We start from the raw sequence: 235,649 nt of genomic DNA, 5'->3' as shown, positions 1-235,649 counted from the left end.
CTAGGCTGCCTGTGTTGCTCATGACATGGCAGCTGGCTTACCCCACAGTCAGCAGTTCAGGAGGGCGAGAGGCAGAAGCCTGATGTCTTTTATGACCTAGCCTCTGGAGTCAGACTCCACCTCTTCTACAGTATCCTGTTGGTTCCATGGGTCAGCTCCTCCAGTGTAAGTGCAAATTGCGGAAGGGCATGGACACCAGTAGATGGCAAACATTGGGGACCATCTTAGAGGCCATAAAATGAGGGAATGACTGATACATTGATAAAATGTTACAAGCAAGTGGAAAGGACTCTAGATGTCATCTAAGCCCACTGTCCCCTCGTCTTTCTCCTCTACCCTCCCCCTCTCCCAGGCAAAAAGCCCTTGAGCCTCCCCTCGACCGTTTCCAACACTCCACATCTTTTTTTTTTTTTTTTTTAAATCTTTATTTATTTATGATAGTCACACAGAGAGAGAGAGAGGCAGAGACACAGGCAGAGGGAGAAGCAGGCTCCATGCACCGGGAGCCCGACATGGGATTCGATCCCGGGTCTCCAGGATCACGCCCTGGGCCAAAGGCAGGCGCCAAACCGCTGCGCCACCCAGGGATCCCTCCAACACTCCACATCTTAAGGATAACTTATTCCATCATGAGCTCTAACTGTTGGAAAACTCTTGTTTACGCTGAGTGGAAATCTGTTCTTCTGCGTCTATTGCCTGCTGATCACTGTCCCACCTCCTGGAGGACGCAGAGCAAACTCATTCCTTTTACAGATGGTCACTCTTCAGATTCCTCTCTTCCCTCTTTGATGTTAGAGTTAGGTAAATTCTTGAAATACTTAGCAGCTTATTTATCCTGATGTATCACTTATCAAGAGTTAAAGATATCGAAGTGTTTACATAATCTTAGATAAGCACATGCACACTAAAAAGAGTACAGGAAAGTTTAAAACTGTCACCATACTGTATCACTCATAATTGCGACATTCAGAGGAAACCACTGCCAAGTTCTTAAACACTGCCTTCTCCTTCCTACATCCATCTTCAATGAAGTCAAAGTCGTGCTTTATTCAATTACTTAATTATACAATATTGTTGGGGATCCCTGGGTGGCTCAGCGGTTTAGCGCCTACCTTCGGCCCAGAGCATGATCCTGGAGACCCAGGATCGAGTCCCACGTCGGGCTCCCTGCATGGAGCCTGCTTCTCCCTCTGCCTGTGTCTCTGCCTCTCTCTCTGTCTCTCATGAACAACAACAAAAATTATACAATGTTGTATCTGCCTTTTTTCATTTAACATTGTGTTACCCTCATGTTATTAATTTCTTCTGTAAACATAAATCGTAATGGGCCAGTTTTTCCACTATATATTTTCCTTTTATGTGTCTATAATCATAAAGTTTTAAAAAATGTCATCATCTTTCCTTATAGATTAATAATCCAATTTCCTTCTGTAATATATCTGTATTATTTCCCCCATGTTGTTAAATATCTAGCGTATCTTTTGTTGGTTGCATAGTATTTCATTGTATGTCTCTACATAAATGTTATGTCAAAATTGGGTGCCGTATATTTCTAGATAAATATATGGTTGGATTATGAGATGCAAAGACCATAATCTGCCTTCAATGAGATGCTGCTTCCCGAATCTCTTGGGGGAGATAGAGTCCTAGAGAGGAAAGCAAGCTTAAATAATGCTGTGTCAGTTGGTCATGGGCCTTGGCTCCCATCTCCAGTATAGAATCCTAGTGAGCCAGGTTGGAACGTAGAAGGACTCTTTTTACTTAGGTTAGGTAGGCTTTTATTTGCAATGTAAACTGCTATCATTGTCTCCTCCAATGCTGTCACTCAAGGACCCCCCTAATTTATTTTGCTGTACTTCTGCTCATAGTATGTATGCTGATGTGTTCATTGAACACAGGGTTTATGAATTCATTTACCGGTGGTGGGTTAATTATCACAATGCTGGTAAGATCATTTATAGGTAATATGAACCAATTTGATTTTGCTAAATAGTTTATTAGAACAAATACGGTTTCTTACAGTAAACATGCTTTATGAGCTTAACTGATAAAATTATTATGTTTACAAGCTGCCGTGGGAAAAACTCTTGCTGTTTCTCCTTTATTCATACTACGTCCACACTCACAACGCTTGACACCAGATGTGTGGGGTTTTCTCCGACTCTAAGCAATCCTCTGCGACATTAGCTGGGCGTCCCACAATTTAACTCCATTCTGACACGATCTACCTAGAAATAGCATCAGATCCCAACTTGGAAGCTCCCTGTAGCTCATACCTTTGGGATTTTTGTGGAGATTTCAACATGTAGGTAATGAATGGTCATTCGCTCCATTTCCAGATCCTCTCCCCTTGATGGAGAATAGGAGATGGAGCTCAAAGCTCCAACCTTCTAATTGTGGCTTGGACTTTTTTAGTGACCTCATGAGAACAAAAAATACTGCCACACCCAAGAAATTCCAAGAAATTTAGGAACTCTGTGTCAGGAAATAGGGTCTAAGATCAAATTTTAGAACAAAAGATGCTTCTAGTACTTTCATAACCTTGGAAATTACAAGGCTTTTAGAAGCTCTGAGCCAGGAACCAGGGGCAGAAACCAACATATACTTTTTATTATTTCACACAAGTTTTGAACTTTTCTGCCACTCTTAGTAAACACATATGAAAGAAGTCTTGTAATTAAACTCAGAGTAAATAACAGGATTTTTAACTGAAGTACAGTTGACAAGGAGTGTTACATTAGTTTCAGGTGTCCAGTATAGTGATTGGACAACTTTATATGTTCTGCTAAGCTTACCACAAGCATAGCTATCACCTGTCACCATACAACACTATTACGATACCACTGACCATGTTCCCTATGCTGGACCTTTGAGTGACTCATTTAATTTTAAAAGACCTTTGCTCCATCTCCCTATCTGTTTATATTACCTTTGTGGTCACCAGGATATAAATAATATCTAACTTTCTTTTCCTTTTCTTGTTAAAAAGGGCATTTTCAACGTAGTAATTTATTTCTCCAAAGCCCCTTGTTACCTACAATTATAATTCTACAACAAAGACCTGTCAAATAAGTAATTTTGACTTCCACAAATCCACTCCCAGCTCTTCAATCCAAATCTTCCTCTTGTGTGCCTGATGTGCCCCTGCTTCTCCACACCCAAACCTAGCATCCCCTTTACCTCTTGATATCTCATTCACATTTCACATAGTCAGACAGGAATACACTAGAAAGGACTTTTTCGATTACAGAACAAACTTTCTGCAAAAAAATTAAAGAATGCAAATGATTCTCTGCATGTCTCTGTAGTTTATAGTGCAGCGTGGTCTTTCATGTTAAATCCTCTAAATCACCAATCAAAGCACCTGAGATAAGGAATGTACTCACCCGGGCACCGGGGTGGCTCAGTGGTTGAGCATCTGCCTTTGGCTCAGGTTGTGATTCCAGGGTCCTGGGATCAAATCCTGCATCAGGCTCCCCGCAGGATGCCTGCTTCTCCCTCTGCCTCTATCTCTGCCTCTCTCTGTGTCTCTCATGAATAAATAAATAAAAAGATCTTTAAAAAAAAAGGAATGTATTCACCAACACAAAATCAATAACATCAATTGAGCACATCTGGGGTCAACAAAAAACCTAAAATTTTCTGTATAAGTGAAAAAAGAGCCTCCTCCAAAAGGAATTTTAGAATCTGGAACACATTAAGACAACTCCTGCCTTGCTACTTTTCCAGGGTTAAATAAGATAATACCACAGTTATATTGAAAATATATATATTATGGTTTTAAACTAAAAATTGGAAGGCAAGAAGCAAGGAGTATAACCTATAGAGGCAAAGATAAATATATTTGATTACATTGACATTTTGAAAATTGAGGTTCGAGTTTGGGGCTCCTGGTTGGAGTATACAGCTCTTGATCTCAGCATTGTGGTTCAAGGCCCATGTTGGGTATAGAGATTACTTTAAACAAAAATAAAACCTTGAATAAATAAATAAAAATTGAGGTTCAAGGTTAAGATTGAATATATGCACCTAATTTTGCTTCCTTCTCAAACTCTAGGAAAGGCTCAGTAAAGGGATTTAAAGGATACATAAGCCCTTAGGACAGAGAGAATAGAAGAGGAGATGATAGCAAAAAGCATTTGACAAGCTAGGAAGCAGATAGATCTGTGCTAATGACTATAGACAGCTCAACCTTAAGCTAGAAAGTGGGAGGAAAGCTGAGAACCATCTGCTTTCCTCTTGAAAGGCTCAGGAACTGACAGCATGTGAGCCTCTGGGGCTGAGTGAAGCCGAGAAGAGCAGGTGCTAAAATGTGGACAGGATGAAAGCCATTTCGGAAACCGTTAAATCCCTCGATACTTTTCCCACCCTCCTTGCCCAGGGTGACTGCCTCTTACCTACCCTCTTACCTACCTCTTACCAAATAGCCTCCTGGGCTATCTTCTGCAGATGGTAAAATAGAGAATCTCTAAGCAGGACACCAGGTACCAATGAGGTCTCAGGTACCGGAGCAAAAACAAAGGAGTCAGTGGCCAAATGCATACCAAATACTAAATCCTGAGAGGACATCCCTCCAAAGCCACCTTCCCCCATTAGACCCCCCAAGCAGCAGCAGTCATACTTTACTTTTCAGACAAGAGATTGGACATTTCTACTTTGCACTTGTCCATGTCAAGAGGAAATTTTACCCTAAATTGAGCAGAGATTCCCCACTACAGACCATGAAAATACATATAATGAAGCCCAAAGCTGACAAACCCCATTCCCTAGCTTTCAGACTTCTGAGAACAGACAACCAAGGTTTATCAGACATTTAAATAAAGCCTCTAACTCAGAATCTGAAACTATTATTGAAAAGAAAATTCTGTTACAAGGAACATTTAAAAAAAAGATTTAGTTATTAGTTGAGAGAGAGAGAGAGTGCATGAGTGAGGGGAAGTGGGGCAGAGGGAACGAACCTCAAGCAGACTTCTCACTGACCACAGAGCCTGACACGGGGCTTTGATTACACTGACCCGAGAGCATGACTTGAGCCAAAATCAGGAGTTGGACACTGAAGTAATTGAGCCACCCAGGCACCCCACAAGGAACATTTAAGAAACAAGAGGTCCTGAAATTAAAAAGTGTAATAGCAAAAATAAAAAGTATAGAAATGAAGTTGATAATTTCTGAAAATTTTCAGGAAGTAAAGGCACACAAAATGGAAGAACGAAAGCGAGGATACAATTAGGAGACCACTGCAAAGGGCCCAAGACTGGATTAATAATAATTCCAGGAAGAGAGATCAGAAAGCAAAGAAGAAGCCATCAGTGAAAGAAAGTATTCAAAAAAATCCCAAACTAAGGGACAGGACTTTCCAGATTGAAAGTCTGTACTTAGTGCTTCGTACAACAGAAAAAAATAGACCAATCACAAGATACACTATGGGACATTTTCAGGAACACTAAGGACAAACTTTTCAAGGGAAGAAAATAAAACATACAAAGGATCAAGAATCAGAATGGTTTCAGATTTCTCAACACCGATGCTAAAAGCTTAAAGAGAGTGAAGCAAATGCTTTCAAAATCCCAATAGAAAGAGCTTTCTAACAGTCAATATGGGCAAGAGCCTTCCAGTCACCATAGACTACAATCAGGGGAAAATATAAGCCCGTGAAAATAAGGGAAATTCTTCTAAATTTCCACATGCGTTTGGATATACATAGAGTCTCTCTGGAAGAATAGCCTACACAAGAAGCAATGACTATCAAAGTGACAAGTGCATTATCCTTACCCAGCAACCCGACTGCTAAGAATTTGTCATTCAGACAAAAGTGAGGAACCATATATGTACAAGGTGACTTAATATAGCATCTTGGCATTTTTGCATCGACTTCCCTGCAAGCAAGAAAACTAGACAGCTAGATGGGCTAGGAGGAGACTTTTCACTTTGTACCTCCATACTTTTTGAATTTTGAATCTCATAAATGTATTGTCTATTTAAAAAACCAAATATGAGGAATGCCTGGGTGGCTCAGTGGTTCAGTGTCTGCCTTTGGCTCAGGGTGTGATCCTGGGATCCCAGATTGAGTCCCGCATTGGGCTCCTTGCATGGAGCCTGCTTCTCCCTCTGCCTAGGTCTCCTTCTGTCTCTCTCTCTCTTTCTGTGTCTCTCATGGATAAATAAATAAATAAAATCTTTAAAAAAATAATAAAATAAAATAAAATAAAGCTCTGCATTTAAAAAAACAAATACGATCACTTAAACTTTTAAAACTTCTGTATAATAATTTTAAAAGGTAATAAATAAGGTTATAAAAAGACACTGGAATAAGAGATTTGTAACACAGACAACCAGTAAGGGATTAGTATCCACAAAAACATAAGGAATTTCTATGAATCAACAGAGAAAGGAACTCTACAGAAATATGAATAAGACCATCGAAAAGGCAGTTCACAGAAGAGGAAACTAGAATGATCAATATGATTTTTTAGATGCTCAACATCATTAAAATAGTAATGACATGTTATTTCAGATCTATCAGCTTGGGAAAATTTAATGTCTGATAATATCAAGTATTGGGGATGTAGAAGAACAAATTAGAGCAACCGCTATGAAAAGCAAGTTAGAGTCTGCACATGTACTATAGATAAGATTATTATTATAGATAATTAAAGACATTCAAATAAAAAGTAGGAGAAAATATGGAAGAGACTATAAATTCAAAAGCCATAAGTAAACTAATTCCCAAATAAAAGAGAAAAGAGTCTCAACTTGGATTCAGTGTGCATCTTTGCCCTTGGGAAAATTTCCATTTCCCTTCTACAGAAGGGTAGAGGCTGTTAAGGTAATTTGATCCTATCCAAACACGGGCATGGTCATCCTCCAGAGTGGCTTCTGTTCCCATGGAGGTGGTCACTTTGTCACTAACTGGGGAGGTGGGAGTGAGAGAGTTGCTTCGATTTATTCCCGCCTCCCTGTGGTGTGAACACATGCATGCCACCCCCAAAAGAATGCTCCAAATACTCTTTGCTCCTGGGTCCCCAGGGAAGAAGCCACACTGCAGGGGAACTAGGAGACCACATGCCTCTGACAGAGCTCATCCCTCGGGGCCACACACCCAGACCTCCCGCAGGTGAAGCACGTAAAATACAGAACCCTCCTCCCTTCCTCATGCTACATCCTTCTACCCTCTCCCCAAGGCCCTTTTAACGTCCAACTCCCCCCAACTTTGAGCCTTCCCTCCTTTTCCAGACTATGGCCCTTCCCCCAGCAATTAGCAAGGCCTATGTCTCCTGTAGTATCTGCAAAATCTTCCCAACCCATGACATTGCTTGGAAGTCATATTCATTCCTTCACCAGCCCTTCAAGGCTGCTGAGCAGGACTGTGAAGCTGAATGCCTGAAGGTACAGGAAAGGAAGAGGATATGAAAATATTTTTTGCTTGAAAGGAGGTAATTGTTTTCCTTCTTTCGCTTCTTTCTTCTCTCCCTCTTTCCCATCCATCTATTACCCTGAAGTATTTTTCAAAAAGAAAAGGAAAAGAAAAAATTTAAATCTTGGCATGAGTTAATTTTTCAACATATATATGAGTTTCCTATCTGTCATAACTTGTAGACCACATTTTGCTAAAAGAACTTCTGGGTCATTTCCACCTTTGCTATAAAAGTTAGAAGGGCCCTTTACTATTAAAAAATCCTGGAGGATACAGAACTGTATTAGTCAGGTTTCCCTGGAGAGGCAGAACCAATAGGATGTGGATACATATGTAGAGAGATTTATTTTAAAGAATTGACATGCACTTGTGGAAGCTTTGTGAATCCAAAATCTGATGGAGTTGGCTAGTAGGCTGGAGACTCAGGAAAAAATTTGCAGTTTGAATCCAAAAGCAGTCTGATGGCAGACTTTCCCTTTGGGAAGGTCAGTCTTTAGTCTATTAAGGCGTTCAACTGATTAGATGAGGCCCACCCATATGATGGAGAGCAATCCACTTTACTTAAAACCAATGTATTTCAATGTTAATCACACCCCTTAGTCCCAGTTAAGTGTCTGACTCTTGATTTCAGCTCAAGTCATGATCTCAGGATTGTGAGCAATCAAAACCAGTCCCAGTAACCGTCTCTGACTTAAAATGGTTGGGGGAAAGACTGCCGTGTTACACACAAAACCAACTTATTTGCTGCTTAGGGTTTACATAAATAAAAAGAGAGAGTGTGTGTGCGAGGCAAGAGAGGCCAAAATTTAAAAGTTGTTCAAAGTAATAAATGCGATCAAATGCAAATATATTTTTAAGTCAAAAAGCAATAAACTAGTTCTTTAATGAATATTATACTAAATATATATGGCAAAGGAAATAATAAGTTTAAAGTTATAAAAAACAAGCAAAAAGTATAAGACAATAAAATAGAGGAAATAATCTGAAAATGCATGAAGAAATTGAAAGAAATAAAACAGTATTTTTTCAAGATTTTATTTATTTATTCATGAGAGACACAGAGAGAGAGAGGCAGAGACACAGGCAGAGGGAGAAGCAGGCTCCCTGCCAGGAGCCTAATGCAGGACTCAGTCCCAGACCCCAGATCACACCCTGAGCTAAAGGCAGATGCTCAACTGCTGAGCCACCCAGGCGTCCCTAAAACTGTATCTTTAAATGATCTAAATATCATTCATTCATTCAACAAATAATATTCATTGATTTATTCAACAATTATTGACTGCACGTCTGACATTATATTAGGCACTGAACTTTTAACAACAAACAAGATAGATAAAGTTCCTGCCTCCCAGGAGCACATAATCTAGCAGTTGAGAGAGACATTAAAGAAATAATTTCAGAATTAATTAGTCAAAATTGCAATAAGTGTTAAAGGAGAAATAAAGGGTGCTATAAGATGTACTTAAATGAAGTTTTAACTGAGTCTGACAAGTCAGGGGAGGCTTTCCTGAGGAATGAAGGAAACCGGAATGTCATCCCAAAATATGTCCTTTGACATAAGAATTATTTTGAGCTGGAGGCAATTAAGAAGCAGCAAGTACCAGGCGCCTGGGTGGCTCAGCGGTTGAGCATCTACTGTCAGCCCAGGTTGCGATCCTGGGGTGCTGGGATTGAGTCCCATATGGGGACTCCCCACAGAGAGCCTGCTTCTCCCTCTGCCTGTCTCTGCCTCTCTGTGTGTCTCTCGTGAATAAATAAATAAAATCTTAAAAAAAAAAAAAGCAGCAGCATGTACAAGAAAAGCTCTCTACTCTTTTTCCTGTTTACCTAAAAACAGGATAGAAATTAACAAAGGTATCCCTCCTTCCCCTACCAAGAATAACAAAACTTAATCACTGGAAACAACGTTAGACCCTTCTCAGCCTGGAGATGGCACTAGAGGAATCTACATAAATTTTACTACCATTTAACTACCATTAGTTTCCCATATATTTGCCTCCCCATGATTTGCTTCTCATTGAGACTCAAGGTCCTTTTCCTTTGTCTTGTTACTTCTCTAAAAAGCTATCTTTCTTTTGCTAAGATGCTGTATAAACTCAAGTTCTAACCAAACCTTTGAGTTCCTCAACTCTGAGTTTACCCACGTGTGACATTCATGATGCACAGATTAATAAACCTGTTTGTTCTACTCTTGTTGATCTGTCTTTTGTCTGTCCAATAAACAGAGCCATAGGTGGAAAATCTAAGCTGAATAGAGAACGAGATTTTCCCTCCCCTACAGGAGTATATCAAACAGAAATAAGACTTTAAAGGTGTTACACATGAGAGACTCCTAACTCTGGGAAACGAACTAGGGATGGTGGAAGGGGAGGAGGGCGGGGGTGGGGGTGACTGGGTGACGGGCACTGAGGGGGGCACTTGATGGGATGAGCACTGGGTGTTATTCTATATGCTGGCAAATTGAACACCAATAAAGAAAAATTTATAAAAAAATAAAATGGGGGGTGGGAGTGAATGGGTGACAGGCACTGGGGGTTATTCTGTATGTTAGTAAATTGAACACCAATAAAAAAAAAAAAGAACAAAGATGCAAAAATAAAAAAATAAAATAAAATAAAATAAAGGTGTTACAAATGCTATCTTAGTAATCACACTACCATATAAAAATGTAACAAATCAACCCCTTATACATCTTTTAAAATGTACACAATGTTTTATGCCAACTATATCTCAATAATAACAAAATAGAGGATTTGGTTTTAAAATATGAGAAGGGGAGGTGCCTGGCTGGTTCAGTTGTTAGAAAATGTGACTCTTCATTTTGGGCTTGTAAGTTTGAGTCCCAAGTTGGGTAAAAAGATTACTTAAAAATAAAAACAGATGAACATAGGGGAAGGGAAGGAAAAATTAAATAAGAGAAAAACAGAGAAGGAAGCAAACCGTAAAAGACTCAACTATAGGGAACAAACTGACGGGGAGGTGGGGTAACTGGATAATGGGCATTAAGGAGGGCATTTGAAGTAATGAGCAGTACACAGGAATATTAATAATGAGACTATTCAAAAGACCCACACTGGAATGCCCGGGTGGTTCAGTTGGTTGAGGGTCCAAATATCTTGATTTCAGCCCAGGCCGTGATCCCAGAGCCTTGAGATCAGCCCTGTGTTGGCCTCTGTGCTCAGCAGGAGGTCTGCTTGGGATTCTCTCCCTCTCCCTCTGCCCCATGCACTCTCTCTCTCAAAAAATAAATAAATAAATAAATAAATAAATAAATAAATAAATCTTTAAAAAATTTTTTTAATTTATTTATGATAGTCACAGAGAGAGAGAGAGAGAGAGAGGCAGAGACATAGGCAGAGGGAGAAGCAGGCCCTAGGCACCAGGAGCCCGACGTGGGATTCGATCCCGGGTCTCCAGGATCGCACCCTGGGCCAAAGGCAGGCGCCAAACCGCTGCGCCACCCAGGGATCCCAAGTAAATGAATCTTTAAAAAATAAAAAAAAGACTCACACTTTCCACCATACTCTCCAAAAAAACTCCAAGTGGATTGAAAGTTAAATGCTTCAAAATCAAAATAAATACACTCCCACGTATGTGAACAGACCAGCACCTGGGGAAATCACTTTTTGACTATTGATGGAACAGAAATGAAAAAAGATGGGCAGGTTCATTACTTAGATAGTTTTAGCTTTGATGGTGGGCATACCAATAAAGCTGAGATTAAAAAATTCAGAACAGAGAAAATGTTTGCATATAAACACAGAAGTTTAATAACTAAAAAGTATGAAGAGCTCATATAAGTGGGTAAAAATACCAGCTGTCCATTGCACAAATGATTAAAAGACAGTTCACACAAGCAGAAATGTGATTTTAATCATGATCTTTGAAATATTCAGTCAACCTTGCTGGTAAAATAACTGCAAGTTAAACCTACTGTGAAGTTTCATTTTGTACCTGAAAAAAAGAATAAGAAACACTTCTGAGAAGTGACAGATTCCAAAGCCTGCAAGGCTTCAGGAAAGCAGATATGCTCATGCATTAATGATAGCGATGCAAATGGATCCAGTCTTCCTGAGGGGCAAAATGCTACTTTATTGAAAGAATCATAAATATGCCTAACCCCTGACCAAGTAATAGAATTTATCCAGAGGAAATAATGTTTAATAAAAACCAAAAGTATACATATACAATGTTTATTTTATGATAATAAAACACCGGAAGAAAGTGAAGATCCCAACAATACAGAAATAGAGGTTAATTGTGGCACGCCAAGATGATATGCTCTAGTGACATACTAAGAATGATAAATATGAAGATGACACAGGAAGTAGAAAATATTTTGTTAAATCACATTACATAAAAGGATGAATATCAAATTGGGTGTACGTACCCATCATAACTATCATATGGCTATGAATATGTATAGGTCAAGGAGGCAAAAGCACAGAATAGGGAATGTGTCTAGTTGGGTTAAGATCAACAGACTTCTAGGAATTATTCTGTAAGGTCGTCAAAACTAGATTTTTCAAAGAATTTAAATTGTTACAACGAGAGAAAAATTCTCTTTGCGGGACATTTCACTGGCTTATAGAAATACAGTTACTTACTGCCTGGTTAACTACCCAGATGGAAGGATGATGGGGTTTCCATGTAGGTACGTGAAACTTACTGAAGCTATGTTTCCATAGAAAAAAGAGCAGAGGTAAACAATGGTCAGAATGGGTCATTCCGCTCCAGGGGAATGTTCTCTAGTGGAGAAAAAATAATTTTTCCCCCTCTAGCCTTCTGAATTTTCAGCTGAGACCCCTGTAATATAAGTTTGGCCAGAAAAAAGCAAGCGGAACTTTAGTAACATGTATACCTCACGTATACGTGGGAGATACCGACAGAGAATGAGTACGTACCCCAGGGGGCTCAGACTTCAAACTTAAATATCGGTAGTAGAAAAAGGGGTTGCGGGAATGTAGGTCTCTTAGGAGAAAGTACACGACTTACTTAGGAAAGATGAATGGGCCCTTAGAAGAATAGATGGAGGTACAGTGGTTTATGGCAAAGTACGTCTGGGTGTGATGTTGACTTCTAGTCCCCTCGCCTGTGAAGCGAATCTCCCCTGGTTGAAACTCCCGAGAGGGGCTTTATGACAAGTGAACCCCTTTGGAAGGATCTGTCTTGAGGTAGATTTTAAAGGGAGTCTAGAGAAAGTATCTCCCTGCACTTGCTGTTTTATAAATATTCAAAATAATCAAGATACCAAAGCAGCCTGTTTGGGCAGTAGCATGTCCTGAATTCCTCATCATGTTTTGGGGTGGCCCATTCTGCCACCCTTCAGCTGCACTGGGGGTGGTAGGAAAAAAGAACCTTAGTGAGCACAAAGGAGCTGTTAGGCCCCAGGCACTGCCAGAAAGTAACTGGAGAAGTGGAACTGCCCTGGGTAGAATTGTGTCCCCTGGAAAAGAGACGTTGAAGTCCTAACCAGCATATCTGTGAATGTGACATTTGACAAAGGCATCTCTGCAGATGTAATCAAGACAAAATGAATTCGGATTGGACCACGTAAGCCCTAACCTGATGGCTGGAGTCTTAATCATGATACGGGATGAGGCACCTGGGTGGCTCAGGGGGTGTGAGCATCTGCCTCTTGGCTTCAGGCTCAGGTCAGGATCTCAGGGGTCACGGATGGAGCCCCACATCCATCCTCGCATCAGGCTCTGCGCTCAGCAGGAACTCTGCTTGAGGTTCTCTCCCTCTGCCTCACCCCCCCTTGTGCTCTCTCAGATAAATCTTAAGAAGAGGAAGAAGAGGAAGACGACCACAGGACGGTGGACACAGGCAGACACTGGGCAAACACCACCTGACCCTGGAGGCCGAGATCCGCATGATGCAGCTGCGAGCCAAGGCAAGCCTAGAGCTGAGGGCAAACCCCAGAGGCCAGGAGAGAGGCACACGGAAGGGTCGCCCTCAGGGCCCCCAGTGGGGACCGATCCTGCCGATGCTTTGATTTCTGATTTCTGGTTTGTAGGACCGTGAAAGAACACATTTCTGTTGTTTTAAGCTTAGTTGGTGGTGCTTTGTTACAGCAGCCCTAGGAAGTCAAGGCAGGGGCTAAATACGTATGGTCTGGTCGAAATAGCAACAAAAAAACCGACTGCAGCCGAGTCCTGGCCTCCAAGGCAGTGGGAAAACCTATGGTTCATCATTTTTAGGAAAGCACCTTCTATGGAGTCCCCAGCCCTGTCATGGGAGTTGGTAAGCTCTGTCCTGCAAAGCAGATCCAGCCCGCTGCCTGCAAGCTGAGTAAGAATGGTTTTCTACAGGGTAGAAAGAGGAACCAAGGAGCAGATTTCCATGGGGACTTTCTCTAGAAAAAGGTAGCCCTTTGGAAAGGGATCCGTTAGACGGGGTTCTGGACGTCAGATGAGGACTTGGGATATTTTGTTTGGTTATTAAGTAAAGAATAATTCAAACAGGATAGAGAACTCGGGAACTGAAAGCAAGGACTCGCACAGACTTAGCCCTCCGGGAAGCTGCTCTTGTAAGGAGCTGTGTTTTCTGGAATACCTATGGAAACGTATGGCTCGGCCAGGATGGAACACCTGCCAAGGGGGAAACAAAGGAAGTGCAGCTGCTGCTTTCCGGCTCAAAAGGAAAATGGGTGGGTAAGGTGACAGGTTCAAAACAGGCCTGCAAGTTCTGAAACACTCTCCCATGAAGAGGTGGAGTCTATTTCTCTCTCCTGGAGGGTGGGCTGGGCTCAGTGACTTGCTCCTAAAGACTGAGATGCTGGAGAGGTGACACTGAGGGCTGAGTCATAAAAGATGATACGACTTTGCTTTTTTTTTTTTAATTTTTATTTATTTATGATAGTCACAGAGAGAGAGAGAGAGAGAGAGAGGCAGAGACAAAGGCAGAGAGAGAAGCAGGCTCCATGCACCAGGAGCCCAATGTGGGATTCGATCCTGGGTCTCCAGGATCGTGCCCTGGGCCAAAGGCAGGCACTAAACCGCTGCGCCACCCAGGGACCCCACGACTTTGCTTTCTCTCTGCTTCTCCCCTTCTGCCCTCCCACCCCACCCCAATACTCCCTAGTTGCTGAGCTTCCTGGAGGCCCCAGGTGGTGAGCCCACACTTGGAGAGAGAGGCCCGGAGCGCCCACTGCTCCGGCCCCCAGGTGTTTTGAGTTGTCCCAGTCTAGCAACCAGACAGGTGTGAGTAAGATTGCCTTTGAGATGACGCCAGCCTCCGTCCCAGTCTCCCAGCACATGAGAGACTTTGAGGGAGCCTGCCGGGCTGAGCCCAGGATGTTGAGAGATAATAGTAATAAGTGGTTGTTGTTGTTTTATACCATTACTTCGGGGGGGGGCATCAAGCAGCAAAAAATACACAACTGAAATAATGTACTCATCTCCTGGTGTGCCAAGAATTTTTAAAAGTGAAGTTGATTGCCTGATGTAAAAGGAGAGTAATTTGTTATACTGAGATTTTCTCTTTCTTTCTTCCTTCCTTTTCTTTCTTTCCTTCCTTTTTTCTTTCTTTTCTTTCTTTCCTTTTTTATAGAAAGAGAGCACATGGACGAATGAGGGGGGAGGGACAGAAGGAGAGGGAAAGGATCTTAAGCAGGTTCCACACTCGAGGCGGAGCCCCACGCAGGGCTTCATCTCACAACCCTGAGATCAGGACCTGAGCCAACATCAAGAGTCAGACGCTCAACCAACCAAAACACCCAAGTGCCCCTGTATTGGTATTTCTTTATGTTCAAGTCTTTATTTCATTGACAGATTATGGAATTTAGGGAAGAAGTTGTAAGATGGAGGTTTTGTTTATTTTAATTCAGGCATATGACTAAGTTATGGAAACAGAAAAAATTTACCAAGTCTCCTTCACAGAGCAATGACTTCTAGAATGTAAGGGCTTTGAGGTATCCACCTTATTGTATGGAGACTAACTCACGAGACTGTACTTTCAGTCTGATGATAGATATAACATCCAGGGGCACCTGGGTGGTTCAGTTGGTTAAGTGTCTGCCTTCGGCTCGGGTCATGATCCCAGGGTCCCGCGATCAAGTCCCGTGTCAGGTTCTCTGAGGTGTCTGCTTCTCCCTTTCCACCTGCCTCTGCTGCTCCCCCTATTTGTGTTGTGTCAAATAAATAAAATCTTAAAAAAATATATAACATCCAGATTCCTTGAGCTGAGACTGCAAGGAGGAAGCACCCTAGTGAAATCTTCAGGAAGTGCTGTGGTTGGGCGATGAAAGACACATGGATTGAGCAGATGGCACTTATTCCCAGTTGCTAATCTGCCTTCATTCAAGAGAATGAAAGATGCTTTAAAATTTCATACCCAATTATGTCACAGACTGGCTTCTCTAGGGATCAGACTCTGACGTGAAATGTAATGTGCAGGATGTTAGTTAGGGAGTACTCTTGGGGTCAGTATCCATGGAAGGGAGACAGAGAATACAAGTTTGGGAAAGTGGTCAAGGGCCCTGTGGGCTTGACATCGGCCTCCGTCAATTCAAAAGGGTGCTTGAGCATGAGTTGTCCCATGTTGGACCAGAAGGGCGAGCCCCTGTACACCTACTGGACTCAGTCATGGGGTGGGGACTGTACGAGGAAGGGCGTGAGTTGAGCAAGGTCACTCTGCAGCTGATACAACTAATTCCTAATGGCTAAGAGCTGAAGGCTGCTGGCCCGTAGACTTCCAGCAGCTGAGTCTACAAGTCCTGCCTTCTAGGGCCCTCTTTGTGCTGCATCATTGTGACCACCACAAGCTGCCTAATGACTCAAAAGAGATGAAAACTCTGTGTTTCAACTTAGTGTTGATCATCCATTTTGTTTCTAAGCATGACTTTGGACTTCAAACATCAGGGTCCCAACCATGGCGATGAGTTCAAGTGGAATTGACTGATCTTTGAGAAAAGGGGACTTCAGAAGATGACAGAGTCTCCATGGAGTTTTATGGAGGATTTTATGAGCCTCTGAATTATTCTAAAGTTTCAGGCTATGTGGCCAAATTCTGGACAAAGTTTGTGTCAACTCAAGGCTGTCAGTGTATTTTGGGTTCCGGCTGTGAACCGCATTTCTATGACTTTTTATTTGGCTGGGTTTGGATTTGGTCACATCTCTCACTGCTCACTGGACTTGAAAAATTTTTAAGTAAAATTTCTAAAGACACAGGATTTAAAAAAAAATGGATGTTGTATTATCAAAAGTCAGTTTTTCTGTACCCTATGATTTATAGGAAGCTTATAATCCCAGGTGACCACATTATATTTCAAGTTACCACTTTGAAGGATGTAGTTTAGTCCAATTGATTTGACAGGAACATGCTTGCATAGAAAAGAGTTATCCTGCTTCCTTAGAAAGCCTTGCTTTGCAAGGGTGGCCTTTGGCTGGTGTCTGAACTTAGAGTTGGGGAAGGTTCCCCTAATTCCCTGATAAGAGAATTGGCTCACAAAGTGCCTACACTGTTTGTCCAAATAGCTTGCTTTGTACCGAACATCTGCTTTCCTTCAGGGTATTTGGAATTTTGGTGCGGACTTGGCAGAGGCTGCCTACATGGCCAGCCTCCCAAAAACCTTGGGCACCGAGGCTCCAATGAGCTTCCTTAGTAAACAACATTTTAAAAAAAGATTATTTATCTATTTATTCATGAGAGACACATAGAGAGAGGCAGAGACACAGGCAGAAGGAAAAATAGGCTTCCCCATGGGGAGCCTGATGTGGAACTCGATCCCAGGACTGGGGATCACGACCTGAGCCAAAGGCAGACGCTCAACCACTGAGCCACCCAGGTGTCCCAGACAACATTTCATACACATGTTCACAATTCAATACTTGAGGAATTAAGTGTATCCTGTGTGACCCCTCTGGGAGAAGACCCTGGGAAGCTGAGTCTGGTTTCCTCAACCATTAAAAAAAGAACAGCCCTTATTTACTCTACGGCAGGTTGGGATAATCTATGAACGTTTGTTGAAAGAACGTGAAGAGAAAGTTCGAGAAGAGTACGAAGAAATATTGAACACAAAACTTGCAGAATATGATGCATTTGTGAAGTTTACGCATGATCAAATGATGCGACCATATGGAGAACAGCCTGCTAGTTATGTTTCATGAATCACGTTTTCTGCATTTGTGGGCTGCCTTGTTCCTTGTTGAGTTGTTGCAGGAGGTCCTCATTATGACGTGCAGCAATGCCAATACCCCCCTGTGAATACGGGTTATTTCAACCTTTCGTCAGTGGCAACCACTCTTAGGCAGCAACTGGTTTTGGAAATTACCCTAATATCAGTACCACCTGGATGTGGACCTTGCCTGTATTAATGCCAGTGGCCTCATTTGCTGTATCATTACAATTTGCCTTCTTATATTAATATATTTGAAAAGGATTAAAGCTGGTATTCTAAGAAAAAAAATATGCCTTTCCCCTCTGCCAATTTTGCTTGGTAGCCTTTCTCTGTAATAAATCACAGCTTGTGAGTATGACTACATGCCGAATCCGGTGAGTCCTCCTAGAGAATTAGCGAACCAATGGCAATCTTGGGGACCTCCAACACAATGTTATCATATGTATATAAAATCATATTTCTGACAGTTTACACACGTAAACTGTAGTTCTTAATTATACTTTTTCCTTAATGAAAGCCAGAAATATACATATTTAGTCATAAAACTAAGTGAATGAAGGTTTTGTTCTTAATACAGAAGACAAAGGATAGATTTTAAGGGCTAACTATGAAAATAACTGTACCTACTATTAACCATTTCCATAGAACTGATACAAACTGGGCCCAAGAACCTCTAACCAAGAATTCCAGTGCATTTCCTATGAAGCCCCAGAAAGAAGGCTTTATCTCATCATTCCTCCTCACCCTTTCCTGCCCTCCACCCCAAAGGACGGGATGCAGCTCAGGCAATGTAGCATTGTAACATTAGGTGCTTATATATATATATTTAAAAAAAAAAAGAGAGACTTCGAGTCAGTAGTATAAACTTTTGTCTTAAGAAACTAGAAAAAGAAGAGCAAATTAAACTCAAAATAAGTCAAAGAAAGGAAAGAATAAAGAGAAAAGCAGAAATCAATACAATCAAATATAGAAAAAGAGTAGAGAAAAAAACCAGTATGTCTAAAAGCCAGTTTTTAAAAAATATTAATAAATTGATAGACCTTGAACAGACATCTTATTTAATAGCAGACTAATTAAATATAACAGCATAATTCAAACCTATAAGTTAGGCACTATATAATGCTGTTAATATACTTATATTTTTATCTTATATGGTCCTGAAAACAACCTATCCTGCTAAGTAATGTTATACCTATTTTTAAAGATGAGAAAGCTAAGATTTATAGATTTTGGTTAATTTGCCCCAGGTCACCTAGCTGGTAAAATCCAGAATTAGTCTCAAACCCAAGTTGTCTGACCTAGACCTTAACCTCCTTATTACCCTACCTCCTAATACCCTACGGAGGATACAGAGGTGTCCATCTGATCCCCATTTTAGGAAAATCTGGCTTTTCTCCCAGGAATAACTGCTGCTGACAGGTTGCAGCTTCATCCCTCCTTGGAAATTGATCTGAGAATTGCCTCTCCCAGGACTGGATGGTGCAGAGATTCAAAAGAATGACTTCTTTCCTCAATTTGGGACAACTACAAAGCCTCTCTGAGTTCCAGAGATCTTCACAGGATTGGTTGAAGCTTCAGACCAACTATATTGCAGGTCAGTTTCTCCCTGTCCCCAGATCTGCCTTCCCCAAGTCTTTGGAAATCTCTCTCCCTACAGTGCTTCTTAATAAACCTTTACACTCAACCCTGTGTCTGAGTTTGCTTCCAGGGCACTCAATTCAATCTCATATTATGGTTAGCTTTCCTTTTAAGTTTATTTATTGATTGATTGATTGATTGACAGAGCAGGGGGAGGGGGAGAGACCATCCCAAGCAGACTCTGAGGTGAGGGAAGAGCCCTACTCAGGGACTGGATCTCATGCCCTGACATCATGACCTGAGCCAAAATCAAGAGTTAGATGCTTAATCAACTGAGCCACCCAGGTGCCCTGTGGTTAGCATCTCTAAATAAAATTAAATAACGAACAACTGTGCACATTAGTACCATTATACATTATGGGAAATAAAATAATCGTGTACTTGCTTTCAAATTGTTCAGAAAAAAATGTTCTTTGTGTTACTCTTACAACATTTCTGTAAGGTAAAAATCATTTCAAAATAAAAAAAAATCTTTCAGATGAAAGACCTTTTCAGATAAACAGAATAAGGAAAGTTCACCACCCTCAAAAACCCCTCAAAAAGAACTACAAAGGGTGTCTACTTTTAGAAAATTGAATGAAAAAGGAGAGGGCTTCAAAAAACAAAGAAATCATTAAACATGTTGTTAACTCAATAAATATTGACTACTTTAAAAGATTAATTTAAACTAAAAAACCCAGTTAACAATAATGAAAGGATAACAAGAGGGATAAGTTTTTCTAAGGTTTGAGAAGATGTATTGATTAACTTTAGACTGTCAAGTCTAAGATCTGCAAAAGAATAGGTACAGAATTGGTGAATTCAAGCCAAATGGAGAGTGGAAGAAGGAATAAGGAAAAACTATCAATCTAGTATGAAACGAGGAAGGAAGAAAAATAAGGAAAAAAGACAAAGCAATGAAAAAAACTCATAAAATGGTAGGAATAAGACCCACTGCATTAGTCATTTATAATGCCCGGGTGTCCCAGTCAGAGCAATCTAAATAGGAGACAAAATGAGGGGCACCTGGGTGGCTCAGCAGTTGAGTGTTTGCCTTTGGCTCAGGGCGTGATCCCAGGATCTCGGGATTGAGTCTCACAGTGGGCTCCCCACAGGGGGTCTGCTTCTCCCTCTGTCTGTGCCTCTGCCTCTCTCTCTGTGTCTCTCATGAATAAATTAATAAATTTTTTTAAAAGACAAAATGGACTTTAAGCAGTGAGAATCAATACAGGAGAAGGAGAGGCACACAATGAAGGAACAATTCACTTGGATGATACAAAAACCCTGAACCTATACAGCCTTAAGTTAAGCAAAAGCAAAAGAAGAGAAGCAAAAAGTGGCAAAATGATAAGGAGAAATGAACACACCCTCCACCACCTAGGCGAGCCCCCTTTCCCCGCACCCTCACTCCTACTGCTCGGCTCCTGACAGCACACAAGTACGCTGTGTTCAGCTGGGCCTGGGCCAGAACTGGGTTCCGATGGAGGCGACAGAACTGTGGTCTGCGAGAGGAAAGCATGGGTGGGAGGGGTGAGGAGGGCCAAGGCCGGAGAGGGCCCCGGAACTCCCAGCCTCCGGGGAGCGGTCACTGCCCTGAAGCCCGGCCTGCATAGAGCCGCTCCCAGAGTCGGCTTAGCCTGGGCCTGCCTCCCCCTGTGCCTCGGTTTCATCAGAATAAAACGGAGCTGATAGGAATTGTCTTAGAGTCTGTTGTATTAATTATTACACTTTTATTTTTTTTTACTACAAAATTGTCTTGTTTTGGGATTTCAGGTGTTGCTTTAATTTCTTCCAGAGGCGATTTCCCAAAAGAAATGACTAGATTAATGAATGTTTGTGTTGGTGACTAATTGGCTGCAGGAATGAAGGGAAGTGATCAGCTTTAAAATCTATTTAACCATGGGACACCTGGGGGGCTCAGTGGTTGAGCATCTGCCTTTGGCTCAGGGCGTGACCCTGGGGTCCCAGGATCGAGTCCCACATCAGGCTCCCTACATGGAGCCTGCTTCTCCCTCTGCCTGTGTCTCTCATGAATAAATAAATAAAGTCTTTAAAATAAAATAAAATCTACTTGACCTGGGGACCATTAACCCAAGAGTTGTACTAAGGTGTGTGTTTGGGAGCTGGGTTGGGAGGACTGAACGTGGAAGAGTATCCCCACTGCTCTATTCTGTGCTACTACTTCTGTTGGGAGGAGAGTAGTTTTGAGCTGGATGTAGCTCATACTGGCTCACCAGAACTGATTGCTAAATTTTCAGAAATCTGTGTGCCAGTTATAAACCACCATTATTTAGAGTTACAGGTGACCCTTGGACAATGCAGGGGTTAGGGACGCCACACATGTCGATCTTCAGTGGAAAAATCCACATACAGCTTATGACTCTCAACAACTTAACTAAGAGCCTCCTTACTGACAACATCTACTTTGTATGTTAGAGGTATTATATACTATATTCTTCCAATAAAGTAAGCTAGAGAATAGAAAATGTTATTAAGAAAACCATCAGGAAAAATACATTGACAGTACTGTATCAAAAAAAAAAAAAAATCCGGGGATCCCTGGGTGGCGCAGTGGTTTGGCGCCTGCCTTTGGCCCAGGGCGCGATCCTGGAGACCCAGGATCGAATCCCACGTCAGGCTCCCGGTGCATGGAGCCTGCTTCTCCCTCTGCCTGTGTCTCTGCCTCTCTCTCTCTCTCTCTCTGTGACTATCATAAATAAATAAAATTTAAAAAAATCCATGTATAAGTAGATCTGCACAGTTCAAAGCCATATTGTTCAAAGGTCAACTTTAAAAATAAATTATATTTTTAAAAAATAATAAATACTGAAAATTCATCACTTCCCAGCTATTTTACTACATTTTATTACTGTCCATACTTCAGTTCTTTCTATTGCGTCTATATGGTAAATTTTTTTTTTAAAGATTTTACTTATTTGACAGAGAGAGAGAGAGAGAGAGATTGCATGCAAGAGCCCAAGCACAGGGAGCAGCAAGCAGAGGGAAAGGGGGTAGCAGGCTCCTCGCTGAAGAGAGAGCCCAACATGGGGCTCGATCCCAGACCCCAGGATGCTGGGATCATGTGCCCAGCTGAAGGCAGACGCTAAACCAACTGAGCCCCCCAGGTAGCCTATATGGTAAAGTAGGATATAATGGTGTGCTACTGTTCATCTCTGCTCAACTCAGCATTTGGAGATATCACTTGGGAACCCAAGTCAGCCATAGTGGGAATATTTGCACCATAGAATTGACAAACACTACAAATCAGAACTTGATTTGTTGTTTCGTTAATTGTCTGGACTTCAGAAAACAATGGAGAATATGTTAATAAGGCAAATTAAATTTAAGTGTATGTCATTTCTGTAGCCATCACATTTTAAAGGACATAAATGAAGAACTATTCTTCCAACATTTGAAAACTATTATCCAATTCAGTAAAGAAGGAGCTCGTGTGTGACAATAAGGGGGAGTCCTGACATATGTCTTCACTGTTTCATCTTCATCTCACTTAACAGAAGTATCAACCAACATTTATGTAAGAATTACACTCATTCAGAATTGCAACCATAGTTTGGCTACAAATATAAGAGTTGGGAGGTGGGTAGGGAAATCTTTTGAAACATTTCTGTGAGGGTCAATTGGTTATTGAAATTTATAGGAAAGAAGATTGTGTATTTTAGTATTATTTGCAAATTATGTGCTATACAACCTTTATATCCAGAAAATGCACAATAAACAGAAACATATATGCAAACTTTTCCTTTCTCCAGAGAGCTGATTGCTCAATATTTAACAGCATTTCACTGGTGGAGATCATGCATCATATGACATGGGAGTAAAATATCACATGCTTTTATTTTCTTTTTAAAGATTTTATTTGAGAAAGAGGTGGGAGGACAGAGAGAGAGAGAAGCAGCAGTGGGAGAGGGAGAAGCAGGGAGCCCTCTGTGGACCTGGATCCCAGGACCTTGGAGTCATGACCTGAGCCAAAGGCAGACACTTAACCAACTGAGCCACCCAGGCGCCCCTGTATGCTTTTCTTTTTAAAAATGATCCAGATTGTCCTCTGAGGGTTAATGCCTGTCTTCGGACGTATGCACGTGTGCCTGATTCAGTGGCCAGAAAGAGTCATTGCTTTGTTTTACTCTTCACCTCACACAAATTTGGAAAGATCTAGACTACTCTGGGCTCTTCTTCAGAATCCTCCCTCCACTTCCCACCCAATGATAGCATTAGTGAACCTAAATGACTCCTATTTGGGAAAATGTACCATTAGGGATTACTGTGCTGGCCGACTGGGGGTAGTAGAGACTTACCTTGAAGAACATGACGCTCCTGAGAGGGACCTGCCCACAGGGAGTGAGGCCAGAAACCGGGTGTGTCCACCAGGTGACTCCCCCTGAGGCCTGAGCTTAGTGGGAGCAGAGGGTTACCACAGAGGGTGGCCTGCCTCACTGCTGAAATCACATTTGATTGTAGGGGGCTGGGTCGGGAGCTTCAGGAGCGAAGTGAGGTGGAGAGGCGGGCATGGGGTCCTCACAGCTCGCTGCTTCAGGGCAGATGGGCAAGCCACCCTTTCCCCCTGAAAACAGCTTCAGACGGGAGAAATGCTCATTCATAGAGAAGTTGAAAGGCGCCTGATGCTGGGTTATAGAAGTTAGTAGAGAAGCTGAAAGGAGAAATGTAAATGAAGTAGGGAAAGGAAAGTTCAGCCCAAAGATGCAGCTGTGGGTTGTTATATCAAGATCAGCGATGAGGGGGTGTTGACCAAGGAAAGGGGCAGAACGGAATTAGGACAAAAGCATTTATTTGCGGTCTTAGAATTTCTCTGCCAGGTACACAGATTCGGCCGCAACCCAAATATTGCCTCCCTGCGGCGGCGGGGGGGGGGTTAAAGACAACCGTGAAAGGTTATGTATGTTGTTTTCAAAGAATTTTGATAGGTGTTGGCAGCAGAAAACCCATGCTGGTTAAACCTAACTGGAAGTCGGCCACGTAGGAAGTAGTGGGTGTTTATGCAGAGTCCCTGGCGCACTCGCCCTAGGGCTCAGTCTGGAAGTTCAGGGCTCCACGGGCAGGAGGTGCCTAAGGCTCAGCTCCTTAAGGCCTCGCAGCTCCGTTTTAAACCCTCTAACGGGGCGGTGAGTGGCTCAGCAATAACGCGAGCAAAGACAGAAACCCCCAGTTCCCGAGTAGCAAACTCTGGGGGAAGGGGGTGCTGATACTAGTTGGCTGGGCTGTGATGCCCTGGGGTACGGGTCACCACTGTGCGGCTGACAGCTGCGGCAGACCTTCCGTCCTTCCCGGCCCCCCGCCCCGGGCTCCAGGGGGTTGGGACTGGAGGACGCGAGCCATCTGCAGGTGGGAGGCTGGAGTGACACCGCGGGCCGGCCGCACTGTCGCTGAGCAGGAACAAAAGCCTAGGCTGCAACCTCTCTTTGGCCCGATCTTGGTTCCCTTCGCCCTGAAACTTAGTGTCATCGTGATCAGAAGACGACATATAGTAAGGTCCAGGGGGAAGCAGCTCTACTTTAGGCTGTGTCTGTGCAGACCTCGCCGCCTCCTCCAGGGAGCAAACAGAATGTGTGGGGAAGAGGTCCCACCGCTTGCCATCAACGGGCATTCAGAATCACCTGCTTCGGGTCCCCCGGGGGCGGTGGGGGGGGGGCAGCGGTTGAGCGTCTGCCTTCGGCCCAGGGCTTGATCCTGGGGTCCTGGGATCGAGTCCTGCACGGGCTCCCTGCATGGAGCCTGCTTCTCCTTCTGCCTGGGTCTCTGCCTCTCCCCCGCCCCCCCCCCCCCGCTGTGTGTCTCTCATGAATAAATAAATAAAATCTTAAAAAAAAAAAAAAGGATCACCTGCTTCTGTCACCATCTCCGCCCTGTTGCTGGTGCTGGGAAAGGGGTCCCCGCCTAGGGCTAAGGCCTCCAGGACCCCCTCCCACCTCCTCCCACCCCCTGGGTCTTCAACCTCTCCCTTCACTCCGCTCCGCCAGTACTTAAACATGCCTCAGACTCTTCCATCGTAAGACTCTTGTAAAAGCCAGAAAACAGGAATAACAGCTCCCGGGTCGTGTCACCCCGTACACTGCCGCCCAACTCCTGGCCCTTCACGGTGGCCCTTCTGGAAGGAGCCTCCACTTCCTCCCCTTCCTTCCCTTCCTCCGCCCACGGCCACGTCCCTCTCCTCCCGCCTCCCCAGGAGCCGGTGCTTGCAGGTCCCACAGTCCAAGGGACACTTCTCTTACATGACATGCTGGCACCTCGAATGACAACTGCTCCTTCCCGCTTGAAACACTCTTTCATCAAAGGTCAAAGACACGCATTCCTAGCCTCCCTCCCACATTTCTGGCCGCCCCTGTGCTCCCGGCTGGTATGTGCCACCATCACCCAGCCGGTCGCTCGGCTGGGGCCTGGGTAACCGTGGAGTCCTTCTAGAGCATCTCCTCCAGCTGCCCACATCTTCCGGCAAGCCCTGCAGCTCTGCCTTCAGCATTGATTTGGAATCTCCCTCGTTCTCAGAAGGTCCTCCTCTGCTAGCACCCTGGGCCTGGCACCCTGATCCGTCACTTAGGACTTAGGCTGAGGACCTCTCCTCAGCCCTCCAACATCATCTCCTGTGCAAATGAGCAAAGGGAAAGCCCACTAAACTGGAGCCGGGAGGCCAGAAGGGAGAGGTCTCCTGGGATCCCCCTCCGTGTGGGTCACAGTGAGAATCCACCGCTCTACACCCACAGTGGGACAGACCCCAAGAGGAACCCGCTTATGCCAGCGACTCTGCCAATGAGAAACCGCCATCACCCTCAACTCCATGCTTTTCTCCAACAAACTCGCATTCAAAACAACCCCTCCCTCCCAACTTCCTCCTTCTTGTCCTCAGCTTTGTTTGCTGGGTTTTGCTGTAGTTTGCTTGTCTGGAATTGCAATTCTCTGCAATTCCCAAATAAACCCATATTACTGGTAAAATAACTTTTAGCGTCAACATCCCCATCATCCTTCGGCCTCAGGTGACAATGTCACGTCCCCATAAGTTCTCCCTAAGCTCCCACAGGAGCCCCTCTAATTCGTTCTGAGAACACCTGTAGGGACGACTGGGTGGCTCAGGGGTTGAGCATCTGTCGTGGGCTCATGGGGTCAGGATTGTGTCCGGCATCCTGCTCCCTGCGAGGAGCCTGCTTCTCCCTCTACCTGTGTCTCTCTCTGCCTGTCTCTCTGTGTCTCTCATGAATAAATAAGTAAATCTTAAAAAAAAAAAAACAAAACACCTGTATATTCCCTCCAAGAGCACTTACTCCGCTGTCCTCTCTCCTCTGCATCCCTGCAGATGAGGGACCCCAGGAGGGCAGGAATGAGTTGCTGAACCCCCCTGGAGCGCATGGCACCCAGTGAATATTCCATAAAGAACTGTGAATAGGACGCCTGGGTGGCTCAGCTCAGGGCCTGATCCCAGGGTCCTGGAATCGAGTTCTGCATTCGGCTCCCTGTGAGGAGCCTGCTTCTCCCTCTGCTTATGTCTCTGCCTCTCTCTATCATGAATAAATAAATAAAATCTTAAAAAAAAAAAGAACCCTGAACGGACCGCCCCCACCTTGCCCAGTTTCTGGACATAGACTATTAACAACAGATCAGGGAACAGAAGGCAGAGCAGAAGTGCAAGGTAAAGTTCTGAGCATTGCCTGGGCCTATCTGGGGCCCTCCTTCTGACATGTCAAAGAAACACACTTTGCCAGAGCCATTTTACTTTGCCCTGCGACAAAGATGAAGTGGTCTCTGCGCGAGGTATCCCGTGTGATGGGAGACGCTGACTTCCACCGGGGCTTGGGGGAGCAGCACTCGGGGGCCTAGCTTAGCGACCCAGCTTAGGGACCCAGCACGGGGTGGGGTGGGGGTGGGGTGAGGGCTTAGGGACCCAGCTTGGCGACCCAGTGTAGGGACCCAGCACGGGGGGGGGAGGGGGGGGCTTAGGGACCCAGCTTGGCGACCCAGCTTAGGGACCGGAGCGCAGGGGGTGGGGGGGGGTGGGCTAGTTTAGGGACCCAGTTTAGGGACCCAGTTTAGCGACCCAGCACGGCGGGGGGGGGGGGGCTTAGGGACCCAGCATGGGGTGGGGTGGGGGTGGGGTGATGGCTTAGGGCCCCAGCTTAGGGACCGGCACGCAGGGGGCGGGCTAGTTTAGGGACCTAGCTTAGGGACCCAATTTAGCGTCCCATCTTAGCGACCCAGCTTAGGGACCCAGCACGGGGTGGGGTGGGGTCGGGGTGGGGTGAGGGCTTAGGGACCCAGCTTAGCGACCCAGCTTAGGGACCCAGCATGGGGTGGGGTGAGGGCTTAGGGACCCAGCGTGGCGACCCAGCTTAGAAACCGGCACGCGGGGAGGCAGGCTAGTTTAGGGACCCAGCTTAGGGACCCAGCACGGGGTGTGTGTGTGGGGGGGGGGCCTTAGGGACCCGGCTTAGCGACCCAGCTTAGGGACCGGCACGTGGGGGGGGGGGCTAGTTTAGGGACCCAGTTTAGGGACCCAGCTTAGCGACCCAGCACGGGGGGGGTGTGTGGGGGGCCTTAGGGACCCGGCTTAGCGACCCAGGTTAGGGATCGGCACGGGGGGGGGCTAGTTTAGGGACCCACCTTAGGGACCCAGCACGGGGCGGGGTGTGGGGGGCCTTAGGGACCCGACTTAGACTTAGGGACCGGCACGCGGGGGGGGGCTAGTTTAGGGACCCAGTTTAGGGACCCAGCACGGGGGGGTGTGTGTGGGGGGCTTAGGGACCCGGCTTAGCGACCCAGCTTAGGGACCGGCACGCGGGGGGGGGGGCTAGTTTAGGGACCCAGTTTAGGGATCCAGCACGGGGGGGGGGCTGTGGGGGCCTTAGGGACCCGGCTTAGACTTAGGGACCGGCACGCGGGGGGGGGGGCTAGTTTGGGGACCCAGTTTAGGGACCCAGCACGGGGGGGGGTGTGGGGGGGGCCTTAGGGACCCGGCTTAGACTTAGGGACCGGCACACGGGGGGGGGCTAGTTTAGGGACCCAGTTTAGGGACCCAGCACGGGGGGGTGTGTGTGGGGGGCTTAGGGACCCGGCTTAGCGACCCAGCTTAGGGACCGGCACGCGGGGGGGGGGCTAGTTTAGGGACCCAGTTTAGGGATCCAGCACGGGGGGGGGGCTGTGGGGGCCTTAGGGACCCGGCTTAGACTTAGGGACCGGCACGCGGGGCGGGGGCTAGTTTAGGGACCCAGCTTAGGGACCCACGCGCACTAACGGGGGCGCGCCAGCCAGCCTCTGCCGAAGCACCGGGGTGCGGGGAGGGGAGGGGTCGCGACTGCTGCGAGACAGAAACTTCGGTCAGGGAGGAGTCTTCTGGGAAACCGAAACCGAAACGGACGCGGGGGCAAAGTCGCGTGAGTCGCGCGGCCGCAGGGGCGAGCCGCGGAGCTGAGGATGGCGGCGCCCGGCTCCTTCCCGCTGCTGGTCGAGGGGTCCTGGGGCCCCGACCCCCCGGAGAGCCTGCCCACCAAACTGCAGCTGTACTTCCAGAGCGCGAGGAGGTCGGGCGGCGGGGCGTGCGAGGTCCTCCGGGAGCCCGGCAGCCCGCCCCGCTTCCTGGTGGTCTTCCATCTAGAGGACGGTGAGGGGTTCACGGGCTGCGGGGACCCGGGACAGCCGGGGTCTCCCCCCAAGGGAGGCCTGCCCCCCCCCCGGACACACAGCGGGGCGACCCCGCCGGGCTGGAGCCCGTGCGGCTGAGCGCTCCCGGCGGGCTGCCTGGAGGTGGCGGCAGACTGGGCGCCCGGGGAGCCCGCCGCGAGGTGTGCTGGCGGCGGAGTCGCTGTTCCGTTGCTGGGCTTTCCTCCCGGGAAGGCAGCTCCAGAGGTTTGAGGGAGCGCAATTTAAAGGGGCGAGGAAGTGTCCGAGGAGGCGAGTCCTGTCTAAACGGATTCCTGGGGGGCCACCTCGGTTCCCGGACAGGCAGGTTGTTGGGGAGGACCGTCGGGTGGGAGCGGGCGCGGGAAGGTTGGCTGAGTCCCCGCGCGCAAGCAGGGCCCGCAGCGCCGGCCGGGAGTCCCAGGAGGCTACAAAGGGGGTGCCTCTATTTTATTTTATTTTCAATTAATTTATTTTTAACATATTTTTAAATTGGAGTTCAATTTGCCAACATATAGCATAACAACCCAGTGCTCATCCCTCAGTGCCCCTCACCCAGTCACCCCCACCCCCCGCCCACCTCCCTTTCCACCACCCCTTGTTCCTTTCCCAGAGTTAGGAGTCTCTCGTGTTCTGGTGCCTATATTTTAAAAATCCTGGGCCTCCTCTTATTGAACCTGCTTCTTGTGAAGCGCTGGGGAGGAAATGAAGGCCAAGAGACAGTTGGGTTGAGATGGTAGGGGGCCCTGCAGGACGCCTGCAGGGTGGGAACTTGCCCCATAGTAGGCAGAGGGGATGTCCAAACCCACTTTAGGGAGATGAATTTGGTTGAAAGTAAGTACCTGGACTTCTGCCGGGAGAAATGCTACAAATCAGAACTTTTTAGGAGATTTCACGCAATGTTCTAGGTGAGGACAGGTGAGTCCTGGAGCAAGGAAGATCAGCGTAGGGATGGAAGATGCATGTTCTGGATTTGGGGACCCAGGTCAATGCTCTGTGAGAGAATGAGAGCCTCCTTTCCTTCAGGTATTTTTTAGGTGGGGAAAGAAAGGTATTCAATAACGTGGGGGAGTCACGGGGCTATTCCCTCGGGTCATGGAGATTCCCAGTGTTTCTGGGATCACCCGGAGGAGGCGCAAAAGTGCTGCCTGAAATCACATGGGGCATAAATATAGAAAGTTAGTAAGTTAGTGGAGGGCTGTGCGCTGTTGACCAACACATAGAATCTTTATTGAGGGTGCACTGGTACCTCTTCCCTAGGTGTCAGGGTGGTTCTCAGACTGATATTCGGAGTTGATGTGGGTTGGGAGTTTTGAGCTTTGTGTGTGTGGGAAGATCCCTCCCCATCCCCAGCAGTTGAGTGGCTGAGTTCTCACCGCTCCCTACCCCCTGGCTTAGGAAAGGGAACTAAAGCACTCACCCAATTATTATCCGCTCATTCAAGACACCACCAGGTCGGTACCAAGAGGCCTGCGACCTGCTGTTCCCAAAGCACGCACTTTTTCCTTTGGAATCCCATAGGGAAGGATGTGGACAAGCTCTGATTGTATGTTCCTGTCGCTGGATTTGGAGAAGCATTTGAGCCAGAGGAGAGCCAGTGAGGCTTACATGAGAGAAACTGCAATGGTCTAGGGCAGAGATCCAGAAAGGAAAAAATGAAACCCAGAGAGGAGAGGGGTCCACAGCTAAGTGTGTCTAAGGGGAGGCAGGTAGGGGACAGGAGACCTACTAGGCTCAGAGCCCTGATGAGAGCAAAGAACCAAGTTTTCAGAGGATTAATTTCACCGAGGAATGAATGCTCTGAAGGGCAGCTGTGCAATGCATGCCATTTCCCCTCGGTTTCATTTACCTCGAGGAGTTTGACCACTTTGATTGCAACTGTCAGCATCGTATGGGCCTGGCCCTTAGGGACACTTACTTCTTCTGTAGAATCTCATTATCCTCGAGTAGTTCGCAAATTGGGACCAGCGGCCTCTGCATCTGACTCACAGCAGACTAAACAGAAGCAGTCCCAGCTGTCTCTTAGGAGCCCCGGGTGTGGGTGAGTGGGAATCTGCACACTTAACCAGCACCCCAGGTGACCCTGGTGTGCTAACGTTTGGGAAGCTCAGTTGCTTGTTGACAACCCTGAATGAACAAAAAAGGAAAATGATTAAGAGAAAATACAAACAGCATAAAAACAAGAGCACAAAATCCATTTTTGCATCAATCATCATTCTCTTCTAGCCCTGAAAGCAGAAACGGTTTCAGTCTCCCTGCTAGGCTTCTCTCTTCTCATCGCCCTGCCCACCTCCCCCACCTGCTCCAGCCCAGACAACTCGGACTACTCAGAATCTTTTATAACAAAGGTCCTGGGGTGTGAGAAGTGCCTTTTCAGTTTCAGTTTCCTTCGGAGGAAGTAATGCCCCAGCCACAGGCTGTCAGAAATTTGCTAACAATGAGTGACCCCACCCTGGCGGTCCTCAGACTAGTTCTTCTCCAGGGATTCCCTCCAACCTCCCACCCTCCACCCTCCGCCCTCCCCACCAGGTGCAGGCTTGCAGTGTAGCCCAATTTTATTCATATAACTCATGTAGTAAGAATGAGCCCAACAGCACTTCTTTGTAAAAATTAGTGTATAGCACACAGAAGTATGTGGAAGCTGTATCTTACTTTTAAATAGTTCACGCAGTTTCTGAAAAGTCCAGTGTAAATTGGCTTATAACATTTTCGTTGTTGTTTTTTTAAAGATTTTATTTTTTCATGAGAGACACAGAGGCAGAGACACAGGCAGAGGGAGAAGCAGGCTCCATGCAGGGAGCCCAATGCGGAATCGATCCCAGGACCCTGGGGTCACACAGCCGAAGGCAGACGCTCAACCACTGAGCCCCCCAGGTGCCCCGACTTACAAGATGTTAAGCCGTGCTTCAGATGCATGCATTGATCATCCTTCCCGGCCATACTTTGGCTCCTGATGGTTTTCAGCCTCTTTGGAGTGAGGGAACCCATCTCCTCTTTAAGTAAAATTAAATGTAGGTGGTCTGAGGTTGGTGCAGAAGGGAGGCTGTCCACATGGGTAAGGGTGGCTGGACAGCAGAATTTCAGCCCTCCCTTTTCCTCCCAGATTCACCTTGTCCTCGTTGCGGGTCACTTACTCATCTGGCTACTGCCCGCTGTCTCAAAATCGTGGTGCCGTACGTATCGTGCGCAATCTCAGCACAGGCTTTGGCGCTTAGATGCCTGGATAAGACTCTACTAAAGTCTAGGGAATTATAAAAAATGCATCACAGAATCCATGACTCTAGACAACTCGGTTTACAAAACTTGGCTTGTTCTCAGGCTTCCGGGGTCTTATCCAGTCCCCGGTCCCCACTCTAGCTTGGGACAACCCCTCAGGAGTCCATGTGATGACACCTGCCATCTCAGAATGAGTCAAATTAGGGTCTGGCGTTCCTTCTCCTCTTGCTTCTGGGGCCTGTTCCTGAGTTAGCCTCCAGTGAAAGCCTCACTTTTCCGCGCTTTCATGCGTGATTGAGGTGGGAAAGCTATTCCAGCTCCTCTTTGTGAAAGAGCCCCGCATCATTGGCTCTCAGACTGTCCACATCAGAATGCCACATCGTTCCCGTTAGAGCCACATCTGTGGGTAGTAGGGCGCTCTCAAAGATCCCCTTCACCCTGACCTCTTTGCCCCGGCTATGTTGACCACACCTCCTCCTCCAAACATATTCTTTCCCTCTTCTCCGTGGCCTGAGATACACTGGTTTTCCTTTTCTCTCTCTGGCTGCTCCTGCTTATAATTATAAACACATTTGCATAATCTTGCGGGTGTTACAGAATTCATTCACAGACACCGTTTTAAGGGAGGAAACAGACTCATGACATTAAGATATTTTCTCAATGTCACTCATCTAGTTTTTGGCCGAGTTGGAATTCAAATCCAAGTTTTTGGACTCTTATGTTCACTGTTTAATTTTTTCACTTCAACCCAGCTGCCTAGTGTGCTAATTCTTCCTCTTCTTCTTCTTCTTTTTTTAAATATCTCCCATCCCTTCTTTTCTACTCCTTTTACTATCGGAGGTGAGGCTCTTATCATCACAGGTTAAAGAGCTGAGTGGAATAGCTTTTTCACAAGATTCCTGGCCATTCTTGTTCATGGTCACTCAAATCACCTCCCTAAAATCTAGCTCTCATCATGCCTTGTCTCAGCACCCAACCTTCAGTGGCTCAGCACGAGGCATGCTTTATTTCCTTTCACTTGTGAATAAGTATTGTTACCTTTCTTTTTTTTTTTTGTATTTTTTTTTGTATTGTTACCTTTCTAAGTGCCTACAGAGCACAGTGTGCTGTACTAAGTCTTTCATGATGTTTTCCAGTTTAATCCATGTAACACCTGTACAAGACCATCTTTGTTAGTTCTTAATAGACAGGAACACTGAGGCTTGGTAAGTGAGACTTATTAAGGAACATGCACAAGAGTTAAAACCTAAGGGTAAAGATGGGATTGAGACCCACGTCTATTTGCTAAACTCTTCCTCTTTTCACCACCCAAGGGCCTGCTTGGGAAACTGACCAAACCACCAATTGATAATGATGAAACCCTATGGAAATTATGGAATAATTTTGTTAATAAAGATTGACAAAAAAATAAAGATTGATAGTTTTTTTTTTTTTTTTTAATTTCAGTTCAGCAAAGAGTTCTGGAGAGAAAGAACCATGAGTTAGTATGGCTAGGAAAAGGAACATTCCAGTTGACTGTCCAGTTGCCCACAGCCCCAGATGAAGTCCAGGATGTCTTTGAGGGGGAAATTCCAACAAAGGTAAGTCAAGGAGTGAGTAAGAGGGATGTAGGGTCATCTGCGGAGGTGTGCGGGAAGGGACTCTCAATATGGAGAGTATAGAGGGAAGACAAATATAAATCGAATTGCAACAGAATTCACCTTATAGATGTGGAGAGAGTGATAATGGTCATGGGGAAGTTATGGAATATTGAAGGTGGGAGCCCTTTTGGTTTGATTTAGACACTTTCGGAAAAAGTCAGAATTTGCAGATTATAACGAGAGTGGTTTCAGATGTAAATTTTTGCGTTTGTTTTTCTTGGGTGCTTTTAATCTGGAACTTGCTCTGTTTTAATTTTACATCATTTTGAGGGGACAGTGGTTCATACTATATGTGCTATCACCTCGATTATAAAATGGGATAGTGGGATCCCTGGGTGGCATAGCGGTTTAGCGCCTGCCTTTGGCCCAGGGCGCGATCCTGGAGACCCGGGATCGAATCCCACGTCGGGCTCCCGGTGCATGGAGCCTGCTTCTCCCTCTGCCTATGTCTCTGCCTCTCTCTCTCTCTCTCTCTCTGTGTGTGTGTGACTATCATAAATAAATAAAAATAAAAAAATAAAAAAAATAAAAAAATAAAATGGGATAGTAATCCAGTCCTCGTTGGATTGTTAGATCACTGTGAGGATTAAATGAAACAAGCTCTGTAAAGCACAAGGCACACCTGAGCTGAAGGCAGACATTCAACTGCCTGAGCCACCTAGGGGCCTGAAGTTTTGGGTCTTATCCCATACCCCAAGCACTTGGTGTTAATTGGGGTTTCAGTTATTTGTGATTCCTTTTTACCAGTGATTCTTGAGCTGAGTGGATATGCTGCTACACGTGAGGTGCATTCAATAGCAAAAGTGCCAGGGCTTTTTATTATTGTTTCTATTGACCCTGTGTCTCCAGGCCAGTCCCAGGGACAGTTTCGTAATGCAAAGAAATTTTAGTAGTTTATTGATTCTGCTCTATTGTTTATTGGATTTTAGGAATTGGAGACCAAAGAACATGTCAAAGAGCCAGGTAAGGTCAAAGAACTGTGACGGTTGACCTTTGCCAGCAATTTTGCATTCATCAAAGATGGCACTTGCTGGGGTCATCCTTCTCTTCCTGATTTCACAAAGTGGGGTATACATTTACATACTCTCAGCCATCTGTGCTGAGGGTGAACCCTGGGGGAGCCCCCTGAGGTCCCAGGTCAGGAGGATGGGAACAGCTGTCTCTGTGGGCCTGGGAAACACCTTGCAATTGAAGGGAGGTGAAGAGGTGCCTGGGAGATGGTGATAAACTCAGAGCCCACCTGTGCCCAACCAGCCATCATGAAGCAAGGACGTGATGTGCCAGTGTGTGCCATGTGTGGCTAAGTCAGTGTCCGAGCACTGGATAGGGAGGGTGCTGTCCTCTGGAGCCACAACAGGAGGATGGACGAAAGCTTCTAAGTGCTGGGTGCGGTATGTGGGTGTGGCACCCCTAGACCAGCAGCAGCTCTTCTCATCCCATCTGCTGTAGGAAACAGCCTGCAACCTCTGCTATGGACTCTGCTACTTATCTAGTGTCTGGGTATGGCCTGCAGTACACCTGCCAGGTAGTGTAGAAGCAGCTCGTTTGCCTGGCGAAGCCTGCTGTTATAAAGGGGAGGAGGTGATGATGTGTCCTGAATGGCTGAGCAAGAGAGACAAAGTGGTACATATATCCAAATCTTAGGGAAAACGAATTCCCAAAAATATATAAACTATTATCCTCTAAAATTGACACCATCTTGAGAATATGTTTAGATTTTTGCAACTTTCTCTTTCGACAATGGCAGTAGGCTGAGAGCTGCCTTTACTCGGCAAACCGACCAGATAGGGATGTATGGATTGTTTTTACCTAACCTGGAGACACTATTCAACTGTAGAATCTAGGATGTGGGGTTTTCTTAAGAAGCTCACGGTTCTTAAGAGATAGGAATTTTTTGTCTCCTAGAGTAATTCCTGATTTCTAGTCTGCAGATATGGAACTGGCTCACGTAACAGTGGGAGCTCCCTAAATCCTTATCTGTTCTTGGCAAATGCCTTAGCTGCTGTATCCTCAAGCTCAATTTTAGAGCGGGAAGTGGTTTTATATTGGTACATCTATATCTGTGCCATTTCCTGAGTCTAGACTTTAATCAAGTCTGTGTTTCTTATGGTTCCATAGATTTTACCCTAACTCTGTCTTCACTGATTTGTCAGCGCTGTTTCAGATTTGCTTACAACACCAAGTATATTCTCAGAAAGAGCCGTCCAGCCCCACCCCACCAATGGACTTTTCATTGTCCTGGAGACTTTAGACTCATTCGCTGACCTGTTTTTGCATGACCCAGACTCTAATGATAGTAAGCAGCAGTAAGAAGTTGGGCAGTCTTTAACAAGGTAGCTAGCTGGCCCCTTTAAGAGACATAAGTGGGTGTCCCTTGTCCAATGGTCGCTGCACACTGAATCCTGATAGTGACCCTAAGGCTAAGTGTCTTGAAATTAGTTGGAATGGTGTAGACAGGTTTCAGAACTGAGCAAAATCAGGGTGGAGGGTGGTTTCCTAATAGGTCCCACATTTCAGGGATGAGGAGAACAGAGAATACTGCACATTGGGCGCACTGGGCATGCCCGCAGCCCCGGGCTTAAAGTTGGAGAGGGACAAGCAGTTGACAGAGGAAGGGGAGGGCAGTCAAGCCACATGCCAACACCAGAGGGTGTGAACACTGAGCTAATGTCCTGTTCCAGGCTAAGCTGAGTTGGGCTGGGTCTGAAAGGTGGAAACCAGCAATTAGAAGAACCTGTAAAAGAGAGACATGCAAGAGCAGAGAAATACTGGTCACGCGTGGTTAGCAAATTCTGGCTTTTTCAAGTCTATATTTCTAGCCTGGACTCTCTTCCAAATTCCAAACCTTGTGTCTGGCCCTCCTGTTGGAAAATACGTTAGAGCCACCATGTCAAAGCCATCTGTGTCATCTTCTTCATCAAACTGGTACCTTGATTGGCTTTTTTATTCCTCTTGAAGTACACAACCAGTCTGCCCATCACCTGCTAGAAACTTCAGTCATTTCTCTCCTTTAAGCCTTCACACATATTAGTCACGGAGACTTTAATCAATTAAAAAAAAACTTTCCTCATCTGTCCCTCCTTCATGCCAGGCTCCCGTTATTACCTCATAGATCCAGCGTGGCAGGCACACCCTGCTTGGCCGCCCTGTATCTGATGTCCTTCCCCTTAACTCTGACCGGCCCTTTTACTATTGCTAAATATCCTGTCTTCCTTATCACAGAACCTTCCACAACTCCCCCTTACTACCGACTGCAAGAGAAAGTCCTCACCGCACTTTGGATGGAGCTGACTTTTCTGGCCTTTTCTTATATTTGCACACAAGTGCTCCCTGAGCTTCATTGGTCAGATCACCATTTCCTGAATAGTTTGGCACAGGCATGGTGCTCTGCTCTACTTCTGTGGCTCACAATCCCTGCTACCCCACTTCTATCTAAACTCAAGAGAGCTTTCAAGACCCACTGAGCTTCCTGACACCTTTTCCTTTTCCTGACACCTTTCCAAGGCAACCCAGTCTCCTTGTTTCCCTTGGGTTCCTGGTTGGATTGTTGATGCTCTTGATTTGGCAGTTAACCAAGCCTCTCTTGTGATGAACCTTCTAATAGTCATAAGGTCATAAAACTATGCTGCTGGGAAGGCTCTTACCATTCGGTTAATCCAATACTGTTTTGTAAAGAGACATGCCTGAGGTCGCATGGCTGAAATGTGGCAGCGTCTGGGGTGGAACTCCCACAACCTCACCCCCAGCTCAGCAGTCCTTCTGCTTTGTCACACCTGGCTCATTGAATGCTGTTATTATTGAATCCTCCAGCTCTTTGTGTATTTGGCATGAGTACCTGATGTTACCTCCAGCGCAGAGCAGGAGTCCGTGTCAGGGTGTTAGATCTAACTGCTGGAACAAACAACCACCCACATCATAGGTCAGTGTGGTCAGCAGCTGGGGAAGGGAGGCGTCTACACCGCTTCACAGCCATTCAGGAATTCCAGGTTCCTTCCATCTCTTGGCAACATTACTTTTGATTTGTGGCCTCCAATGTCACTGCAAGGGAGAATGGAGATTCACATAAAGGAGATTTGTACCAGCCAGGCGTGCAAGTGTGATTCACACTTCCACCCATATTCCATTAGCCACACGAACTCGACTGTGGGAAGTCTGGGAAATGTGGCCCAGAAAGAAAACTAAATGGAATTTGGTGAGCACGTAGCATCTTGCTCTACCATAATAGATGTTTACAAATGTCAGTTCCTTTTGTCATTTTTCTTGTGTATCTCCGTTAGAAAATCTGTAAGCTCCTTATCTGCTGTTTTCTGTGTGCACCCCTCCCCACACCTCCAGTGCCTTGAGCGTAGTAAGGGCCCCAGTGGAATCGTCACTCACAGAATGTCTGAAGATCCTATCATACGCATCATACTGCCCTGGACAGGCAGAGAGTGGGCCTGACCTGGTGCATAGCTAGGGCTCACGTAGGGCTGACAATGCAGAGGACCAAGCTGCCTGGGAGGATTGCTGTCCGGTGAGCTGGATGCATACATACAGCTCTCTGGCCCATTTTACTTTCTATGTATATTCCTTTGTCATTCAATGACTCTCTTTTTTCTTCTCGGTGATGAAAACGTATTACTTTTCAGAGCATAATGTGCTACATGTCATCAGATATTTTTGCCTTCCTCCAGTGGCCCAAGCAGTAAATCTTCGATTCAGCAAACGCTATTGAGCCTCAAGTATATTCCATGTGCTGGTGATACAAGGATGACTAAACATGTCCCTTGCTTTTGAGAAGCTGAGTTCAAGAACTAGAATGAGGTGCTGGATAGAAGCATATGTCAAATGCTATGAAAGGTTCCTCAGAAAGACAAGGCAGGAGGGGCATACCAAAAATCAGGCTCATCAATAATAGTTAAATGCTACATTTTATTTTTAATTAAACAAAAAGCCTTCTAAGATCTGTTTTTATTTGAGTTAGCCAAGAGAAGGAAAGAGGACAGTGTCATATGACAATTTACTTTGCTAGGACCATGGTAGACAAATGTAACATCTTGTGCCTCTTTTGTCCTCCTAAAATCAGATGTGTCAGAAGAACTGGATATAAAACTTTCTCTCAGTAGAAGAGGAGAGAGAATGGAAGATACCTCAGAAGAATGTGAAAATACTTCCTCTTTGGTTGCATTTGAAAATCTCAAGGCAAATGTAACTGATATAATGTTAATCTTGCTAGTGGAGAATGTAAGCGGCCTGTCCAGTAATGATTTCAAAGTGGAAGTATTACGAGATTTTGATGTTGCTGTAGTTACCTTTCAAACGCATACAGGTAAGATCAAGTAATGCTGCATTTGCCAATCTTCTTTGCACCGCACTTTGGGATCTGAGACACTCAGCTAATAGAATCTCTCTGAAAGTTTGACTTTTTCCAGTAGCTAGTAAGAGAAGATTCCAAGTTAGAATAGATGCTTTTTTATTTTGAAAGAGAAGATTTGTTTTAAAACTGAATTCTGGTATGTTCAGTAAATCAGACTTTATTGTATGAGTGTGTGTGTGTGTGTGTGTGTGTGTGTGTTAGTGTTAGAGAGAGACGAACAATAGACACAGATTATACACCCAAATAGAAATCTAAAGTCTTAGGTTATTAAAGTGATTCTAAGGAGTCGAGTCAGCATTTTCATGTGTTATCTCACTGGGAGAAGTAAATATTGATCTGTGTTACCAAACTAGACTTAATGGAATGTAATAATGATAATAACAGCAGACACTCATATAGAGATACTGTAAGTCAGGGACTGTGTGCCAAGCCTGTGCCATGTGTCAATGTATTTATTCCTTTTAACAACCTTTTGAGATCATTGTTATCACTCCTCATTTTATAGTCGAGGAGCCGGAGATGCAGAGATGCTAATCAATTCTTGGATTTGAACCTCGGCAGCCCACCTCTACACAGCCGGTTGTCTTGTTTCCTTTACCCTATATTTCCTTAGTACTAGCATGGTCATCCCATATGCAGGAGAGTAAGTGCACGTGATGCAGGAAATGAGTGCTGTTCAAGGTCTGTGTGTGGAGTTATCTCCAGAAAGACCAGGGATTCTTCTGTTCTAATCCGAGCCTTCACTGTCCCATGGCCATGGTAGGAGAATGGCTAAGTAAGAGCACAGGTCATGAAGTCAAAATTCTAGCTCCACCATTTGACTAATTCTCTGAGGTTGTCCAAGTTACTACCTTCTGGGCTTTGCTTTTCTCATCTATAAAATAGAGGAAAAAACACCTACCTGATACAGCTTCTAAGAGGGTTAAATGAGATAATGTGTGCAAAGCCCTTCATATAGTACCTGAGACATAGTAAGAGCTCAGTGAAGGGTGCTATTCTTATTTCAAATGTATAATTATTTTTTATAAAGGAAAAACTAAGTGGACTTGCTTTTGTTCATTAATCACACCTACTATGTGTGATTACTGCTATGTGCTAGGCACTTGCCTACGTGCTGAGGGTACCTAGATGAATAATTCTTGGCTTGCTCTTGAGGAACTCCTGTGGAGTTAGAGACTCATAAGTAAATGAAAAATGAAGATGTGAGAGGAGAAGCTGCCTCTCTCAGCCATAAAACAGCAGGCTTCAGGGAAGGGGGGGAGGGGACCCAAACAAGGTGGCTTGGTTTTGCCTTGCTTTCTCCCGTCTATGAGGTCGATGCTCCAGTGGTCCCAGTCTCCCAGGTCCCCAGTACACTGTTGTTTCCCGCCACTGCTCTTCTCTCTGCCTGAAAGCTCTCCTCCCCTTATCTATCTGCTAAACTCTTCTTCATCCTTCAGAACTCAGATCAGCAACTACCTTCTCTGGGAGTCCTTGTGGGATTTCCACTTATTTATCCTCCTGCGTCATCTGATCCCGCAATAGGTCATTTGTGTACTTTCAAGACTCCCTCCCTCCCTCCTTCCCAGATGGTGAACTTTCAAGGACTTGTTATATTCATCAATCTAACCCCAGGTCAGCACAGTGCGGGCACATCATGGGCCCACCTTCGATATTTATTAATTTGAAAGAGATAATCAGAGTCCTGAAGGAGGAATAGGACCAAGACAAAAAAAAAATTAGAGACTTTAGATATAGGTGATTATATATACTGAGGCAAAAGAGAATAGGGTTTTCAAAATAATGGCTAGTTTTGGGGACAATATGGAAAATAAAATGAATGGCAGGAAATAACCAGAAGTGATGTTTGGTAATTACTTTGGAATCAAATACCCAACCAAGGGCATTTTGAGCCTAAGGAACGTGAACTGATTCCTACAGGTAATGGGGAGCCGTGGTAGGATTTGAGAAAAGAATGTAGTGAGAGGATTTGTATCGTAGAGAGAGCACCCAGGTAGGATGTCAAGGGGGGTTGGAGAGAGCTGTGACTGCAGGCGAGGACACAGCTCTGGGGCAGTAAGCCAGGTGAAACATTCACGTGTGTATAACCAACCGTTCAGAGACTGGGAGTTGTAAGGATGCAAATTCTCACATAGAAATTAAAATCTTGCCTCTAAAAATTGAGCGCTTAAAAAAATATAAAAATTGAGTGCTTAGCTATCTTCTTTATCTCAATTAATATTCAGACAGTTTCTTCTGTATAATATAAAGGTATGATCATAATTTCCTGACTGATCTATCGATTGATTTTGATTTGTAGATGCCGTCAAATTCGTTGATGATTGTGCCAGGCACCATTCAGTGAAACAACTTCAGCTTTCTCCAAGACTTCTGGAAGTGACAAAAACAATCAGGGTTGAAAACTTGCCACCTGGTGTTAATGACTATAATTTGAAGTGTTTATTTGAAAATCCACAAAATGGAGGAGGAAGAGTTGCCAGTATTGAATGTTTTCCTGAAGAGAGTTCGGCTCTGATTGAGTTTTTTGACAAAAAAGGTAACATCTATGAGCCTGATTCTGTGAACCTACCTGACATAATCTAAACCATTTTAGCAGAGCTTAAGTTATCAGTTGGGTTCTAATGCGTTTTACTTCTTATTCATAAGTTTCACGGAAATCCAATTAGTAATCCTGTTCATCTGGGTTATGATAGTTAATGAGTCCAGTGATTTAAACTTTAGAGAAGCAATGCTAACTTTTGAAAGACATAAGGAGATTCTCTCATGAGTTTCTACCTAGAGTGAAAAATATATAATTCGTAGACTCTTTGAAATACTGTATATAAAAAAGACTGGGAGTTGTAAGGATGTAAATTCTCACATAGAAATTAAAATCATGTGTGTTTCAGCTGTACACTTGGTAGAAAGTCTCAATTTCAACAAGGTTAGGTAAAGAAATATTCAGAAACACGTACACTTCCTATAAAGTATCACTACTTCCCCTTTCGCCTGTCAGTCTCATCAGTCAGAAATTAATAGGGACAGTAAATGGCATCCAATGGATGTCTGCTAGATTGTTCTTTGCAGCAACCTTGTGAAAAACCATGTCCAGCTGAACTTCATGGAATCATTTCTGAGGGTTTTTTGGATATTAGATGGCCAGTTCACTGAGACATGTAGACTCAGCTCGGAGATTCCCCTTGGTGTTTGAAGGTGGAGGCTGAGGAATAGGAATCAGGGGGGCTGACGTCTTAGGGAGAGGAGGAACAGTGGGCTTGGGATTAATGGGGGGAGCATGAGACATGATCCTGTGGCATTCCACCCACTGAAGATAAACTGCTTCATGGGAGATACATGGAGGAAACTCCCTTTGGCTTTGATGAGTTGGGGAAACTGGAGTGAAGGTGTGGTTTGGATTAGAATGGAATAAAAGTCCTAGTGTGTTCCTTGGGCAAGGGGACAAAAGAGGTCACAATTGGTTTAAATCTCCCTGAACCTGGGCTTGGACCCAGGGAGAGAGCTACGTGAAGCTGCCTAGAAGTTAACCTTCCAATTTATGGTGGGGCTTCGAACCTCTTGAAGGCCTGGTGCAGTTGGCTCTGTCTCAGGATGTCTGCATTACACGTGGATGACTAATAATACGAACTATGTAATTAGGGTTATTTGATGCAGAGCTGCACCTGTGACCAGTTGGGCACTCTTCAAAGGTTCCCCTTCGTGACTATGTTGGCCATGCCTCCCCATCTAAACTCATGAACTCTCTGTTCTCTGTGGCCTGAGATACGCTGATTTTTCCCTTTCTTTGGCTGCTCCCTCTTATAATCATAACTCACATTTGCATAGCTCTGCAGGGCGCTACAAAGTGTATTCGCAGACACTGCTCTGTGGACATTGCCAGTACTGTAATCCCTATTTTACAAATAAGAAACAGGCACAAAGGGATCCCTGGGTGGCGCAGCGGTTTGGCGCCTGCCTTTGGCCCAGGGCGCGATCCTGGAGACCCGGGATCGAATCCCACATCGGGCTCCCGGTGCATGGAGCCTGCTTCTCCCTCTGCCTATGTCTCTGCCTCTCTCTCTCTCTCACTGTGTGCTTATCATAAATAAATAAAATAAAATAAAATTTAAAAAATTGAAATACTGGTGTCACATACACAGAAGGCAAGGCGAGGCCCTTGAGTGAAGGGACGAATAAAAATGTTTGAAATAGAAACTTTAAAAAAAAAAAAAAAAAAAAAAAAAAAAAAGAAACAGGCACAAAAAGGTCAAATAACTTGACTAAGGTTACACAGCTAGTAAGTGACAGAGCCAGTATCTGAACCTGGTTAGTCTAGCCCCTAATCTCTGCTCTTAAGCTCTTCATTCTTTCCCAATCTCCTGTTCACCTATAACATTAATTTTTCCTATGGGCTATTTCACCACTTACAATGGGTTATTAGTAATGAGGCCAACTGTAGCAAAAGCTGGATTAAAAACATAATTTGCCAGCAACCTACATTTTACGTAGATTATTTGAGAGGAATAAATTAGGCACTTATTCTGGAATTACTTTGTTCAATTTTACAAGATCTGATTCATAAAATCTTAAGGAAAGGAACTCTTATTGAATAACCTACTCTAAGTAAAATCTTTTGCTGTGTTTTCTGCCACAGTAGCTCACTGAATCCTAGTAATGCTGTGCATATAGTTACTTTTTCTTGAAGAGGAGGACACAGGATGGAGAATTTAAGGCACAGCAAGGTGACATCTGTGATGCTTCTTGAGTCAGACAGATCAGAGTTCAAATCCTGGGTTTGGTGCTTACTAGCTTTGTGCTCTTGGGCAAATTATTACTTTACTTATTTATTATTATTTATCTCTATATTTTAAGATTTATTTATTCATTTATTTATTTGAGAGCACAGGCACAAGCAGGAGGGGCAGAGGGAGAGAGAGAATCTCAAGCGGACTTCATGCTGCGCACAAAACCTGACATGGGGGCTCTATCTCATAATCCTGAGGTCACGACCTGAGTCAAAACTAAGAGTTGGACACTTAACCGACTGAACCATCCAGGCGCCCCTGTATATATATTTCTTGAAGTATAGTTGCCGCACAATGTTATATTAGTTTCAGGTGCACAACAAAGTGATTCAACAACTCTATACGCTCTGCTCACAAGTGTAGCTACCATTATCGCCATTCATACGGCACTGTCACAATATCATTGATTCTATTCCCCTGCTGTACCTGTCATCCCTGTGACTTACTTATTCCATAACTGGAAGCCTGTATCTCCCACTGCCCTTTATCCATTTATCACAGGGGCTTCACCAATTCAACCAAGAGTCCACAAGGATTCCTTTTTCTCTACGTCTTCATCAATACTTGTTATTTCTTGTATTTTTGATACTAGCTATTCTGACAGGTATGAGGTGGTATCTCCTTGTAGTTTTGATTTGTATTTCCCTGATGATGAGTGATGTTGAGCATCTTTTCATGTGTGTCCGTTGGCGATCTGGATGTCTTCTTTGGAAAAATGCCTACTCACTCAGGTCCAGTGTTGAGCAATTTACTTTAACCCACCGAAAGCCTGTTTTCTCACCTATAAAACAAGGCTCACCGTTATTACATGCCTCAGAAGAATTTGTGAGGATCGAATGAAATGATACCTGCACATGGTGGGTCTCAGTACACGTTAGTGGTCACTGGTCCTGCCCAGGCTCAGGGCCCATACAGAGCCATGTTGGGAAGTTCCAGCTATGTGTCTTGGCCTCTGAAGGCCATGTTCTTTTTGTGACATCCGGCTCCAGGCCTAGGAGACAATCATGCACAAGGTGAAGTTATTTTTCACATATTTCTATAAGGATGCTATTTTAATCCAAGGTGTTACTGGAATTCATTCTAATTATCTTCCTTCTTAGACCCTTTTCACCTAATAACTAACACAAGGGAAAGAAGAGTACCCCCCAACACATACACACACACACACACATACACACACATACACACACACATCCCACCCTAGGGACCACCCCAGCAGAAGTGGCAGGAGGGGGATCATAGCAAGGACAAGGGGAAGGGCAGGACTTACTGAATCCAAGTCCCCAGAGCTGGGTTCTCCAACGACCTTGAGCCTATCTTGTTTGGAAACCCTGGTAAAGGGGCAAGAGTGTGGGTTTTAGGGTTAGACAGATACTGGCTCAAATCTTAGCTCAGATATTTGTCATTAACATGGTCCCATCTGAGTTACCTAACCTTCCCTAGCCTCAGTTCTATCATTTGTAAATAGGGGTGATAATAATAGTGCCTCTACTTCAAAGAGTTGTTGAGAAGCTTAAATAAATAAGTATGTAGAAAGAACTTAGAATGGCATCTGACACATGGTAAGCTCTGATAATTATTATTATGCTCTTTCTCTTAGAGGGATTACTAGAATAAATCAGCTAAGAAGCCTAAAACTGTGAGACTGTGCAAGAAGCAGCGTATATCATGATTCTTACACGAGCTTTGCTTTGAGCACCAGAATATTCTTTGCACAAGGGCAAACATGACCCCCATATTTGTGAACAAATTCTTATCTATTTGTTAGCCTGGTGGTGATATATCAGTGTTATCAGAAAACAGAAAATAGAATTTACTTAACAGAATTTCAACATAGAGTGATCTTGGTTGAAAAGTATTCCATTAAACAAAGGATACCTATGTAGGATTAATAAAAATCAATTTACACTTGAGCACTTTGAGAGTAGTGCTGCTTTCTAATAGCACGTTATAACATCAAAGCTTTACAATCATTAGGATTCTTTTTTCCTCTAATAGTGAAGTGTTTTTTTTTTTTCACTTGAAACATCACACTGGAATAATTTTATTTCTTTCCTTTTAAGTGTTACACACCATCATGACCAAGAAACTTGAATTCAAACATATGCCACTCTCTGTGTTTCCATACTATACCTCTCTGGGCACAGCCTTGTACGGAAAGGAAAAACCTCTGATCAAGCTTCCGGCACCATTCAGAGAACCATTAGATCTTCCCTTATGGAGGTTCTTGCAGCAAAAGAATCATCTGATCAAGGAGATAAATGATGAAGCGAGACGATGTCACTGTGAACTAATATGGTCTAAACTCAGTGCTGAAGTTACTATCAGACCTGCGACCACATTATTCTGTCTAGGTAGACTGAAAATCAGGACCTGGAGGGAAGATGTTTCCATGGCATTCTCTAGCATCAGGTCTAAGTATAAAGTTACTACGCTTACTGTGGACCCCACGGTGTGGGACGCCGTAAGAAATCATTTAGAAGACGACAGGATTTTGATAGAGTTTGATACACTGACAGGGACTGTAACCTTAGTGGGGAAATCAGAGGATGTACAGAACGTGGAGCCACAAATCAAGGAATTAATAGAAAGTACCGTTCAAAAAATTAAGAGAGAAGAGCAAAGTCTAGAGGAAAAAGTGGCTCTTTCTCCCGGAAGGTATTCTCTTTTGTGTCACAGCAACGCCCTAGAGCATCTCCGCACTGAGTGCCCAGAGGTGGAGATGTGTTACGACAAAGCTTCTCAACACATGTGCTTCAAGGGTTTCCACGCAGATGTGAATAAAGCAAAGTGTGAAATACAGAAGAAGATGGACATCATGGTTCAAAAAAGCATCGAGCTTCCCCCTGAGATTTTCCAGTTTTTGCAACAAGTAGACTGTGTAGAATTTTCGAAGTCTCTTTTGGTGGCACAGAAAATTCTTGCAGTTTATGAGCTAGCAGGTACAGCTGTCGTCCTAACCGGCTATTCCTCTGCAGTCCTATCGGATGCCGCAAAGCAGATGGTCACTGCTTTAAGTTACAAGCGCCTGGACCTTAAGGACGGGGAAGTTCTTAAAGGCAGGAAATGGAAAGGGCTCACTCACAGTTTGCACAGGAGACATAATTCGCCCTCTAGGACTGTGATCATCGACGAGCTCACTTCAGAAACCAAAACCGAGGTCGTCATCGCCGGCTGCACGAGCCAAGTGAATGAAACCTACAGCTTGCTGTTCAGCTTTGTGGAAAAGCACATGAGGGTAGAGCGACTGATCGAAATCGAGCCTCCCATCGTCATTGATTACTTGAGGAGAGAGAAGAAGCTCTGCTGGCAGAAGATGAAGAGGACAAACGTCCAGGTCATTTTCAATCCGGAGAACAGGGCCCAAGGCGTCCTGCTGATCGGGCCTCAGGCCAGGGTCCTGGAGGGCGTGAGTCTCCTGGGCCAGGTGCGGGAGGCCGTGCGCGTGGAAAGCCTGCAGGTGCACACGCCGGGGGCCAGCCGGCTCTTCCAGGAGAAGGCGCCCTATTACAGAAGCGAGGTCCAGCGGCGGTTCGGCTGTTGCCTGGAGCTGCAGGAGGCCGCAGGGGCGGCGGGCCGGGGCGACGCGCACAGGGGCCTGCCTCGGGTGGAGCTGCGCCCTGGGGTGGCCCTGGCCGTGCAGCGGGGCGACCTGACCCGCTTCCCCGCCGCCCAGGCCGTGGTGAGCCCCGCCAGCGGGGACCTGCAGCTCCGCGGGGGCCTGGCGGCCGCGCTGGCCCAGGCAGCAGGCCCCGCGCTCCAGGAGGACTGCAGCCGGCTGCTGAGGACGGCGGGCCCCGTCCCTGTGGGCGGCGCCGTGGCCTCCACGGCGGGGAAGCTGCCCTACCGCCTGGTCATCCACGCCGTGGGGCCCCAGTGGAAGGACAGCGAGGCCTCGAGGTGCGTGTCCCAGCTCAAGGCGGCCGTGAAGCAGAGCCTGCGTCTGGCCGAGGCGCACGGCTGCAGGTCCGTGGCCATCCCTGCCATCAGCTCCGGACTCTTCGGCTTCCCCTTAGCCGTGTGCGTCAGGACTATCGTTCTGGCCGTCCAGGAAAGCTGCCAGCTGAGCCACGATGGGCACGCCCTGAAAGAGATTTACCTGGTGGATACAGCGGAGAAGACCGTCCAGGCCTTCGCGGACACTGTGACAGCGCTGGCCGAGGTCCCTGGACCTGCCGCCGTGCAGCCCGGCCCGACAGGTGTCCATGCAAGCGGACAGGTGTCGCTGTCCCAGGGCAATCTGAGGGTCCTGCTGGTGAAAGGAGATGCACAGAGAGCTGCGGTGAGTGTCCCCGCCTGCAGGACACCACGGCGGTGCTGGGACCCCAGCCAGCCTGTCCTGGGGGTGGGGTGGAGGCGGCTAGGACCCAGGGGGAGACCCCGTGCCCCCCTGACCCAGCCTCTCAGGTGGGGCTTCCTCAGAAAACTGGGCAACTTCACTGAGACATTTACCAACAGAGACTGGCCAGCCTATGGCGGGACCTGCGAGTGGTTTCCAGCCGATGTGAAAACCTGCAATATCTTACATCTACGCTCAGGGTCACCACTTCCACATTTGTGCTTTTCGCAGTGCCTTTACACCTGTCATATTTGGGCAGATCTGAAGTTAATTTCCTGCCAAACTTACTGAGAGCGGATACAGAAAAATCCGAGCAGAGGATGGGAGTCTTGTCAATGGCACTGAACCAGGGTCATCACTCCTCGGTGACCCATGAGGGGCAGCTTTGGAAATCACTTGCTCACGTCCCCTCTCCGGTCTTCTGGCGTCTTCATCTGGCCCAATTTAGAACATCTCTGTCAGGTCCAACCAGTCTGACCACAGCTCAGACCTCCCGGGGTTGTGTTTGTGCAGGTTCCCTCCCAGGTGACAGCCCGTCTCCCTCTGCCTGGTGCACTGATTCCTGCCCCAGACCCCACCAGCCACTGGCTCTGCTCTCCTTCAGAAACCCTGTACTAGTTATATATCGATTTTTGATGGCTCTCTGCTGTCCTGGAGTTTTTTTTTTTTTTTAAATATTTCATTTATTTATTCGAGAGAGAGAGGCAGAGACACAGGCAGAGGGAGAAGCAGGCTCCATGTAGGAGCCTGACATGGGACTCGATCCTGGGTCTCCAGGATCAGGCCCTGGGCTGAAGGCGGCACTAAACCGCTGAGCCACCCGGGCTGCCCCCGGAGTGTTATTAAATAAATATCTAGCACGACTTTGCCTTGGGTGGCATTTCAGTCTCTGAAAATAATCTTCATGGTTTCCCCACTGTAGTGCCAAACCCAGTGGCTTAAATATGGTAAACCCTGAGGAATGCTCTTTGTTAGCATCTGAAACAAGTTGGTTTCGTCTTTAAGGCTGACGTTATTGTCAACTCCGTTCCGGTGAATCTCAAGCTTAATAGAGGGCTCCTTTCCCAAGCCCTCTTGGAAAAAGCTGGGCCAAAGCTCCAGGAGGAACTGGACATGGTGGGACGAGCAGTGGCTGTTGGCATGGGCACAGTTCTCCAAACCAGTGGATGCGATCTGCACTGTCGCTACGTGCTTCACGTGGTGGCTCCGGACTGGGAAGAGGGCAGCACGTCTTCACAAAAGGTAGGGCCAAGTTTGCGGTTCTCTCGGAAACTGGGTAGCGCTTGGGATCCTCCTCTCAGTATCATGTAGGTTGGATCCTCTCCGTCTGTCACATTATCAGGACGTTCTATCACTATGGCCATTTCTTTCAGCCGTGGCTGACTTCTCCCGGGGAGACTAGTTAATAATATAAATGGACTATAGTGCTCAATCATTATTGGGGCTCAGGGAAGAGTTACTGAAGATGACACGTCTTCCGTGAGGATAGCAAGGTGAGGGCGTGAAGAATGGAAGAGAATGAAGGGTCAGAGCAGTAGTTGTTTTGCTGCTTTCCTTTGTTGCTAAGTGAGTTTGGATCTTTTCAGAGGGCCTCTGAGGTTTCCTTTTCTTTTTCCTTGTCTACTCCTGTCTGGCCTTTCCTTTTCTGCCTGCCCTTAGCCTCTCTTGAGAGCAGAGGAGTAGACAGAGATCATAGTCAAAGTTGCTAAATTCTCATCATTTTTGTTCTAACTCCCCTTTCTAGGAAAGATGCATAAAGATGTGCTTTGTGCTTTTCAGATCATGAGAGACATAATCAGAAAATGTCTGGAAATCACGGAGAGCCTGTCCTTAAGATCAATTGCATTTCCAGCAATAGGAACAGGAAATTTGGGGTTTCCTAAAACTATTTTTGCTGAATTAATAACTTCAGAAGTGCTAACATTTAGTAGCAAGACTCAACTGGCAGCTTTACAAGAGGTTCAATTTCTGCTGCACCCGAATGATCATGAAAATATTCAGGTACAGTCTCACTCATTTCTGGTTATTTGGGCAGCTGAGCCCTACTGTTCTCAAATGTCTTCTTGGTGGGTCTATTAGGTTGTTTCTTTCATGTATTTTCTGTACAGGAAAGTAAAGGAGTGGTGTAGACTAGTTGCAGCACAGCAAATGTCAAGCAGCAAATTTATGGATACAGAAAAAAAATTTAACTTATTAAAAAAATTAACTTATTTGAAGAATAAAACTTCAAACATAAGTAAAAGTAGACAAAATGCCATAATAAACTGCCTTGTACCCATCACTCTTCTTCACAATGATCAACCTATGGCCAGTATGTTTCATCTCTACCTCCATTTATTTCCCTTCTTCCTATATTATTTCCAAGCAAATCCTAGACATATGCTTTACCTATAAACAATTCAGTATTTATTTTAAACAGTAGGATCCTTTTTAAAAAGTAACATAACCACAATACTGTTTCACACTTCAAATAAATTGAAAATCAGTCCCTTATTTCCTCTGTTGTCAATTCAATGTCCAAATTTCCAATTGTCTCATAAATGCTTCATTTTGTTTTGTTTTTTTTTGGAGGGGTTGTTATTTATTTATTTATTTATTTATTTATTTATTTATTTAATTTGAGAGAGAGAGAGAGTGTGTGTGTGCGCGTGCATGTAGGGGAGGGCAGAAGGAGAGGGAGACAAAGAATCTCAAGCAGACTCCCTGAGCGTGGATCCCTGTAATGGGCCCTGGCTGGATCCCACGACCCCAAGTCCCTGTCCTGAGATCACAGCTGGAGCCAAAACCAAGAGCCCAACACAGTTGAATAACTGACCAAGTCACCCAGGCATCTTTTTTTTTTTTTTTTTTTCCAGGCATCTTATTTTGTTTTTATAGCTTGTTTGTTTGAATCAGAATCCAAATAAGGTCCATATATTGCAGTAGAGCTGACATCCCTTAATCGTTTTTTAATCTAGGGGATTCCCTTTCATAGGAACCTAGAAAGTTTAGTACATAATATAAAAGTTGTAGTCCTCTAAATAGGAGGACAAACGGTTGTCTATAAATTATGTCAGGACATCCCCATGGGCATAGGAGAGTTGGAACTAGGAATTCCAGAACCATCTTCAGTTGTAGCGAGTTCATCAACCAGCTGTCCTCTTTTACACACGGAGCTTGCCTGCTGTCTCCCCACCCCTGAGAGCCCATCAGCTGGGATCCTGGTTCTGTAGTCTCCCTGTGTCCACCTCCCATTACTGGATCAACTTTTAGCAAAGAAGTTATACTTATTTTTTTCCTCCCCCTAAATCTCTCTTGCTTGTTTCAAAGGAGAAAGAAAGTGATGATTTGAGGATGTCACTACCAGGCAAAGAAATGAAATTCACAGGTTTATTAACCCTAGGATTAGGGTCCTCCAGAGAGAACTACTTTCTAGTGATTCCTCTCCTGGGACAAATTAAAATTAAAAAAATGGAAGTGTTGCTGTCTTATGTGACTATCTTTCTTTTTTTTTTTAAATTTTTATTTATTTATGATAGTCACAGAGAGAGAGAGAGAGAGAGAGGCAGAGACATAGGCAGAGGGAGAAGCAGGCTCCACGCACCGGTAGCCCGATGTGGGATTCGATCCCGGGTCTCCAGGATCGCGCCCTGGGCCAAAGGCAGGGGCCAAACCGCTGCGCCATCCAGGGATCCCTGACTATCTTTCTTTTACTACTATGTTGTTGTGGTGGTTGTTTTTTACAATTGGCAAGGTACTTGCTCTTACCGATTATGAAAAGAATATTCATTGTAGAAACTTTGAACCACACAAAATGCATACATTCTTTTAGTTGCATTTCGTCTTCTTTTATACATGTGTACTTTTAGAAGCAATTACAGGGATGCCTGGGTGACTCAGTCAGTTGAACATCTGCCTTTGGCTTGGGTCATGATCATGGGGTCCTGGGATCAAGCCCCACACGGGGCTCGCTGCTCAGCAGTGAGTCTGCTTCTCCCTCTGCCTGCCCCCTACTTGTGCTCTATCTCTTGCTCTCCCTCTCTCACTCATTCTCCCTCAAATGAATAAATAAAATCTTTTTAAAAAGTGGGATTATATAATGCAACTTAATAGCATTTTTTTCATTTAATCGTATAAAAAGAATTTCTCTATTCCATTAATAATTCTTTGAAAATGAGATTTTTGGTGTCTGTTAAATGTTCCAACACATGGATATACCAAAGTTTATTTAACCATTTCCCTGTTGGATTTTTGAACTTTTATCTTTTCTTTGCTATACATAGTGTGTAATGAATATGCTTGTATTTATAACTTAGTTCACATATTTTAATAGTTTTCCTAGAATGAATCTGTAAAAACAGAATTATATGTATTATTTTTATAATTTCAAAAATCCATAATGAAAATAACACTTTCAGAGTTGTTCTCTCCTAAGTATGTGTGCATGCAAGATTGAAAGCCCTGATGAATCAAATTTATTCATCTACTGAGGATTGCAGTGGTCAAAATTGTCTTTGTATTTACAGGCATTTTCACATGTATTTGCCAGAAGGACTAATGGAAATGTCGTCAGTGACACAATTCCCAAGGCTGAAGATGCACAAGGTTCCGTAAAGCTGTGAGATGATAAATTGTTTCTAGTTGCTAAATAACTATTCAGTGAAAGACGGTAGTGATGCCTTTTAGGAAGGAATCAGTTAATGACAAAGAAGATATTAAATTATATCCCACACCCCTGAGTATGTAAGACATTGGTGTGCTTATGTGGTCTGAAGTGAAAGAGTAGGCAGGCAAAATTATATAGTCTCTGCACGGCTTGTAAGTGGTGATGTGGCTGTAATTTCTAAGGATAATGTCACATGTGTTTTCAGAAATAGATACATTTAAAGAGACACCACCAACCAAATGCTTCTCCTGTGTCAGATCTGCCGTTGCTATATTTGAGTTTATCCAAACTCCTGTTTGGAGTTTGCTGAGGCTTCCTAAATCTGAATGTGTGTTTTCCCATCAAAGTTGGGGCTTTTTCACTCATTTCTTTAATCATTTTACCATACCACACTTTCTCCAGTGCCCCAATAACATGAATATGAGGTGTTTTGATAGTGTCCCACAGGTCCCCGGCATCTGTCTCTTTTTTTTTCCCTTTCTAAAATCTCTTTTCCCTCTTTTCATCACATTGGATAATTTCTGTTGATCCACCTCCAAGTTCATGGGCTCTTTTCTCTGTCCACAGCTAATCCAGTGAATTTTTTTATTTCAGATACTGTATTTTTTAGCTCTAAAATGTCCATTTGGTTCCTTTTTTTAAAAATGTAGTTTATAAACTGCAGAGCCTTCTATTTTTCCATTCCTTCCAAATCATTTTCATGCATTCAACTGCGTTTATTTTGACCTCAGGGAGCATAGTTACAGCAGATGTTTTAAAGTCTTTGTCAGGTAATTCCAACAACTGGATCATCTTGAGATTAGCATCTGTAATTGATGATCTCAATCCTTGAGAACTGGTCACATTTTCCTGGTTCTTTATACGACAAACAATTCGGGATTACAGACTGGGCATTTTAAATATTATGTTGTGAAACTTGGTTCCTATGGAAATCTATTGGAAAATGGTGATTGGTTTGTTTTAGCCAGCAGTCAGTTAAGTTCATTCTAAGTGCTCTGTCTCACCTTCTGTGTGGGCAGCAGTTTCTTTCTTTCTTAAAGATTTTATTTATTTACTCAAGAGAGACACAGAGAGAGAGGCAGAGACCCAGGCAGAGGGAGAAGCAGGTTCCATGCAGGGAGCCCGATGCGGGACTCGATCCTAGGACCCCGGGATCATGCCCTGAGCCAAAGGCAGATGCTCAACTACTGAACAACTCAGATGTCTCACAGGCAGCAGTTTCAATGGTAATTTAGTTCTCAAGGCCTTTGCTATGTAGCTTGGATCTGCCCCACATGTGCAACTCCAGGTGAGCTCGGATTTATCCCACTTCATACACGGAATACTGGCTACCTTCTCCAGCTCTTCCGTCTGGGACTCTTACATTCTCTGGCTCAAGGGAGCCCATTTTCTAGGTCCTCTGTCCAGACAGACAGGGTTCTCTGGGAGCTTAAGCTGCCTGTTCAGTTGCCTCATAATTTTGTGTGGTAAGGGTTGCCCTTGTGGGCACAGTGGAGAGAGAGAGAAAGAGGAAGAGGGAGAGGGAGAGAAAGACTGAGCCAGCCAGAGGTATTGTCCCTACACACAAATACATGCTTTTCTTTTTAATAATTTTTTTTTTTTAATTTGAGAGAGAGAGAGAGAGAGAACAGGAGAAGGGGAAGGGCAGAGGGAGAGAGAGAATCTCAAGCAGACTCCTTGCTGAGCTTGGAGCCCCACATGAGGCTCAATCTCACAACCCTCAAATCATCACCTGAGCTGAAATCAAGAGTCAGACACCCAACTGACTGACTCACCCAGGCGCCCCCACATACACGCTTTTCAGACCATAAGGGCCTTTCCTCTTGATTCTTCTGGACAGAAAGGACCGAGTGTTTTTCAGAGTTTTAGCTTCCTGTGGTGCCACTGTGGAGTTCTGCAGCTGGGCTCATCTTGAGGCAAGGCCTGAATTAGAAAAGGAAAAATAGGGACAATCATGAGGATTCCTTCTCATACTTTTCAGCTCACAGGGACCCATTTTCTTTTTCTAATCCTCTGGCCACAAAAGTGGGGATTCTTATTGCATAGTTCTGCAACTGGGGCCACCTTCAGGAGAAAAGAGGAACATTTTTGAAACAAAATAAAATGGGAAACTCTCCCTCCCCTTTACAGGTGGCTTCTTCAAGTTTCGACTCCCTCCCCCAGCCTGCCCACTGTTTACTTTTCAGGTCTCAGTTAGTGGCTTTTCGTATTTATCCTGCACTTTTAGTTATAATTCATGAGTGGGACAGGTGCTTGGGGTCCTGACGTTACCTTGGCCAGCAGCAGAAGTCCACATTTGATACGTGTTAGATTTTATAATCCTTTCCCAGAAACTGGCAATCACTGGAGCTCAGAGTCAGGGCTGGTTAAAGGCTGGAGATCACAGGGAGGGGGAAGAAGAAGTATGAGAGGAATGCATCTGAGGAGTCTGAGATCTAGGTCGTTCTTCTGTTGCTGACTTCGTTGGGGACTCCATTTCTTTTCTTCTCAGGTTCCTATGGGACTGTGTCTAGCCCAAATGTAGACATGCACGAAATGAAGATTGGTCCCATCATCTTCCAGGTGGCCTCTGGAGATATCACCAAAGAAGAGGCAGATGTGATCGTAAATTCAACATCGAAGACATTTAATCTCAAAGCAGGTGCTTCACTTGTAGGATTTTGAGTAGTCTAATAGTCAGCTATCCTACAGTTGCTATCACCAAACTGGTTTCTACAAATTTGGCTTATTAATATTAACAATATTAAAATTATTTTGACATGGTTTCTAATAATTGGTTAACAGTTTATTTATAAGTTTTTCTTCTTTCTTATCAGAAATACCCACGTTATAGGATTCTTTGATGATTGAGAAAGCTTTTTAGATGATGAAGCAATCTTTCTGATCCAGATGTACTATTCTGATTTTTAATAATATTTCTTTATTCATGAGAGTCACAGAGAGAGGCAGAGACACAGGCAGAAGGAGAAGCAGGCTCCCAGTGGGGAGCCCACTGTGGGATAGGATCCCAGGACCCCGGGATCACAACCTTAGCCCAAGGCAGATGCTTAACCACTGAGCCACCCAGGTGCCCCACTATTCTGATTTTTTTAAAAATTCATTTTTGTAACCCTCTTGCTTCTCTCCTGTAGGAGTGTCCAAAGCAATTCTAAAATGTGCTGGACAAAATGTGGAAATGGCATGCTCTCTCCTAGGTAAGGCACAGTATTGTTTTTTGGTTCAAAATTGTAAGTGGAATGCTGAATATGGGAGGCTTTGGAGAGGCTGAGGAAAGCCTTGGGACTGGGGAGACAACATGTCAATCTTAAAACCATATATTTGACCAAAGAATTCTAATCATAGACAATTAGAAGTGAAAAAGTAATTTCACACTTAAAAATAGAAGAAATATTCCTCAAAGACCATAGTTAGGAGTCTTTTTTCACATAAAATGCTTTACGTGTCAAACAAAACATTTTGCTTTTTCTAAACACCCAGAGAGTGGGTTCTGTATCTAATTTTGCATCTCTGTCTTATGTTTCCCAGCTCAAACGGGCAACAGTGATTATATAGTTACAGAAGGTGGATTATTGAAATGCAAGAATATCATTCACGTCATTGGTGGAAATGATGTCAAGAAATCCATCTCCTTTGTTTTGCAAGAGTGTGAAAAACGGAATTACTCATCCATTTGCCTCCCAGCCATTGGGACAGGTTTGTAATCTCTGGATGTCGAGGTGTCCACCTTTCCTTTGCTCTGGTGCTGTTAATATAGTTAACGCAGAGTCTCGGTAAGGGTGGCTCCTCACCCCAAGGCAGCCCCTAAGGGAGTAAGCAAAACTGTGGGTGGTTTAAATGAGAGGAAAAATTTGTATGTGATTGCTTCCATGGCTTTTCATGGGACTTTTCCTGGTCTTACCTAGACAGTAGGCTTGAGAAACAAGATATGGAATACGCTGGAAAAAGAAAAAGTCTTGTTCAGGTGGCCACCTTGAACCCAGCAAATCAGCTAAAATCTCACTGACTAGCTGGAAAAGACTTCCTAGATGCTTATGGATAACTTATGTGCAAATTATTATAGATTATAGCAGATAGCTAACAGCTCCAAGTATCTTACAAAATTAGCTTAGCTGGAATTGGGTCCCCAAAGACATCTGGAAGAATAAGGATACATGAATATAGTCAGGTGACTGAACAAAAAAGAAAAAATATCTTTTTAAAGAGCATGATATTTCAACATATATTAGCATCTTTTGCTTTTTATGGACCTTTTGAAGACATTAATGAGCCCAAAAAGGTTAATTGCGCTTTGTAACACAGAGGAACACAGTGAGCTAAGGCAACTTGACAGAGCAGATATGAGCAGCTGATACCAAAAGTTAGATTTCTGGGTCCTTTGTTCGTTGTTGGGCTATTGGCTTCCTGACATAATGGAAGAGAAACTCCCCAGTGCTTCTAGGACCTCAAAAGTGTTTGCTCATACATTGCTAGAAAAGCCCATGATGAAATACTTGGGCAGTGGGCATTCATTCTGCGAGGGCCGGAATCACCAAATTATTTCTCAGCCTTCCCAGTTGGATCTTCTCCCCAGCCCCCAGTTTTATTATCTGCCTTTCCAGGAAATGCCCAAAAAGACCCAGATAAGGTTGCTGATGCCATAATTGATGCCATTGAAGACTTTATACAGAAAGGAATGCCCAAGTCTGTGAAAAAAGTTAAAGTTGTCATCTTTCTGCCTCATCTACTGGACGTGTTTTATGACAGCATGAAAAAAAGAGAAGCATCTCAGGCTTCTCCCCAACAGTCTCTGGAGTCTAAATTAAAATGTGAGTTGACCATTTTTATGAAATGCATGTTCCTGATACTGATGTCACATGAGAAATAGCTAATCTTTAGCAAACCATCAGAAAGAGAAATTAAGAAAACAATCCCTTTTACAATTATCCCAAAAGAATGAAATACCTAGGAATTAATTTAACCAAGAAGGTAAAAGACCTGTACTCTGAAAACTATGAAATTTCTATGAAATTGAAGATAGCACAAATGAAAAAATTTACCATGCTTATAGGTTGGAAGAATTAATATTGTTAAAATGTCCATGCTACCCAAAGCAATCTACAGATTCGGTGCAATCCCTATCGAAATCCCAATGTCATTTTTCACAGAAATAGAACAAAGAATCTTACATTTGTATGGACCCATTAAAGACCCCTAATATTCAAAGCAATCTTGAGAAAGAAGAACAAAGCTGGAGGCATCATTCTTCTTGGTTTCAAACTACATTACGAAGCTATAGTAATCAAAACAGTATGGTATTGGCATAAAAACAAATAGATTAATGGGACAAAATAGAGAGCCCAGAAATAACTCCATGAATATACAGATCTTCCTTCACCTACAATGGGGTTACATCCTGATAAACCCACTATAAGTTGAAAATTTTGTAAGTAAAAAACATAGATTTAACATATCTAACCCACTGGACATCATAGTTTAGCTTAACCTACCTTAGACATGCTCAAAACACATTAGCTTATGGTTGGATGAACTCATCTAACACAAAGCCTATTTTATAATAAAGTACTGATTATCTCATATAATTTATTGAACACTGTAATGAAAGTGAAAACAGAATGTCTTTACGGGTACAGAATGGTTATAAGGATATTGGTTGTTTACCCTCATGATTTCCTGCCTGATTGGGGTTTGCAGCTTGCTGTCCCTGTCAAGCATGACAAGAGAGTATGGCACGATACATTACTAGCTTAGGAAAAGATCAAAATTCAAAGTGTATCATTTTCATACTATCATAAAGTTGAAAAAATCATAAGTTGAACCATTGTAAGTTGGGGACCATTGGTGTGGTCAATTAATTTACAACAAGGGAGTGAAGAATATACAATGGGGAAAGGATAGTTTCTTCTATAAATAGTGTTTGGATGCTTGCTTCAGCAGCACATAAACTAAAATAAATAGTGCTGGGAAAACTGGACAGCCACATGCAAAAGAATGAAACAGGATTACTATCTTACACCATACATAAAAATCCACTCAAAATGGATTAAAGATCTGAAACCATAACACTCCTAGAAGAAAACATGGGGAGTAAGTCCTAGATGTCAATCTTGGCAGTGATTTTGTTTTTGGATTTGACACCAAAGCACAAATAGCAAACTACCTCAAACCAAAAAGCTTCTGCATGGCAAAGACGACTATCAATAAAATGAAAAGGCAGCCTATAGGATAGGAGAAAATATTTGTAAATAATATATCTGATAGGGGTTAGTATACAAAAGGGTTAATATATGAAGAACTCACACAACTCAATCAGAGAAAGCAATCTGATTTTAAAATGGGCAGAGGATCTGAATAGATAGTTTTCTAAGGAAGACATACAGATGGCCAACAGACACATAAAAAGGTGCTCAACATCACTAATCATCGGGGAAACATAAAGAGATTTCACCCCACCTGATAGAATGGCTAATATCTAAAAGACAAGAAATAACAAGTGTTGGTGAGGATATGGGGAAAAGGTACCCTCATGCACTGTTTGTGGGAATGCAAACTGGTGCAGCCACTGTTGAAAACAGTATGGAGGTTCCTCAAAAAATCAGAACTACCATATCATCCAGAAGTTCCATTTCTGGGTATTTATCTTAAGATAGTAATAAAAGATATCTGCACCCCCATATTCGTTGTAATGGTATTTATAAAACCAAGACATGGAAAAACCTATGTGTCCACCAACAAATGAATGGATAAATGATATATTTTATATATATATATAGTATATATAAATATATATATAGAACAATATATTGTATATTTATACACACATACACAACACACATATAATATGTACATGTGTATTACACACATGCACACACAATGGAATATTATTCAGCCATAAAAAAGAAGGAAATTCAGCCATTTGTGATAAAATTAATGGACCTAGTAGGTATTATGCTAAATTAAATAAGACAGAGAAAGACAAATACTGTTTGATCTCATTTATATGTGGAATCTAAAAAACAAACTCATAGATCCATAGAACAGATTGGTGGTTGCCGGAGGAAGCACAGGTTGGTGTTGGGAGGTGAAGAGAGGTGAAAAGGTGGTCAAAAGGTACAAACTTCCAGTTATAAGATACTTCATTCCTGGAGGTGTAATGTACAGCATGGTGACAAAAAGAGAGAGAAGTAGCTAATCTTCCTTTCTTTTCTGTTTTAGCATCTGTGAGTTCCCCAAGTCAGTCTCCACAAAAGCAGAATCCTTTGGTTTTGAAAAAGAAAACAGAATCAGCAACTTTTCAGGTGTGTGGTGAAAATGTAAAATGTATGAAAAATGCTCTCTCCTGGATACAGGATGTGATTACAAAGGAACTGTGTCCTTACACCAATGAAGATGAGTGTATCAAAGACTTTAATGAAAAAGAATATCACAAATTGAATGAGCTGCAGGAGAACTTAAATATTGCCATTTGTTTGGACAGTGAAAGACCTTTGATTGAGGTTTTTGGAACTGGCAACGATTTGACACAGGCTAGAAATGCAATTGAGGAAATGATCAAGGGAATTAGATTGGCCAAAGAACAGAAATCCCAGGCAGATTTTATCAGTGAATTTATAGAATGGCAATATTACAACAATGGCACTTTTCATAGTTTTGACAAAATAACTAATCTGCAATTGGAGAATGCAAGGAAGGCAAAGAAAAGGACAACTCTTGTCAAAGTTAATCATAAGAGCTACACAGTGGACCTCGTCACAAACATTGCTACAGATACAAAAGGACACCATTTACCTGTTAAGCGCTTTATGAAATCTGAAGGTGAGTCAGATCATGTGCTCGTTATCCGTTACTGCACACCTTCTTTGGACTTAACACTATACATACATCAAAATTGTAATCAAGTAGACAAAAATCAAGCAACTCTTATGGAATGAAGTAAACTTGGTCTCTAAGCTTAAGGAGCTTACCTTATGGCTTATGGCTGGGGAAATGTAGCATGGGTGCATTCAACAGTCTGAGGATGACCATCTTCATGGTAACAAGACCCAAACCCTTGCGTTTGTTTCCATCTCTACAGTTTATAGGCTTCCCAGAGCCAGTTCGGCTGTGGAGGTAATGGCTGCTGCAGGCAGGAGAGGAAAAGCCAAGGGCTTTAAAGAAAGGTGGCCCAAGGTTTTCTAGAACAAAAGAAGACAGTCTGGTCAGTGTGGGCCCTCTCTGTGTCTGTGACTGATAACCCAGGGAGGGTTGGGAGCCTGTAGGATCTTCTCTCAGAATTCACTCCCTCTCCTGCCCTAACCATAAGGTTTCCTTAATGTACGCATCAGGAAGCAGCCTTCAAATTCTCTGACTGGATCTGCTCCCCACGAAGGGGGTGCTTGTGTTGTGTGGAGGGCCATTCCTGCTTTTGAACCACACAAGTCCTCCATCGAAACTAGTAAATTGGCTTTCTGTACATTATCGTCATCTCTTGTGAGATGAGTATGAATGAATTCCTCAGACTCTGAGCAACCCTAGGGAAACGACAAATCAAGTATAATATTCTGTTTAGCAGAGGAAAAAGAGAGCTACCACCACCACCTGCCTCTGAGCAAAACCTGTGTCCACCCAACTCTTAAGGATGCAGGGAACAATAATGAAGGAATGGATGGAGGGCCTTGTGATAGTGAGGAGTTCTTGCAAAAACCCACACTGTTGGTAACAAGACCATCGTAGGGAAATGATTTATTGTTAAATTATTAAATTATGACAGATTAGAGGCTGAACAGAATATGCAGCTGTGTCATACTACACCAACGATTCTTAAATCTGAGCATGATCAAACTTAATTAAGATGCAGGTACACAAGCTCCACCCCTCAGAGAGTCTGAGTCAGTAGATCTTTGGAGTTTTTTTTTTTTTCTTAACAAGCATTATAGTTGGTTCTAATGTAGGTTGTCTGTGGGCCACACTTGGAAAAACATTCCCCTAGAAATATAGGGAACTTCTTGAACACGTCGAGTTAGGAGATTGTAAAATAGGAACACAGATGATACTCAGTTCTTCAGTGCATACCAGGAATGTGCAGGTGGGCCTTCCCAGGTGTGTGGTCCTCAAATGTCCTCCTTGCAGTGGTGATCCCTGAGCACTGGAGTGATATGAAGCAGCAGGATGTCTGTGTGGTTGAGCTACAGCCTGGTCATGCAGAATATGACACAGTGGCAACCAAGTTTAATCAGACCTGCTCACACCTCTACATAGAGAAGGTAAGCCTTCTGCTGACGTGGCGTCTCTTAAATTTTTTTTTTTATTTTTATTTTTTATTTTTATTTATTTATGATAGTCACAGAGAGAGAGAGAGAGAGAGAGAGGCAGAGACACAGGCAGAGGGAGAAGCAGGCTCCATGCACCGGGAGCCCGACGTGGGATTCGATCCCGGGTCTCCAGGATCGCGCCCTGGGCCAAAGGCAGGCGCCAAACCGCTGCGCCACCCAGGGATCCCTGACGTGGCGTCTCTTAATGGTGGAAATAAGTTATATCATGGTCCTGGATAAATCATTCATTTTCCAACACTTTTTTTTTTGCACAGAATTAGAATATTTTATGGTAATCGGATTCTAGATTGTAGATTCTATTCCTGTCACCATAATTACAGATACACTAAGATTGTTAAAAATGAAATTAACGTTCTTTCCAAGGTCTGTTTTTGTGAAATACTGGATCTAAAAAGATTTCTGAATGCAGAAAGGTGACACCTGGCATTGAATTTGTTGTTTACTTTTTATTTGTGAAAAAGTAATGGTCCTATCTGTGTCTTGCCAAAGGCTCTTGGACCAACGGAATATTTCCCCTTGTTGATTTGCAGATTGAGAGGATCCAGAATCCACATCTCTGGAATAGCTACCAAACAAAGAAGAAAGCCATGGATGCCAAGAATGGGCATAAAAACAATGAGAAGCAGCTCTTCCATGGGACAGATGCTGACTCGGTGCCACATGTCAACCACAATGGCTTTAACCGCAGTTATGCCGGAAAGAACGGTAAGGAAGCAAGGGATCCAGCTGCTCCAAATGGAGTGTCAGTCATGAGAACCCAAACTGGTGAGGCACAGTGTGGATTGATAGCACTGTGTTCTCTCATGGTTTGTTGGTGGCCATGCTGCAGCCAGAGTTTCAGTGTAGGTCTCATTATATTTCATCGCAGAAGGACTGATTGGCCCTCTGGGGTGGAGGAATGATTTTTAAAAATTAAAAACACATGAAAAATATTTTTAAGAGGTTTTGGAGAGAAGAACTGAACATTGTTTTAACATTATTTGACATATTGGGTCAACTCATCAGATTATAGACGAAACTGAACTTTTTTTTTTTTAAGATTTAATTATTCATTTGACAGAAAGAGAGAGTGAGAGAGAGAGAGAGAATGAACACGACCAAGGGGAGTAGGAGAGGGAGAAGCAGGCGCTCCACTAAGCAGGGAGCCCAGTGCGGGGCTCGATCCCAGGACCCTGGAATCATGACCTGAGCCGAAGGCAGACACTTCACCGACTGAGCCACCCAGGCGCCCCCTAAATTGAACTTCTTAAAAATGTTTTTTCTCTTCACAGCTGTGGCGTATGGAAAGGGAACCTATTTTGCTGTCAATGCCCGTTATTCTGCAAATGATACCTACTCCAGACCAGACATAAATGGGAAAAAGCATATGTATTATGTGAGAGTACTTACTGGAACCTACACACGTGGAAATCAGTCACTAATTGTGCCTCCTCCAAAGAGCGCTGATAACCCTACTGACCTGTATGACACTGTCACGGACTGTGTTCAAAATCCCGGTTTATTTGTGGTATTTTATGACTACCAGGCTTACCCAGAGTACCTCATTACTTTTACCTATTAACGTTTTTTCGTGTCCTTCCCAGAAGACCTTGTTCATCTATACATATGGAATTGTAAAACAAGTCTTAGATTTTTTTTTTTCCCCTCTAACAGCTTTTTCTAAGATCAAGGGATCCTTGTCACTGAAACAGACTTTCTTCAGCTTCTCCTTCATCATTGGAATGAACCTATCTTAAGAGCAATAAATTTGAGAATTTAACTCACATAACTTAGTTACAACTGTGTGTCTTCAACTGTGGACATTAAATCTGAAGAAGGAAAGAACAGGTTTGTATTTTCGGGAAGAGAAAAGAAAGCTCATCTTAAAGACAGAGGGCACAGCTATGCAATGTCAGCTGCTGCTGGGGACAGCTGGCATCACATCGGGATGCCATATTCCTGTGAGGGACACAGGATTACTGAGTGGGTAGGATGGCTGACTTCCATGGGGGCAGGGATGGTGTCTAACTTTTTTTTGGGGGGGGTGGTCCCTGGCCTGAGGTCTGTGCCTGATGTAAACAGATGCTCCAGAAACGTTTCATAAACCAACTAAGAAGGAAAAAACCTAGTTAGACATCGACCCAGAGTAGAGGCCATCTCTTTGACATCCTTGACTTTGCCTTAAATCGAACAGATTCCGTGACGGGGAACTCCGTTCTTCACGAACTGAACCATGACCTGTGGGACAGGTCTAGTCGGTGTTCTGTGCCTTGCACAGGTCAGGGGCTGTGGTCTAGTGTGTGGCCCAAGGGAACTGGATCCCACCGGCTCTGTGCAGCACAGCAGTCCCGGCAGATCCTTTTTTATACTAACCCCAAATCTGCCTTCATCTAACTTTTGCTGGTCTTAGTTCTGCCCAGTGACAACCGTGGGATAAGCCTGCCATACTTTCAGTGTGAAGCCCTTCTATTATGTTAAGATTAACTAAATTCTAATGTTACTAAAGAGCCTATTTTCTCTGGCAGTCTAGCTTTTGATTTGAAAGACGTGTGCATAAGTAAACCAAAGGAATTGAGCAGTCATATTGCTAATTTGCTAGCTCAGTATCTATTAGATAGTCAAGTGCCAGATTTTTAAAAAATTTTCCCCAGGTAAATTTCAGATTCAGGTATTTATTGAGTACCAGGTAATAGAATAGGTGCTTTCATATATTCATTTTATTCCCTCAAATGATCCCATCAGGTAAGAATTATATCTCCATTTTAAAGTTGAGGAAACTGATGCTCAGAGTGCAAGAAACTTCCTTGCCTGAGGTCACCTAGGTAGTAGTCCTCAGAGACTGAGCCACAATCCTGGTTCCTGTGGCACCAAGCTCTTCCCACTACAGAGCATGGCCTCTTGGTTAATGTTACCATTTCAGGAACATCTCTGGTAATCTATAAGTCACCCTCATATTTCTTTGGCTTTTTCCTTCTGGCTTTGGCTTCCATTATAATCTCTTCATTTGAAGCTCTGTAGGCCAAGAGGCTAGAGCTGATGCCTAGTGATGCCTAGGTGCCCTCAGACAAGGCGGTATTGCTAGGAGGTTAAAGGCACTCTTCCGTGGCTATTATGAACTCACTTCAAGTACAGCAGGTTGAGGGGGCCAGTTCTGCTTCATTAACGGACAGATATCTTGGAATTTGTCTTGCTTTTTTTTTTTTTTTTTTTTTTAAGATTTATTTACTTATTTGGAGAGATAGAGGGAGAGAAGGGAGGGAGAGAATCTCAAGCAGATCCTCTGCTGAGTGCGGAGCCTGACATAGGGCTTGATACCACCACCCCAAGATCATGACCTGAACCGAAATCAAGAGTCAGATGCTTAACTGACTGAGCCACCCAGGCACCACTGCTGCTGTTTGTTTTTTAAGTGGACTGGCAAAGACTGCTTAGGAGTGGCTTCCCGGCCATTGGCCTCTGAGCTCAGCCTCGACAATGGATGTTAAGAAATAAAAGGGAAAGGGGCACCTGAGTGGCTCAGGGGTTGAGCATCTGCCTTTGGCTCAGGTCGTGATCCCGGGGTCCTGGGATCAAGTCCGGTATTGGGCTCCCTGCATGGAGCCTGCTTCTCCCTCTGCCTGTGTCTCTGCCTCTCTCTCTGTGTCTCTCATTAATAAATAAATTAAAATATTTTAAAAAAGGAAAGAAAGGAAAAGGATACACTTGCTCTCAGATTTGCTCTTGTTCTCCAGTGTTAACTCAGGGCAAATTTGAGTATCAGGGTGTATTGTACCAAAGTATAATGATCTCATCAGTAAATGTTATAGTTATCCGCAATCTAAGGAAATTTATATCTTTTACCTCCTTTTTGAATAAAGTACTTGGAAAATACATTTGGTGGTAAACCTCTTTATCCTTAAGGATGGATACAGGGGCACCTGAGTGGCTCAGTTGGTTGGGTGTCTGCCTTCGGCTTGGGTCGTGGTCTTGGGTTCCTGGGATCGAGCCCCGTGTCGGGCTCCCTGCTCTGTGAGGAGCCTGCTTCTCCCTCTCCTGCTCCCCCTGCTTGTGCTCACTCTGTCAGATAAATAAAATCATTTAAAAGAAAAAAGGATGGATACAAGAGAGCTTGATGATAAATACAGATCACTGCCGAAAAGAAAGACAACTAAATATGAGAGCATCAAGGGGTCCTTAAAGTGCTAATAATATTGAGCTGAAAATTACAGCAAGGGCACAGTACAGGTTTAGTTCAGTACTTCTGAAGGGCAAATTGACTCCAACAAGAAGCCTCTGCTCAACCAAGCCCACTTGGAGACTGTGATGGGTTTAGGGGGTATCCACTAGGGCCAGAGATTCTTAAACACTTTGGATATTTGAATCACTTGAGGTGTTTGCTGAGCTAGCAAGTTCTGGCCCATCCCAAAGGAGTCAGGTTCTATAGCTCTACAGAGGTACCCAGAAATCTGCATTTTCAGCAAGCACTTCAAATGATTCTGCTGTCCTGATACTCAGAATCGTGTAGGACTTTCATGGCTCCAGGGACTTTTGCTCCAGGGACTTTTGCCATCATGGGCCCCTGAATCCATAAAAAGTAAGAAGTATGAACAATTACGTTTTGCAACTGCATTGATATAAACATGAATGCAATGAAAGCTGGAGTATATGTTTTTTTTTTTTTTCCAAAGAAACTAAAACATTTTGGGGACCCCTAAAGACTCATGGACCTAAGCACTGCCAGCTGGACAGGTCAGCCTTGCTGATACTTAGGTGTGATGCTGAGCCATATTCTTAATAGAAATTTTGTTTTTAATTCTTACATTCTCCGTGTGAGCCGAGCTGGAACGCACTGCCCTACACAGAGGTGGCCCAGTCCTGAGAACAGGGGAGAATGAGCCTGTAGTTTTTAATGCCTCAGGCCTCTGCAGGGTTAATGTATTTATCTAATAGTTTCACTCACTCAGGCCTGCTTATCTGAGAAATACAGGATGAAATGGGACCCAGCTCCGAGTGCCTGACAGTCTCCCCCTTTTAGTCTCTCTCCTCCCTGCCATACTCCCCTTCGCAGAAGCCAAGGTCTCCATCTTGATAAAATTAGGAAATTTATCTCCCATCACCACTCACCCTTAGAAATCCATCCATATCAATGTCTTAACTCCCTTTGGGTCTCTGCATGTCAGACTGTTACCTCTAACTGAATTAAATGCTTTGTTTCAGAATATCCTTCAAACTTTTCTGACCCCAACCTATATGAGGACATGAAGAAACACATTTATAGGGCAGCCCTGGTGGGTCAGCAGTTTAGCACTGCCTTCGGCCCAGGGTGTGATCTTGGGGACCTGGGATCGAGTCCCGCATTGGGCTCCCTGTGTGGAGCCTGCTTCTCCCTCTGCCTGTGTCTCTGCCTCTCTCTCTGTATCTCTCATGAATAAATAAATAAAAATCTTAAAAAAAAAAAAAACATTTATATCAGGCCCAGCACACACACAGATATAACTGAAAAGTTTTATGAAATATACTTCTCCTGAAAAAAAAAAAAAAAAGAACACTTTTCCTGGAAATTTTCATGAAATAATACATTTACTAATGAATTTACTGAAATCCTCTATTCTATTTCACTTAAAAAAATGCTGGTCTTACCCATTATATTGATTTTATGACTTATTAATGGATCACAACCTGCAATTTGAAAAATAATAAAGGAAGAGCAATCTTAAAAAATAAAATATCTGAAGAAAAAGAGATGTCTATTTCTGCAATAAGGATCTATCTACTAAGGGGAACAGAGATCTTATCCTTGGCCACAACATCCTCTACCCAAATGTATTTGATGGAGTGTTGCCAACAAGTTCTTTTTATAATCCATTCAGTGAAATATTTAACAAGCCACTACCATATGCTGGGCACTCTGATCAAAGCTCTGCGAATACAATAATCAAAACAAAGTCCAACCCCCATGGAGTGACATTCTAGTTGGGGGAGATAAACAATAATCAAATAAATAGGTAAATTAAATAAACAGATATATAGTAGTCACTTAGCAGTAAGTACTACAGACAAGTTTCTTCCAGACCTTTCTTTTCCTGGGCATATTCATGTAACACCTCCCTCACTGCTAGAAGGCATAGACTTTCTTTTCTTTTTTTTTTTTTTAAGGCATAGTCTTTCTTTGGATGTACTGATACCTTAAGTCTGAAGACTGAGAAGGATGGAGCCAGTTGTCAATTCATCCTAAAAGATTACTTTGCTTTCCTTACCTGTTTATATTTGTTTCACAAATGGTTACTCAGAGATCCATATGCTTTTTTAATTTCTAAATTCTTACTTAGACAGTAATGGTAATAAACATTCCCAGACCTTGTTGCAAATATATTTAGAGTAGGCTCAGTTTCACTAGATCAAATTTTTAGTTGCAGGAGTAACATTGGTGCTTTTCATCCCCAAGAGTAGTGTTCCTAGATGTCCCAGTTCCTTCCGTAAGAAGGCCTTATACTGGACCCCAAGCTACTTTTTTCTTGATTGGTATCCTGCTCTGGATGACAGGATTTAGCCAGCGAGAATTCTGTAGGTGTCACAAGTATGATCACTTCGGATCAAGGCTAGAATCCACCCAATGGATCCACTAGGCCAGGGGTTGGCAAACTTTCTCTGTAAGGAGACAGTATTTTTAGCGTGGCAGACCACACTGTCTTAGTCACTGCTCAACTCTGACACTGTTACTCTAAAGCTGCCATAGACGATATGTAAATGAATGGCATGGCTGTGCTCCAATAAAACTTTATTTACAAAAACAAGCAGTAGGCCGACCTCTGCTTGAGACTGCTGAAGAGATAACTTTCTGTTGAGAACACCTGGGGCTTGCATTTGAGATAGGCTAAAAGGATGGGATGGGAGAGGAAAGGCAAAGGCACTGAACAACAACTAACAAAGAGCCAGCCTGGCCAAAGAGCAATGTTTATGAATGAAGGTGGCAAGAGACTGAAACACAATTAAGGTAAGAACAAGTGCATTTACAAGCATGTGCAAATTAACTTTTTGCTTTTCCATCTTTTATTTAAAAATCATATTATTTTTAAAAATATTTTTAAGGTATTATTTTAAAAGTCATTTCCTTAGGACCACAAACTTCTTCCTTTTATCAGAAGTTGGGCCACTATCCTGGTTACTTGTGGATTCACTAAGCAGTCCAACAAGTCATCTGTAGAAATGAATGTCTGAGAAGGAGCCATACTACTATCTGAAGCAGTTTGTTCCGCAACTACATCTTCATTTTTACTCATCGTCCGTTGCCTCTTGGTACAGTGCAATTTTCCAGGGTGTTCTCCATCTTTGCCAACAAAGTCTTTACCATCACCTTCAAATATACCTCTTCTCTCTGATGGTAGTTCTTCAGAACTCAGTATTACAGGAACCAGATCAGGGCCAAAGGGACTTGCTGCCTCCTGTTTTATGGTTCCCAAGAGTAAGTCCTGGTCATCCATTTGTTCCACCTCCATGTGATGGTGCACATTTAATCCTTCCTTTTTCATGTCATCTCTATTTGTTCTCAGTGCTTGGATTTCTACTACCTTAGATGTTCTGTAATCAAAAAGGGCAGAAACGGCTCTATTTAAGTAGTGGCAATTGACTTCATGGGATGTTTCCTCAACCTGTGGAAAAAAGAAAAACTCTTTAGAATGGATATATGTATGCATTTACATAAGTTCAAAAATAAATGTCCTAGCCAGGGTTGATTTATCACAGGAAACTAACTGCCATGAACACCAGAAGTGGCCTACCTCAGTTGGGTTTAACCAAGCTCTGGTATTGTGTGGGTCCTCTGCAGTTTTCAGGGCACACACAAGCATGCGTGTGATTGCCTCTTCCACCCGGGTTTGGTGGTCCTCTTCCTGAGTCAAGATTAAAAAAATATGTTTTTTTCATTTGTATCCATCTCATGGCTTAAAATGGACTAGTGTCTCTATTAATTGTGTATCCTGTTCTTTTATTAATATAAACTTTGGGGATCCCTGGGTGGCGCAGCGGTTTAGCGCCTGCCTTTGGCCCAGGGCGTGATCCTGGAGACCCGGGATCGAATCCCACATCGGGCTCCCGGTGCTGGAGCCTGCTTCTCCCTCTGCCTATGTCTCTGCCTCTCTCTTTCTCTCTCTCTCTATCATAAAAAAAAAAAAAAAGAAAGAAAAAGAAAAAAAGAATAAACTTTGTTATAGAAGGAATGAATATGTTGTTGGAAGACCACAACTTTTATGTATTCATTAACACCCGCCATCTAGAAGAGTTATAGAATACTATACCAACCAAGTTTAAGTATTACCCCGTCTATGAGATATAGGCCTTAAGTAGGAGCTACCTTGTGATGTTTCTTCCAATCTTTTCCATTTGTTGACATGTTTAAAATTTTATTTAAAAGCACTATATAGAGAGGAATTATACCTACTGGATTTGATAACTGAGGAATGGAAGAAAAATTATAATAAACATGCTTGGTCACAAGAATGAAATGGCTAAAAATCCAAATATGGTTCTTTAAAGATAAAATAAGCATAAACTAGAGCATTAATGATTAATTACATTAAAATGAACAATTTTGGGGGATCCCTGGGTGGCTCAGCAGTTTAGTGCCTGCCTTCAGCCCAGGGTGTGATCCTGGAATCTCAGGATCGAGTCCCATGTCAGCCTCCCTGCATGGAGCCTGCTCCTCCCTCTGCCTGTCTCTGCCTCTCTCTCCCTCTCTCTCTCTCTGTGTCTCTCATGAATAAATAAATAAAATCTTTAAAAAAATAATAAGAAAATAAAATGAACAATTTCTGTTCAAAAGGCAACAAAAGGAAAAAACCAAACCAGATATCTGTAACACATAAAATTGATACAAGGTATCATGTATATATAAAGGATCCACATATATTAATATGACACATTGTCCAGTTTTTTTAAATGGCCAAAAGACATGAAGACATGCATTTCAAAAAGAGAGCAATCACATGACTAATAAACATGAAAATATGCTTAACCTCACTAATAATCAGGGAAATGCAATCAAGAAACTGATGAAATTGGCAAAAGAGAGTATGATAATTCCAAGTAGTAGAAAAATGTGCATTGACAGACTCACTGATGGTGGAAGTGCAAACTGGTATGCCATTTGGAAAACACATTAGCATTATCTTGTAAGCTTGAGTACTGTATACCTATAGACCAGCAATTCTACTCCTAGAGGAATACATATTCTTTAGAGTAACTCTTGTACACGTGCACAAGAATATTCTACTTAAAAAAAGCAAAAAAATTGGAAACTACTCAATTATCCATCAACAGAACAAAGAACCAATAAATTGCGGTACATTAATACATGAGAATATATGGGACATCTGTGTGGCTCAGTGGTTAAGCATTAGCCTTTGGCTCAGGTCGTCATCCCAGGTTCCAGGATTGAGTCCCACATCAGGCTCCCTGCAGAAACCTGCTTCTCCCTCTGCCTGTGTCTTTGCCTTTCTTTCTGTGTCTCTCATGAATAAATAAATAAAATCTTTAAAAAAATACATAAGAGTATCATACTACAGTGAAAATGAATGAAATCCATCTCCACAATAAGACGCCACCTCCCACCAGTATGGCTATCATAAAAAAATACAGATAACGACAAGCTGGTGAGGGTATAGAGAAATAAGAATCTTCACACATTGCTGGTGAGAATCTAAATGTTTTTGCAAACAGCCTAGCAGTTCCTAAAAAGGCTGATATATGTGATGGTTAATTTTATTAGTTAACTCGGTTAGGCTATGGTACCCAGTTGTCTGTTGTCTAAATGTTGCTGTGAAAATACTCCGTAGATGTGATTAACCTTTACAATCAGTTGACTTTAAGTAAAGGGGATTATCCTCAATAACGTAGAAGGACCTCAGGTGAAGGCCTTAAAAGCAAAACTAAGGTTTCCTGGAGAATGGATTCTACCTCAAGATTTTAATAGAAATCTGGGTGAGTGTGTTTCTAGTCTGCCAGCCATCCTACAGATTTCAGACTCCAGACTGCAACTTCAACTCTTGTCTTTATGATCCATTAATATACCATGACCCAGAAATTCCACTCCTAGATGAATACACAAGAAAATGAAAACATACGTTCACATAAAAACTTGTACATGATTCTTAATAGTGGCATTATTCACAATTGCAAAAAGGAGACAAAACCCATATGTCTACCAGCTGATTAGTAGGTAAACAAAATGTGGCATATCCATTCAACGGAGTATTATTCAACCATAAAAAGGAATGAGGTATTGAAACATGCTACAATATAGATGAATCCTGAAAACATATAATGCTGAGTGAAGGATACTGGCCACAAAATACCATATATTATATGATGTTGGCAAATCTATAGGGACAGAAAATAGGATGGTGACTGCCTAAGGCCAGAGAGGAAAACGGGGGAGCAACCATTTATATATAGGGGTTTCTTTTCAGGTTGATGAAAATATTCTAAAATTGATTATGGTATGATTGCATAATTCCTGAATATACTTAAAATTTCTGAACTGTAAAAAAAAAAAAATAAAAAAAAAATAAAATTTCTGAACTGTACACGTTATTGTTTTTCCACAGACTATTCAAATGCATTTATTTCGATCCTAAAATAGTTCTATTCTAGTCCATTTGATTCTTTTTTTTTTTAGATTTTATTTATTTATTCATTCACGAGAGACAGAAAGAAGCAGAGACCCAGAGAGAGGGAGAAGCAGGCTCCCCACAGAGAACCTGATGCCAGACTCCATCCTGGGAACTGGGATCATGCCCTGAGGCGAAAGCAGATGCTCAACTGCTGAGCCACCCAGGTGTCCCAGTCCATTTGACTCTTAACCAGGTTTTTAAAAGCTGCATTTAAAGCTAGCAAAATTTTAAACAAGTAAAACTCCTAGAAGTTCTCAAAACCTCTAAGAAATTTTTTTAAATTGAAACATAATCAACATGCAATGTTACATTTGTTTCAGGTGTGCAACATTGAGATTCAACAGCTCTATACACTATGCTGAGGTCACAGCATAGTTACCATCTGTCACCATACAACATTCCTACACTGACTCTCTTCCCTATGCTGTACCTTTCATCCCTGTGACTTATTCATTCCATAACTGGAAGACTGCATCTCCCCCTCCCCTTAATCCAGAAAGGAGAGGAGTAGGGGATGAGGAAAATGCACCATTACAAATATGATACATATATATTATTTTACAAGTATAATTACAATGAAAGATATAATAATGGAGAAATTATTAGAGCAAGAGGAAAGCCTTTTAAAATTAACAAAAAATATTTTTTAAAGTTTGGAAAACATACCAATAAATATTCAATACATTTCCACACTAAAAGAATAAGGAAAACTACTAAAAGAAAAGGATTAAAAAAGGCACAATTGAGAAGAATTGAGAATACACTTTATCCTCTGGAATATATTAAGATAGAACCTGCACCACCTTAACAGAGAAATAGAGAAGAGAGGAATATTGTATCACCTGAACAGAAGTAGAATTTCTTTTTTTTCCAAATTTATGTGACTTGTGACAGGAATATGAGTCAGGATTTAGCTTGAGTTCTTGTATTGAACATGGTAGGTTTTAAAATCTAAGGGTTTTTGGAGTTGGCAACAACAAATAATTATGGCCTAGTGCTTGAAGAGACAAGGATAAAAGCACCACCTGACAGAGGAAGATATAATTACTCAACTCCTAGTGTGCATTCCAGTGTTTCAGGAAGAATGAGTGGTCTTCAAACTGTGACATATACAGAAGTTAAGGAAGGAACTAGAGTTCTGGTTTGATGAAGGACAGAAATCATCCACATTAAATCAGCATCAAGTCCTTAGGTACCAAACTTGTAGGTACTACTTCATAACTTGTTATACTCAATGACACCGAAAATCCTGTGAGAGACAGCTGAACAAATGGTACAGAACAAGCTTCTAAAAAGACCATAGTGGCTTTCAGACTCTTGAGGCCAGATAAACTTAAATCTAAATACAATATGAACAAATGGTATTCTATAGTACATTAACAAATAATACATCACAACCAAGTGGGATTTGTTCCAGAAATAAATGATGACTCAATACTAGGAAATCCATTGATTTAATTTACTCAAATACCAGATATTTACTAAAGAGGAATGTTATATGACCATTTCCATCGATGCTTAAAAGGCATTTCAACAAAATTTAATACCTTTTCTGGATTAAAAAAAGTAATGAATTGACAGATACTTAACATGATAAAATATATATACAATCCACCCACAAATCCAGCATTTTACTTAAAGAAAAATCACTAGAGACTGCTCTAAAGTCAGAAAGAGACAAGGATGCCTGCTATATTCATTATTATTTGTTAGTGATTTGGAGGTACTAGCAAAAGTAATTAGACAAAGAAAAATATTTATAGAAAAACAAATTGAAAAGGAAAAGGTTAAAAGTATCTTAATTTTCCAATAATCTGAGAGACACCTAAAAACCCAAGAAAATCAATTAAAAATCACTACACACAAGAAAATAATTCACATTAACACAAAAATCAATAGCCTTCATGTACACAAACAATATCCACTCAGATGATACAATGGAAGAGAAGGCCCACCTCACCATAGTAGCCGAAAAAAGATGAAATGCCCAGGAATAAACCGTTAAGAAAATGTGTAAATCCTATGTGAGGAAAACTTTAAAACACTCCCGAAACAAAGACAACTAGACTTGGGCGAAAAGAAAGGTATTTCATTCCTGGATAGGACAATCCAACACCATACAGCTCATATAAAATTTAATAAAAATGGAATAAAAATATCAACCTTCTTTCCCTAAAGCTAGATGAACTGATCCTAAAGATCATATGAAAAAACAAATTCAAGTAGAACCAGAAAAACACTGCAAAAGAAAAAATTTCTGGGAGTGCCTAGGTGGCTCAGTTGGTTAAGTATCTGCCTTCAGCTAGATCATGATCCCAGGGTCCTGGGATTGAGCCCCAAATTAGGCTCCCTGTTCAGCAAGGAGCCTGCTTCTCCCTCTGATCGTGTTTTCTGCAGCCCCGCCACCCACCCCCCTGGCTCAAATAAATAAATAAAAAAAAAGATTTTTAAAAACAGAAAAGGTTTCTGGACCTATAGATACTAAAAACAATACTATAAAACTTATCTAAATAGAACAGGGTGGAAGTGTTGAAAGAATGTGAAGAAAGGCCAATGGTAGAAATAGATCCAAGTAAACAGAGATATCTAATATATGATTAAGGCAATATTTCAAATTATCACAGAAAAGACAGACTTTAAAACAAGTGATGCCCCTGACAATTCTTTTTTTTTTTTTAATATTTTATTTATTTATTCATGAGAGACACAGAGAGAGGCAGAGACACAGGCAGAGGGAGGAGAAACATGCTTTAAGCAGGAGCCCGATGTGGGACTTGATCCTGGAACTCTGGGATCATGTCCTGAGCCAAAGGCAGACACTCAACCGCTGAGCCACCCAGGCATCCCACAGTATTAGATTTTTAAAATTGTAAATTTGACATCCTAAAACATATATGGATGGGGCATCTGGGTGGCTCAGTCAGGTAAGTGACTCTCGATTTTCTTTGAGGTCATGAACTCAGGGTTGTGAGATAGAGCCCTGCATCAGGCTCTGTACTGGGCATGCAGCCTGCCTAAGAGTCTCGTTCTTCTTCTGCCCCTCCCCTCCCCTCTAAAAAAAATATATATGGACATGGGTGAATAAAACAAATAAGTAGGTGTTACTGTTAGAATGGATCCCAATTTTCAGTGTAGGGAAGAGATAAAAATACAGAAACAAATAAGGAAAAAACCTATAATATTAACCTTAAATTAGAAATATAAATATATCCCTATCTATCTATCCATCTATATCACATTCTAATTTTATCATTTAAAGGTCTGGAAACAGCAACATGCCAATAGCAACAAACAACACCCTTAGGGCTCCAATCTCAGTTTCTAAATACCATTACCCACTAACAGGAACCATGACCACTTAAGAGAAATTACTGACTTTCAAGTTGGAGGCAGAGAAAGTCCAAGGCAATTCTAGAAAGCAAGGATATATTCCAAGACAATGAGGACATATCAAAAGGGCACAGGCCTGGGATCCCTGGGTGGCGCAGCGGTTTGGCGCCTGCCTTTGGCCCAGGGCGCGATCCTGGAGACCTGGGATCGAATCCCACGTCAGGCTCCCGGTGCATGGAGCCTGCTTCTCCCTCTGCCTGTGTCTCTGCCTCTCTCTCTCTGTGTGACTATCATAAAAAAAAAAAGAAAAAAAAAAAAAAAAGGGCACAAGCCTACCTGAAGGAGTTTATTAAAAATACAGAAGAGAATCAAATTCAAAATGACCTTGGCAAGCTGGAATGCTCACCCCAATGAACATGAGGACAGCTAAAAGAGGTGACAGTGAAGTATGTGGGATGTGGGTTTAAAGAATCAGCTTTACAGCTTCACGATGGAGGGCAACCTGACATGGCAACTGACCGTGTGGAAAAAAACAGGGATATTCTCAAACTGAGTATGAATCCAAAGAGATAAGATTCTGAAAAAAGCTGATAAATATTATGAGCAGCATGGAAGAAATTAAGGATCTAAGTCACGTGAGGTAGAAACAAACTGAGGCTTCCCGGTATTTATACATTAAGAGGGCTACTCCTGACATAATAGTTCTTCCTTCTCGTAGCAATTTCTGTTTTTAAACACTTCCCATGTGCCAGGCACTGGGTTAGATGCCACTGGGGTGAGTGCAGTTATCATTCCTGTTTTGCAAGTGAGGAGACTTAGGCTTGATGGGATCAACTGACCATCCAGGTTAGACAGCTAGCAAAGGCACAGATCTGTAACTTAAACGTGCCCAGTTGAAGAGTCTTTATTTATTTTTTATTTATGATAGTCACAGAGAGAGAGAGAGAGAGAGAGAGAGAGAGAGAGAGGCAGAGACACAGGCAGAGGGAGAAGCAGGCTCCATGCACCGGGAGCCCGACGTGGGATTCGATCCCGGGTCTCCAGGATCGTGCCCTGGGCCAAAGGCAGGCGCCAAACCGCTGCGCCACCCAGGGATCTCAAGAGTCTTTAAAAAAAAAAAAAAAGAAAAGAGGTCAAGTAAAAGACATCATTAAAGAAACCAAAGGTTCTGAGTGCCTAGGAATGAAAAGTTTAAGGGGACACACAGCAGGTATCATCAAAATATCCTTTAAAAAGAAAAAAAACGGGCAGCCCAGGTGGCTCAGCGGTTTAGCGCCGCCTTCGGCCCAGGCGTGATCCTAGAGACCCGGGATCGAGTCCCACATCGGGCTTCCTGCGTGGAGCCTGCTTCTCCCTCTGCCTGAGTCTCTGCCCCTCTCTGTGTGTCTCTTGTGAGTAAATAAATAAAATCTTTAAAAAAAAAAGATAAAAAACTCAGTATAATTTCAGAAATAATGGGTACTGTTACAAGCAGGCAGGTGATAGCGCCTCTGTGTAACAGTGAAAAGAGCTACCTCGAGAAGCGAAGCACTGCCAGGACTATTGTAGACGTGACTTTGGCACTGGGAGTGGACTGGATCTTGACATTTGCTCCAACTACAATTCAGCATGGTACCAGTAACTAACTGAGTAACTGAGTCCACTGATCTCCCGCCATCCCTCTCACCTAATCCCCAAGGGCTACACATCTTCTCTAAGCCTAGATAGTACAGCTTCCTGTTACAGTATCCCTGATGCTTCATCTATGCCAAAGCCCTCCCCATTACCAAAGGATAAGGAAAGCCTGAGGGGAGGGCGGAGTGTCCAGAGACAGGAAGAGATGCAATCAGGCTTTGGGTACAGGGCAGTAGAGATGCAATCAAAGCCTCTGGTTAAAGAGGCCCAGGTGCAACGAGAGCCTCAGCTGAGCCTCACTGGGCAGCCATTTTAATTGTCAAGTGAAGCCGGTGACCAGGATTAAACAGAGCATCTCTGCAGGGAAAAGGTCTCTGGCAGAAATGAAATGATAAAATCCTAGCACTCAAAGACTTTACTTTGAGAAAATGTATAAGCCAGGACTGAGAATTGTGCAATTAGTAGTAAGGGTCCTGAACCAAGAAGCAGTTATCTCCAGCCCGTCTGGGTGTGGACAGGACTGGCAATGTGGGGGACACATGGCAGATACAGGCGGGCCCAACACAATTCTCCTAACAACACTGCTACCAGGGCCCACGGTGTGCCTTTAAAAGAGAATGGTGCATCACTGAAAATCCTCATTCCAACCGAAACACCTGTTAACAGAGCACTGAATACATAAATTAGAGCATATCAAACCAAAGTAATACTGGAGTGTTGGTTAAAATCAATCACCAAGTTTTATAGACAGGCTCTGTATACTTAAAAGCAGGGATTACATTTATTAAAAAAAAAAAAAAAGTACCAGCTCAATCCAGGAGTTTATACTGACAGTAACAGGATCAATGGATTCTACGTAATGCCACCAATGTCTCGGAACAAACAGAACCTAAAAGGCAAACAAAAAAGTAAATTAGCACAAGAATAGCACATTTTGTTTCTATGTCAGAATCAGACCCTAATTGAAAAGCTAGGAGGGCAGCCCAGGTGGCTCAGCGGTTTAGCGCTGCCTTCGGCCCACAGTGTAATCCTGGAGACCCGGGATCGAGTCCCACGTCGGGCTCCCTGCATGGAGCCTGCTTCTCCCTCTGCCTGTATCTCTGTGTTTGTCTCTCATGAATAAATAAATAAAATCTTAAAAAGGAAAAAAGAAAATGCTAGGAATACATATGTATGGTAATATTACTGTCAGAAAGGGAAACAAGAGAAAAAAAAACAACCCCAAACCTACAATCTCTTAATTTCTTCCTTTTAAGCAACAAGTTCACATGTTCCACAAAGGATGGTGCCAGCTTCTCCAACTTCTACTGTCTTTAATCCTGGACCTGCTCTGCCTGCATCTAAATCGTAGTAAAGGACTCTGAGATTCTAATTTTCCCTCCTTTCCATTGAGAAATAGTTGTATGCATTCTGAAAAAGGGTACAGGTAAAAATATAGGCAGTAGTTTCTGTCTTCTCACAATCCAAAATCTAGCCAATGAAGAAACAATATGTAGAAATGGGGAATCTGATACATGATAACTCAGAGGAGTAGACACTGGTGCTAGAGAACCTCAGAGGTGGGAGACACAGGCACAAACCAGGGAGGGCAGGGGCAGCCTGGTATGGAGGAAGTGTGGTTTGAACCAGGGTTAGGAGACAACGCAAACAGAGCAAAGAATGAGGACATGCCAGGAGGGAGAAGTACTACAGGCAAGGGAGAGGGGACCGTCAAGGGACAGCAATTAGGTCAGTCTTATGGTTACAGATGGGGTAATGGGAGATGAGGTGGGAAAGTTAGATTAGGGCCAATGGAGGGCCCTGAATTCAGAATAAAGAATCTGGATTTTATTTTTAAGCATTAAAGAGTTGCTAAGAGAAAAAAGTTTCTTTTTTGAGAGAGAGAGAGTCTTGAACAGGTTCCATGTTAAACGTGGAACCTGAAGCAGGGCTCAATCTCATCACCCTGAGATTATGACCTGAGCTGAAATCAAGAGTCAGGTGTTTAATCAATTGAGTGACCCAGGTGCCCTGGAAAGAAAGTTTTAGTAGGGGGATGGTTAAAATAGCAACATCCTGGGAGAGTCTGGGAAGGACAGGAGATTCATACAGTGATCCAACTATTAAATGTTGAGATCTAAACAGGAAGGTATAGTAAACAAAAGCAACAGGCAGAGTCAAAAAGGACTGCATTTGTCCAGGCTCAGTATGAAATTAGTACCCATGAAAGTTTGAGAACAGCAGATGGGATGATCCAAAGCTTTGGGGCCTCAGATTGAGAAAATGGATGGCATCTGCTATGAGAAAGGTGGCGCTAGGAGATGGGAAGACAGCACCTTTTAGGGCTAAGCCCTACAAAGGACTACTGCATTTAGTCTGAAGGAGATCATGTATGTCCTATCAGATTATCCTTCCAGTAAAGTGATAAGAGAGGGAGCCAGTTGTCGGTAGATTAGAGAACGAGCAGAATGTAAGGAACACTGATGGACAGAGCCACACATTTAAATTTGGCTATTAAAATAGAAGAAAAAATGACTGACCAGCCATGTCACACTCACTAGAATAGCTATAATAATAGGAATAATGGAAAATAAGTGTTGGTGAGGAGGTGAAGAAATCAGAACCAGAAGGACCGTGGGAATGTAAAATGGTGTAGCTGCTGTGGAAAACAGGTGGGCAGTTCCTCAAAAGGTTAGACACAGAGTTACCATTTGACCCAGCAATTCCACTGGTAGGTATATAACCAAGGGAACTGAGAACATATCTTCACCCAAAAACTGGTACTCCAATGTCCACAGCAACATTCTTCATAATAGCCAAAAAGTGGAAACCACCCAAATGTCTACCAACTGATGAATGGATAAGCAAAGTGTATATCCATAACAACGAAATACATTCAGCCATAAGAAGGAATAAGGTACTGGTAACATCTTGCAGTATCATGCCATGTGGAAGAAGGCAGACAGATGCAGAAGGCCACTCGTACGACTGCACGTAGGTGAAATGACCAGATTAGGTAAATTTGAGGGCTATAAAACAGATGGTTGTCAGAGGATCGGGGATAGGTGCTTGGGGAAAAACCGCTAGCAGGTTGAAGCAAGTTGTTTAAGTCGAGTTATTTAAGTTGGAGTCTTCACATGTGAAGGAAGCAGAAAAAAGAGCCAGGGAGAAGGGACCAAAAAAAAGGAAAACATCCAGGCGAGAGGAATGGTTGAGGGAATAAAATCTCCTTAAAGAGACTAAGAAAACCTTTCATATTGTTAATAAAACATCAGACAGCAAATGCCAATGTTGTAAAGGTGGTTCTCCTCACTGGAGAGCAGCATTAAGAGCAAACTCTTTGGAAATGTTTCAGAGACAGTCTTTTATAAAAGGAACATCCGTGTTTGCTTAAAAGCAGATCCTTCTCAAGTTCATTCTGTCTTTTTGACCCATCACCTGGATGCCTTCTCACCTGCAGTTATGGGTCTGAGTTCTAACATAATTGAAGGGATATTAATTGTGAATAAATGTTCTAGAGGTGCTCAAGTACCCATGGCCTGACACTTTCTCTTAACCTTATTAAAAATGACTGTGTAGGGCGCCTGGGTGGCTCAGTTAAGTGTCTGCCTTTGGCTCAGGTCATGATCCCAGGGTCCTGGGGATCTGGCTGCCACTGAGGTCCCTGCTCCTTGGGGAGTCTGCTTGTCTCCCTCCCCCTGCACACCCCACCCCTCACCCCGTCACACTCTAACACTCTCTCTCTCAAATAAATAAAATCTTTAGAAAATAAATGACTGTGAGTTCTTGTTTTTCTCCAAAGTCAACCTCCTCTTAACCAGCAGAAAGAGCTGTATTCCCTCTTCCCATAGTTCCATGACCAGTGAGGCTGAGAAGTTTGTATCTGAAGTCACCTAACAGCAGAGAGCAGCAGGGAAGAAAATCATTCTCATTTGTATTGGTGAGGAGGCATGTGGTATAAGGACATGAAAGAGGGTATACAGCTGGGGGCACACTGCCAGGTCATCAACGTTTTAAGGCCCCCATTACCTGTCCTGGCTTTAGTGTAACCATGTATCTTCGAGCTTTGCAGAACTGAGGAAAGCGTTGTAAATCAGGATTCACAACATTGATTTTACTGAACACACTAGATTCTTCATAAGGGATTCTAGTCGGATAAAGGAAAGGAGTATCTTCCGGAGGAAAGAGATGCCATCTTTTCCTAATTAAAAAAATAAGATACAAGTTAGTAATCTGAACTTGAGACAAAACATCTAAGAAGGCAGCAGCTAAGTGTTCATTTTCATCCAATCCATAAAGGATACAGGGGCAGTCTCAGTAGTCACCTGGCCCATCTCTCAGTACTGGAATCTCCTGTGCTGATACTGGTGAAGGTAAAGCAGCAACCACCAGCTATCTCCTGATGCCCTATTGCCCTAAGGCAACCCTACTGCTGGGACAGGATCTAGTTTGTAAGATCATTCTTTTTTTTTAAATAAACTTATTTTATTTAAATTCAATTAGTTAACATATAGTGTATCATTAGTTTTTAATGTAGAGTTCAGTTATTCATCTATTGCATTTACACCCAATGCTCATTATATCACAGGCCCTCCATAACGTCCATCACCCAGTTACCCCATCTCCTCCCCTCCAGCAACCCTCAGTTTGTTTCCTATAGATAAGAGTATCTTATGGTTTGTTTCCCTCTCTGACTTCATCTTACTTTATTTTTTCCTCCCTTCCCTTACGATTCTGTTTTATTTCTTAAACTCCACATATGTGTGAAACCATGTAACTATTTTTCTTTGACTTATTTCACTCAGCATAATACCCTCCAGTTCCATCCACGTTCATGTCAATGCTAAGATTCCATCCTTTTTGATGGCTGAGTAATATTCCAGTGTGTGTGTGTGTGTGTGTGTGTGTGTCCCACATCTTTATCCATTCATCTGTTGATGGATGACATCTGGGCTCTTTCCACAGTTTGCCTATTGTTGATAATGCTGCTATAAACATCAGGGTGAAGGTGCCCCTTCAGATAATTCTTTTATATCTCAAATCAAAATTTACTTCCTCAAAAAAAAAAAGTTTACTTTTTTTTTCAACTCTTAAGTTGATTCTATCCCTGATTCTGGAGCTACCGTGAATAATCCCTCCTTTTCAAATACCTGTATTTTTATCTTCTGCAGACTAGCCACCCATAGAGCTATCCACCAAATAGTTTCCAGACTTCTCCCAGTTTGGGTTTGTAAATTCCTTAAACTTGTGTTAAGTTAATCCATAAGGAAAATAAATGCACAAATTATGCCACCCAACTAAAAAGTGGTATAATATTAGAATTTTCAAGAAGAGAAAATTGTAAAATATTTCGGTCACTTAAAAGTTTTTGAAAAATGGAAGTGAGAAATCTTAAATCACAAGACACTAGACACACCCATACTTCGAGCCAATAGAGGGAGGATATCTAAGGCAAAGAAGGAAAAAGTGTGAAAAAGGAAGACATACAGACAGACATACACAGATGGGGAAGCAGGGAGAATGAGAGAGAGAGAGAGAGAGAGAGAGGACAGGGAGAGGGGCAGGGACAAGGAGAGAGAGAGAACTAGTTTTGAGAAAAAGCCTTAAAGCTCTCTAGTGACCCCTTGCAGTACAGTGGGACCACTATGTTCCTTTCAGCTGGCTGCTATTTTCAAACTAAGAAGTAGATAGTAAAGTCTCATTTTGCTTTCAAGATAAAGCTGCTCCATTCCACTGCAGCTACGTAGCTTCGGAGAATTCCAGGCATTTACTAAGTTTAGAATGTCAGAGCTAGAAGAACTTTTTTTTTTTTTTTTTTTAGATTTTATTTATTCATGAGAGAAAGAGAGAAAGAGAGGCAGAGACACAGGAGAGGGGAGAAGCAGGCTCCATGCAAGGAGCCTGATATAGGACTTGATCCTGGGATTTTGGGATCACACCCTTGGCCAAAGGCAGATGCTTAACCGCTGAGCAACCCAGGTGTCCCGAGCCAGAACTCTTAATAGGTCATCAGTCTAATTTTACTTTCAAAGTAGTGGGAAAGGGACCCAGTACTTTTTCAATGTCATTCATTGGACTAGTGGTTAGTGGTGGACCCAGAACGAGGCCCCAGATCTCCTGACCTCTTTAGGTCCCACTCCTACTTTTGCCTCATGGCTGTGTTCCTACAGGAATAGCCATAATGTTAACAATCCCATACAATTTGTTTTGCTCCACTAAAAACGTAATATACAGCTGACCCTTTAACAACATGTGGTTTGAACCACACAGGTCCACCTATGTGCAGATGCTTTTTCGATAAATACAGTACAACACTGTCAATATATTTTCCTTATGACTTGCTTAATAACATTTTCTTTTCTCTAGCTTGCTTTTTTTAAAAAATATATTTTGAATGAGTGAACATGTAAGGAGGGAAAAGGGGCAGAGGGAGAGGGTAAGAATCTCAAGCAGACTCCAAATCCAGTACTAAGTCTGATGCAGGGCTGGCCTCCATGACCCTGAGACCATGACCTAAACTGAAAACAAGAGTCAGAGGCTCAACTGACTATACCACCCAGGCGCCCCTAGCTTACTTTACTGTAAGAATACAGAATATAATATATATGACATGCAAAATATGTGTTAATCAACTGTCTACGTTATTGGTAAGGCTTCCTGTCAACAGTAGGCTATTAATGGTTAAATTTTTAGGGAACCAAAAGTTACATGCGGAGTTTTGGCTGTGTATGGGGGTCGGTACCCAAAACCCCCTCATTATTCAAGGGTCAACTGCATATACGTCCTTCTCTTATTAATCAGAAAAGGTGGTGAATCACCATGTCATCCCCTCATCAAAAAACATTTCATTGTCCTGCATGCTGAAAGAGCATAAGAGGTTATTTGCCTGAAAGTAAACTTTTGGGTCCACCTTCCCTTTCCTGCCTAATCCTTTCATTGCTAATGCACAACATACACTGGCCAATTCACAGGATTCTTTATACACCACATGCTTTCCTAGGGCTCCGTTCATACTGGTTCCTCTGCCCCTCCCACCCATGTCTTGAACATTCACCCACCCTTCAAAGCCTATCACAAATGGCAGCTCTTCTCTGAAATCTTCCTTCATCTTTTCAGCAGGAACGGTATCTCTCTTACTTTTTACAGTTCTATGAAACCTTCCTCAGGAGCATGTCCATTCTGCCTTCTGTCACACTAGCTGTGGGCTTCCCTGTACTCTAACTATAAACTCTCTCACGGCAGAGAGGTATCTTACTCATTCACCTCCATTCCTACTGTAACAGACGGTACTTGCTCCATGAGTATTTACTGAATAGTTATTTTACTATTCCTGAGCTTTGAGACTGGAAAATGTTAAAATATACTCTATTACAATGTTAAAATAAAGCTTTATTAATTCTACATCATAGGAAGAACCCAGGTATTTTTTGGTAATGTTTTCCCAACTGGATTTCTTTCCCAATTCAGAACATGTTGGAAACAGCTACTTAACAATGATATCTCTCTTACCAAATTTAAGGTTTAGACTACTAACTCCCTAAGGGCAAGAGCCATGCACACTTGATTCACTGTGGCATCCGTAACACATAATAATGCACCTGAAATGTTCTAGACCCTTTAATAAAGTAATGAATCCAGAAATGGACTGTCTTGTTCCATTTTATAGGTTTTAAAATATTTCACCTGTGAAATCTACTCATATACTTATTCACTGTTTTTTTTTTTTTTTTTGGATCTACTCATAATATTCTCCGTGTCTAAAGGGTCTAAGAACCTGGAAATGGCCATTTCTATTTTTCCTGCTGTCCTATAAATGCTCCAAAGGACCAGGAAAGGAGACTCGAGCATCACTAATCAGGGGAAAATAAGGCTACGCATACAATATTCTAAGTACAGCCTCCAACTAGCAGAATCCTGGACTATCAAAAGTATTGCCTGACTTACCCTTACACATCTTAGGGTCCACAGGCAGATGGAGAACTTAACTGAAGTAGTAAGATACTGCATTGTGTCTACATGTAAACAGACTAAAATTTAGACTCAGAAGGGGCCATAAATATCATCTCATTCAGTAGTTCCCAAACCAGGCTCCCTGGCATCTCCTCAGGGGCCTGAGGATAGCAGCAAAGCCTCTCTCTTTCAACAAACTGGTCTGTTTTTGTTTATTTAGGTTTGAAGAGAGGGTCTTTCTGCTTTTAAATAGAAGTTTGAAAACTACAAATGCAGTGTCTTACATAATAGAGCTAAGCAGACAACTGTCTAGCTGAACTAGGAGTGGAATCCTGGAGCACTAGTCTCTGAAGGTTAATCCTGATCATGGTTGACAGACACATATGGAAACCATCATTTGAACTGTTCCCTTACTTCAAAAAGGAGGAAACTAAACCTGAGGTTAACTGATCAGTCATGGTCATGAGGCAAGCTGATGGGGTGGAGCTAGGAATAAACTTTGGGGTCTGCCACCTGCGTGGTCCTCATTCCTCTTCCTGTGCAAAACACACATACACAACACACATACAGACACAGACACAGACACACACACACACACACACACACACTCATATGCATGCACCCATGCATTACCTTCCTTGTACCTGGAATACTAAGTTGCAACCATAGGAGTCCAGATGACAGGGTGTATGTGCTCCCATGGAGCCAATCCACAATGTACTTTCCCGTCCATTTCTTCCAGGAAACCCGAAGTCAGACCATATCACATCCTGTTTTGAAAATAAAGTTACAGTTGGTCAAGCACCAACCAAATGTGCTATGTGGTAGTGTTACATATTTTTACTTGCATATCTGTTTTTTTGGTACTTGGAGTACTTTTTTTTTAATAGAAAATGCTATAGAGGGAGGAGGTTAGGCTTCCAGAGCAGTCCAAGAAATCTTTTCAACCAAAACATACCTGAAATACCTCACTGCTAGTAGTTATTCAACAAATATTTACTGACTATTTTAGAAGCATGTAATGAATCAATGAATAAGACAAACGACATGTCCGCTCAAGTGAAGCTTACATAGTAGAGGCTGGAGAGAGAAAATAAACAACAGCCATAATTATGCATATATCTAGGGGGAAGAGCGTTTTACTCAGGCAGCAGGAATGGTAGTGCAATAGAAACAGAAGTTTTTTAGAAAAGTCTCTGAAGCTCAACTCAGGAAGCCAGAAATCCATATTCTCTGTAAGCAGTGCAGATATTTCTAGGTATAACTAGTATATTAACTTTTTACACTCTAGTGACATTTAAAAAGCCTTCTCCTAGTTATTCAAAAATATAGATGCCGGAGCCTTATTTCACACCTATTAAATCAGAGCCTTCCGGTAAGGACAGCATATCTTTTGAAATACATATCCATAGATGACTTTTGCTATGCTCCCCAAAGTCATGATCTTCTTAAGCATAAAGAACTCTAAAACAGAGATAGCACAGTGCTCTGAACTTGGCTTTCCTTATGCCTGTTCTGTGGACAAATCATGCCCTAGTCAACTACTGACCCATAAATACTATGTAGTCCTCAGTTCTCAAACCAGGCTCCCTTGGCGTCCCCTTAGGGGCTTGAGGGTAGCAGCAAAGCCCCTTGCTTTCAACAAACTGCTCTGCTCTTGTTTAGATTTGAAGAAGGGGCTTCCTGCTTTTAAATAAAAGCTGGAAAACTATAAATGTAGTCTGACATAAACTCAAATCCCTGAAATTATAGTATGTATAAGCTGGAAAAGAAAAAGGACATACTAGTGAACCAAACACAAAGATTTTCCATTGTTTGGTTTTTTAAGTTTTACTTACTTAAGTAATCGCTATACCCAACATGGGGCTTGAACTCACAACCTGAGATCAAGAGTCACGTGCTCCTCTGACCAGCCAGGTGCCCTTCTATTTGTTTTTTTTTTTTTTTTTTTAAGAGTTTACTTATTCATGACAGAGAGTGCGTGAGCACAAGCAGGGGGAGGGGCAGAGAGAGAAGGAGACTCCCCACTGAGCAGGGAGTATGATGTGGGATTCAATCCCAGGACCCCAGAATCATGACCTGAACAGAAGGCAGACACTTAACATTTTTGAATACCTACTAAGCCACCCAAGCACCCCATTTGTTTTTACAAATCATGAATTTAAAACAAAAAAACACTTCTATGTGCAGAATATGGGCCTAAATGCTGACACTTCTTTTATTAGTATCTTCCATCTACATTTTCTATTTTTAGAGGCAAATGATTAGCAGCAGTAGTCAAAGATGATTTTGGAGAGACATTTAATGGGTGGTTGAGGAAGACTAGCAAAAGCATTTTCATTTTTGTTTTGAGTAATAAAAGTAGCGGACTATGTGCATATAACTAATGTCTGTTATGGAAGGGAGAGTTTTTGCAAGATCATTGCTATTGTAAATGCATTCGCACATGGCTCACACACAACTGCTCCAAGGAGTGGCAAAAATCATGCCCCTCTGGATATAGCCCATTAGCTCCCTGCAAGAAGCTTATCTCTGTATTCCCAGTGTCTAACATAATACCTGGCTCAAGGTAAATGCTTAAAATATTTGTTGCTTAGGGCAGAAAGAAGAATCTGTTGGCTTATTATGGGTAAATGGTTCTGGTCAAGAACATTTTTGAACACCTACCACCATCCTTGGTATGATGCTCAGTGTTCGGAATACAAAAACTAACACAATACAGGGCTACCCTTCAAATCTAATAATAGAAGAGGGTCCCATAAATGAACTCATATAAGGTGGCAAGCCCTCTGACAGAAGTGCGTGGAGGGTGCTCTACAATCACAAATGAAGGGCTCTTGGTCCAAGCAGGGAACTTGAAGAGGCTTCTAATTTACCTGGCTCTTGCTGAACAATCCACCACACCTCAGTTTAGAATTTAACCAAAGGCAAATGAAAAACATAGAGACAAAAAACAGAGATTTGCCTTACCTACAAAGGGGTTTATTTAAGTGATTCTTAATCTTATAGATACTCCCCTTTGGGGATTCAATGAATGCCAACACCCCTCTTCTCTGAGAAATGCACACACATACACAATTTCACATCTACTGAGGGAGTCAACAGACTGCATGTGAGAAACTCTGTTCTAGAGCACTGCTTCAGAAAGAGTCACAGAAGGAAGATTTACTTATGGGGGATAGGGGTTACATGAGAAACTGGCAAGACGCTTCCCTGAGAGCAATGACAAAAAAAGGAAAATCATTTTGGAGTGATCAGACCAGAGTGACCTAAACCACCTAAAATTCAGGGGCAACTTGGTTGGGAAAACCAAAGGCTGGAAAAAAGTAAATCTGTCAAAAAAGAGGATTCAGTGTGCCTGTTTTGTGCTCCCCACCCCACTGCCCTCCCAGGCTCTTGAGAATTGAGGCTTTCCTGTCAATCCTATTCAGCTACTTATAGTCAAACATCTTAAATCAAAGTGGGCCCAGAAGGAATATACCTTGAATTTTGCTAGAAAAAGGTGATTGGCAGGGTGACCTACCTTGGAGTCTATTTCCACACCCACCTCAATAGTTGGAAAAGTCTTCAGAAATCATCTATATACATGAAATTCTATTCTACACCATCCCTGAAAAGAGCAATCAAGTGCCTGGTTGACCGTGTTGAGAAAACTGCAGGCCTGGGCCGCTCAGCGATTGAGCGTCTGCCTTTGGCCCAGGGTGTGATCCTGGAGACCTGGATCGAGTCCCACACGTCGGGGCTCCCTGCATGGAGCCTGCTTCTCCCTCTGCCTCTCTCTCTCTGTATCTCTCATGAATGAATGAATAAAATCTTTTAAAAGAAAAAGAAAAGAAAACTGAAGGCCCAAGATGGAGTCACTCATGCCAGGCCATGTCACCAAACCAGGGTTTAATATTTAACTGAATTGTAGTTCAACCTTCCCAGAAATGCAGTCTTAACTAGTGGGTCAGGAATTTTCTGGTCAGCACCAATGAGGTAGTCTGTCACAGGGGCCATCCCTACCCCCACCGGCCACCCCCAAAGGAAGCTGAGGTGATGTGCATGATAAAACCCCGTGCCCTTCCCATTAAGGGAAGGTGAGCTTACCTTTGCTAATAACTTCTTGCCCCACCCTCCTTCCTATAAAAAAAAAGTTCCACTTTGTGTGTTTTTTTTTTCCTTAAGATTTTATTTATTTATTCACGAGAGACACAGAGAGGGGCAGAGACACAGGCAGAGGGAGAAGGAGGCTCCCTGCTGGGAGCCCAACATGGGACTCGATCCCCAGACTCCAGGATCACGCCCTGAGCCGAAGGTGGTGCTAAATAGCTGAGCCACCCAGGCTGCCCGGAACGTTCCACTTTGGAGCTCTCTACTTGCTAGATGGGATGCTGCCTGATTTGTTTAATAAAGCCAATCAGATCTTAAAATTTACTTGGTTGAGTTTTTTTAATGACAAAATATCTGCTCACTACAAAATAGCTGCTTTCTTGTAACTTACAGAAGGTTGTAGATAGATTTGTTTTCTACAGACAAGGTTATTTTCTCTTCTGCGAAAAACTGCTGTCTTTAAATTATCTGAAAAACTGTCATAACTTCTCTTTTTATACCTAAACTCTGTAGCATTAACTTTCTATCCAGTTGCTATCTTCTCAACAGCACTCTTAAAGCCTGGTTCCCCAGCCCCAGACACAGCCCACACGAAACCTTGTCTATGGGACTGCAGCACCGCATGACCTGGACATTATATCATTAATGTACTGTCAGTGTGTGTGTGTGGTGGTAGTTAAGCAATTATACCATGGCTAATCTTGGCTTGATGGCTGTTTTCTTATGAACTGTTGCCTAGCCATACTAGCCATATCTCTTCAGCCTTGATTTATTTGTACAGAAAAGCCATGGGATCTTAACATTTATCCCTCTTAAACTCAATCTTAGTTTCTGCCTGGCATTTTACAATGTTTACATCAACCTGTCTACATGACTCCCAAACCTTCTCTTGACTTTTCTCTTCTCTTATGACTAGACCCATATTTTCAATTGCTAACAAGTTATCACTCCCTGGTTATTGAATTCTTAGAATAGGCCAGACTCTAATACCAACATTTTATGTGTATTATCCATTTAATCCTCATGAGATTGAAGGTAGATATGCCCATTTTACCCATTTTTATGGAAACTAAGGGATGTAACTGTCCTTCTGGCAGTAGTTAAAAAAGAAAATGCACACATTCTTGTCCATCATAACAAGTGGGAGGAGAGTACTACTAGTATTCAGTAGATAGAGGTCGGGCATGCAGCTCAACACAACAAAGAAATGTTCTGTATCTTGCACAATTTTCCTACTGCTGAAAAATCTGATTTTAATTTTCTGAGAATAGGACTCCAACTCCATTTCACATATTATCAAAGGATCTTTGGCATGGTTTTAATAGGGATTGAGTTTTCCTAAAACATAAAAATACTAAATAAGTCAAGGGAGGATTGTACTTTGTGTTCTTGCAGCTTTACTAGGAGTTGTTCACCCTTTTGAAAAAGCCAGATCAGCAACAGCATTGAAACTCAGAGCTTTTGGGTCAGCAACATATACACCGATATCAGCCTGTGCTAATATTGTCTCATAGTGGTGACTCTACAGGTATAAAATCAAATATACTTATTAAGCCTCATTTCAAAATGTTAGATATACAATTTTGGAAATACTCTATAGAATTTTTTCTCAAAGATTTTATTTATTTCTTCATGAGAGACACAGAGGGAGAGAGGCAGAGACACAGGCAGGAGAAGCAGGCTCCATGCAGAGAGTCCGATGTGGGACTTGATTCCAGGACCCAGGATCACACCCTGAGCTGAAGGCAGGCACGTAACCACTGAGCCACCAGGCGTCCCTACTCTATAGAATTTCATCTTAATTCTTCAAAATTGAACCTTTTCCTTGTAGGTACAAGCCTCTGATTAGTTCATTATGACTTCTAGTATAGACAGGCTTGAAAAATTACACATTAAATCATGTATTTCTGCTTAAATTCTTCCTGTATTTTATAGCTGGGACATTTTAATTGTTTTAAAAAATTATGTGTGAAGGTAATTACCACAAATTGCATTTTAGAACAGTGAAGGGGACACAGGATCTGGTATGAAACTCTCGCTACACCAGCTCTACAGCTTTCTAGGTATGGACCCCACACCTCCGGCCTTTGCTCCTGCGGTTCCATCTGCTTGCTGGTCTTCTCACAGCTCCTCTCCCACGACCCAGTTCACATTTCTCTTTTAAGACCCAATGTAAATGTCGCTTCTTTAAACGCTTCCACTCCACCTTATGCAACCTGGTCATTCTCTCTTAGTCTCTCCCTCCCAAAGAATTTTGACTCTTTGCCTCTGACCCATTCTCCTTACCACAGCAAGAGCGATCTTTTTAAAATGTTAAGACCTGTCACTCCCATGCTTTGCACTTAGAATTAGGTCCAAATGCCCCTAACGGTCAGCCTGTATGACCAGGCCCTTCTCACTTTTCTGACACCTTCTATCCCTCTGCATCTCATTGGCCAGGCTTCTGTCTCAATAGCCTTCTTTCTTTTTCCCCCAAAAGGCAAATTTTCCCTTCTTCAAGGGCTATTCACTCTGCTTAGAAAGCTCCTGACCCTCCCCTTCACATGGCTAGCTTCTCATTTTTTTAGGAATCAGCTTAAATATCATCTCCTAGGGGAAAGCTTCCCAATTTACCCTATGTAAAGTAAGTCCCTCTCTCATTGCTCTTGATTTGGGCCCATTTTTGTTTACTACATAGCACTTAGGACAAGTGGCCATTACTGGTTAGATTCACTTGTCGGTCTTCTCCACTAGAATATGAATTCCCTGAGGAAATGGGACCAAGGCTGTGACTCTCTAGCCCTAGCACAGTATCTGAAAAACAGGAATTTGTAGAATGAATAACCACTGACATTTTAGTTATTTTCTATCTTTTCCCCACTAACATACCTCATTAGCTCTAGCTACTGGCAGAGTTTTAAATTTAGTTTCTGCATTTATCTATACTTACCTTTGGTACTTTTATATTTTTGGGTGGCACACTTATTATTACTCTGTTTTGCTCTAGATTTTTTTTTTCTTGGGCAAATATAGATCTGTTGGGTATGGTCCAGAGATTCCTTGGTCATCTTAGGCCAGTGCTTAAATATAAACAATTCTAACACCAGCAACTGACAAATGTCATTTAGGACAGCCTCACCTAGAACTTAGCAATCTCCCTCACAGTCTGCAACATCAGAAAAGGAGCATCACAGACCACAGTGTGCATCAGGGTTGGCCTGGTTTCTGGAGTAACTGGAATGTGGTATCCATTAAAAAGGATGGCATATTGGTTTTAGAGGTGGTCTACTTAATCACATACCTGATTTGACTACTTCATTACGCCTTCACTGAGCATTAACACACCAAAATATATGTTGTTGTATCATAAATTACTTCCTTAAAAATTTTCCTTTTTGTCATTGATAAGGCATTCTAACAATTTTTAAAAATTTCATGTGTACATAACTATATCATCTACAAGTTGTATTTCAGGACCATAAGGGGAATTCAAGAGCCCAGAAAGTTGAGAATCAGGGCACATCAGATCTACCTGAATCAACAAATAGGACTGATAACATGGGATATGCTAATCAAGGATGGAGACTCAAAAGAATGTAAGACATAAAAATTTCTATTATCATATTGGAAACTTTACAATCTTGTTGGAGACACCAACCTGAAACAGCAACATAAATAAATTATCAAAAAAAAAATGCCACAGGTAGTTTCTACCACTATTACATGATGGTACAATAAATTAAGAGCTCAAGAATGGCTGAGATTTGGCTTTTATCCTTCTCAGTCTTGATCCCTCAACAAGGAACTAATGCATTGGGACTTAACAGAGAGATCTGAACTTTGCTCCTTTTCCTTCTTCTGCTCCAGGAAGAAGTTTAGAGATTGCTAACCCATGAATTTAACCACAAAATAAAATGAGCACCAATCATCTTGCCCCAGGGACTGGCCATAGGACCTCCCTTTGAAAGGGCCGGACCTATGGCTACCTGAGAACTGTTCTTCCATCACCTTCAAAAGCCTCCTTCCCCTGCTGCAAGGGCATGAGCCCTAAGCATCTTTAGCCATGCACAGAGGATGATGGTGCAGAGGGCGAGACTCATCCTTGGAACCCTTCTTTTAATGCTGTAATTCTCCCAGACTCTACACTTGCTCCACTCAGATACCCTGTAATAAGTATACTTTTAAAATTTTTTTTTAAAGACTTTATTTATTTATTCATGAGAGACAGAGAGCGAGGCAGAGACACAGGCAGAGGGAAAAGCAGGCTCCCCGCCAGAAGCCCGGTGTGGGACTTGATCCTGGACCTGGGGATTATGCCCTGAGCCAAAGGCAGACACCCGCTCAGCCACCCAGGCATCCCTACTTTCTTTGTTAAATAAACATTGCTTTAATTTGCATGTTTTTCCACGAGCAGCGTGTGGCAGAAACTGCCTGTCTTTCTTAGTATCTCCCAATTTTATTCAGGTATATGCTCGCTAAAAAGACACCCATTTTCCAGCCTTCCTTGCAGTTAATTGGGGCTACAAGATTAAATTCTAACCATTAAAGGGAAGTTGTTAGGTAGGACCTCTGACAAAGTTCCTTAAAAGTGAGACAGAGTGGGATGTCTGGGTGGCTCAGTGGTTGAGCGTCTGCCTTTGGCTCAGGGTATGGTCCCGGGGTCCTGGAATTGAGTCCCACATCGGGCTCCCTGTGTGAGCCCGCTTCTCCTCCCTCTGCCTAATGTCTCTGCCTCTCTCTGTGTCTCTCTCATGAATAAATAAATACAATCTTTAAAAAAAATAGAAGTGAGACAGAGAACTGGGAGTAGACTTTTGTCCTTCCTCCTTTCAGCAAGATAGTTGTGATGGCTATCCTAGAATACACGATGGCCTTGAGGACAGATGCCATATGCTAAGAAGGACAAAGCAGGGGTAGCCCCGGTGGCCCAGCAGTTTAGCGCCACCTTCAGCCCAGGGCATGATCCTGGAGACCCGGGATCGAGATCCAGGATGTAGTCCCGTGTTGGGCTCCCTGTGTGGAGCTTGCTTCTCCCTCTGCCTGTGTCTCTGCCTGTGTGTGTGTGTGTGTGTCTCTCACGAATGTATAAATAAAATCTTAAAAGAAAAAAAGAGAAGGACAAAGCAGAAAGACAGTAAAACTTGGGTTCTTTGGTACCACAAAGCCTCCACTACAGCCCTGGCTAATGCAATTCCCAACTCTACTTAGGAAAAAAAAAAAAAATCACCTGTATTCATTTGGTTAGGCAACTTCTATTCAGGGTTATCTAAGCAACTCAATCTGTTAAAACAAACAAACCAACAAAACCACAAAACAACCATAGGCTCAAAATGCCCATCACTTAGGTTAAGTCAGTAAAACAAGACTTAATACCTAACCTAATTGCATTTCACTGAGAAATGTAACCTTTAGCTGGTCAACATGGGATTTCCTGGTTAATAGTAGGCAATTTGCTAATAGGCCTCTTGCACTCCCTGTAGGAGGGCAACTTGCCTAAACAATGCATTCTTAGCTAATAAATTCCTTGCCTTTTTTTTAAAATGCCCCCTCTCTGTCGTTAAAAACTTCTTTTGTTTAGCTCAGTGGAGTTTTCTTCTCCTTGCTAGATGGGATGCTGCCCAATTCATGAGTCGTTTAATAAAGACCGTCAGATCTTCAATTTACTGGGCTGAATTTTTTTTTTTTTTTTAAAGCACAAAGATCGCAGCAGGCAGAGGGAGAGGCAGGCTCCCCACTGAGCAAGGAGCCCAGTGAGGACACGGGGGCTAGATCCCAGGATCATAACCTGAGCAGAAGGCAGACACTTACTGAGTCACCCAGGCACCCCTGAATTTTGTTTTTTAACAGGCCTAATCCAAACTGATTCAGGAGGTTAGTCCATGAAACCTGTTTTTTCCTAATAATCCCATTCTGTCAGAGACTTTTTCCCAGGTTTGCAGTTGACTAGTCCTAAACCCCATTTCAGAGAAATGCATGACATACTCTTACATACATTTTGGGGGTGCAAGTAGGGAGAGTTCTATGCACTTCTTTGAGCAGATTATAAAGAAAATCGTATCACATTTTACCCCAGGACTTATTTAAAGGAGTTAACCAGGAATCCAGTCTTGCTTTTTCATCCTCCTCCAACCCCATTTAATCAGTTCTGATTCCCAGCCACTTCTTAGAATCTATCTGCAAAGTTTATCAAAAGTGTAAGGATGCCTTAAGAGAAATAGGTGGAAATAATACATTACAGTGTTTCAGGATAAGAATAAATGTAGCACAGCTTTTTTTGTTTTTTTTTGTGTTTTTTTTTTAGGATTTTGTCCATTTATTCATAAGAGACACAGAAAGAAGTGAAGCAGAGACATAGGCAGAGGGGGAAGCAGGCTCCATGCAGGAAGCCCAATTCAGAACTCGATCCCAGGACCCCAGGATCTCAGGATCAGGACCTGAGCCAAAGGCAGATGCTCAACCACTGAGCCACCCAGGTGCCCCTGTAGTGCAGCTTCTGAATAGGATGAGCATTATAAGCAAAATTCATTGTTCACTCATAGTTGAAAACTGGCTGACCAATGAAAATAAACTTTATTTATAACACAAAAGTAGGACAGGCACTATATTCTCCTCTTTCTTTCAGATGGACTTGCCTTGTCAAGGTGTTCTGAACATATAAATTCTAAAATAATGATGGTTTTATTTCTTGTGTACATAGAGTCACCATATTCCCCCCCCAAAAAAAAATCAAGGCACAAGAGATGACAATGCATTTTTGTGCCACTTGTCAAGATAGGAGTTAGTTTAGGAGATACTGCTTGAATATCAACATAATGAAACATTTAGAAACAGTATTTCTCCATTGCCTAGTTTTCTTTTTAAATTAATTTTGGTGCCTGGGTGACTCAGGTCTGCCTTTGCTCAAGTCTTGATCTCCGGGTCCTGGGACTGAGCCCCACATCAGGCTTCCTGCTCAGCAGAGTCTGCTTCTCCCTCTCCCTCTCTAACTTGTGCTCTTTCTTTTCCTCAAATAAATAAAATCTTCTTTAAAAATTAATTTTACTTTTTAAAAGGTTTACTTGTTTATTAGAGTGTGTGTGTGCGCGCTCACATATGAAAATGGGGGGGAATGGGAGAGGGAGAGAATGTCAAGGAAAGTGGGACATAGGGCTTGATTTCAGGATCCTTAGATCATGACCTCAGCCAAAATCAAAAGTCAGATGCTGAACTGATGGAGCCACCTAGGTGCCTCTAAATTAATTTTGAGATAAAATTCGTATACAAAAAATGCAGCCATTTTAGAGTACAGTTCAAGTTTTGACAAATGTATACACTGGTGTAATCAGCATTCATGATCAAGAAAGTGACTACTTCCATTACCCCAAAAAGTTCCCTCTTATTCCTGTGCAGTTCACCTGCCTGCCTTTATTTACCCTTAACTCTAACACAACCACTAATCTACTTTGTTATCACAATACTTAAAAACTGGATTCCTTCAGGTACACATAACAGCAATGAGGATCAGTTTTTTAAATTCTTTAATTAAAAATGTCCCTGACACTTCATTTATTTATTTAAGATTTTATTTATTTATGAGAGACAGAGAGAGAGAGAGAGAGAGACGCAGAGACATAGGCAGAGGGAGAAGCAGGCTCCATGCAGGGAGCCTGACCTGGGACTTGATCCTAGGTCTCCTGGGCTGAAGGCAGAGCTAAACCGCTGAGCCACCCAGGGCCGCGCCCCCTCCCTGACACTTTAAATAAGAGACTTTAAAACTCTGGTTGAATAAAAGAAAACATTCAAAATGTTTACACTTCAATATTCTAGATTATGCATAATACTCTAAAACTATTACTACTGTTTAAGTGATAAATGTCAGGAATAGTACTGAGCTCTAACAGTACATTTCATATTGTTCTATCTTAAGGTTTGGTTTCTGCATTCCACTTTAAAGTCTCATGGGAGGCCAGTTTTTATTTTATTCAGGTTGGCATCTCCAGTGCCTAACACAATGAGTAAAACAAATGCTCAAAAATTGCTGAGTTACTAATGTAGGTAGACTTCTTTTTATGCTGAAGCTGAGTAACTCCTAAACCTGTTTCATTTAACAAGTTAAATAATTATTCCAGAATCAAACACCATCTTAAAAATGTTGTACAAGTAACTAAATCTTCTGTAATTCTAGTTTTAACCAAAGAATTGAAGAAAACTGGTAAGATGCTTATAATACAGGATAGTGGCCTTTTTTTTTTTTTTTTTTTTTTTAAGCACACCATATAAACCAATCACCAAAAAATAACTCATTCTTAAGTTGTTTGATTCTAAACGATGGTACATTTTGAGTTGGGGTATTCTCAGAGCCCAGATTTGATATGAGCTAGTTGGTGTAAGCTCTAGGCTCTGAGAACACCCCAACTCAAAACTATTTGTTCTTTTACCTATACCACACTGTTTGGGTGACTCATGGACATGGTTAATTTGATTCCATTTGTCACATAAAAAGTTGTCTCACTCTATTATTTCTCCATGCCTAGATCAAAAATTTATAAAAACTGATTATACATTAATTCCATAATGAGTTTTATGTCTGAAAAAAAAAGCATATTGGTCAAAACAACAAAAATGAAACTTTAAAACAATACAATCAATTATAATTATATATGAAACTAAATATATATATTTAAAGGATAAATACTTCAATTTAAATTTTTAAACAGCCTCTTAAATGGACATTATAAATTACCAAGTATTTAAGGCTCTTTTTTTCCTTAGGAAAACTACTTTAGATAGCATAAACAGAAAAGAAGTAGTTAACTTTCTACCAACAGATAGGCTTGGATAAACACTCAGATTCTTACATTCCAATTTGCCTCATCAGAAAGCATCACTGACCATCAAACCCTTTTAATCATTACTAAACCACCTGGCTCAATTTCAACATACTCTTATAGCTATGTTATAAAGTCCAAGACAGGTTAGAGCTAATCTTTCATGTATTGCATCTTGTGCAATTCTGTGTCCTGGTGAATTAACAGGCCTCCTGACTCTCAGCAGCCAATATGAATCACAACATGAAATGGAATCTGCCTGGGAAACATTCTTGGGGCAAAATCCTTTCTGCTTTATGTTGATTCTAATAGCTTCAATTATGATGATTCTTATTGATAATTACAAAAGTTAACATTCTTCCCTAATGAGAGAAATTTTATGCAGTACTCTCACAAATTCCCTACCTTTCTTGAGAAGTAGAGAACAAAAGATTCCAAATTAAGTTTTATTTAAATTCATCAATGATGTGATGGACAACTGAAAAACAATGGGACAATTTCATTTGCCATACATAAAAGTCAGTTAAGTGTCAAAAATCACAATTGCTGGCCACCTCTAAGGCTACAGGATATTTTCGGATCGTGTTGGTATATTTACCAGTGTATTTATCAGTATATATAAATATTATATATATTTATTAGTGAATAATTTTAATTTGTAGAAGAAAGGGTTAATAGATGGAAACTTTAGAGTCTACACTTAAAACCTTATAAAACCAGTAAAGGCTGAAGAGAGCTAATAATTTCTTATCAAGATTGACAAATGCTACGATTACCCAGAAGCTAGAGAAATTTGACAAAGGCGAAACTAGTGGTACAAATTAAAACATTCCCAGAAAGATGCTAAAAAACCAAAGAACTATCAAAATAAGAAATGGTAAGAATCAGATAAAAAATACTCCTCTGTAATCATTCAAATACCTATTTGGATTCAGCACTATGTTAGCAGTTTGTGGGAATAAAAAGCTATAAAACATTGTCCATATTCCCCAAGAGTTGATATTGTTAGAAAAACAAGACACAAACATTCTATGTCGTGAACCATTTAAATAAACCAAATAAAACATACAGGCAAGGAATGGATGGCTGTGGGTACAGTGGTTGAGAAGGCTTCATAGCTAAGACTGAACCTGAGCCAGGCTCTAAGTAGAATTTTATTAGACAGAAATTGAGAAAAGCATGAACAAAGCTCAGGAGATGAAGGAAAACAAGACCATCCAGCACTGAGCAAGGAGACAATAGGGACATAAGCCTAGGAGACAGGTCGTATCAGTCATACTGGGGAGAGTTTCAAATGCTATTCTTATACAATTTTAAAGTCATGAAATTTTTATGAACATGATTAATATATTTCAATATTTAATCTGTAGCATGACTTGGAATGTAACTTCATGAGAATCTGTTTTAGAATTGATTAGTAGAGGAGTCAGAACTGGAGGAATAAAGAGTAGTATCAGAAGTGATGTTGTAAACCAGAAGTTCTCAAGGTGGTCCATGGATCCCTTAGGAGTCACTGAGACCTTTTCAAAGGACCTGTGAGGTTTAAATTATGTTCATAATACTATTAAGACGTTATTTGTCTATTTCTAAATGTGACATTTGCATTGATTGCACAAAAAACAATGGTGAATAAAACTGCTGGTGTCAGGACAGTGGAACCAAAATGTACCAGGCAGCATTGTATTCTTTTGTTTTTAAAATAGCTTTACTGAGGTATAATTGATGCACAATAAACAGCATATATTTAAAGTGTACAATTTGATGAATTTTTACATATATACATGTGATAAACCATCACTATAATCAAGATGGCAAACATTTTGATCATGTCTGAGTTTTCCTATGATCCTCAGTAACCCATCTCTCTCTAGCCCCTTGTTCTCAATCTTTTTTGGTCACTATATATTTATTTGCGAGTTCTACAATTTTATATAAATGGAATCATATAGTAAGTATTCCCTTCTCATGCTAATAGTAACCAAAGGCAAACTAAACAAATAGACTTCAGAAAAAGGAAAACTCTAGGAGAAAGAAGATCATTTCATTATAAAAGATCAATCTATTGAGAGGACATAATAATCCTAAATGTATATGAACCTAATAACAGTTTCAAAGTACATGACACAAAAACTGACTAACCTAAACTGAAAAAGAAACGTATATACAATTGTAGTCGGGAAATTTCCATACCTTTCTCTATATAATGGGCAGAACAAGCCTACAGAAAATCAGTAAGGATACAGGAGATTTAAAGAATCGACTTGATGACACTTATAAAACATAACAATAGCAGAATACACATTATTTTCAAGTGCATCTAGAACATTAATCAAGAATGACTATATTCTGGGCAGTAAACAATGACTTTCAAAGGACTGAAATCATATATGTTTTCTGACCACAATGAATTTAAATTAGAAATAAAAAAAAAAAAGAAATCAATGACAGAAAGATAGCTGGAAAATCTGCAAATATTTGGAAACTAAACATTATACTTCTAAATAATCCATAAGTCAAACAATACATCACAAGGGGAATTAGAAAATATTTGAACAGAATGAAAATGCTTTTGAGAACTGGTATCATGAAACACATGAGCTTGAAAGCTTCTTAATACTCAAAAGACTTTTCTGATGAGAATGGTGATGATATTAATAAATGTCACTTTTTAAATGAAGTATATGGAAATTTGTCAACCTTTGGAAGATCTATATAATTCAGTAAACCAGTATTTTCCAAACGGCCAATGAAAAGCATTACAAAAGATCCATTCCATGCAAGATGGACCAATGGAATTTTTAAAAAGATTTTATTTTCACAATAAAGAGAGAGAGACAGAGAGACACAGAGAATGAATGAGCAGGGTGAGGGGCAGAGGGAGAAGTAGACTCCCTGCTGAGCAGGGAGCCTGATGCGGGACTAGTTCCAAGACCTTGGAATCATAACCTGAGCTGAAGGTAGACAATCAACTGAGCCACCCAGGTGCCTGGACCAATGGAATTTATTGTAAAAGTACAAAGAATTCATTGATTATGCACTCAGATTCTGTACTGCAACAAATGAACCTTTAAGAAATTACTCCTTGTCAAGTTTGGTGGACTATAAAAAAGAAATTCACAATTATCTAAAAAAAGTTTCTAAAATAGTCCTATTTTGGGGCGTCTAGGTGACTCAGTTACTTAAGCCTCTGTCTTTGGCTCAGGTTATGATCCCGTGGTCCTATGATCGAGCTCCAAGTTGGGCTCCCTGCTCAGCTGGGAGTCTGCTTCTCTGCCTCCCCCTGCCTCTCCCCCTGCTCGTGCTCATTCTCTCACTCATTCTCTCTCTCTCTCTCTCAAAAAAAATCTTTAAATAAATAAATAAAATAGTCTTATTTTTTTCAGCTGCTATATGTGTAAGGCAATATGTTCTTCATATACTTCAAATAAATTAGACTGAATAAAGATGTAGATACAGTATAGCTATCTTCTATTAAACCAGATATTAACAAGACTCACAAAAATGTAAAACAATGACACTACTCTTATAACATTAAAAATTTTTTTGAATATAGTTTTCTTTTTTTTTTAAGATTTTATTTATTTATTCATGAGAGACAGAGAGAGAGGCAGAGACATAGGCAGAGGGAGAAGCAGGCTCCCCACAAGGAGCCCCCTGTGGGACTCGATCCCAGAACTCTGGGATCAGGCTCTGAGCCAAAGGCAGATGGCTCGACCACTGAGCCACTCAGGCGTCCCTCAATATAGTTGTTGTTGTAAAAATGTTATGTTCACATATAATGATTTTTTAAATGAATTAACAGAAATTTTTTACAATTATGTTTTAATGTTTAACTACCCAACATTTTATAACAAAGGGAAGAAAGCTTAAAACAATAATAAGTAGTAAGACCTGGTGAATGAATGAGTTATAGTGGTAAAAGAGAAACAACTTAGGTACCTGTGATTTAAGACTTCAGGCTCAGACATCTGAGATTAAAAATGATATAATGAATTTGGTTGTTCATAGCAGATTTCCCTGTTCTAAACCAGAGGATTAATCACCATAATGTGAGCTGACTGAAAATTCATTCAACTGAAAAACATCAGGTCTTATAAGGGCTCAATTAGAATTCCAGCACACTACCAAAAGGCCTTTCATATCCACACTTAATGGACAGGACACATGCCTGCCCAGTGCTGTTATGCCTGGGCTGAGACATTCATGCAAGGTAGAGTGAGCCCAGACTCAGCAGACATCGAAGTCCTTACCCCTAGCTGTGGGGTCATAAAGAACTAAATATATTTGGACCCAATGTATGCATACACTGCAGCAGTTAAAGCCTGCAGGACAGACTGCAAGGGTTACCTTTTCTTAGCTGTGGAATTTCAGAAAATGTTTACGTCTCTGTGCCTCTTTTTTCTTAAAACAGGAGTAATTATTATAATGTGATGATTACAAATGTAAACTTAGAAAAGCACTAAGTATAAGAAGTACTTGATAAATATTGCTATTATACAATGTTTTATCTGAAACACACAGTAAAAAAGTACTAGTCTATCTACAGGATGGGTGAGAGTATAAGAAAGACAAAAGACTCTAAAAGTGAACTATGATATCTAAAAATTCCAGGGTTAAAGATTCTTAAAGTGATCACAGATAGTGTTATAAGAAAAAAATTATCTCAAAAACTATCATTTAAAAATAAGTAAATAGTGGATTTGGTATAGACTTTGGATTCAGAAAGCATCTACTGAGTTTTTTTTTTTTTAAAGATTCTATTTATTTATTCATGAGAGACACAGAGAGAGAGAGACAGAGGCAGAGACACAGGCAGAGGGAGAAGCAAGCTCCATGCAGGGAGCCTGACGTGGGACTCGATCCTGGGTCCCCAGTGCTAAACTGCTGAGCCACCTGGGCTGCCCATACTGAATGTTTTCAAAGGTGATGCATTCTTTCATAGTTATGAGAATAAAAATTTATTCTCAACTAACAATTCTGAGACAAGTGATATGTTTTTCCTTTTTAATAAAAAGCAAAATTTAAGTAACTATTTAAAACAATTGTTAAAGTTACAAAGTATTGATCACTGTATTATAATAACTATGTAAACCTCAGCATCTATATCTTAACTCAAAGTGAAAAAGAAAAATACAGGCTGAATGGAAAAGGAAATAGGTGTGGGGATTAGGAGCACTGGGTGATCTATGGGATGCTGAATCACTATACTGTATACCCATAGTGAACATTATACTGTATATGAACTAACTTGAATTTAAATAAAACTTAAAAAAAAAAAAAAGTCTAAGGACTATCAGTCTATGTAAAAGGCAAGTCCAGAGAGGGGGTGATGATGACAGGCAAGAGGAGAGCAGTACAGGAGGCTGAGTAGTGGGAGCATGACAGCCTGCAGCGAGGGTGAAATACTTCTATGGACAAAGGATCAGACGCAGAATAAAGGACTCTAGAGCCCTGACCTGATTGTGGGTAAGGCAGAGTCATCCAAACAGCTTCCTGGAACTATGCCCATCCTGCCTCATGCCTAACACCCACACAGAAACCAGAAGAGGGAATTTGTGAAATCACCCCACAAAATAAGCTGGCAGTTTGAGTAGAAAACACTTAAAAGAGGATATAGTAGTCAGCAAATTCTGCTGTCAGTTATGTCAACACATGACAAAGAATTTCCACATTCTTACTTCTGCAAGCACTCCCATACTTCTGCAGGACTTCTGCAATCAAATACCAGGAGCCCAGCACTCTCTGCCTCAGGCCATAAAGCTGTACTAACCCCCCAGAGCAGGGACCGATGGCAACAGCTGCAGCCTGGGAAGACTCCAGGATTTCACGAATGCGTCTTCGTGTAATCATCAGTGCTGTACTTCCCTCTGCCTCACTAACAGAATAAAAACTTCTATGTAGGTCAGGAGGAAAGAAAGTTCTATACACAATCTATGCTTCCCATATGCTCCAAACTAGTTCAGGCACTGTTTGCAGGCAAATGAGAAAGTGTGTCAGAAGTTTGGGGAGTAGGAAAATAGTGACAAGGCTGCTCATCCATGTGAGCCAAACTTTATACTTCTCCTGAGCAAATCTTTTAACTTGAGTGGATAAAATATTTAAGACTTGCAGGGTCTACTTTTGAGAGGAGATGACAGTGAAGGAATAAGGTACCAGAGAGGTTCTAATTTGTGATCTATTCTCAAGAATAAATTATTACCATGATTAAAAGGAATAAATTATTACCATGATTAAAAGGAATGTATTGACTTACCTGGAAAATATCTGTCTTGTCGTCAAATAGGCTGATAAAATATTTATAGTCAGCGTAAGCCCAGAATTTGGAATGGTCATAATCTCTAAATGGTCCAGAAATAGTAGACTGGTTACAGTTCCAGGTCAGAAACTCTTCAAGTGTAGCTTCTACATAAGCACATGTTGTTTCAAACTGAGGAACTGCAATATAAAAGAATCCATCCAACTTTTAAATGTATACTAAACACAATTTCCAAATATTGTTTTCTTAAAATGAAGATAATTTCAACCAAAAAATGTTAACTATCATTTCACATTAATCAAAAATTAATTCTGCACTTGCTATATAATTAGAACCATCTACAACACCCACAACATTCATGATTTAACAAAGATAAAAAACAATGTTTTAACCTTATGATTAAAGACTGACTACCCTTAGTAAAGCCTGATTCAGTAATCCAGTGGTATCCCTTAGATTAATCTTCCAAGACCTTTTCAAAGGTCTGTGAGGTCTAAACTATTTTCACAGTAATACTTGGATATTTCTCATTCTCATTCTTTCATGAGCGTATAATGGAGTTTACCAGAAGCTACATGACATTAGTTGATGTCACTGCTCTGCAACTAGTGGAATACGTGCTTATGTTCTTGTATTTTTAAAATGTCTCAGTTTTTTTTTAAAATTTTTATTTATTTATGATAGTCACACAGAGAGAGAGAGAGGCAGAGACATAGGCAGAGGGAGAAGCAGGCTCCATGAACCAGGAGCCCAATGTGGGATTCAATCCCGGGTCTCCAGGATCACACCCTGGGCCAAAGGCAGGCACCAAACCGCTGCGCCACCCAGGGATCCCGAAATGTCTCAGTTTTAATTTATAATTTGGTAATAAGCATCACTGGACATAATCCATACTGACAAAGGCTTATGGGTGAACTCAGTAATTTTTTTTTAAAGGTACAGCATTTATTGCATTTCCAAATATTACAGAAAATATGGACTGCTTCATGAAGTTGCATGCCATCCTTGTACAGGGGCCATGCTGATCTTCTCTGTACTGGGGAATTCAATACTTTTTAAATGCAAAGGGATCCTGAGACCAAAAAATGTGAGAGCTACTTCTTCAGATAAAAAGAAAGTAGTGACAAAAGTCTTTTGAAAATTTTCCAACTTTATACTGTGCATATATCAAACATAGTTCCTCAGAATCATTAAGTGGCCAATGGTAACTTAAAGTCTGTTCATTTATTCATTAACTCATTTATTTCAGAATCATTTATTAAGTACCTAATTTGTAACTAGCACTGTGCTCAGGCTTGTGGGAACATAAAAGAGAGAGGTGGTAATATTCTTGAGTTGAGAATATATTTAGACAAAGATAAAGCTTTAGCCTGAATAATAGGAAATTTGAGGCATTACATAATTAAATGAAAAATGTGCCATGGACACATAGGAAGAGGCAAAGACCCAGAGATGTAGGTTGATCAGGAAAGCTCAGAGAGAAGTCTACTGTCTATCGAGAATGGTTTGTTATTATGGGTATGCCTTTGTTTATCCAAGAACTATTCTTCTAAATAGTGATAAAATGAAAGTTTTTTGGTAATAAGCAAAATATTTTAAATGCGTATGGGGAATGAATATTCAAGAAATCTGATTATGACCAGCGTGAAATTGTTTTAAGTGATATAGATCTTCTGCTTGTAAGTCAGCACAATGCCTAAAACATAGCAGATGCTCAGTAACAGGCTCTAATTCTGATTCTTACATTTACTTGAGGCCCTTCAAAAGTTAGCTGAATTAGTAGTAAGAGGAGAAGGTTATTCAGACTCTTTTTTCAACAGCTTTTATCTCTTCCCTCCACTTCTGCCTGAACTGCCCAGGATTATCTTAACCATCTTTTCCCCCCTCCTCTCTTTTTCCTATGACCTCAGAAAGGTGGAAAAGTAATAGAGGGGAGAGTGTGTGTCAAAGAGCCATCCTAATTCATCTACTTCCACAATTTGTCATCTGACTTTGAGAAGGAAAACTTTACAGGAGCATGTTTATCTAAAAGATAAAAATCTGCAATATTTAAGAACTATTTAAATTTGACGATTTTTGAGAAACACACAGAACAGCTGCCACTCGGGAACCCATCAATACATATACGTTCTTAATATTATCAACATTATCATTAAGCATTTACCCAACAATATAGGAATACACACAAACAAAAACCCATGTGGCAAGAAAGCTGCATGGTTCTGGGAAACAGGAGTCATTTTATAGTCATTTCAGTAAGCTCCAATGGAAGCCTGAAGATATTACACTGTCTTATGAGTTTTTAGTTCATAAAATTCAATCCAACTGATCGAACTGAATACTAAAGCCATTACTTGAGACACTTATCCCTGGGGGGTACAGTAGGAGGCCAGTTTTCACAGGCATGTCTGCATTGCAGCCTCATCAGGGGACTTTGTTCTCTGTCACAGCAAGTTCTGTACTTTAAAAAATGAAAACCTAAAAGGGCAAAAATTACATATGAGAACTGTTACTGTCAGGAGAAAATTACAATGAATGGAATGAATGTAAATGACAGACTTTTACATTTACAGTGATTTCAAAATAGAATCTTTTGAATTTTTCCTTCCTGGAAGTAGCACACAAAAGGTGTTGTTTTCATTCTGTTATCACGACAATTTCTTTCTGGGTAGTAGAGTTGTTTTTCTTAGTTTATTTTCTGCAATGCAATTATTCCTTTCTAACTTCATTATTATTGTTCTTTCATTTAACATTGAAGTAGCTCAGGCAGCTGCAATTTTCATCCCACTTACTGTCAACATGTTAGGTTAAGAAGCAGCTCAACTAAGCTCAGGATTTGGAAGTAGTGTGTAAGTTGAACTTGCTTCTTTTTTTTTTTTAATTTTTATTTATTTATGATAGTCACACACACAGAGAGAGAGAGAGAGAGAGAGAGAGAGAGGCAGAGACACAGGCAGAGGGAGAAGCAGGCTCCATGGACCGGGAGCCCGACGTGGGATTCGATCCCGGGTCTCCAGGATCGTGCCCTGGGCCAAAGGCAGGCGCTAAACCGCTGCGCCACCCAGGGATCCCTGAACTTGCTTCTAACTCTCATAAAAGGGAGTCCTAAAATATTTTTTTGCAGAGCAGGGAAACAAATATTTCTCCATTTTGTTAGACTTCCTCATTTTTCAAGCAAGAAAACACTGCATGAAATGTAGGTACTTTTGACCATCACTGCATACTTAGGCTTATTTCTACAACTGCTTTTCCCAAATTACTGGGCCAGCTGAGGTATAGTATTGCCACTGGGCACCTATGATCCAAATGAATTTGATTCAGAATGGTTTCTTTTTTTTAAAGATTTTATTTATTTATGAGAGACACAAAGAGAGAGAAAGAGGCAGAGATACAGGCAGAGGGAGAAGCAGGCTCCATGCAGGGAGCCCAATGTGGGACTCGATCCCGGGTCTCCAGGATCACACCCTGGGCTGAAGGCAGCACTAAACCACTGAGCCACCAGGGCTGCCCAGATCCAGAATGGTTTCAAAGAGCTATGAGATGTCATTATCTGCTTCCTAAAACAAACTAAGAGAAACATACAATATTATTATTATCGCAAGCATTCTAGAAAAACTCAAACCAAGACCTTAAACAAAAATAAGAAATACATTCAATAGGAAATTAACAAGGTTATCACTGATTGTAAGATCAAATGCCTGTCACCCTAGAAAACACACAAGAACAAACTAAAAACCTACATACACCAATAAATGGCTGGATAAAAAATACACATACAAAAATAAACGGCTTTTTAAAATCTACCATCACAACTAGTTAGAAAAATTATAATACATAAAAATATTTTCCTTCCTAACAGCTTAAAAAGTTTATATTTATTATATTTTAAGAAATTTGTAGATCTATATGAAAACCCCAAGTCTTTTTACTGAGAGATAAAATGAACCTGCTAGGTGATAATGACATGTTCTTGCATAGGAAGATAACAGTATTATCACAAGGTAGATTCTTTCTGAATTAATTTACAGCACTTAACGAATTTTCACTTAAAATCTCAACAGGGGGCAGCTCCAGTGGCTCAGCGGTTTAGTGCTGCCTTCAGCCCAGGGCCTGATCCTGGAGACCCAGGACTGAGTCCCACATCGGGCTCCCTGCTTGTAGCTTGCTTCTCCCTCTGCCTGTGTCTCTGCCCCCCCTCCCCTCTCTGCATCTCTCATGAATAAACAGTTAAAATCTTAAAAAAAAAATCTCAACAGGATTTGCTTAATATGAGTACATTATTTAGCTCTAAAATTCATTTAAAGGAATAAAATTCAATAACATCTATGAGGAAGAGGATCAGGGAAGACAAGTTGTTCTTTCAAATATTAAACTATATATCAGTTGCTGAAATAGCATTTTAAAAATGTTTTACTGGCGGGATCCCTGGGTGGCTCAGTGGTTTAGCGCTTGCCTTTGGCCCAGGGTGCAATCCTGGAGTCCTGGGATCGAGTCCCGCGTCAGGCTCCCGGCATGGAGCCTGCTTCTCCCTCCTCCTGTGTCTCTACCTCTCTCTCTCTCTCTCTCTATCATGAATAAATAAATAAATCTTTTAAAACAATGTTTTACTGGCTTCAAAACTGATAGCTCAATAGATGGTCCAAACAATAGGTGCTGGAAGTTGTAAGAATACAGTAATATAATTAAGAGGATTTCAAAGTCGGTAGGGGAAAAAAGGATTATTCAGTAAACAATACTAAAATAAAAGGTACGGTTATTTCCAGCTTAACTAAAAAAAGTCAGTGAACATCATATATCAAAATAAATATGGAAAGGATAAAGAGTAAAATGTAAAAAGGAAATCAAGCTATTAGAAGAAAATATTAAGATATTTATTTTCAAGATACAGAAGGGAACTTCTAAGTAAAGAATAAAATGTTAGTGAAATAATAGTTCATTGGACTATATAAAGTATCAGCAGATTTTTTCTAAAAAAAGATAAATCTCAGGGCTCCTGGGAGGCTTAAGCGTCTGCCTTAGGCTCAGGTCATGATCCCAGGGTCTTGGGATCAAGCCCCACATCAAGCTGCCTGCTTAGCGGGGAGCCTGCTTCTCCCTCTGCCTCTGCCCTTCCCATCCACACTCCCAGCTCATGTTTTCATGCACTCTCTCAAGTAAATAAATAAAATCTTATCTTTTTCTTTTTAAAAATATTTTATTTATTTATTCATGAGAGACATGGAGGGAGAAAGGCAAAGACACAGGCAGAGGGAGAAGCAGGCTCCATGCAGGGAGCCCGACATGGGATTCGATCCCGGGTCTCCAGGATCATGCCCTGGGCTAAAGGCGGTGCTAAACCACGGAGCCACCCGGGCTGCCCAATAAATAAAATCTTAAAAAAAAAAAGAAATTAAAGACAAATCTTGGTTTGGGCAACGGAGTGGCAAAACAGACACCCTTGCATGTTCTGAAAAGAGAGTAAATGGAAACTACTTTTCTGCAAAGCACTCTGCCACAGGTACCAAAAGCCTTCATTCTTTTACTCCACAAATATCTGAGTGCCATTAGGTGCTCAGCCCATGGCGAGGCCTGACCCTGGCCCTCACAAGGTGGCCTTCTTGAACGGAGGAGAGACAGTAAACAGTTATTTACTTACAGACTAACCACGTGATTCTGAGCTAGGGGCTACTGGGAAATACAAGGTACTCAGAGTTAACTGAGTAGCTGCACCTGATTCGGGAGGCAGAGGTATGTGATCAGTAAAGACCTCCATGACAAAATATTTGAGCAAAAATCTGAAGGAAGAAGAGGAGTTAACCAGGGAAAGCTGCAGTAAGGGAAAATGGGAAAGGAGAAAAGAATGGCTGGACTCTAGATGTAAAAGCCCTGAAGAAAGGAGAACCCAACCTCTGGAAATACAAAAGCTGAAAAAAAAATAATAAAAAATAAAAAAATAAAAAAATAAAAAAAGCTTGTTTGGCCCGAGCTCAGGGAGAGGGATTAAGCTGATGAGGCAAACAGAGATCTCTATACCACACACAAATTTTGACCTTTAGCCTAAGGATTACGGAGGCCATTTAAGGGTTGTAAGCAGAAAAATAGGATGAGATCTGTTTTTTTAAAAAAACTGTTTCTGGTTTCAGTATGGAGCATGGCCTGGATAGGAAAGACAGGGGAGGGCAGCCCCGGTGGCTCAGCGGTTTAGTGCCGCCTTCAGTCTAGGGCGTGATCCTGGAGACCCGGGATCGAGTCCTACATCAGGCTCCCTGCATGGAGCCTGCTCCTCCCTCTACCTGTGTCTCTGCCTCTCTCTCATGAATAAATTGAAAAAAAAAAAAAAAGACAGGGGGTGCAGAGGGACTATGACAGACTACTGCAACCGTGTTGCTGAGAGAGAGCAGGGTGACCCCACCTGGAATGAGAGAAGGAGGTAGATGGTACATATTTAGGGTATAAGTCACAGGGTCACCAGACACCACTTTAGGGACAATCAGATGACTCAGAGGTTTCTGGTATAAGAAGGTTCATGCATCATGCTGCTTACTCATAACATTTATACCCTTTGACCCAGTCATTCTCTTTCTAGGAATCTATCCTAGGAAAATCATCAGAAACTTGAACAAGATTTATTTTCAAAGATGCTCACTTACAATCTTATTTATAAATTTGAAGCTTCCAAGTAATCTAAATAGAAAAAATTTAATTACGATACTAACATACAACAGAGTATTAGCCCTTTATTTTTTATTTATTTATTTTTAAAGATTTTATTTATTTATTCATGAGAGACACAGAGAGAGAGAGAGGCGGAGAGAGAAGCAGGCTTCATGCAGGGAGCCTGACTTGAGACTCGATCTTGGGTCTCTAGGATCAGGCCCTGGGCTGAAGGTGGCACTAAACTGCTGAGACACCCGGCCTGCCCAAGTATTAGCTCTTTAAAAACCACATTTGACATCAAGAGAAGGGCACCTGGGTGGCTCAATGGTTAAGCATCTGCCTTAGGATCAGGTTGTGATCCCAAGGTCCTGGGATCAAGTCTTGCCTGTAGCAGACTCCCCGCAGGGAGCCTGCCTCTCCCTCTCCCTATGTCTCTGCCTCTCTCTCTGTGTCTCTCATGAATAAATAAAAATAAAAATAAAAAAATAAAAGTCCTAAGTCTGATAAAGTTCTGATATCCAGAATATATAAAGTCCCCTACACACAGTGGTTTGACTTAATGATTTTTTGACCTTATGATGGTGTGAAAGTGATACATATTCAGTAGAAACTGTACTTGAAATTTTGAATTTGGATCTTTTCTCTGGCTAGTGATATGCACTATGATACTCTCTTGTGATGCTGGACAGTGGCAACAAGCAATAGATCTCAGCCAGACCATTACAAGGGTAAACAACAGATACACTTGCAGCCATTCTGTACCCATATAATCATTCTGCTTTTCACTTTCACTACCATATTCAATTACATGAGCTATTCAATACTTGATCAAAACGGCTTTGCGTTAGATGATTTTGCTCAACTGTAAGCTAGTAAGTATTCTGAGCACATTTAAGGTAGGCTAGGCTAAGTTATTACATTTGGTAAGTTAGGTGTATTATTATTATTATTTTTTTTAGATTTGGTTTATTTATTAGAGAGAGAGCACGAGCAGGCAGAGGGGCAAAGGGAGACAGAGACTTCTCACTGAGCAGAGAGCCTGATTCAGGGGTTGATTTCTAGTACCCCAGGATTATGACCTGAGCTGAAGGCAGATGCTTAACCAACTGAGTCACCCAAGTGCCCAGTTAGGTGTATTAAATTTCAAATTTGATTTGAAATATTTTCAATTTATGATGAGTTTATCAAGACTTAATCCCATCATAAGTTGAGGAAGATCTGTAAAGATTTTTTTTTTTTAAAGATTTTATTTATTTATTCATGAAAGACACTGAGGAGAGAGACAGGCAGAGACATAGGCAGAGGGAAAAGCAGGCTCCATGCAGGAAGCCTGATGTGGGACTTGATCCCAGGACTCCAGGATCACACCCTGGGCCAAAGGCAGGCACTAAACCACTAAGCCACCCAAGGATTCCTTGTAAAGATCTTTTTTAAACTCAACAACAAAAAGACCAAAAAACCCGTTCAAACCAAAAACCACCTCAATTAGAAAATGGGCAAAGGACTCAAATAGACATTTTTCCGAAGACATACACATAGTCAGTAAACACATGAAAAGATGCTCAATATCATTAGTCATTAGGGAAATGCATATCAAAACCATTATGAGGTAACACTTCACACCCACTAGGATGGCTGGAATAAAAAATTGGTAAGTATTGGCAAAGATGTAGAGAAATTAAAACCCTCATACATTGGGGTAGGAATGTAAAATGGTTCAGCTGCTTTGGAAAACATTTTGGCAGTTCCTTAAAAGGTTAAAAACAGGGATCCCAGGGTGGCTCAGCAGTTTAGCACCGGCCTTCTGTCCAGGGCGTCATCCTGGAGTCCCGGGATCAGGTCCTACATCAGGCTCCCTGCATGGAGCCTGCTTCTCCCTCTGCCCATGTCTCTGCCTCTCTCTCTGTGTCTCGTGAATAAATAAATAAAACCTTAAAAAAAAAAAAAAAAAAGGTTAAATACAGAGTTACTGTAGGACTCAGCAATCCCCCTTCTAGGTATAAACCCAAGAGAAATGAAAACATATATCCATATAAAAAAACTTGCTCATAAATGTTCATAGCAGCATTATTCATAATAGCCAAAAAGTGGAAACAACCCACATGTCCATCGACTGATGAATGGATAAACAAAACGTGATATGTACATATAATGGAGTATTATTCAACAATAAAAAGAAATGAAGTACAGATTTATGCTACAACTTAGATGAATCTTGAAAATATGCTATGTGAAAGAAGCTAGAAAATATGCTATATGAAAGAAGCTATACACAAAAGCCATGTATTGAATGATTCTGTTTATATGAAATAGGCAAATCTATAAGAAAAGAAAGGTTGTCAGGGAGTAAAGTGGAATGGAGAGTGACCGCTTAAAGGGTACTGGGCTTCCTTATGGGGTGATGAAATGTTCTGGAATTAGATAGTGATGATGGTTGCACAACATCATGCATATGTTAAAAGCACCGAACTGTACACTTTAAAATGATAAATTTTATGTTATGTGAATTGTACCTATTTTAAAAAAAATTATCTTTAGTAAAAACAGAGCAGTTGCTCACAACTGCAGAGAACTTCTACTTTCTTTTTCTCTTATGTTTAAGTATTAGCTTGAAAATGTCAAATCACTGTACCTCATCTAGAAAATAGGCTTATAATAGAACCATTCTAAGAGATTTTGAAGAAGATTAAAAGAATTAATACGTATAAAGCACTCAGAAGAGTGCCTGACACAATAGCTCTCAATAACTATTAGCAATTAGTAGTCATGTTGTATTTGGAGTCTAACCAGGGTATGAAAAAAATTATAGCTCCTATTTATCTCAAAATTATTGTCTAATAGACATCTCAGTGGATGGGAGATTTATTTGACTAAAATCAAGGAAGTAAGAGCATAGGCTGAGTTTTTATGGGCCTTTTGCCAGTCTAGCATTTAATTTTAAAACACAGTAAGATTTTGATCTGTGATTAGAATGAGATTTTAAAGAGTTTTGCTTATTAATCCTACTGTTTCTGCCATGAGTACAAGGGGGTTCTAGATACCAAAAACCAAATAACTCTTGAGAGATACATGAGAAGGTCAACAGGAGAAAAAGAAGCTTGGAGAAGCTAGAGGGAAGCTGGGTAATTTTCTAGTTCCTTCTGGGTTAAAATTAAATGCTAGACTGGCAAAAGGCCCATAAAAACTCAGCCTGTGCTCTTACTTCCTATATTCATAGAGCCACTTCACAGCAATGCTTCAAACACTGTGAAATTGTAGACTACCAACCTTGCCCATATTTAAATAGAAGTTAAACACTTCTAAAGCCATTCAATGGTTATGGATTCCTTTAAACAGCACTCTTTCCTTTTACTATTTTTAGAATTAACAGCAACTGCTTTATCTGACTATAAGGCAAAATATCAAAATGTTACAAGTCTCCAGAGAAAAAGAAGAGGCTGGCAAATTCTAATTGCTTAAAAGGATGAAAAGAAAGACAGCTTTACATACTTTTCATATTGATGCAGAACCACAGAGGTCAGGCGGCTGATGGAGCAGAGATAAAATTACAACCAGGAGCAAGCAGTATATATATAGTGCCTGAAGCCACAAATAAAAGGACACATTCTACATGAGTAAAAAGCAAAAGGGACTATAAGCTTGGTAATAATCTTTTTCAGTCATAGGGGAACATAAATAATAGCACGTTAACAAATATTAAGTTTTCTACCACATTCAGTGAACCATGATACATGAACAAAGTTATAAGGCTATCAATTGCATAAGGTTATCAACTACAGGCATAGTACATTAAAAAAAAAAAAAAAAAGTCTTAACACAAACTGTTCTCCTAAAACCTCCAATAAAACTTTCCCATCTGCAAATGGTCAAAAACAGGATTAGAAATAAAGGATTCTCTAGACATAAACCACTGCTAAGAATGTGGGAATGCTACTGAAGAGATGTTATTATTATGATTGCTTGTAGTCCTACCTGTATCTGTTCTTTTCATTCCCATCCTGAACCGGATCTGCTTGTCATGAAGGACCTCAGAAAGGTGCTTAGCAGTCCAGTGGTGTGCTGGCCAATCAAAAGCCATGTTACAGAAGATTGCAGGTTGTTGTAAAGACATTATAATTTCTTTTGCTTTCTCTGGTGTAAAAGGTTTGACACGTTCACCTGGGGAGAGAAATAGAGTGATAACTATAAAGTTATTTCATGTAATATGAAGGAAAAATAGCTAGTATCATTTCTATTATGGTAAATCTTTCCATGCAATTATACTACATTTTATACTTCGTTTATTACTATTTACATAAATATTTAACCTCAAAAACCATAATTCTTAAGTGATATATTTTTTTTAAGATTTTATTTATTTATTCATGATAGACATGGGGGGCGGGGGGCAGAGACACAGGCAGAGGGAGAATCAGGCTCCATGCTGGGAGCCTGATGTGGAACCCGATCCTGGGACTCCAGGATCATACCCTGGGCCAAAGGCAGGCGCTAAACCGCTGAGCCACCCAGGGATCCCCTTAAGTGATTTTTCTTATTAAATTTTAAGTGTTGGAAAATATTTATAATTTTCAATGTCAAAAAATGTTTTTTTTTAATTTATTTTTTATTGGTGTTCAATTTACCAACATACAGAATAACCCCCAGTGCCCGTCCCCCAATCACTCCCACCCCCTGCCCTCCTCCCCTCCTACCACCCCTAGTTCGTTTCCCAGTTAGCAGTCTTTACGTTCTGTCTCCCTTTCTGATATTTCCCACACATTTCTTCTCCCTTCCCTTATATTCCCTTTCACTATTATTTATATTCCCCACATGAATGAGAACATATAATGTTTGTCCTTCTCCGACTGGCTTACTTCACTCAGCATAATACCCTCCAGTTCCATCCACGTTGAAGCAAATGGTGGGTATTTGTTATTTCTAATAGCTAAGTAATATTCCATTGTATACATAAACCACATCTTCTTTATCCACTCATCTTTCGATGGACACCGAGGCTCCTTCCACAGTTTGGCTATTGTGCACATTGCTGCTATAAACATCGGGGTGCAGGTGTCCTGGCGTTTCATTGCATCTGCATCTTTGGGGTAAATCCCAACAGTGCAATTGCTGGGTCGTAGGGCAGGTCTATTTTTAACTCTTTGAGGAACCTCCACACAGTTTTCCAGAGTGGCTGCACCAGTTCACATTCCCACCAACAGTGCAAGAGGATTCCCTTTTCTCCACATCCTCTCCAACATTTGTTGTTTCCTGCCTTGTTAATTTGCCCCATTCTCACTGGTGTGAGGTGGGATCTCATTGTGGTTTTGATTTGTATTTCCCTGATGGCAAGTGATGCAGAGCATTTTCTCATGTGCATGTTGGCCATGTCTATGTCTTCCTCTGTGAGATTTCTCTTCATGTCTTTTGCCCATTTCATGATTGGATTGTTTGTTTCTTTGGTGTTGAGTTTAATAAGTTCTTTATAGATCTTGGAAACTAGCCCTTTTTCTGATAGGTCATTTGCAAATATCTTCTCCCATTCTGTAGGTTGTCTTTGAGTTTTGTTGACTGTATCCTTTGCTGTGCAAAAGCTTCTTATCTTGATGAAGTCCCAATAGTTCATTTTTGCTTTTGTTTCTTTTGCCTTCATGGATGTATCTTGCAAGTTACTGTGGCCGAGTTCAAAAAGGGTGTTGCCTGAGTTCTTCTCTAGGATTTTGATGGAATCTTGTCTCACATTTAGATCTTTCATCCATTTTGAGTTTATCTTTGTGTCTGGTGCAAGAGAGTGGTCTAGTTTCATTCTTCTGCATGTGGATGTCCAATTTTCCCAGCACCATTATTGAAGAGACTGTCTTTCTTCCAATGGATAGTCTTTCCTCCTTTATCGAATATTAGTTGACCATAAAGTTCAGGGTCCACTCCTGGGTTCTCTATTCTGTTCCATTGATCTATGTGTTTGTTTTTGTGCCAGTACCACACTGTCTTGATGACCACAGCTTTGTAGTACAACCTGAAATCTGGCATTGTGATGCCCCCAGATATGGTTTTCTTTTTTAAAATTCCCCTGGCTATTCGGGGTCTTTTCTGATTCCACACAAATCTTAAAATAATTTGTTCTCTCTGAAGAAAGTCCATGGTATTTTGATAGGGATTGCATTAAACGTGTATATTGCCCTGGGTAACACTGACATTTTCACAATATTACTTCTGCCAATCCATGAGCATGGAATATTTTTCCATCTCTTTGTGTCTTCCTCAATTTCTTTCAGAAGTGTTCTATAGTTTTGAGGGTATAGATCCTTTCCATCTTTGGTTAGGTTTATTCCTAGGTATCTTTTAAAAAAGGCTTTCCACTATATTTAAATTTTTAAAGACACCATTTTTTGAAAATTGCATTTCCTAAATAGAGGCTTATATATGAAATGCTGATGGGACTACTCTAGAACTAGAGCTGCTGGAGTCAGGAATAATTCTACTTGTCAAATATCATGTGTTTACCCCAAAAGACTACTGAATTCCTATATCAGTCAAAGGGGTGGGGAATGATTGTTTTCATTTCAAGATTTAAAAAGATAAAAGATATACTATGACAGGTATCAATGTTAATCATTGACATCAATTGTATCTATAAACAGTATAAGGGATATGTAAAAATAAATTTTGTGACTGAGTACTTCAATAAATTTCACAGAATCATAGACTGTAAATCCTGGGTTGGATGGTAATGATAAGTATTTGCTAAATAAAAGAACAAGTAAGTTTCTCCTTAAAGACATCTTAAAATGGAAGTTTTTTTTGGGAAAGTCAAAACATGCTTCATACTGATTCCTGATACATATGCATATATCATTAGCATATGATTCTCTAAATTTATGATTCTCTAGAATAATCAGCTAAAGCCTCTAATTCATTAACTATTCTTAAGGCTTGTTTTTAAAGAAAATGAAAAACTTTAAGTCAACTTGGCCTCTTTTCTCAGACAAGGGCAAACACTCAGAATCCTTCCCCTAAAACTTTGATGAAAGTAAGCAAGACATTTGAGGACAGTCTGTCACTGTCTACACATTCAGGGCTCCCAGGTGAGGAGACATGTGGACATTCAAGAGGGGAAAGGCAATAGATGCCCTGGGTGGCTGGGTGGGGCTATGTGGAGGGAGGAAGAGAGAAGGCACCCTTGGGCCCCCAAGTAAATGAAGCCCCAAGTTCATAGGTAAGTGCTGAAGAGCCTGTAAGGGAAACAGGATGTGACCAGGAGCAAAATTTTCTATCTTTCCTTGAGATTCTTGTTTTCAACTTTTGACATGCTTGATAAATTCACATTAGGGGTCTAGACCCATACTCGCTGATAAATATAAGTACAAGGTTACCTGGATCATGATACACCAAATCTTCCTGGACTTGGAGTGTCTGGATTCCATGTACATGGAAAATAGACAAGCTGCATTTTTATTATATATTTTGTAAGTTTTGCTAGACTACAAGAAACTGTAATACATTCAAGATAACACTCTGTTGTTTGTGGCATGTAAATTAGTACTATCCTCTGGCAAACAACTGGAAAAGTGAAGCAGAAATCTCAGATAACCACCCATTAATCTAGTAACTCCTGTTATAGGAATTTGCTTTTAACAAAATCATCATCAGCTACATGCATATTTATAATATATACGTATACACATAAAATATCTACTACCATAATATGAAAACTAAAAATATAAACAGCTTAATATCTAAAAATAGAAAAATATTTACTGAATATTACTAAATATTATGTAAATTTTTCCCATGGTACATTATACCCATCAGCAATAAAAATGAGGGCTATGTAGAAATGTGTGAAGATGTAGAGACTGGAACTGACTCAGAGCTACTGTACTAGCCAAGTAAGAAGTATTACAGTAAGGCCCTGAACAGCAAGGGGTGGCAGTAAGGAAGGCAGAGATGGTGGAGATATAGAAATACTAAGAGATTAATATCAAAGACTATTACAAACAAAGACATGTGGGGTGGGAGGAAGATGGCAGCCATAAGGGAGACTGAGGGTTTCTAGACTTTGTGACTTGACATAAAAAAAAGTTAGGAGCAGCAGCTCATTCTGGAGGGAAGATGAAGAGTTTGGTTTTGAACATCATCATCATCATAATATATTTCCTTTACCATTTGCCATTTACATACATGAAAACTGCTCATCTGATCTCTAAGAAACCTATAAAACATAGGCAAAGAAGGCATATCATTTCCATTATCCAAAGGAAGAATAGGAAGCTCAGATGTCAAAGTTTAACACATCAGTGATGACCTGGAACTACAGGTTAGGTTCCCTGATTCCAAGTCCAGTGCTCTTTCTACTGCATAATCCTGCTTCCAGAGAATTCAAACTGTGGGACCTATACCAGCATTACAGACTCAGGAGAGAGAGTGTAATCTGGAAAGAGAATTAATTTGGGAAAGCTGTAGACCCATTCATGGATAATAAATCCATGTGTGCGTTGGAGAGAGGGAATGTTGTGGTTTGTCCCCATGGGCAGGGAGTGGTGGGGTAATACCTGTAGTAGACACTGCTAGTTGCCTACCTTATCCAATACCACTCTCTCTCTTCTTCCTTATTAACACAACTCTGGACAACGAGTGTGGCTGAAAAATTACAATTCCTACACTTCTGTGCAGATACAAGTGGCCAGAGATATATCTGGAAGCTGCCAAGTCAGTCTTTTTGCTCTCAACCTTCTCTCTTATATTTTGCCTGGAAAACAGACATAATGGTTAGCCACCTTGAGAGATCAAAGAGAGGACCAGGGGGCCCCTGGCTGGCTCAGGTGGTAGAGCATTTAACTCTTGATCTTGGGGTTGAGAGTTAGAGCCCCACATCGGGCATAGAGATTACTTCAAAAATAAAAAAATAAAAAAGGCCCAGGAAATTGCAAACCTCAGCTGAAAGAATGCAAAAATGTCCATCTTTGTGCCACTGAACCAATACCAGCAAAATTCTGCCTCCTAAATCCTTTCACATATAAAAATTAATTCTTATAGTCAAGACTGTTACTAGTTCGTAACAAGGTTTAACACCTTGCCTTCTGAGGCTATTGTTTTCAAGGACAACCATATTACCTCTATAAAATATTCTGTGACTTACACTGAATGAATAATGGCTGGTCTGACCTTGTAGTAATTCTTTCAGTTCTATAGTTGAAAAATATTCAAACTTTGAGGACTTTGTTTCTAGAACTTTGAAGGGCAGAGAAAAAGAGAAGCACCAGTCCTTTTGGGGCAGGGATTTATTTATTCGGCTTATTTTAATGAGAGGCAATAAATCTGGCTTTCAACATTCCCCAAAGAGTTCTCGTACTTGGGTAAGATATATATCTTGCCACCCTTCCACAAATAATACATGGTCATTAGTAACGCATGAGTAGTGTTCAAAGAAATATTTTTTTCCTCTAGCGTATGCCTTTTAAAACAGTATTTAATCATCTGATTTAAAAATCAGAGACATCCCAGAAGTTAAATAGGAGACCCTAAAAACTAAAATTTGCTGAGAAAGCACCTGGCCCAGTGACTGGGATGTATTAAATGCTCTAACATTGGCTAAATGAATAAAAAGTGTTATAAAAGTGTGTGTAGAGCAGAGCAAGAGGATGCTCACCATAACAAGAAATTAGCATATTTACAGAATCTCAAGCCTATCAATGAAATAAAACAATCAGCTGGTTGTGAGATAAAAGTAATTTGGTTTCTGATAGTTTAATCAACAATGAACTGCGCCATTAAATTAACAAATTTAAGTGTTACAACTTCCCTTAAAGAAGAATGCAATCTACATGTATTAATTAAAGAGCCCAAAAAAAAAAAAAAAAAAAAAAAAAAAAAAAAAAAAAAAAAGAGCCCAGGGATGCACTCTGTCACTCCAAGCCAGAAATATTTGCAAAGAGCTATAAAAATTCTGAAGCAATCTTGACAGCCTTTAAAGGATAAGTGTATTTGGGTCTAAACGTGAAGCAAGCAGCAATTTCTAATGAAATGACTTAGAAACTGCTGAAAAAAAGATTAGTGATCTTGGTGTTGCACAACAGTCTTTTCTCCCTCTAAATGTAACATGTTATTCAATTTATTACAGCTTTGGTTTCAACTAATTCTTTGGAGACCCGGAAACATGATCAAAAAGCAAACTGCCTTATTCTCAGCAATTTTTCCCTTTAATTAATGCAAACTGCAAAATAATTTGAAACCTAATTTCTCTGAATTTGTTAGCAATCTGCCTTCCATCAATTAATACCTGGGTTGTATTTGTATCTGAGATTTAGAATTCAAGATGAGAATAAGGAAAACTTACTAAGTTTCCAGAATTCATTCCTAATGATAGAACACAACTAAGACAAAGATCATGAAACGGAAATGAAATCATCTCTCATGTCTGGTATAATTTTAATAGAAATGTTAATAACTATAAGACTTTAATTAAATTTTATTAGATTTTACGACAATTTTTTTTTTTTTTTTGACAATCTTATTTAAAAGCTTTCAGAAGGGGCACCTGGGTGGCTCAGTCAGTTAAGACCCTTTGGCTGGGGTCATGATCCCAGAGTCCTGGAATCAAACCTCAAGTTGGGCTCTCTGCTCAGTGGGGAGTCTGCTTCTCTCTGCCTCCCCCACCCTGCTTTTTTCCACTCTCTCTCTCAAATAAATAAAATCATTAAAAAATAAATAAAAGCTTTCAGAAGGTGACAGAAGAGTAGGTCACAAAACCAGGTCCTGGCATGGTGAGCTGAATTATTTCTAAATATATACATGTAAACCTATCACAGTTTCATCAATCTGACAACTCTGTATATACATAAAAGAAATTTAAAAACTTCTAGAATGGTAGATATTAAGGTAAAAAATAATGAACATCTCGGCCACATTAGAAAAACACAGATGGAATTATGCAAGTACTATTTAACAAAATACTATATTCGTACTAAGATCGAATGGTAAAACTAACACCACCAATGATACTTTCTTATTTTATCCGTCACTATTTTAAAAAGTCAGTACAAATCAAGAAAATTCCCCTAAAAGTTAATATAATGCTTAAGTAAAATGATGAGGGTTTAGTCATAAACACTTTGAACTTCAAGGTCTAGAAGGTGGTGCCACTGAAGAAACCATAACCAGAAGTATTGAGGCTGTTGCGACATTATCTTTCCAATACTAAGGCTTGGTGTGATAATGAACACCCAAGCAGGTTCAGACTGGGAGCAGAAGACAGTTACACATTGGACACTTAACAGCTTCTTCTTCCCATCCTCTTATGCTTGTAACTCTTGCCCAGTCAAGCCAGAAAATGATCTTCTCCTCCTTATTTTAATCCATTTATGAGCCAGAACTCATAAATAGTACTTATAAGTTCAAAAGTAGTACTGATCTTAAACTTCAAGGAAGAATAAATCTATATTTTAAGTGAAGTTAATTCTAGAAAGAATAGTGTCTCAGGCTAAAGTTCTTTAAAATGCTCCACAGTATCTTCAAAACTTCTACCAAAATGTTTCCATCTAGTTCTTCAGAATTCCACTAAGTAAATTTTCCGCATTTTAAAATAAAATGGCTATTTTCTCCAACTATTCATCAAAAATATTCATCAGATTGTTTTTTTATTTCATAAGAGAGACAGAGAGACAGAGACACAGGCAGAGGGAGAAGCAGGCTCCCTGGGAGAGCGTGATGCAGGACTCTATCCCAGGACCCCAGGATCACGACCTGAGCCAAACGCAGACACTCAACCACTGAGCCACCCACATGCCCCTCAACAGCAGATTCTTAAAAAGATTTGCATACTCATATTCATAGCTACACATTCGTAATAGCCAAAAGATGGAAGAAACCCAAACATCCATTGACACCATACAATGGAGTATCATTCAGCCTTAAAAAGGAAGGAAATCGGGGATCCCTGGGTGGCGCAGCGGTTTAGCGCCTACCTTTGGCCCAGGGCGCGATCCTGGAGACCCGGAATCGAATCCCACATCGGGCTCCAGGTGCATGGAGCCTGCTTCTCCCTCTGCCTGTGTCTCTGCCTCTCTCTCTCTCTCTGTGACTATCATAAATAAATAAAAATTATTTAAAAAAAAAAAAAAAAAGGAAGGAAATCCTGTTATGTGCTACAACATGGATGATCCTTGAAGACATTATGCTAAGTGAAAAAAGCCAGTCACAAAGAGACCTACTGTATTACTCCACCTGCATGAGATACCTAAAGTATTTGACTTAACAGAAAACTAGAATGGCAGTTACCAGGGGCTGAGGGGTGGGAGAAAAGATGAGTTGTTTACTGAGTCCAAAGTTACAGATTTGCAAGACAAAAAAGTTCTAGAACTCTTGTCTCATAATAATGTAAATGAACTTAACACCATTTACTCTTAAAAATAGTTAAGAGGATAAATTTTGTTGTTTTTTACCACAGTTAAAAAATTCAAAGTGTAATTTTTTTGGTGATATTTGTCCCTACCAAATATAAAGTACTTATCTACACATGAATTATATGTATGCTCTCACACGGAAATTCTTTACACAGACCTCTGCTTTTCTTTAAACTCTCTTGCCTCTTTCTGCCATTTTTTTTTTTTTTAGTGAGAAAAAAAAAATGACATAGAGAGTATGGCATCTCCAACTGAGAAGGAGTACCCAAATAGGAATATCAGCTCTGTAAGTATAAAACTCAAACAACTCTGGAATGAGATATTTCTCTGGGAATGTCAACCACATCCAGTTATTTTACCATGAAAATGAGCTTATTTGGGAATAAAAGAGGAATTACAACTCAGGACAGGCAAACTGACTTTAGGAGGAAATTAGGCAGTTTTAAACAAAGGTTCATTGGAGAAGAACAAGAGTTGGAGGTTGTGGGAGTTTCTCATTGGCTGTGAGCAGTGGTTAGTGAGTTGTTGCTGGGGCAGGGATTTTTCCTTTTTTTATCTTTTTAATTTTTATTTATTCATGAGAGACACACAGAGAGAGGCAGAGACACAGGCAGAGGGAGACACAGGCAGAGGGAGAAGCAGGCTCCACATATAGGGAGCCTGGGGACCCCAGGATCACGCCCCGGGCTGAACGCAGGCACTAAACCGCTGAGCCACCCAGGCATCCAGATCTTCCTTTTCTTAAAAGCAGGAGATAAATTCCTAGAGAAAAAAGTATCCTGGCTTATCAAGTTAATTCTTATCTACCTTCCTCATGCTGATAATATAGGTTGCTGGGAGCACCGCATGTGCATGAGAGGTCCCCCTTAAGGGCTTCCCAACTCCATGTTAAATGTTTACTCATTTCAGGAAAGACTAGAAGAGTTGCTGAGTATATTCTTCTCTTCATTAAGGCATAAACCTGGCTACAATTAAAATTACCAGAGCTCAAGAGAAAGAAAGAACCTCAGTCTGAAAGGTAGCATCAGATTCAAAGAATTGCAATTTAAAAAAAACAAAAAGATTTTATTTATTTACTTATTTATTTATTTGAAAGAGAGAGAACAAGCAGGGGGAGAGGCAGAGGGAGAGGGAGAAGCAGGGTCTCCACTGAGCAGGGAGCCTGTTACAGGGCTCAAACCCAGGGCCCTGGGATCATGACCTGAGCCAAAGGCAGACACTAAACTGACTGAGCCACCCAAGCGCCCCAAAGAATTACAACTTTTAATTTCACTGAAAAGCTCCAACAATGTGTGATCCTATATCTCACACTCAGAATTTAAGTTGATTCTTAACATTAAGTAGTTTCATAGTTGTTGGCTGTTTTTTAAGAATCATTTTAGAGTGGTTTTAAGTTTACAATAAAATTGAGAAGGTACAGATTTGCCATATATCCCCTTCCCACAAATGCATAGGCTCCCTCATTCTCAACATCATTCACCAAAATGGTACATTTTTTTTTTAACCAGGATAAACCTAAATTGACACAACATATTCACCCAAAAACCATAGTTTATCTGGTTCAGTGTTAAGTGTTGCACATTCTATGGACTTGAACCAAAATATAATGGCATATATCCACCATTATATTATCATACAGAGTATTTTCACTGCCCTAAAAATCCTCTGTGCCATTCATCTCATGTTTGTTGTTTTCCTTTTAGGAGGAAACATCTTTTTTTTTTTTTTTCAAGATTTATTTATTTTGAGAGAGAGCACATACACATGAAGGGTGGAGAATGCAGAGGGAGAGGGACAGAGAATCTCAAGCAGACTCCCTGCTGAGTTGCAGACCCTGAAACCCTTGAAATCAGACAGGATCTCACAACCTGAGATCATGACCTGAGCCAAAATCAAGAGTGCAACATTCAATCGACTGAGCCGTCCAGATGCCCCAAAGAAACAGATCATCTTATTGAAAAATAAAAAATGAACTTAAAGCTATAATAGCAGTAACATGGTTCTTTATTTTACATTTTTAAGGTCCCCTTTATTTTCAAATAAGCAGTCCAATTTATTTGATTATCAACATGATCATGTTTTGCTTTTAATAACTTTCAAGTTGCTACTTAAAACAAAAAATATCACAGCCTTGAAGGCAAGACAATTCCATTTCTATCCCTAGAGCTCAGCACAATGTTTGGCATAAACTGATGCTAAATAAATGTTTTCTGAATACACAATTCATTTTTAGCAATGTATATAAAATATTAAAACTAACCACTTGTTTTCTCTACTGCTGCAGAAGGAGCTCTTGAGCACAATCAGAAATAGTCTCAAAACAAAGGGCTCAGTTCCACAGTTTCATGCTCACCTCCACCAGGTCCCTTTCCTGGTCCCTGCATGTTAGTTATCACTAGTTGATGCCTAATCACTCTTGCCCCTTGAGCAACCATCCTATAGTTCTTCACTCTCAATCCCTAATACCTCCCTCTACTTCCTCACTATCTGTGATGCCTTGCTCTGACTTCCTAGAAAATAGAAACCCATTGATTTCCCTCTTCACTTCAACTTTTCTGGTTGACCCTGCTCTTATTTGGTTTCGATGGACACAATCTTTCTTTTCCCCTGTGTTCTCTGCTACCAATTATCCTCCAGTGGAACCAGTCTGTCTCCTCACCTTCCTCCCTGCCCTCTGGCCCTAAGTGACTCAGGCTTATCTCCATTCACTTCTTCTCCCAGCCTTGCCTGCCAGAAATGGCCTCTTCCATTCCTTTCCATGTTCAAACTATACCAACTTTCAGATTACTCTAGGAAGTACAGACCAATCCAATTTGCATTTGTTCTTTCTTCTCTCAGTCCAAAGAACTTAAGGTATATAGTATTTACTTCCCAATTAATTCCTTCCTGCTTGTGGATGTTTTATACTACAGCTCTTCTTATCTGCATCTTTTTCCCTCAAACTTTATTTACAAACTACTTTAAAGCAAGGTCTTCTACCTCACTTTTTATAAGTAGTCTTCTGTTTATAATATACACTCAAATATTTTTTCATAATGGAGTGGTAATAAGTTTGCTCAAAAATGAACTTTCCTATGACTCCCACAGCATTCCTGAACATACTGACCCTTTCAGATCATGTATGTAATGAATGTACCTTTTTAATCCTTTGTTCATATAAGCCTCATGTAATTTAAAGCAAAGCCTTCTCTTCTGGTAGGATTTTGCCTATTTAACTTACTTTGTAATGTTAATAAGCAGTTGCCCCAAACTGGTGCTTCTAGGGAGGATGACAGTTAAAAATGGGGGGTTGACGATGTTTATAGCAGCAATGTCCACAATAGCCAAACTGTGGAAGGAGCCTCGGTGTCCATCGAAAGATGAATGGATAAAGAAGATGTGGTTTATGTATACAATGGAATATTACTCAGCCATTAGAAATGACAAATACCCACCATTTGCTTCAAAGTGGATGGAACTGGAGGGTATTATGCTGAGTGAAGTAAGTCAATCGGAGAAGGACAAACAGTGTATGTTCTCATTCATTTGGGGAATATAAATAATAGTGAAAGGGAATATAGGGGAAGGGAGAAGAAATGTGTGGGAAATATCAGAAAGGGAGACAGAACATAAAGACTCCTAACTCTGGGAAACGAACTAGGGGTGGTGGAGGGGAGGAGGGGTGGAAGTTTGGAGGACTACTAATGGGTGACGGGCACTGAGGGGGACACTTGACGGGATGAGCACTGGGTGTTATTCTGTATGTTGGTAAATTGAACACCAATAAAAATTATTTTATTAAAAAAAATAAAAATAAAAATAAAAAAATAAAAATAAATGCAGTCTGGAAAAAAATGGGGGGTTGAAAATAAATAAATAAATTAATTAATTAAAAAATGGGGTTGAAAGTTCCAGACAGGATGCTGAGAATCTAATACAAAAATATGAAATAAAAAAAAGTAAAAAAACAAAAACAAATATGAAATCACCTGCAAAAATGTGTGTGCATGCCATTTTTCAGGGGAGCAAATCCATATTTTCATCAGATTTTTTTCCCTCCTTACGACTTCAAGATTAAGAATCACCAGTTTCCTCTGGGGTACCTGGGTGACTCAGTCGGTTAAGTGTCTGACTCTTGATTTCAGATCAGGTCATGATCTTAGGCTTGTAAGCTCAAGACCTGCATGGAGCTCTGTTCTGGGCATGGAGCCTGCTTAAGATTCTCTCTCTCTCTCCCTCTCTACGCCCTCTCTCATGACTGTGCTCTCTAAAAAAAAAAAAAAAAAAAATTACCCGTTTCCTCAAAAAGTGGAATTATGACCTAGCAATTCCAATTTTAGATATATGCCCAAGAAAACTAAAAAAAATGTTAACACAAAAACGTGTATATGAATGTTCACAGCACTATTATTCAGAATAGCCAAAAAGTGCGAACAACCCAAATGCCATCAACTGATAAATGGATAGACAAATGTGGTATTACCATACCATGGAATATCACTCAGCCATAAGAAGGAATGGAATATTGATACATGCTACAATACGATGAACCTTAAAAATATTATGCAATGTGAAAGAAGCCAGACACATAAAGCTCTATATTGTATCATTTCATTTACAGGAACATCCAGAGTAGGCAAATATCCAGAGACAGAGAGTAGATTAGTGACTGCCAGAGGCTGGGGAGAGGGTCTAATTGGGAATGACTACTAACGGATACCAGATTTCTCAGTGTGATGAAAATGTTCTGGAATTATAGTGGTAATGGCTGCACAACTTTGTAAACATACTTAAAAAAACAATGAATTGCATACTTTAAAAGGGTGAATTTATGGAAAGTGAATACTAAGTCTAAAAAAAAACCCTTCTGGGCAGCCCGGGGGGCTCAGCGGTTTAGCACCACCTTCAGCCCGGGGTGTGGTCCTGGAGACCTGGGATTGAGTCCCGCGATGGGCTCCCTGCATGGAGCCTGCTTCTCCCTCTGCCTGTGTTTGCACCTCTCTCTCTCTGTGTCTCTCATGAATAAATAAATAAAATCTTTAAAAAAAAAACAAAAAACCTTCTTCTTACTCAGCTGCATGCTTGGTATCTTTTGTATCATCTTTCCATATCCAAAGTCTATGCATTCAGACATTACTCCTAACCATCTCCTTTTCCTCAGTTTCCTAATTCACAGGTAGTTTCTCAGGCTGGAAAACTCCAGAGCTCCCTCTAATTTTTCTTTCAGTTGCAACATCCATCAGTCACCAGTGCCAGGCCTTTTTATTAATCATAAAAACGGTTACCACTCTTGAATATGCAATTCCTGCCAGACACTATGTTGGATGATCCACAATTACCTTTAACTTTTACAACAACTACGCATTTTACACAGGGGACAAAACTGAGGCTTAAAAGGCTAAGTATCTGTCCTTTAGTCTTTCTCCCTCCCATCTATCCTCCACCGTTCAAGCAGTGATTCTCCTGAAATCAAATCTGATCATATTACTCCCTTGTCTAAAGGTCTTTAAAGGCGTCCTACTCTTATTAGAAGGATGGACTAAGGTATCTACCACGGTTGTTTTTGTAATCCGGTCGGTTAATAAATGACTACTCTCAAATGGAAAAATAAAAAATAAGAAAAATAAAGGCCTCCTACTGTCATAAAGTCCAGACTCCTTAACTTGGTATAAGTGGTCCTTCACCATCCCACTTCTCCCACCACTTCTTTTTTTTTTTTTTTTTAATTTATTTATGATAGTCACAGAGAGAGAGAGAGGCAGAGACACAGGCAGAGGCAGAAGCAGGCTCCATGCACCGGGAGCCTGACGTGGGATTCGATCCCGGGTCTCCAGGATCGCGCCCTGGGCCAAAGGCAGGCGCTAAACCGCTGCGCCACCCAGGGATCCCTCTCTCACCACTTCTAATACCAGCTTCTTGTGGTTCCTGGACCATGCCATGCTCTTTCTTCTCCTGCCCCTGGACTTGGCACAGAGTTCCCTTACTCATTCACTCACTCAAATAGGTATTAAGTGCCCACTATGTGCCTGGGGACACACGTGGATACACGTGGTGAATAAAACAGATGTAGGTCTGTTGTAGGTCCTGCCCTCAAGGTACTTAAGTTCAAGTGGAAAAAAACAGTAACAAACAAGTAATTTCAGATTGTATAACTGAAATGAAGGAAGCAGGATTATCTATGGTTAGGAGTTAGGTGAAAACTACAATGACAGTTTTAGATAAGTTGCTCTTTTTTTTTTAAAAGATTTATTTAAAAACAAAGAAAAAAAAAAACAAACAAAGATTTATTTATTCATGAGACACAGAGAGAGAGAGAGACAGGCAGAGGGAGAAGCAGGCTCTAGGCAGGGAGCCCGACCTGGGACTTGAGGTGGGACTCGACCCCGGGATCTCCAGGATCACACCCCAGGCTGAAGGCGGCGCTAAACCGCTGGGCCACCAGGGCTGCCCTAGATAGGTTGTTCTGGTAAGAACTCAGGTGGTGACATACTCTGAAAGCTGAAGATTAGGTAAGCCAACTATGTGAAAAGAGGAGGGGGCAATGAGTGACAACAGATGCTCCTGGAGACTTCAGCAGAGCCCACATCAAGGATTTCTGTAGGCCATGGTTATGAGTTTGGATTGTATTCTAAGTGCAATGGAATTCATTGAAGAATTTTAAGTAAGGGAGTGTCACTTTTTCTGCTGCATGGAGACGGGATTGGACGGGCACAAGGGAAAAAGCAGGTCATGAGGCCTGAAGATAAAGTAGTGGTTTAGGTGAGAATGTGGATGATTTGGACAAGGGTCTGATAGTGAAGGAGAGGAGAAAGACAAATTAGATGCAGAATTGACCTGATCTGCAAAGTTACCCACTGAAAGTAACAAAGAGATGAAGAGAATTGTCATCAGAGGAAGTAAGCTTATCACAGACACAGAATCACAGGATCTCTGGCCCATGCTGACTGCATATTCATGAGGTTTATCATTTTCATTTTATGCTGTCATCAATTTGCACAGGACTTTTCCCAGCAAAATTTGGCCATGTCAGCGCAGGTGCAAGGAGGACAAGAGGTTGGGTTCATCGAGGGCACAAGTTTTTTTTTTTTTTTTAAAGGAGGGCACAAGTTCTGCCAGAAGAATAAAAGGCAGGGAGGGACAAGGGTACAGTTCATCTTCAAGGGAGAGATCATGAAAAATTATATATATATATATATATATATATATATATTATATATAAAATAACATGCGTCTTAAACTGGATAAGGGAGTACATATAGATGGACAGAAAATGTTAAGAATCAACGAATGTGAGGTACAGATGTAGTTCAAGAATTGTACCTTTAGGGTATATGAGGGAGTTTATAAAGACAAGAGCCTGTGGTCAGACAGGAGAAAGTTACTTTTTTTTTTTTTTTTTTTTAAGATTTTATTTATTTATTCATGAGAGACAGAGAGAGAGAGGCAGAGACACAGGCAGAGGGAGAAGCAGGCTCCACGCAGGAAGCCCAATGTGGGACTTGATCCCGGGTCTCCAGGATCATGCCCTGGGCTGAGGCAGCGCTAAACCGCTGAGCCACCCGGGCTGCCCCAGGAGGAAGTTATAATTGTCCCTTGGGCTTGCACTGGTCATTTCCCACTCTGGGCAAACATGACTATTTGATCTCCAACCATAGCCATCCTGGGTCTTCTGCTGTCTTCCCACAACTCCCCAGCACTACCACCTAAGTTTGGCACCATCCCATTCAATCTTTAAAGGTTCACCTCCAGCCACCCCTTCCTTGAAGCACGTTATGTTTCCCCCACCGGGATCTCCCTCCTGGTGACAGTCTCCACCCGGTGTGTACCTCCTGGTATTATTATTCGTGTTACCAGTTAGGAGTCATTCTTTAACTTTCTAGGCTGTTACTCAATTGGAAAAAGGCATTATGGGCAGCCCCGGTGGCTCAGTGGCTTAGCGCCGCCTTCGGCCCAGGGTCTGATCCTGGAGACCCAGGTCCTGCAACGTGCTCCCTGCATGGAGCCTGCTTCTCCCTCTGCCTGGGGCTCTGCCTCTCTCTGTGTGTCTCTCATGAATAAATAAATAAAATCTATAAAAAAAGAAGAAAGGAAAAAAACATTACAATAAACAATCAAAAGTCTCTCGATCCCCAGGGGCAGTACCCAGAACAGCACCAGGCACGGAAGCAACCTCTCAAAAGGTGCTAACAGAGATCTCAGGCACATGGGCCACCCGACCCTGCTGGTTATCTAAGGCCGGATTCCGCCAAAACCTGACAAAAAGCTCATAACCTCTGTTCATAATACAGCCAGATATTTCCATTTACCTCGAGTGGGCTCCTCTTTCACAAATTTAATCGGGCTCCCTGCATGGAGCCTGCTTCTCCCTCTGCCTGTGTCTCTGCCTCTCTCTCTGCGTCTCTCATAAATAAATAGAATCTATAAAAAAAATAATAAAATAAAATAATAAAATAAAAAATAATAAAATAAAATAAAAAATAATAAAATAAAATAAATAAAATAAATAAATAAATAAATAAAATAAATAAAATAAAGGGGTCCCCGGGTGGCTCAGCAGTTTAGCGCTGCCTTCAGCCCAGCATATGACCCTGGGGTCCTGGGATCGAGTCCCACGTCGGGCTCCCTGCAGGGAGCCTGCTTCTCCCTCTGCCTGTGTCTCTGCCTCTCAATGATGGGTAAGTGAAATCTTTTAAAGTAAATAAATAAATATCAATCTTAAAAAAAAGAAAACTCATCTTTAAAGCGTTGAAAGACGGTAGCCCGGGTTGCTCAGCGGTTTAGCGCCCGCCTTCAGCCCAGGGCGTGACCCTGGAGACCCGGGATCGAATCCCACGTCGGGCTCCCTGCATGGAGCCTGCTTCTCCCTCTGCCTGTGTCTGTGTGTGTCTCTCATGAATAACAAAATCTTTTTTAAAAAAACGTAATTTTAACGCATTCAAACCACTCAGCACTGGGTGATATGCTATATGTTGGCAAATTGAACTCCAATAAAACAAAGAGAAAACAAAAAACCAAAGCACCCAGACGCGTGAACGGCACAGGCAGGCTGTGGGGGCTGGAGACCCGGATGCCCCACGGAGGAGGCCACGCACCCCCTCAACACACTAAACCCTCCTCCCAGTTCCTGCGGCGCGGGAGGCACGTGGACGGCGCTAGGCCACGGCCCCAGGAGGGGCGGCGAGCCCCCGCGGCCCGGCCTCAGCCCGGCGCCTACCTTCCACCTCTCCGGCTCCAGCGGCGGGGGCCGAGTCGGGGGTCGCCCCCGGGGCTGCCGCCATGGCCAGCCGCGCCCCGGCCACACGCGTGGGCAGCGCAGCGGGAGCCCCTCCAGAGCGCCGCCGACCCCGGCTCCCCCGGGCCGCGCGGCCGGAAGTGGTCGCGGCGGCTCCCACGCTCCCCGGAAGCGCCGCGGCGCGGCCGTCACGTGACGCGCGCTGGGCGGGGCCACGCAGGTTTGTTTTGATTGCCCTGGTTCTGAAATGCCAGCACGTGGTCTAGGCTCCGGCGCTTTTTTTTTTTTTTAAACCTTCCCCACAGGCCGTAAGATCTTCTTTCTTTCGTTGTCGCAGCCTTAGTTTCTGCTCCCCGTCTTTTCCAGTCGGGTCCTTCCCATCTGCTTTGGCGCTTTCCTCCTCCCAGCAGTTTAGGAGTTTGAGCGGATGGTTTGCAGTTTTGTGGGGCGTGGGGCCCTAGAATGGGGCTCCGCCTCCGCTGACTCCGTGGGTACCAGGACAGCTCACGCTTCTCTTCCAACCTCCCTGGCCCTTCTGGCAACAACATGATTCCGTCTGGTTCTTTTTTTTTTTTTTTTAAGATTTATTTATTCATGAGAGACACAGAGAGAAAGAAGCAGAGACACAGGCAGAGGGAGAAGCAGGCTCCATGCAGGGAGCCCGATGCTGGACTGGATCCCAGGTCTCCGGGGTCACGCCCTGGGCCGAAGGCAGGCTCCAAACCGCTGAGCCCCCCCAGGAATCCCCCGATTCCGCCTGGTTCTTGTGGCTGCGGGGAAATACGAACTTCAGGCAGAGTTTTTCTTTCTTTTCTTTCTTTCTTTTCTTTCTTTCTTTCTTTCTTTCCTTCCTTCTTTCTTTTCTTTCTTTCCTTCTTTCCTTTCTTTCCTTTTCTTTTCTTTCTTTCCTTTCTTTCTTTCCATTCTTTCTTTCTTTCCTTTCTTTCTTTTTCTGATTTTATTTATTATGATAGACACAGAGAGAGAGAGAGAGAGAGAGGCAGAGACACAGGCAGAGGGAGAAGCAGGCCCCACTCTCGGAGCCCGATGCGGGACTCCATCCCCGAACCCCTGGATCACGCCCCGGGCTAAAGGCAGGCGCCAATCCCCTGAGCCACCCAGGGATCCCCAGGCAGACGTTCTTTAAGTGCGTTCTCCGTGACTCATTTCCCGACCCACACAAGCCAAATCGCTTGACTTAGGGTTTCAAGGACACTCGCCGACAGCTGTCAGGCTACCGGATCTGTATAATGAAATAAACAACCGGCTGCTTGATCAAGAGATCACACCCTCCCCCTCCCCGCACCCTTCTCACTTACTTTTCATTTGGTCAAAATCCTAACAACTGGAGAGGGATCTAAGCCATTAGGGGCAGAAGTCTCTTAGTCTTCATCCACATGTCTTTATTACTAGCCCATCAATGACAGTGAACGGATAGAAAGAGATCTCTACCTTTTTTTACGTGCGTATGAATGGAATTGGCTAGCTTATGATGTCGGTGGGTATGTAAGACATGATGATAAAAGTAGGCAAGTACTGACTGTCCGTAAAAACGAAATTATTTTCAAGCGGCAGATGCAACGGCTCGCTCTTACCGTATCCCCCATCCCCACCACACACACACACACGCCTTTAATTTCCAAAATCAGAAATCCAGCAGAAATAATAATAAGTCCCAATACGGAAGCAAGCAGTAGCTTAAGTAATGGGAGGTATCCGAGTTGTTTACTCGGCACGTGATGTAAACTTAGGCCCTTCCTCCAGCAATCCCAGGCTCCCGGGCCAACCTCTTAAAACAGCGTCTCGGGGGAGTCTCCTTCTCCCGGGCTCGGCGGCGCTGGGACTTCCTCGTGCGTCCTCCGGGAGGCTGTGTGCAGGCCGGCGCCCGCCTCCGGTGGCTCTCGGGGGCTCGCGGGGTGCAGGGGCGCGGTCGGGGCGGGGGCTCCCCTCGCGCGGCCCCCCAGCCTCCGCCCGGCGCGCGCGGCACCTGCCCCTCCTCGCGGCCCCGGGGCGGGCGCGCAGGGCGCAGGCGCAGCAGGCGTGGCCCGGAGGCCGAGGGCGACCGCAGCGGCGCGGGGCTGCTCGGCGGCCCCCCGGACGGCGCTGGGCACAGGCCCCGCGGGCCACGCGTCGCCATGGGCGCGGGCTGGAGCAGCGAGGAGGAGCGGCAGCCGCTGCTGGGGCCCGGGCTCGGGCCTGCCGCGCCGGGGGGCGCCTGGAGGGGCCGCGGGGAGGCGGCGGCGGCGGCGGCGCCGGGGCCCGGGCGGGTGTACGGGCGCCGCTGGCTGGTGCTGCTGCTCTTCTCGCTGCTGGGCTTCGCGCAGGGCCTGGTCTGGAACACCTGGGGCCCCATCCAGAACTCGGCGCGCCAGGCCTACGGCTTCTCCAGCTGGGACATCGCGCTGCTCGTGCTGTGGGGACCCATCGGCTTCCTGCCCTGCTTCGCGTTCATGTGGCTGCTGGACAAGAGAGGTGAGGGGGCCGCTGCTGGGGGAGCCGGGGAGCCGCGGGCGCCGTGGTCTGAAGGGTTACGTGAGGCCACCCGGTGCTGCTGGCATCCCATTCCCAGCCCTCCGTCCCCAAAGCGACAAAGCCTCTTTGCAGAGGCTGTATTTGTGTTTACATCGAGGCCCATTATGCAAACAAAGCTTAAGCCATCTTCTAAACGTTCACGTTGTTTTGCACAGTGTGGACCTCCGAGCATTCCTGTGCATGTGCTGTTTATGCTTTTTTTTTTTTTTTTTTTTTTAAATACCTGAGCAGGATGACTGATGCTTTGACTTCAAAGGGATTTGGAGAGGTGGAGGGTGAAAGGTCAGAAAATTGATGATGCCCACAAGTACTGAGTTGGCCTTTGCATCATAGATGACTCCAGAGCCCAGGGCTTTTGGGAAACTCCGATCTCAGAGCTCTGGTTTCTATAAAATGGTGCACTGGCAGCTTTAAAGTGTGTGTTGGTGACTAGGTGGTTGTGCCAGTCGAGATGTAGGATTCTCAGATAAAGCAGGGCGGATGGATGAAGGCTCTCTGAGGAACACTGTGGACACACATCTCCCTTTTACCTACCACTTCCCAGTGTAAAAAAAGAGGAGAAAAAAGAGGTCGTACCACTGAATGATAAGGCATTCAGTTATACCACACAGATCTGGGTACAGGATTTAGGATCACTGTGATGTAGCTGCTGAAAAAGGAGGACAGTTTTAGGCATGGAGGTAGAGTGTCAAACAGAGACAGCTGGATATGCTCTGGTGTGTAGCCTGAGCATTCATTTTAAGGAGCCCATTGACAAACTGGAGCGTTGTTAAAGGCGTGTGGCAAGAATAATAAAGGATGTAAAATCATCCTGTGTAAGGTTAAGGGAACTGGGTGTGTCAAGCTTTAAAAAGAAACTTGAGGAAGAATGTAAACCATGTGAAGATCAAGTAAAAGAGGAATTAGGCTTACTGTGTGTAATTCTAGAAGGAAGAACTAAATTGAGTGAAGCTACAAAAGGATGCAACTCAAAGCAATAAAGGAAGAGCCTTCTAAGAACAAAAAAGGTGTGCAGCCCTGGAAGGTGTGTCTTGACCGGCATAGAACTTACAGATAGAGTAGGTGCTTTCGCAGAGGATGTGTGCTAGATGCTGAGGAAAGGTTTCTTGTACCAAATGGAGGCTTTCTTTGTTTTTTGTTTGTTTACTTTTACACCAATTTATAGATTGTATTTGGATTTTGCCAGTTTTTTCCACTAGCATCTTTTTTTATTTTTTTCCTGTTCCAGGATTCAGTGTAGGGCTCCAGATTGCATTTAGTTAAAATTTCTCCTTAATCTCTTCCAATCTGTGACAGTTACTCTGTCATTCCTTATAAGGTTGGCTAAATTTAGGGGAAAATCTTATTTTGTGGTTTATTTTTATTTATCTTTTCATCAGGAGCATGTTCCAATATTATTTTTCTAAATTTAACCAAGCTTGTTTTTGTGGTAGAAGAATGTCAATTTTTACCTTTTTTATTATAATTGTATGAACTGTCTGTGGCTAGATAAGTTAGGGATTACCTATTCACTTATAAAATAAGTTATTTTAGGAATTCTTTTGATAGTTCCTCCACATAGAGAATTAAGTTTTATTTTTTATTTTTTTTAAGATTTTATTTATGTATTCATGAGAAATACAGAGGCAGAGACACAGGCAGAGAGAGAAGCAGGTGCCATGCAGGGAGCCCGGTGTGGGACTCGATTCCGGGACTCCAGGATCACGCCCTGGGCCAAAGGCAGATGCTAAACTGCTGAGCCACCCAGGGATCCCCGAGAATTAAGTTTTATTTTTTATTTTTTATTATTTTTTAAAGATTTATTTATTTATTTGGCGGAGGGAGAAGTAGGTTCCCTGCGGGGAGCCCGATGTGGGACTCGATCCTGGATCCTGGGATCACGCCCTGGGCGGAGGGCAGACGCTCCACTGCTGAGCCACTCAGGTGTCCGGAGAATTAAGTTTTATATTCACCATTGGTTGAAGCAGTAAAAACTAAATTTAAAATTTCTCTTTGGGAAGTGATTTTCCTTTTCAGTAGGAGAAAGCTAATATACTTTCATATGTTGGCTGTCCTGCTACAGATGTCCTATCTACATACCTAGAAAGTAAGTTCTCAGCATCCTTGGGTACTAAAATATCTTGCTCTTTAGAGGGTAGATAGTTGTCTAGCCTTCCTACTGCCATAGGCCCCAGCCACCTTAGCATAGAAGACCAGTTATCTTTGTAAGGTGGGTTTTATACCTGCTTACACCTTTTCATTTTTTTAGTAAAGAGACAAAAAAGGACTAGGTAGTGAGATAATAGGAGATCCAAGAGCAAGTGTACCTTAGAAGTCAAGTGAAGAAAGTTTCAAGGAGATAGTACCTAAATGTATGCTAAGTACTAGAAAGATAGCCTTCACAGAGCCTACATTCTAATGAGGAGACCTAAGCAGAAAAAAAACAGTAATATTAAATATTTAGTATGTCAAATGATGATAAATGCTATGGAGAAAAATAAAGCAAGACAGGAGAGAAAGAGGAGGCCATGGTTGAAGAATGGAATGCTTGAAACTGAGATTATGTCTTGAATGCAATCGTAGTAAAGATAAAGTCCAGAGTATAAACAGCAAAACAGACTACTGAAGTGTGGGGCAGAGGACATGATCATAGAATAAGAAGTCAGGGGACTGAGAGGTCAGGATATTGAAATGATCATCTAGTGGATCTCTAAAACACCAGATTTATGAAAAAGTGGTGTCATAAGGAGGAATATCGAGCCAAGACATTTGCAGATGGTGAGAGTAAATGCCCTGGAGACAAGTGTGTGTTAGTCTATAGACAGCTGCAGCAAGGAGTTTTGAGTATTAGAATTAAATATTAATTAGATCAAAGGCTGTTCTGGCCATAATAGAGTAATAGGAACTAGATTTATTCTTCTATGTTCAACAACAACAACAACAACAACAAAACAAAAAACAGAGTTTTCAGACACTGGGCAGCAGGCAGGGCAGAGCAGTGATCCTATGAATACCTCAGCCCACTGCCTGGAAAGAATGTCCAGGTATCTGTGTAGGGATGGGGAGCCTGGGCTGAGTGCTGCAGTTTCCCTAAGTTGAGTAGACAGTTGAGGATTCCAAGAGACCAACTTAGCTAGAATTCTTAGGGTGGAACCAGAGAGGAAAAAAACCTCACAGAAAGTTCTAGAGGTATAGGGAGTTTCTCTTGAGTCTTCAGCTGATAACCGATCAGCAGATACATGTGAGAAAACTACCAAACACTGGAAAAAGGACCAGCAAAAAAGAACAAGCAGAACAATTCCCCAAGTTCACACAAGGCTAGGCATAGTTCACATTCCCAAGGCCAGAAAGGGAAAACCCCAAAATACATAAGAGTTTGGGTTGATTATTGCCTCAGTAGTAAAGACAAAAGAACCCTAGACTAAAGAATGCTCTGATTTCACCTAATAAAGTTTAAAAGTGTGCTTCGGAAAGATCAAAAGTAACTTAGATATCTCTCAGTATCATTCACAAACATTTAAAGAAGTGCCCCCCCCCCCCCCAAAAAAAAACCCATCCAACAAGGTAAAATTCAGGACTCCTGACATTGAAATAAAAATTTACAAAGTATGCAAACAAGCAGGAAAATACAACACGTAAATAAGAGAAAAAACAATGAATAAAAACAGGTCCCAAAATGGCACAAATGGGGACACCTGGGTGGCTCAGCGGTTGGGCAGCTGCCTTTGGCTCAGGTCATGATCCTGGGGTCCGGGATCAAGCCCTGCATTGGGCTCCTGTGAGGAGCCTACTTCTCCCTCTGCCAATGTCTCTGCCCACTACCCCCGCCCCCCATGTCTCTCATGAATACATAGATAAATCTTTAAAGGAAAAAAAATGACACAAATGATAGAATTATTAGATAGGAACATCAAAACAGCTACTTTATTCTATATACATTCAAGAAAATAGAAGAAAGCATGAACATGTTGAGGAGAGACACAGGAAACATAAAAAGACCATTTAGATGAAAATGTGATCTGATCAACAACAAAAAAGGCGTGCCAGACAGGAATTAAATGCAGATTAGACATTGCAGAAGAAAAGATTAGTGGACTTGAAGACAGCAATAAAAACTATCCAAAATGGAAAAGAGAGGCACAAAAAAATGACTAAAAAGAAACAAAACCCCACCAGTGTCAGTGAGCTGTGGGACAGTTTTTAGTGACCTAATATACATGTAATTAGGGTTCCAGAAAGAGGAGTAAGGGGAGAACATAGAGTGAGATTAGGGAGGGCCCGAAAATTGAAGAAATAATGGCAGAAAAAATCCATATCTATAAACCCACAACACTAAGAAATACAAGAATCCTAGCAGAAGAAACATGAGGCACAGCCTAATCATATCCTTTAAAACCAGACAAAATCTTAAAAGCATCAAGAAAAGAGATTGAGGAACTTTAGGGAGGAGAGAATGACTGGGATCTGAAAGTGCTTGGGAAGCATTGTCATGGGGCGAGAGGTTTTGATGGGATTAGAAGGTGAAGAGAACATTTGGAGAAGGGCTTGACAATGTCGGGATTCCACTGATACACTGATTGTGAGCACTCCAGAAGGCACAGTGGAAGGGTTTCAGGAGTTGGGGAAGCTGTAGAGATGAGGTCAGATTAGGGGATATATAAAGCCATATTTGTATACGAATGACCTATGAATCTTGGATCTCTCTTGACTGGTGTAGACAGGAAAAACAGGCACAACGTGATTATTCCTGATGGTCTCCAAAGCAGATTGGGGTGGCAAGGCTGTGGCTTTTGGGGATAGGGAGACAGGAGGTCTTGCCAAGAACAAAGAGAGCTGGTCTTCACTCCAGTTGATGGAAGTATGGAGCCTGAGAACAGTCTTAGCAGATAAACCTTATGACTATAATTAATTTCCCATGTATCCACTATGGATGTGGATGTGTATGTGTTCCAGTTAACTTTGCATCCTGATTTTTTAGGCACCTGTTGTAGAGATGCCATTCCTGTACCAAATATGTTCCCAGCAAAAGGAGTTATTTCACCCATGGGAAGGAAGCTTCTTGCAGTGTCTGTGCCATATTTGAATAACTTTATTTTTATTTTCAATTATGTTTGGTTTTCTGAAATTGTTCTAACACCTTTCATCAGATGGCTTTTGCACTCACATCCTGGTACTGTAATCACCTGAGATCTGTTTATTTATGTAAAAGTCTCATAGGCCTATTTTCCTGAAGTCCTCGTACTTCTCCTTCCCAAAGTCAGTTGATAGCATTTTGATTACATGCAACTGTGGAGTCCTACCTTGTCAAGATTCAAATGAGATAAAGAAAATATTTTATTCAGAATTGAGCATCATCTGGGGTGGATTAAGTAATACTTGGCAACAATTAAAAATAAGAAAGCCACAAGCTGTACCTGTTGAGGTTGCTTTAATAATCAGCTTTTCATAACTTCTTTATTATGAAATGTATATATTTAGGTGTTATATTATTGTTTGATAAAAACTATAATTGAGTAGAAAAGCGTGTGCCAGCCTCTAGCAGTAATAATAGGAAACTTGGTTATTTGGACTATATGATCATAAACAATGCCTCACTGCTTGCCTGGTGGCTGTTTACCTTAATTACAAACCACATTTAGGAAAAAAATATCATGTGGAAGGTAAGCCTTATAGTCTCAAATCTATAACATTTTAATCAGTATCTCATAGGGCACCCCATAAAACCTTATAAGAACATTTTGCAAGTTTAGCATATTTATGACCATGAATGTACTTTTTATTAATTACACTCTATTTCCCATAGCTATAATGTGGGTTTAAAATCTGCATTCTGTTAGTAGAAGCAGTAAATGAGCAGTATGTATGCATTACTTCTTACCGAGAAGCACAATTTTCTATGATATTCCTTCTGCCAAATTGTATTAATCATATTCAAGTCATATAAGAATATTATAAAGCTAACTCAGTTCACATCACAAATTATCCTCAATGTGGCATGTGTGTGTCTGATCCAGATCTCAAATTTATTTTCCTAGCTATGTTTAATCTGCATAATTATAGTTTTGTTGACTTTCGATTTCCTTGGTTAAGAAACAAAATTCAGCTGAGTAAATTTAAAGATCTTACTGGCTCTATTCAATGATTCATGAATTGGGCAGGATCTCGTCTAGCATATAGAAAGGAGTTCCAAGGACTGTACAAAATGAAAGACTTTTAAAGGCAGAAAAGGAGCGGGAATGAGGAAGTTCTATAGCAAAAACTGGATTGATGGCAAGGTCATTTTCCTTTAGGGAATAGGAGGGATCCCTCAGGCAGATTACCTCACTAGCCCTGATGGACTAAATTAGTGTTCCATTTCTGGGAGAACCAAAACTATAATTAAGTCATGGCAGTTTGGTGACACGAAGCTTAGCATGAGCAACTCCATTTTGGGCCTGTTGTCTTATTTTTAACACCTTCAAGCAGAAAAGCCTTCTGAAAACCAAAATACTTAACTATCTCCCTTCTGTCAAAAAAAAAAAAAAAAAAAAAAAAAGCAAGCCCTGGGGAAAAAGAAGATTTTGCATTAGAAAATTTGCATTAAGTCTATTCACTATGAAATGGTTTCAAGGAGGTGTTGAATTTGGGAGAGATTGGAAGAAATGTTGCCACTTTTCCCCACATGCTCAGTTTGAGCCACCTGTGTGATGTGGCTGCTACAAACAGGTGGCGTTAGTTTAGTAACAGAAGTGCACCATTTCCTTTTTTTTTTTTTTTTTAAGATTTTATTCATTTATTCATGAGAGACACAGAGAGAGAGATGGGGGTAGAGACATAGGCAGAGGCAGAAGCAGGCTCCATGCAGGGAGCCCAATGCGGGACTCGATCCTGGATCTCTAGGATCAGGCCCTGGGCTGAAGGTGGCGCTAAACCGCTGAGCCACCCAAGGATCCCCAAAGTGCAGCATTCCAACCATAGGAATTTATAATTCCATTATATTACTCTGCCACAGCCAGAATATTGTGCCTATTTTTGATTACTTTTAATATTTTTTATATTCTTTTACCTTGTTATCCATATGACCGACCATTGGCACACGTTTTTAAAATAATTGATTATATTTGGGATAGAAAGGGAAAAGCTATTTGATCCATATTATAAAGTCCTAAGCCATACCTTTTTTAAAACTGTATCATTCTATAAATTGAAAACCATCTGTTAAGTCAAGAAAGATAAGATCATTGTTGTATTCATAATCAAAGAGTTCTAAAGGACCACCTCATACAACGAACAGTAGCTTGTCCTGATTGTTAGATAAATTACATAATTGGCCATTTGTCATTTTTCAGAAAATTTAAAGCAATGATCTATCTTCCTTAAAAACCTTTTTTTTTGGAGGGGGGGCACCTGGGTAGCTCAGTGGTTGAGTGCCTGCCTTTGGCTCAAGTTGTGATCCTGGGGTCATGGGATCAAGCCCCGTATCAGGTTCCCTGCCAGGAGCCTGCTTCTCCCTCTGCCTGTGTCTCTCATGAATAATAAAATCTTAAAAAACAAAAAACCAAAAAAACCTTTTTAGGGGAAGTTTAGGGTTTTTGCAGCTTGCGTTTGAAAACTGGAATTTTTTATTGGAAGTATAAAACTAAAATACTTAGTCCTTTAAAATTATTTTCTATATTTCTTAATGTTATATGTGAACAAAACATTGTAGACATTTATTTAAAAAACTGGAGCTAATGGAACTTCTTCCTTAATGTGATCGTTTAAGTTTGCTATTAAAGTTAGAATCATTTCATTTTCAGCGTAGAGAGTTTTTCCCCCATGTGTGGAGTTTTAGCAAAAAGCTAAAATATTAGGAATGCCTGGTAGCTCAGGGCATGATCCCGGAGTCCTGGGATCAAGGCCTGCATCAGGCTTCCTGCAGGGCACCGGCTTCTCCCTCTGCCTGTCTCTCTGTGTCTCTCATGAATAAATAAAATCTTTAAAACAAAAAAAAAGCTAAAATATTAGAGGAGCACCTGCCTTTGGCTTGGGTCATAATCTCAGGGTCCTGGGGGGTTGAGCCCTGTGTCAGGCTCCTTGCTCAGTGGGGAGCCTATATCTCTCTCTTTCTCCCCCCCAACTCGTACTCTCTTTCACTCTCTTTCTCAAATAAACAAACTCTTTAAAAAAAAAAAAAAAGCTAAAATTATAGAATATAATATCACTGTGATAGAATAAAAGAAATCTTTACTCTTAACACTGAACTTAAGTGAAAAGACTATAAAAAATAACCCAGATTTTTTTTTTCATTTCATCTTAGGTCTTCGGATAACTGTGCTTCTGACATCCTTCCTTATGGTTTTGGGAACTGGTCTAAGATGCATACCTATATCAGACTTAATGCTTAAAAGAAGGTAAATCCTATAAATAACTTGCAATTTTTTCCTCATATTTTTCTTCTTTTGTTATGAATATATTATATATGTTTAGTTATAAGCTTTTAGTAAACAGTTCCATTTTTAATAGGATCAATAGAGACTCATAGTTATATTAGCATTTATTTTTTCCCCTACATGATGGTCAGTGGACATTTATCAGGTGTCATATGGAAGATGACTAAACTAGTTTTTGTGTAAATAAAAAAATAATAAGTTAATCTTCATGTTATCCAGGAGCTATAATAGCCACGGGAAAATAATAGTATGATGTAAGGAAGAATAATGTAGCTAATGCAACAGAAGAGGTATAAAATGGTCCTGAGAGGCTGAGAGAATTTTTGGCTAAGGGTATCAAAAAGAATTCATGAAGGAGATGATAATTAAACTAAGCACTGAAGGATGAGTAGAACTAGGATTTGATAACTATAGTTAGGGAAAGAATATTCCAGAATAGAAGAATAACAGGAACAAAGGCATAGAGGCAGGTAAGCATACGGCCTCTTCTGGGATGATTAGGTAGTTTCGTTTGTATACAGCAGCATTTCTCTACCTGGGTCCATGGATTTATTCTTAGAGGGTACAAGGTACATGAGGATTTTAAAATTTTGCTTTCCTATTGATTAGAATATTAAAAATTATTTTACCAGTAATAATCTTTAATTAAAGGACATTTTTATTGACCAGAACATTATTTTCCTTAATTAGCATTTCTCATACTGTGGTCCTTAGAAGTGATCTTGAAGGTCATTGAGAAATTTTTCCCCTTTAGAAAGGACCCATAAATTACTCATGTTTGGGAGACACTCGCCTACACGATAAGGTCTCAAAATGGGATATAAGTAGATGAGTTTAGAAAAAGTTATCCAGATTATGAGGGATCTTGATGCCACCCTATAGAATTATGTTTTCCTCACTGGGTAGTCGTGAGCCACTTAGATTCATTTTTTAGATTCTTTTTTTTTTAAAGATTTTATTTATTCATGAAAGATACGGGCAGAGACATAGGCAGAGGGAGAAGCAGGCTCCCTGCGGGAAGCCTAATGCAGGACTTGATCCCAGGTCCCCGGGATCATGACCTGAGCTGAAGGCAGACGCTCAACCACTGAGCCATCCGGGTATCCCATCTCCACTGAGCCACTCAGGCATCCCCAGAAACATTAATTTTTCAAACATACAGTTTTTTTTTAGGCAGCCACAGTTTTTTAAATACAAATTTCAGTAAGCTTAACTTTGATAATTCATTCTTTTCAAAAGCCCCATAATATTTTTATTAGCTTTTCTTCTGTTTTGAGCCATCCATACTATTCTCTCTAGTCTTATTTCCCTTTATATCCTCTCCAGAGATAAAACTCTAGGGGTAATAAAGAGTTGACTCTCCATCTTGGTGAAGAAGGTGATATGGAAAAGAAATAGAGCTTGTAAAGAAATGTAAACAAAGGTAGGAGGAGATGAAAGAGAATTACTAAAATAAAGAGTTCAGAGAGATTGAATCTTTGATAAAAAGAGGGTATAAATTCAATTTTCAGTCCTCGCACATTCATCTGTAGAGAATGTAGGAATATTATCCCCTTAAAATGAGACTTCGTTTTATGTCCATACAGAATTTCTTTAAAGGAGTAGTATTAACAATGCATATGCGGCTGTTAAAATGAAAATGCTACAATTAGAATATGTTTTTCTGACTAGTAGATTCAATAAATCACCACTTTTAAACTTCAGTCTCGGGCAGCCCAGGTGGCTCAGTGGTTTAACACCACCTTTAGCCCCGGGCGTGATTCTGGAGACCTGGGATCCAGTCCCACATCGGGTTCCCTGCATGGGGCCTGCTTCCCCCTCTGCCTGTGTCTCTGCCTCTCTCTCTCTCTCTCTGTGTCTCTCATGAATAAATAAATAAAATCTTTAAAAAAAAAAACAAAAACTTCAGTCTCTGATACTCAGTGGGAAGGAGTAGAGACCTTGAATGTGCATTTGACCAGCATTGAAACAAGTATTTGTCAATCTGTGTTTTTGTGCCCCTATTTTACTTGGAGCTTTTTGAGCTTCAGCCCCAGCCTTCTGGAATAGTGTCCCTGCACCCTTGGCTTCCTAAATCATAGCTTCAGTAAATGTCCAGACATGAGAATAGCAGCTTCTGACAAGCTCTTTTCCTCAGTCAAGACTATCCTCACCATCTTCCTAATGGTGTTCTAGCTAGCTCTGCATGGTATTAGTATTTCTTTTATCTATAATCAGGAAAATTATTTTGTGAAAATTTTCTTCAAAATTATTTTTGAAGAAAAACATTTCTTCTGTGTTTGGGAAGCAAATCATACAAAAAAAAAATTATAGCTGGTGCTGTATAGCATTGGATGACCTTACTCTGTAGCATGAGCTATGATATTACATGCCTAGTAAACAATTTAAAGACTTCTAGAAGGTGAACTTAAACCAGATTAGAAGATAACGTGGCATGTGTTACAGGAATCACTGGATACACCTACAATTAAAAGGTATAACTGTAATTTCCATTAATATAAATAATAGATAACATTTACTAATGTGTTAATAGCCAAATAGGATGGTTCTAGTAAATATAGATCTTTTTTTTTTTAAGAAATATATTCCATTGTGAAATGCCTGGAGTGGCAAAATTACATCTAAAATGACCATACCAGAAGCGCCCGACTGGCTCAGTCAGTGGAGCATGCAACTCTTGATCTCATGGTTGTGGGTTCGAGCCCCACATTGGGTATAGAGATTACTAAAATAAAATATTTTTAAATAGTTAATTAATAAAAAAATAAAATGACCATACCAGAAAAGATTGTTTAATAAGTAGTTTTATGAAATTGCTTAGCTATCTGGGGACCAAAAAAAAAAAAAAAAAAGCGAAAAACCTTAAACCTCTGTCTTACCACTTAAGTAAATTCCAGTTGGATCAAAAATTTAAATGTGAAAAGTGAACCATTAACAGTGTTAGGTAATGAAGTTATTTTTCAATAATCTTAAAACAAGGAAAACCTTCCTACTAAAACACAAGTCCCAGAAGCCATTAAAGAAAGGCTTCAGGGGCAGCCCTGGTGGCCCAGTGGTTTAGTGCCGCCTTCAGCCCGGGGTGTGATCCTGGAGACTGGGGATCGAGTCCCATGTCAGGCTCCCTCTGCCTGTGTTTCTGCCTGTCTCTCTCTTCCTGTGTCTGTCATGAATAAATAAATTAAATCTTTAAAAAAAAAAAAGAAAGAAAAGGCTTGACACATTTGACTGCATAAGCATTTGGAATATCTGCATGATTAAATATACAAAGTCAAAAGTCAAGTTTAAAGTAGGGAAATATTTGCAACAATAAAACACGTAGGTAATTTCCTTTAGTTGAAAAGAATTTCTTCAATGAAAAAATAGCAATTCGGTAGGAAAATGAGTGACAGATACGAGCAAATAACTACAGAAATTAAAATACATATGACTTAAACTTAGGGAAAGATGCTCAACTCTGTCATAATTAAAGAAATGAAAATTAAAACAGCATGTAGATGTCTTTTTATTGGCAAAGATGAAAAAGTGTGATAACATGATAGATCGCTTGAGGTAGGAAAAACAGGCACTGCTGATATGCAAGTAGTTTGAGGCATTCCTATTTGCAGGGTGTTTTTTATTAGATTCAAAATGCAATGTCCTTTAACCCAGTATTTGTACTTCTAGAAAATTAGCCCACACATGAAGTCCTACCAGTTTGCAAGTATAACCATGTTTGTGCAGTGTTGCTTGTAATAGTAGAAGGCTATTGTCAGAAGGCCAATGTCTTCGGGGCACCTGGGTGGCTCAGTTGGTTAAGTATCCAACTCTCAATTTAGGCTCAGGTCCTGATCTCATGGGTCATAAGATGGAGGGAGCTCCATGGCAGCGTCAGCGCTTAATGGGGAGTCTGTTTGAGGATTCTCTCTCCCTTTGCCCCTCTCCCTGCTCACGTGTTCTTCCCCCGGCCCCAAATCACTCACTCACTCACTCACTCACTCTCTCTAAGAAAAAAAGAAGAAGGCAAGTGTCTTCAATAGGGGACTGGTTATGGTGATGTCTATGATGGAAGAGTATGCAGCTGTGAAAAGGAAGTAAAAGGTCTATAAGTGCTGAATTGAAATAACTCCAAGATATATTGTCCAGTTTTATAAAAAGGCAGTTTACATATTATGTAACATATTATATTTAAAATGTTTCTATTTAGAAAAAAAGTAGGAGGATGTATGTATGTATGTATGTATGTATGTACGTATGTATGTACGTGCCAATATATGGCAAGGACTGTTTCTGAAAGAAACTGTTACCATTAGTTGTTCCTGAAGAGGAGATCTGGGAAACCAGAAGTCTGGGGTGCAAAGGAGATTAACTTTTTATTTTGTACTGTTTTCTACTCTTAGAAATATTTTTATCATGTGCATAAATGACCTTTTTGACTGAAAACAGTAAGTGAAACTAAAACGATCACATGAAAATTTCCAGTCATGAGAATAAGAGAAAGAAAGACAAGGAAGGGTGATATGAAGATTTCCCCATTTTGGAAAAATAAACCTTTTGATGTGAAAGTGAACAGTTAGGAGATTTCAAAACTAAGGCTCTTCTTTGTAAAATACATTAAGATTTAGATTTTCCTAGATGAGTGTTTTTTAAAAGTATGCTCTGCACACCACCTACTTCTTGAAAATACAGATCTGGGGCCCACTGCCGTCCGATTCATATAGTGTCTGGAACGAAGCCCCAGAACTGGCAATTTTAACGAACTCCTTTAGTTAATTTTATGATCGTTTAAGTGTGATAACTACTGCCCTAAGTACTAGCATCCTCACTTTAAATGGTAACTGATCAAGCGAATTGCATTGTGCTTGCCTACAGTATAATCACATAATATATTTAATGTCTTAAAGCAGTTTAAGATTTAGCCTCTAGTCAATAATTTTATTTGCCCCAATTTGACTCTTAAATGTCCAGGGGTCAAGTTTCACAACTGTTTCTGCATGGTGGTAATCTGGGATTCAGATGAGAAGGATTAGTAGGGGAAAATAACTCATCTTGATTAGTATTTAACAGGGTGGGAAAAAGGGAGTAGAAAAGTGTAGAAAATACTTTTTTCCCCTTTTGCTTGTCTTTAGGATATAGTTCTTTCTGATTATAGATATTTCTTCCAGGGGCCCACATAGTCACTTATATTTACTCTGTTAGTCATTTATATATTACTTTGTTTAGATTAAATATACACTTAGAAAAGCACATTAACATTTATGTACACTTTAGGGAAGTAATCGTAAAACAGGCAGCCATAGACTCATTACCCAAGTTAGAATTCTAGAACTCCCCCCGGGGCCCTACCTCACTCCTTCCCTACTATAGATAATCACAATCACACATGTCAGTAGGCTTTTCAGAGTAGGCTGAGTTGAAAGTTATGAAGACTATGTTCAAAGTCTATTGCAAATCTCTCATTTTTTCTTCTGAAGAAAGATTTGCTTTAGACTTTTTTTTCTCTTAATACCAAAAGGAGCAAACAATTAAGACATTATTTTATTGCAACAGATTCATTATAGGAACAAAAGAGGCCAGAAGTAGACATTGATAATATTTTATGTAATTAAAAACATATAAATTATTAGGATTGTTAAATGATATCTTATTAAATAGGTTTATCAAATATGTGTTTGGGAAAATCAGTTACCTATTTGGTTACCTTACATACATCAAAATATATTCCAGATACAGTGATGAGCTATGTATTTAAAAATGAGACCATATAAGAGAAAATTATTCCTATCCCTAGAGAGATTGCTTTTCTCCCAGCATAAAAACAACGAAAGACATCACAAAGAGAAAGGTTTATAGGTTTGACTATTTGACTACATAAACATTTGAACCTTTATGCTTCAAAACAAATCAGAGTTAAAACGCAGACTGGGAAAAATATATGTTGCAAGTATGATAGATAATGGATAAAATAATATAAAAATATATAAGCAATTTAGGAAAGTGGAAAAACGGATATAGTAGACATAAATAACAAATGTTATGTCCCTCATGATGTAACGTATTCACAGGTTCCAGAGATTAGAACACAGATACCGGGGCCGCCGGGGTGGCTCAGCAGTTTAATGCTGCCTTTAGCCCAGGGCCAGATCCTGAAGACCCAGGATCTAGTCCCACGTCGGGCTCCCTGCATTGGAGCCTGCTTCTCCCTCTACCTGTGTCTGTCTGTCTGTCTGTCTGTCTCTCTCTCTCTCTCTGTGGCTCTCATGAATAAATAAATAAAAAGAAAAAAGAAAAAAATGAACACAGATACCTTTTGGGGATGGGAGCATTATTCTGTCTACCACACTTGATAAGGCCCAAAGGCATCTCCTTGTTTTGATTTGCATTTCCTTTTTTGATTACTGGGGTATTTTTCCTATTGGTATACTGTAATTTTTCTCATTTTGAATGAATGCTTTATATATAATTTATCTATGTTATTTACCTGAGTTTTGATTGGGTACATGGCTGCTGAGCTACATTTCCAGCCTCTCTTACAGACAGTGTGGCCACGTGACTAAGTCTGTACAATTGGATGTGAGTACAAATGACAGACACAACCTGTTGGTCATCACCTAATCATGTAGTCATTGCCCTGGATGTTCTACTTCCCCTTCCTGAAGGCTAGAATGAGAGTATGATTATACTCAATATAACCCACTATCTTCTAGACTTTTTTCAGAGAAAAATAAGTTTCTATCTCATTGACTCTGTGTACTTTTGGTATCTTTATTATATAGTTTGGCCTATGCCTTACTAATACATAAGCTGCAATAAATGGTGACTGTTGAATTATTATTTTAAAAGATGAAATCTGGGAACCAGGGACTCCTGGGTGGCTCAAGTGGTTGATCGTCTGCCTTTGGCTTAGGTCGTGATCCCAGGGTCCTGGGATTGAGCCCTGCATTGGGCTCCCCACAGGGAGCCTGCTTCTCTCTCTGCCTATGTCTCCGCCTCTCTCTCTGTGTCTCTCATGAATAAATAAATAAAATCTTTAAAAAGAAAAAAAAAATGGGGCAGCCCCAGTGGCTCAGTGGTTTAACGCCGCCTTCAGCCCAGGGCGTGATCCTGGAGACCTGGGATCAAGTCCCACGTTAGGCTCCCTGCATGGAGCCTGCTTCTCCCTCTGCCTATGTCTCTGCCTCTCTCTCTGTGTCTCTCATGAATAAATAAATAAAATCATAAGAGCAATAGGAAACACCCGTTATTTGAGTGCACGTGTGTGTATATTTTTAAAATAGTGACAGTGCTGGTGAGATAGGCACCATTAGTCACTACTGATGGGAATATAAATTTACTACAAATCCTACTGCAAACAATTTGGGAGTAGGTTTCATAAGCCTAAAATGTTCATATCCTTTGACCCTAAAACAGTAATTTGGAGGGTGCCTGAGTGGCTCAGTCTGTTAAGCAGCTGCCTCCAGCTCAAGTCATGATCCTAGGTTCCTGGGATGGAGTCTTGAATCAGCCTCCTTGCTCTTGCTCAGTGGGGAGTCTGCTTCTCCCTCTCCTTCTCTCCTCCACCTCATTCATGTGCTGCATTCTCACTCTGCTCGCCCTCAAATAAGTAAATAAAATCTTTAAAAAAAGAAGTAATTTGGAAAGTAGCAACTATTTACATACAAAGATTATCATGACAGCATTATTAATATTGGCAACTAAGTAGCAAACATTAGGAAAATAGAGTTTTTGTGCTCTGTATAATAGACTATCTTGGAGTCATAACAATTACAATTATAAAGAATCTTTAAGAATGCTTATGATAGGCTATAAAGTTAAAATAATTTAGTGGATAAAACTATATTCACGGGGCGCCTAGGTGGCTCAGTTGTTAAGCATCTGCCTTCGGCTCCAGTCATGATCCCAGGGTCCTGGAATGGAGCCCCACATCAGGCTCCTTGCTCAGCGCCATTCCCTCTCCCTCTGCCTGCCATTCCCCCTGCTTGTGCTGTCTCTGTCAGATAAGTAAATAAAGTCTTTAAAAAAATAAATAAAACGAGGATAAAACAAAAGTTACGAGACAAAAAAGTTATGGGACAAAATGGGAAGGAAGTAGACATCTATTTTTCCTGTCTTCCTTGCCAAGAGATAATTGAATTCGGCCTTAATAAAAACTCTCTGTGATAAAGTACCTTTGGAAAAATTGAAGTAGCAAGAGAATAAGTGATTCACCAAAGATGATATAGTTAATAAAGTTAACTAAGACTAGAAACTGAGTTTTCTGATAACTAATATAATACTCTTTGGGTTTTTTTTTTTTTTTTATGTGCTCTCTGTCACTGGTACTTGATAAGTTATTTTAAGTTTATTTAAGGCCAAAACTATAATATTCATCTTTATATTCCCTTTAGTGTCTAGTTATAGATGCCTTAGCCATAATAGATATCTCTAGTCAAATCATAATTAGTCCAAATTATTAAAGGATACAAAAGTGAAATCAAGTTTCTTAAAACAGACTACAGCAACAGTCCCTAGAAGGCTTCTTCCTTTCTACCATCAACTCTATTTCTTCCTTCCTAGCTTCCTTTTTCCTATAATTAATTCATAATATTTCTGACCCTTTTGCCCTATATTTTCTTGGACTAAGTAAAGGAAATCTATTTCTAGCATATTGCCATTTTCAATATCCAGGAAATCCTGTAACAACCAGTTTATTCTGATGCAGGATAATTAGGAATTGGGAGAAAGTTTGTGAGCCATTGGCATATTGAATCTTAGAGGTAAGTATTTTTGTGGATTCTAAATTACTTCATATTAAAAATATGTAGAATGTTGTTGGCAAATTGAACTCCAATAAAAAAATAAAAAATAAGGACAGCCCAGGTGGCCCAGCGGTTTAGCGCCGCCTTTAGCCCAGGGCCTGATCCTGGAGACCCAGGATCAAGTCCCACCTCGGGCTCCCTCCATGGAGCTTGCTTCTCCCTCTGCCTGTGCCTCTGCCTCTCTCTCTCTCTTTCTCTCTCTCTCCCCCCCCATGTGTCTCTCATGAATAAATAAATAAAATCTTTAAAAAATAAATAAATAAAATAAAAATAAAAAAAATATGTAGAATGTAAATGAAGAATGATGGACTTGGGGGACCTGGGTGGCTCAGTCATTTGGGCATCCGTCTTTGGCTCAGAGCATGATCCCAGGATCCTGGGATCGAGTCTCAGGTTGGGCTACATGCAGGGAGCCTGCTTCTCCCTCTGCCTCTCTCTCTGCCTCTCGCTTTGTGTTTCTCATGAATAAATAAATAAAATCTTAAAAAAAAAAAAAGAATGCTAGACTTACACTGAGGAAGTATCTGCTAAGCTTCTAAATGTCAGTTTTCTAATGTTATCACCAGTGCTAGTCATAATAAACTAAAGGTTTCTAAAGTAAGTCTGTGTACAGAATTAAAATATGTCAACTACTTGCATACCTTTGAATCTGAGAGTCTTGAGTTATCTTTTTTTTTTTTTTTAAGATTTATTTATTTATTTATTCATGATACACATAGAGAGGCAGAGACACAGGCAGAGGGAGAAGCAGGCTCCATGCTGGGAGCCTGATGCAGGACTCGATCCCGGGACCCCAGGATCGCACCCTGGGCCAAAGGCAGGTGCCAAACTGCTGAGCCACCCAGGGATCCCCAGCCTTGAGTTATCTTTTTTTTTTTTTTTAAGCCTTGAGTTATCTTAACAGTTGTGATTTCTACTTATACTATTATTAACAGAGAACCTTCAGAATAAGCCCATGTTGGAAGAGTAGACAGATTTATAGACTAGTTAAATCAGCTCTGATTTTGATTTCTAGTCCTGGCTTAGCCATTAGCTAGTTATATGACTTTGGAGCTCCCCCCAATACTTTTTGGAGAAAAGAAAGTCATAAAATTATAAGTGTGATTTTAAATGTAGTGTTAGCCTCTCTGGAACTCAGTTTTTATATCTGTCAAATGCAGAGGTGGGTTATCTAGGTGAGGTTTGAAGTCTCTTCCAGCTATAAAAATTCCAAATCTAAAACCTATTCTAAGTAGAAAATAGTTGAGGAATCATACGTATTTGTTCCAGGATGTCAGAAAGCAAAAGGTTAGGATACCAGAATATCATTAAATACAAACTAAAATGTCAAGTACATTAGAAAACCATGAATTGTAGATCTCTAGTTTGAACTTTAGCTATTGCCATTTGTTTGAAAAGCTGTAGCGTATTGAATGATGTGAAATGGAATGCAGCTGTGCCCAAATACCATACCACGTGCCACTGAGGCTTCAGCCAGGAGTGGGGAGACAGAGGGGATGCTACAAACTGAAGGCTGAGGGTGAAGGGGCACAGGGCAAGGGCAAGAGTTGGGAGGCTTCCGTAGGTCCATCATGTCCAGTCTCATCCACTTGGACTAAGTGCCCCTCCCACTTCCCCTCCCCCTCCTCCTGCCAGGCCTACCCGAGGAGGCCAGCCGCCCTCAGCAGTACTGACACACTCGTGGGCAGCACCTGGTCTTGCTGCTCCCTGCCATCTAATTGTGCTGCTGCAGTCACCGCCCCAGAAACTCCAGGTCTTTAAGTATCCTCTCAGCCTGCTAGGGAAAGTAGCCTCAAACCCATTTCCCCACCTAGCTTGTGGGGATGGGACAGACCTAGAAGTAGGCAGAAGCTAGGTAGGAAAAGAGAAAAAGACCCGAGGGAGAAGGGAGAGGGAGTAAATCCAGGACTCAGTGAGAGCAGACTGGGATGAAGAAAGGGCAACACACTCACCCCTGGCGGATCTGTCCCAGCTTGTCCTGCAAAGTTCGAGATTTGCGGTCCCCTAACAGAATGTTTACAGGTGTGAAGTTTCAGGTCAGGAAGCAGAAGTGAGAGCTCTTGAATGAGTGAGTCAGCTTTCCGGAGAGCTCCCTTTCTGTTGCAGGGCTTATTGCCCAGGAGCTGCCTCCACTCCTGACTGCTGCCCACCCTTCCCCCTGTCCACCACGCTCGAGGCAGTACTAAAGCACTGGCCATGCTTTTACCATCCTCAATTGCTTGCTTGTTTTTTTTTTTGTTTTTTTTTTAAGCCTTATTTTACTCACTTCAGTTTTTGTATCACTGAATTTAGACTTTTTAAAAATTTATAAATGGAACGGATAAATGTGTTTAAGTAACTGAGAGTTGTTTTGGTTTTTTTTGGTAACTGAGAGGTTTTGGCACAAGTCGTGTATTTCGGCAACGCCATTCCTCCGTGCTTGACTCAGTCTGTGTTCTACTAGAGAACATCCACGCCTCGTGAGCCACTGGTGAATTTAGAAGCCACGCTCCTTATCTGCAGTGAACTTTTACTTGCAAAACAAAACTGAAGCATATAATGATGACACAGAAAAATTGACATTAAATTATGGGATCTACTTCCCTTCAGTGGGGATTGTGAATCACTGTTCTTGACAGCCAGCCCAGATCGATAGGTGTTAATTTCTGAAAACCAGCTTCTTTTCAGTGGTAAGAAAGCATTAGGACAATCACAGTGAGTGGCATTTACTTTTCAGGATGTGAAGGCAACAGACTTTTCTGTCCAGACGATTTGTTTCGGCTGGGTGTTTTTTCTTGTCCTGTTGCCAAGCTTATATACCTAATTTTTGTTCTGGCATCTGTTTCCAACTACTAGAATAGTCTAAGTCCAAGTTTCCTTTTCCTCATAAGTCTTAACTTCATCTTCAACATTCTACCAAAACTGCTTATGTTCAGATCATGAATGATGTCCTTGTTGCCAAATCCAGTGGTCACATTTATTTATGTATTTATTTATTTACTTATTTATTTATTTTAAAGATTTTGTTTATTTATTCATGAGAGACATGCAGAGAGAGAGAGAGAGAGAGAGGCAGAGACACAGGCAGAGGGAGAAGCAGGCTCCATACAGGGAGCCCGACGTGGGACTCGATCCCGGGTCTCCAGGATCACACCCTGGGTCGAAGGCAAGTGCTCAACCGCTGAGCCACCCAGGTGTCCCCAGTGGTCACATTTTAGTTACAAAATCATCTTTCTGTTTGGCTTGATATTATCAACCACACTCTTGTCTTCTCAAAACCCTTCTCTCCTTAGTTGCTATGGTACTAGCCTTTATTTATTCATTGCCTCTGTAATTACTCTTTTTCAATTGTCTTTCTAGGCTTCTCTTCTTCTATTTAAAAAATATTGGTTATTTCCGATGTTTTTCCCCCTAACCCCGACATATATCTCTTAGCTCAGACCTCTTTGTTTACCTTCTGACCTATATTCAACCACTTAATCGTACATTTTTACAGAGTTTCAGACGCCCTCCCAATATGCAGTCAGTCATTCACCTAGCCACATCTGTTGTATGGCTAAGAACAGTCCTGCAAACCATCCCCTGTTCTGTATTCCCACTATTGCTGTTGCCAATACTGCCAAAGGGTCCTTGTCCTGGATTCCATGCCTGACAGTATCCCATTCTGGCTTTTCCTCAGCTTTACTACTTCCTACGTGTTGAAGACTGTAGAGGGCCAAGGAGCTGTGGCCACTCTGCTCCTCACGTTCTAGTTACACAGGACCCCAGATACCCCTGCAACAGGCCTTTTTTTCAGGTCTGTTCTTCTAAAAGTGGACCACATCCCTGCTATGTACTCACCAGGCTCAAGGGGTTACCAAGGGGCAGCTGTTTATTTTTTTTCTTTTAAAGATTTTATTTATTCATGAGAGACACAGAGAGAGAGAGAGAGAGGCAGAGACACAGGCAGAGGGAGAAGCAGGCTCCATGCAGGGAGCCTGATGTGGGACTTGATCCCGGGTCTCCAGGATCACACCCTGGGCTGCAGGCGGCGCTAAACCGCTGAGCCACGGGGCGGGGGGCAGGGGGGCTGTTTAGAAGGCACTAGAGCTTGGAGTCAGACCTTCAGGTCCCTGTGCATTCGTGCAATGTTGTAGACCAGAGCCAGAGGTCAGAAGAGAAGGAGGATATGCAAGGACCTCCTTTAGTACTCTTATCACTGGCCCCCCAGGCATTAAGGGCAGGACTGATTATTATTGCCTTTTTCAAAAATTCCTGGTACATGCTGATAGGTGAATGCTTCAACTACTCCTAAGGATTGTAAGGACAAGGGCTTTAGCTTTTTAATTTTATATTCCCATATACTTAGGCCTATCACAGTGCCTACCCAATACACATACTTATTAGTACATGTTTGTCAAGTAAGTTAAATATCATGGCTTTTATTGAACAACTTATAATTATTTCATCTTTATTTCATTATAGAGTTTATTCTAATACTTGCATGATTTTAGTTTTCTGGCTGCCTTTTTTCTCAGAAAAAAGATACCTCTAATTTTGCATTGCCATTAAATGGGAAAACTAGGTTTTAGATCTAAAACTGAATTTTATTTTAAAATATATTTTTACAAACTAATTTCATAAAATAGGGTAAGTTAATGATAGGTAACAGAAAACAGGCAATATGAAAATCCTGATATTGTGGGACAACAGTTCCTAAAACTAGTTATATTAGTAACTGCCACACCCTAAGGAATTCTAGAATATGAGAAAGAGCAAGACCGTGTTTTGGAAAACGTAAAGAACAGAGCCTGGATTTCCCTGGCAGGTGTCCCATGAATTCAGGGGGTAACCCTAAGATCTTAGGGTCCAGTTCTCCTCCTGAGTTCATTTATAAGGAGTGTGTTTGTGCATGATGACTTTTAATGCAAAATGCCCATAATTATTACAATAGTTTTTAAGCATCAAGTCAGCATGTTTTATTTCCCAAGCTGATTTTTCACTACAGTAATTCATGTTTTAGGTCCCCCCCCCCCCCCCCCGCCGCAAGTGCAATGACTTTGTGGGCTGACAGCCTTAGAAATGTCCTTAGTGCTGACATACCTGCCTTGCATAGTGTTTTTATCACAAACTCACATATTCTATGACTTAACATTTGCTGCTTAAAAAATATTCCATTCACGATTCCACTGAGCGGTAACATATAGTTAGCCTCGGCAATAATTTGAGTTTTGTGCCTTAATCCCCTCAGGATTCATAATGTTTTATCGTGGTTTTTTTTGTTTGTTTGTTTTGTTTTGTGGATAGACTGTTTCTTCTGTGTTCGCTTTCTACTCTTAACATTTTTAGGCATAATAAAATTTGCTCATTCCAGCCCTTTCCTCCTACATGAGATGAATCTTTTAGGAACATCTCATTAAAGATATTAACTATCATACAGCTACTTTATGAGCCACCGTGCATTATCTGTTGGGCCATCATGAATCATGAATAAAACCTTACTCAGTGATAATTGTATCAAGAGTATTTCTGTGATGAAATTGCTCTGTTACAGCTTGGGATCCACTGGTATTTGGAGTAGGTATTTGGTTTCATAAACAGTTTAAATTGTTTTTGTCATCTAAAAAATAGTTCCCCTTTCACAAGAAGATTTTTAAAATGTCTTCAGTCTTAATTTAGTAGTAGTAATGATTCTTGGAGTTATTTTTGCCTTCGACAGTAATTTTTCCAACATTTACAAAGATTTGAGCAGACCTAATTCACATATTTCACTTCCCACTCACTTACGCCTCTATGTTAGGGCCCTGCCTCTCTCCCATATGCCTGTTTAAAAACTTTTTCTAAGCCTCTTAAGGTAGCAATTATTTAAAAAAATAAAATAAAAGGATTGGATCTCATACAGTAATTGAATAGCAAAAAAAGCAAAAAAAAAAAAGGTAAAGTATCACCTATATGTCACATAGACTGTTCCTTCCCTTTCCTCTACCTCCAAGACAGAAGAGATTGAGTTGCCTCCCATTCCTGTGTATGTTTTTTGGACTTCTGGCTTCTCTTCTCCTCCACGGCCACTCTTGAATGAGAATGTGTATGTTGGGGGTGGAGGGAGCAATGGAAGAGGAGGCTTTGGTTGGCAAGGAACAGGATAGAGCACTAAATAGAATACTGAGAAAAGATGAGCAAGAGAGCAAATGGAATAGAAGCAAGAAACTACTCTTCACTAACCCTTGCAATTAAAGCCACAGAGTATTAGAGCTAGAAGGGATGTAGTGCTCCTGTGATTACAGTAGTGTGACCTAACAGATACTCAATAAGTGGATATTGAATTTAGACTAATCCCATTTTATGGGAGAAGAAATGGAATCCCACAAAGATATATTGCCCAGAGCCATTCAACTAGTTAGTTGCAGAGCTGGGCCAGAACCCATGTCCTCCAAATCCTCAATCAGTACCGTTTCTATTAGAAGATACTGTAATGATGGTTTTCTTTTTTTTTAACTCCTGTCACCTGGCACAGAGTAGGCGTGAAATGTTTTATATCATTTTTTTTTCATCATGACAAGTGCACTCCTTAATCCCCATCACGTATTTCCTCTTTCCCCCACCTGGCTTCCGTCTGGTAACCATTAGTTTGTTCTCTATAGTTAAGCGTTTGTTTCTTAGTTTGTCTCTTTTTCCTTTGCTTGTTTATTTTGTTTTTTAAACTCCACATATAAGTGAAATCATATGGTATTTGTCTTTCTCTGACTAGCTTATTTCACTTAGCATAATATATTCTAACTCTATCCATGTCATTGCAGATGGCAAGATTTCATTCTTTTAATGCCTATTTCATTTTTATCTTTTTTAAAAAAGATTTTTATTTATTTGACAGAGAGAGCACAAGCAGGGGGAGCCCAGACAGGGGGCGAGGGCAGAAAGCAGACTCCTTGCTGAGCAGGGAGCCTGATGCAGGGCTCGATCCCAGAATCCCGTGACCTGAGCTGAAGGCAGACACTTAACCCACCGAGCCACCCAGGTGCCCCAATACCATTTTATTTTAAGATATGTTGAGCTCAACCATATTATTTGTTTGAATAGCTGGTGGCACTTACTAGGTCTGTTTATAAGTGGCAATCTAGTAGACGATATATGGATTTTGAAGTCAACCTGGGTCCAAATCTCTGCTTTGCCCATTAGCACTTGGGTAAATATCTTAATCTTTCTAAACAGAGGCTTTAACATCTCAACAAATAAAGATAATAATAGGTACTACAGAGGGTTGTTGTAACGAATGAAACAAGGTTTTTGGAGTATTTAGTTTGGTATGTGGCATAAATCAGAGGCTTCAGTAAATATTTGTGAAATGAATAAGAGGTAAATATTACTGTATTTGGTCTCCTTCAGGAGGACTTGACATACTTTACCTTACAGATGTGTCCTGTTTTTTACAGACCTGCATCCTTATTGCCAGTTAAACTGTAGTTTGGCTGACTTCTTGTATAGAAATGTCTGCTTCAACTGCCTTACAGCCTTCTAATTTTTTTAATTCCAGACTAATCCATGGAGGACAGTTGTTAAATGGATTGGCAGGCCCAACAGTAATGAATGCAGCTCCATTCCTCTCTACGACGTGGTTTTCTGCCGATGAACGGGCCACTGCCACAGCTATTGCATCAATGCTTAGTTATCTCGGTGGAGCATGTGCATTTTTAGTTGGGCCACTTGTTGTTCCAGCCCCCAATGGGACATCACCTCTTCTTGCTTCAGAGACGAGCAGGACCCACATTAAAGATCTCATAGAAACTGTATTGTATGCAGGTATTTTGGAGCTTATCTATTTTGTCTTTTATTCCCAGTCACCTTCCCTCCACGCTGTACAACAGATCACTTCCTATGAAATACTTTTTTAAAAGGACTAAAATACACATGTGTGCTTTTCTTGTTATAGAATATGGAGATGCCTATTTAAAACTTATCTTTTCTAGGAAGTTAAGTTTGAAATGTATTATTGCTTCATGGAAGTTTATTTCTTAATTTTACTCTTCCCATCCATTTACAACTAAGCACTGTAGGACACATTGTCTAATGTCTTTTCTAGGTATCTTATCAGAACATAAAACTAAGCATCATGATCCACGATAAATATTTGTTAACCATCTATTGGTTGCTGTGAAGCCCACTTTCTCCCTTGCAGTTTCCCTATTCTTCTCTGACCTGGTAAACCCAGGTCACCGACAGTTTATTCTTCTCTTCATTTCATATCCTCTGTATGTTTAGTCTATTAATAAGGGATTTTGACCTTTCCAAAACATTTTCTTGGTCCTTTCTGTTTATTTCTAGGGTTGAGCCCTCCCTACTCCACCCTTATATAACATAACAGTCTCCTACAGATCTCCTTAAACACATCCACCCCTATTTGTTATTTTCTTCTGCATTCAGAAAACACTTTATAAGTTTTATTATATACTATGCACTGTGCTAAGCACTGGGAATTGGTGAGATCACTGAGAAGACCATTGCACTACAAATAGGTATACAGTGCTTGCCTGAGTTTGGGGAGGAGTTGAGAAGTTGAGGAAGGCTTCACCAATAATGTGATAATTCAAGTTAAGAATTTCATAGGAGTTCACTAAGTGTTCAAGTGAGTTAGGGCTCACTTCTATTCTGTATAGAAGAAATAGCAGCTACAAGGCCAGATATGGTATGAGAGAGCTCAGTGTGTCCAAAAAACTGCACATAATTTCATATGGCTGAAGTGGTATAAATTTGTGTGTTTGGGCATAGGTAGTAACAAGTGGCAGGAAATGAGACTAGAGAGATATGGGACCATATTAGGATGAACTTTGTATTAATTTATTAATTGAACAAATACATTTTGACCTCCTATGTGACTGTGCCTATGCTAAGCACTGAGATAGACATGATTCCTGCTTTCATAGAACTTACAGTGTCCCAGAGGAACAGACAGATAAACAGTTGTGAAACAAGGTGGTAAGTGCTATAACCGAAGGTTGACAGTTGCTCTGAGACCTCGGAGGAGGGGCATCTAACCCCCTATTTTGGAGATGAAATAGAACTTCTTAGAGATGCAGCATCTAAGGTGGAGCTTAGGGAATGAGAGAAAGTTGGCCAAATACAGTGGGCAAGAGGAAGAACATGCTAGAAAGAGAGGGAGCCATGGAGGATAAGCCTTGTAAGAGATGATAGCCTGGTATAGTCAAGCAACTCAAAGCCCAGAGTGACTTAAACTTGGTGGGAGTAGTGACAGATAAATTTAGTGGTAAGTTAGGCCATATAAGCCTTCTGAGCAAGGCTAATAGGTTTGAAATTCACTATATTGTAGGCAAAGGCCATACTCTGAAGAATTTATGCTAGAGAATTATACAATGAGATTTACATTTCAGAATATGTTTTAGAGGGAATAAAGCAAAAGCAGAGGCTGTGGTGTATATAAAGCATTTAACTGCCCCTTAGACAACTCCTTTTAAAGAAAAAAATTGACCAACGCCTGGTTGGCTCAGTTGATGGAGTGTGCAATTCTTGATCTCACTGTTGTGAGCTGAAGCTCCATATTGGGTGTAGATTACTTAAAAATAAAATCTCTAAAAAATTAGTTTTTCATTGTTTAAAAAATAAAGAAAAAGTGAAATTTAAAAGTAAGGAAAACTGAAAGCGGTGCCATGTCAATTTTAAACTTTATTTTGGTCATATCATTTTTTTTTTAATTGAAAACTTACCCACTGATTGTGTCTTTTAAGTGACTGGATTTTAGGCACTATTGGGCATGTATTAATGCTCTACATCCTTCTGGTTCATGGTTCCTATGCAATGAAGCCGAAGCCTCTACTCAGAGCTTCCCAGATATTGCTTCAGTGCTTTTATTTTTGCCAGTCTGCTTTCCTGAAATATTGTTCCATGACCTTTTATTCCATTAAAAAATATTTTGCTAGAATTGCCACATTAAAAATTAATGACTCTTAAACTAAATTATTTTTTGTTCATTTAAAAAAATTTTTTAATTCACGTGACAGAGCAAAAGCAGAAGGAGTGGCAGGCAAAGGGAGAAGGAGAAGCTCTGCAGGGAGCCCTATGCAGGGCTGGGTCCCAGAACACTGGGATTATGACCCAAGCTGATGGCAGACACTTAACCAACTGAGCCACCCAGGTGCCCCTAAACTAAATTATTTAAAAGACATCATAAAAAAAAAAACATAAGCCAACATCTCATGAATATAGACTCACAAATCCTGAGTAAAATACTAGCAAACCAATTCTAACAACATACAAAAAAGGATTATATACTGTGACCAAATGAGATTCATTTCATATTTAATCATCAAAGACTAAAGGCATTCTCCCCTAAGATCAGGAATAAGATAAGGATGTCTACTCTTGCCCTATTTAACATTGTGCTGGAGGTTCTAATCAGGATCACTGAGTAAGAAAAAGAAAGAAAAGGCATCTAGATTGCAAGAGAAAAAGTAAAATTATTTCTGTTGAAAACACCTTGATCGTGTTAGAAATCCACTACAAATTACAAGAGCTAACAAGTTCAGCAAGAATGGGCAAGTTTGGTGTGCCTGGGTGACTCAGTCAGTTGATCTCTGCCTATGGCTCAGGTCATGATCCCAGGGTCCTGGGACTGAGCACCAGATCGGGCTCCCTGCTCAGGGGGCAGCCTGCTACTCCCTCTCCCTCTACCTGTTGCTCCCCCTGCTTGGCTCTCTCTCTCTGTCAAATAAATAAAATCTTTTAAAAAAAGAAATGAATAAGTTCATCCTAAAACAGGTTTTAGGCTGCAAGAAAATCTATTGTATTTCTGTACATTTACAATGAACAATGCAAACATGAAATTAGGAAGACAATTCAATTTACAATAGCCTCAAAAAGAATAAAATATTTATGAATAAATTTAACAAAATAAATATAAAACTTGCATTCTGAAGACTATAAAACACTGTTGAAAGAAATTAAAGAAGACCTAAAGAAATGGAGAGACTTCCCATATTGATGGATTGGAAAGTTTAATATTGTGAATATGGTAATATTCCCCAAATTGATCTACACATTCGGTACAATTCAGCTACTTTTGTTGCAGAAATTGGCAAGCAGATCCCCCCCAAATTAAATCAGTGAATGAAAAGAAATTGACAAGCTGATCCCAAAATTTATATGGAAATGCAAGGGACTCAAAATAGCCAAAACAGTCTTGAAAAAGAGCAAAGCTGGAGAACTCACACTTCCTAATTTCAAAACCTACTACAAACTCGGCTTCATTAATTAAGGCAGTAGGGTATTGCCATAAGGATAGAATAGACATAAATCAATGGAACAGAAGTGAGATTCTAAAAAAAAGGAACCATTACATTTAGAGCCAATTGACTTTTCATAAGAGTACCAAGACAATTCGAGGCACCTGGCTGGCTCATCAGAAGAGCATGCAACTCTTGATCTCAGGGTTATGAGTTCAAGCCCCAATAGGGATATGGGGAGATGACTTAAATAAAACTTGACAACTCAATAGGGAAAGAATAGTATTTTCAGTAAATGTTGCTAAAATAACTAGATGTCCACATGCAAAAGAATCCATTTGAACCCCTTCCTTACATCATACATAAAAATTAACTCAAAATGGATTATATACCTAATGTAAGAGGTGAAACTAAAAACTCTTAGAAGAAAACCTAGGAGTAACTCTTTGTGACCTTGCTAAGGTTAGGTGTGAAATCTTAAAAGCACAAGTGACAAAAGAAAAAATAGATATATTGAATTTTATCAAAATTAAAAACTTTTATGTTTCAAAGGATACCCATCAACAAAGTGAAAAGACAACTCCGTTTGGGAAAGGGAGAAAAAAGTTGCAAATCATATATCTGATAAAGGACTTCTATCCAGAATATGTAAAGAACTCTTACAATTCAACAACAGAAAGACAACTGAATTAAAAAATGGACAAAGGACTCAAATTTCTCCATAGAAGATATACATATGACCAACAAGCCCATGAAAGATGCTTGTCATGATTAGTCATTAGGGAAATACAAATCAAAACCATAATGAGATCTACTTTATATCCAGTAGGATGGCTATAATCAGTAAAATGAGAAGGAGTTCTGGCTGGTTCAGTTGGTTGAGCATGTGATTCTTGAACTCAAGAGTTTTGTTTTCAAGCCCCACGCTGGGTATAGAGATGACTAAAGAAGATAAAATCTTTCATGGAGCATCTGGGTAGCTCAGTTCATTATGTGTCTGAGTCTTGGTTTCAGCTCAGACCATGATCCCAGGATTGTGAGATTGAGCCCCACATTGGACTCTGTGCCCAGAGCAGTCTACTGGAGATTCTCCCTTTTTGTCTACCTCTTCCCCTCCCCCCACTCACACTCATGTACTCTCTCTCCCTCTCTCTCCCTCTCTCTCAGATCTTTAAAAAATAAAAATATTTTTTAAAAATGGGAAATAAATGTTGGTGAACAAGTGGAGGATTTGGAATCCTCATATTGCTAGTAGGAAAATAAAATGGCACAACCACTATGGTTCTTCAAAGTATTAAATGTAGTGCTCACTTCAACAGCACATATATCAAAGCGTTAAACATATTATTATTGTATGACCCAGCAATTGCATTACTGAGTATATGCCCAAGTGAAGTGAAAATAACATTCATACAAAAATGTATGCACATATCCGTAGTAGCGTCCTCCATAAAAGCCAAAAAGTGGAAGCAGTCCAAATATCTATCAACTAAGTGGATAAAAAAATGTGCTTTATCCATTCAGTGGACTATCATTTGGCAGTATAAAAGAACAAAAGTACTGATGCATGCTCCAACATAGTTGAACCTTGAAAACCTTATGCTAAATGACAGATGCAGGTCACAAAGACTACATATGATTCCATTTATATGAGATGTCCATTATACTCAAATCCAAAGAATGAAGATTAGGGAGTGGTTGCCTGAGGCTGGGAGATTTGGGGGTGGGAAATGGGTAATGGGCACAGAGTTTTTTGGGGGGATGATGAAAAAGTCCTAATATTGATTGTGGTAATGGTTGCACAATTCTGTGAATAAGAAATCATTCTGGGATTCATTAATTCATCCACTAAAATCATTGTGCATTCTAAATGTGTGAATTGTATATTGTGCAAATTATATCTCTGAAGCTATTTACAAAGATGCCAATAGAGCGAATATGAACAAGGCAATCCCAGAAGAAGAAATACAAATAGCCAATAAGTATATGGTAGATACTCATTCCTAGTTTTTAATTAGATGATATGTAAATTAAAACAGTTCATTAACTTTTTATTGCTCCTCAGACTGACAAAGAACAAAGACATTATCTATATTTAAATGTCTTATACGAAAATTGTACCTTTTGCTAAGAATATGGCCCTAGAATTATAACTAAAATTATCCAATTGAATGGACTCTGGGAATCACTTAGTCCAGTCCCTTTATTGACCACAAAGAATAAAGGATTCATTCAAATTACAAGTTAATTAGTGGCATAGGCAGGTCTCTACTCCAAGTTTCCTAACTTTCCTGTTGGGAGTCATGCTTTTCTACTAAATTGGACACAACAGAAGTTGGAACTTACAAGTGCCAGAACTCTGGAGGGAATGATCAGGACTCCTAGGATCTTTTTCTTATTAATGGTACCAATTAAGATTGTTTGGATGTTCATTTTACTTCAAGTAGTAATATTCTACATTAGCTAGTCTTTCTATTCATTCAATTTTGCTTTCTGTTTCTTGGTTTCTTATTTTTGGATGCCTTCCTGTTTTGTTCAAATTCCCCATACAGCCTGTAAATTGAGTGTGTCCTACACTGTACTTGGAATATCCAATCTTTGATCAAATAAGACTTTTCCTATCCTGTTCCTACAGTTTCTGTACTATATCCTTTTTTTTCTGAGTACCATACCTATTAGTCACCTTATTTCTGGTTCAAAATCTTATAGTACACTGTTGTTGGTTTTCAATGTTTTCTCCATAGACTAGCATTTGTTTATTGCCTCAATTTTTTCATCTATATAGTGTATCATAATATGACTTCCTACCTATGACCTGCTGAAATTTATCTTTACATATCTTTCCTTTTTCACAAGACTGAACTAATTTTACAAGGTACTATATTTTGCTGATCTTTTTATGCATAGAGCTTAGTTAATTAACAATTTGTTTGATAAATACTTGAAACACCGAACTTTCTATGTTGTCTGGTTAACATTTTTTTTTTCCTCTCCTGCCCGCAGAATTTGGAGTTGTCTGCTTACTATTTTCTGCAACACTAGCTTATTTCCCACCCCGGCCTCCACTCCCTCCCAGTGTTGCTGCAGCTAGCCAGCGATTGAGTTATCGGCGGAGCTTTTGTAGGTTATTAAGGTAAATATACTTTGAATCACTGAGTGGTTTGGGTTTTTCTTCTTAATTTCAAAATGTTAAAATTTAATTCTTATCCAAATTACAAGATATAAGGTAGAATAACATTCTCAGATAACAAAGTGAGGTACTCAATTCTGCTGCTATCCTGATAATGGGAACATATTACTATGACAAACTAAGAAGTAACATGAAACAAAAAGAAGGAACAGATGCATGCCAAAATTAGAAACAGTATGACTTAGAAGAAATACAGTAAGCAGAAATGTTGATTCGTTTCTAAATTTCTTCCTCCTCTTTTGCACAAGGAATCTCTGTAACATTCAGTCTTCCTTTGAACAGTGAAAGGATTTTTTGACTAGCACCTTGCAATAATTTCACATTTATTTAAAGGTAATTTAGGATAGTAATTTTTCAGCAACCCATTAATTAGGTTGCAAATAATTGATAAAGTATGATTAAATAGTTTAGAAGGGTTTCCTATCAGAAATCTATTTTTAAGATTTATTTATTTATTTGAGAGAGAGAAAGAAAGAGAGCATGTGTACACAGTGGAGAGGAGTGGAGGGAGAGAGAGAAGCTCAGGGAGACTCCTCACAGAGTGCAGAGCCCATTGCGGGGCTAAATCTCAAGACCCATGAGATAATGACCTGAGCCAAAACCAAGAGTCAGATGCTTAACTGACTGTGCCACTGAGGTACCCCTATCAAATCTACTGCGGCACCTGAGTGGCTAGTCAGTTAAAGGTCTGCTTTTAGCTCAGGTCATGATCCCAGAGTTTTAAAATCCAGCCTCTCCCTCTTCCTCTGCCTCTCTTATTCTCTCTCTCTCTCTCTTCTCTCAAATTTAAAAAAAAAAAAAAAAAAAAAAATCTTATTTTAAAAATCTCCAAAACAAAAACCTCTATAATTTTTATTTTTTTTTCTGCATACCACTGTTATTACTTAACATTTTAAAAACAAAACTTGTATTTGAATAATTTTATAAGGAAACATCACATAACAGTACCTGTGGAATCATGGGTTTTATGTGTTTATTATATTTTCCAAATATTTAAATTTTTTATTCATTATGCATTTCTTAATTTGCATTAAAATAAACAAGTACTAGTCAATATAGAGTGAATAAAATATATGAGGTTTATTTACATACCACCTAAAATCAGTCTTCTATACCTCTAGTGGCATCATACTTTGAAAAACTTAATATTTTGTTTTATTGATACAACTTAACTAAAATTAAACTCTACCCTTGAAGGTTCAAATGTTCAGCATTAAATTTGACTCTTTGAATATATAGACTGTCACTGATGATTATGATTTGCAGTTGGGCCACTGGAACTTATCTTTTGAATTTTTTTCTCAGTTTGTTGTGATAAGTTTTTATTGATTCATCAGCAACTGTGTAATTGGTTCTTTCTCTTCTTTTTTCTTCCCTTCCTACCAATGGTAAGTTCCATGTGGCCAAGAACTATGTCTTTATAGCCTCCTTAGTAATATTGTCCAATAGCAATATAATATGAACCACATATGTAATTTAAATTTTTCTAGTAGCCTCATTAAAAAAAGTAAAAGAAACAGGTAAAATTTATTTTATTTTATTTCACCTTTTTAAGGACTTTATTTATTCATTTGAGACAGAGAGATGCAGAGAGAGAGAGGGAGAGAGGGAAAGAGCATGAGCAGGGGGAGAGGCAGAGGGAGAGGGAGAGGCAGGCTCCCTGCTGAGCCAGAGGCCTGACATGGGGGTCAGTCCCAGGACCTGGAGATCATGACCTGAGCCAAAGGCAGACACAACCATTGAGCCACCAAGGTGCCCCTAAAACTAATATTAATAGTATATTTTATTTAACCCAATATATTGGAAGTATTATTTTAGTATGTAATAAATACTCAAAATTATTGAGATATTTTATTTTATTGATATCAAATTTTTGAAATCCAGTTGTGTACTTTACACTTAAAGCACATCTTAATTCAGATGCTAAATTTTCATTAGAAATACTTAGTCTGCATTTATTTGTTTTTTTTTAAGATTTATTTATTTATTTATTCATGAGAGGGGGAGAGGCAGAGACATAGGTAGAGGGAGAAGGAGGCTCCCGACAGGGAGCCCGATGTGAGACTGGATCTGGACCCCAGGATCATGCCCTGAGCCGAAGGCAGATGCTCAACCACTGAGCCACTCAGACATCCCTTAGTATGCATTTAAATATTAAATTTACAATTGGGGCAGCCCAGGTGGCTCAGCGGTTGAGCTCCGCCTTTGGCCCAGGGCCTGATCCTGGAGACCCGGGATCAAGTCCCATGTCGTGCTCCCTGCATAGAGCCTACTTCTCCCTGTGCCTGTGTCTCTGCCTCTCTCTCTCTCTCTCTCTGTGTCTCATGAATAAATAAATAAAATATTTTTAAAAATAAATAAATAAATATTAAATTTACAATTGAAAAAGTTTTAATTGAGCAATCTCCCTCATTATACTATCTAAGGTTCAAAATGACTACTTGTGGGGCACTGAGTGGCTCAGTTGGTTAAGCATCCAACTCTTGATCTCAGCTCAGGTCTTAACCTCAGGATTATAAGTTCAAGCCCCACATTGGGCTCCATGCTGGGTGTGGAGCCTATGTTAAAAACAACAAACAAACAAAAAAAACTAGCAGTATTTCAAATTTTGGATCAATACATCTTTGATATTATTTGAAAAATCATATTCTTCAGGCAATTATCTGGGCCTTAATGGAAGATCTTTCACTTCTATAGAATAGATTTTTAATTTTTTTCATCATTTTTAACAAAATTCCCATAGCTGAAATAACAATTTCTTTTATCATCTCTTCATCTGAAAGTGGTTTCCTTGGGGCGCTTGGGTGGCTCATTTAGTTAAGCATATGCCTTTGGCTAAGGTCATAATCTCAGGGTCCTGGGAATGAACCCTACTTTGTGTTGGGCTCCCTGCTCAGTGGGGAGGCTGTCCTTCTTCCCTGCCCCTACCCTTGCCCTCGCTCATGCTTGCTCACTCTCAAATAAATAAAATCTTTAAAAAACAATTTTTTAAAAATAAAAATGGTTTTCTTTTTGTATGGGAATCCCAGCCATTTTATGGCTGGCCAAAGTGGTAACTCATATCTGTGAAAAAAAATTTTTTTAATGTTCATTGGACATTTAATTCTGATTTTGGGCAACTAATTTTTTTTAATTCCTTTTTGACTGATGAGAAGAAACTTCCTATAAAATTTACTGTTTGTTGAATATGTCCCTTAATATTATCCACTTAATTGTCTTAAAATTTTTTTTTACACAGCATTCATTTTGCTGTGCTGCAACAAATCACAGTTGCCATTCATCGTGAAATTTGCAACATATTTTCTTCTCTCTTACTCTTTCTTCATAAAATATTCAAATAAGCAAATTACAGAGTTATCTGTGTGGAAAAAAAATGAGAACTGAGTCAGTTCATTGACACCAAGATCAGTGACAGATTTATAATACTAGAAACAACACATGCTACACCCAGCATGCTGTATAGTATCTTACCCAACGCAGCAGTTAAAGTGAAATGTGGTCCTACCAAAAAAGTTATTTGTAGTTAATGGGAAAGCACTTTTTCATTGTTTCTGTTGTTAAATTTGGTTCAATTACAATGAAATGAAATGAAAAACTCAGTTCTTCAGTTGCATTAACCACATTTCAAATGTTCAGAGCTTTGTCTTGCTGGCGGCTACCAACTTAGCATAGCTATATAAACACTGTTTTTCAAACTTTGGTTCAACCAACTAATTTAGTAGGTAGAGCACCTTGGAAAAAAAATAGAATGAAATAAGCTAGAACGGAAATATTATTGTATCATGTAGTAAGGATACATATTTTTTTGTGAGACTTTTCCTTCAGAATATACGGATGTATATGTGGGTAGATCACAAAGTAAAAATATACTTCCTACTTTTGGAGTATAGCAAAAAGTTTAAAAATCACATCTCTAAAAAAAAAAAAAATCACATCTCTGCAGCATGTAGAATATTGTCTTCCACATAATAGGCAAATAAAAATATTAGTTAAATCGGATGGTGACCAGTGGTGCGTATGTGTAAGATGATGGTTTAAAATGATAGTTTTGTTTTGTTTTTTTAATGCTATTTAAGTTTTTCTTTGCGCAGTGCCAGTTTAGAGAGCAATCAAGAAAGCAGGAGAGTGTTAGGTTAGGTCCTATTATGCCAGGCTAATAATTTGGACTAGTCTAGAAAATGAGGGATCACTGAAGGATTTTAAGCTAAGGAGTTGTATAAACAATTGTTCTGACAAGGAAAAACAACCTAAAATTATCATTCTGACTACGATAGATACCCTGTGTTTTCTTCTAATTACCCTACAGTCAAGATCTTTATTCTCTGTTAAAACCATAAAGTGTAAGATCTTTCCTCTCTGTAAAAAACGTTTTTCATTGATGCCTGACATTTCTTCATTTCTTCCATTATTTGTTAAGTCTGCAGCATTACCTCTAGGAGAGGACTCTCTAGGGCAAGTTCTTTGGACCTGCCATGGTCCAGTCCCCTAGCCTATCAATGTAATTTTCTCTGGCCTTTTAAAGGACATCCGAAGTCATTACTTTGTGGATTATCAGAGTAACTGCTTTTCTAGATTCTAATTCCATTGTCTGGGGAAAAAAAAAAAATCATTGATTATGCTCCAGTGTTTTCACCACCATCATTTATCTCTATAAAATAAATAAATAAATCTTTAAAAATAATAATAATAAATGTCATCCATTTTGTCCATGGATTCTTTGATTATTAAATTTCTGGCTTTATCTTTTATATTTAGGAATTCAACCCACCTACAATCTACCATAGTATGTGATGTTAACTAGTGATGCAGGAGTTTTGTGGGTTTTTCCCCATAAAAAAACTAGCACTGTTTACTGAACAATTATTAGCAGTTTGCTAGCCCTCTATATTCTCCTCCATTGTGCTTTATTCTTGAGCCATTCACATATAATTTTTTATTACAGCCATGAAGTTTGTCTTGATATGTGATAGCATAAGGTCCTCCTTTTTCATATTTTTTAAAGATAAGTTTCAAAGCTTTCGAAGCCCTTTTATTCTTCCAAATAAACTTTACATCATATTTCTTAAGTTTCTTAAAAATTTAACTGGGACATTAATGGTTATATTGAATTTATAGATTAATTTGGGGTGAATTGACAATACAGACTTTTTCTCCATCTATTTAGATAATATTCTGTGCCCTTAATTAGATTAAAGGTTATTTTTTCTTTCCACCCCTAGAGATCTTGGGCTTTCCTAGCTATTGTTAATGGTATGTAATTTCTATTACATTTTTTAAATTAAACTTACTTGTGAGATAATTTAGATTCACATGAATCAATAAAAATGCGGTTGTAGGAAATAATACAGAGGGCTCCGTAACCAGTTTCCTCCAGTGATAACATCTTACAAAACTGTTGTATAATACCACAACCAGAAAATTAACATTGATAGTCAATATGCAAAATATTTCCATCATCTCAGGGGTCCCTTTTTTTGTCCTTTTGTAGCCACATCTCCCCTGCCCCATGGGGTTCATTAACCCCTGGCAAAAACTGATCTGTTCTCCATTACTATAATGTCACTTCAAGAATGTTATATAAATGAAATCATATAGTATATAAATTTGGGGATTGACTTTGAAAGAGAGAGAGGCAAACCAGAAAACAGACTTTAAGCTATAGAGAACAAACAGGCTTGCTGGAGAGGAGGTAGGCAGGGGATGGGTTAAATGGGTGGTGGGTTTTAAGGAGGGCACTTTAGCGATGAACACTGGGTGTCGTGTGTAAGTAATGAATCACTAAATTCTACACCTGAACACAATATTATGATTTATGTTAACTAACCAGAATTTAAATTAAAATTTGAAAAAAATAATTCTCTGAAGAGTCAACCAGGTTGTTTTGTGTATCTGTAGTTACTCCTTTCTACTGCTGAAAAGTATTACATGGTGTGGATGTACAGTTTGTTTAACTATTCACCTGCTAAGGGACATCTGTGTTGATTCTAGGGTGGGGGTTGGCTATTACAAATAACATTCGTATGCAGGTTTTTGTGGGAACATAAATTTTCATTTCTCTGGGATAAATGCCCAGGAGTGCAATTGCTGGATTATATGGTTGTTGCATATTTAGTTTAAAAAAAAAAAAACTGCCAGGCTGTTTTCCAGAGTGGCTGTACCATTTTTCATTACCACAAGCAATATATGAATCATCTAGTTTCTATGCATCTAAACCAGACTTTGGTGTTATCACTATGTTTTTGTTTTAGCTATTTTGATAGGTATGTAGAAGTACAATCTCTGTAGAGGGCAATTGGCATTATCTATTGAAATTACAAATACACATACTCTTTTGACATGGCAGTTGCACTTTTAGAATTCAATTCTCCAAATGTACTAGTCCACATGTGATATGACTGTAAAAGCAAAGGTGTTATATTCATATACACACACATATATATAATTTTATAATACCTTTATTATATATAATAAAAATACATATTTCTCAGTGAGGACTGGTTAAATAAATTATGATATAGCAACATAATGGAGTTCTATGCAGCTCTAAGAAAGAATGAGGAAACTCCTTATTGACTACGGAAGAGTTCTAAGACTTACTAAGTTAAAAAACTAAAATTCAGCCAGTGGTTGTAATATGCTACCACTTATATAAAAAGATTGGGAGAAGAATATATATATAGACACACACAGAGTTGAGAACATATGTATTGATACACACGTATATATAACAACATAGTATATGTAATAAGAATATATATAAATTAACGGAATAATATGTAATAATATGTATGTGTGTGTGTACACACACGCTTGTATATATACATAGGCTTGCATATTTTGCAATGTTTCTGGGAAGTTGCCCAAGAAAGTAGTAATACTGGTAATTGTGGGAAGAGGGGAATGAGATAAGAGAGACATGTTTTCCCCATATTTTTATACTTTTTGGTTTTGAGCCATTTCCATTGTATTGCCTTTTCAAGTCTTTGACTAATACAAACTTTAACATATTTTTTAAATATTTTATTTATTTATGAGAGACAGAGAGAGAGGCAGAGATGCAGGCAGAGGGAGAAGCAGACTCCATGCAGGGAGCCTGATGGACTCGATCCCAGGTCTCCAGGATCACACCCTGGGCTGAAGGCAGAGCCATGTGGGCTGCCCTGATACAAACTTTAATAGCAATAAAACAATAGTTAAAACTGCCCTCTGAAAATAATAAAATTAGCAAATTTTGTATTTCTTTGTATTCTTTGATTTTTTCTTCTGCCTCATTCATAAGGAGAAATAGTAATTTATCCTTTCAAATAAGAGCTTTTTTTCAACTGAACCTACCTATTCATTCTGTGAAATAATGTTGGTAATTCATCTATATAATAAACATTGACAATTTTAAGCAATGTGAACAAAAAAGATTTTATAAAAACAAAAAATTTAAAGAACTTTGAATTTTTAACAGACAAGTATTTTCTTTTTCTGATTCTGCTCTTCTGATTTCCAAATGATTTACATTTTTCATGAGTAAGAATTTAAATTCAAGATTTTGAATCTGTAATAATATTTTCTCTTTTACAGCAACATGAGATTTTTGATGATTGCTTTAGCATATGCCATACCACTTGGTGTATTTGCTGGCTGGTCTGGAGTTCTGGACTTAATTTTAACACCAGTGCACGTCAGCCAAGTAAGCATTTTATTTCTTTATATGTTGTAGGTATTTTTAGTTCATTTCAATAATAAATACTGTCTGTATGTTCTTGGTTTAAACTTCGAGACCTGGGTAAAACATTAAACATTATCCAATTCCATTACTGCAAAAGCAAGAGTCTCATGAAGTAGTTAAAAATAATGTTGATTTTCTTCCTAGATTTTGTTACAGCCATGATTTTACATTTATTTGGCTTCTATTAATGATTCTAGTAAACAGAAAAATCTTCATTTTGTTGACTCCATCCTAATCTTGCTTCATACTTCTTAAAGAAGATTAAGATCCCATCATCCAAATTATGGCTATTTTGATAGCTCATCTCTCACTTTCCCTCTAGGCTCAGACTAAGGGTATCTCATTTCTTTAAAAATGACCATTTCACCTATATGCTTCAGGCCATGTATTCCTTCTCCTCACTTCAGATAGCGTGATAAGATGAAGTACAGGAATTTGGAGGGACAAATGGAAGAAGTTCAGCACATTGGTATGACGGTCCGTTGTATGAATGAGCAACAATTTGCCCATTATACTTTTGATGAACATTTGGATTGTTTCCGGTGTTTGACTGTCACAAACAATACTGTAGGAATGTTCTCCTACATTCTTCCTGCACCTCTATACACATTTCTGTTGGATACATAGCTAGGAATAGAAGTACTGGTTATAGTATAGGCCTAGTCTGATAGATGATGCCAGACTTTCCCAAAGCAGTTGTATCGGTTTATCGTCCTACCAGCAGGACATGAAATTTCTCATTGTTCCACATCTTTACTAATACTTGGCAATGTTAGTCTTTTTGAAGTTGGAAATGCTACTAACTGTGCATGCATTTAACATGTTAAATGTCATTATAGTGATATCTTTTTAAGTGTTTTGTTGAACAAAAAAGTATCCTTTTTTTGTGACACACCTGTTCAAGCCTCTTGCCCACTGTTGGGATGCCTTTTTCTTACTGATTGTAAAGAAGAGAGTGTGCAGAAGGGGACTCCGCAGAAGACTGTGTGGGGTCCTCAGCAAGCCTTGGCTGGGAAATGGACTGCACATGTAAAGGGCAAAGCCACCAGAGGCTTAACAGAAAGACTGCTAGGAGGTTGAAAGCAGAACGAATACAGTAGAGGGCAAGCAGAGCTGGACTCAGAATTTCTGGCTCAGCCAGAATGGTAAGACCTCATTAACACTTTGTTAATACCTTGGGCTTCTGCTGAGACACAAGAATCTAGCCCAGAATTTAATATCAGGGACTATGCTCTTGGTAAAATAAGACCTGTTCTACTTAGACCTACCATACACAAGCCCTGACAAAAATCTGCAGAGGAGACAATTTGGAGATTGAGTCCTACCAAGTGAGGGAGGGCTTGGGAAACACTTTGATTTCTACTTATCTACCTTAATAAAACACAAAATTGGGCAGCACTGGTGGCGCAGCGGTTTAGCGCCGCCTGCAGCCCCGGGTGTGATCCTGGAGATGTGGGATCGAGTCCCACATCGGGCTCCCTGCATGGAGCCTGCTTCTCCCTCTACCTGTGTCTCTGCCTCTCTCTCGCTCTCTCTGAATGAATAAATAAATAAATCTTTAAAAAAAAAAAACACACAAAATTAAGCCTATGCAAGTTCAGGGTGATCAGTTATTATCTGAACTGCCTACTAACACAAAAATCAACCATTTTAGAGAAGGATAAAAGGATCCAGAATCTTTATATTGTGTCACCCACAGCATGTACTGTACTGTTAAAAAAAATTAGACAAACAGGAAGATGTGACCTGTATTTACAAAAAGGAAGAACTGAATAGAAGCCAGTTCAGAGAGAGTCTACATCTTGGATGTAGCAAAGACCATAATGCAAAAGAGAGAGAGAGAGAGAAATCTTTGCTTGCTCCAAGTTTATTTTTATATTCCCTTATACTATAGAACTACATTGTCTGGTTCAGTAGTTACCAGCCACTCGTGGCTATTTAATTTGAAATTTAGATTAGTTGAAATGAAATAAAATAAAAATTATTTTCCTCAGTGGCCACCCACTGGACACATACTGACCCCCTTTCAAGTGCTCAATAACCACTTATGATTTGTGGCTACCATATTGGACAGTACACATACAGAACATTTCTGTCAACATAGAAAGCACTGTTGGACAGTGCTATTCCAGAAGCTTTATCATTATTCCTGTCACATTTAAACCTGGAATTGAATTTTGTGCTTGTCATAAGGTAGGAGTTAAGTTTCTTTTTTTTCCCATATAGGTATCCATTAACCTCGTATCAATTTTTGAAAAGATCACACTTCTCTCATTGCTCTCTAGTTTCATCTTTGTCATAATGAAGTGCCTTTATGTACACAGATGTGTTTCTAAGCTGCCTTTTTCATTTTTTCAAGTGGAATCTTCTCTTAATTTTGTATATAACCTGTTATCTGAATTTTGTCTACAGTCTTTTATAATAAACCATTCTCCTATGTGAAATTTTGCATACTGTTAAAATCTAATGTGGATTGAAATGTAGACTTCCCAATTTTTGTGACCTTTACTTCTGTGGTAAAACACGATAAACCATTTGAATTTTGACATTGATTATTTTTTTTTTTTTTTTTTTTACCACATAAAGGTTTTTATTGAACTCAAATTCAAGGGCTCCAAAGCCTGAGGAAGACAAGGGAGGCTGGAGTTTGCACTGAGGCCCAAGCCCCACCCCAGGGCCCCACTCCCCACCCCACCTACCCTCACCCCTTCCTGACTCAACCAGGGTCTCAGTAGCTACCAATCTAAGCTACCCACTCTAATTAAGTAACCCTCCCCCCTCCCCCTTGACATTGATTATTTATTTGTGTAATGGCTTTACATGTGGATCTTAACAGTGTAAACAATAGCACATATAACCATCAGGATACCTCGATTAGAATTTACAGGACTAGAGTGACAGATTCGGGTGGTTTAATTAGATTTTAAAAGTTTTCTGAAAAACTTTGCCAATAAAAAGATAGATAATAGTCTATTTTGCCTAACTTTGTGCCTAGTGTCTCGAGTTTTTTGGTGGTATAATAAATTTTGATATTTGTAGAATAAATATACCTTTATTGGGATTCTGACCGGAATATTTTGAATCTAAAAGATCAGTTTAAGAATTAACTTCTTTGGGACGCCCTGGTGGCTCAGCGGTTGAGCTGCCTTTGGCTCAGGGCATGATCCCAGAGTCCCGGGATCGAGTACCCCATCAGGCTTCCTGCATGGAACCTGCTTCCACCTCTGCCTATGTCTCTGCCTCTCTCTGTGTCTCTTATGAATAAATAAATAAAATATTTAAAAAAAAAATTAATTTACTGTGCCTGGGTGGCTCAGTTAAGCGGCTGCCTTCAGCCCAGGTCATGATCCCAGGGTCCTGGGGTCAGAGCCCCATCTCTCCCTCCACCCCTCCTCCTGCTCACACTCTCACTCACTTTCTCTCTTTCAGATAAATCAATACAATCTTTAAGTAAGTAAATAAATAGACAATAAAGCAATATTTGGCAGCTTATTTCTCTAAAAGAAAATTCTTTGTCATTACTTCTTTGTAAACCATGATCATTGCACTTCTGTTCATTTATTGAAGTGCTAATGTATCTGAATGATGCTTTATAATTTTCTGCAAAGGAGTCTTCTATATGTTTGTTAGATTCATTCCCTGTTAATTTCAGTTATATTTTTAAGTTATAAAAATTTTTTTTTAAAGATTTTACTTATTGGGACACCTGCCTGTGTGGCTCAGTGGTTGAGCGTCTGCCTTCGGCTTAGGGCATGATCCCAGGATCCAGGATTGAGTCCCACATCGGGCTCCCTGAGAGGAGCCTGCTTCTCCCTCTGCCTGTGTCTCTGCCTCTCTCTCTCTGTCTCTCATGAATAAATAAATAAATCTTTAAAAAAAAATTTTACTTATTTGTCAGAGAGAGAGCACAAATAGGCAGAGTGGCAGACAGAGGGAGAGAAAGAAGCAGGCTCCCTGCTGGGCAGAGAGCCTGATGCAGGGCTCCATCCCAGAACTCTGGGATCATGACCTGAGCCACAAGCAGATGCTTAACTGACTGAGCCACTCAGGCGCCCCTTAAGTCATAAAATTTTTATTTGATTCTTTTAATAGTTTCCAAATTTCTGTAAAAGTGCTTGATCTTCTACTTTTTTGAATTATTAAAACTAGTTGCTTAGAGTCTCATAATTCCTTGATCTGGATCCCCTGTGGGTCTATTTATATTTAGGGTATTCGTTTATGTTTTCTTACCTCCTTATGTGTTCCTTTATTTTTGACTGAGTGCCAGACATAATATATGAAAAGTTGTAGAAATCATTTAAGCTTGAGGATGATGTTATTTAACCCCAGAAAGAACTTACTTTTTTTTTTTTCTTGCAGGAGTCTAGGAATCATTTAATCCAGTTTCAGTAATTGAGAATACTTAAAACTGGGCGTCAGTCCCACAGAATACTATTCTATTTCCAGTGCACAGTACTCAGGGATAGCCCTTCGAGTCACCATCTGAAGGTTGGGTTTTTGTTTTTTTCAAAAGGCCACCCACCTCACAACAGGCCCTGAACTCATATTTTTTTCTTTCCTAGGTCAGCAAGGCCATTGATAGCCCTCAGGCCCTTAGCTCCCTTTTTTGAAATCAGCAGACACCCCAAAGGGAAAAGTATTCCCCAATACTAGGCTTATCTTTTCCAGATTTCCTTCCCATTTTACATTATGGTTCCATAGTTCTGGATTTAACTTCTTGGCCTTCTGATGCCAACAGATAGATTTCCCCCTAGATTTTCTAGTTCTGAACCAGAATATCAATCCAAATGACCCTAGTGTACATTCACCATGAGAAGAAAACCTTCCTTTAGTTTTCTTTTTAGAAGATTTATTTATTTATTCATGAGAGACACAGAGAGGCAGAGACACAGGCAGAGGGAGAAGCAGGCTCCTCAAGGGGAGCCCCATGCGGGAGTCGATCCCAGGACCCCAGGATCATGACCTGAGCCAGAGGCAGACACTCAGCCACTGAGCCACCCAGGTGCCCATTCCTTTAGTTTTCTAACTGATTTTTCTAGATGGCAAGTATTCCTAGCATGCTCCATTCCAGGAAAGAAAAATGTAGCACCCATTTAAATGATTCTGATTTTGCATATCTTATGCTTCACATTATAAATCCTAAGATGCCCTTTCGAGTATCTCTCTATATAAACTCTGATAGACCAGGAATCACAATAAGTATTAAATAAAGTGAAATTTAAAATTAAATGGGCAAGAGGGGGGCGTCTAGATGGGTCAGTTGGTTAAGTGTCCAACTCTCAGTTTCAGCTGAGGTCATGTTCTTGGGGTTGTGGGATCAAGCCCTGAGTCGGGCTCTGCGCTCAGGGGGAAGTCTGCTTAAGATTCTCTCATTTCCCTCTGCCCTACTCCCCTGCACTCATACGTGTGTGCTCTCTCTCTCTCAAATAAATACATACATATATACATACATACCTACGTAAATAATCTTTTTTAAAAATAAAAGCAAAAAAAAAATTAAAATTTCTAATTAATTAGTGGGTAGGATATTATTACCTAAAGCAAATGACATGAACAAAGGAAGCAGGGAAGCACAAATGGCCTGAAAGGATCAGGGTCAGTACAGTCAAGATGTACAGTGGTTCTTAGCCTAACACTGGGCCCCACTCACCCAGAGGATAGATGGAAATGTTAGAGAGGGCCTAATAGCATTAAATGGACCTTAGACAATGGATGCTAAATGCTCTGCAATGAGAGGGGCAGTTTAACAGAACAGAGAATTCTCTGGCCCCAAATGCCAATGATATGAAACAAAAATGTAGAGATAAATTAAGCTTCAGGCTGTTCTCTTTCTCCAGAGGGTACTTATCTTTGTTCTGGCACCAGACACTGTTAAGTAATTGTATTACTCAGAGTAGGCTAAGCTGCTATGAGAAGCAGAATCCCAAAATTCTGAGGCTTAAGGAATTTATTTCTCATTTACATAGCAATCTAGGACAGTTTGCATAATAATCTAGGACATTTGTCCACAGTTTGGAAAGCTCTTTTCCTCCACTGATTTAGAGACCTAGGCTGCTTCCACTTTGCAACAATCCTGTCCTCTAAGGACCTTGTCGTTACAGGCACCGGTTAGGCTGGTGACCACATTCAGATTCCAGTGGTCAAAAAGGGAAAGGAAGCACGGAGGAGGCAAACAGCAGTGTTCCAGGTCCTAGCCTAGAGGTGACACGCCTTAATTTTGCCTCCCTCCATGGAGAATTTAGGAACATAGTCCCATGTATTTGAATGGCAGCTGAAACATATAATCCAGCTAAGTGCCCGGATAGAAGATAATGTATTTTGGAGAGTAAGCATAATGAAAAATATCACTAGGAAAACAATAAACAGTAGAGTTAGTGTGGGCAGCTCTCAAGTGCCAGGTCAAGTTTGGACGTGGCCCTTATATAACCACAGTGAAAGCCAGTAACTGTTTCTGAACAGGAAAGTGGAATGATTGGGATAATTATCCTAGCAATAGTGGGAAGAATAGATTGTGGAGACCATTTAAGAAACTATTACAGGAATCTAGATGTAAGAAATAAGGTAATAAGCAACTGTGGTGGCCATGGGGAGGAAAAGAGGAGACAGATACTGTTAGTGACACATAGGATTCCACTGGCAACCACTAACGTGTTTTGAACATTTTATATATATTAGCTTATTTAAGTCTCAAAAAAAACCAAACCAAACAAACAAAAAAACCCTTTGTTATCCTCATTGTAAAAATGAAGAAGCCAGGACTTGAGATTATGAATTGGGACAGAAGCCAAGTCATAGTAGGAGTTAAAGATACATGAGTGATGGGTAAATCTAGGCAGCATTTGTAGATTGTGCTGAGAAAGTTTGGCCATGAGGAGAGGAAAGATATAAGACATGAGGTAGATGGGGAAGCATCATCACGTGTAATAACAGCCTTTATGGAGCATTTCCTGTATGCTGACTGCTGAGCTGAGGTCCTGTACACACATTATCTCATTTTAGTCCATTTTAGGGGTAAGAAGACATAATTTGTCCAGGGTCACAAAGCTGGTAAATGGCAGGGTTGGCAATGTCTTCTGAGTGAAGTGAGCTATATGTTTGAAACCCAGGAAGCTCCTAGGTGGCTCAGTTGGTTAAGCTTGTGCCTTCAGCTCAGGTCACGGGTGTCCTGGGACTGAGCCCCAGTTTGAGAATCCCTGCTCAGCAGAGAGTCTGCTTCTCCCTCTCCACCCCCCACTTATGCTGTGTCTCACTTGCTCTCTCAAATAAATAAAATCTTTAAAGAAAAAAAATTTATCTGAAACCCAGCTCAAACCCGTCTCTCTAGGTACTCAGCCCCACATTTTTCTTGCTTGCTCTCTCTTCTCTGACCTCTTGATACATCTTTAATTGTTGCCAGATGTTTGAGCACCTAATTATTTCCTAGTAGTTTCCTGTATGTTGGTTTTATATTTAAACTTCTTGAAGTCAGTGCCCATCTTCTGTCTTTTTCCTATTTTCTTGAGAATTCTAGTGCAATGTAGCACAGATTTGAAAACATTGGTTTGTGACACTGATTATTTTGTTGATTTAAATATTCCATAAAAAGTTAATCAAGGATTTATTACTGAGATAAATTATATTAGACACACATGAATCCTTTCATTTTATCCCTTTTCTTAAATAATATTTCCTAGATTTGTTGCCACTTAGCTATTGATTATATATTGAGTTATACATGGACATAGTAGAAATTCATACATATGTATTGAAATATGTATTGATTAGAGGGGATCTTTTTTTCATGCCTTCTTCATTGCAGCCTGATAGTCTTATATTAAATGTGTCTTCCACTTTCTCCACAGGTAGATGCTGGCTGGATTGGATTTTGGTCCATAGTTGGAGGCTGTGTTGTTGGAATAGGTATGGCAAGGTGAGGATATTTTATGTTAAACATGTGAGTGGACCGAACCAAAAGCAAAAACAAAAAAGGCTGCTTTTGATAAATATTAAAATTCAGGGGAAAATAAAAATGTAAAGGTCAGAGAAGGGCACTTGTTCAGACTACAAGAAAATTTACATGCAGTAAGAATTTGCTGCTACAAGGAACCTTTCTCAGGAGCAGTCTGTCCTAAAATGCTTTTGGAGAATGAAGATGTATTTCCAGTGTAATTAAACTGCCTCTCTCCATATTATTGGAGAACAGCATCTACAAATGGAACCCAGAGAAAGGCAATACAATAATAAAGGCAGATTGATTACTTATCAAGAATAGAAAAGATTTTTTTATAAGAGCATCTCTAGAACATTCCACGAAAAGGGAGTATCTGATTAGTAATTTATTTTTGGTCTTTTTTGGCAGGTACTTCCCTGTGTTTATCCCATTTTGATGAAAAATGACCATAAAGACTTCCAGTTTCACCAAACTCCCTTTGATCTTAACTCATTACAAGAACACATTTTTTAGAATGAGTCAGAAGAAGGAAAAAGTCATTTTTCAAAAAAAAGAAAAAAATGGAAATATCACTTATACAGGTGACTGCCTGTAAAACCATTCTTGATATTTCCAAAGAGATAGTACTCATTCACTTCACAAATCATTTACCCCATTTCATCAAAAACAGAATTAGGCAATCAACTTTACCAGAAAGAGAAGAATCTAATTACATATTTGGGGAGATCAGATAAGATATGTAAATCACCTCAATTTCTAAATACTTAAACATAATTGACACAGGATAATATATCTAGACCTTACAGTTTGCATAGTGTTTCTGGGATAATGAAAGAATAAATTGACACTCTAATTTCTAAATCACTCTGGGGTTTTTACAAGTTGGAGAAATACAAGACTAAGATCTAAAAGCTAAAGAAGAGGAATAAGAAGAGAGCATTTGTAGAAAATCACTAGACAGATACTGAAATACATTGACCTGTCACATTTGACAGAACTTTATCTAATTTTTCTAATTAAATCTCCAGGCCAATTATAGTGAGTCATCATTAACCAAATCCTATTCTGAGCACCAAATAGGTCAAAGAGGGAACTGTTACATATCAGAAATGACATCTCACGTATACCTTTTGCTTTCTTTTTCTATATGTAAACCCTTAATTTTATCTCTATAGACACGGAGCTAGAAGGAAAAACGAAAGTGAGGACTTTTCTGTTTTTAATTTGTTGAAGTGGAAATTCTAAAAACACTTCCCTTACTTTGGGATCTGAAATCAATTGTGGCTATCTCCTAGGCCTAGAATCAATTTTAAAGTTATGTTCATAACACCATTTTGGATTATGAATCCCTAGAACAGAATATCCTCATAGACATTAGCACTTGGGTGATTTTTGTGTGTGTGTGTGATTATGTTACTAAAGGCAACTACCAAATGTTCTAACAGTACACTTTGATGATATTACCCCATTTGAAAGTACTAGGTCTACAAAAATAGCAGATCACAGTGTTTCACTTATTCTTCTGTGATCTGGCCCTGGCAACATTCTCACTGTTCAACTTTTTTCAGTTCTGATTGTACCAGAAAACTATTTTATTCCCTCATACTTCACCATCTGCCTGTCAGACAAGTACATTCTTGCAGCATACCAAAACATAAATCAAAGTGTTTGGTGGGTGTGAAATTATAACAGTTTTTGTATTTTCTTGAGGGAGATTTCTATCAAGCTGTGGTACATTTATTTATCAGAGCACATAAGAATTTTCTGCTAGTAAGCTTTCATGGTTGAGAACAAACCTAAGTCACTGGGCAAAGATGCATCCATTTTTTCCACCAAAAGATGGCATCAGCTGTCATAGGAAGCTATTTTAGTCTACATAACACTTACAAACATGATTAACCTTATCACGTCAAATAAGCACAAAAGGTAGTATTGAAAATATTAAGAGGGACAGTAATGGAATTACAATAGAAATTAAAATCAGTTTTAAAAACCTTAAAGTAGAAAAAAACATGGTGAATGTTATTTGGGATGAGATCCGTTTTTCTATAGTAGGAACAATTCTGAAGGACAGAGTAAGTTGTATGTAGGCACAGTAGGCACAGCCAGAGAATTGTGCCTGTATAACCAACAGTTAGGAGATGAGGAAAAGTGGTTGGCAAATAGAGTTGTGGCTCATAACTAAACAGTAAGCGTCTCTACCATTTGCCTTTTAATTTCATGTTAATTCAGAATAAAGCAGAAGTTTGAAAACTTAGAATGCTATGAAACCTAAGTCCCAACGTTTGTAGGATAGTATTCGTTATTCCAGAGCTACATTCTTGCTGTCACAGCACTTTCTAAAAGGGAAGACAAAAAATAAATGCAAAAACAAGAGAAATACCAATAGAAATAAATGCTATGAAGAAATAGAGTATGGAGATGAGATGGTGAGGACTTCTTTCATGAGCAAGGAGGGTCTTAGTGAACTGAGACCTGAATGACCTCTGTGGAGTAAACAGGAGTAAGTCAGGGGAGAAATGAGAGTAACCAGTATTCCAGACAAACAGAACAAATGCAAAAGCTACATAATTGCGTTGGGAAACAACCCTAGCTTGTATGAGAAACAGAAGCTTAACCACCTGGAGAAAATAGTAAGGTAGAGGGAGAGTGGAGCCAGAGACCAGATCCTATCAGAACCTAGGGGCTCTGGGGGTTTTTTGTATTCTTTGAGTTTGAATTTTGGAGAGTCATCTTTGCCAGTTTATGTCAACAAGTTAGCCTGTTTTCTAAAACTAGGATAATATGTGCTCATTATAGAATGTTTGGAAAGTATACAAAAATATTTTTAAAAAGTGAAAGTAGCATTTAAAAACACAGAACCCATCCTATAAATTATAGATCTGAAACAGACATCACATTTTGTGTGTTATAAAACAGAAAAAATATTTGGCACAAAGTAACCTTTTATCACATCATACAAAATGTACCAGTTAAAAAAATTTTTGTTGCATACTGAAAAAAGAACTCATTGAAATTTCTTCAAGAAATTATTGTTTAATGAAAGTGTGTCATTAATTTAAATAGAATTTTAAAAATCCAGTTAGAATTATAATAGAACATTGTTTCTTTTCAGGTTCGCAGATTTTATCAGGGGTATGCTGAAATTAATTCTTCTCCTCCTGTTTTCTGGGGCTACGCTATCATCCACGTGGTTCACCCTGACCTGTTTGAACAGCATCACACACCTGCCTTTAACCACAGGTGAACACAGACTATTTTGAACTTATATTGAATAGGTATTTTCAGTTCACAAAAATATGTAAACTGAAAAGTAAGAGTTTTTCTTCTTTTCCATAATTAATGGAAATAGAATAATTATTGTTATAAAACTGACAAATGTACAAAAATGTCCCCCTTGTCCAAGCATCAAACTATCTTCCCACCTAAAAAAGAGTTCAAGGAACAATTTAAAATATTTTCATTCGTATTTTACATATGGAAAAAAAGTATAATCTGCCTTTATAACAATCCCATAATTGAATGCATAATCCAGTAGGTGGCTATGACTTGCAAATGGACTAAAAAATCTACATCTTAAATAGTCTTTTGTTAAAGGAAAGGAAGAAGCTGTAACAGAGCCCTCTGGGTCTATCATAGTATCCCAATTTACATGTATGTGCTCTGTAATAAAAGGACCAGCAATATATCTATCAGAGCCATCAAATTTTTCAAAGACAGCCTTTATTTTAGAGTTCCTACCACATTTACAGTGACATTTTTATGGGTTACCCTATATCCATAATTACCAAACTACACCAAGCCAACTTCCCTGGAGTGCCACAGCAAACTCACAAGGACAACATGGGTTATTTTCTGAAGGAAATACAGGGATATTCCACATTTGTCAGACACTTTGTGACCCTCTAGTTCAAGAGAGTTCCCAGTTTCATCATTAGATCCCTGCTGCATTCTTTTTGATAATATCATATCTTTGCAAAGTTTGGTTTCCTGCAATTGCTATGATAAAAACTAAATACTGCACAAAAATCAGGAACAGGATGAGGGTGGTTGTCTTCTGATTCTAAGATTTTGATTCCAAGATTTGAGAAGTCATGCAGTGCCCATCACATGTATGTGTCTCATTAGTAAGCAACTGGGGTTGAGAATGAAATAAAAATATATTTCCTCCAGTATATGGGTATATAGTTTTTTAAATGGCCACTGACTTGTTAGGACATATATATATTTATTAAATGATTTGGCCCCAACTATGTAATTAACAGAATCATCAGTTATTTCTTTTGGCCTTGGGCACCACGAAAAAATTACTGGGGCACTAAGGGTGCTGTGGAAGAAAGTTTGGAAATTTCTGCCCTGTACCATCCTACCAGGAATCCCTCTTTTAATTTGTATTGCTTTGCCTATAAAGCCCATTTGTCCAGAGTAATAGTTTTTGGATACTGTGCACTTTTTATATACTAACATTCTTATATTAGGGTTTTGAGCAGTTTTGGCAAGTATTTGGGGCCAGAATTTTTTGTTTTATTTTATTAGGGTATAATTTCATAATTTAGCAGTTGCGCAACATTCTGGTAGAATAGTTTTAGTTTATAACTCTTCTTATTCATGGCATTATGCTCAGATACTTTTGTGTATGTGGTACTGTATGTCAAGTATGTGTCTGTTAGATTTTATAAGAACAAGGCTATGAGTACATAATGAACAAACTTTTTGCCCTTGATTTAAGTGTAGCATATTCATTATAAGATATGATATTCATTAAATTTTATGTGTTTTCTATTTGATATGATAAAATTAATGGTTTTATCTCTGGGTGGAAGCATCAAGAAAATTCATTTTTTTTTACCTCCCTTTCTGTCTAGATCTGTAGTAATGAGCATGTTTTACTTTTATTTATTTTTTTATGTTTTACTTTATAATCATGAAAAAAGGATGTATTGAAAACTGTACATCTTTTTAAATCTTAAAGGGAAATTGATATAATTGACCCTGGTCAGGACTGTGTTTTCCCAGTCTGTCCTTGAAAATAATCACGTTGGACAGAAAGGAAAGCAGAATTCTAAATTAAGTCAAGGCCAGAATCAAAAGATTGAACTTGACATGGCCATCTTCACAACCACTGAATTCATAAATTCTACTGTTGTTTCCAATTGCAAGTCATTTTTAAAAAAAGATTTTATTTATTTATTCATGAGAGACACAGAGAGAGAGAGAGAGAGAGAGAGAGGCAGAGACACAGGCAGAGGGAGAAGCAGACTCCCTGCAGGGAGCCCGATGTGGGACCCAATCCCGGAACTCTAGGATCATGCCCTGAGCCAGAACTCTAGGATCATGCCCTGAGCCAAAGGCAGAAAGAAGCTCAGCTGCTGAGCCACCCAGGCATCCCTGCAAGTCATTTTTGAATGTCACTTAGAAACTCCCGAAAGAAGGGGGGGAAAGAAACTCCTGATAGATAAACATTGGTAACTTAGAAATATACTGCATTAAAAACTAGATTTTCACATTCCTTCTCTGAATGATCATAGTGGTATTTTTCTCTCTTCCCTGATACCTCTTAATAGTTACTTGAGTGTGTGTCTTATCTCCCCTTCCAATCTGAAAATCTGGAGCATGGACTGTGCCTTATCAGTTCTGACCCCAACTCCCACTCCACTACCTAGCACAAGTCCTGAGTAATGAATGAATGAGTGAATGAATGAAGTGTATATTATCTCTATTTTGCATCTCCATAGGTATGACTTATTGCCGGTAATAGCAACCGTGGCCACTCTGTTATTTAGCATTAGCTGTATGCAGGCAAAAGGGCACATTTTAATGGAACAATGGAGAATTTGAATAAATCTGTCACAGATACTCTTACTGCCTTTGTAAAAATCTGACCTAATTCCTTTTAAGTAAAAGAGGTTTCATGAACAAGAACTTACTACAAAATCTAATTATAGACAAATCTAGACCTTTAGACTGATATTTAAAGCAAGAAATGGCAAATTCATATTTCTTTTTTACCAGTCTTTTTTTTTATGAAAGAGTATCCAATCTTTTTCCCGTTTCTAGTAAATTTAGTATTCCTGTTGTCACTTTAGTTTTTTAAGATTTTATTTATTTGAGAGAGAGAGAGAACAAGCAGGGGGAATGGCAGAGGAAGAAGGAGAAACAGACTCACTGCTGAACAAGGAGCCTGACATGGGACTCAATCCCAGGACCCTGGGGTCATGACCAAAGGCAGACACTTAATGACTGAGACACCCAGGTGCCCCTCCTGTTGTTACTTTTAAATATCAGAAGAATCTACATGAAAAGTGTGAAAATATATGTGTTAATTATTGACATAATCAGAAGGTGTTCAACCTGTGGGTTAAAACTGCTGCTACTGCTAAAACCTGTTGCAATATTTTTGTGGTCCACTGATCTGGGTATTATCATTCCCATCTCTATAGAAGAAAAACTGGATCATTCCATTCTACCTAGAGGTGCACTGTTTTAATACATGTACTTGCTTATGTACATCCCCTTGGAGGCTATCAGCAGTATGCTTTTATTTCCTTAAGGAAACTGAATACTTAAAACTGTATTATATCTTTATTAATTGAAGTATCTTCAGTAGAACAAATAAACTCATGACTAGATAATGTTAGTTTCAAAATCTTGAAGCTTATTCTATATACAAAATTATAAAAAGACATTTTTCACCTTATCTGAAAAGTAGGCCCTGTTAGCCACAACTCACATAGTCATTTTTCACTGAACAGATAAATGCTTTGAAAATGGCATTTTGAAAAATGTTGGCACTTTGGTGTTGAGTTTGCTGAAACAATATAATTTGAGTTTTAGTAGAAGTTGCCTCAGGAGGTTCTTCATCTAATTCAAGTTACTTAAAGACCACAGTGGCGAGGTCAGAAATAGGTAGTGGTGAGTGGGAAGTAAAGGGGAAGATAAGCTAGACGCCCACCCCATGAGAGTTAATAGGGGACTACAAGCTGACTTCAAGAGGTATTTGAAGAAAGAAAACGTATTCAGTTGTATTGAAAGACACGTGACATGTATGGGCTAGAGAGTGATCCTCTTAATAGAAATGAGAAAATTCAGAAAGGAATGATGAGCATGATTAAAGATATGGACACTTTTTTTTTTCTTCAAGTAGGCTCCATTCCCAGCATGGAGCCCAACACGGGTTTGAACTCACAACCCTGAGATCAAGACCTGAGCTAAGATCAGATGCTTAACTGACTGAGCCACCCAGGCACCCCCAAAGATATGCACATTTTAAGGAAATTAGGGATTTTAAGGAAAGAAAGCTAAGTGATTTAATTATTCTTTCCAACTTTATGAACTAGAAGTGACTGTTACTCATATTCATGATTGATCAAGAAGGGAAAAATAGAATATGAATTAAAAGAGAATGGATTTGTGAAAAATCGTAAATGTAAGAATCTTGAAATGCTGATAGGGCCTACTGAGCAAGAGCATATAATGTTTATCAGTAGAGATTTTCAAGAAGAGAAACGAGTCTCTAAGCAGATTCTGTTTCTGGAAGGTAGAGGGCTTGACCAGGTGATCAGTCAGTGTTCCATGGTGTAACAACGCACCACATTCTGCAGAACCATAAATCATTCTTTGGGAACTTAAAAGTTACTGATTAACCTATACCTATGATATCTGATAGCATAATCAATCTCTACTCTGGGCCCACTATTTCAAAGGATTATTAGTTGTGCTTCATTTCTGGAGCCCACTTTGCCTTCCAGCCATAAGAGACTCTAATTGTCAGCCTTTCTAGGACTACATGAGCCAACAAAGAGGCTAGACAAGGGACACCCACAAAATAACACCATACAGAAAGAAAATCATCGACATTAATGAATATTGGAGCAAAATATACCCTATCCTCTTTTGGCGCCACAGTTTCATGAGTACATGAAATATGCAGTAGCATATTTTCATCAGTGGCAGATCATGAAGGCCACAGCAGTCATTTTTAAGAAGCAAACGTGAGGCCAAGAGGAAACGCCCAGCTCAACAATATAGAAATTTTCTTTTTTTTTTTTTTTTTAAAGGTTGTATTTATTCACTCATGAAAGACATAGAGGGAGGGGCAGGCTCCATGCAGGAAGCCCAATGCGGGACTCAATCCCCGTACTCCAGGATCACATTCTGAGCCAAAGGCAGACACTCAACCACTGAGCCCTGCAGGCATCCCAACAATATAGAAATTTTCTATCAGTTGTGTGTACATACATATGTATGTATCCCACATTTTGAACACATCCAAAACCTATGAAAAAAGCTGTGCCATTAACAAACGATGTGAATCTTTACCATTTCTCTTTATACGTGTGTCATTATTTCCTGAAGGAGTATTTTCATTTGCAATATCAAGTTTAATTTAGATTGTAGAGAGATATTTTCAATGAAGGTCCTTTATCATAAAATAAAATTCCATCAGCATGCGTAATAATAAAATTTACCCAATAAAGTAGTATTAACGTTATAAACTGACTCTTTAGGGAAATTTCTTGATTCTAAACCTTAAAACTTTTCATGATAAAAATTTATTGTGCTATTTTTAACCCTTATTTCTTATTTATAATAATTTTTAATAAAACTGTAAATAAATTCTTTATTATTCTTATCTACCTAGAGGCACCCATAAAATTTTTGTTTTCAGTATTCTAGTTAAGTACTCTACCTAAATGTATTGAAGTTTGTTATTGATCTACCTGAATGAACCTTAGTTATTATCTGAAATAACATATTATTCCAATAAGTGACTCTCTTCCATTACAATCCAGATATATGTCCATCTAACTGCAAATGGAATACCACCTGAAGGAGGAAGCCATTCCCTGTCCCATTGTTTGTCTGCCCTGGGTCATGGGAAATTCTTCCTCTTATTGAGATAACTGATTGGGAGCAACACAGCACACAGGGCAATTCAGCCCCCTCCCCCTTCTACTGACACCCTGAAAACATTATACCTGTCCTGTCTGGCCTTTGCCTTAACCTAAGCAGCCCTCAGCAATCACAAGCTGTCCTCATCAGACGTGGATTCCCAGCCCTGAACAGTGTAGTCAGCCTCTTCTAAACCTACTATAACTTGTCAGGATTTTCATGAACACCAGTTGCCAGTAGAATTTAGCTCACTTTTCCTGCTGTACTCAGCACCTCACACTGGGGACTGTTGCAGCTCGTGATTAGACATAGCTTTTTTTGTTTTGTTTTAAAGAATGAAGTACAGTTATCTTCTTAGCACTGTGCGTATAAATGGCTGCTAGCTATTAAGCCATAGGTGTGGGTTGTGTTCCTTTAGATGAGGAGTGATGTGTCCTGTTCACGTTTCCAACAGAGCCACTTACATATCATAGGTGCCTAATAAATGGTTTTGAAGAAAGGCTTATTTTTTCCCTATTATATACTTAAACACTAATTTTTGAACCCATTTTACATTTATCATGATTAAAGTTCATCTACTTATCTGTAGATGTAGTAGATTAAAGTTCAATTTTAATTAATTTTATTAAAAATTAATTAATTTTTTCATCTTTAATTTAAGATTAAAGATGTAGTAGATGTAAAGATTAAAGTTACTTATCTGTAACCTTTTGGTGTTCGGTTTTTTGTCGTCTGTCTTATGTGCGATGACTTCCAGCTTTTGTACTGATCACAGATTTGGGAAGCATGCCTTTTGTGTTAATACCATTAAATAAATACCAAGTCTTGTGTTTTCTGTTTGTCTTTTGTTTTTTCAGTGTGACACAGTGGCTTGGTAGAAAACATGCTACATTCTGTAGGCCTTAATTATATTATTTTTAGCAAAGCTAATTTATGTTGTTCTAATTAAGTCATTTCGACTTTCAGAACTTTGGTCACTTGATCTGCAAAAATCCTTTACCTGCTTCAAAGAGTCAATAAGATAATCAAATATGATAATATATTTGAAAGCAGTTTTTATTTTTACTTTTAAAAGATTTCATTTATTCATTCATGAGACACACACAGAGAGAGAGGGGCAGAGACACAAGCAGAGGGAGAAGCAGGCTTCATGTAGGGAGCCCAACACGGGACTCAATCCCGGGTCCCCAGGATCAGGCCCTGGGCTGAAGGCAGCGCTAAACCACTGAGCCACCTGGGCTGCCCTGAAAGCAGTTTTCAAAATGCTCTAAAAATTATATGAATCCAAGATATGAAGTTATTTTTGTTATTAATGGTATCTTGAGAATCTTATTAAATGTTAAATGAAAGTTCTTTTTTTTTAAGATCCTATTTATTTATTTATTTGAGAGGGAGAGAGAGAGAGCACGAGCAAGGGGAGGGACAGAAGGAGAAGCAGACTCCCCACTGAGCAGGAGGCTGACATGGGGCTCGATCCCAGGACCCTGGGATCATGACCTGAGCTGAAGGCAGATTCTTAACTGACTGAGCCCTCCAGGCGCCCTTGAATGAAGTAGTACTTATCTGGAATTTTGCCATTGCTTTTACAACACTAATCACCTGAGGTCTGAGTGTTTGGATTAGTAAAAATGTATTTTATACAGTTTTATTTCCCTAAAGTTTACTAATTTGGTTTGTCATTAGGAGGACAGGGGAAGTAGTACTTTCAGGGTTATGATCCAATTCACGTTCTTGAAATACATTCGTTGTAACTATATTTTGTGCGACATAGGACTTTGTTTTTTTGCAATTTGAATCGTGGGCCCATGAAATTTTATTAACTTCTTTGAAAAAGACTCTACATCAGCATTGTGTTTGTTCTGCTAAATTACCTTGACTTCTTAATTGAAAGGCGGTTTATTATAATTTTAGTATCAGCACTATAGAAAGTCATAGAAATATTTAACAATCATGTAGGTTGAACCCTCTCTGACGAGCAGGAAATTATCTTGTCTGCCTGACTTTTAATAGATGACATTCACCCACTGGATCTGCCAAACCAGTGTATAAAGATACTATATCAGCCTCCAAACTGAAAACTCAAATGGAAGTCAAATTCAAATTGGCTTCTACTTTATGCATGTCCCAGAGCACTGGGGAGTATATGAAATCGGTCCTGACACAGCTACTTTTCCCCAGCTGATTATGATGATCTTAGTTTAACCCTTTCCTGCCTAAACTATTTTGATTCTTTATGCAATAACAAGTGTAAAACAACCTCTTGGTCATCATTTTTATAAAATACAAGAAGCAGACCCCGAGAGTGAGAGAACCAACGGAAAATACTTGCTTTTCAATTACTAGCCTCTCAAGTTATATCCTTTTCAGACCTCTTATCCTATGCTTGCGTAATAGGAATTCTTATAAACTGAAGTGGGGGGCTCCTGGGTGGCTCAGTCTGTTGGGCGTCTGCCTTCAGCTTGGGTCATGGTCCCAGGGTCCTGGGATCAAGATCTGCATTGGGCTCCCTGCTCTGCCGGGAGCCTGCTTCTCCCTCTCCCTCTGCCTGCTGCCCCCCTTCTTGTGCACATGTTCTCTCTCTCTCTCTCTCTCTCTCTCAAATGAATAAAATCTTTAAAAAAAAAATGATGTGGGAATATTTGTGTCAAGGATCCTGCACAAGGGCTGGGTTACATGGCTCCCAGATGTAGACATCAGGTCTCTGAGTCAGGCCACCCAGTGATAACCAGTTCTGAATCAGTGAGCTAAGAAACTTGGATGAGGGGGAGTTGGATCAGCTGCTATTTCATGAGTTTACAATAAAATTCTCTTTGTGGTTAAATAGTTAAGATATGAACAAAGCAAATAATTCAAATTCAAATAGTTGTAAAAAAGGTATAAGAGGAAAAATATCTACCCTCCTGTGGCTTCCAGTTTTTCTCTATAGAGGCAATCCTGAATATCAGTTTCTTGGGTATTTTCTCATAGAATTCTGTAAATTTACAAATGGGTGTATGTGTATCCGTCCTTTTTAAAAAGGTAACACACTTTTTTACACCTTTTTCATTTACATACCTTAGATGTCATTAATATCAGTATATACAGACTTACTTCCACTTTTAATGGTTGCATAATACACCTTTGGATGTTTGATAAATTTTTAACCAACCAACCTCCCTATTGGTGGACATTTAGCTTGCCTTTAATCTTTTAATATTACAAACAATATTGCAGTGAATGTTCCCTATGTTCTTGTACCTTAATAGCTATAGGATAAATACCTAGAAGTAGAATTGCTGGGTCAAAGAGTAACCGCGTAATTTAATTTGATGGGCATTTTCAAATTACCTATCAGAAGATAAACTATTTACAGTTCCATCAACAATGTTTAATTACAACAGAAATTTTATCTTTCCAGTAATAAACATTTCCTCTTCCCTTCCCAGAATTCAGATACTTAGGAAACCAAAATCAGATTTTTAATGAGCAGGAAATGAAACCAAGGGAGTGGGATGGTCTTAAGGAGTTTTCAGACAGGGCCACCTGCTTCACCAGGCTCTACTTTTCTGAGAAATCCTATGTGTGTGTGCCTGTGTGTCTGTGTGTCTTTCTGTCTGTTTCTCTCAGCACCGTGTTTGATAAAAATCAATAAAACCAAAGCTCTCTTTTCAGGTCTTCATACCAATAGTCCCCTTTCTGTGTGACCTCATCATTACCTTATCATTCTTGTTTTTACAACGTGCAGTTATTCTAATATATACAGATTATTGGTAATTTTTCAGTTATGTTAAGTTGCCTAATTACAAATTACACGTGAGAGTTTATTTCTTTCAAAAATGAAAATGCCAGGGATGCCTGGGTGGCTCAGCGGTTGAGTGTCTGCCTTCGGCCCAGGTTGTGATCCTGGAGTCCTGAGATTGAGTCCCACATCGGGCTCCTGCATGGAGCCTGCTTCTCCCTCTGCCTGTGTCCCTCCCTCTCTCTTTGTGTGTCTTCCATGAATAAATAAATAAAATCTTGATAAATAAATAAATAATAAAAATGCCAAAAGGATTATTTCCAAACGTGTTTTCTAAAAATAACTCATTCTGTTAGTGGTTTGTGAATCCTTAGAAGTAGCATTTCCTGGTTCCTAAAAGTCTGATTTTTTTCCTGTCATTTATTTCAATATTTTCTTACTTTAAACTCCTAGATTCATCCGTGTTTGGGTCAATAGCCATCTCTGCTCTGATCACTGACTGACCAACAAATGATTATAAAGTGTTTTGTAGGAAGAATAATAAACAATACAGTGACAGTTCATCTCCCTACATCTCCTAGTGCACCACTAATGAGTCACGTGTAGAGGGGAATGTGTTGATTGATTTATGTGATCTGTGTCTGGCAAATACCTAGTGAGCATGAGGGGTTTTGGCTTTAAGAATCTTGAAAATTCCTTCATATTTTAAGTGGTATTTATTTTAACTATCAGATGTTTCCCATTTAATTCTGTGAGTAGTTCAGTCACTGCTCCAGCCAGCAGTGTGTTCTTTAATCACTGTCATCCTTTTGTTCTCTCTCTTCATGTGTATCTTTTAGTCAAAAAAGTCAATATACTCACCAGTATTTGTGTTAAAGAATCACTAAATATTTTATAATCCGGAAAGGCTAGTGTAATTGGAGGAGGAAACAGAAGTTGAGGGTACTGTACAGAAATTTTTTTCCTTAACAAATACTTTAAAATATTTTCCTGAAAAAAAAATAAATACATAAAATATTTTTCTGGGAGTTCCCCTCTACTGGCTACATGCTGCCCAGTTCATGAATCATTTAATAAGCCAATTAGAGCTTTAGAATTTAAATAAATAAATAAATAAACAAACAAACAAATAAATAAATATTTTCCTAATAACCTTAGGCTTAGAATAAATTCTACTCCTATATCTGTGAGTATGATAAACTCATTAGTCTATAAGGGATATGTTTTAAGTTTCTGTAGGATATCATTTTTTTTTTTTTTTTTTGCCTCATTGGTTCTTTTTTCACCTTCATATTTAAAGTAATGAAGGTTTAGAACGCTTGGGTGGCTCAGTGGCTGGGTGTCTGGCTTCATTCAGCCCAGGGCGTGATCCTGAAGTCCCGGGATCGAGTCCTGCATCAGGCTGCTTGCTGGGAGCCTGCTTCTCCCTCTGCCTGTGTCTCTGCCTCTCTCTCTCTGTCTCTTGTGAATAGATAAATAAAATCTTAAAAAAAAAAAAAAGTAATGAAGGTTTGTATGCAGACAGTAGCTGTGAAATAGCTATTGGGAGTGGGGTACATTTCCCTAGACATTCTTCTAAGAATGAGAATAATGTCCTTATTCAAAGATTTCACTATTGGGCAGCCTGGGTAGCCCAGTGGTTTAGCGCCGCCTTCAGCCCAGGGCACGTGATCCTGGAGACCTGGGATCAAGTCCCACGTCAGGCTCCCTGCATGGAGCCTGCTTTTCCCTCTGCTTGTGACTCTGCCTGTCTCTCTCTCTCTCTCTCTCTCTCTCTGTGTCTCTCATGAGTAAATAAAATATTTTAAAAAACACAAAGATTTCACTATGGAATAGGGTTAATGGGCTTTTTATTGCTAACCTGGGACCCTAACATTTATTATACATCCCTGGGTGAAATTTTTTTGTGTTCCAAAAAAGCTATGTAATTAAAAAAAAACAGTTGACATAAAACTCATTCCAATATTGAAGGCTAATTCATTTTAAGTGTTTCTTCAGGTATTATGTACTGGATATTTTTATGTTGTACTTGAGGATAATTACTAGCCAGTGCCTTTAAATATCTAATTTTCAGGAACAACGTTTCTTACATTTATTCTTAGATTTTAACTTCTCTTTAAAACTATTGAATGAGTTTAGATTTCAAATTAAGTTGCTATATTTTATCTAAACATCTGTCAGACAGGAGACTAAAGAAGAATCCTTTTAATTAGAATTGGTGGTAAAATTGTTTCTGTGCTTTGGAATAATCCAAACCAAAAAGACAAAGCAAGTAAATTGGTAATCATCCTACAACAAAACCTTCTCCCTATCCACAAAACCTGAGCAAAGAGTTGACAGATAGTGATACTTTGTCAAACTTTATCAACTACCATTGAAAACATATGAAATTCCAGAGTTGATACTTATGAAAGAGAATACCCAGAAGATCTATCTTATATGACTTACTGCTGCTACCATGAAACTAAAATGTTTGTGTTTTTATTTTAGTGACATTGTATGCCTCCTGCATTCTCCTGGGAGTGTTCTTGAATAGCAGTATACCTATATTTTTTGAGCTTTTTGTGGAAACTGTCTACCCAGTTCCAGAAGGAATTACTTGCGGAGTTGTCACTTTTTTAAGTAACATGTTCATGGGAGTACTTTTATTTTTTCTCACATTTTATCACACAGGTAAGAAATTTGACTTTCTATTTCCTATCTAAATGTGTTACGAGAGAGGTTTGTGGCACTGATATATAGGGAATTTATATGGAGAATTCTCGCTAAGGCAAATTAGTTTATTTGAACTTTAACGTGCTAGTTAAAAACAAAAACAAAAAGAAGATCCTCGGTTGTTTTTCTTGAAATGCATCTTTGCCTGATCTAATGCACCCTTACTCCCTAGAGTTTCTGGTTTAATTAACCTGGACTAGGGCCCTGCATTTGTATTTTTTAAAGCCCCCAGGTAATTCTAATATGCAGGTTCTTGTTGAGAACCACTGGTAAATTACTTTTTAAAAGGTACTTCAAATTTGCTGTCTTAAGATATAAATTAATATCAGGGGTATATTTGTAGTGTAAAGCCTTAGAGATGAATGAAGTCGCCCAAGAGTGTGTAAAATGTATAGAACAGCACTATGGAATGGAACTTTTTATGATGATGACAGTGCTCTTTATCTGGACTGTCCTAGTACAGTTCCACGAGCCACATGAAACTAGTGCAAGTTAAGGAATTGTTTTTTTTTTTAATTTCATTTTAATTCATTTAAGTTTAAATAGCTACATGTGGCTAGTGAATTGGTTAGCACAAGTATAGAGTGAAAAGAAGGTTGAAATGAGAACCTAGGAGTACACCTTTGAAGAAAAGGGAGACCCTTCAAGAGAGGAAGAGATGGGGTCCTGAACTCAGTTGGAGGTGTTAGCCTTGGATTGAAGGAGTTAGGAGAGGAGACAGCGTGCATGGGCACAGACACAGACACATTTCCCCAAGAAGATTGTCGAAGGAGCTCCTTCTTGATGGCACCAACTTCCACTTAGAAGCCAGTCTGTTAAGAGCTGGCGGGAAGATAGCGGAGCAAGGGCTTATGGAGAGAATGAAATGTTAAAATAATCTTTTTGAGGGGTGGGAGGAGACACTGCGGGGACACCTGGAAAGGTTGCTGCGCACGTTGAAGGCAGCCTTGCATGATGTTGGGGTCTGTGGGTTTGCAGTGACTCTGTTTTGCATAGTTGTTTGGTTTTCTCTGATATTCTTTCTTCTGTCCAAAATGTATCTCACGGTTTCAGAAAATTTGAGCATAATTCTCTAGTATTCTTTTTTGCATGTTAAGGATTTATGCTTGTGATTATTAATTTCTACTAGGCTTAGATCCTATTTTATTTCCTCATCTTAATCTATTATTACTACCTTTTTTTCTCATTGCTGTTCTCTTAGCTCATCAAATACCAGTAAATTTGTATAATTTGTATATGGAAGTATCTTATTTGTAGGATTCAAATGTAAGAATTGCTTTAAAATGTGACAGTCCAAGAGGCCTAAGTGTTCATAGGAAACTTAAAACTGCTCATAGGGCTTATAATTTAAATAATAGCCATGATAACCACCGTGACTGGGAAATAAATTTTTGAAAGTTTTAAAGCTGATGAAATAATCTGCCCTGGGTTTTGGACAACTGTTTGCATAGCATTTTCACCTAACAGTGAAAAGCACCCAAATGATATATTAACTTCTTAATATATATAACTAACAACAAACTAGAGTATTTCCATCAATCAGTAATGCAGGTAGAGTAGGTTTTAACTTACGTAAACTTTTCTCATATGAAGGAGAGAGAGATTAATGAGGTCAGCTCCCTGTTTACAGTCCTCCTGGAAACATTTGTTTCCATCAGGAAAAATGCCATCAAGAAGCACTGGAATTAGATCTTTGCTCCGGTGTGTTTTCTAAAACAGTACAAACAATTCTAAAGAAAATAAACAATTACCGCACATCAGCTTCAGCCCATTTCAGTATGCCACGGTAGAAACTAAGAGGCTCAGTACCTCTCTTTTGCATGGTCAAGTATGAGGGATGGCTGTGTTGCCCCCTCAGGTGATAGAAACAATTTTCCAGCTCATGGGCACAGCCTTGCTAAGTGGTCCCTGCAGCTCGGGAGAGTGTAGGGGTTTTTTTCTGTCTGCTGGAAATAGAGTTTCCTCCTCCCAGTATATAAAAACAAGAGTAGATGGAAATAATGCTATTCTCCCCCAAAAAACCTCTTGCATGTGGTCTCTAAAATATAACATATACTGATTAACCAGTTTAAGGCAGAGAATATCCCTACACAGTGGTCTGAGTATGGAAAAGCCCAGTGTACCCCTGACTATTTTGGGACGAGTCTAGCTCAGGTGAACTAGAACTAACGTCAGTTGGTACTCACCCCCATTTTGCGGGTTCCTAGTAACCAGACACCAGCAGGTATTTTTGTTTCTTTGACATAGGTAACAGAAGAAACACTTAGCAATATTTCTGCTAATTCCTATCTCACTGACAAAATCAAGGATCTCTCTAGCTGGGGGACAAAAAAAAACTTCCCTCTTTTTGGTTGGTGTCTGATCACGTGTTTGTATATGTATCTGTGTCGATGGTAAAGGTTTATGTCTAATCTCCACAATTATTGTAGAAAATGAAACTTTAATAATTAATTTTAATCCAGCAAGGTGATTTTCAGGGGGAAAAAAATCTCAGTATATTTTGACATTTTAGAGAGTTACTGAGAAAAGGTATGTGTGAAAGAGCAAATTCCTTGCTAATAGGAATTTAAATATCTAGGCTTCTATTTTAAAGAATGCTCTTACGTGTTTGTGTGTGTGATAAATGCACACAAATATGCCCACACCTCTCTAAGGCTAAGGTAACTAGAACCATGACTGACTTGTGGCTTTCTCACGTACGATTAGCTGATCCTGCCCCACAAGTTCTACAACAGAAGCCTACACGCCTTTTAACTGAGGCCTGAGGATACATATGCTACAAGTCTAAAAATTCTGTTCGACAGCCTAGGACCCTAAACATGTCTTGGGATAAGTGGAGTTCTCTTTGTTTACAGCCAGCTTTCGAATGCCATAATTCAGACATGTTAAAACTTGAAAAACTCACCCAGAAGTTAGTTATATGTCAGGATTCAGCTCTGTCAATTACATGATTGGAAGGCCTGGCTTTTAATCATCATGAAGATCTGTGGTTCTGTAGATCACACCTCGAAGAAGTACTCAACTTCCTGAATAGAGTTTTATTTCCCCACAATGTGCTACTTCGTGGGTGACCGTGTCAGAGATAATTTTTCAGGGCCGTACAGACTAACCCCAAAATGACCACATTACAATGGCTTGCCTAGCAACCAAGCCTCCACTGGTGATTTCCTTGTAGATTATGGCCATTGCCATCATTGATGGTGAACATCATACCAGCTTCTCTGCCATTGCCACTGCTTCTTTGGAGCCCTGGGTCACAGGGTCTTCCGTGTCCTGTTCTCACTGTGTTTGGGGTACTTGGAACAGTGTCAGTAGTTTTTCTTTTCTTTTCTTTTCTTTTTTCTTTCTTTTCTTTCTTTCTTTCTTTCTTTCTTTCTTTCTTTCTTTCTTTCTTTCTTTTTTTAATATTTCATTTATTTATTCATAAGAGACACAGAGAGAGAGAGAGAGAGAGAGAGACAGGCAGAGGGAGAAGCAGGCTCCATGCAGGGAGCCCGATGTAGGACTCGATCCTGGGTCTCCAGGATCACGCCCTGGGCTGAAGGCAATGCTAAACCACTGAGCCACCCCAGGGATCCCCATGTCAGAAGTTTCTTAAGAGTTTTTCTGTCTTGAGTTTTTCAAGGTCAGTTTCAGAACAATAAAGCAAAAACCAAAAACTGTTAACTTGTTCCCTCATATAAGCATATTTGTAAAACTGAGTTGCTTCCAATAATGTTTGCTTTGAGAATCTCAATGAGTTATTTCAGACAGTACAGTGATGCTTTATTCTAATAACCTCACATACAAAATCACTCTGTGGATGCTGTTACATTCTTTATAAGCTCTGAAATATATTCTAATGTTTTTCTGTTTTTTGTTTGTAACTTGTTCTGAAGTTTGTATTGTTTGCTATTTTTTTGTTGTTCTAGAAGCTTTGCCGCAGGTTTGGCTAAATGCACTAAAGGTTTTTACCACAAGCCTTTCATTTTGAAGTAGCCTACCATGAATCTGAGGCTGCATTGTGGCTCAAAAGATTCAGAGGCCTGCTGAAGGGTGAGGTATTGACAGGTTCACCAGATGTGGACTAGTGAGGAGCAATTTTATATGTAGGGAGTAATTACACGACATTATCAGATCTGTTGGGTAGTGAATATGTAGTGAAGGGAGAGGGGGAATTATACCATGAAATCATGATGTCACCTGGCTCCTCTTGAGTGAATATGGAGACAGTTTTATTAAATCATCATAATTCTGGTTAAATCCCCAAAGAAAAAAATAAATAAATAAATAAATAAATCCCCAAAGAAAGTAGAAGGTTGGTTCTGGAGGGTGTTATCTGGGACCAGACAAGTATTCGAAGGTGGTAGAAACTGAAAGCAAGGCATCATTAAAGGGAAAGATGAGGTAAAAATGTGTAATAGTGCTTCTGGAAGAAAAAGGTATGAGGATGAGCAAAATCCTAATTAGTTCAGTTCCAACAGAGCATCACTATTTGGTGCAAAGTCCACTTCAAATAAAATATAGTACCTGTCCAAACTGCAAAATGAGCAGAGTACTCAAGATGTAGTATATATAATAAATGACAACCAGCAGAAATATAGACAGAGGCAAATTGTGGAACCTTAAAGTATGGATTTGTATTTTCTCTATTGAAAGTCAAAAAAAAAGGGTACATTAGAAAATATTAGAAAACTGTGCTCCCTTTTAAAAGGTATAAAGGTTAAAAGAATAAGAAAGTTTCAGTGAATCAGGACTCTCTTGGTTCAATTATGTCCTATGACACCAGGCTCAGAAAGGACTTTGCAGCTGCAAAGTCATATTAAACATTTAAGCAAGCCATTTCCTGCTTATTGGAGCAGGAAAGCTGTGGATTATGTGAATGGTTTGCAGTGGGAAAAGGTAGAGATGCGTATCTTTTTGCCTTCTGAAAAGGCCAGTAATTTCAAAGAACACTGGTAGTTGGCTGAGCTTAGTGAACTCAGCTGAAAGATGAATCTGACTTTTCACAGGAGGCACAGTAACAACTCACCTGTAAGCCATAACTTCACTAAGGAGCAATTATGAGGCATTTTTATAGATTTCATCCAAACCCAGGGAGAAGGAATAATTGCACAACTGTGATGAAATAAAAAAGATCTGCTTTGGCAATATTTGATACATTTCTAGGTTTAAGGAGAGCAAGGACAAGTTGGTTGTTGCTACGGGGGTGTTACTCTAGCTCCCCACGAAATACAATCTCTTAAGGTTTAGAAAATGTCATTGTTGTAGACCACTTTGTCAAACCATAGTTTTTCTTAGCTATTGCTTAAAATTGGACCTTAAAGTCAAAATGCGCACTTTTAATATAAACAATATGCTGTTCTATTTTGCTGCTTTTTCTCTCCTTGGTTTTTGTTTGTTTGTTTGTTTTTTACTTCTTTTTGCCCGTTAAAGTTATCATCAGAAATCTAGAAGCTGTATGGCCAAAATAAAAGCTGAAAATGTCGGTGTGTCATTTCAGGGAATATCAGAATGAAGACAAAATTCCATGGGTCACAGCCTTCCTGGGTGTTTAGATTATAGTCAATCCAAGTAGAGCACAGAAAACAACTTTGCATAGAAATACCACTGAAATACATGTCTTTGTTATATGCTATAGAATAGCATGTCTGACTTTTAAAATGTAAAAATTGAGATGTGGGGAGGCTGCTTTTGTAAGCATATTACAGAAAAAAGGTATTTCAGCACCTTTTCTCACCACTCGGTTTTCTGATTTCCATTCCTGAGCATAAATTGCTCTTTTAGCCATATGAATTATGGATTGAACTAAAGCAGCAGTGTAGAAATCTTCAGGATGATTTTTGAAGATTAGGGTAGTATTAGTATTCTAGAGAAGTACAAAAGGAAAATATAAACTTATAGCAGTACCCAAAGGAAAGAAAATGTACCATGGAACTTTTCCCCCTCCTTTGTTTTTGTTTTAAGATTTTATTTGTTCATTTGAGAGAGAGCGCGCATGAGCTGTGGGGAGGGGCAGAGGGAGAGGGAGAAGCCGACTCCCTACTGAGCAGGGAGCCTCAGCACAACGGGGCTGGATCCCAGGACCCTGAAATCATGACCTGAGCCAAAGACAGATGCTTAACACCCTGATCCACCCAGTACCCCTGTTGTTGTTGTTGTTGTTGTTGTTATTTTTTAATTTAAATTGCTAAATGGATATTAAACTAGGGAAGATATCCCACTACCACCAACACAACCTCTTCATGCCAAGAAGCTGCTCACTTGTGCACCAAAGCCTCAGGATTTTCTGGCAAGGAGGGCCTGGTAGAAGGAGGCGGAACAGATGCACAGCTTAAGGGCCACTGGAGCTGGAGGGGGCAACGGCAGGCAGCCACCGTGAGCTGGTGTGTCTCGGTAGCACGAGGCTGGGATTGGCCGGTGGGCAAAGCCTGAGTTCATGAGCGAGCATTTTTGAATAAGAGTGTTCTTGATACCATTAAACCAAGTAACAACAGAATTGCCTGCTTAGATGATTCCTATCGGTTTTCAGATTATTGGCATCATACATACCGTGTATGCTAGTGGGGGAAAAAACGAGAAAGAAATAAACCGAAATATTCACAGTAGTTTCTCTGAGGGTAGAATTAGGATTAATTTGTTATATTTCACTTTATTCTTTTAATGTATTTTCTAACCTGTTTTACAATGATTACTACTTACTGAGAACTTGATATTTCTATCCAAGAAAATCTAAACGTGTTATCTCCAAATTCAGATGATTTTTTTTACTCGTCTTTCTAACCTGTCAGATATTTCTAAACAGAGACAAGAATGATAGTGATGGAGGGTATTTAAAAATAACAAACGATGAGACACCTGAGTGGCTCAGTGGTTGAGTATCTGCCTTTGGCTCAGGTTGTGGCCCCGGGGTCCTGGGGTTGAGTGCCTCATCAGGCGTCTGCACAGGGAGCCTAATTCTCCCTCTGCCTATGTCTCTGCCTCTCTCTCTCTCTGTCTGTCATGAATAAATAAATAAGATCTTTTAAAAAAGGATAATGAACAGACATTTAAAGGTGATTGATTTTTTTTTTCCTTTGGAGGAATAGATTTTGGTTTTGCCACCAAATCAAAGTGGTTAAATTGATGAAAAGTTATTAATAGTATTGATTAAAAATATTGCACATGAAAGCAGTATAATACATTGCAAGATTAATATCACCCAGACTCCAGATTGCCCCTGTTCCTTGAAAACCGGTTTGCGGGCCTCCCACGATGCATCTATTATAAGCGCCTTTGGCTGTGGAGCACGTTGCTCCCGGCTCACAGGCGGTGTTCTGCTGGTGACCTAGGAATGCTTACAACCACATGTTTTTGTCTTACAGAGTTGTCTTGGTTCAACTGGTGCCTTCCCGGGTCGTGTTTGCTCAGTCTCCTCCTCATTCTGTGCTTCAGGGAATCGTATGACAGACTCTATCTTGATGTGGTTGTCTCAGTGTAATAGCACAGACGTGCAGGAGTTTAAAAAGGGACTGGAAATCATACTGCATACTGCACATTTGCTTGGAGTTGCACACCTCTAACGGGAAAAAAAAGGAGAAGAGAGAAACTTCATTCAGAGGTTCTATTAGGTTACAGATGATCACATGCATTTCATGACTACTAGGTAATAATAATGTGGGACTGGAGTGATAATAGGGAATTGAAAGACTATAAATGGCACACCCGTGCCTAGCTCTGGGGTTGGAAGTGTGGATATCTTACACATAAAGCACTAAGAAATAATGCCCTCTCTGTTTTGTGCCAGTGCTAAACTACTGATTGACTCATTGTAATTATGGAAAGAAATAAAGGGTATCTGTCAAACACCTTACCTAAGTCACATATCAGAATAGGAAGAAATGCCACTAACTTCTAAAGAAGTTCAAACCCTATATCAGATTTTAATTATAAAGTAGCCAAGAGGTATATCGATGATAAAAATTAGCCACATGTACACTACGTTTTTTCTAATAAAGCCATTTCTTATATGACTCCTTATTTTTAATTAGGTTGGAAACCTTTGGCCATCTTTACTATGGTGAGCAAGTGCTTCCCAGTGACTTCAGAGCACTTTGTGTCTCGATCTCAACTTATCCTTGTTTCTGTGAAATACAATTTCATCTACTAGGCTCTTAAATAATTATATTAAAGGTGACTAAATGTTCAGTATAGTTGCATTAAATGTTGTATGAAAAATGTAACTACGTTCTGATTTAGCACTTTGTTAAAAGTGAAATGACAAATCACATAGAACATTCTGTGTCTTCAGCCTATATATATATAGGATATATATATATATATAGTGGCATGGGATGTAAAGTCCAGCACCAGCTGTTATTTACTAGGGTTGCATTTTATTAAATGACCCTTGTTTGAAAATAACAATTTATAACCTTGAAACTTCCAAATCTGTTGAGTGATTTCTGAATTACATTCTTGCATTTCAATTCAGGTTGTAAAATATTCGATTCTGTCTGGAGTCCATACATTTGAGAAGGTGATATTTTGCCCAGTACCTGTTTTCTTTGTATGGATGATAGCTTTTTTAAAAATGACAGTTACTCATTGGACAGCTCTCAGACATGTATTTCACTGTGACATAAAATATGCTCTGGTGGGATTATGATATTGCTTACACTGTTCACATTTACATAATTCCCCTTGCCCAGGAAAACCAAATTTTTCCAGAAAGACAAGAACAGTACTTTTCTTCACCTTCATTATGCTCAGCTTCCTTCAACCCCCCCCCCCCCCGCCTTTTCCCCCCCCCTCACTTGAAATTACATCTTCATTGTCAGGTAAATATGTATTTCATTTGTCTTTCTCTGGAGAGAGTGCAGGCCAGCTCCTTCCCTTAGCCATGGTGGTAAAATGTGGTTAGATCTAGTTAGCACTCAGCTCTGCTCATGTCTGCGCACGTGCACACACCATCACATGCAGTCCCAAACGCCCCCGCCCTCCTTCACAAGTCCAAGGCTGTGTGTCAATTCACCTCGGTCTTGGAGGAGGATCTAAGCCGCCTTCTAAGATCCTAAATTGTGCTCCTTGGAAAGTCAGAAAACTCTCACATTCAGCATGTCTTCTGTCACCTTTAAATCAGTCCCTTTATAACCATCCTACTATCTTAGCATCAAGAACCGAAGGAACTAAGGAACTTGCTAAAGAGAAGCAAAAGACCCTGAAGGGGAGGCTTAGTTCCAAGTTCACTCTCTCATTCTTAAATGAAAGGAAACCAGAATTCTTGAAGATGATTGAAAACCAGCCACTAGAGATAGGAGCAGTCCACGACCCAGTGCTAAAATAACCACCACCCCTTCCTGTTTGGATAGAAGACAGACAGGAGAGAGAAGAATTCTGAAGTATTTGGTTTTAGTCAGAACTGTTGGTTGTGGACACTGTATATGAAATCTTACCATATAATAAGATGTGATATAGAACATTTTAATTATAGTTATTCTCCTTTTAAAACGAAGCAAAGAAAAACACTTTAAAAAATATTACCTGAATGACTAGTTCCGTGACATCCCAAGTGGGTAGTGATTAAAAATTCCTGCGTTGTCCCAGACACCAACCGTTGTTTTTAGACACATGAAATGAGTCCTTGCATCTCATCTGTTCTATCTGCTTTCCCCTCTGGCAGACACTTGTTCTAATCACAAACTACAACTGTTTTAAGCTATCACAGTTTCCTATATCAATCCTGATAGAACCAAAGGGGCTTTGGAGGTGGGGAGAGGATTACATGTTATTCATTTACCTGAATGTTTCAAGTCATACACATTTTTTACTTTTTGTTGTTATTTCTAGCATGCATCAGAATAGACCACCTGTTGTCTTTGAACTTTCTAAACAAACACTACAGAGTCTTAATGAAATTCTATAATGAAAGAAGTCTGAGCCCTCCATTAAGCCAAGCCCCTCATTTTAGGATTCATAGAAACAATCCCACAGAGGTTAAGGGTCTTGCTCAATGAAGGTCGCAATCCTAGTTAGAACCAACTGAAATCCACACTTTCTGACTCCCAAAGCAGGGTCCTTCCCCACCTCACAAATCTGCAGCTTAATTTCGACATTTTGGGGGTGTCCGTGAGCACTCCTCCGTGTTCATACATACGGGGCTTAAGAGCAAGTCATCATTATTTGAGTATGGGAAGTACAGGGATCCAGTTGAGGTGACGGGTTTTTAAGTAGGATCATTCCGTTTTCTTCATCCTGTTGGTGCTCTAACATCCCTAAGTCTTAGCTTGCAGGGACATGGTATAAAAAGATTCTGATGAATAATTCAACCCTCATAAACCAAATCAACAGCATTAATTGGTAAGGACATGTTATAGTGTAAGTTCCCTGTGGCTTATCAATGAATACTTCACAGTTTATGGGAAGAAACATTTTTTAATATGGTCCATGGTCAAGATACAGGAACAAGATAATTACATGCACAAATGCACTTCACTGGAGGATGGAGCTAATAAAATAACAAGAGGGAATCAAGTACAAGTAGGATTTTGTATATTTAAGCATATAGGGCTTAAGAGCCAAGCTTTATCATAGATCATATATTTATGCTTAATTATTGAGAATGTTTACAGCTTGTTTTTATGAAGCCCTTCTAATGAGGGATTCAAGCTAAGAGATTTTAAATTGAAGAGATTAAATTCCCATCTACTTTAAATTAGGTTTTTTTTACTATTATTTTTACTAAAATCTAGGCATTCATCTTGCTGTTTGCATAAGTAGAAGCTGCATTTTAAACTCAAGATCAAATACAAATGCACAGTAAATTTGCTTTAAATTAACGTTAAAAATCATATTAATTCCACACTGCTGCCTAAAATAGTAAGTACGGGAGTTACTGTGATTATGCCATCTTATATAGCAAGTGCAAAGCTGTGATATGAAGAAAGTGCCATATTAAAAAAAAGAAACATATAGAAAACCACAAGGAAATTTGATGACACCTATTTTGTGGATATAGGAAAAATAGACTTCCCCTTTAATTTGGAATTAACAGAAAGGGCCAAATTAAAGCTTATTTCCATATTATCAAACAGTTCGCCAGTCTGTTAGAAATATATAAGCAATATTCCGGGGGCATGTAGTGTTGGACCATCCTAGAAGAACAAAAGTTGACAGGGAGATTTTTGGGGTGCCCTCTTAACAGCATCCACTGGGTACTTTGTACTCAATGGAGGTAGTTGTGTGCTCAGTAAGCAGACACCTAGGCTACCCCGAGCATGCATGTCCTTTCAGGTGTCTTAGACTCTCCTAGGTCTCTGCTTCCTTGAACTGACTTCTGGCACAGGCTTCACCCTGAACCCCTCCCTGAGCTCAAAGACGAAAACCCAGTCTCATTCTTGACTACTACTAAGGCCATATGCCTGGGCTTCCCTCTCCTGAGCAAGTAAGTCCAGAGAGATTTAACAGTTCTTCCCACAGCCAGCCTGTTAGACTGTTCCCTGAAATGGTAATGACAAAGGTCTCTAACAAGCTCCTCTAGTTAGTGCTTGTTGCATTTTAGAATATGGACTGATCAGATTGCTTTCTGTAGTCTTTCTGTTGTGCCTTATAATCTAGAAGGCCTCAAATAATAGCTTTTCCATCTCAACCCACACTCAAAAAGTGAGAGCAAAGGTTACTCCACCCTAGCGGTTCTGTTCATTCACCAAGGGAGAATTACAGTTTGGTGTTCTTTTTTTAAACAACTAAAAAGTGAAAGCATGGAATTCATTTCAGCAACTTAAAAAAATGATAGAAACACATCAAACCACTTTAGCTCTAACTGCACATCACAGTGCTCTCAGGGTTCTTGGCTCTTCCGGTCTGCAGGGGAGGCTTCTACAGTCTTGACCAGAATGGCAAGAATGACTTGGAGACACTTTAAATTTACCTAAATGTTAAAAAGTGATACTTCTACTTAATACAACCTAATTTAGGCTTTTTCTAATTCAGATTGATTTTCTTCCCAGACAGATCATGGAATCAAAGGAATGATCTAATCCAACTACCTCATTTTACAAATTAACAGAGAACCTTTTAGGTTCAATGCCACAGCCAAGTTTTAGCAGGTAATGTCAGTCCTAGATCAGCATTCTTTCCATAAGTGATCAATGTGGTAACCAGAAATAAACTTTTAAGTAATTTTTTCATTTCTTTTAAATTTTTGAAAATTAAATGCATGAAGGTATATCCATTATGAAATACCCAGTACAGAAATACAGAGTGAAGTCTACCTCCATACAAACATGTGCTGACTATCCATTCCCCTTTTCCAAAGTATTTTTTATTAATCCTTTCAGAAATTTTTCTATGAATTTGCATACATATAGAGAAACTTAGAAGGGATTAAAAATTAAGTCATCTAGGGAACTATTTCTTAGACCATGGTGGCATTAGCTTTTTTGGACCGAAGGAGGAGCTTCTGAGATCCTTATTTCTCTCCCAGATGAGTCTATATCAAATGTAGGAGTGGTTAACAGAGACATTTCACAGACCTGGTTGTGTACGTACCATCAAACTCTATCACATCCTAAAGTTTAAAACTGAATTCCAATATGCAATATTCTGTTTTTCTTATTACAAATAGAGTTTCTGTTTTTATGTTATCAACTAGGGCCCATGCACTGCAAGAGAAGAAAGTGAATGACCCACACCCGAAGTCCAAATCTATTTTCTTGACAGCGCTTCCCTGGCTCTTCGTCTCAGCAGAGACATGCAACAGTGTGGAAAGCAGAGTCAAGAGAATAAACTGTGTAAATCCATTTTTTTAAACAATAGCTAATGAAGATTCCGGTGATCCTTCCTATTTTCCTGGTCACCTTCCTTAGCTATACTAACTCTCACGCTATCCATAAAACCGATGAATTGTAGTAGGACAAGAGCGTAGCTTGGTTTGGTCACCTCTTCCTTCACTGCCCTCCTTCCCATCCAGCTTTCCCCTTTCGGGTTACATCTTCTGACTTATTCCTGACAATGCTTGAAAGCAAGCTGCGTGAAACCCAGATTTTCTGAGTTACCACATTAGAGAGGAAGCTGGCCAGTTTCTTCATGAACTAGGCTAGAGAGACCCAGGAGCCTCCGGGCCTGGCACATGTCTCAGGCCTAGTGTCTTCAGCTGTTTGACCTTGAGCAAGTCATTTCATTTCCTGTTTATCATATCTCTGAAATAAGGAAGCAAAACAAAGATATTCCCTCAGGTCTCTTCCAGTTCAAAAACTCAGGTGCGTTCTTATTTCAGTAGGAAAAAAGAACGGAAGCGGTCTCTAAAATTGCCAAGCTTCCCGGTGGCTCCGTGTTTCCATTTTGCAGCGGGCCTCCTCCTGTGAACACATGGACTGTTCCACTGCACACCCATTTGACAAGAATAATTGGCTTTTTCATTGTCTGTGCTAGGAGATAAGCTACAGGTGCTGTTTATTTCCCCCAAAGGACTTGGTATGTGAAATGCAGGGTTTATTAAATGTATCAAACACAGTAAGAGAAAGACCTGCCATCTGATGTTGAGATGGCGTTCTCGGGGCCAGGTCAGAGCCCTGCATTTGCTCGCTGGAGTCAGGCCCAACCAGGAAGCCATCCTTTGTCTTGGTTTGATTCATTGTGAGTCAGTGACAGGTTAGCACCTGTCGAAATCAAACTGTCAGATCAGATGGTAAAGCCCATCCCCAAACGTGTATTTCTAGAGTCCATGGCACCAAAGAATTGTAAGTTGCTTTGCAACTGTGTCATCCTCTGCTGGGCCACATCCTGTCAGCAGAGCTGTGCACATCTCTTGCAGAGTGAGAGCAGAGGCTCAGCATGTCAAGGCCTGATCTGTTCGCAGGTGTTAGTGAACAAGGCTTCACTGAGGCTCCGATGTGAGCACAGCCACTAGCAGAGAAACGAAGCAAAAGAAGTGACCAGGTTGGGAGTCAGGAGGCCTGGGTCTCCCTCCATCTCTGTCCCCACGGCAGCGGCCGAGCACCCTTGGGGCCTTTGGCAAATCACTCTTCCTCTCGGACTTCGACTTCCACACTTCTAAATTAGGGTGAGAGTAGGTGTTTCGTTTGGCTGAAGAGTTTTCTACGCCTACTGGTCACACATCACAGAAAGTAGAAAACAATAATAGAGTGCAAGACCTATCCGCCAGTACTTCCAGTTCTACGTTATCATTTCAGATAATGAGGAACTTCTGCAACGCCCTGTTAGAGATGTGTTACAGGTGTCGGGCAGTGAGAGGAACTCTCAGGCCGTCAACATGGCCTTTGTCCCTTCACTCATCCTTCTGCTCTTTCTGTATGCGGAGTCATGATAGGTGTGCAGTGTGTGCCTGTGAACGAGAATCAGAAAAACAAGATGTTTCTTTCCTCCGGGACCTTTCGGACAAATTTGAGAAAACCAAAAATATTCTCCCAAACTAACAATTAAAAGAAATAATGACAGTTTCCCACATCCTTAATTATGCACAGCGGGAACCCAAATCTCTTTCTCATACCACCATTAACCATGACTGATGTCAAGGAAAGGGTACTTTGCCCCATTGAAATTTTTATCATAGAACCTGTATCAATCTGAGAGCAGAGAATCAATGTTGGCAGTAGGAATCCCAAACCTCACCACCGTGGCTGGGTTACTAGTCCTTCAGGAAGTCGGGAAGACTGTTGGCACCTCCATCTTCCTCTAAAGACAGATTTAACAATTGCACGCACACTAGGACACACGTATTCGTAAGGCCTTGTTAGTCTCCTTTCTGAGGGGAATTTGAATGTTAACACAGAACAAAGACTAACCACCAAAAGGGAGGGTTTCTAATGCGAGAACTTGGGACTTGAGCTAGGTAGAGAAGGTCTAGTCTGGGGACTGGAGACTGTGGGAGCCCTCCAGCTCTCTCCTGTGAGGGAAGGAACGTCAGCACACTTGATGCATCGCTAGTCAAGTCCTGGCCTCTGAAGACTTGGCAGAAACCCAAAGAATGCTCAAAAAGGGCAGGTTTTATTTCCGCAAGATGGTTTTATTTACTGCAAATGTCCCCAACTTCAAATTTGTCTCTATCTCCACCAGAAACGTTATCATTTTGGAGGCTTATGAAAATTAAGTCCTAGGAAAATTCTGCCTCCCTCTTCCTAAATTGCATCTACAAGTCCCAAACAAAATCGCTTCCTTGACCTGCACACATACCGTGCTATTCCCCCTTGGGTCTGTGACTCAAAGGGGCCAGCAGAAGTCATGAGAAGTGATAGCTCCCCCCTCACCTGTCATAGCAGGTGGACAGGGCTTGCCCGGGAATTTAGCTAAGCTTGAGGTGTGTAGGGTGGTCTCTTTCTTCTTATTTCTTTCCTCCGCTCACTAATTCGCATTGTATTGCTCTTCCGATCCGTAAGTTATGGCCTAGGAAGTGTTTTCGTGAGCTATGTAGATGTCTCCCACGGAGCCATCCCTCTCCTCTATAATCCCACTGTCCTTTCAGCCTGTGCCCTAGAATCCTTGCTCCATGCCCCCAGGAAAGTGGTTACCCTTGCTCTTTGCAGGGGAAAAAAAAACATCAACTGATATCTTACCCCTGACACCTCACCCTCTTTTATCCCAGAGAAGCCCTTCCATATTTGTTGTCTTTTCCACTCAGGCTCAGTGTAGACCCCCAGGCGGGACAACTGCATGCTACCTTCTGTCGCCTGTAATTGTCCTTCCACCTATCTGAGGGAAAGCTTATTCTGATGAACCAGCTCCATCCAGTCTTTTTTTTCAATATTGCTCTACCAGTAAATTCTTTGTTAGCTAGGTCCTGAAACTTATGTCATATTTTTTTAACTTTGATTTTTTTCCTTACGGAATTGCTTCTTTTATCTTAGAGCAGACTATGATCTTTTTCCTTATGCGTACTTAATAATACAATTTGAACATAATGGAACATTCTAAAATAAAGTCAGGCAGGGACTTCATCATAGCCCATATTAAATGCCGAGGGGTAGATCATATTAAAAAAAGAAACAATCTAGGAGGCTGGGTGAAGGAGACTGGATCTTGTAATTCAGCTGGTACATTTGGGGCCCCTGCTGTATGCTGAGCACCGTGCTACCTACTGAGGATGCAAAAACAAATGTGATAGTGTCCTGGCCCTCACATTCATTTTCTGATGAGTCCATTCACAAAAACTGTGTAATTCAAAGCTAGGAACACACCCTCCCCCCACTCCAATGCTGCTAGAAGTTTTGTAGCTTATTTCTACAACTGTCCATGGTACCTTACCCCGTTTGGAAGAATATGTTCTAAATCCTGTCTTCTTGGGCCATTACAAATCCATGCATGCCCCTCATCAATGAATGGATATATGTAAGCTCCACACAGTATAAAATACTCCTGGCCAGCTTGGAAGGGAAAGGCAGAGAAAGCTGTTTTGACGACTTGAGAAGAGGGGGAAAGGTTTTAGGGAAAGCTTGCAAGCTTCCAAAGATTTCCGATCTGTTAGTGCTCATTCAGACATGGGATTAGGCAGGGGGGAGAGCCTTCTAGCAAGGAGGAGACAAGGCCACGTAAGGAGGCCCAGGAGAGCACCGTGGAAGAGTTGGTGAGACGTAAGCCAGGCCTCTGGGCATTTGTTAATGTCTCTGCTGAGCAAAAGTGGAGGAGGAGGTTTGGAGGCAGAGCTGTAGTTGAAGCAGATTCTGGAAAACAGCCCTGAAACTGGCTTAGTCTCACTGAGTCATCTGGGCCAGCCTCCTGCCTCCAAGTACATCCTGCCTGTAGCATGTCTGGCCCACTGCTTTCTCAGCTCGAGAGGGATGGAGACTCTACAACCTGCTCGTCTTCTGTTCCAGGGCCATTCCCCATTTGCACTGATAAGTTCTTGTTTTCAAAGAATGGAGGCCAGAGGGGGGTGCTCAAGAAATAGGGTGGTAGAGGGAGGCAGCAGAACACATCAAGTGAAGAGGAATTGTGGTGGTAAGGAGAGAGCCCCCACATTTCCCCTTGGCGCTCACAAGCCCACGGGAGCCCTAGAAGGCGGGCCAGCCACCTGGGACCCCCACCCTCACAGCTGCCCTGTCTGGCACAGCGGGGTATCCCGTTCAGCTCTGAGAAAGCAGTGGGCACGTAGACATCCACAGCCTCCCAAGAGGAACCCTGTTTTATTCAAAAGGCTGTAACTTTAACAGTCAGTCCCCCCTCCCTTCCATCCCCCAAGGAATGTGCTGCAAGTGAAGGCAATGCCTTCAATACCTGTTGTGTTTCCTTCGCTCTACCAGAATAGTTACTTCTCATGCCAATTTTGGGATGCAAAGAGATCCTAAGTAGTCCAAGTAGACTTAGATCCAAGTAAAGTTCCCATCTCTTGCTCCATTCAGACTTCTCCGGCCACCTCCACCCTCTCAGTCACACTCCTAGAAGCCAGCCAGAAAGCCTGTCCTACAGAAATCACTCTCCCAAAGCCCAAGCTCTTTGTTCTACTGTTCCTAAGCCACCATGATTTGGTCTAATTTTATACTGTGCGTAGTTGTCCGGCCTACATGGCTGTGCTGTACCTGACAGAGGAGGAAGGCAAGCAGAGGCCGGGCAGGGTGGTGGGTCTGATGGCTGCAGAAACAGAACCAAGGCAGCCCCCTCGGCCCCCCGGAGCAGGAGCCTGCAATGGTCCGTGGCCACCACCGTCCAAACCGGAGGACCTAGCGTGCCAAACAGGCCCCTCCACTCCCATTCCTCGGGTTTCCTTAGGTCACCCTGCCTTGGGCCTTGAGACTCCTCTGGGCTTGAGTCTCATTCCTGTTCGTGCCCTCCAATTCCCTCCTGTTCGTCCCAGGCTGCAGTGAAGCCCCTGCTTCCTTTCAGTCTATGGGAAAACAAAGTCCTTTCCTGCCAGGATCCAGGTCCACCCTGGGAATAGTTTTTGGCTGAAACTGCCACAGTTAAACACAAGAAGTTCTGGTTGCCAGAGCGAAATAGTGTTCCAGCAGGATGCAGCCCACTCCCCGCTTCTGGGGCTCTAAGGAGGAGAATGGGTCAGAGGAGGACCGAGGAGAGACCTGGTGATCCCTTGAGATTCCTCCCAGCTCCAGAACCTGATTTTTTTAAATGGCAACACCAAGATCTAGGGAACACAAAGGTGCAGTCTCCTTGACAGCAGGTGCCCCGCCTCCTAGGACACCCCCTGGGCCTGGGCAAACTTCCTCTTCCCAGCACAAGACATGGCATAAATATGAACAGGTGCAGGGTGGGGGTGGGGGAGTAGCTTAAAATCTGCCCACCCTGAGACTTAGTGCTGGGGGTGTGGTGTGCATATCCACTGGCCTGGCTCCGTGACCCGGTGGGTCTATGCGACTGTCAAAGCATGAGTGCGTGTGATAAATGCCCCTCTGACACTCGTCACGATTTAGGAAGCGTTCTGTGCATTTTTAAACAATTCTTACCATGTAAAGATTGTATTACATTTTAATAAAAGAAATTTTTTTGCATTTTACTTTTTTAATATTTGGGATTTTATAGACTTTTATTTTATGGCCAAGTTATACTTTTGTAAGGAAATGTTGAAGTCTTGAGTATTTTTATTTTAAAACTATAGTTCATGTCAACTGTAAGCACTGATAAATAGCATTCATATGCAATTTTCCCTCCTTTTCATCGGGTCTTTTTAAGAAACTATGTTTTGGTGAAGCATTTGATTTAAAACTCTGCTTCATTTTACACGTTGTGAATACTGAAGATTCTGAAAAATAAAGATGCATTAAAAACCTCTGTGCTGTTACATTGTGGAAATGGTAATGTGTGTTGCTTTGCCAAAGTGGTAATTAAATGTTTAATGGTTTAGAACTCCTAGTTCAGAACGGGGGTTCTAGTCATTACTCACAGCGCGGGAGCTTCCATGTAATAAGCCTCCGTTTCTTGGGAGAAGGCACATGAGGACGGCGATCTCCTGTTCAGTTAGGAAATATGGTTATGTTGACTTTATAGTTACTGTGCTGTGGTTTTGCAATAAATGTGTATTGAAAGCACTTGTGATAAAGTGGTCTGCATTTTGTTTTTAATCAAACTCCAAATGGCAGGAGAAGCGGAGCCAAAACTCCCTGCGCATTTGGGCAGCGAGATATGCTGGAGAAACACGAGCTTGGGAGCCTGTCCTGCTCCTCCACCAGCAAGCCCCGAGACTTGGGAATGCTTTCATCTGTTTTTGGTGATCCTGTTCTCTCACCCATTAAAAAAAGTATAATTAAGATGAAGGAGTGGGCTAATTACACCTACCTCATATGGATTTTGTGATGATGGGAGAGAGCGGTGAACATAAAGCACCTGGCACATCTCGGTCGCCTGATGTTATTTGCCTTCTTCCTTTGCTTCCCTCTTTGTATCCCTCCCAAAGCTGTCATTTTAATTTTCATTCAATTTTTTTAAGATATTTGAGTTAAGGGGCACCTGGGTGGCTCAGTGGTTTAGCGCCTGCCTTTGGCCCAGGGCATGATCCTGGAATCCTGGGATCAAATCCCACGTCAGGCTCCCTGCATGGAGCCTGCTTCTCCCTCTGCCCGTGTCTCTGCCTCTCTCTGTCTCTCTGTCTCTCAAGAATAAATAAATAAAATATTAAAAAAAAAGATATTCGAGTTAAAATTTGTTGACTCCCTGAGCAAGGTGATAGTTATTAAGTCCTTACATAGTTAATACTCCCTCTCATTTATCATAGATGTGAATCCCCAAAAAGGCTGACCACAGCTGGGTTGAAAGAGCATTTGGGAAATGTGCCAGTGTTGTTTATATACGTACCCCAAACGATTACAGCCTACTAGAGATCCAAAAGGATTTGCCTTTGTGGAATCTGAGACAGAAGAACAAGGGGCAAAACCTATTGAGGTAGGTCCAGATCCATCACGAAAACATGGAGGAAGCTCCCTTTTTAGTCCCAAAGCAAGCACACCCATGGGTGAGTGGTGGGGAGCCCGGGCTTGAAAAAACTCAGAATCATGAATGTCCTTTAACCTTTTGGAAGGAGATTTTTCTCAAAATTTTCTGGATTAGTTTCCAAACAGTCCTGTTCTCCTCTCGAAGGTTCCAAAGTCTTCATTTTTAAAAATACAGAAAAGCATAATGCTTTCTTTACTTCTGACTATAAATGATTTTAATATAGAACAGATCATAGCTATATTTTTATGTTCTATCCTTAACATTATATCATGAACATTTTCCCATGCCCATGGAAAATTTTATAATTTAAAGTATCTAATTTTATTATTGGACATTAAGACTGTTTCTGGGGAGATTTATTCTGGGGAATACATGTTGTATATTTATCCTCAACCTAGTTTCTGATTCTTTTCTTAGAAAAGATACCTAGAAGGAGAATTATTTGGTTTAGGTATGAAGACTTTTAGCTTCTGACAAGTATCCCCATATTAATTATTTATCCAGCTTAATGGGGAAAGAAGTGTTATTTGTCTACACTCCCTTCTGACACCAAATATGTATGTTTTTTCACACAAGTTCTCATCAGATACCAACAGGTTTTTTTAAATTTTTTTTAATCTTTTTTTTTTTTTTTTTTTTTATTTACTTATGATAGTCACAGAGAGAGAGAGGCAAAGACACAGGCAGAGGGAGAAGCAGGCTCCATGCACCGGGAGCCTGATATGGGATTCGATCCCGGGTCTCCAGGATCGCGCCCTGGGCCAAAGGCAGGCGCCAAACCGCTGCGCCACCCAGGGATCCCAATTTTTTTTAATCTTTTTAAGTAAATCCTACCCTCAACAGGGAGCTCGAACCCAGACCCCTGAGATCAAGACACTGGCTGGTGCCCCCAGACACTAACAGTTTAACTCAATTGTGATACTAGCTGCCTGGAGTTAAGGTAGACCCAACAGGTTAAAGGCTCAGCCTCAGGGGACTGCTCTTCTACCCCCCACTTCAGACCCCAGTTGCAAGTCCACAGTGTCACCTGTGCTTCTGACCAATAAAAAGCTATAAATCAGGGGTTCCCACGACCCCATCCTTAGGTTTGATCATTTGCTAGAAGGTCTCACAAAACTCAGGACAACAGTTTAGGTGTTAGATTACCGATTGATTACAACAGGATGGAACTCAGGAACAGCCAGATGCCAGAGATGCACAGACAGGGTGTGGGGCAGGGGGCAGGGAGCTTGCAGGCACTCTCCAGTCATGGCACCACCTCCCAGCACCACCTCGTGGTCATCAACCGGGGAGCTCAGGTCCAGATGCCCTGCAAAGTAGGGTTTTTAATGGAGGCTTCGAGAATAGGCACGATTGATTAAATCATTAGACATTAGGGATGAACTCAAACTCCAGTCCCTCTGCCCTTTCAGGAGGTTGGGGGAAGGCCAGAGTGCCAACCCTCAAGTCACGTGGTTGGTTCCCCTGGTAACCATCCCCCATCTAGAGGAGATCCCGGGCAGCCCAAAGACACATTGCTTCGGAGACCCGAAGGGCTTGAGGAGCTGTGTGCCTGGAAGTGGGGGGCAGAGACCAAAGATTCGGTCCTTATTGTGCCACAATCCCTATCAGGGTCCACCAGCAAATGAGTTTCAGGGGTTCTCGTCAGCTGGGAATGGTGACAAGGAGGGGTGACAGGAGGACAAGTCACACGGGCCAATCCTTCCTCTCCCTGATGTTGTCTTCACTTAGAAAGCACATGCCCTGGCACGAAGGGGCCCTGAGTCAGTCCTTTAGTCCTTCTGTAAGATATTAAAATATTGAACCTGATGATCTTTAAAATTCTGTTCCCTTCTGGATTCCAGCAAGTAAGAGGCCCAAAAGAGGCCATGCAGGAAGGGATGGAGAGAAGGAGGGAGAATTGCCAAACAGATAAACGAGGAGGGGCAGGCCCTCCGTGGGAGGCGAGGCTGTCACTAGCCCCGTCTTGCAAGCGCTGTTTCGTGCACGGTGTCCTGGGCCAGTGTCATTAGTGCCCCCAAAGGAAGCTAGGACATATTTTGGAATTCTGTCAATGAAGCAATTTTTGTAAAACTCAAGACCCCATTTTCCATATTTACCTTGACATGCCAGTGACTCGGATTGCGGAAAGGACCCTTCACCCTCCCAGGCTCCGCTCAGTAACAGTGGTAATAATTCGGGGCGCCTGCTAGGAGCCTAGTACTGTTCTAAGCACTTTCCCTGCTCCAGCCTTAAAACAGCAACAGCCCCCCCCTCCCTCCCCGGCCAGGAGGTTCTATTATTAGCTCCATTTTGCTTTAGAAGAACAAATTGCCCAAGGTCAGATAGCTGGTGAGCAGTGGGGTGGGTTTGAGCTCGGCTGCGTGGCTGCAGAGGAAGCGGGTCCGGGCAGACACCCCCCATCCCCCGCCCCTCACACACACACACACACACACACACACACACACATACCACGAAGGGGGTTTTTCAAGAGCAGTGTCTTTGTATCGCCAGACTTTGTTCAAGGCCCTGTTCTACACCAATTCACTCTTCACAAAGTCCCATAAGGCAGATGTCACTACTCCCACCTGACACGGCACACAGCTGGGCAGTGGTGGCGGGTCTAGAATTCAAAAGCCTAGGGTCATCCCTCCGTCTCAGGGGCCTTCAGATCAGGGCCCACGAGTGCAAGAGGTTCCCAGCAGGATGGATGTCAGGAGAACCGAATATACGGCCTTTCCTAACACCGCCTGAGATCTGAGACCCTCCCGCTGACTTGAGGTCAGGCCTGGTGCTGCTCTCACTTTCCAAACGAAAGGCAGGTCCCTCACACTCGCACCGTTACCGTGGAGGTCCTGGGTGGAAAACCTCTCACTGCCCCCCCCACACCCAGAGAAGTGGGAGGGGAGCAGGAGAACAGTGAAAAATACCCGGGGCCACAATACCGCTCCTAACCAGCTGTCAGGACCCCGGGACCCCAGGGTGGGGTTTCCCATCTGTCCCTGTCTTACACATAGTTCCGTCACAGACATTGGGGCTTCACAAGTGAGGAGCCTTGACTCATGTTGAGATGCTCAGAATGTGGACGTCGTATAGAGTGGGGGAGCAGGAAGGATGACAATTGTTATAACCTTGGTCACGGGGCACCTGGGGGGCTCAGTTGGTTGTAGCCCAGGTCATGATCTCTGGGTGGTGAGATCCAGCCCCCTGCTGTCGGGCTGCACACTCAGTGCTGAGTCTGCTTGTGGTTCTCTCCTTCCTCCTCTGCTTGTGCAAGCTCCCTCTCTCTCTCTCTCTCTCTTTCTCTCTCTCTCAAATAAATAAATCTTTAAATAAACAAGACTACCCAAGATCGGAATAAAGCATGCTGCTCCTGAAGCCCAGCCTCTCTGCCCGTTTCCCATCCTCGGTCTGGAGGAACAGCTCTGAGAGGGCTCTCCTTCCGCTGGGCCTCACCTCCCCCTCCCCACCCCGGGACATAGGAAGAGGGGAAGAGGACTGAGGAAGTTCCTTGTGCACTTCAGACAGGTGAATACTATACCTTCAAGCAAGAGACACATGGTAAGAGCCAGTTAGTATTTTATATTTTCTCGAACATTCATTCATACTTTTAAATGGCTTTATCAAGATCTCATTGCCATGCAGTTAGCCTCACATATTTGAGTGTACACTGTAAGTTTTGATACGTGTACACGCCCATGACACCATCACCACCGTCAAGACATATCTCCCACCCTCTTTAGTATCCCTCCCTCCACCCCAACTGTTGACATACTCTGTCCCTAGGCAGCCATTGTTCTGCCTTCGGCTATTATAGTTTCTATATTCTAGAACTATTTTCTAGAGCAATGTAGTATGCACTCTTTTTTTTTTTTTTTTTTTTTTTGCCTGGCTTCTTTTACTCAGGGTAATTATTTTGATGTTCCTTGATGCTGCTGCAAATATTAGTTCATTCTTTTTTTTTTTTTTTTTAGATTTTATTTATTCATGAGAGACACAGAGAGAGAGGCAGAGACACAGGCAGAGGAAGGAGCAGGCTCCATGTGGGGAGCCCGATGCGGGACTCGATCCCACGACCCGGGTATCATGCCCTGGGCCAAAGGCAGATGCTCAACAGCTGAGCCACCCAGGTGTCCCTCATGCCTTTTTATTGCTGTTTACATCCATTGTATGGATATACCACAATGTGTTTAGCCATGTGCCTGATGATGGATAATTGGGTTGTGTCCTTACAAATAAAACTGCTATGAACATTTGTGTATGAGTCTTTGTGTGGACACATACATTCCTTTGCCTTGGGTCAATAGCTAGGCATGGAATGACCAGGTCGTATAGTAAATGCATGCTTAACTATCTAAGAAGCTGCCAAACTGTTTTCCAAAGCGGTTGTTCTATTTTACATTCGCACTCGCAGTGTAGGACAGTTCTATTTTTTAAAATTTTTATTTATTTATGATAGTCACAGAGAGAGAGAGAGAGAGAGGCAGAGACATAGGCAGAGGGAGAAGCAGGCTCCATGCTCACCGGGAGCCCAACGTGGGATTCAATCCCGGGTCTCCAGGATCGCGCCCTGGGCCAAAGGCAGGTGCTAAGCCGCTGCGCCACCCAGGGATCCCTGTAGGACAGTTTTAGATGTTCCACTACACTTGCTGTGATCAGCCTGTTTAGTTATAGTCATTTCAATCATGTGCTGTGGGATCTTTTTTTTTTTTTTTTTAATTTTATTTACTTGTTCATGAGACACAGAGACAGAGAGAGGCAGAGACATAGGCAGAGGGAGACTCCATCCCGGGACCCGGGGATCATGACCTGAGCCAACGGCGGACACTCAACCACTGAGCCAACCCAGGCACTCCTGTGCTGTCGTATCTTATCATGGCTTTTTTTTTTTTTTTTTTGCATTTTCCTAATGACTAATGATGATCAACTTGCCACATGTTCACTTCCCATCCATAAATCTCTGGTGAAGGGTCTCTTCAAACTTTTTACCCATTTGTTATTGGGTTGTTTTCTTGTTCCTGAACTTCAGTTTGTTATTATTGTTGTTTTTTAAGATTTTATTTATTTATTTGAGAGAGAGAGCATGAGCAGGGGAGGAGCAGACGCAGACTCCCCACTGAGCAGGGAGCCAATGTAGGCCTCCATCTCAGGAGCCTGAGATCAAGACCTGTGCAGAAGGCAGACACTTAGCCAACTGAGCCACCCAGGTGTCTCCAGTTCTTTATATATCCTAGATTTGTCAGTAGTTTCTCCTAACCTGTGGTTTATCTTTTAATTGTTTTAACAAAATTCTTAATCTGAAGAAGTCCAATTTATTAATATTTTCTTTTATAGATTGTGGTTTGGATGTCCTATCAGATCCCTACCTACCCCTAGCTCATAAAGATTTTCTCCTAATTTTTCTTCTAAAAGTTTTATCATTTTTATTAAATTTCATCCAAAGATTCCCAAATATGATAAGTCAATATTCATCTTTTACTTGGATACAAGTCTCCTTTTCTTCATTGCCAACTCTCTATCATTTTTTTTTAATTTTTATTTATTTATGATAGTCACAGAGAGAGAGAGAGGCAGAGACACAGGCAGAGGGAGAAGCAGGCTCCATGCACCGGGAGCCCGACGTGGGATTCGATCCCGGGTCTCCAGGATCGCGCCCTGGGCCAAAGGCAGGCGCCAAACCGCTGCGCCACCCAGGGATCCCTCTCTATCATTTTTAATTCCTACTGTAGATTTCAGTGTGCCCACTCCGGTGGGAGTGCTTTGTGGATTCTTCTGGAAATAAGGCACTTGGCAACGAGCATAAAAACATGTTTTGCAAGTCCTAAGACTCTCATTCGTCTCTCTCTCTGCTGTTAATCTTTCTCATTCTAGTGATAAGTAACATCTATTCGACAGCACTGCTCTCTAAAATTTTACTTGACATTTAATAACTGTCAAAATTCAAGGAACTCTATACTGTTTGATGTTAGTAATAATCATAGTATCTCAATCCCAAATCATGTTTAACTTAGATCTCATCCTCATAGGAAATTTTAAAAATTAATATTATAATTCACATATATATTTTAGTTGCAGAAAGTAGGATAGTGTGAACAATAAAAGACTTTTGAGCTTAAAAATACATTACATTAGGACACCATTCTAAGGGGGAAGTGGAATGATATACACCTTTAAAGGGTAAAAAGAACAATGTAGATTTTCCAATTGTTCAAGTAGAACCTTTCCTGTATTTTTAAAAATGCCGTGCCTTTTAGGTTCTATTAGTTACATTTAAAAGAACAGTTTTATTTTTAAATGTCAGTATTTACAATATGCTGGCAATTACATGCTCTGTAGATCTTTAAACTTGGAGGAAAAGTTCTAGATGTCAACGTAAAAAATGTGAGTGTGTAACTAAACTCTTCAAAATTCTTTCAGAAATTATGTGGTTAAAAAAAAAAGAATAATTATTAGCCATTGCTCTGCCTCACAGCACCTCACATAAAAGAACCGGCAGGTATATGCCTGGTGCTGGCTGACTGCTGGGCACACTCCTCAGAGGAGGGAGATAAGATGCTCAGGGATTTACCTCAACATATGACCAGGCAGGTAACTGTGAATGTGTTAAATTCCTCTTTTCTCTGAAAGAGAAATTAAAGGTAAAGATCAGGGGCGCCTGGGTGGCTCAGTCAGTTAAACCTCCACCTACAGCTTGGCTCAGGGTCCCAGGGTCCTGGGATTGAGCCCTTTGTTGGGCTCTCTGCTCAGCAGGGAGTCTGCTGCTCCTTTCCCCTCTCCCCCTGCTTGTGCTCTCTCTCTTTTCAAATAAATAAATACAATCTTAAAAAAATAAATAAAGGTAAAAATCAGAAGCCAAGCCAATCTTACACCCTGTGGATGGAGAATCTCCTTGGTGGGGATTTGGGTGGAGGGAGGAGAGGGGCCAGGAGAGTGAGTTCTGAGCCGTGGATGTCCATGAGCTGTGTGCTCCTGTGGCCACAAGCATCAGTTACTTCAGGCATCTTAGCAAGATGGTCCGACTGGATATGTGGGCTGAAGCCTAGGCAGGGGGCAGCCAACCCCGATTCCCCAGCCAGCCCCATCTCTCCATGGGAGACTCTCTCATCCCTGTGTGTCTACACCATTCTTGTATTGCTACTGGTCAACCTAATCTTCATTCTTCAGCCCAAATCCCACACGGAGCCAATCTTTTGATTGGCTTGGGTGATTTCCCTCTGGGCTTTTGGGCAGAGGCCTTCATGCCAGGCCACCCTGTGGCAGATAGAGCCAATCACTGGTCATCCTTAGGCAAAGACCAGTCTAATGTTGTTTGCCTAATGGGAAGAAGACTGGAGTGGGGGTTGTTTCAGAGATTTGGGAAGAATAGACTCGACAGTCCCATGACTGTGCATCCATTTAAATGTCATTCTCTGGGGTTGAGATGGAAGTCTAGTCTTCTCAGGCCCATGATTGCTCGTCCCAAGCCCTTCCCACAGATTAAGTTGAAGTCATGGCCTTCATATCACTATTCAGGGAACATGGTCCTGTGTAGATATTAAAATGTAGATCAAGAAAACACAAGAACTTTAAGTCCACAAAGATGCCCTAAGCAGAAGGGAAACTGCTTCTTGCTCAGATCAAAGTACTAGAAGTAGAGGGTCAAGAAGGAACCATGGAGGAATTCCAGAAACCTCAGGCCTTTTCCCAACCCCTGAAATAAGAAAAAGGGGGGAAAGAAGGGGAGGTAACAGTATCCCAGGGAGCTTTGATGTAGAGGGCTTATCCAGTTTTAGAGAACAGGAAACCTAGAACATCTGGCAGACAAGCTTTGATGGCTCAAGGAAAACAGGTGTGACGGAGCCGTCGAGGGAGATTTGACCAGGTGCCCTGGGGAACCAGGACCATGTGGGCAAGCAGGGAGCTCCTCAGAGATGAAGGCCACTGAAATCACCCAGACTGACTGTCTTTCCCCCAGCATGAGCCCTACCATTAAAACTGGAGAATTACCTCCAACAGAGAGATTAAACTAGAAGGTGTGGTGCAGTGTTACAGTAAGTTAGACACTGTATCAAATGTGGGTATTCTTTGAGTTTTTGGGAATTCACTCTGCCTTTATGGCCGTACCCAAGGGTTGTCTTTGCCGCACTGTTTATAACAAAAGACTGAAACACATCCTCAAAGTCCATCATTGAGGTTTGGTTAAATAAATGGGGTGCAATTGTTGGGAAACAAGGTAGCCCTGGAGCACTCTGCAGGGAGAGTGGTAGATGGAGAAGCTGAAGCCGATGCTGATGCTGAGCAGGCTTGCATGTTGCCTGCAATGTAGATTGGAGCAAACGCCATGGTCAACGTGGGGTTCAAGTTGAGGCCAAAGCCAGTTATGAACATCTCAGAAGAAAACTTTGGGGATACAAGAATTAATCTGAAATTCCATCTCCAAGAATGAAACGATTCTTATGATTTTGCTATTAAAATTGGAATGGTCCCATTTTAAGCGTGCTGTTAACATGCAGGAGCACTGGTTGCTCAGCATGGTCAGCTGCTGTTTTGTGATACAAAGTAGATGCTCACATCACAGGAGAACAGTAGACAAGCCAGATATTTTTTTGGTTATTACATTTTCCTGGATTTTTTTTCTCTTCTCTATTCTCTTTATGTTCTTTTTTTTCTGTCTAGATTAAACGTGATTCATCATAGATATTGTACAGGATTTGGTAATTTTTTCTGGTTATGGGATGTTGAAGTAGAAAAGCTGACGTTCTTTTTTTTTTTAATCCATTTTCTTAAGATGTAAACTCTCAAACAGAATTTATTCTTGAAAGACTCATAACCTAAATGGAATTAAATACCCCAAATTAAACATACTGCTTCAAGGTTATTTTGTTTAACATAATGAATGCTAAAGAGAGATGCCAACCCGGTTGACAAATATTAGAATTATTATTTAATCAAATCTCTATTATTCTTCCCTGTGATATTTTAAATTGCTTCACATCTGTTGGCTCACAAAACTCATAAAATTCTTCCTAAAGTTCTCTCACTCACATTCTCTTACGGTGTTCTTTTTCTAAAAAAGATTTTATTTATTTAAGAGAGAGAGAGAGCACACAAGCAGGGAGAGGGACAGAGGAAGGGGGAGAAGCAGGCTTCCCACTGAGCAGAGAGCCTTGAACCCAGGACCCTGAGATCATGATGTGAGCTGAAGGCAAGATGCTTAACCAACTGAGCCACCCAGGCGCCCCCCTACAGTGTTCTTTTTAACTCTCAGTCTTTTTCCTTTTTCTTTGCTATTTTGAGGTGCTTAAGTGTGTTTGAACATAAAATTAGTGACTTTCACAATCATTAATCATTTTGGCATTTTACTTTTACAATACTACACATACGCATGTAGTCCCACTGATGGAATTTGAACATATGGAGCATCGATTTTCACTTCAAGATTTACCTGGACATTTATAGTGAGTATCACGTCTGCACAGTAAATCTCAGAGGCATGCCATGTGTCCACCATGGGAGTCGACGTGCTGATTTGAGCCAGTGGTAACCTGTGCAACCCTGACTGTAGACCACGACAGACTCAGGGGAACCATAAATGATGGCTAAGGACACGTGCAGCTGGTTAGACTTCCAAAAGCGGCGCCTGAAGGCCAATTTTTGGCTGAATATCAAGATTAAAGCCAGACTTCGGTACATTTTATGTGTAGACACATAACTGTACGTATTTGCCTGTGTTTTGTTGCCTCTATCCACCTCAGGAAGCGGAACTTGGGGCCCAGGATCAAGAATGGGGGGGCCACTTTTCCCTGAATATCTTTTTGTACTGTTTTTTTTGTTGTTGTTTCATTTTGTTTTTAAAGATTTTATTTATTTATTCATGAGAGACACACAGAGAGAGGCAGACATAGGCAGAGGGAGAAGCAGGCTCCCCGCAGGACTTGATCCCAGGACCCCAGGATCATGACCTGAGCCAAAGGCAGACAGACGCTCAACTGCTGAGCCACCCAAGTATCCCTTGTGTTTTTTGTTTTCTTTTTTTCTTCCCCATGCATGTATTCCTTTTAAATACCTGCTATACACCTTGAAGGAATTAATTAAAAATATATTTTGAAGGGAAATTGTAAGCTTATCTTCAAGCAAAGAAACGTTGTGGGCCAAGGCTATAGATGGTCAGGCAGGAATTTGGTGCTATCTTGGTTATCTCTGGTTACATCTGAAAGAGCTTTGTGATACCAGCTATTTGGGACCCACTCTGCTGGGCAATCAGGGATTTACTGGGGGTGGGGGGTGAGAAGCAGAGCCTTGTGTTTGTGAGTGCTCAGTGTCCCAAATGTGTGTGTGGGTGCTATGTCCCATCAGCCCCCGGACACTGGGCATAGTCCTCAGGAAAACTGTTTCTTTTATTAATTTTTAAAAAGATTTTACTTACTTATTTTAGAAAGAGAGTGAGCAAACATGAGTAGGGGGAGAGGGAGACGGAATAGCAGACTTGCTGCTGAGCAGAAAGCCCGATGTGGGGCTCAATCCCAGCACCCTGGGATCAGGACCTGAGCAGAAGGCAGATGCTTAACCAATGAGCCACCCAGACACCCTAAACTGTCTCTTTTAGAGTGTTTGGAAGGACCTTGTGAGTAGGGATGAATTTTGCAATAACTTTAGAGAGAGGATTCCAGACCCTGAGGCCTGAACTCCTCCTGCAGTCACCAACATGGGCAACACAGCCACGGAATTAGAGCCCAACTCCGTGAGCACCAATCCCCTGTTGGCAGCTCGGATGAGGAGAGGAGCTTTGCCTGAGTTCGTGTCCGACTGGCCTGCAAGGGTTCTCCAGTGAGTCATCTGGGGTGACCTAGTAGCTGGAGGCACAGAATGACCTGAGCAGAGGGCTGGGCTGGGAGTGAAGCAGCTGGGCCTCCATGTGGAAGACTGTCTTCTGGAACGGAATCAAGCCTTAGGAACGCCTGGGCTCCAGACCAAGACAAGCATCCATCACTTGGTATTAAGAGCTGAGTGTCTCTTATCTAACAGAAGCTCCCCTTTTAGAATGTTGCCATTCCGGGGGGCCTGGGCGGCTCAGTTGGCCAAGGGTCTGACTCCTGGTTTTGGCTTAGGTCATCATCTTGGGGTCATGAGACTGAGCTCTGCGGCGGGCCTCTGAGTCGGCTTGAGATTTTCTCCCTCTCCCTCCCCCTTTGCCCCTCCTGCTATGTGCATGCACGATATAAATAAATAAATAAATAAATAAATAAATAAATATTTAGAATGTTGCCAATCCAGAAACAACATTCATCTAGTTCGTTCTCCAAGAAAGGCATTTTCCCTGGTTCCTGTGTGAGGACAGTGAGTTCAGGGAGTCTGTTTCTCCAGCAGCAGACCCAGCCCTGAGTAGCACCGGAGACTCTGAGACAAGGTATAGGGGGCAGAAAGAGGCCCAGCATAGGGAACCCCAGAGCACTTGGCTAGAAAAGAAAAGATGAAAAAAATACCATGTATAAGATTTTTTCAAAAGCTCTGGGAATCCTAGAATTTAACAGGAATTCTGGGCCCAACCCCTGCCATTTCATAAGCCAGGAAACCGTAGCCCAAAATGAGGAAGAGATTTGCCGAGGTCACACAGCTGGTGAGTGATAAAGCTAGAGACCCTGAGCTCTTAACTGTCTGCCAAACATGGTTCTCCCACATGACCAAGACTCAGAATGGGTGCTATGAGAACAGGGGCCTGTCCGTTGCCAGCTGCCTGAACGAGTTTGGGTCAATATCCTGTCCCCAGATGACACGTATCAAGTAAGACTAAATTTTCATTTTAAATACAGAGGCTTGAATTGTGCAATGTGACTTTGGAATCAGGATTGGAAACTCTCACCTGGTCAGAGAAGACCTGACTGTTGGCCAGGTGAACTGCCTCTTGTCAACAGCACCTCCCTGACCACTTGGGGAGATCGTCCCCTTGCATCAGCAATGCGCTCCTTGCCTTGGATGCTTGAGGGTTATGACTGACCTGCTCAGAGACACAGCTATGGTGGAGGGGGCCCTACACTCTGGGCATAACCATCCCGCTCTGTGGTCCATCTCTGCTGCCCAAGAGAGGAACCCTAGGTTTTGTTTTTCATCAAAACCTCACTTGCCCTGACAAGTAGAAGGGGCCTGGCTGTGTTTCCTTCTCCCTGAGAAATGAACCTCTCACCTCATACTCTGTTGTTTTTCTTACTCTTAGGCATTCCTCTTCCTCTGCGGAGGGTAGGATGTGAGCTCCCCTAAGTCAAATCCCAAAGAGATAGTTCCCCAGCCTGGAACTATCTTTACTTTTTTAGGGTAACAACTTTTTAGGGTCTTTATTTGTTTAGGGTCACTACCAGCATGCAAGGTGTGCAGAGAGAAATGTGTCCCCCGAACTCTACATCCTTGAGATTCACGGTCGTGACAGTGAGAAGACTCATTACTTCAGGGTCATTCATGTGAAATCAGGACAATTTTCATTTTTAATGGTTCTATGTAAAAAAAACTCCAAACATCTGTGTGTCAAAGCAGGCATATGATCAATTAGAGAAATATTTCAATCTCTTTGACCAAGGATTAATATATTTATATACACAATAACTCCTTTGTATCTTTTATACACAAAGCAGTAAGGAAAAGATCACCACCTAAGAGAAAAAGCACAGGACACCTCCCTTAAAAAAAGTAGAAATGCAAATGACCAGTATGTGTATGGGGGAAATGGTCACTCACTAAATATGTTTAAATGAACATTTAAACAATTGCATTTTTTAAAAAAAATTGATAACAAGCACATGGAATCTCTGGGTTGAAATTCTGGGTGTGTTGATGACTAGCAATATGATTTTGAGCAAGTTACTTAAACTTATTAAATTTGTTTCCTCATCTGAAAGTTGGCCTGTTAATAGTCTCTTTGAGGATTGCTGTGAGAACCGAAGAAGGTATTGGTGCACAGCTTCTGGTCTCGTGTTTGGAGGGGATAGCACTTACCACTGTTGGCTCTTAGGGTTAGTAATAAGAAAATGAGAATACACTGCTGCTGAGAGCGCATTCTCATCGGCAAGAATCCTGGCCAGAGAAGTTAAGAGCCTTCTCTCTTGGGAATTTATCCTAAGGATATATAGTCATAAATATGGATAAGAAGTTCCATTAAAAAATAAAATAAAAGGGATGCCTAGGTGGCTCAGTGGTTGAGCGCCTCCCTTCAGCCCAGGGCGTGATCCTGGAGCCCCGGGATCGAGTCCCACATCGGGCTCCCTGCATGGAGCCTGCATGGAGCCTGCTTCTCCCTCTGCCTGTGTCTCTGCCTCTGTCTCTCCCTCTATGTCTCTCATGAATAAATAAAATCTTAATAAATAAATAAGGAATTAATTAATTAAAAAAAGAAGTTCCATAAAAGTATTTTTGGCTAAAGAAAATTTTGAAACAAATGAGTGGTTTCAATAAGTTGTGATAAATGTATGCAATAGAGTGATACCCTTATATAATAGAGTAGAATGAATGTATGTAATAGAATGGATACATCTAGGTAACAGAAATAAAATTTATATAATAGAATTTTTTAGGCCAGTATTTTTTCAAATATTATGCAAACTTTTGAAAGTAAACCTTCCTCAGTGTGTAAACAAAATCTATAAAAATGAACTTTCTCTTTTAAGGCGTAAGGGTGCAGATACATTGCTACCTGTGGAGCTCTGGAAACAAGGCCCTCTCTCCCACTCTCTGACCCATTCCTAGGGCAGCCACTGAAAGGGGTCTTGAGGCTTACAGAATTTTTAACAATATGGGGAAATAGTGATATAATGCTACAAGTCAAAATCAGAATAAAAACTGTGTATGTAGTATGTCTTAATTTTATAAAGCACTCTGAAACTCACATCTATAAAAAAATGCTTGGAAAAGAACATAAAAGAATGATGGTTATTTCTTGGCTGGACTTTGGGGCATTTGTATTTTCTTTTTATAAGTTTTTTCCCCAAATTTCTTTCTTTTAAAAAAAAAAAAGTTGAGGAGGCATAGAGGAAAATGGAGAGAATATCAAGCAGACTCACTGCTGAGCTTGGAGCCTGGACTTGGGGCTCCATCTCTTGTCCCTGAGATCATGACCTGAGCCAAAATCAAGAGTCTGACACTCAATTGACTGAGCCACCCAGGCACCCCTCCCCAAATTTCTTAAACGAACGTGTACCATAATTATAATCTGGAAAATTTTTTTAAATGTTTTATTCCTTTCTTTTTTTTATTTATTTTATTTATTTATTTATTTATTCCTTTCTATCTCAATATTTACCCAACATTCAGTTGGCAACAAAAGTTAAGGCTTGTTCCTTCGGTGGTCACCCCATGATAAGAAAAAAAGTGTAATATATCTGTATTACAAGTTATGCTTAAGTACATATGCAATGCTTTAATTATTATGATTATCTAAATATCATGGTTGTACCAAGTGATAATGATTACATTTCCTTTTCTGTATGCTCTTTTTTATTCCTGGTGTTAACAATTATCTGATATTTGGAGGGAGGGCAAAGAAGAAGGCATCTTCTTGGAAAGGGGCATCTTCTGTGACAAAGATGGGACAGAAGAAAGGGAATCTGGAGTGTTTGTGAAAGTTCTAGCCCTCTCTTGACCTGGATGGTCATTATAAAGCTTTTAGCCCTATGTGCACTAAGCCATACCTTTGTTCTGTGTTTTTTTTTCTGTGCCTCTGTTTTATTTTCATAAAAAATACTTTTTAAATAAATCAAATAAAAAATACCATGTTTTCTTAGTTTTCTTTGAACCCAAACTTAAGTCTTTCCATACAGTTTTATAAAATAAGATTTAAAAATATTTATTTATTTTTAGAGTGGGGAGAGGTGAGGGGCAGAGGGAGAGGGAAAGAGAGAATCCCAAGCAGACTCCACTGAGCTCGGAACCCAACAGGGGGCTCAATCCTACAACCCTGAGCTAAAATCAAGAAAGAGTTGGATGCTTAATGGACTGAGACACCGGGCACCCCTAAAGTAAGTTTTATAAAATAAATCTTCATATAATTCTCCATACAAACCTGCCAGATAATGTGCCTGTTCATTTTTCCTGGCTCTCTCCATGTGCAGGCTCTCCTCCTACTCTAACCTGGATTGTTGCTCTCTCAGCCTGTTGCATGACTGCCAGCCTGGTATCTGTTCTCACCCCTTTCCTGTGTTAGATCCCCTTTCCCTTGGATCTACATTTTGTTTACTCTTGTTTTACTGAAATGAGAACACATGTGAGATATATTTTTTTGAGATTCTGCATATCTGAAAAGGTCTTTAATCTACTCTCCTATGACTCATAGGTTGGCTGGGTATAAAATTCACAACCAAATATTATTTTTACTTCAGAATCTTGAGGATAATTTCTACTGTATTCTAACTTTAAATTTTGTTAGTAAGAGGTTTATGCCATTCATATTCCTAATCTTTTTTTGTCTGTTGGAATCTTCTCTTCAAGGCTGTTGTTTTGAAATGTCATGTTTATGTGCCTCTTGCTGCTAGGTACTGATCTGAAGACCTTGTCTTTTGGTTCTGGCAAATTTTCCCAGAGTCTTTCTTTGATAATTTCCTCTTATGAGTTTTTCAATGGGCTGTTAGACCTCCTGGATTGATCCTCTAATTTTCTTTTAAAGATTTTATTTTTTAAGTAATCTTTACACCCAACATGGGGTTCAAACTTACAACCCCTTGATCAAGAGTCCCATGCTCCACCAACTGAGCCAGCCAGACACCCAGATCCTTTAATTTTCTTATCTCTTTTTCTCCTATTTTCCATTTCTTGGTCTTTTCATTCAACTTTTTGGGAAACTCCCTTTATCGTTAAACATATTTTTCTCTCATATTTTTTTTTAACTTCTAAGAGCTTTACTCTGTCCATTTTATTTTATCTTGTTATTTCATGAATGCAATATCTTTACTTATTCTGAAGAATTATGGGGTCTTTGAAATGTTCTCTATGTATATATAATCTCTCTTCATTGAGTTCCTCTTTCTTTCATGTTAGTGCTTTTTTTTCTCTGATGTCTGTGACTCTTATCTGCACATTCCTATTTATGACGTGCTGAAAAGTGACAGCAGGTTCTGTGTACTTGGACATGTTTGTTAATGAGTGTACTTCACTGTAGGACTGTTGCACTGGCTTATTTTTTTCAGAATCTGCAGACTTAGTTTGTTTCTTCAAAGAATCATCTAATAATCTCCTGCCTGGAGGAGGGCTGGGGGAAGAAACTTGGCTGCCAGAGTCTTGGAGTTAGCTGAATAAGGCAACTGCTGAGTCCCACTGATAATCATGGCCTGTTTCTTAAACCTCTAGTGGTCCAAAGAGACCCTTACCACACACTCACTTCACGTCTGGTATTTCCACATCCAGTCTGGTTCAGTGTCTCAAGGGAACATGCTTATTGCCCTCTGGGGTGACAAAGGAGTGGTGACCTAGCTATGAGACAAGAGAGTGAAGGTATCTTGAAGGTCTAGCTGAAGTTTACACCAAGCAACCTGTTCCTCTATCTGCTTTCTATATTCTTGTATTATGATTTCGGATTATAGATATTGAAAATAGTGATAGCTTTTGTTTTTTGTCCTCTTTGCTTTTGGAGTGATGTTGAGAGAATTGTCTTCACACCATCATTTAAAATCCCTAAGTCCCTGCCTTGGTTTTTACTGTAACTGTGATTATATTTTTGGTTTTCTATATCCTCTAAATTTTCTACAATAAAAGTGCTACTCGGATCATAAAAAGCAGTTATCCAAAGACAAGAAGGCCCAAGAAGGCCTAGAGCATCCAATCCGGCATTCCCTTTCTCTTTTGCCGAGCCAGCTGGGTCTAAGAAGCCCCCTTGTTTTTTATACCTCGGTTTCCTGACACCATGGATCTATCCATGCAGCCTCAAAGCAGCTGCCAGAGAGAACACAACCACCGGGGAGGACATTCTTGGCTTCCTCATCTGTGGGCTAGGGCTGGCTACAGCCTTTGTCAACCATGCAAGCTAATTTGCATGCAGCGTGGATCCCTTAATACATTCTGATGGTCATGCATCCAAAGCCACAACAGTTTTTTTATAAAAAGAAAATTCATTGTGTGTGTGTGTTTGTGTGTGTGTGTGTAGTGTTTTGCCACAGCACCCACAAATTTTCATCCCCACTGATGCCATTCCAGTCTATACGGGGTGAACATTAGCTAGGTATTCTCCATGACTTCTTCCTACAGACCTGTCCAGTCCCTCACTTGGAGAGAAGAGTGACCCTCATGAAGTAGACATCCTGGGCCCTTGAACACTCTTGAACTTCACTTCCCTAACCAGGTCCAAGAGAATCAGAGACCCCCAGATCTAATACTCCACAGGCTCCCACATGCTCTGGACTCCATTATGTTAAGAGGAACCCAGCAAGAAATCCCAAAGCAGGAAGTGCTTATATGATCCCTGAGCTCTCTCCGATTGGGCTCTACCCTGGCCTGAAGACCCTTCCTTTGCCCCAGTGAGCACAAGGGATTCCAGGACTTGGGCCCAGGAATGCTCTTTTCCTCCTTACCACTAGGACCACAGGCTTTAAAGCCTGACCTACAAGAAGAATTTGCTGGGAGCCCTAGGAGAACTGATCCAGCCAATTAAGCTGAGAAATTGCTCTCTGAATTTAACATGTCCATCAACTCCTCTCTCTCTCTCTGACTTGGGCTGAGGCTTAGAGGTTATTTACTTAATCCAGCAAAAACTATATTGGGCTTCTCCCATTTCACAAGTTTATTCATTTTCAGTGAGTTTTGGCTTTTATTAAATTTAGCCTTATAAATACCTCATAAAACCACCCTCATTAATACTCCCCTGCTGTACTCATGCATTCCCAC

The 235,649-nt window shown here is 40.8% G+C and overlaps 3 protein-coding genes, 1 long non-coding RNA gene and 1 pseudogene across 13 annotated transcripts; 2 read left to right on the top strand and 3 right to left on the bottom strand.

Annotated features, from left to right (window-relative positions):
- Positions 1 to 28,522: 28,522 nt before the first annotated feature.
- On the top strand, positions 28,523 to 65,929 carry PARP14 (poly(ADP-ribose) polymerase family member 14). 6 transcript variants are annotated; one of them, XM_072812036.1, is made up of 17 exons: positions 28,523 to 28,776; positions 33,456 to 33,589; positions 34,579 to 34,612; positions 38,715 to 38,957; positions 41,305 to 41,541; positions 45,850 to 48,068; positions 49,131 to 49,367; positions 49,905 to 50,126; positions 52,631 to 52,709; positions 55,262 to 55,411; positions 55,902 to 55,964; positions 56,296 to 56,463; positions 57,369 to 57,575; positions 59,983 to 60,582; positions 61,876 to 62,009; positions 62,609 to 62,783; positions 63,350 to 65,929. In XM_072812036.1, exons 1-17 carry the CDS (start codon positions 28,590 to 28,592, stop codon positions 63,637 to 63,639), a joined length of 5,379 nt encoding a protein of 1,792 aa, XP_072668137.1. In that variant the 5' UTR covers positions 28,523 to 28,589; the 3' UTR covers positions 63,640 to 65,929. The 6 variants fall into 6 exon arrangements, 5 of the variants coding, with proteins under 5 accessions (XP_072668137.1, XP_072668140.1, XP_072668139.1 ...); XR_012024383.1 differs by lacking the exon at positions 61,876 to 62,009; XM_072812039.1 differs by lacking the exon at positions 61,876 to 62,009 and having other exon boundaries at positions 59,983 to 60,065.
- Positions 65,930 to 69,063: 3,134 nt separating this feature from the next.
- HSPBAP1 (HSPB1 associated protein 1) lies at positions 69,064 to 133,097 on the bottom strand. 5 transcript variants are annotated; one of them, XM_072812043.1, is made up of 9 exons: positions 115,319 to 115,488; positions 114,836 to 114,925; positions 107,065 to 107,188; positions 104,708 to 104,889; positions 86,210 to 86,346; positions 81,656 to 81,827; positions 78,453 to 78,536; positions 69,815 to 69,925; positions 69,064 to 69,685 (listed from the first exon to the last, which is right to left on the bottom strand). In XM_072812043.1, the coding sequence occupies exons 3-9, from the start codon at positions 107,114 to 107,116 to the stop codon at positions 69,149 to 69,151; spliced, it is 1,275 nt and encodes a 424-aa protein (XP_072668144.1). In that variant the 5' UTR covers positions 107,117 to 107,188; positions 114,836 to 114,925; positions 115,319 to 115,488; the 3' UTR covers positions 69,064 to 69,148. The 5 variants fall into 5 exon arrangements, with proteins under 5 accessions (XP_072668144.1, XP_072668142.1, XP_072668146.1 ...); XM_072812041.1 differs by lacking the exons at positions 107,065 to 107,188; positions 114,836 to 114,925 and adding an exon at positions 132,917 to 133,097 and having other exon boundaries at positions 115,319 to 115,504; XM_072812045.1 differs by lacking the exon at positions 107,065 to 107,188 and having other exon boundaries at positions 115,319 to 115,504.
- LOC140625267 (U6 spliceosomal RNA) lies at positions 105,679 to 105,777 on the bottom strand (annotated as a pseudogene).
- A 397-nt stretch (positions 133,098 to 133,494) lies between the features above and the next one.
- On the bottom strand, positions 133,495 to 134,858 carry LOC140624967 (uncharacterized). Its single transcript, XR_012024385.1, has 2 exons — positions 134,722 to 134,858; positions 133,495 to 133,704 (listed from the first exon to the last, which is right to left on the bottom strand). It is a non-coding gene; the product is annotated as an uncharacterized lncRNA (long non-coding RNA).
- Positions 134,859 to 135,054: 196 nt separating this feature from the next.
- Positions 135,055 to 212,396, top strand: SLC49A4 (solute carrier family 49 member 4). The gene is made up of 9 exons (XM_072812243.1): positions 135,055 to 135,406; positions 143,724 to 143,817; positions 160,120 to 160,385; positions 166,823 to 166,952; positions 174,582 to 174,690; positions 182,571 to 182,638; positions 185,775 to 185,902; positions 197,760 to 197,942; positions 205,328 to 212,396. The coding sequence occupies exons 1-9, from the start codon at positions 135,070 to 135,072 to the stop codon at positions 205,441 to 205,443; spliced, it is 1,431 nt and encodes a 476-aa protein (XP_072668344.1). The 5' UTR covers positions 135,055 to 135,069; the 3' UTR covers positions 205,444 to 212,396.
- Positions 212,397 to 235,649: the final 23,253 nt, after the last annotated feature.

The sequence above is a fragment of the Canis lupus genome, chromosome 35 (genome assembly GCF_048164855.1).
Source record: "Canis lupus baileyi chromosome 35, mCanLup2.hap1, whole genome shotgun sequence".
NCBI classification, from domain to species: Eukaryota; Metazoa; Chordata; class Mammalia; order Carnivora; family Canidae; genus Canis; species Canis lupus.
This window is presented reverse-complemented; position numbering and strand designations above follow the sequence as displayed.

What these genes read in the sequence shown, in the direction of transcription:
- PARP14 (XM_072812036.1), top strand. Translation starts at nt 28,590, where the DNA reads ATGGCGGCGCCCGGCTCCTTCCCGCTGCTGGTCGAGGGGTCCTGGGGC. An exon ending in CAAGGCTGAAGATGCACAAG is followed by an intron (nt 52,710 to 55,261) that starts GTTCCGTAAAGC and finishes TTTTCTTCTCAG; the next exon opens with GTTCCTATGGGACTGTGTCT. An exon ending in CACACCTCTACATAGAGAAG is followed by an intron (nt 62,010 to 62,608) that starts GTAAGCCTTCTG and finishes GTTGATTTGCAG; the next exon opens with ATTGAGAGGATCCAGAATCC.
- SLC49A4 (XM_072812243.1), top strand. Translation starts at nt 135,070, where the DNA reads ATGGGCGCGGGCTGGAGCAGCGAGGAGGAGCGGCAGCCGCTGCTGGGG. An exon ending in CACCAGTGCACGTCAGCCAA is followed by an intron (nt 174,691 to 182,570) that starts GTAAGCATTTTA and finishes CTTTCTCCACAG; the next exon opens with GTAGATGCTGGCTGGATTGG. An exon ending in ACACCTGCCTTTAACCACAG is followed by an intron (nt 185,903 to 197,759) that starts GTGAACACAGAC and finishes TTTTTATTTTAG; the next exon opens with TGACATTGTATGCCTCCTGC.
- HSPBAP1 (XM_072812041.1), bottom strand. Translation starts at nt 132,980, where the DNA reads ATGGCGGCAGCCCCGGGGGCGACCCCCGACTCGGCCCCCGCCGCTGGA. An exon ending in TGGAGCCGGAGAGGTGGAAG is followed by an intron (nt 115,505 to 132,916) that starts GTAGGCGCCGGG and finishes TTCTCTCCCCAG; the next exon opens with GTGAACGTGTCAAACCTTTT. An exon ending in TTACACTAAAGCCAGGACAG is followed by an intron (nt 78,537 to 81,655) that starts GTAATGGGGGCC and finishes TTTGCCTTTTAG; the next exon opens with GTTCTGTTTGTTCCGAGACA.